The 288,358-nt window shown below is 43.0% G+C and overlaps 1 protein-coding gene across 1 annotated transcript; it reads left to right on the plus strand.

Moving 5' to 3' along the window:
- The first annotated feature begins 18,899 nt into the window (after positions 1-18,899).
- NSG2 (neuronal vesicle trafficking associated 2) lies at positions 18,900-136,479 on the plus strand. Its single transcript, XM_077472860.1, has 5 exons — positions 18,900-19,128; positions 19,404-19,554; positions 39,462-39,578; positions 108,738-108,848; positions 133,433-136,479. Exons 2-5 carry the CDS (start codon positions 19,426-19,428, stop codon positions 133,622-133,624), a joined length of 549 nt encoding a protein of 182 aa, XP_077328986.1. The 5' UTR covers positions 18,900-19,128; positions 19,404-19,425; the 3' UTR covers positions 133,625-136,479.
- The last annotated feature ends 151,879 nt before the right edge of the window (positions 136,480-288,358 follow it).

Here is a 288,358-nt window from a genome sequence, read left to right on the forward strand (position 1 = left end):
CTGATGTCCCTCGCCTCTACTCCTCTATTGGCGGAGGTGTGTGTGGGATGAGGACCGACATTTACAGGGGTGTGTGGAAGTGATCTTGCTGCTACACAGCTGCCAGATTGCTTCCATATGACAGTCAACAGTCGGCTTGCCAGATTTACACACATATAGATTAGAGTAGTGTAGGAATGGCCAGAGAGGGATTACTTTGACGCAGTTGGTCAGCTTTAGGGATGAGAAAAACACCCCAAAATTTGTGCGAACATGCGAACACCGTTAAAAGCTATGTGACACGAGCGTGAAAAATCAAAAGTGTTAATTTTAAGGGCTTATTTGGAAGTTATTGCCATAAAAAATGTTTGGGGACCTGGGTACTGCACTAGAGGACATGAATCAATGCAAAAAAAGTTTTTAAAACGCCCGTTTTTTTCAGGAGCAGTTTTAGGAATGCTTAAAGTGAAACAATATAAATGAAATATTCCTTTAACCACTTGCTTACTGGGCACTTAAACCCCCCTCCTGCCCAGACCAATTTTCAGCTTTCAGCGCTGATGCACTTTGAATGACAATTGCGCGGGCATACTACACTGTACCCAAATGAAATTTTTATAATTTTTTCCCCCAGAAATAGAGCTTTCTTTTGGTGGTATTTAATTACAGCTGGGAGTTTTATTTTTTGCTAAACAAACAAAAAAAGATGCAAAAAAAAATAAAAATAAAAATCATGTTTAATAGTTTGTTATAGAATTTTGCAAACAGGTCATTTTTCTCCTTGATTGAAGTGCGCTGATGAGGCGGCACTGATAGGCTGCACTGGTGGGCACTGATAGGCATAGTTAAGGCGACACTAATAGGCACAGATAAGGTGGCACCGATAGGCACAGATAAGGCAGTACTGATGGGCACAGATAAGGCGGCACTGATGGGCAAAGATGGGCACCGATAAGATGGCACGGATGAGTGGCACGAATGGGTGGCACTATGGGGCACTGATAGGTACCACGGATAGTTGGGACTGATGGGCACTGATAGGTGGCACTGATAGGTGGCTCTGATAGGTGGCCCTGCTGGGCACTGATGGGCGACACTGATGGGCACTGGTAGATGACACTGATGGGCACGGATATGTGGCACTGGGGTGCAGCACCGTTGTTGAGGCAGATTGTGGGCACTGATGTGTGGCACTGTGGGCACTGATGTGTGGCACTGTGGGCACTGCTGGGTGGCACTATGGGCACTGATGGGTGGCACTGACAGGGGGCACTTATTTATTCATGAGGTGGCACTGGCAGGGGGCAGGTGGGCACTGGTAAGCTGGCCGTGATCAGGACTGATGTCCCGATCACGGCCACTGGTGATCGGCTCTTTTTTTCTCCTCGCGCTGTCAGCGCAAGGAGGAAAAATAGCCGATTACCGGCTCCGTTGTATCACATGATCAGCTGATCTCTAGTGGTTAAATAATCTGCCTAGCGGTCCCATTAGTCTGCCTGTAAAGTAGCACATTTTTCCCATGTTTATAACAGCACCACAGCAAAATTACATTTTTAAAGAATAATAATTTGTAATTTAAAATTGCTCACAACTGTAATGTATTGCCGGATCCGGCAATCTACATAAAAAATCATTAAAAAAATGGGTTCCTCCCCCAGTCCATTACCTGGCCCTTTGTGTCTGGTATGGATATTAAGGGGAACTCCACGGCTAATTATTTATTTTTTTTAAATAGCGTGCCCCCCCCCCCCCAAAATCCATACCAGGCCCTTCAGGTCTGGTATGGATTTTAAGGGGAACCCGCACCAAATTCCATACCAGACCCTTATCTGAGCATGCAACCTGGCAGGCCGCAGGAAAAAGGATGATGAGAAAGTGCACCCCCCTCCTGAACTGTACCAGGCCAGATATCCTCAACATGGGGAGGGTGCTTTGGGGTCCCCAAAGCACCTTCTCCCCATGTGATGGGGACAAGGACCTCATCCCCACAACACTTGCCTGATGGTTGTGGGGGTCTCCGGGCAGGGGACTTATCGAAATTTCTTCTGTTCTTTGTGTAATTCCGGACAGACTCCATGATGATGAGATCAGGGCTCTGTGGGAGCCAATCACTTCCATGACTTCTTATTTTTCTCTTTACTGAAGGTAGTTCTTAACCATATGACATTAAAAGGTTATACCCTTTTCATGACCAGGGCATTTTTTGCTATTCAACTATGTGTTACTTTAAATGTGATGCAACACTGTACACAAATTACATTTATATCATTATCATTTTCACACAAATAGATCTTTCTTTTGTTGGTATTTGCTCACCACTCGGTCACATAAACGATAAAGATTTTGAAAAAAATCCCCCAAAACAATGTCTTCTATAGTATAATACCTATAATATTTTACTTTCTGTTATAAAACATATCCAATAAAATCAAATGTCTTCATAAATTTAGACCAACATGTATTCTGCATGTAAACATGTAAATCCCAAGAAGTATATATTAAATATGTTTGTGTGAAAGTTTTAGCATCTACAAACTACGGGATATACATATTTTTGAAAATGGATCAATCTTGATGTACTGATGGCCTATCTTATTTCTTGAGGATGTTAAACTGCCAGGACAGTACAAATATTACCCCTTTTCGGAAAGTAGGCAACCTGAGGTATATAGTAAGAGGTATGAAGAGTCTTTTTTTTTTTCTAAATCTTTTGGAAAATAAAGAAACTAAATAAAATGTGTTTGTTTTTTCACAATTTGTTTTATATACTGTCGCCACTGCAGTACAGCATCATCATATGGCGGGTGTCACAGTGATCATGAATGATCTGTGACAGTATGTTAGAAAATAATAATAATTTTTATTTCAATTTTGTAACATTTATTTTCTTACATTATTTATTTATTTATTTTACAAACTTTTATCACAGTAGCTCAGTGTCACCATAGTGACACTGTACAACTCTGCTTGGGTCGGGGGGATCAGGGATTTTTGTTTACACTTTGATTTTACAGTGATGCTTACAGTTTCAGCAATGTTTTGAACTGTCATGAATGGGTTACTTTCATAACAGCTGTGATTACTATTGTGTGCTGTGATTAGTCCACATCTACCTTATGGTACAGGGTGCTGTGATTGGCTAGAGTACCATGTGGGCTAATCGCAACATCACAATACTAAGCACAGCTGGTATGAATAAAACTCATTCATAACAGTTGTGTACATTGTGATCATGTGATCCCCTGGCTTCCACAAACTGCTGTGTCCGATGGATCTGGAATCTGCTGTGTCTGGTGGATGCATAAGCTGGTGATGTACATTGCCTGTGCCACCTGCAGTAAATGTACTTTGGGTGAGGGAAAACTGGTTAATATGTTGATTCTGCAGAATATATTTGGGACCAATCACATGTCTCCATGATGGTATGGCATTATGGATAAGTATCTGCTTAAAACTTTTGCATCGTGCTGTATGATAAGATTTATCTTGTTCAGCCCATTAAATTAATTTTAACATAGGTTACTATGTCCAAAGAGCATATCATAATAGGTAAGGCATCAGTGTTTTCCTGCCCAATTTGCCAAGTCATAAGTGTATATTTATAAACCGGTGAATGTGGCATTCACCAAACATTTACTGCAGGTAAGGATGAGCCGAACACTCCCCCAGTTCGGTTCGCACCAGAACCTGCGAACGGACCGAAAATGTACGCAAACTTTAGAACCCCATTAAAGTCTATGGGACTCGTTTGAAGTTAAAAGTGCTAATTTTAAAGGTTAATATGCAAGTTATTGTCATAAAAAGGGTTTGGGGACCCGGCTCCTGTCCCAGGGGACATGTACCAATGCAAAAAAAGTATTAGAAACTGACGTTTTTTTGGGAGCACTGATTTTAATGATGCTTAAAGTGAAAAAAAAGTGAAATATTCCTTTAAATATCATACCTGGGGGTGTCTATAGTATGCCTGTGAAGTGGCACATGTTTCCTGTGTTTAGAACAGTCCCTGCACAAAATGACATTTCTAATGGAAAAAAAGTCATTTAAAACTGCTTGCGGTTTTAATGTAATGTCTGGTTCCGGCAAGACGGATGACAATCATTGAGAAAAATGGCATGGGTAGCCCCCCTGCCCATTACCAGCCTCTTTGGGTCTTGTACAGATATTAAAGGGAACCCCGTACCCAAATTAAAAAAGGAAAGGCGTGGGGCCCTCAGGCCCTATATAATCAGAACAGCAGTATACAGGCGGTGCAAACAAGACAGGGACTGTGTAGGTTTGTTGTGTTAAGTAGAATCTGTTTGTAATTTTGAACTGGTACATTTTTAAAGTGTAGCCCAGTCAAAAAATCAATTTTTAAGCTTTTTGGAAAACATAGGGAAGGGTTATCACCCCTGTATAATTTATTTTGCCGTCCATCTTTTTTCATCTCACTTCCTGTTGTCTCCTTCCGTTTGCAAGTAGGAGACGTTTGTAAGTTGGATGTTTGAAAGTAGGGGCCTGCCCTATATGCTCTGCAGAAATTTGGGCCTAAGGTGTTGGTGTTGCCACAACACTGTAAGCCCTCAAAGTGACTCTTGGTGGGCACTGGAATGCCCTGCTGTGAACTATATAAAGAATTGTAATTACATGCACCTGTTAAACAGGGGCTGAAAAATTGAGCCTTAGCCACTCGTGGCGGCACCCAGAACCAAAAATGTTCTTCCAAGCTATCAGCAGGATCATTGAAGAGTATAGTCAGTGAGCATAACAGGATAGTCACCCAGTATCAGCATAGTCAGTCTTGAAGGGATGTGACATTTAAAAAAAATGTATTCGGTTACATCAGCTTCAGGTGCTTGGTAGCTGGTGGCGATCCAAGACTGATTCATCTTTCATCTTGAAGGTCAGTCAATCAACCAAGTCGGTGGACAGGCGCACCCTGTGATCGGTTACAAAGCCTCCAGCAGTACTGAATGTGCATTCCGAAAGAATGCTGGATGCAGGACAGGCCAGTAGCTCAATTGGATACCATGCAAGCTCTGGCCAGTGATCCATCCTCAAGACCCAGTAATCCAGAGGATTTTTGGTGGGAAAGGAGTCCAAGTCTGACCTTGCCCCTAGGTATTCCTGCACCATGTAAATCAGACGCTGGCGATGGTTGCTGGAACCGATCATACCTTGGGGCTGCGGACTAAAAAATTGTCTGAAAGCATCAGTCAGATGGCCACCTTCTCCACCGCTCCTTCTGTGACTAACCGAAGCCTCTTTCCTTTGGGCTTTCTTTGTTGTAGAAGTTCCAGCTGGGGAGACTTTTGTCGCTCGTAAGGCTCTTTCGTAAGTCTTCAGGTCCTGCTTATGGACTATGGTGCCATTTGAGGTATACGTACAGTCAGGCGGTATTGGGAACACGGGCACAGGAACCTCAAGCGGGGATACCGGCACAGGAACTGGGGACACAGGAACTTCAACTGGGGACACAGGCACCGGAACGACAAGCTGGATACCAGGCAGAGATTCAGGGGTAGCAGGAAGAATCCTAGTAGTACCCACTTGCTGAAACTTTGGCCGAGTTGGACAGAGAGAGATAAGGTGCCCTCTTACGCCACAATAGAAACAGAGTCCGCAGCCTCTCCTCCGCTCTCTCTCTCCCTTAAACAGCTTGTACCGGATGGACCCAATCTCCATAGGTTCCACATCATCCAGGGTTAGGGATGAGCTTCGTGTTCGAGTTGAACATACGTTCGACTCAAACATCGGCTGTTTGCCCGTTCGGCGAATTCCGAACATTATGGGCGTCATCGCAGTGCATTGCTGGCTCATGATTGGCCAAGCATGCACTGTGACCCCGCATGCTTGGCCAATCACAGCGCTAGCAGCGAGGAGAGCCATGATTGGCCACAGGCAGGATGCCTGTGGCCAATCATAGCTCAGGCTGTGTAGTACACGCCCCACACTATATAAGACCGCCAGCGCGGCGGCCTTGTGTAGTGTGTTGGCGTCTGAAGCAGTTAGTGGGTGTTCTGTGTACCTTCAACACAGTATACACCGATCGTTATTGGCCGATTTTCGATCTTGCTCTTCTGTAGTGGTTGTTGTCTGTGTGCCCTGACCGCAGTATACACCGCTATATTCACCTCACCTATATAGCTAGTGATCTATCTTTTATAATAGAGCTTGCAGTCAGTAGTGTTAGGAGCTTGTGTGTGCTGTCTGTGTGCTCTGTACCCAGTACACACCGCTATACCCACCTACATAGCTCTTCTCTATTTGAGCCATCTGCCATCTGCAGGAGTTATTGGAAGTTGTGTGTGCCTCCAGCACAGCACAGTATACATCTGTATATACCCCTTTATCTCTGGTGTTATATAATAAAGGCATCTGCAGGAGTTAGTGGGTGTTTTGTGCCTCCAGCACAATATACACCTGTATCTACCCTTTATTGCTGTTCTCTAATAGAGCCATCTGCAGGGCTTAGTGGGTGTTGTGTGCCTCCAGTACAGTATACCCCTTTATCTCTGGTGTTCTATAATAAAGGCATCTGCAGGAGTTAGTGGGGGTTGTGTGCCTCCAGAACAATATACACCTGTATCTACCCTTTATTGCTGTTCTCTAATAGAGCCATCTGCAGGGCTTAGTGGGTGTTGTGTGCCTCCAGCACAATATACACTACCCAACTATACACTACCCAACTGCTGTTTTACCCAACTCCCTTCAGGCCATTACCATGTCTGGAAGGCCAGCAAGGAGAGGCAGACAGGCGCGAGCCGATAAAAGAGGGCAAGCAGGCTCTGTGTCTAGAGACAACAGTGCTGGTCGTGGATGCGGTGCATTGTCATCAGCACGTGACCATGGGACACGCTTGTCCTTCTTTTCGGCAGCTGGACATGTTGAACCGCAACATGCCAATGACTTGGTAGAGTGGATGACCAAACCCTCTTCATCCTCCTCATCCTCTCTCACCCAGTCTCAGGGTACTAGCAAAGCAGCTGCCATCGTTTTCCCTCGTCTCAATGTCATCATCAGTGACTCCTTCCCTAGACCCACCACATCCTCCTGAGGAGTCTCCTGAACTCTTTGAGCACAGTGTTGGGTACATGCTCCAGGAGGATGCCCAGTGTTTTGTGGGCTCTGATGATGACACTCAGCTAGAGGAAGGCAGTAGCGTGAATGCAGAGAGAGGGGATGCTCAAAAAGGACAGCAATCTGGCAGTCATGTTCCACAAGCTGCAGCATATTGCCAGGTTTGCTACAGCGATGAAGAGGGAGGGGATGATGAGGGCACTGACTCCACGTGGGTGCCTGGTAGGAGAGAGGAGGAGGAGGAGGAGGCACATGTCCAACGAGGCAGGATGCCCTCCGGGGCCAGCTTAGGGACAGCACACCGACTGAATCACACCACAGAGCGCCGCCTGTGCAGGGCGCTGCCTCTGCGCGTTATTCTAAAAGTTCTTTGGTGTGGGCCTTTTTTGAGACGAGTGCATCAGATCGTACCGCTGCTATTTGCAACACATGTCTCAAGCGTATCTCGCGTGGCCAAAACATCAGCCGCTTGGGCACCACATGCTTGACCAGACATATGTTGACCTGCCATGCAGCTCGTTGGCAAGCGTACCTCAAAGACCCACACCAAAGAACAAAGCGGACCTCTCCTTGCTCCTCCTCAACTGGCATCTCCAACCCCACTAGACCTTCAGTCCTCTCTGAAACCTGCTCTGAGAGGAATGAAGTTGTAGAATTAGGCGTGTCACAGCCAAGTGCTTCCGGGCACTCTGCTAGCAGTACACCCACGTCCGATTATAGCAGGCAAATGTTCCTGCCCCAGCTGCTGGACCGGCGAAAGAAGTTCACTCCCAGCCATCTACATGCCCAGCAGTTGAATGCTAGCTTGGCTAAATTGCTAGCACTTCAACTGCTGCCTTTTCAGTTGGTAGACTCGGCCCCCTTTCGTGAGTTTGTACAATGTGCGGTTCCTCAGTGGCAGGTCCCCAAACGCCACTTTTTCTCACGGAAGGCGATTCCGGCTCTCTACCGGCATGTGGAAGGCAATGTCCTTGCCTCGCTGGACAGGGCGGTCAGCGGTAAGGTGCATATTACCGCTGACTCATGGTCCAGCAGGCATGGACAGGGACGTTACCTGTCTTTCACGGCCCATTGGGTCACTCTTCTGGCAGCTGGGAAGGATGCAGGACAAGGTGCAGTAGTGTTGGAGGTTGTTCTGCCACCACGCCTCCAAAATGCTACTATTGGTTGTGACACACCTCTCTCCTCCACCCCCTCCTCTTCTTCTTCCTCCATGGCCTCTTCCAGTGCTCTGTCCTCAGAACCAGCGGTGCTCCGTAGGCGTTCCAGGGGCTACGCAAGTACACAGGCAAAACGATGCCATGCCGTGCTTGCGCTGGCTTGTTTGGGGGACAGGAGCCACACTGGGGCGGATGTTTTGTCAGCTCTGCAGGGGCAGGCCGAGAGGTGATTGACGCTACGCCAGCTTAAGCCAGGAATGGTGGTTTGCGACAATGGCACCAACCTCCTCTCCGCCCTCCGACAGGGACAACTGACCCATGTGCCCTGTGTAGCTCACGTCCTTAACCCGGTGGTGCAGCGGTTCTTGGGCAGGTACCCGGTGTTACAGGATGTCCTGAAGCAGGCCAGGAAAATCTGTGTGCATTTCCGCCGATCATTTAATGCCTGTGCTCGACTGGCTGAGCTCTGAAAGGAGTTGAACCTGCCCAAGAACCGCCTTATATGTGACATGCCCACCAGGTGGAACTTAACGTTGGCCATGCTGCAGCGGCTGCACACGCAGCAGAGGGCCATCAATGAGTACCTGTGCGACTACGGCACCAGGACAGGGTCAGGGGAGCTCGGTTTTTTCTCACCACACCAGTGGGGCATGATCAGGGATGCATGCACTGTCCTGTCACTGTTTGAGGAGGCCACAAGGATGGTGAGCAGTGACAGTGCATGCATCAGTGACACTGTACCTCTTGTCCACCTCTTGGAGCATACGCTGCGTGGAATAATGGACAGGGCACTTGAGGCAGAACAGAGGCAGGAAGAGGAGGACTTCCTTGCCTCTCAAGGCCCCCTTTATCCAGACAGTGTTCCTGCTGTGCCACTCATCACACAGGAAGAGGATGAGGAGGAGGAAGAGGAGGAGGAGGATGATTGTGTCAGCATGGAGGTGGAGGCTGGTACTCAGCATCCGCAGCAGCAGCAGTCTTGTAGGGAGGATTTACAGTCCCAAGAAACACGTGGACTTGTACGTGGCTGGGAGGAGGTAGCTGCAGATCATGTTGTCCTTAGTGACCCAGAGGACTCCGGACCGAATGCCTCAGCTAACCTACGCTGCATGGCCTCCCTGATCCTGCAAAGCCTGCGGAAGGATCCTCGTATTCTTCGGATCAAGGAGAGGGACCATTACTGGCTGGCCACTCTCCTTGATCCACGGTACAAGTGTAAGCTTGCCGACCTTATCTTGCCATCACAGAGGGAGCAGAGGATGAGACATCTCTGGGAGGCCTTGCAGAAAGGTCTGTGCAACGCGTTCCCAGAGACTGGGAGGTTACAAACTCCTGGTCCTGGACAACGTGTTGCTGAGGAATCGGTCAGAAGGAGCGGTGGAGAAGGTCGCCGTCTGACTGATGCTTTCAGACAATTTTTTAGTCCGCAGCCCCAAGGTATGATCGGTTCCAGCAACCATCGCCAGCATCTGATTTACATGGTGCAGGAATAGCTAGGAGCAAGGTCAGACTTGGACACCTTTCCCACCGAAAATCCTCTGGCTTACTGGGTCTTGAGGATGGATCACTGGCCAGAGCTTGCACAGTATGCAATTGAGCTACTGGCCTGTCCTGCATCCAGCGTTCTTTCGGAACGCACCTTCAGTGCTGCTGGTGGCTTTGTTACCGATCACAGGGTTCGCCTGTCCACCGAATCAGTTGATCGACTGACCTTCATCAAGATGAATCAGTCTTGGATCACCCACAGCTACCAAGCACCTGAAGCTGATGTAACCGAATATTTTTTTTTTAAATATCACATCCCTTCAAGACTGCCTATGCTGATGCTGAGTGACTGTCCTGTTATGTTGATTGTCTATCCTCTTCCTCCTCCGCTGATATGTTGGAAGAACATTTCTGGTTCTGGGTGATGCCATCAGCCCAATTTTTCTGCCCCTGTTTAACAGGGGCGTTTAATTACAATTTTTGATGCAATGCTTTGCAGCAGGGCTAATTCCTGCAATAAAAATAGAGTATATGGGAGAGGTTGCAGTGTCGTGGCACCAGCACCAGTGCCTAAGGCCCAATTTTTCTGCCACTGTTTAACAGTGGCGTTTAATTACAATTTTTGATGCAATGCTTTGCAGCAGGGCTAATTCCTGCAATAAAACAAGAGCATATGGGAGAGGTTGCAGTGTCGTGGCACCAGCACCAGTGCCTAAGGCCCAATTTTTCTGCCCCTGTTTAACAGGGACATGTAATTACAATTCTTGATATAATATTTCACAGGAGGGCCCGTTCCTGTGCCCACCCAGAGTAACTGTGAGGACTTATAGTGTTGTGGCACCAGCACCACAACCACCAAAGGTCAATTTTTCTACCACTGTTCAACAAAGGCATGTAATTACAATTCTTGATATAATCGTTCACAGCAGGGCGCTCCAGCGCCCACCAAGAGTCACTTTGAGGGCTTACAATGTTGTGGCAAAACCAACACCTTGTTCCACCATTTCTGCAGAGCATATAGGGCAGGCCCCTACTTTCAAACATCCAACATACAAACATCTCCTACTTGCAAACGGAAGGAGACAACAGCAAGTGAGATAAAAAAAGATGTACGGCAAAACCAATTATACAGGGGTGATAACCCTTCCCTATGTTTTCCAAAAAGCTTAAAAATAGTTTTTTTGACTGGAGCTACACTTTAAAAATGTACCAGTTGAAAATTACAAACAGATTCAAACAGATTCAACTTAACACAACCAACCTACACAGTCCCTGTCTTGTTTGCACCGCCTGTATACTGCTGTTCTGAGTATATAGGGCCTGGGGGCCACACGCATTTGCTTTTTTTAATATGGGTACTGGGTTCCCCTTAATATGCGTACAAGACCCAAAGGGGCTGGTAATGGGCAGGGAGGGCTACCCATGCAATTTTTTTCAATGATTTTCAACCATATTGCAGGAACCAGATATAACATTAAAACCGCAAGCAGTTTTAAATGATGTTATTTCCGTTTAATGTCATTTTGTGCAGGGACTGTTCTAAACACGGGAAATACGTGGCACTTCACAGGCATACTACAGACACCCCCCATGCACCATATTTAAAGGAATATTTCACTTTTTTTTTTACTTTAATCGTCATTAAAATCAGTGCTCCCGCCATAACGACCATTTTTAAAAACATTTTAGGCATTGACCCATGTCCCCTGGGGCAGGAGCCAGGTCCCCAAACCCTTTTTAGGACAGTATCTTGCATATTAGCCATTAAAATTAGCACTTTTAATTTTGAACGTTCGAGCCCCATAGACTTCAATGGGGTTCTAAAGTTCGTACGAATTTGGGGTCCGTTCGAAAGTTCTGGTGCGAACCGAACCGGGGGGTGTTCAGCTCATCCCTATCCAGGGTAGGAGCTGGTAAAACCTCAGGACTGTCCAGGCTTTGAGGGGTTAGGGGTTCATAACTTGGCACAGACTGGGATGGCTTAGAGTTGTATCTGTACAGGGTATTCCTGTCCCTGGGTACCAGTAGGCCACGTGAACTAGAAGCAGACTTGGGAACACTGGTTTCCTTAGAAAGTATGAGTCCAGAGCAAACATGAAAGCTTCCCAGCTGTCCAACACTGGGCTCCTCTCCTGTAATAGCTGAAAAGCCCATATCTTGATTAGCCCAGTGAGCAGGTTGATGGATGCATGAATCTTTATAAAGTCAGAGGCATAGGTCCTAGGCTTAAGAGCAAGAAACAGCTCGCAATCCATCCTAAAGTTCAAAAATGATGCAAGATTCCCATCAAACTTCTCAGGCATCACAACAAATAGTTCCGGACATACAGGTTCCAGGGTGGGGCGTACTGTGCCTCTAAACAAGCAGACTTCTTGCTGCAACTCAGCAACGGACTGGCCCAGGCTGGAGACTTGCAGAACAAGGGAGGTGAGCATCCTGTACATCTCCGCAGACTCCATGTTGTTCAGTTCATTATGTGAGGGCTTACCTAGGTTGGAGTCCATGGCACAGAGATGTAGGCTTACCCTTGCAAATAGACACAGCCCACAGTGACAAAGAGATAAGCTACCTGGACTGTGATTCTGTGCTCGGGGGCTTGACAGGAATAGCCAAAGGATAGTCAAGGTAAAGCTGCAATCAGGGATACCAGAAGTCAGGATAACGATAAACAAAGCCAGGGTCTGAAGCCAGGGTCAGTCTTGGAACACTGGAACTCTGCAACAGAAGTCAAGAGCACAAGAACACTTGCCAAACATGACATGACAAATGAACTGCCAAAGTCCTCAGAGTGAGATTCACTATAACAAAAGGCACCACAAAGCTTTCTCCACCAGTGCCTCACACCTCACTGTGGTTACTCTCTACTACAAGACCATCATATTTATGTATCTGCATCCTCAATCCAGTTACTTCCCAGATCAAGACAGGGTGGTTTCTGTTTTCTACACGGCGGTATCTCCTATGTTAAATCCCATCCTCTACTGTGTGAGAAGCAAATATATTAAAGGGACCATAGAAAACAAAATGCAAGTAACAGTGTATCTCTTGACAGTAAAAGAAATCCATAATTTCTTTGGTTTCAAAAATATTTTAGATCTTCAGCTGTGGTATTTTTGCAGAAAGGAAGTGGAATATGATTGTTATGGAGCACTATATGATGGTTCTACTCCATCATAAGGTGGAACTTAACTGTATCTGAGCACCAAAAACCAAAAGCACAATTTTATTAATTTTTATTCTTTTTTTATTCAAAGCAAACTCAATCATACATCCATATTTCCATGCTGTATTTGCTGAAGAATCACTTTGAAAAACACCCTAGCATTTCTATCTACAACCATCTTGAGTAAGGGCAGACGATTCATGTAGCATTTACTTCCTGGAATCCATCTGCCCTTGGATCAAGTAAGCTGAGAAAACCTCTCCTCCCCTCCTCCAAATGAAAGAACAAAGATGCCCATGAAGACTCCTGGAATGTATGGCATTATTTTGGCCTTGGCAATAAAGCAGGAGGCAACTGATGAAATATACCTGCTTGCCGATTGCCCCATAGCAGATTTACTGCTACAGGGCAGCCGTTCTATGCAGACATGTATACATACTTGATTCTGAAATTCCAGGTAGGAGATGGGTACATGTGCTGACAGCGCGTGTGCTTCTGCTGCGATTTGCTACAGCAGATGCCGTTCCACTGGTGCCGGCCAGTGGATGTCCATTGGCACCCCCTGATTAGCTAGTAGAGAGGCTGGACGAGCTCTGCATATGCAAACAATGCAGTGCTCTGTCCTGTCAGGGGGGATGTGCTGGATATGTTTACCTGCAAAACAGACTGCAGGACCCCTGACCTTCAGTCTGGACAGGGCTGATTGGCCCTGTGCTGATCACATGCACTCTCCCAAGGAAAAAACTTTCTAGCAATACACACCAAATTGAGCATGTTCAGAGTGCCCCCCCTATGTACAGATGGATTGGGGACAGTGGGCGAAGGGGAGGAACAGGGGCAGGGCCGGCGCAACCACTAGGCGAAGTAGGCAGCCGCCTAGGGCGCACTACCACCTAGGGCGCAACCACGGCCTCTGTCCAGTGTTCTCTCGCCCCCAGTGGTGTGCCGCTGGCGCCACCAATCCCCCATGTTTCCCGCTGAGCGCTCACACGTGTTTATCTCACAGCGCCGCTCCGGGACTCCTTTGCTCCAGCCTGTCCCTCTGGAGCGGCGCTGTGTGTCTGTGTGAGTGCAGCGGAGGGGCGGGGCTCGGCGGAGGTGAGAGCATTGAGACGTCGGTCAGCTGACCTCCTGCCCGGCTGGGACATCGTGGAGGAGGGTGGACGGCGCTGGCCTGGTCCCGGCGGGGATATGATGGAGGCGGAGCGGGTGCATGGCGCTGGCGTGGCCCCGGCGGAGCGGGTGGACGGCGCTGGCGTGGCCCCGGCGGAGCGGGTGGACGGCGCTGGCGTGGCCCCGGCGGAGCGGGTGGACGGCGCTGGCGTGGACTCCTGAAAAATTCTGCGGAGGAGTCGGAGAGGCCCGGATGATGGTCCCTGAAGGCAGCATCAAAGAGCAGAGGTAAGGAGGAGCCGAGGAGGATGGATCATCCCCGATCTACATTGAGCTGTATGGAGGGGGTTTGTGTGTGAGTAATGCAGGAAGTAGGAGTCAGGTAGGTCAGTGTGATGTGTGTCAGTGTGATGTGTGTCAGTGCGATGTGTGTCAGTGCGATGTGTGTCAGTGCGATGTGTGTCAGTGCGATGTGTGTCAGTGCGATGTGTGTCAGTGCGATGTGTGTCATGCCAGTGTATGTGTCAGTGTGATGTGTCAGTGTCAGGGTATGTGTATGTGTCAGTGTGATGGTCAGTGTATTCGTCAGTGTATGTGTCAGTGTATGTGTCAGTGTATGTGTCAGTGTGATGCGTCAGTGTATGCGTCAGTGTATGCGTCAGTGTGATGGTCAGTGTATGCGTCAGTGTGATGGTCAGTGTATGCGTCAGTGTGATGGTCAGTGTGATGGTCAGTGTATGCGTCAGTGTGATGGTCAGTGTATGCGTCAGTGTGATGGTCAGTGTATGCGTCAGTGTGATGGTCAGTGTATGTGTCAGTGTATGTGTCAGTGTGATGGTCAGTGTATGTGTCAGTGTGATGGTCAGTGTATGTGTCAGTGTGATGGTTAGTGTATGCGTCAGTGTATGCGTCAGTGTATGCGTCAGTGTGATGGTCAGTGTATTCGTCAGTGTATGTGTCAGTGTGATGGTCAGTGTGATGGTCAGTGTATGCGTCAGTGTATGTGTCAGTGTGATGGTCAGTGTATGCGTCAGTGTGATGGTCAGTGTATGCGTCAGTGTGATGGTCAGTGTATGCGTCAGTGTGATGGTCAGTGTATGCGTCAGTGTGATGGTCAGTGTATGTGTCAGTGTATGTGTCAGTGTGATGGTCAGTGTATGTGTCAGTGTGATGGTCAGTGTATGTGTCAGTGTGATGGTTAGTGTATGCGTCAGTGTATGCGTCAGTGTGATGGTCAGTGTGATGGTCAGTGTATTCGTCAGTGTATGTGTCAGTGTGATGGTCAGTGTGATGGTCAGTGTATGCGTCAGTGTATGTGTCAGTGTATGTGTCAGTGTGATGGTCAGTGTATGCGTCAGTGTGATGGTCAGTGTATGCGTCAGTGTGATGGTCAGTGTATGTGTCAGTGTATGTGTCAGTGTATGTGTATGTGTCAGTGTGATGGTCAGTGTATGTGTCAGTGTGATGGTCAGTGTATGTGTCAGTGTATGCATCAGTGTGATGGTCAGTGTATGTGTCAGTGTATGTGTCAGTGTATGCGTCAGTGTATGCGTCAGTGTATGTGTCAGTGTGATGGTCAGTGTATGCGTCAGTGTATGCGTCAGTGTATGCGTCAGTGTATGCGTCAGTGTGATGGTCAGTGTATGCGTCAGTGTGATGGTCAGTGTGATGGTCAGTGTATGCGTCAGTGTGATGGTCAGTGTATGCGTCAGTGTGATGGTCAGTGTGATGGTCAGTGTATGCGTCAGTGTGATGGTCAGTGTATGCGTCAGTGTGATGGTCAGTGTATGCGTCAGTGTGATGGTCAGTGTATGTGTCAGTGTATGTGTCAGTGTGATGATCAGTGTATGTGTCAGAGTGATGGTCAGTGTATGTGTCAGTGTGATGGTTAGTGTATGCGTCAGTGTGATGGTCAGTGTGATGGTCAGTGTATTCGTCAGTGTATGTGTCAGTGTGATGGTCAGTGTGATGGTCAGTGTATGCGTCAGTGTATGTGTCAGTGTGATGGTCAGTGTATGCGTCAGTGTGATGGTCAGTGTATGCGTCAGTGTGATGGTCAGTGTATGCGTCAGTGTGATGGTCAGTGTATGCGTCAGTGTGATGGTCAGTGTATGTGTCAGTGTATGTGTCAGTGTGATGATCAGTGTATGTGTCAGAGTGATGGTCAGTGTATGTGTCAGTGTGATGGTTAGTGTATGCGTCAGTGTGATGGTCAGTGTGATGGTCAGTGTATTCGTCAGTGTATGTGTCAGTGTGATGGTCAGTGTGATGGTCAGTGTATGCGTCAGTGTATGTGTCAGTGTGATGGTCAGTGTATGCGTCAGTGTGATGGTCAGTGTATGCGTCAGTGTGATGGTCAGTGTATGCGTCAGTGTGATGGTCAGTGTATGCGTCAGTGTGATGGTCAGTGTATGTGTCAGTGTATGTGTCAGTGTGATGGTCAGTGTATGTGTCAGTGTGATGGTCAGTGTATGTGTCAGTGTGATGGTTAGTGAATGCGTTAGTGTATGCGTCAGTGTGATGGTCAGTGTGATGGTCAGTGTATTCGTCAGTGTATGTGTCAGTGTGATGGTCAGTGTGATGGTCAGTGTATGCGTCAGTGTGATGGTCAGTGTATGTGTCAGTGTATGTGTCAGTGTATGTGTATGTGTCAGTGTGATGGTCAGTGTATGTGTCAGTGTGATGGTCAGTGTATGTGTCAGTGTATGCATCAGTGTGATGGTCAGTGTGATGGTCAGTGTATGTGTCAGTGTATGTGTCAGTGTATGCGTCAGTGTATGCGTCAGTGTATGCGTCAGTGTGATGGTCAGTGTATGCGTCAGTGTATGCGTCAGTATGATGGTCAGTGTATGTGTCAGTGCCAGTGTATGTGTCATGTCAGGGTATGTGTCATGTCAGTGTATGTGTCATGTCAGGGTATGTGTCAGTGTATGTCATGCCAGTGTACGTGTATGTGCCAGTGTCAGTGTGATGTGTCAGTGTGATGTGTCAGTGTGATGTGTCAGTGTGATGTGTCAGTGTATGTCATGCCAGTGTACGTGTATGTGCCAGTGTCAGTGTGATGTGTCAGTGTGATGTGTCAGTGTGATGTGTCAGTGTATGTGTTTTCAGGGTATGTGTCAGTGTGATGGTCAGTGTATGTGTCAGTGTGATGGTTAGTGAATGCGTTAGTGTATGCGTCAGTGTGATGGTCAGTGTGATGGTCAGTGTATTCGTCAGTGTATGTGTCAGTGTGATGGTCAGTGTGATGGTCAGTGTATGCGTCAGTGTGATGGTCAGTGTATGTGTCAGTGTATGTGTCAGTGTATGTGTATGTGTCAGTGTGATGGTCAGTGTATGTGTCAGTGTGATGGTCAGTGTATGTGTCAGTGTATGCATCAGTGTGATGGTCAGTGTGATGGTCAGTGTATGTGTCAGTGTATGTGTCAGTGTATGCGTCAGTGTATGCGTCAGTGTATGCGTCAGTGTGATGGTCAGTGTATGCGTCAGTGTATGCGTCAGTATGATGGTCAGTGTATGTGTCAGTGCCAGTGTATGTGTCATGTCAGGGTATGTGTCATGTCAGTGTATGTGTCATGTCAGGGTATGTGTCAGTGTATGTCATGCCAGTGTACGTGTATGTGCCAGTGTCAGTGTGATGTGTCAGTGTGATGTGTCAGTGTGATGTGTCAGTGTATGTCATGCCAGTGTACGTGTATGTGCCAGTGTCAGTGTGATGTGTCAGTGTGATGTGTCAGTGTGATGTGTCAGTGTATGTGTTTTCAGGGTATGTGTCAGTGTAGGTGTCAGTGTAGGTGTCAGTGTAGGTGTCAGTGTAGGTGTCAGTGTAGGTGTCAGCGTGATGGTCAGTGTAGGTGTCAGCGTGATGGTCAGTGTAGGTGTCAGCGTGATGGTCAGTGTAGGTGTCAGCGTGATGGTCAGTGTAATTGGCAGTGTAGGTGTCAGGTGGGTTAGTGTAGGTGCCAGGTAGGTCGGGGTAATTATCAGGTAGGTCAGTGTAGGGGTCAGCATGATGTGAGTGGTGCAGGAAGTAGGAGTCAGGTGGATTAGTTTGTGTCAAGGGGTCAGTGTAGGGGTCAGATAGGTCATGTGTAGCAAGGGCAGGGTAAGGTGGAGTCATGTGCGCAGCCGGGGGGGGAGGGGGCGGCAAAATTAGGTTTCGCCTAGGGTGTCAACGATCCTTGCACCAGCCCTGAACAGGGGAGACAGGTTCAAACAGCCTTTTACACAATGTAGAGGATTAACCCCTTAGGTTTCACAGTGAGTATAACAAGCATGCTTTACTGCATATACAGAATGCTTTTACTGTTGTGGGTTTAGTAACACTTTAACTGGCTCCTGACCAAACTGACCCTAGTATGTGGGATGTTAGATTGTAAGCTCCTTGAGGACAGAACTGACGTAAAGGTATATTGTCAGCACAATAATTACAAGACTGACATTCTAATTTACAACAAAATTGATACCCCACCCATAGCAAGATAGCTCCCCAAATCAAACAAACTGCTTCCCTAAAAGCTGCATCTCAATCTAGATACCTACAGCAGGTTATTTTTCATGAGCAGCTGGTGGGTGGGAGTAACAGGGAGAGCGCGGATTGCGGAATAACAATTTATAATTACATATTCGTGTCTACAGCCATTTCCTCGTGACATCCATCAAACCTCTGCATTGTCTGGTCTCTAAGGAAACATGATGAATACTTTTCTCATTCCTGTAAAGAATAGGCTTGTAACATTTCATAGCTACAGCAAGAGTAGCTGTAGCATGCTTTAATGCTCCTAATGGTTGGACTTTCGCCTTTTTTAGTCATCACTATAAAGCCTTTACAGTGCCAACCTTTAGAAATAAACCCAGCCAGGCTAAATGTCTATATTTAGGTAACATTGTCCGTCTGTTCTCCCTGCTGCTTGGTCAGTAAATGAAATTTCTGTGGACCTCTTGCTTTCTCGTATTTGGACAGCAGAGGGCGAGCTTATACAGGCGAACGGGGAGAGCAGCGCTAGATAGCGAGTGCCGCAGGAAGAGTGTGCTGCAATAGGCGCCCCGCTCGGCTTTACAAGCTGTCACAAGCCGTCGTTGTAGGATCGCTGTCTGCATTCAGCACCACGGAGAGCGCTCGGCTCTGCTCCTATCAGCCTGGACAGAGACAGACAGCTTCTCATCATCGTGAGTATTGGCTTTTATCAGCTTTATCAGACACCTTCCATAGCAGACACTCCCTAGCTGTGCTCAATGATACAATGCCTGCGCATGTAATAAGAAGCCTTCTCTATAGGCATCCAGTCTACAGGCATTGCATAGCACTGTGTATGCTTTACTGTCATACATTAGTATTATAGAAAAGGGATTTTTGCATGCACATGACTATTGTGATGAGCCCCGACCCCCTCCATTTATAAAGGATGCATATGACTGAGCCTGGACATTTTGCTGCTCTCTAGGTGTGGGAAGAGAGGAATCAGGATGGTGAAGCTAGGGAGCAATCTGAGTGACAAGAACACTAAGGAGGCTTCTGCTGAAGATGGCTTTCAGACGGTTCCTTTGATCACACCCTTGGATGTAAATCATCTGCAGTTTTCTGCTCCAGAGAAGGTAATATTATTAGGAATGGATCCATTACTGACTTACAGGGCTCTTCTTTATTTGTATGTGTGTGTGTGTGTGTATGCGTGTGTCAAATCCATCAGCCTGCCTACTTCACCTTTTTCTTTAAATTAAAGACCCCTTTATGTCAGAGCTGGAGGGGGAACATGAGTAACATATGACGCTAACCTATTGCTATTTGGTGGAATATTCCAGTGAAAGGCTATTGCTTCTAGTGTCAGACTCAGGTGTGGCATATATAAGCAGCTAATATTCATACCAGTTAGTAGAGCTATCATCGTTATTACTGATGGCTTTTCACACTTGAGATTTTAGGTAATATTCTTGGCTTTCCTCTCTTGATATTTCAGGTAATACTGTTGGCTTTCCACTCTTGAGAGTTTAGGTAATACGGTTGGCTTTCCACTTAGGTAATACTGTTGGCTTTCCACTCTTGAGATTTTACATAATACTGTTGGCTTTCCACTTTTGAGATTTTAGGTAATACTGTTGGCTTTCCATTTAGGTAATACTGTTGGCTTTCCACTCTTGAGATTTTAGGTAATATGGTTGGCTTTCCACTTTTGAGATTTTAGGTAAAACTGTTGGCTTTCCACTCTTGAGAGTTTAGGTAATATAGTTGGCTTTCCACTCTTGAGATTTTAGGTAATACTGTTGGCTTCCCACTCTTGAGATTTTAGATAAAACTCTTGGCTTTCCACTCTTGAGATTTTAGGTAAAACTGTTGGCTTTCCACTCTTGAGATTTTAGGTAATACTGTTGGCTTTCCACACTTGAGATTTTAGATAAAACTGTTGGCTTTCCACTCTTGCGATTTTAGGTAAAACTGTTGGCTTTCCACTCTTGTGATTTTAGGTAATACTGTTGGCTTTCCACTCTTGTGATTTTAGGTAATACTGTTGGCTTTCCACTCTTGAGATTTGTACATAGTATTGTTGGCTTTCAACTCCTGTGATGTTCAGATATTGTGTGAAATATGGCATTGGTTGTAATGCTTAATGTCAAGGATAAGTTTTGTTTCCATACAATATATCTCTAACCTTGACAATAGTTTTGGATAATTATGATACGAGTGCCTTGTGACAGATATTGACACTGGCAAGCATTGGTAAATGGTCAAAAACAAAATCAGAACTATAAAAAAAAAATGCTCACTTGGTTACTATTGTGTTTTTGGAAATTCTCCTTCCTTGAAGATAATTCAAGTAACCAAGGCCGTGAAAATGTTGTGCTGTTCCAATTGTCTGAGTTTCCAAAATGAGTTTTTCACTGGGAAAAAAATGCAAAGAGACTCTCTTTGTAAAACCCTGTGATGATTAACCCTTCAAATTAGAAGCAGTGCAGCTTGAAGGATAGCTAAATTCAGGAACAAAACATTTGATATATTTAACCACTTCAATACTGGCCACTTTCTCCCCTTCCTGCCCATGGCAATTTTAAGGTTTCAGCGCTGTCGCTGTTTAAATGACAATTGCATGGTCATGCTACACTGTACCCAAGCAAAATTTTTATAATTATACTCCCACAAATAGAGCTTTTTTTCTGGTGGTTTTTATTTTTTGCTAAACAAATAAAAAAAGACCGACAATTTTGAAAAAAAAAGGTTTCCTTTGTTTCTGTAATAAAATTTGGTATATAAATATGTTTTCTCCGTCTCTGATGGGCACTGATGAGGCTGCACTGCTGGGCACTGATGAGGTGGCACTGATGAGCACTGATGAGGTGGCACCAATGAGGTGGCACTGATGGGCACTGATATGCAACACTGATGGGCACTGATAGGCGGCACTGATGGACACTGATAGGTGGCACTGATATGCACCATTCATAGGCACTGATGGGCATTCATAGGTGGCACAGGTGGGCACTCATAAGTGGTACAGGTGGGCACTCAGCGGCACAGATGGGCATTGAAAGGCAGCACTGATGGGCATGGATGGGCACTGATAGGTGGCACTGATGAGTGACATTGACACTGATAGATGTCACTGATTGGCATCACTGATTAGGAGGCACTGGCAGGTATTGCTGTTGGGCATCATTTGTGGGCACACATTGGCATCATGTGTGGGCACACAGGGATGCCATACCTGGTGGTTATCAGTGTTGGCCAGCCCTGGTGGTCCTGGTGGCATCCCTGGTGGTCCATGGTGGGCATCTGCGGGGGGGGGGGGGGGGCTGCGCTCATAAACAATCAGCGCAGACCCCCCCTGTCAGAGGAGCAGCCGATTGGCTCTCCTCTATTCGTGTCTGTCAGACGCGAGTGAGAAAAAGCCAATAAATGTCTCTTACTGTTTACATTGTAATCAGCTGTGATTGGACACAGTTGATCACGTGGTAAAGAGTCTCTATCAGAGACTCTTTACCTAGATCGGAGTTGCAGTGTGTCAGACTGACACGCAGCAACAACGATCGCCACAATGCAGCTTGTTATCCTTACCATGTGACATTTGGTCAGGATAACACAACCACTTTGCCTACGTAATTTCCATATATAGCAGGCGGCAAGTGGTTAAAGCATTCTCCCTGCCTCCACTGCCACCTTTTTCACTTTTTGGGGGGATTGGGTATCTGGTTTTGACAGGTACTCACTCCCTCTTCCAGTCAGCTCAATGTGGTTATCTGAGCGGAAGTTTGGCCCTCCCTCCTTCCCCCCAACCCCTCCCACCCTGCAGCCTTCTGGGTCACATCACAGGTCACAGAAGACTGCAAAACCATTCACAAGGCTCAGAGCAGCTCGCACATGAGCAGTAGGAAACCGGATGTGAAGGCTTTACTGCCGGTTTCCCTTACTTAAGATATCAGCACCTGGATTTAAAGCTGATTGAAGAATTAGCTCAGGTGAAGACATTGGACAGGGGAGTGTCCTTATATTAAAAGTTAGCAGCTACAGTATTTGTAGCTGCTGACTTTTAATTTTTTGGGAGAGACTGGAGCTCCTCTTTAAGCTTAGCAGTCTTAGATGTGATGGTTGCTATTATTTATTATAATATATTTATAATATATCACTTTAATATATAGATGCCATATACTGTATGTATATATTTGGTATCTACAAGCTAGGTACACATATAACATACATGAGAGATTTTTAGCTGTTTTATCTGCTAAAAGTTTTGCCATTTTGGCCACCCAGTTCTGAGATTTAAGCAGCTATACCACAAAGCACATGCCTAGCAGGTCAGGGGACCTTTTTTTTGTTTACTGCAATTAGGTAGCACTTTTTTTTGTAGTCATGGTTAGGGGAAAACTATACTGAGAAAATTATGGATGTTCCATTTGCTGTCCCCCTTTGGAAAATGTTAGTTGCTTTTCCACCACTGACATTCTGAAATTCAGACCTGGAACAAGTATGCAGCAGGTAAAATCAGAAAGGAATATAAGCGCTAGATTATTGTATTTGTTCCAGGTCAGTTGATTATTAAACTGAACAAAAAAAGGGTTTTGGATCAACATAACAGACAGACAATTTGTATTTTTAAAAAGAATAGGTCAGCAGTGGCTTACGAATTTTTTTTTAGACAACTTTAAATCCTGCACAAGGTTTTTGATGCTCTGTGATTTATCAGCTAACATGTAGTCATGACTGGCCAAGCACTCCTTTTTAGATGGGCTACTTTTGCAGTGACTTAAAGTGTTTGTAAAGGTTAAAAATATTACACTATCTCTTTAAAATGAGTTCATACCTGTATTTTATTACTGACTGTAGATGTTCTGATTTACCTGGTTGATCCTGCCTGTGCTGCTCCTACTACAAGTAAATTGACCACGGTAGCATGGCAACTGATCAATGCTACCATGGTCAGTTTACATTTTTCGCCATCCCGCTAAAGATCCAGGCACGCTGTGCAAGAACACAGTGCGCCTGTATCCCCCGCAGTCAGTACAGGGACATCCCCCACACCCATCCCTGCTCTTGGATGGGGAAAGGAGGAAGTGACGTCTGCTACCAGGTCTGAGGGAGTTCCATTGCCATGGAAACACAGACACTGGGTGACAACATCACTTGATTAATCATGTGACTTGCAGGCATGAGGTTGCATAGTTCAGTAAGGGCAATTTTTAAAAGAAAACAAAGATCACAGCATTCAATCCTGATTTGACTTACTGAAATTTGGTGTTAGTACTAGCAAAGGCTTACAATCACTTTAAGGCTATGTGGACTGTATTTGTGTGTGTTTATATTTTTTTGCATTTGTACATACCTGCTGTGGGGCGCTTAAATCTCTGTCAGTTTTTTTTTGGTCCCCTGTATGTAGTAAGCAGGGGCAGACTGTCCATTTGGGCACTCAGGCATTGCCCGAGGGCCTGAGCCAGTAGGGGGCCCCGCCCCATGAGAGACTCCTGGTACCTCTCATAGGCATGCACATTACCTTTATTGCCTCCCTTTCCCATTCACCACCCCTCACCCCCTTTCTCTCTTACCCCCTCTCTCTTTTAGCACCTCTCTCCCTCACCCCTCTCTCACTCCCTCTCTTTTCTATTCACCTTCCACTCACCCCCTCTATCGCTCTCTCACCCCTTTTCTCTCTCACCCCCCCCCCATGCCCTCTCTCTCGCTCGCTCTTTTATCACCTCTCTCCCTCACTCCTCTCTTGCTCACCCCCTCTCTTTCCCATTCACCCCCTCTATCTCTCTCTCACCCCCTTTTTATTTCACCCCCCCTCTCTCACCCCCTCTCTCTCCCATACACCCCTCTCTCTCACTCCCTCCTCCTCCATCTCTATCCTACTTTCTTAGTTCCCCATCTCTCTCTTTGGGCATTTGCTCATTCTTTAAAAGAGAAGTAAAGTTTTTTTTCCCATAAAATCATACTTATTGAGGTGGATGCAGCATTGATCCAATGCTGCCTCTGTCCCCCGCCGGCTCTAAAACTGAGAACTAAGCGATCAAAGACCTCTGATCGCTCAGTTCTCCCCCTCCGCTCTGAGCAGAGGGCCGCTGTCTGCTCTGACCACCCCCCCCCCCCCCCCACTCACTGGAGCTCTAGGCTGTGAAGGGGGCAGGAGCAGCTGGCTCAGGCCCTCAGCAGAGCTTTCCTCAGCCTGGACTGGCTCTGTGATGTCAGCTGACAGCGGGCTTCTGCTAAAAAAAACAGGTTACAGGAGTGCAGAATGAATTGCACTCTTGTGATCCACTGGAGAATATGTCCAAAAGAACTTTGGCTGTACTTCTAACATAAGGGCCCAACAGCTTCTGCAGTTTGCTGATGGGCCCTTCTGTGCAGCTGAGCTGCAATATGTGGAGGATGGCTGCCACAAACACATATAATGTGGCCAGCATAATATGTAGGTGAGGCTTTGTGTGGGTGTGGCTTGGGTGTGAATGGGGACACAGGGGACCCCATGATCTCCTTTTGCCTGGGGGTCCCATGAGTTGTTAGTCTACCCCTGGTAGTAAGGGTCTAATTTTTGTTTGGTCTAGACTCTAGAAGGATATGACAAAGAGGAATACTTGCCTTATCCCTTGCTATCCTGGCAGCCAGTCTCAAAATATGGGTGGGCCTTGAATGTCCTTATTTACCATGCAGAGTTCAGCTTTAAAGCGGTTGTATAGTGTTTTTTTTACTTTTACCTACAGATAAGCCTATAATAAGGCTTACTTGTAGGTAAAAAAAAAATCTCCTAAACTTGTATGGTTTAGGAGATATTGCCCTTGCAATGAGCCACTGACTGCAGCGGCGCATGTGCACAGGGGATTTTCGGCTGAAAGCCCCGCAGATGTCAGGCCCTACCGGAAAGAAATCTCCCCCGCGCATGCGCGGGAGTGATAATATCGTGGTTCTGGCCACTCACAGAGCCGAAGCTGTGATACCTGGAAGACACGCCAAGATATCGGGGCCTAGTTCTAAGGTAAGTATTTCATAATGAGCTAGTATGAGGTGCATACTAGCTCATTATGCTTTATCCCTTGCAGGTCTAAAAAAAAAAAGAAAATGCCAGCGGGTTTACTCCCGCTTTAAGGCCTCATTCACACCATATGTGCACAAATACTGATAAAAAAAAACACTCAGATTTGACACGTAGAATATTTTGGGCCTGTTCACAGCATGTGCAGAGACGTTAAAGTGATTGTAAGGGTAATTTTTAAAAAAAACCATAACATACTTATCTCCACTGTGCAGCTCGCTTTGGACCCAAACCTGCTCTTCTGGTGTCCCTCGGCAGCTCTCGTGGCTCCTCCCCTCATCAGCTAACCCCCTGGGAGAAGCGCTCTCTCGGGAGATTACCTTGCGGGCGCGCTCTCAAGTGCAGCATTCGGCATCCATAGAGGATGAATGCAGGACTCGGCACCACCCCAGCGCCCACATTATCGCATTTGATTGACAGCAGCGGAAGCGAATGGCTGCGCTGCTATCAATCTATCCAATCAAGAGTCGCGAGCCAGTGGAGAGACAGTGCTTCCCCACTGACTGAATGAAGGGGTTCAGGGAAGTAAAACGGGGAGCTGGGGGGCCAGTGACTGCCAGGTGTTTTTTCACCTTGATGCATAGGATACAGTAAGGTGAAAAAACACGAACCTTTACAACCCCTTCAATGTTTTTTTTTTTTAACATAGGTGTCTCTAAAGACACAAAGAAGACAATCATCTTATGCATCGTACTCATCATACCCACAACCGGACATTCCGCCAAACAAAATCAATGGGATTTTTTCTGACGGATGTTGGCTCAAACTTGTCTTGCATGCACACGGACACAAAATGTTGTTGGAAATTCCGAACGTCAAGAACGCAGTGACATACAACACGTACGACAAGCCAAGAATATAGAATTTCAATAGCCAGTGCGGCTCTTCTGCTTGATTCCGAGTATGCGTAGAACTTTGTGCGTCGAAATTGTGTACACAGGATCGGAATTTCCAACAACAGATTTTGTTGTCGTAAAATTTGAGATCCAGATCTCAAATTTTGTGCTTCAGAAATTCCGATGGAAAATGTCCAATGGAGCCTACACACGGTCATAATTTCCGACAAAAAGCTCTCATCGAACATTTTCCGTCGGAAAATCCGACCACGTGTACTCGGCAATAGAGTATATATACAAGCTCTTAGGACAACAATCAACAGCGACATCCTAAATTATAGTCACAAAGGACACTTAAGGAGGAAACCCTCATGCATGGTAATGTAGGACGTTCATGGCTTTGTAGTTGTCTGTGAGGTAACACAATTACATTAACTGTTTTTATAAAAACTACTTTATTACAAATAGATAAAACAAGTCAAAATGACTGCACAAAATATCATTCGAGACTTTCTAAAACAATATAATGTTGCACAGCTTATCACATGTTTATATTCATTATTCAAGATAATCTGTTCCGACACGTTTCATAGAGTATATCTTCTTCCTCAGGGAACTTCTGTAAGTATCTAGAAGATCATTATTTCATCAGAATATTATGACATAATTCTACTTCAAACAACATTACTTATCCTATTACAAAACAGTGATGCTCACCAACTATACATGGACACAAGATTTGCTTTGCACATTGGAGCTTATTAAAAGATGTTCATTTTTTATTTCTATGTATGAATAGCAATATATAAATGCATAAGTAGAAAAAAACAAACAAAAAAAAATATCAAACATTTGCGCTATTTCAAAATGAAGCATGGACAAGGTTTTTGGCTGTTGTGAACACAACAATTACTATTAAAACCCCTCTATTAATGGAAATGTGAAGGCTGTCATTACTGATATGTATATAAATATTACTGGAGACATCCATTGTACAATGTCACTGGATCGAGCCTGCTCAAGTGACTCCATAGCAAGAAGCTTGCTATTGTGAGCACTCGGTAGGGGGAGGGACCAGGACCGCTGATGGGGGACCCAAAAAGAAGAGGAAGGGGGCTGCTATGTGGAGAATCATTACTCAGAGCAGGTAAGTATAACATGTTTGTTATTTTTAAAGGGAAAATATAAGGGGATTTGGTCGCACCATATGGCCATACAGTGCTGCCATATGGTGCGCCCAAATTCCCATATTTTGCTTACAGTGGTGTGAAAAAGTGTTTGCCCCCTTCCTCATTTCCTGTTCCTTTGCATGTTTGTCACACTTAAGTGTTTCAGAACATCAAACCAATTTTAACAATAGTCAAGGACAACACAAGTAAACACAAAATGCAATTTGTAAATGAAGGTGTTTATTATTAAAGGTGAAAAAAAATCCAAACCATCATGGCCCTGTGTGAAAAAGTGATTGCCCCCCTTGTTAAAACATACTATAACTGTGGTTGTCCACACCTGAGTTCAATTTCTCTAGCCACACCCAGGCCTGATTATTGCCACACCTGTTCACAATCAAGGCATCACTTACATAGGAGCTGCTTGACACAGTAAGGTCCACCAGAAGATCCTTAAAAGCTACACATCATGACGAGACCCAAAAAAAATTCAGGAACAATTGAGAAAGAAAGTAATTGAGATCTATCAGTCTGGAAAGGGTTATAAAGCCATTTCCAAAGCTTTGGGAATCCAGCGAACCACAGTGAGAGCCATTATCCACAAATGGCGAAGACATGGAACAGTGGTGAACCTTCCCAGGAGTGGCCGGCCGCCCAAAATTACCCAAAGAGCGCAGCGACGACTCATCCAAGAGGTCACAAAAGACCCCACAACAACGTCCAAGGAACTCCAGGCCTCACTTGCCTCAGTTAAGGTCAGCGTTCATGCCTCCACCATCAGGAAAAGACTAGGCAAAAATGGCCTGCATGGCAGAGTTCCAAGGAGAAAACCACTGCTGAGCAAAAAGAACATCAAAGCTCGTCTCAATTTCTCCACAACACATCTTGATGATCCCCAAGACTTTTGGGACAACATTCTGTGGACCGATGAGACAAAAGTGGAACTCTTTGGAAGGTGTGTGTCCAAGTATATCTGGCGTAGAAGGAACACTGCAATTCATAAAAAGAACATTATACCAACAGTAAAATATGGTGGTGGTAGTGTGATGGTCTGGGGCTGTTTTGCTGCTTCAGGACCTGGAAGACTTGCCGTGATAAAAGGAACTATGAATTCTGCTGTCTACCAAGAGATCCTGAAGGAGAATGTCCGACCATCTGTTCGTGTACTCAAGCTGAAACGAACTTGGGTTCTGCAGCAGGACAATGATCCTAAACACCCAAAGCCCACCACCGAATGGCTGAAGAAAAACAAAATGAAGACTTTGGAGTGGCCTAGCCAAAGTCCTGACCTGAATCCTATTGAGATGTTGTGGTATGACCTTAAAAAGGCCGTTCATGCTTGAAAACCCTCTAATGTAACTGAATTAGGACAATTCTGCAAAGATGAGTGGGCCAAAATTCCTCCAGGACGCTGTAAAAGCCTCATTGCACGTTATCGCAAACGCTTGGTTGCAGTTGTTGCTGCTAAGGGTGGCCCAACCAGTTATTAGGTTTAGGGGGCAATCACTTTTTCACACAGGGCCATGATGGTTTGGATTTTTTTTCACCTTTAATAATAAACACCTTCATTTACAAATTGCATTTTGTGTTTACTTGTGTTGTCCTTGACTATTGTTTAAATTGGTTTGATGTTCCGAAACACTTAAGTGTGACAAACATGCAAAGGAACAGGAAATGAGGAAGGGGGCAAACACTTTTTCACACCACTGTATTTGCTTATTATGTTCAGGTGCTTTAAATAGCCTTGCAGGATTTAAATGCCATTTTTATATGTGTGAGAAATAATCTTTTGTTCTGTTTGTATGGTCATAGCTTATAGCAGCACCATCTTTAATGTGATGCATAGCTAGAGTGTGCCCCCAAGTCTTTGTTTGTCTGTTATATGGGTCATGACCAGACCCCTTTCGATTGAGCACCCCATCATCCCCCACCATTACTTCTAATTAGTGTCCACCTGAGTTATAGGAGGAGTCATTTTAGTTCTTCCAAGAGGAGTGTATTTCTCCCATGGTTGAGAAGTGGGATCTTTCATTCTTATAAATAGTGTAGGACCCACTGAAAATGGGGTACTTTGACGCATTAGTGGGCTAAAGCACTGTATGGCCATATGGTGTGACCAAATCCCCATATTTGCTTATTTGCTTTTTATGTTCAGGTGCTTTAAGTAGCCTTGTAGGATTTAAATGACATTTTTGTATGTGTGCACTATAATCTTTTGTTCAGCAACAATTATAGTCTCACCACTGTGTGATGGCCGTAAAGAATGATGTGGTCCAAGGCACCAAAAGTAATTTACCTCCATCCCAAATTTTAGACACAGAGAAAGGAAAGTCATCAGTGGGACTTTAAATGAGGTCAATCACTATATAAAGTAGAAAAAATGTAAACTGCGCTAGGATAAATAGTGTAAAATTGACGAAACTAACAAAAATAGGCAGCAGCAATAAAAGTGATATGGCACCCAACAGTAATAAAGAATATACAAAGCCGCGCCAACCCTCCCCTACATATATAATATAAATTCAAATTAAAAAATAAAGACTAGTACAATTAAGCAATAGACTTCAAAAAATGTGGAGATGACCAAAAAAGCCAAAAATGGCATAAAATAAAAATAAAAAGTCCAATTTAAGAAAAGTTCACAGGTGAATCCAAATAACGGACATAAGTGTTCTTAAATGACAGCACCACAGTGGTTCAACACTTTCCAAGGCGCGTGAGATACCCGTCACCATATGTTGAATGCGCTTACCAGAAAATATATGGAATGAAGCATATATAAATGATAAATGGATGACGTCCAGGTTAACCTTCCTCAGCTGGGTCAGCACTCCATCTCATAGCGGTGTTTCCAAGATAATAATCTGTTCAGTGGTCTCGATATGAAGCACATTATAGACCCAGTCTGTCCAAACCGTATTGTCACCAGCTGACTTGGCACCGTCCACAGCCAGCTAAGAAGTTGAATCCAACACAACTTCAGTGCAGTACAGAGGATTTTTGCAGTCTTTTGAAGTTTAAGAAGTTCCTTCTGCAAGAGTGAAGGAGTGCTGACCCAGCTGAGGAAGGTTAACCTGGACGTCATCCATTTATCATTTATATATGCTTCATTCCATATATTTTTTGGTCATCTCCACTATATAAAGTAAACATGTAAGATATAGAACAGTGTTGCTTTTATGGGTTTCAACAAAAAAAAAAAAAACATATGGAATCATGTATAACATATTAAATACCACAAAAATGCATTTACATAATCGCATACATGCAGGGTATGCTGAAAACTGCATATAAATATTGACACCATGGTAATAAGCATAACAAAGTAAAAACAACTCCTACACAATGTGGGCCACTGGAAGGGCTGAATGATGTTGCAAAGTCTAGAGTAAAACAAAATAAGAGACATAAAATAATCTGTATGGACATCATGCATTTATGTAAGCCCGACGCGTTTCGTTGGGGTATACCAGGTTTACTTTATATAGTGATTGACCTCATTTAAAGTCCTGCTGACCACTTTCCTTTCTCACTGTGTGATGGCCAGACACTTTCTGTCTCTTTCTGCCCCCCTGCAACCAGCAAGCTGCCTCTAGACTAGGGTTGCCACCTGTCCAGGATTCACCCGGACAGTTCGGGTTTGGAATCATGTGTCCGGGTTTCAGACTGTCTGCAACCCGGACACATTATTTCTCTTTCACACTCCCCAAAGCCAGAACTAACACACCCCCCCCCTCCCAAACACATACAGACGGGAGAGGAGAGAGGGCTCAATCTGCACCTCTTCCCCCCAACCCTACCCCTCTTTGTCTGCCCACACTCCAATCCCTGGCACTGTGCCTCAGAAAAGGGAAATTTGGGCCAGAAATTTGAAGTCCACCAGCCTCAGATCCAACTGGATGAGAGGTGCTGACTGTCAAGAGGTGAGTGAGCTCACCATCCATCCATCTGTGACTTTCCCCCATTCACTCTCTTGCCTCTGAGTAAGTACACTAAGGCAAATCAGGGTTCTCATAGCACCCCTTATATCAGAGTTCCCCTTTACACCAGAGGCCACAGTCTTTCCCCTTACATCAGAGTCCTCTCTGTACATCAGAGTTCTCAGTGTTCCCCCTTAGATCAGGGTTTCCAGAGCATCCCTTATGTCAGAGTCCCCAGACATCTCCCTTACATCAGAGTCTGGAGAGTGCCCCCTTACAGTGAAATGAAACTCTGCAAGTTCAGATGTAAAGGGGGAACTCTGTGGACTCTGATATAAAGGGGAACTCTTGTTATTAACTGCATATGATTAGAAATGTTATTTAGTAGCAAAATATATGTATAGTTTATACTATAAAAAAAAATTGCTGTGCGCCGCTAAAGTGTTCAGGTTTGACTTGAAGAAAAGGTGGCAACCCTACTCTAGACAGAGGGCTGCCACTAGGTATGCTCTAGCTGGAGGGGGGTTGGGTGGCTTGACATGGTTGGTAAAGGGGATTGGCTGTCTGTTATTATCTGTTTAGGGAAGGAAGAGGGAGGTGGTGCAACTTTCTTGTAGCTGTGGAAGGTGGTGTGGGTGTTGTTGACCACACCTCTTAAAGAGGAAGTTAACCCTGAACAAAATAAAAATAAAAATAAACCCTGCAGGGCAAAGGCATAATGAGCTAGTATGCATAGCATACTAGCTCATTATGAATAACTTATCTGAGATCGAAGCCCCCGAAGAGGTCCTCGTTCTTCATCTCCGCCACTGCCATGTATCCCGGAGTGACTTCCGGGTCTCGCATGCGACAAAGTGACGTCACTCCGGTGCATGCGCCGCCATTGTCGGCAGGTTTGCCTTCACTTGCAGGCTGCCCGGTGAGCCCGTGCATGCGAGACGTAGACATAGGGTTGCCACCTTTTCTTCAAGTCAAACCCGAACGCTTTAGGGGTGTACGGCAATTGTTTTTTATAGTATAAACTATACAAATATTTTGCTATTAAATAACATTTCTAATCATATGAAGTTAATAACATGAGTCCCCCTTTACATCAGAGTCCACAGAGTTCCCCTTTTACATCTGAACTTGCAGAGTTCCCTTATACTGTATGGGGGGGGACTCTGCAGACTCTGATGTAAAGGGGGACTCTGGGAACTCTAACATAAGGGATGCTCTGGGAACCCTGATTTAAGGGGAGAACTCTGATGTACGGAGAGGACTCTGATGTAAGGGGAAACACGGTGGCCTCTGGTGTAAAGGGGAACTCTGATGTAAGGGGTGCTCTGAGAACCCTGATTTGCCTGAGTGTACTTACTCAGATGCAGGAGAGAGAAGGGGGGATCCTTCAGTCACCGACAGGGATGGATGGTGAGCTTACTCACCCCTTGGCACCTCTCATCCAGATGTATCTGAGGCTGCTGGACTTCAAATTTCCAGCTCCAACTTTACTTTTCTGAGGCACAGTGCTGGGGATTGGAGTGTGGGCAGACACAGAGGGGTAGGGGTGAGGAAAGAGTTACAGATCGAGCTCTCTCTCCTCTCCTGTCTGTGTGTGTTGGGGGGGGGGGGATTATTAGTGCTGGCTTTGGGCAGTGTGAAAGAGCCAAGACAACTGCAGCCAGCAACCCTGCTGGGAAGCCATAGTCCAGGCTAAATAAAGTGTCCGGGTTTCAGGCAGTCTGAAACCCGGACACATGTTTCCAAACCCGAACTGTCCGGGTGAATCCTGGACAGGTGGCAACCTTACATAGACAGCGGTGCCCTTTTTTTGTAAAATATCTCATTAACCGTGTAGGTTAAGGAGATATTTCTTGCACCTACAGGTAATCCTTAAAGCGGAGCTTCACCCTAAAGTGGAACTTCCGCTCATTGGAACCCTCCCCCACTCCGGCGCCACAATTGGCACCAGGGGGGTGCAGATACCTGTATAGTACAGGTATTTGCACCCACTTCCAGCATAGATATGCGCAGAATCTGTGGATATTTACGCCACTTCCTGCGGGTCCCCAGCTGTCTACTGGGAAACACACGGATCCCAGAGACAGCGGGGACCATCCTTATTGTGCAGCGCGACTCGCGCATGCGTAGTAGGGAACCAGGAAGTGAAGCCGCAAGGCTCCACTTCCTGATTCCCATACCCAAGATGGCGGTGGCAGCACCCGAGAGCCGATTGAGAGATCGGCTTCGGGTGCCGACATCGCAGGTGGCACCCGAAGTGGTAAGTGTCCTTATTTTAAAAGTCAGCAGCTGCAGTATTTGTAGCTGCTGACTTTAAAAAAAACAAAAAACGTGGAACTCCCGCTTTAATCTAGGATTACTTGTAGGTCAAATTGGTCTGTAAGGGTTTACAACCACTTTAAAATAAGTGCACAGTTTGATCATACCCACATTTAACACATTACCTATACGGTCTATGTTTTCTTTGGAGGGCCATTTAACAATATCTATAGATTTATACAATAACCACATGAACCTTCTGATCATTACACAGTTAAAGTGGTTGTAAACCCTTACAAACCACTTTGACCTACAGGTAAGCCTAGATTAAGGCTTACCTGTAGGTCCAAGAAATATCTCCTAAACCTATATGGTTTAGGAGATATTTGCCCGAAAACAAGCACCGCTGTCTACGGCGCATGCACTGAGCGCGGCATTCTCAGCGACGGAGCTGCCGCGCGTGTCGGCTCCCGTGCATGCGCGGGAGTGACGTCATCGCAGCTTCGCCGAATGACAGCGGCGGAGCTGCGAGACCCCACCAAGAAGATGGATGCGGCGGACTACAGGGGACAGCGGCGACTTTGCTGGCTCCTGTGTCAGGTAAGTGACACATAATGGGCTACTATGCGATGCATAGTAGTCCATTATGCTTTGCCTTTGCAGGGAATGAAAGAGGAAGTAAACTCATCAGGGTTTACTTCCTCTTTAAAGGTGGATTGTGGATTTTTGAATGCAGGCTTTCATGCTGTCACCTACTGTAACTGAGCTCCCTTCTCTTATTTACATTTTTCCAGCATGTTGGCAGGCAGTTCAAGAATAGCAACATGGAGCCTGCATTCAGGCTATAGAGCAGGGGTAGCCTCTTTTGCTGGCACTCAAAATACCCATACAGTGATGTGCCAAATGAGCAGGGGGTTCAGTGTTGGACCAGATGAGCAGGGGGGTTCAGTTTTGGGTCAGAAAAGCAGGGGGGTAGAGCAGTGGGGCAGATGTGAAAGGAGGTGTATTGGTGGGGCAGATGAGCAGGGGGTTACAGTGGTGGGGCAGGAGAGCATGGGGGTACAGAAGTTAGACAGATGTATAGGAGGTACATTGGTGGGGCAGATGAGAAAACGGGTTACAGTGGTGCGACAGATGAGCAGATGGGTTCAGTGTTAGGACAGATGAGAAGGTAATTCCATAGTGAGACAGAAGAGCATGGGGCTACGCCGGTTGAGCAGATGTACGGGGAGGTACAGTGGTGGGCCAGATGAGAAAAGGGGTACATTGATGGGGCAGATGAGCAGGGGGGTTACAGTTGTGGGACAGAAATGCAAAGGGGTACAGTGGTGGGGCAGATGTGCAGGAGGCACAGTGATGGGAGGGATGAGAAGGGGGTTCAGCGATGGGACAGAAAAGCAGGAGGGTAGATTAGTGGGGCAGATGGGCAGGGGGAACAGAGGTGAGACAGATGAGAAAGGGGGTTACAGTGGTGGAGCAGATAAGTTCAGTGTTAGGACAGATGAGAAGATGGTTCAGTGGTGGAGAAGATGTGCATGGAGGTACGGTAGTGGAGCAGATGAGAAAAGTGGAACATTGGTGGGGCAGATGAGCAGGGGGTTACAGTGGTGGGAAAGAAGATCAGGGTGGTACAGTGGTGGGGGAGATGTGCAGGGGGTTACAGTGGTGGGACAGATGAGCAGGGGGGTACAGAGGTGGGGCAGATGTGCAGGGAAGTACAGTGGTGGGGCAAATGTGTAGGGGGTTACAGTGGTGAGGCAGATGTACAGGGGGTTACAGGGGTGTGGCAGATGTGCAGGGGGTTACAGTGGTGGGGCAGATGTGCAGGGGGTTACAGTGGTGGGACAGAAGAGCAGGGTGGTACAGTGGTGGGGCAGATGTACAGGGGGTTACAGTGTTGTGGCAGATGTGCAGGGGGTTACAGTGGTGTGGCAGATGTGCAGGGGGTTACAGTGGTGTGGCAGATGTGCAGGGGGTTACAGTGGTGGGGCAGATGAGCAGGGGGTTACAGTGGTGGGACAGAAGAGCAGGGTGGTACAGTGGTGGGGCAGATGTACAGGGGGTTACAGTGTTGTGGCAGATGTGCAGGGGGTTACAGTGGTGTGGCAGATGTGCAGGGGGTTACAGTGGTGTGGCAGATGTGCAGGGGGTTACAGTGGTGGGGCAGATGAGCAGGGGGTTACAGTGGTGGGACAGAAGAGCAGGGTGGTACAGTGGTGGGGCAGATGTACAGGGGGTTACAGTGTTGTGGCAGATGTGCAGGGGGTTACAGTGGTGTGGCAGATGTGCAGGGGGTTACAGTGGTGTGGCAGATGTGCAGGGGGTTACAGTGGTGTGGCAGATGTACAGGGGGTTACAGTGGTGTGGCAGATGTGCAGGGGGTTACAGTGGTGTGGCAGATGTGCAGGGGGTTACAGTGGTGTGGCAGATGTGCAGGGGGTTACAGTGGTGGGGCAGATGTGCAGGGGGTTACAGTGGTGGGACAGAAGAGCAGGGTGGTGCAGTGGTGGGGCAGATGTGCAGGGGGTTACAGTGGTGTGGCAGATGTGCAGGGGGTTACAGTGGTGTGGCAGATGTGCAGGGGGTTACAGTGGTGTGGCAGATGTGCAGGGGGTTACAGTGGTGGGGCAGATGAGCAGGGGGTTACAGTGGTGGGACAGATGTGCAGGGGATTACAGTGGTGGGTCAGATATGAAAGGGGGTACATTGGTGTGGCAGATGAGCAGGGTGGTACAGTGGTGGGGCAGATGCACAGGGGGTTGCAGTGGTGGAGCAGATGAGCAGGGGGCTTATCATGCCATTCTTTCTCAAAACAGCAATAACTCAGTACAATATTTTTGGTCTTTTTTTAACTGGATTTTCAGCTAACACCTAATTGGATGAAATGGAAACAGATTCACCTCATTCACTAAGCTCTTTTATAATTTGTAAGGTGAATAATGATTGTGTTAAATTCATAAATTCTTTTTTTGCCAGCAATTGTCACCAGCACAATGATATTCTGTTAAACACACTTCTTAACATGTTAGTGCTGTTGTCAGTGTATTCTGTACGCCAAGTGGCAACAAAAGGATTACGGCCCATTCACATCATTACTTTGTGGTAACGTGTGCCTTAACTTGCTCATTACCGCAGCGTCTGACAATACAGGCTACACGCATTCAGCAGAGAGCTGCTGTTTATTCTAACGCGCCTTGCCAAAAATGTGTTTTGCAGTGAAGAGCCCCTTGGAATTAACTGGTTTTCTGCAGGAGAAAGTAAGTCAACTATTGGAGGCAATAGCTGGTCTAACCTCCTTTGGCTCTTTCGGTAGCTCTGGATCAGACCTGCACAATGTTCAGGAGAAATTCCTCTTTATAAAACTGCTTCAACTCAGACACATTTGTAGGATGTCTGGTGTGAACTATTCTCTTGAAATCATTCTATGGCACCTCTACTTTCTTGTAGCTGTGGAAGGTGGTGTGGGTGTTGTTGACCACACCTCTTAAAGAGGAAGTTAACCCTGAACAAAATAAAAATAAAAATAAACCCTGCAGGGCAAAGGCATAATGAGCTAGTATGCATAGCATACTAGCTCATTATGAATAACTTATCTGAGATCGAAGCCCCCGAAGAGTACAATGCTCTGTCTCCCACAATAAGCCTGTCACAAGCTCTCTCAAAAGTAACTGTAATCTTCTCCTTCTCACTTTTATCACCATTTAAAATGGACTTCCATGAAAATAGAAGGTTCACCTGAATGAAATGCCCCTTGCTCTCAAAAGTAAAATCACATAAAAAGGAGATTTAAAAATAAAGCTGTTACTAAAACAAAAAAACCTTAGCTACTGCTTCCGATACTTCAAGGAGATATGACTGCCTTTTGCTACATATGAAATAATGAGAATTCACTCCAGCCCATTGCTGGGATATATTTACATGGGATTTCAAGCACCAAGCTATCCCTGGTGGTAGAAGTGGGGCACCTTTACTTATTTATTTATTTTTTAAAACTTGCCGAGCGCAATTCGGATATATACGTTGTGTTTTATCTGGATTATGGCTGAAGATATTAGCCATAACCCTGGTATGTTTTTTTTGCAGTGGGCGGCTGGCCTTCTCACACAGTCTCACCGGTGTTTCTCGGGCTTACCATTTCCACCTGGTTCACCTGAAAAACGATCTGATGGTGTCGCTGGCTGCTCCCATAGGCGATTGAAGAGTAGATTTTTTTTAACAAAAGATCCAAAAAAAAATTTTTTTTTGGGGTTCTTTTGATTTTAAAGGTAAATACGATTTGGGGTATTTTTTTCTCTCCATAGAAAGGACCTGTCTACCTTATTTCTATTATAAGATGTTTATATTTCTTGTAATAAGAATTAGGGCTCCTTCACACAGACATGTCTGTGTACGGAGCCTGTTCTGCTCATCGGAGGATCGCTCCATCGATCCCCGCTGAGCAGGAAGATGACAGGTCCGTCTCTGCACACTGTGCAGGGACGGACCTGCCAGAGCGCCGCTCTCCCCTATGGGGGATCGGATGAGGACGGACCGTAGAGTCTGTGGTCACCCGATCTGATCCTCAGATGGATGGAAAAGTAGGTTTTATTCTCCGTCACACTTTTTCGGATCAGAGCAGGTCAGATGTCAGCGGACATGTCACCGCTGACATCCGACGCTCCATAGAGGTCTATGGGCCGTCCGTTCAGGTCCACCTAAGAAACTGACAGACGGACCTGAACGGACAGTCCATGTGAAAGAGGCCTAAAAGTGGTCAGAAAAGAACATTAAAGGGACAGTGTAAAAATTAGAAATTAAAAGTAAAATAAATTAGAAAAAAAAAACATTTAAATCCCTCCGTGCTCGCGCGAAGATGTAAATTCTGTTCACATCACACATGTGACGTATCGCTGTGAATGTTACAGTGAAAGCAATAATTCTAGTGCTAGACCCCCTCTTTAATTCTTAGCCCTCATACACACGGTCGGACATTCCGACGGAAAATGTCCGATCGGACCGTGTTGTTGGATAATCCGACCGTGTGTGGGCTACATCTGACTTTTTCTGTCGGTATGTCCGACCAACAAAGTTTGAGAGCTGGATATAAAATTTTCCGACAACATGATCCGATCGGACTTTGTCCGATCGTTTGTAGAGAATTCCGATCGGACAAAGTGCCACGCATGCTCAGATCAAATTACAAGACCAAAGCTATTGGCTACTAGCTGCAACGTAGTCCTGTCGCAGTGAACGCACGTCATCACGTTCCGAACGATCGGATTTTCCGACAACTTTGTCCGACCGTGTGTGTATGCAACACCAGTTTCGGACAAAATTCGTTGGACAAAATCCGATGGATTTGGTTGTCGGAATGTCCGACCGTGTGTACAAGGGCTTACAGGTAACCTGTGAAGGCGTTTTAAACATTGTGTATAGAGATTTTTAAGTACCGTTTGTCATAACATGTTAGATATCTATGTACTTGACGTAATATCATCTTTCACATTTTACAAAAATAGGGTATATATTGTGTTTTTTTTTAATTCCCCCAAAAAAATGCATTTGAAAAACCGCTGTGCAAATACCGTGTGACAGAAAAAATGTCAATAGGTGTATAATGTTTGGCGGTTCTAAGTAGTTTTCTAGCAAAAAATACTGATTTAAACTTGTAAACAAAAAGTGTCAGAAAAAGAAAAAAGTGGTTAAACTACCTCGAACCCATGGTAGCAGCAATCTGAACCTCAACTTAATTGCGATTTATGTAACTGCTTTAGAACTCAGTTGTTCTACCATGCTCAGGGTTAACACTTTGGCGTGTTTTAGGTGGTTGTGAAGACAAGGACAGAGTATCAGTCTGAACAAAAGAACAAGAAAATAAGAGTGCCGAAAATTGCTGAGTTCACTGTCAGCTTCACAGATGGGGTGACTGAAAGGTTAAAGGTACTGTATCTTTATTTTCAATTCTTACATTACAGAAATCCTCTTGTTTGGTGTGATTCAATATACTGTACCTTTTACAGATGAATTGGCTTCCACATATTGGGGATGATTACTAACACTGAAGAGTGCAACATCTGGTGCAGCTCTATATGGTAGCCAATCAGCTTCTAAACTCAGCTTGTTCAATTAAAGTATAACTAAAGGCAAAACTTTTTATTTCACTTTGGATAGAGTGGAGAGGGATTAGAACACCTGTCAGTTTTCATTGCTATCTGTACCCCCGTTAAGGAGGTTCTCCCTCTCTATTTGTCCTGTTTACCATTATCATTGAAAATTAAAGTAAATGAAAATCCCCAAATTGTGTGTTGTCTCCAGAAAAGTAATAGAAGGGAAATGTTCCAATGGGTACACTAGTTCTGGTACCTGGGGGTCCCCAAGAAATTCCCTTAATTTGCCTGTTTTCCTCTAACTTCATGGGACAAGTGAAGGGAAATCTGCGCAATGGGACACAGATGGTGAAAATAAATCTGACAAGGGTTACTACCCTCCCTTATTCTATCCAACATGAAACTACTAAGTGATTGTAAAGTCTTTTTTTTTTCCTATAAAAATAACAAGCATGTTATACTTACCTGCTCTGTCGCAGTGGATTTGCACAGGGCAGCCGGATCCTCCACTTCTCGAGTCCCTCTTTGGCTCTCCTGGCCCCTCCCTCCTGTTGAGTGCCCCCACAGCAAGCAGCTTGCTATGGGGGCACCCAAGCTGATGTGTCCATTCAGACACTGAGCCCTGATCTGTCCCCGCCCCCTCCCTCCCCTAGCTAGTTGCTAATGGGAGCCAATGGCACCGCTGCTGTGTCTCAGCTAAACGGGAAGGAGAATCTGGGACAGAGAGGGACCTCAGATAAGCGTTAGAGGGGCTGCTGCACACAGAAGGCCTTTTATCTTAATGCATAGAATGTTTTGACAATAAAACCTGGAAGCTGATTGGTTTCTATGCAGACCTGCAGCAGATTATGCACTCTCTAGTTTTAGTAAATAACCCCCCAATGTCTTGTAAAAAATGTCTTCCGTTTAAATGTTGTACTGCATTTAATAATGGTGCAGTTGAATAATTTAAGGATGTTAATTATAAAAACCATGTCAAATATGTTTTATTATAAAAATACCTTGAGACTCTGACAAAACAGTTCATACCCCCAAATAACTTCTAACACCCACAGATCCGCACACCATTTATTTTTTATTTTTACTGAACTCTGTCACTAATCATTTATACTGTATCTGTCATTATGTTACCATACAAGGTGCAGACCCACAGAATGTCTTTGTCATTCAGTCTCCTACAATGGAAGTGCAGACTCATAGTTTACCTCTGTCTATCATTGGAGTTGAATTTCTAGAGGGAACAGGAATCTTCACTATGTAGCTATGTTCAACTGAATACCAAATGTGCAGAGGAAATAAATTAACAGTGATTTGCTTTTCACATGATTAGAATACTGAAGTGGATCATTTATTGAGTGAAGAGTCACAACTCCTTTAGTAAATCAGCTTATAGTGTCAGCCTACAGGGGAGGTGCCAGCAAAAGCCAAAATTAACAATAAACCCCCTACACACATTATACTATAACATTTATTATTTGTCATAAAGAAAACAAATGAGAACCCCCAGGAACTAAACAAAACAGTCATATGGCTGAACTTCGTTAATATTGCAGCAAATAAAACATACATTATATTTTTTTAGTTTTGGATAATGTAGGGATGTGGTATGACTATTGTCCAATTTTGTTCTCTTTTTTTTTTGTCTTGTGTCCCAAAGGGGAGATTTACCTTCACTTCATGTCTGCCACAAGAAGGGAAAAATCACTAGAAAGTGATGGGGATTCACCTCTAAAGTTTACCACACACTTTCCAACTTTAATTGGATCTAGTACATGGTTCTGCCTAATGCTATTCACACTAATGCATTTTTTGATGCATTTTGAAGAAATGCAGGGAAATTTTTAAACATGTGTTCCTATGGAACATGTTCACATCAATGCATTTTTGTGCCTCTGCGTTTTTGGAAAGGGTCGGCCGCATTTTACCACAATTTTGCAGTGATTTGTGTTTTGGGATTTGTGTTTTTTCTTATTTATTTTTTTTTGCTGTATTTTCACTGTATATAACTGGTTGCATCTTTAACAGTGAGTCATCAGCTGTCAGTGGGCTTCCCAGCTGAATGTAAAAAGAAAGAATTGCCTGCTAAAAAAAAAAAATTTGAACAAAAAACAGTGTGGAGTCCCCCGCCAGGTCCATACCAGGCCCTTGGGTCTAGTATGGATTTGGAGATCCGGAGGCCCCGCTCCTGGCGACGTCAGGGACCCATGATGCCCTTGATAGTGATGTTACAAGAGGGCTGGGCTTCCGGATGACGCCACCTGATGGCCACGTCCCCATCATTATCTAAGACATGTTTGACATTGGTCGGCGGCAGAGGAAGAAGAACACTGTACAAAGAAGACAGGAGAAAGAAGAAGAAGTGGGAGAAGGAGAAGCCCGAAGGAGGAAGATGTGGGATAAGATGGAGAAAGAGCAGGGGAAGAAGCGGGGAATAATTTTTAATAAAAAACTTGTCAAAAACTGTCTACTATATTTTTTTACACTACGCTACTTTTTTGTGGTGAATGGGTAGGGGTAACCCATACTCATTCACATAAGGGGGAGGCCAGGATCTGGGGGATTCGAATAAGCCCCCTGCAGACCCTAACAACCACCGGGCAAGGGTTGTCAGGAAGAGGGCCTTGTCCCCATCAACATGGGGGCAAGGTACTTTGGGGTGGGGGGGGTGCCTGACCTGCTGGACTGCAAGCTCAGATGAGGGTCTGTTATGTATTTTGGGGGCTATTTTTTAAATCCCCTCCGAATCCATACTAGACCCAAGGGCCTGGTAAGATTTTTTTTTTATGGCAATTCTTTTTTTTTTACATTCAGCTGTCAGCGGGGAAGCCCGCTGATAGCTGATGACTCATCGGTTGTTAAGGATGCGGTGGCCAGCTTCTCGGCCTTCCTCCTTAGCAACCAGTTATATACAGTGAATGTACAGCAAAAAAAAAAAACACAAATCGCAGCAAAATCACTGTAAAAATGCGGTACTTGCATTTTGCATGGGGGGTTCATTGAAGTCTATTACATGCAAAACGCTGCATTTTGCGGGAAAAATGTCTCTGACCCTTTTCAAAAGGGCAGAGGCACAAGAATGCATTGATGTGAACGAGTTCCATAGGAAAAAATTCCCTGCATTTATGCAAAATGCATCAAAATGTATTAGTATGAATTAAGCCTAATCGTATAAAGTTGATTGGATATTTGAAATAGGCCACATATTACATGGTTGTGGTAAATCTAAAGTAGGTGCACTGTAGGTAAATGCTGATTGCAAAGTGTACAGGGAATTATACAGTAGTTATCCAAATGAAGAAAAAGGAAGATGCACATCATGTGCTTTTTTGACAAAGTGTTGAATACAAAGGCCTTTGGAGCTTTATCTTGGATCCTATGCTAATTTGAAATAAAGGAATAACATTATTAGTAGAGATAGGGTTCTGTTTATCAATGTTTTAACAAAAGATAAAAGATTCCACCCAGGATTTACACAATTTTATTTACATCACTTTCTGTATCAGTTACTAGGGCTGGGACAATGAGTGGGCAGGAGGAGTGGCTGCCCTGGGCACAATGGTTTACTGTAGGGGTGGGGGCACCTTCCTTCTGTTGCAAGGCTGACAAAAGTAGTGACAGCGGCAGTGTTCGTGATAAGCAAGTGACTGCTGAGTGTAGGATCCCTATGAACAGGGGAGGGGGGCGCAGTTTGACATCTTTGCACTGTATGACCTTGTCCCAGTGCTGTCAATAAAAAAGGTACATAGAGAATTACAGAGGGGTCCTGCCCCACCACCCCAAAGCACCTTGTCCCCATGTTGTTGAGGACAAGGGCCTCTTCCCTACAACCCTGGGCTGTGGTTGTGGGCATCTGTCTGTGGGCAAGGGGCTTATTGGAATATGGAAGCCCGCTTTAACAATGGAGCGCCCAGATCCCCCCCCCCCATGTGAATGTTTGAAGGGGGCTTCCAGATTTAGATATGCCCCCTGCCTGCAGACTCCCACAACCATAGCCCAGGGTTGTCAGGAAAAGGCCCTTGTTCCCATTAACATGGGGATAAGGAGCTTTGGCAGACCAGACCGTTCCTTTGGCATGATCAGACAAGGGTTTGGTATATATTTGGGGGAGGGGGGGGAAACCCATGCCATATTTTAAACATTTTTGTATTGCCGGCAATAGCTTGCAGCCAGGGAAAATCAATGCAAATTTATTTTTTTTCTTTATATTTGCCAGTATTGCTGCAGCAGGTTTTTTACACAGTACAGATGCACCACTTTAGAGACAGGCTAAGGGGGCCCCCAGGCACTATATGTAAAGGAATTTTTCATTTTTATTATTTCACTTGAAGCATCAATAAAATCACTGCTGCTGTAAAAATGATCTTTTTAAAAAAAAAGTCTTGCATTCATGTCCCCCAGGGTAGTACCTAGGCCTTCATATGCTTTTAATGGCCAATAACTTGCATATATTCCAAAATTGGGATTTTTGTTTTTCTACGTTCGGGTCCCTTAGACTTTATTAAATTTTATGGCTCGGGTCCGAACTTTTTACACGTTCGGGAATTCTGGTGCAAACTGAACTAGTGGGTGTTTGGCATATCACTATTCTTTGAGGTCACTAAATCTCTTTAATTAAAATTGTATGGTAAGTGAAGGAACTGATATAGTGGCTGATGACTTTTGATCAGGTGATGGCTTACCTAAAACATACAGTACATTATAGTAAAATCACACTCTTCGACTATGGTCATACTTGTGTTTCAAACTCCTGTACATTTTTTTTACATGTGGTTTTATATGTGGTGTACTTTTGCCTCTGTAGCCAAGTGATTGGAATTACAACAGGTTACAAAAGGGGTTAGTTTGGACTTATTTCACGTACCGCTTACTTTCAGCGATTCCCATTGAACCACAATGAGCCGCAGTTCATCCTCAATGGGCAAAGAAGGACTTCTGTCTGCATTCAGCCATTGCTGATGTAAGTACACATGCAAAATTACTTGCCACAAATAATTTCCTTTTTCTTATATCACTTAATGCTTGGCTGAGCAGCTCGGGCACAGATGGATGCCCACACAACATGGTCTACAATGTGAAGGATCGTGATTCTATTTTTCTGTTTAAGGGAATGATAATTTTTCTCTGAACGGTCATGTTCACCTTGATATAAAAAAAGTTGCACAGCAAACACAACTGGCAATTGTGTGCTGTTGGTTTCAGTGTCTACAATATTTTCATCAATTACTCAAGTTAATCAAGTTGTGGTTATAAGAGATATACTGTGAGTCACTGAAGCATTTAATAGGGCTATATATAATTATTAGTCTGTTCTTTGTAAGCATATAATATTCTTACTCTTTCTCCTTTGTTCTCATTGTCAAAATACCATTTTCATTATCCTGATAAGCAGTTCTCCTGATGATTTTCTTTTATCTACAATTTTCCGGTTTTAAGGACTAATGCAAATACTTCACTTGTAAATGCTATTTTTTTTCTTTGGGTGTTAAGTACAAATTCATATACAATATGTTTCACTTCTGGAACAACATGAGAAAAGAACGAAATCATGTTACTGAACATGGTTTTATACATTTTAAGTTAACATAGCTTAAAGAATAATTCTAGGTATGGCTATATTTTAAAGAGTTACATTGGTCAAGCTTGGACCAATGTAACTATATACAGTATCTCACAAAAGTGAGTACACCCCTCACATTTTTGTAAATATTTTATTATATATTTTCATGTGACAACACAGAAGAAATATAACGTTGCTACAGTAGTGAGTGTACAGTAGTGTAGTGTAGTTGTACAGCAGTGAGTGTACAGCTTGTATAACAGTGTAAATTTGCTGTCCCCTCAAAATAACTCAACACACAACCATTAATGTCTAAACCGCTGCCAACAAAAGTGAGTACACCCCTAAGTGAAAATGTCCAAATTGATCCCAATTAGCCATTTTACCTCCCCGGTGTCATGTGACTTGTTAATGTTACAAGGTCTCAGGTGCGAATGGGGAGCAGGTGTGTTAAATTTGATGTAATCGCTCTAACTCTCTCACACTGGTCACTGGAAGTTCAACATGGCACCTCGTGGCAAAGAACTCTGAGGATCTGAAAAAAAGAATTGTTGCTCTACATAAGAATTGCCTAGGCTATAAGAAGATTGCCAAGACCCTGAAACTGAGCTGCAGCAAGGTGGCCAAGACCATACAGTGGTTTAAAAGGACAGGTTCCACTCAGAACAGGCCTCGCCATGGTCGACCAAAGAAGTTGAGTGCGCATGTTCAGCGTCATATCCAGAGGTTGTCTTTGGGAAATAGAAGCATGAGTGCTGCCAGCATTGCTGCATAGCTTGAACAGGGGGCCAGCCTGTCAATTAAAGCTGCCACGATGAGTCAACATAATAGATTATGTCGACTACAAAAATACGTCGACGTGCGTGCAGGGCGTCGACGTGCGTGCAGGGGGTCGATGTGTCACACTGCTCCGCGTCTCCCGCTCTCCTCCGCGCTGCCATCCCCCTCTCTTCTCCCCCTCCGTGCTGCCGTCCCCCTCTCTTCTCCCCCTCCGTGTATCTGTCCCCCTCCGTGCTGCCGCCCCCCTCTCTTTTCCCCCTCCGTGCATCTGTCCCCCTCTCTCTTCTCTGTGTCCCCCTCCGTGCATCTGTCCCCCTCTCTCTTCTCTGTGTCCCCCTCCGTGCTGCCGCCCCCCCTGGTATCTCAGGATGGAGAGCGGAGGTAGAAACATTGTAACCGCCTGTGATTACAATGTCTCAGTTAATGAATGGAGAGAAGCCGCTGTCTTCTCTCCATTCATTATCAGTGCAGCAGAGGCTGCAGAGAAAGGGACTGGGGAATCTCTGTCCCAAGTCCCTTTCCCTGTTTCAAATGGGAGATGTTAGAGGTCTGTTAAGACCCCTGATATCTCACCATAGCCCCCCCAACAGGGCTGATAAAAAATTGCAATAAATAACAAAAAAAAATTGTAAAAAATAATAAAAAATAAACAAAACAAAAAAACACACTGACACTGTCCCCACACACCCTCCCCCTTAAAAAAGAAAGCATTGTAAAAAATAAATTATAAAATTATAAACATTCATGAACTTCTGAACAGAAAATTAAAAGCTAAGATAAAAGAAATATATATATATATATATATATATATATATATATATATATATATATATATAAAAATAAGTACATAAAAAAAAGGTAAGATAAAAGAATATAAGTACATACTTATATATAATATATATATGTATGTACTAGTTATATTCTTTTATCTTACCTTTTTTTTTTATGTACTTATCAAAGTAATCCAAAGGATTAATTAGCTAATCAAAAAAAAACCACTAGATTAATAATAAAAAATAAATAAAAAAGAATCGTCTAGTCGATGACTAATCAAAAAAATAATCAATAGATTATTCGACAGACAAACTAATCGTTAGTTGCAGATCTACTGTCAATGCTCAGATCATACGCCTCACACTGCATCAAATTGGTCTGCATGGCTGTCCTCCCAGAAGGAAGCCTCTTCTAAAGATGATGCACAAGAAAGCCCGCAAACAGTTTGCTAACGGCAAACAGACTAAGGTTATGGATTACTGGAACCATGTCCTTTGGTCTGATGAGACCAAGATTAACATATTTGGTTCAGATGGTGTCAAGCATGTGTGGCTGCAACCAGGTGAGGAGTACAAAGACAAGTGTGTCTTGCCTACAGTCAAGCATGGTGGTGGGAGTGTCATGGTCTGGGCCTGCATGAGTGCTGCCGGCTAGGGATGAGCCGAACACCCCCCCCCCCCCCCCCCCCCCCAGTTTGGTTCGGTTCGCACCAGAACCTGCGAACAAACCTAAAATTTGTGTGAACTTTAGAACCCTATTAAAGTCTATGGGACTCGAACGTTTGAAATCAAAAGTGATAATTTTAAAGGCTAATATGCAAGTTATTGTCATAAAAAGTGTTTGGGGACCTGGGTCCTGCCTCAGGGGACATGTATCAATGCAAAAAAAGTTTTAAAAACTGAAGTTTTTTTGGGAGAAGTGATTTTAATAATGCTTAAAGTGAAACAATAAAAGTGTATAGTATGCCTGTAAAAGGGCGCATGTTTCCCGTGCTTAGAACTGTCCCTGCACAAAGTGTCATTTCTGCAGAAAATAAAGTAATTTAAAAGCACTCGCGGCTAAAATGAATTGTCGGCTCCCCGTAATACAGAGAACAGTCATTGGAAGTCTTTGATTAAAAAAAAAAAAGCGTGGGGTTCCCCCCAAATTCAATTACCAGGCCCTTCAGGTCTGGTATGGATTTTAAGGGGAACTCCACGCCAAATTTAAAAAAAAAATGGCACGGAGTTCCCCCCAAAAATCCATACCAGACCCTTTATCCGAGCACGCAACCTGGCAGGCAACAGGAAAAGAGGGGGGGGGGGGGCGAGAGAGCGCCCCCCTCCTGAACCGTACCAGGCCACATGCCCTCAACATTGGGAGGATGCCCGGCCCCCCCTCCCCCGTTTGAAATGGTAATGGGTACATTGTACCCCTACCATTTCACAAAGAAAGTGTCAAAAATTTTTAAAAAAAGACACAGACACCTTTGGGATAAGTCCTTTATTAAAAATAAAAAAATAAAAAAATATTCCAGCGGTGGTAATCCACTCTTGGTATCCTGTGATGGCTGATCATCTCTCCGGGGTCAAGCGATGGGTGATCTCTCCCAATGATGTCCAGCGCAGCGCATCCTGTCTCCACCGGAGACACTGCGGGAATCCCGGCAGCCTGACGGGAGGACGGGGTCACCCGTCACCTGACCCTGCCCCTCTCTGACGCAAGGGGAAACCCAGGCTTCCCCAGTGATGTACGGGTAACCCCGCCACCCTCTGATGTAACGCGGGTTTCTGTTTCTTTTTTTCCCCACAAATAGAGCTTTCTTTTGGTTGGTATTTGATTACCTCTGCTCTTTTTATTTTTTGCGCAATAAACAATAAAAGACTGACAATTTTGAAAAAAACAAAACAATATTTTCTACTTTCTGCTTTAATACATATCCAAAAAAATAAATGTAAAAAAACAAATGTATTCATCAGATTAGGCCAATATGTATTCTGCTACATAGTTTTGGTAAAAAAAATTCAATAAGCGTATATTGATTGGTTTACGCAAAAGTTATAGCGTCTACAAAATAGGGGAAAGATTTAAAGGTTTTTAAATTTTTTTAATTGTTTTTACTAGTAATGGCGGGGATCAGAGATTTTTTGCGGGACTTTGACATTGCGGCAGACAAATCTGACCATAAGTGACACTTTTTGGTGACCAGTGACGCCAATAAAGTGATCAGTGCTATAAAAATGCACTGATAACTGTATAAATGGCACTGTCAGGGAAGGGGTTAACACTAGGGGAGAGCAAAGGGTTAAGTGTTCACTAGGGAAGTGTTTATAACTGTCAGGGGGATGGACTGACTGGGAGTAGATAGAGATCTCTGTTCTTGATCACTAGGAACAGCTGATCTCTCTCTCCTCCCCTGTCAGAACGAGGATCCGTCCTGTTTACATAGGCAGATCCCCGTTCTGCCTCTCATTACTGATCGTGGATGGCCAGCGGACATCGAGTCCACCGGATCCGGGGGCGAGGCGCATGCCTGCTGTATCTAATCGTGCAGCCTGGCCTCCCTGCCACAGTATATGTGCGGTGGGCAGTTCAGAAGTAGTTAAAATAATCACATTTTGTTGCTTTGCAGCCTGAAATGAAGACAAACCCAGTTTTTGTTTTATCCAGCTGTATTTACGCAGTGCAACTTATAACACCCAAGTGAAAGATATAACACCAACATGCCAGAAAAAAAGTAAAAAAGATTCAAAAACAGAATTAATGAATTGGAAAAAAGAATCACCCCCTTGTGTTAGTATTTTTTTGAAACATTTTGCTTTCATTACAGCCTTTAGTCTGTTGAGGTATGTCTGTACTAATTTTGCACATCTAGACTTTACAATATGTGCCCACTCTTCTTTGCAGAAGAGCTCGAGTTCAGTTCAATTAGATGTTGACCATTTGTGGACTGTAGTCTTCAAGTCATTCTAAAGAATTTTCAATGGAGTTTTAGTCTGGACTCTGACTAAGCCATGCAAAAAGACATTTGTTTTTCCTTCAACCACTGTATGCTCATTTTTGCTGTGTGCTTTGGGTCATTGTCATGGTGGAAGGAAAGTCTTCTTCCTATTGGCAACTTTCTGGCAGAGGGTAGTAGATTTTCCTCATCAATTTGATGGTATCCATTCTTCCTTCTATCCTGACAAGTGCTCAAGTCCCTGCTCCAGAGAAACACCTCCATAACAGGATATTACCACCCCCATGCTTTACTGTAGGAATGGTGTTAATAATCCCCTTTACTTCTCACTTGCTGCTACAAAAAAAAAGGTTATCTAGGAAAGCAAGAGGTGGAGTGGATTTGGTCATTAGCACAGACTGTAATTAGACACTCCCAGAAAAGGAGAGAACTGTGACATACATGGAGACATGGAGCTATGTCAGGGAATTGATTTTCCTGAAATAATTGAAATGTTCAGTTTTTCTAGCAAGCTTAGAGGCACATTGCAATTGAGTTAGCAATTGCTTATAGAACAAAAAAAAAAAGCTATTGTTTCCCCGGATTAAGGCAGTGAGGGAATAGCTTGTTTCCTATAAAGGCACATTTCCTCCTTCCTGCTTTATTGTATGTAGCACCCTGATGTTTATGTAGGGTTGCTCTTAAATTTACTTGCCAGGTGTAGTTGCCCTGGCCGATTGTTAGGGATCAATTGATTTTACCCTAAGTCTGGAATTGCTGCACTTTTCTCTTCTGTCACTAGGTGGCCAGGTACTTGGTAGCATTAGATAAGACAAGGGCAATGCAAGGACAGATTTGAGTATATGGGGTGTCTCAGCTAATGTGCAGGGATTTTCTTACATCACTTGGCCTGCTGGGAGAACCTATATATTTGGGTGGAGTCAGGTGGTTGTGATTCTGTGCCACTTGGACGGCTGTCTGGGTGGATGTGTGTTGTACTGTCCCGGGCTGCTAGGCCGAAGTTTGGGCCTATCCCGGGGACATCTGGCTGCTAGGCTGTCTGAGGGCCTATCCAGAAGCAAAAGAGCAGAATAGGGTTGGGATTCTGGCTTGCAAGCCAATCAGAAGTGGCAGTTCTGCCAACCGGAGAACCTGCAGTGGTCGGAGGTAGAGGAGAAGCTGTCGCCACTAAGGGACCAACACCCTTATTACCAGGGACCACAGTGAGTAGCTGAAGCAAGTACCAGAGCATTGTTCTCACCAACCGTGGAAGATGAACGATTGGGAAACCTAAGCAGTTGTCAAGCCAGGGACCCAGCCAGCGGAGGTGACGCTTGCAGAGCAGCTTTGTGTGCCAAGCCAGGGATCAAGCAGGCCAGTGGGCTGATGATTGAGAAATATCTGGGGTGCCAAGGGACCCAACAGGGAAGCAGGGGTGATGCTTGAGGAAGATATTGAGAGTGAAGATTGGAAGAGCTCCAGGGATCCAGTGGCAGTGGATCAGTCAGTCTAGTGAGAGAGGCTAGGAGCTCAGTGGAGCGAAGATTTACAAGGGGTAAACGTAAAGGAAATAAAGTTTTTTACAACTTGTGTTAGGAACTATTCTAAGACTTTTGCCATAGGAGACAGCGCTCCTACACATGCAGATGTGTTGTCTTGCTGGATGCCTTTCCCTGCATGACTGTCTACCTGTAGGAGTCTGCCAATTAACATTGCAACTACTTAAGGGTGTCCTGGCCCTAAACCCTCTCTCCCACAGTTCTGTTGAAGAAAAAAGAAATCTCTTTGCATTCAAGAAGTGTCTGGCAACCATGAATCTATCTTGCATTACACCCACGATGCCTTGTAACCCACTCTATACAGAAGGATGTCAGCTATCCCTGGCTCTGGAGGTTCTCATTAGACTAAAGGAGGCCTGGAATCTTGATACATGTACAAGCAGAAGCAAGCATAGGGCCAGACCATTCTTATTTACAGGAATGTGCTTTTACATACATTAATAGAGAGCTGTATCATCCCATGGTTGGCTTAAGATTGCTGACAAGAAGAGTGTGCAGTGTGATTGCCACTTTGGCCTTCTAATGCTCCTGTTGATTGGATAATTGAGAACATTGACATGAGTGGACTCGACTGACTATATCATAAGGTTGACAAAAAATATACTTACAAATTTTATGACAGGTAAGATAGCCCATCTATATGTATTTCACCTGTGTATTTAGCTGTCTTGCCAGAGTATAGTTAAGTGATATTAAAGTCTCATATTTTTTTTAAATCTAAAAATAACAAACATGTTATACTTACCTGCTCTGTGCAGTGGGTTTGCACAAAGCAGCCCAAATCCCCCTCTTCTCGGGTCCCTCTTTGGCCTTCCTGGCCCCTCTCTCTTGCCCCCACAGCAAGCAGCTTGCTATGGGGGCACCTGAGCTGGAGCTCTGTGTGCCCCTTCTTTCTCATTGATTTTGACAGCAGCGGGAGCCAATGGTGCCCGTTGTGTGTCTCAGCCAATGATGAGGGGATTACCGGACAGCCAAGCGTCTAGTGCAACATCACTGGATCAAGATGGGCTTGGGTAAGTATTAAGTGGGCTGGGGGGCTGCTAAACACAGAAGTTTTTTTTTATCTTAATGCATAGAATGCATTAAGATAAAAAGCTTCTGCCTTTGCAACCACTTAAAGTTAAAGTGCTTTCAGAATTATTAAAGAAGAAATCCAGCCTGGGTGAAAAAAATAAACAAATACTGTAGCTGCTGGCTTTTAATATTAGGGCACTTACCTTTCCAGGGAGCCTGTGATGTTGGCACCCCAGCCAATCTTCAGATCGACTCCCGAGTGCTGCAGCTGCCATTCCTGGCAAGGGAACTCGGCAGTGAAGCCTTTTGGCTTGTTCCCTACTGTGCATGCATGAAGCGCACTGTGCTTTCTAATTAGCCCGGTGGCGGGGGAAGAAGGAGGGAGGTCAAACCTCTGGGAGATAAAAACAGCTCCCCCATCCCCCCCACCGAAAGGTGCCAAATGTGGCACCGGAAGGGGGGGAGGAAGCATATAAGCGGACGTTCCACTTTTGGATGGAACTCTGCTTTAAGGTTGTTTTTAACACAAAACTGGCATTGGTATTCTTGGCATGTTACTAATACCATTTTTTTCCAAAGCCATTAAGTGTTTTTGAGAGTAATTGAGCAGCACTACTATTGCATTTTATATTTCTTGCCATGTTAGTCATGTTTCAGTCATGTTGTGTTAGTCTTCATTTAGCATTATCAGCAGTTGCAGTTAGTTTAGGGTGATTCCTGCAGATAATCCACAGCCACATTTTAAAAGAGTGCGTGAGTGCAAAAAAGTAGAGCAACATAACAAACATTTAATGGAAAGCAAGAGGAAAACATGAAAATGGAAATAGAATTGAAAAGTGTAATAGAGAATTTTATCTATGTAAGAAAATGAAGCACATACATAAAAAAAATGTATAACGGGCATAACATGCCATTAAAGTGATCTTAGCAGGCAACCCCGGACTAAAGGACTAGAATGGCTTAGTTATTTAAATAGCCAAAGTATATGCCAATGTGTTAGGTTTAACAAATATTATATTTATTATATAAACCATAAAATCTTTTTTTTCCTGGGTCATAATGCAAGAATATATAAGAGCCATGTTGACATTAGCATATTTACTTTAGTTACATAGTTAAGCTGGCCATTCAGGGAGATAATTTTAGCTGGTTCCTGATGAACCACCCAAAATTCTCTCTGTAGATGGCCTTGCTGGCACTCTCCTACCTGATATCCTTTTGTTGAAAAATTAAAGGAACTGGGTGAAAATTGTCAGATGAATAGTGCCTGTATTCAATCGCATACAGGCACTGTCCAGGTATTGTAACAGCTGGGTCTTGGCACAGCTGTCGGATTACAATAGCCTCATCGAGGGATTCATCAATCCATATTGTTTAGAAAGAATGGAGTAATTGGGTAGATTTTTCAGAGCCTTCTGAATTATACTGGAACTTTAACTTGTAGAATTTGAGCAATTTGACATTCCGCAGAATTTTGTCAGAAGAATGGTGATATCCATCCCTGTAGCATGGAAGCCAGAACACACTGACCTTCTCCATTGACTCAGTGTGGTTCTAAATCCCTGCATCAGGGTAAAAAACTTTTCAATACTTGTCCCCCCACCCCTCTATTCCTAAACACTTTCCTTTCATGATACAGGGCTATCCCCAGCTGCAGCACTGTTCTCTCTTCCTGTCCTCACAGGAGACTCTGAGAGCAGCACTATAGGCTCCTGTTGCTGTTGTCTTGCAAATCCTCTGAGGAGGGAGCGGGGGTGTGTGTCCAAGACATGCTGTTTGTGTCTATGGATGCACACAGCTTGGCCTGGGAGCATGCTCACATAGGTGTTCCCTCAGCAGCTGGCTTGATGAGGGAGACTGGGAAGAAAAAGCAGTGGAGAGGACCAGCGGAGGACTCCAGAAGTGGAGGTAAGGGGCCAAAAGGAGCATTCTTGCGCAGGGAGGATAGGAGAATTAGGCGAGTATATCTCGGCTCTCTGAACCCCTAGACTGAAACAAGCATATTAACTCATGCAGTGGGTACACAGCCTCACTGCATGGTAAATAAAATAAAAAAATGAAAATTCTAATTCTACAGTTCTACAGCTTTATGTAGTTTCCAGGAACTTTCAACCACTTTTAACCAGCTTTAAATTGCTAAGGGCTGGTTCACACTGGTTTCACCTATGCTCTGAGTCGCATGACATGTCAAAATCAGTGGTTCCCTTTGAGACCCACCTTAACTGGTCTGACTTATGTTGGTCCAACTTTGAAAAAGGTACCTGCACTACTTACAGTAGGTCCAATTTGGGCGCAATCTCAGCCCATTGATTTTAATGTAAGTCGCATTCAAGTTGGATCCAACTTGTGGCATGCAACTTGTGCTCTGAGGATCTTGAGGGGGAACCTCACGCCAAAACAAAAAGAAATGGCATGGGGTCCCCCCCCAGATCCATACCAGGCCCTTTGAGTCTGGCATGGATCTGGAGGGGGAACCCCACACCAAAGTTGAAAAAAAAAAACGTGGGGTCCCCCAAGACCATACCAGCTTTGGTCTGGTATGGATTTTGAGGGGAAACCCCATGGCAAAATAACAAAAAACCTCATCCGAGCACGCAGCCTGACAGGCCAGGAAGGGGTTTGGGGAGTGAGGGAGTGCTGCCTCTTTCCTGGACCATACCAGGCCACATGCCCTCAACATGGGTTGGGTGGTCCCCATGAGGACAAGGGCCTCTTCTCCACAACCCTGGCTGGTGGTTCTGGGGGTCTGCAGGCAGGGGGCTTACGGAATCTGGAAGCTCCCTTTAACAATGGGGCCCCCAGATACCCCCCATGTTAATGAGTAAGGGTACATTGTACCCCTACTCATTCACCCCCAAAAAAGAACTGTAGTGTTACAAAAAACAAAGAGATGAGGTCGGGATCTGGGGGCCCCCTTGTTAAAGGGGGATTCCAGATTCTGATAAGCCCCCTGCCTTCAGACCCCCACAACCACCAGCCAGGGTTGTGGGGAAAAGGCCCTTGTCTACATAAACATGGGGACCAACCCCCATGTTAAGGGCATGTTGCCTGTTATGATTTGGGGGGGACTCGCTCATACACCCCCTTTCCCAGCCTGCCAGGCTATGTGCTCAGATAAGGGTCTGGTATGGCCTTGGGGGGATCCCACACCATTTTCCCCCCCCTCAAACTTTATACCAGATTCAACACTGTTGGCCTATGAAGTTTATCCATTTGGTTAATTCTAAGCAGCTGAAATTGCCTTTAAAATGCTGTGTGCACGGTCAGCATCACAGTACAAGAAAATATGTTAGGAAAGCCCCTTACAGAAAAATTTGGATTATACTAATCAGGCTGGATAGAGGGTGAGATTGTTTTGAGTTTTGCAGCTGCAGCAAGGGTGATTTGAAGATGGAATCAATTTCTTGAGAGGCAGATTTGATAGTGGATTATGCAGTGGAAGCATACAAAAAGACTGCTGACAGAAGATAACATTACTTTTAAACAGGCAATAGAAATTGCAGTAGCAGTGGAAACTGCTGATAAAGCCACCTTATTAACTGCAGAACAACATTAATGCTGAAATGGGTCACAGAACAGCTACAAAAGTGAACAGAGTAGTAAGAACAAGAGACTAAGTGCTGGAACATTTGGGATCCTGGTTTGGGAAGGGGATTTGAAATGATGCATCCTTAAAATAAAATAGGTCATTGCAGGAAATGCGATATTATGTTAGGTAAATATGCTGCAGGAATGCTTCAGACACCCCCCCCTTGTTGACTATGCTTGCTTTGCTAGCAGAGATGATGAGGGGCTAATATGTATGGATGCTTATTGTGTTTAAAGTGGTGACAGATCTTTTAAATGTCTGACACTAAAAGTTGAAGTATTTCAACTAAGATGGAACGAGACACGAAGTCAACCATTTTGCATAATATGAACATTAGTTTAAAGTAGAACTGTAAGATATGTTTTACTTTTTAGATCTCCCACCCACTCATAGAAATTAAATATAATACCAATCTCTACTTACACTCTGCATGCTCCAGCACTGTCTCTTACTTCCTACTTTGTTCTCTCCCTTCCTATTGTGGCCCTCTTCGAGTAGAGCAACACTTGTGTTATTCTCTCAACTTTTTTTTTGCATTTCCACGCGTCATGCATAGGGCAGCCCATTCACTTGAATGGGCTGCCCTATGTGCAACAAATGTGTCAGGGAAGCTCATGTACCAAATCTTGGCACTGGGCCAGGCGTGTTTGGCGTCATGTGTTTTGCCACAAATTTTGCTTGTTTTGTTTGTTAAAAAATAATGGCATTGCAAGCGCATTGCGTGGCTTTGCACGTTTCTGAAAGTGCGAGCAGAAACGCGTTTTCAGAGCAACCAAATGTGAATGTAGCCTTACCCCTGTCCTGAGAGGGTGCATCATCACTCAGGCTGGGCACAAAGTACTCCAGATCACAATATTTTGATAAAGGAAAGAAAGCTTAAAAAAAAACGAATGCAACTATCGCATAAAAATTGGTAAGCTGCAATATAATAAATGTTTTCTTTTGGGTTTAATACCACTTTAAGACAGAGGAGAATTGTACAATAATTACTTATCCTTCAATGGTCCGACATCGCTAGCCAGTACTATCATCTTCTATCACTCTTCAGTTTGCCAGGCTGCAGGCATCTTCATTGGCTATCGAGGATTGATGTCACTCCTGCGCAAGTACAGGAGTGCAGTCATTGTAGCACACAGTCATTGCATGCCTCTTCTGCTATAAAAAGACTGCTTGCTCACAGTTTTTGAAAGCAGGACTTTAGTTCCACTTTCAAGTAACTGTTTTTTTTTTTTTCTTTTATATTAAGCCTAAAGGGGTGTGTGTCTCCAAAAAGACCAGATGTAGACTGATGAGGTCACCTTTCTGCTTGCTCTTTTCTCTTATTATTATGTACTTGTGAGCACATATGTATGCTACACACTTAATTGGTTCCCTGTCTTATCGTTGCCTCTCCCAATATGAGTGCTGTTATATAGGATATTGCGAGAGACTGATATCAAGTCACATTCAGGTACTTACACTGGCTACCTTTCTGGAGTTCAAAGTTCGGCCTCGGGGAGAAATAACTAGCATTTTCATAAGAATAAGGCAACAGCATAAGCTCCCATAGCTATCTCATGACAGGTGTACTCAGATTCAGAAATGTGCATATAGTACAGCTATAAATGCTGCCGATGGAGTACATTTAGAAAAGTCAAGTTTTTGTTAAATGGTTATATTTGTGGAAAAAAAAAGATCCCCGGGGAAAATTTTAGTTATACTTTACAACTATATATTCTTTTTTCAATAAATCTTTGGCAGTTAAAATGTCTTTGTCTTCTTTTGGTGCTGAGTTTTGCTGGTTGCGCACTGGTGTAAATATTTAATGAATTGCCTTTTAGATTTTATTATATGTAGATATGAGTGCAGATAACCTAAATTCCAGTAAGAAATGATGACTGAACAGTGGGACGCAGGATAAAGATCTAAGCTGTTAAAGCAGGAAATCGTATTCCCAGACAGAACAATGACATTCTGAAAAACCTCATTTTCTTCTATAGCATTCAATCAGTTTCAATTTACTTTATTGCCCATTTCCTCATTAAATGTTCTTTTTTAGGTATATTCACTTCGTCAAGAATTTAAATACAGAGTATCAGTTATTTAATCAGAATATAGGATTGTTTGCAACATATGCAGCTAAGATTTTAAGGTTGAACTGCAAGGGAACAGCTATATTCACTACTACAATGGATATATTTGAACTTTCTTACATTCGAAAAGGGTTGTTACAGACTATATTGCAGATCCATATTGATGGACAACAAAAGGGTGGCAACACCTTGATGCCGTCCTCTTTGTGCTCTCCCCAATAAGATCACAGTGTAATGCCGTGTACACACAACCGGACTTTCCGGCAGAAAAGGTCAGACGGAATCATTTCATCGGATATTCCAATCGTGTGTGAGCTTCATCTGACTTTTTCTTTTCAAAAATTCTGACGGACCTAGAAATAGAACATGTTTTAAATCTTTCCGACGGGAATCAATTCCTATCGGGAACACCATTCGTCTGTATGCTATTCCGACGGACAAAAAACAACGCAAGGGCAGCTATTGGCTACTGGCTACTGAACTTCCTTTTTCTAGTCAAGTCGTACGTCATTGAGTTCTAAACGAACGGACTTTGGTGTGATCGTGTGTAGGCAAGTCCGTTTCAGAGGAACTCCGTCAGAAAAAACGTCAGAGTTTATTCTGATGGAAATCCAGTCGCGTGTACGTGGCATTAGACTGACAGCAAATCAGCACATGAAAGTCTTTATTGGTAAGGATGCTATCTTCTTATCTTCTATTGATTATATCTGGGGGTCACAGGAGGCTAGATGTATATAAATATGACATGACAATTACATCATTCAAATAAACTAGTAATTCATCTTTCCCAACTTTTTGAGATGGGAGCGAGGGACACCTATTAGCAAAAGTATGCAGGTATAGGACACACACCCTGTCACGCCCCCTTAAAGGAGAAAAAAAATGTTTGGTTAAACTCACAAGTGCTTTTTTTTTTTTTTTACCACTACTATAAGACCCGGGCTTATTTTCAAGGAAACATGGTATATATACAGACAAATCGCGACAGACTCCCGCATTTGGATCGCCCGGCTCACGGACACCCGCGAGCGCCGGGCGATCTCCTGGCTGAGCCTTTCACTCAGAAAGAAAGAGCAGCCCAAGCGGTGGAATGTTACTCAGCTGACATGCTGCCGCTTCCCTTCCCAGTGTTATCAAATAGACAGAACCCCTGGCTTCCGTCTAGATGTGCACTTCTCTCTTCCTGCACACTGGGTGCTGCTTGTATATGCAGGTGAATTGGAATGTGATTTTAAGAGCATCCCCAGTTTGCTCTACCTGTGGCTGACTTTTCTTCATGTCCTACACCTAAGGTATGCCACTGTTTACTAATGTATATTGCAAATAGAAGTTTTCAGTAGATTATGCCAAACGTCTTTATAATATTTGATGTTATAATGGCAGTCCTAGCGGATTCTTCTGTGGAGAGCTGATTGCTGGGGATATGGCTAGGACATTATACATTTTATTGCAAATTTAACTTGAAGTTTCCATGTTCCAGCACTTACAGTTTTGCACACTCCCTTCTCTCTGACGCAGACAGTACTCATTCAAAAAACATTTAGTGTGCTTTCACACAGAGGCGTTGGGGGCATCGGCGATAAATCACCGCTATTTTTAGCGGTGCTTTAGAGGCGCTATTCGGCCACTATCGGGGTACTTTTAACCCCCACTAGAGGCCGAAAAAGGGCTAAAACCACCCACAAAGCACCGCTGCAGCGATGCTTTACCGGTGGTTTGGCGACGCTGCCCATTGATTTCAATGGGCGGGGGCACTTTAGGAGTGGTGTATACACCGCTCCCACAGCTCTGCAAAAATGCTGTTTGCAGGACTTTTTTTTTACCATCCTGCCAGTGCACAGCTCCAGTGTGAAAGCCCTCAGGCTTTCACACCGGAGAGACAGGAAAGGCTGTTTACAGGTGCTATTTTTAGCGTTATAGCGCCTGTAAAGCTCCTCGGTGTGAAAGCAGCCTTACTAGTAAAAAAGAAAAATAAGAGACACAGAATGCCTATGTATGTCAAAAACAGCAAACTTGAATGGTACTGATCAGGCTGCGGAAATGGGGGGGGCGCTGTCGCGTCACCTCCCTGCTGAAATGAGTCGTATCACCTCCCTGCTGATATTAGTTTGCCATCTCCCTGAAATGGGGGGGGGGGGGCGCTGATGCGTCACCTCCCTGCTGAAATGACTGCCATCACCTCCCTGCTGAAATTTGTTTGCCATCTCCCTGAAATGGGGGGGGGGGGTCGCTGTTGCGTCACTTTCCTGCTGAAATTAGTTTGCCATCTCCGTGAAATTAGTTTTTGCAGGTTGGGATGTCTGTATATAACAAAATTGTGCAGTAGTAAGGCTACAGCCCTTGGACTAGAGCATAGATCATTCTCTGAGTCGGGCATCTTAATATATTTATGTCTACATTTAACATCATCCTTCCAGCATAATTTTATTGCCCATCGTGAATAAATGACTGTAGTGATTTATGCGTTTTCTGATTCTGCTGAAATAATGTACAAAGATGGGAAAATGGTATACTCATTTGTTAAAATCGCCCACATATAAATTATCTGCCGTTTCCAGGATTGAGTTATTTCTTAATTTCTGTAAATTAGCCTAATACTAGTAGTGTAGGATAATGCAATTATTTTCATGCCTTTATTTGCTCAATAGAAAGGATAGATAAAGTCCAAACTATTTTACAGTGTATTATAAATGGTTGATTTTAATAAAATCTTCGATTATGTAGGGACATATATTTTTAATTTCTAACTTAATTCTAATTACTTTCCTTTCTCTAGGGTGCTCATAACTTATGCAGCAGCAGTTTATATGCACTTTCTTCAATTATTTCACTTACTTGTTCAGGAGGGGAAAAGGTTACCATAGCAACCAAGGTTTCACATGGTTGAGGACACTTGCAAATGTCAGTCTTTATAGCCGCATCAGGGTTGATGTACTAAAGGAGTCATTTTCATTTTTGCTGAAATGTACCTGTGCTTGCTTGGCTTGCGAAATTCCAATAAATGGTTTATAAAAATATGAGAATTCAATAATGGTATACAAATAGCTAACAAGCATTTGTGAATTCTAACATATTTAATTTAAATCTGTAGGGATAAAAATATGGGCGCTGCCATTGCTGAGCCCTCAGACTCCTTGGAGTTTATGCTGATCCAGGCTTCTTTAGACCAGGAGGCCAGGATAGGGTTTTTATTTTTCACTTATTCAGGTAAGTCACTCACGAGATACTGAAGCTGGGATAGAGCTGACAGCTCTATAGCCTACACCTTTATTATTATTATTATTATATATTATTGAGCACAGAAGTGCATTCATTTATGCATTTTACATGTGTCTGGACTTCAGCTTTAACCACTTAAGGACAGAGCCTCTTTTAGAGATTTGTTGTTGACAAGTTAAAAACAGTTTTTTTTGCTAGAAAGTTACTTAGAACCCCCAAACATTATACTTTTTTTTTCCTAACACCATAGAGAATAAAATGGCGGTCCTTGCAATACTTTCTGTCACACCGTATTTGAGCAGCGGTCATATAAGCACACTTTTTTGGTGAAAGATAATGTTATGCCGAGTACATTGATACCTAACATGTCACGCTTCAAAATTGCACCCACTCGTGGAATGGCGACAAACTTTTACCCTTATAAATCTCCATAGGCAACGTGTAAAAAATTCTACAGGTTGCATGTTTTGAGTTACAGTTTTGAGATAGGGCTAGGATTATTGCTCTTACTCTACCGATTGCGGCGATATCTCACATGTGTGGTTTGAACACCGTTTTCATATGCGCTAAACCCTTTTAATAAACAATTATGTAAAAAGACAGGTGTGGTTTCTTTAAGGAAAGAAATGTACACTCGCCTAGGTGGATGCCGCATCGGACCGATGCTACGTATTTTCCCTGCTTCTTCTAAGACTGAAAACTGAGTGATCAAAGACTCCTGATTGCTGAGTTCAAAGTCTTCAGAGAGCAGAGAGCCAGTGACTGTCTGTTACTAGCTCTCTACTCTGCCCCTCCAGCGCTCACTGGAGTGTTGGGCTTTGGAGGGGGCGAGAGCAGCTGGCTCAGGCTCTCAGCGGCTCACTGAGAGGCTGAGCCAGCTGCCGGTCCAGGCATCTGAGTGGATCCTGACTGGCTTTAGCTCACTGTCAGCTGAAAACAAGCCACTTGATTGCAGAACAAACTGCACTCCTGTGATCCACTTCTTCTTTAAAATGGAAGAAAGGTATAAACTAAAATTTTAACCTAAATAAATAGAAGCATGCAAAAAAAAACCCCATGAATGTGTACTCTATACAAAGAATATATCTTACTTTAAATCTAGCAAATGTAACCCATCAGTATCACACATTGGAATAAATAAAACAGTGGAACTTGTAATATCAAAAAAGTTACTGGATTTAATATTACTATTGCTGGATGTTTTTGTCATTGTTGTTTTTGCCAGCATCTCAGAAGCAGTGGTGGCTGGTGGTAATTTTTTTTTGGGGAGGTGGCAAACAGTGCACCCACAGCCACCCCCCCCCATCAGTTGGGTAACCCGCATTATCCCCCCCCATTCCTGTCCTTTCGGCTGGGTTACCCCATCTATGGCAGCATCGCTTCACCTAGGTGACAAGGGGCAGGCATCATGAACGGCTTCCCCTTCCCCTGCTCTCCTCTGCAGGCATCACAGCGTCCTCTGTCACCTCCCTCCTCCTCTGCGGCCAAACAGAACGCTTCTTTCAGCCAATCGGGAAACGGGTTCTGATTGGCCGGGAGGAGAATCAGTGTGAAAATAGCGAATATTCAATCTGTGTCCCGAGCCCACCCCTTTTTGAAGCCTATTAGAGCCTCTGGCTCTAATGACGTTCTTCAAAAAATCACCCCCCATTGGAATTCATGCATCCTGCATGGGGGCCCTCTGCATGGCTAGGGGAGGCGGTGCCCATGTGCTGTTAATGGACGGGCTGCCCCTGCCAGGAAGTCATCCTGAATGATGTCTGAATAAAGATGGAGCTGTCCTTCTGAAGCACAGTGAGATTAGGGCAATGTCAGGGAGAAAGAACACTGTGATGTCTGTAAGCGGTAATAAATACATGTAGATGTCACACATAAATTTTTTTAGCATGCACGCACCTAACATGAAAAATGCTTCGGTTCCTCTTGCCGGCTCAGGCGTCACTAGAGGAAGCAAGTAAAGGAACCACAATGTTCAGCAAGGGGAGCAGACATTCAATTGGAAGTTTTGAGTACCTTCAACAGCCAGAGAGTAGCAAATTATTGAAGCAGCTGGTAAGGTAAGTATATATGCTCATCTTTTACAAACTAGCTGTAACCTGTATTGTATTCCTCAAAGAAAAAGAAAATATGAGTGCTTAGTTGGCTGCCATTTTTTTTTCTTCGTAGTGTAGAACAGAGCAGCGTTGCTAACTGAAAAATAAATAAAGCTAAAGCCACATTAAGGGAACATTTGCATTCAGAGCTCACAAAATATTCCAAGAACAACAACAGTTATTTGATAATATGCATGAGAAGAAGGGAGGGCGAGGACTGACTAAACTTCATGCCTGGAAGAATTGCTCTTTTAATTTGCCAATAATCTCCTGGGAGATCTGGCCAGATGCAGACAATTTATTTTAGGGAAAAGGACCTGCTGCTTTGTGCAGCCATTGTGCGGAAAAACAGGGAATATATCTAAGCTACACTTGGAAGATAAATTCTGATAAATATTTTTTTCATTTTTTTTTTTTTATCTTATATTCTTCTCATATTAAACATGTAACCTTTCCCATACAGCTATAGTGTGACTTTAGATTTAAAGGGGAGTTTTATGTGAACGTTGCTCCTTTACAGCTGCGGTACTGATAAAACGGCTAAAATACGACAGGGCATTTGTACAGAAGTTGATCGGTATAATGACTTCTGTTCAACCAGAGTGCCCATACATATTTTGAGATTTAGCGGGTCTCTTCTGAATCGGCCAGATTTCGATCCATATAAGGCCAAGTTGAAGTTAAGATCAAAATGGAAAACTGCCCCATACTATAAACAATAGTATATACAGCAATACTTGGCTTTGTTTACTGACTGCTCTATAATAGGGATGAGCCGAACACCCTCCGGTTAGGTTTGCACCAGAACATGCGAACAGACAAAAAATGTGTGTGAATGCTGTTAAAGTCTATGGGACACGAACGTGAAAAATTAAAAGTGCACATTTTAAAGGCTTATATTCAAGTTATTGCCATGAAAAGTGTGAAAAGTGTATGGGGACCTAGGTACTGCCCCAGGGAACATGTATCAATGCAAAAAAAAGTTTTAAAACGGCCGTTTTTTTTCAGAGGCAGCGATTTTAATAATGCTTAAAAGGAAACAATAAAAAAATGAAATATTCCTTTAAATATCATGCCTGGGAGGTCCCCTTAGTCTGCCTGTAAAGTGGTGCATCTTTCTCGTGTTTTACTGTGCCTCAGCAAAATTAAATTTCTAAAGGAAAAAATATTTAAAATTGCTTGTGGCTGTAATGTATTGCAATATAGATAAAAAAAATCGAGGAAAAAATTGGCGTGAGTCCCCCCCCCCCCCCCAGTCCATGGTATGGATTTTAAGGGGAATTCCACACCAAAATAAAAAAAATGGTGTGAGGCCCCTTATCAGTGCAAGCAGCCTGGCAGGACAGGAAAGGGGGGGGGGGAATGAGCAGTTGTCCCCTCCCTCCTCCTGAACCATACCAGGCCACTTGCCCTCAACATGGGGAGGGTGCTTTGGGGTCCCCCCAAAGCACCTTGTCTCCATGTTGATGGGGAGAAGGGAACCATCTCTGCAACCCTGGCTATTGGTTTTGGGGGTCTGCGAGCAGGGGGCTTATAAAAATCTGGAAGCCCCTTTTAACAAGGGGGCCTCCAGATCCCACCCTCCATGTGACTGGATGAATGGGTAGCGGTACATCGTACCCTTACCCATTTACCAAAAAAGTTTCAAAAAATAAAAACCACAATACACAATCTTTGACAATTCCTTGATTAAAAAAAAAGTGTCCCACGATGTCCATCCATCTTCAATCACGGCACCGACGGACCCGTAAAATGGAAAAAAAAAGAAAAAAGCTCCACCTCCATGGGAGTTGTCCTGCCGACTGCTATCTTTATGTGGTGACAGCTGTTATATGGGCAAGGGAGAAACCACCCGCTGATGTAAACAGATGACCCAAAGGGCCTGGGGGTGGGGGACCCATGCCATTTTTTTCTTAATTCTGTCATATTGTTCCCCTTAACCAATACACTGTATTATATACTGTACACTGATATATATATATATATATATATATATATATATATATACTGTATATATATATATATATATATATATATATATATATGCACATTATACTGCCTGCATGCCACTAACATACCTACCTCTAGCTAACTTCTCTCATTCATACATACTATATACAGCCGCTGTGTAAGCAGCCTTATATAGTGTGGGGCGTGGACTTGAGCCATGAATGGCTAAAGGCACTCTGCCTTTGGCTAATCATGGCTCATACAGCAGAGCTTGCTGTGCTTTGGCCAATCATCAGACATCTCGCAGTGCGTTATGGGGTGTTCTGCGGTGCTCGAATTTGCCACGAATGCCCCATAATGTTTGGGATTTTCCGAATGGGTGAACACCTGATGTTTGAGTCAAACTTGCACTCTACTCGAACATCAGGCTCATCCCTGCTAGATAATATGTATTATAATGCCTGGGAGTGTATGTCTAGCACTAAAAAACCTTTCAACTTTCCAAGAAAAGAAAGGGGGACAACTTTTGTTACAAAATATGTAGGTAAAGTACACATCCCTGCACACCTCTAGTTATACTGACCAAAAAAAAAAATATTGGCTATATAGAAGTGATTTTTTTACCACTACTTTTCCTTTATACTGGTTTTTCAAAGTACCGGCACAATACTTTAGAGTTTGGATGAAAGGTTAAGTGTAGTATAGCACTTTTAGCAGTTAAAGTGATTGTAAACTATCACCTTCTAAAACAACCCATTCAGTTTAAAATAGAAATGAAGGGCAAAGCATTTTTGCAAAGAAATAAAAATACATTATAAATACTTTTTTTTTCCCTTTTTATAAATTATCACATCTCCCTCTGTTTTCAGCTGTATAAGAGCTGGGGGGAGGAGAGGCAGCAGTACACCGAATTTCCCAGTGAATGGCTGTGCAGCTAGGGCGTGTCAGCACAAGTCTGATCATTGGAGGAGAGTATACTGAGTTGCTAACACAGCTAGAGAACTGACCACGGTGCGTTGTCCTACTTACTGTGGTCAGTTTTTAATAGGAAAACAGAGGCAGGAACACAAGGGATTTCACACATAGTGTAGCAATACAAAGAGAACAGGATACTTTCTCATACAAGCACATGGTACAGCAGACACATATCAGGAATATGAAGTGTTGGGGTAAAAACAAATGAATCAAACAAATGAATCCTTCAACAAATTAACCTAACCAACAAAATACGTGATTGAAAAAGGTAAAGGGGAAAAAAAGAGTAAGAGGATAACCAGCAAAAAGGGAAATGGTTACATTCATGCTATATAAAGACATAATACAGAGTACATATCATTCTGGGGATAAAGGGGTTGATGTGCAAGGGGATTTCCCCCAGAGCTTAGTGAATGTGTTGAAGCTATGCTGACTTTCATCATCCAATCACATGCAAGCACATTTGCAAGTTTTTATTTTTTGCATATAAACTTTCTACTGTAAAACATGCCCAATAAAAAAAATGTAAATGTCTTCATCAATGTCATCAATGTCTTCATCAATTTAGGTCAATATATTTTGATACATATTTTTGGTTAAAGAAAAAATCCCAATAAGCGTATATTGATTGGTTTGTGCAAAAGTTATAGAGTCTACAAACTATGGGATATTATTTTTATTTTTTTTACTAGTAATGGTGGCGATCAGTGACTTGTAGCAGGACTGGGATATTGCGGCGGACAAATTGGGCACCTAACTGACACTTTTGACACTTTTTGGGGACCAGTGACACTAATACAGTGATCAGTGCTAAAAATATGCACTGTCACTATACTAATGACATTGCCTGGGAAGGGGTTAACATCAGGGGCGATCAAATGGTTAACCGTGTGCCTAGCCTGTGTTTACTCACTGTGTGGGAGGTGCATTTACTACGGGAAGGCAAAGATGCTTTGCAGAAACACAGGATCAACAATCTGCCTTGTTTACATAGGCAGGTTGTCGTTCTGCCTGTGCCCTGTGTGATCGGAAGGGGCTGGTGTTCCATCGAATAGTGCATCTCCATCAGATAATGCCTCCGACGATCTGCGCATGCTATATTGATCAGCTGGCATGATGTCAACACTGTGCATGTGCAGATCGTCTGAGGCATTATTCGATGATTTGCAATGGGAGAATGTAGTCGTTAGATTCTGCTTGCCTCTCTGCTCATGCGAGAGAATTGACTAATGATGTGACAGGCAGATTTGGGTGTGTTGCAGGGCAGCGCACCACCCTGCAATTGTTCAGGACTCCTGGGGTGGAAGGCACTAAACTGAAAACAATCCATGCTATTTATTAACCCCTTCACACCTAAGGGTAAAACATATCTTAATGCCTAAGCACAATTATGCAACTTTGACATGTGTAAGTAAAACCGTACATATCATCACAACTACTTTGTGTGTCCAGGTGGATTATACCTTTTGGTGATAAATAGTTATGGATATCTGGATATTTTTTTTTTTATTATCAAAGGAAAATTGGCCCAAAATATATATTTTTTAAATGTACCTGTATATTTCTCATTACTACCATACAGTGGTGTGAAAAAGTGTTTGCCCCCTTCCTCATTTCCTGTTCCTTTGCATGTTTGTCACACTTAAGTGTTTCGGAACATCAAACCAATTTAAACAATAGTCAAGGACAACACAAGTAAACACAAAATGCAATTTGTAAATGAAGGTGTTTATTATTAAAGGTGAAAAATAATCCAAACCATCATGGCCCTGTGTGAAAAAGTGATTGCCCCCCTTGTTAAAACATACTATAACTGTGGTTGTCCACACCTGAGTTCAATTTCTCTAGCCACACCCAGGCCTGATTATTGCCACACCTGTTCACAATCAAGGCATCACTTAAATAGGAGCTGCTTGACACAGTAAGGTCCACCAGAAGATCCTTAAAAGCTACACATCATGCCGAGACCCAAAGAAATTCAGCAACAATTGAGAAAGAAAGTAATTGAGATCTATCAGTCTGGAAAGGGTTATAAAGCCATTTCCAAAGCTTTGGGAATCCAGCGAACCACAGTGAGAGCCATTATCCACAAATGGCGAAGACATGGAACAGTGGTGAACCTTCCCAGGAGTGGCCGGCCGCCCAAAATTACCCCAAGAGCGCAGCGACGACTCATCCAAGAGGCCACAAAAGACCCCACAACAACGTCCAAGGAACTGCAGGCCTCACTTGCCTCAGTTAAGGTCAGCGTTCATGCCTCCACCATCAGGAAAAGACTGGGCAAAAATGGCCTGCATGGCAGAGTTCCAAGGAGAAAACCACTGCTAAGCAAAAAGAACATCAAAGCTCGTCTCAATTTCTCCACAACACATTTTGATGATCCCCAAGATTTTTGGGACAACATTCTGTGGACCGATGAGACAAAAGTGGAACTCTTTGGAAGGTGTGTGTCCAAGTATATCTGGCGTAGAAGGAACACTGCATTTCAGAAAAAGAACATTATACCAACAGTAAAATATGGTGGTGGTAGTGTGATGGTCTGGGGCTGTTTTGCTGCTTCAGGACCTGGAAGACTTGCTGTGATAAAAGGAACTATAAATTCTGCTGTCTACCAAGAGATCCTGAAGGAGAATGTCCGACCATCTGTTCGTGTACTCAAGCTGAAACGAACTTGGGTTCTGCAGCAGGACAATGATCCTAAACACACCAGCAAGTCCACCACCGAATGGCTGAAGAAAAACAAAATGAAGACTTTGGAGTGGCCTAGCCAAAGTCCTGACCTGAATCCTATTGAGATGTTGTGGTATGACCTTAAAAAGGCCGTTCATGCTCGAAAACCCTCTAATGTAACTGAATTAGGACAATTCTGCAAAGATGAGTGGCCCAAAATTCCTCCAGGATGCTGTAAAAGCCTTATTGCACGTTATCGCAAACGCTTGGTTGCAGTTGTTGCTGCTAAGGGTGGCCCAACCAGTTATTAGGTTTAGGGGGGCAATCACTTTTTCACACAGGGCCATGATGGTTTGGATTTTTTTTCACCTTTAATAATAAACACCTTTATTTACAAATCGCATTTTGTGTTTACTTGTGTTGTCCTTGACTATTGTTTAAATTGGTTTGATGTTCCGAAAAACTTAAGTGTGACAAACATGCAAAGGAACAGGAAATGAGGAAGGGGGCAAACACTTTTTCACACCACTGTATGTACCACCAAAGACCAGCCCAAAATAAATTCTCCTGCTCCCGATGATTGCAGCGATACAAGATATGTGTATGTTAGTTGTATGTACCCGTAGTATGGCCCAGAAACAATAGTGTGCATTTTGCTTTTTTTGTTTATCCTACCTAAAACACACTGACACAAACTGACACTGATACTAATAAAAAATGAAAAAGAAAAATCCTGCCCAAAAATATACTGACGCTGACCTTTCACCCTAACTTAACCCAAACACTAACTCTGGCACTGACCTAAATCAAACCGTGATTTAGGTATTTTTTCTTAATTTTTTTAATATTTCTTTATTTATTTTCCACAAATACTTTTTTTCTCTCTGCAAAGATACAGTGTATCTTTCCTCTCCATTTGCAACAAAATAAAACAAAATGGCAGGCTTCACAGTGATCACTGGGGTAGCAGAGGCTACCGCAAGTGATCAGATGACCCGGTATCGGGAATTTGGGGTCCTGATCATTAGTATGGGCTTGTGGCTCACCTCTGTCTTGGTGCTGGGAACTCAGTATGCAGCAGTCTCCCAGCACTCTCCCAGCATAAAGGGAGATACACACAAATGCGGCCCCACAGCAAAAAGCCCAGTGCAGTGGGGCAGCATATTTGTGCTATGTCAGCGTCAAGGAGTTAAATTAATTAATGGTGGGGAGGAGTTCAGTTTAAAAGAGAAGTATGAAAAAAAAAACATTTATACTCACCTAGGTGGATGCAGCATTGAACTAATGATGCATCTGTCCTTGTCCAGCTCTGCAGTGAGAACTGAGCAATCAAACACTGCTGATCACTCAGTTCTTCCCCTCCTCTCTGAGCAGAGTGCATTGACTGTCAGTCAGCGGCTTGCTGCGCTGCCCATTCGGCATTCTCTGGTGCACTGGGCTGTGGATAGGGGCGAGAGAGGCTGGTTTAGGCTCTTGGCAGATCACTGAGATGCTGAGCAAGGTGCTAGTTCGGGCATTTGGGTGGATCCTGACCATATGGTTTGATTTTTTTCAAAGCCAGGAGCGGCTGGGTGATGTCAGCCCACAGCAGACTTTTGCCTGCTGTCGGCTAAAAATGGGTCTCAGGAGTGCAGAACAAACTGCACTCCTGTGACCTACAGGAAAAGTATAGTCAAATAGTTATGGTCATACTTCTCCTTTAAGTTTACAGAGGGTTTGATATAAAAAAAAACTATGAATATTTGGCTTATGATCTGAGACCAAAATGGTAGACAACTGGTCAATGTCGGCATGTGCAATGACTAAGCCTGGGGCTTCAATAAGAGAGGATTTCCTGAGGGCTAAAGTCCTTGAAGAGGTAAATGGGTTTAAATGCTTGTGTATGAAAAACTGGGAAGAAGGTGCTCTTGTAGCATGGGACCTTGATCCTCAAGGTCCAAAAGGAAAGATTAGGATGCAGATAAAGTAATGGGCATTGTAAAAGTACCATAACAGTCATCCCCTATCTGGTGAATTCTAGGAGTTGGTTATATGGAGCCAAAGGATGTGAACGGAGGGCCTGGTTAGGAAGTGGTGAATTGCTTAGTGGGTTAATAAAGTGACATATGCTGGAAGCTGTTTATAACACTAGTGTTAGATCCCAGGATCATGCGGTGAAAATTACGTGAGAATCAGAGTGTGAAATTTACATAACTCAATTGTGTGTGCTAAACTGAGAGGGATACACACACATCGGAATTCTGCTGGTTCCTGCTGAACCTGCTGAGTTTTGATACAGGTACACCCTGCTTAAATTTACAGATCTTAATCCCACCCCCCGCTATGTGATTGGATAATAAAAGGCTTCTTTCCCCCCACTTTGAGCTCTGCTGTACAGGGACAGTAGAAGGCTAATGCTAAGTCAAATTCAGGTAATTACTGTATACTGCTTGCATAAAAGTTACAAATAGGTATATTATAATAAATACAAAACTGCATATATCTGTCTGCGGTTCAGCTTTAAACTTATTGTAAAGGTTTGCTTTAAAAGAAAAAAATAACAAACATTTATACTTACCTGCTCTGTGCAAGGGTTTTGCACAGAGCAGCCCCGATCCTCTTCTGGGGTGCCCTGCCGGAGCTCCTTGCTCCCCCCCTTCATCAGATGCCCCCAGGGAAAGCTGATTTCCCTAGGGACACCTGTGCTTGCACACTCCCAAGTCTGCCTGCTGTGTCTGTTGACACAGGAAGTGGGACTCATCACCACCGCTGTGTTTTAAAAAAAAAAGGAACAGTGCAATACGTGGCATTGGTGCTGCAGTTGTCCCATCACATCGCAATGCACATTGTAAATGCAGCTGCTGGTGTGGATTAACCCTTAATTCATATTCATAATATTTACATCAAGTTGATTAGATATATGTTTGAGCATTTTACATGAATGTATTAGTATGTGTACAACCAATTGCTAAAATCTTAAATACACTTTAATATGTAAATGTTGTTTCAAACGTTATTGTGAATGGTTTTAAACCTTTAGCTTTCAATAAAATATTACCAGATGATTCTATAACAGGAAATGCATGTTATAACTGTTTGTTTCTGCACTGTCACCCTGTCACATGCAAGTGGCAAGTGGAAAATGCAAGTGTCTTTTGTTAACACATATTATGCAGGCATAGTCCAATGTTGTCAAGAATCATAAAACCATAGCTCCCAACTGTCCCTGATTTTGAGGGACTGTCCCTGATTCGGAACAATGTCCCTCTGTCCCTCATTCTCCTTCATTTGTCCCTCATTTTGGTCTGATCTATATAGCTGTATCGTTTTCCAGTGCTAAAACTTTCATCCAATCTCTAAATTGCTGCATTTGTAAATACCAAAAGCCAATATAAAGGAATAGTAGTGGTAAAAAGCACTTCTGGGTTTAACCAATCATTCTTTTCTTGTACAATTCTTTTTTAAGGGGGTTGTGGCAGGGTGTGTGTCCTAAGCCTACCTACTTTTGCTGTGTTGTGTTGGCATTCCCCTTTCAAAAAGTTGGGAGGTATGATAAAACCATGCTGCCATTGTTGGAATGTATGTAGGCAGAAAGCAGTTGCAAAGAGGCTGAGATGCAACAAAGGAGGAAAAACAGGGAAACAGTAGTTATCCTTTATTAGATGCAAAGATATATATATATCAAGCACGGCGCTGTCCCCACCTATCCAATTCCTCTAGAATGCTTCTAAACAATATGTATTAAATCCACTCCGGGCGTTGCTGCTCTTACTGGAGTCCACTGGGTGGCAGACAATTCTATAGAGTACAAAAGCAAGAGAGAGCACACACCAGCCCTAGTGCATTAACGTTTTTTAAGCTTAGTAAAAGAATAAAAATCCAAGTATTACACTCACAAACTGCCGAATTGATTATTGCATTGACAACAGAAGCCTCCACGGCTACCTCCTCCCTCGATTTCTTGCTCCCTGCAGCGGCTAACAGCAAAGGTGACCAGGCATTCACTTCGCCTGCTTGCTACAGGTACGCTATCCCTCTCTCCGCGTCTCACATGCACGGACCTGCCGGCTGTGAATGACGTCACTCGCAGCGGGGGGTGGATCTTTTATTAGATGTAGCACTAAGGACTTTCTTTGATGCCCTGCAAGTGCAGCGCCTAAGTGTGAAAGCACTCGGGCTTTCACATTGGGATTGCAGATGAGGCTTCTTTCAGGCGCTTTACAGGCACTTTTTTTAACGCTAAGGTTACTTTCAAACTGGGGCATTGCGCGCGCTGCCGGTAAAGCGGCGCTATATTTAGTGGAGCTTTACCCTCATTTTAGCGGCGCTATGCGGTCGCTAGTGGGGCAGTTTTGCAGGCGGGTTTGCAGCGCTGCCCCATTGTTTTCAATCGGAAGGGGAGCTCTAGGAGCTCCTACAGCGCTCCAAAGATGCGGGTTGCAGGACTTTTTTGACTGCCCTGCAAGCGCACCGCTCCAGTGTGAAAGCCCTCGGCTGTTTCAGGGCGCTTTGCAGGCACTGTGTTTAGCACTTTAGCGCCTGCAAAGTGCCTCAGTGTGAAAGCAGCCTTAAGCACCTGAAAAATGCCCCAGTGTGAAAGGGGTCTCAATGTTGTTCATTAAGGGCCTATTAAGACTATTGTAAGTTGTTAATGCCCAATATACTGTAAAAGGCAATGAGTTGTGGTACCACTAAAGCAAAGCACACGTGGTGAAGTGTGTTGTCATGATACAAGATTTCTGATTTTCGGGACCCTTTGGTGTGTTGGCAGTTCATTATTTTCAGTGGGCTGCCTTAACATAAGGCATGGTAATGGGCAACATAATGAACATTAACACATCACAAAAAGGCAAATAGAGTTTACATCTACTTTGAGCAGATCAGGCTTAGTGCCGCAGTAATGTTTTCAGATACTGATTGACAGGCGACCATGTTGAACCAAACTCCTTTACAACCAGCATGGCAGTAAACAATATGGAGGAACACTAGAATAGATATGACACTTTCAGTATACCCAAAAAAGTCCAAGAGTGGAAAAACACAAGCGTGGTATCTTCATTAACACGCCTCATTAATAGGATAATATTCACTGCTGAATACAAGGGTGCTTTAATGATTATAGCCCATATCTCCTCATTAGCATTTTCAGTGTACTACCATATGTATATGTGGCGTGTGTGTTTAACTCAGCATAATATCTTCTTCACATTCCTGACATTTTGTGCTTATTAAGTATGCAGAGAGAGATCGCGCATATCAATGAGACACAAACCGAGCAGAGCATCTGTGTCCAAGAATTTTCTCCTCAATAAATAAACACTTAAATGACACACTAAGCACCAGAAAAGGCGAACGCTTTTCTGCTTTAAATGATAACATTCGCTCTATATTTAGTATAATTGGCCAGCGATTTATTTGAGGAATAATTTGATCATCTTTCAGTCTATTGCTATGCTACTAAGATAACAACCCCAGCCTCCAATCTGCAGAATAAATGTGTAAATGACTTCCTTTAGGTGATTTGGATGCCTGTGGAAAAAAACGGGCACCGTTTTCAGCTTTCATCCTCATTTTGTTTCAAGTTGGCAGATGAAAGCTAAAGGAAAAAAAAATAAAAATGATGAATTGATTTTGTGCAATTAACTGGTGATGCCTGATTGTTTCCTTGATGATGGATCTGGGTGCAGAAGAGTGTTGTGTGAGATGCGGTGTGATCATCAAGCTGCATGCAGGCCCAACCTGGTAAAGGCTCGGGCAAGAACAAAGGAGAATGAAACAAGGCCAAAAATCCAGCAGCACTCCAGCTGGTACCTGCGAAATGTACTGCATTGATTCAATTACCTGTGTTTCTCACCATCTGAATCAAACAGTCATGTAGAGAGTTCTAAAACTCCTGCCTGCTGCGTACACACTTCTCAGATTCTTACATTTTAGACAGCGCCAGGCAGAATACAAAATGCACAAGGAAATGTGTTAAATGAAAAACTTTTTTTGATGTTCTTTTCAGATAGTGTGATATCTGAATAGTGTTTCCTAAAGAGAACAAGTCATGATGTTGATTTTTCAGGAATCTGAAAATTTACTCTTTAGTTACTTCAATTAGGCAGACTTTGTAATAGGTTTTTATTATCTAGTTTTTAGGGCTGTGGAAATTAAAGATTAATTTCTCGATTAATCGATACATTTTTTTGATCGATCAAAATTCTTTTGATTGGTACTCGCCTCTCCGCCAGCTTCCGGGTCTTCAGGGAGTTCCATCGGAGATCCGGTGATGTCACGGACATCGACGTCCCTGGACTCCTCCCCCCTTCCCCAAGTGCCTCCATCTGCTAACGAAGGGAAGGGGGGAGGAGTCTGGTGACGTCGAAGTTCTGATTGAACGTAATGCGTATGGGGGAAGAGCTATGCATGATGTCACCCGCTGCTGCCCTATGGGACTGACAAGATTGTCGGCTTTACATGCTGTGTTTTTATCATCTTTATGTAGTGAGTAGTTTGTGTTTGAACACAAAAATGTAATCTTATACTTAAAGTGGTGTTGCTACCATAAAATAAAAAATAGTTTAAAATTCTTAAAAATAAATAAATAATTGGAAAAAAAATAATTTTTTACTCACCTCTAAATGCCTGTTGCTGGACCGGAGGTGGAGGGATTGTCATGCTACTGTGGGAAAAAAAATTACTTACGTCAGTGCTACAGTTTGAATTTAAAACGTATTTGTGTGAACTGTGAAGTTAAGCCATAGATTGTGGAAACTAACTAGTGTCGGATGATTGTATATAATGTATACCACATTTACCACTGACTAATGCAGAGTTACAATGCAAGGAGATCAGCTAAAATTAGTTGGATCTGTATGTGAGTTATAATTAATCAAAATTAGACGATTAATCGATTACAATTTCTAAAGAGTCTTTAAAGAGTATGTTAACCCAATATTTCATATTTCTGATATGTGTCTGCTGCACCATGTACTTGTGTTAAAAAGAATGTGAACCTAGGAATGAAGGCTTTATCTCACTCATAGCTCTACATAGACTTAGGGCTTTGGGACCCAGAACAGAGATTAATAAATTAGTTTTCTCCACATCAGACATAAACCCTGGGGCCCTTCACTATGTGTAGGTGTGAAACCTAGGTGACACATAGTCCACAATCCTGTCCACCAGTGCCTACACACACCGCCATCCCATCATACACTCCCACACACACACATAGTATATACATTTATACTTAAAGTGGTAGTAAACCATAAAAATCTAAAAATAAAAACTCCAAAAAAATTTTATAATAATAATGTGCTAGTATGTATCACATACTAGAACATTATTAAAGACCTTAGAACTAAGTCCCCCGGCATTGCACTGTCACCACTGACAGGGCTTCTATGTTCACCCGGTCTTCCTTCCGTGTTCTGGATGTCACTCCAGCATGGGAATACCAGGTAAGATGTGGACCTCGCTCAAAGCTCTACATAGCCTCAGTGCTGTGGGACACACATCAGACATAAATCCTGGAGCCTTTCACCATGTGTAGGTGAGAAACCTAGGTGACACATACACATTGTCCACAATCATGTCTACCACACACCCACCCCAACATACATACACATAACCCCAAAAACGTTTACTGCACAATATGAGGTCTGTCAGCTTGGACCATAGGGTGAGTACCTGGAATGAAAGCTGTCTACAGGGGTCAAGTCCAAAGGGTGTTGATAAATAGTGAGTACTTGGAATGGTCTGGTGTGGAAAGTGGGGTCCCCCAAGGATCTGTTCTGGGACCAATTCTGTTTAATTTATTCATAAATGATATAGAGGATGGGATAAATGGCTCAATCTCAGTATTTGCGGATGATACCGAGTTAAGCAGGGGAATAACTTCTGCGCAGGATTTGGATACCTCAATAAAATAATGGGGTGGGCAACTACATGGCAGATGAGGTTTAATGTTGAAAAATTTAAAGTAATGCATTTGGATGCAAAAAATACAAACACAAGTTACTCACTCACAAAAGGACCTGGGGGTCTTAGTAGATGCAATGCAATGCCAAGCTACTGCAGGCAAACCCAACAGAATAGTGGCATGCATTAAAAAGGGGATTCACTCAGGAGATAAAACGATAATTCTCTCACTCTACAAGACTCTGGTCCAGCCCCATCTTGAGTTTGCCGTCCAGTTCTATGCACCAGTCCTCAGGAAGGATGTGCTGGAACTGAAGAGAGTCCAGAGAAGAGCAACAAAGCTAATAAAGGGACTAGAGGATCTCAGCTATGGGGAAAGACTATAGGCATTGAACTTATTCTCTCTGGAGAGCCTGAGAGGGGATATAATATCAATGTACAAATACCATACTGGTGACCCTAGCACAGGGAAAAAAAACTTTTCAGTGAAAGGGAATTTAAAAAGACACACATTCGCTGATATTGGAAGAGAAGCGATTTAACCTTAAACTGAGTAGAGGATTCTTTACTGTCAGAGCGGTAAGGATGCATAAATTCTCTTTCACAAGCAGTGGCATCAGCAGGGAGTGTCAATAGTTTCAACTATTAGATAGGCACCTTAACTATCACAACATACAGGGATATACAACATACTATTGACATAAACACAAGCCCACACACCACTGGTTGAATTGGATGGACTGGTGTCTTTTTTCAACCTCACCAACTTTGTAACTATGTAAACTGCAGAAAAAAACAACTTAAAAAAATGGTCTCCTGCAAGATAATAGCATAATGTGATAGAATGCATCGCATACTAGCACATTACGAAAGGCTTACCCTAGAACAAAACCCTCCAGCACTGTACTGTCACCACTGACAGGGCTTCCATCTTCTCCCAGCCTTCCTTCCAGGTTCACAGGCTTCGGCTGAATGGCCAAGCTGCAATGATGTCACTTCCGTGTGGAAATCATGAAATACAGTACATTGAGAGTGCTGTGCGTGTACTCCCTGGTGACGTCACCGGCTTCTAGTATTGTAAATATCTCCTAAACAGTGCACTGATGTATTATAGCAGTGATTCTCAACCAGGGTTCCGTGGAACCCTAGGGTTCCTCCAGAGGTTGCTAGGGGTTCCTTCACAATTGGGCAATTTCTGCCTCTCAGATAAGTTCCCACTGACACCATTGATCTTTTTAGCTATCTGTAAGGAGGTCATTCTTGCCAATGACCACAAGTGTAAGGACCATTCTTCCCCCTGACCATCACACTAATGTATCATGAGTTGTAGATTTCTAATATTTAGCAGGGGTTCCTCAAGACTGGAGAACTATTTCAAGGGTTCCTCTCTGTTGAAAAGGTTGAGAAAGACTGTATTATAGGCTTAGGTAAATGTAAACAAGGGGGATTTGCTACCATTTTAACTCCTGTATTGTGTATTGTCATGTGTGGTTGTGTGTATATGTGTAGGCATGCAGGTGCTTACACTATGCTGTGCGTAATGTACAGTATGCTGTTATTTCCTACTCCATATGTCTGTGTGTTTTAACAGATGATGTAGAGCTGCTCTGAAGAGAATAGCTGTAAACAAGTTATGTTCTTATTTACAGACTGTTACATTATACAGTATGTAGACTTCATGCCATAAATAAGATTAACTACTTGGGTGCCGGATGCTGTTTAAAGCAGCACAAGGACAGTGGGTATTTAGCCCAGCACCATCCTAAGGACCTGTTCTCACAAATTGCGGTGCAGGAAATGTGAGCATGTTTCCCGCACTGCACAGTTGTTAGATACTCCTGGGTGCCATTGATCGTTATTAGCACCCCAAACGCATCTAGGAAATGTGTGTGCATTGCAGTCATCAAACCGCATGATGCAGTTTGGTGCAGCATGATTTTAAAAGTTGCACCTGCCATACTATGTGCATGTTCCCATGCATTTAGCAGCCCATTGAAATGACTAGAAAATGCACTGTGTGGGACCATGCAAAAAACGTGCATTCTGGTGCGACGCAGGCCTAAAACAGCACATGATCTCAGCGGATCCTCTGAGCCTTGGTCAGCACTGGTGCTTGAGCTGCCACTTGTCATTGACAGCCTGGACCTAGCGCTATGCCTAGGAGCTGAAATGATCCTTCTACAGATCCCATATTCTGTATTGTGTTTACATCAGAATGTGTCACACATTGGCATTTACTTTCAGTGCATAAGCCCAGGCAGAGCTCTGTGCAGCCCCTCTTTTTAGGAGTAGATAGTGATCTATTACTGGCTGATTTCAAGTAAAACATCACTATTGGAAGTGATATGTTGCTGCAAAACTGCATGGGGGGGGGGGGGGGGGGGTCTGGTTCTGGTCTTCACTCACCCGATTAAGACCCCCTAACACAACTGTGTATCAAATCCCATATTTTCAGTCCACATATTAATTTTAGCACACACTAACCATTTTTGGTAACATATAAATGATTACATTAACCCACACATGGAAGTGATTAGGAGGCTTTACAGCTGTCCAAAGCAATTCCACAAAAAAGCGAGTAAGATGAGACTCTCGCATTTTTTTATTGTTTACCTACATATTTCTGTTAAAGTCATTGGAACAGGCTTTTGCAAGACTATGGGTACAAACAAAAACTAACATACGCATATGTAGTATCGCTGCGATGGTCAGGAGCAGGAGAATTTATTTTGGGTTGTTCTCTGGTGGTAGATTACAAACAAAAACTAACATACGCATATGTAGTATCGCTGCGATCGTCAGGAGCAGGAGAATTTATTTTGGGTTGTTCTTTGGTGGTAGATTGCAAACAAAAACTAACATACGCATATGTGTTATCGCTGCGATCGTCAGGAGCAGGAGAATTTATTTTGGGTTGTTCTTTTGTGGTAGATTATGGTAATAGCAAGAAATATACAGTTACATTTTTTTTTTTTTTTTTTTTTTACTATTTTGAACCAGTTTTTCTTAGATAAAAAAATAGGCTATCCTTTGCTATTTACCACCAATTTGTCCTGAAAAAAACAAGAGATTAAAATGCTTTTCTATTGCAAATTGAATAGATTGTTAACAAGGTACAGGTTCATATAATATCACTTTAATTTTCAGCGAGGGCAATGAACCCAAAGCCCACATATCCTAATAATGGGGTATGCCTACCAGGTAAGATGTGGATTTAGGAATGAAGGCTTTATCTCACTCAAAGCTATACATAGCCTTAGGGCTTTGGGACCCAGAATAGAGCTTACCGTAATAAGTTTGTTTTCTCCACATCAGACCTAAACCCTGAGACCGTTCATTATGTGTAGGTGAGAAACTTACATGTAGATGACACATACACATTGTCCACAATCCTGTCCACCAGTGCCTACACACACCTCCACCCCAACACGCACCCCCACACACACGCATAATATATACATTAATAATTAAAGCGGTAGTAAACCACAAAAAAAAAAAATGCAAAATAAATGTTCCTCTGCAAGATAATAGCATAATGTGCTAGTATGCATCACATACTAGCACATTATGAAAGACCTTAGAACAAAGCCCTCCAGCTTTGCAATGTCACTGCTAACAGGGCTTCCATGTTCACCTGGTTTTTCTTCCGGGTTCTGGATGTCACTCCAGCTTGGGAATCAAGGCCGCGGCAAGGCTCTCTCAGCGGATGGCATGCGATCCATTAAAAACATTGTGTGCGTGCGCTGTCTTGTTGGCAGTACCCTGCACCATCGCACTGTTTTTAAATTGTGGCAGTGGTTGTGAGGAGAGGATCCCCCACCCGCTGTTACAGGGAGGAGGGGGATCGGGGGGTAGGGGGTGCATGCTAGACATATTACATGTTACACCCTAAATACTGATGTAACATGAAACATGTTCAGAAAGGTTAAATTAGCCTTTAATATTTACTGATTGAATCAACATGCTAAAAGATCTATGATGTGGATAGGCACACAGCCTACAATGTGACATCTTGTTTATACTGGAGACCCATTTTCACCACTAAATGTGCATACAAGAGCTTCCCTCATGTTTTTATTGGCAAGTGCCCCAATCAAAAAAAAGGGAGTAATAATAGCTCAATAAAATGGCTCGTTTGGATCTTGTTGGCAGATGTATTATTCTCAATTGCAAGATTAACAACGTAACCTATTCTCTAATGAAACCTTTATGCACCCAATTCCCATCAGCTGCGTTTTTTATGTAAACTTTTTGTAAAGTGCCTACTGTCAAAAAAGATTCCCTTATTTGTGGAGACTTCAGTCTTACTGTGGATCATCACATAGATTCAACCACTCCAACTTAGGAGGCCAGTGACTACACGTCAATCCCTTTTTCACTTAGAGGATGTTTACAAGGACTGGAGATGTGAACATAAAATTATGTATGCTAACAATTACAATTGTTTGCAATTGATAAATGGCTCCTGCAAAAAGTCTCTTCCTCCACTATTTTTGGTATAATGTGGTCTGACCACACAGCTATTTGTATTTTTGTAGTGGAGGCTTCAGCCCCTATCTACTTGTGGCGCAATAATCCTCAGGTCATGAAAATTCCCCAATATACCACCTTACTTACAAAGCATCTTCAGGATTTTTCTATCAATGCTTATTTTAATGATCCTTTTGTACTTTGAAAGCGTATATGCGGGGTATCATATTGCAACTTTGTGCGATCGTTAAGAAGCAAAGGAACCATCATATCCATACTATTCTTTCTGAAATCCCATCTCTGCTATTCCATCAGTCTTTCTTAAACTTTAGGTATGAGTTACAGGTTTTATTAGCCAAATATTTGCTAAATACCCCAGTAACACGAAACTTGGCAATTTTGTAAGTAGTAAAAAAGCTGGAATATGTTTGGCATGCAGATTTAGATCCCAGTAGACTAAGACGAAAATGTCACTTACTACATCCAATTGGTAAACATAAGATCATTAACCCTAAAGAAATAGCAGACTCTTGCTGCTTACTATAGCTTTTTATACAACTTAAAGGATGACTCTCAGATTCCTCAACCCTCTGAAATTAATATTGCTGCATTCTCCCTAAACTGGCTAAAGTTCCATTGGATTGCTTAAATGTGCCGTTTACAGCATCTGAAACCATTAAGTTCATTGAGTCATTTCCAAATGGTAAACTCCCTAGCCCAGGTGGGTTCGCTAGTGAATCATTGTTTAAAAATGATCTTGTTCCTGTATCTTTACCCCAAAGCTACATCTTCTGCCTCTTTTCCCTTTTACTTTCTGAAACGTTAATTTATTGGGACCATTCTGAGAAAGAGCCAACAGCCCCACAAAATGTTAAGCGTATATTGCTTTTAAAACACAGATGTTAAAGACTAAGTTCACTTCTTACAAAAAATAATAAATGCATTATTTTTGCAGGTTACAAAATGTACATTTATTATTCTGGTAAACAGAAGCCTGCAACGTATTGTACCCGCAATCAGCAGATTGCGGGTATACTTTCATGCTCCTGCACAATCTCCCTCCTGCTTTCAGCCCGTACCTTTGTATAGGCTGCCAGCTTGTATGCTGGAGGGAATGGACAACAAGCATGCTGATCAGCAATGCTTCTGGCCCATTCAAACTACAAGTCCATCTGCCACAGTGGAAGATGGGACTTGTAGTTTTTTTCATTTACAGATTCCTGAAAATGAATGACAGGGCTGTTTGGGCAGAGCCCCACACAACTGTTCCGTTTTCAAAATCTGAGAGCTGTTACAGGGAAGGGGGGGGGGGGGGTGGTTGGGTTGCAGGGGGAGGTTGCTGAACATATTACACCCTAAATATGGGTGTAGGGCCTCATGTAGACTGCTGCTGGTAAACGGACGTTTAGGAACAGTTGGGCATTTTTTTCAACTGCTCCTGAACTCTCCTCTATGTTATCTTATCAGTACATGTACACAGATTAGTTTATAGTCATTTCTAGGCAGTTGCGTTTGAGGCTTTTTTTAGAACCCATGCATTCAGAAGCTGTGTTTAGAGGCATTTCAAACATCAAACGCAGCTAAACTTGGCTAAAAGCGTAGCCGCATTTTGGTTAAAGGCGTTTTTCATTTTTGCCTATTTTGAAAACAAAAACATGCGTTACTATCAAGTTAAATCTTTCAGGAGAGGTTGTAAAAGCACCCCGCGTACATGAAGCATAACATGTAACATGTTCATAAAGGTGAACTTAGCATTTAAGATATATGCAAAAATCATAGCTCAGCGCTTGTTTAATATTCTTCCTACCATGATTAGACCTGATCAAATGGGAGTCACCATGGGCAGGCAGGCCTCTGATGCTAGATAGAGAATTCTTAATGTCATTCATTTTGCAGTGGTCAGCCGAGTGCCTTCCCTGCTTCTATAAGTCTCAGGCACTATACAAATTTTGTTTTACTGGTCCTATTTTTATTGCCACCCTGGCCTTATATTCTTGTCCATCTGCTTAAGTATATGCCTCTAACATGTTATCTCAACCTTTCTCTATAACTAATGATACCCAACAGGGCTATCCACACTCTCGGTCTATTTTCAAATTATTAATAAAGCCTTTAGCCAAAGCTATTTGCTCTCACAGCAGGAATACAGGTTTGATGTTTCAACGAAAGTCACATAAAATCGGTCTTTTTGTTGACGATGGCATTTCGTTGCTTACAAATCAAACTCATCCTCTAGATACAGTGCATCAAATCTTACCTGACTTAAGTGCATTGGCTTTTTATAAAGTAAGCGTTTCTAAATCTCTTGTGTTAAGTCTTGGGGTTGATCCAGCTACAAAACTATATCTACAAAAGTCCTTCCTTTATATTTGGAATGAGGTTGAAACCTCTTAATTAGGTGTTACCTTAATGCCCAACACAACATTGATGGTGAACCATAATTTCAGATTACTCATAGACAAACTCACAAAAGAAATTTCACACCTAGCTAAATTGGTGCTCTCTTGGTCAACTTGCCTGGCCTCGTTAAGATGCTGTTTTTGCCCCAATCTTCTATTTATTTATTTATTTATTTATAACATTGATTGTTCTTTTTCATCTTAACCACTTTAGGACTCTAAACTCTTTGCTTAAAAGATTTATATGGTGAAATGGGAAGGCTAGATGTCCCCATTCACAGTTAATTAAACATAGAAATGCAGGATGGATGGGTTATGTAGATATGAAAGACTACTACAGTGCAGTGCATTTAGATAATCTCAAGCACTGGTTACATCCAGCTTCAGATGTTCAATGGATTGAAATTGAAAGAACATTAATATCTATACATGACCTGCACAAATGTTTAATAGCTGACGCTTGGCAACCTCTCTCCCTATAGAATCTTTCACCCCTATCCAAGCATCCATATTAGAATGGAGAACTCTTTATTTAAAAAGTCTTCACAACTGTCTTCTGTTCTCATACCTGTCACTGTACTTCAAACTCTTATTCCCCATATGTCTATTAACTCTTGGCATCAAAAATCCCTCCTCTAAAATTTCATTCAGCGTCAGGAAGAAAATTCTAGGTACATCCAGATATGGAGAAAAATGAGACCTACTCCATGATGGAAATGTAGAAATATCTGTGCTCAAAAAATCGAAATAGTATATACTGTATATCTCTCACAGTAGGTGCTAGAGGAGGGTGTGTGCGTCACCACATAGTAAAACTAAAGATTCTGAATTACCTCTGTACACACTGCTATGCATTCTTACATACTTCCAGCAAAATTTTACCTAAACACGTGGATTCTTGGTTCTACTTAATGTGACGTTGCTGGATCAATCAGTGATCTCATAGAAGGGGGGGGGGGGCAATAGCCTGGTGTAAACAATCACTGCAACTCCTATTTCATGCAAGACATTCTTTAACTTCCAGCTGCTGAATGAAGCAGTGATGACTGAAAAGGAAAGTAGATAAAAGTTGCTGGGGAGTATAACTTGTTGCTTTGCCCTGAGTGGTTTCAATTGTTGTCTAACCTTGAAGTTGGTTCCTTGGAAAACAATATCATATGGATTGCCACCCATTTTGCTGAGTAAAAATGCTAAGACTTTATTTCATATTCATGTACACTTGAGCCCACTATGAAATGTCCTTGGTTTATTGGAAGACATGCTAGCAATCTGTTTATATTATGCTTTCTTGTTCACTTATTCAGGCACTTATTAAGCCCATTTGGATAAGGGGGTTTGGTTTCCTGTGTACACAGCAGAACATAGGGTGATGCAAGTCTATATGACATGTTGACTTTATTTGCTTGGGATTAATGTTGATGCACAGAGCCAGCATTCTGTCTACTCTGCAGCAAATGGAGGTAAATGTAAATGAGGCTTAGACACTCTCTGAATGCTTGTGTATGTGAGCCATTAGTGATCGTCAATACTAAACAATTTTACTGCATGCCTTCCACTGTAGTGTACAGCACATATTAGAAATGCAGCTTTTATCATAATGCTGTGTGTTCAGACCATTTGCAGGAGAATTGTGTTGCCCATAATTCGGAAGTGGCCTGGAAGTGTGTCTAGCTCATGGTCAATGTATCAGCCACATCATCCCTTGATGCTGCACTAATAATTTTAAGCTCAGTATTAGAAATCATTGATTTGTAGGCACATGGCTATAAATACCTTCCAAGTCATGCCACATTAAGGGGATTGGCCAGCTAAAGTGCTAATCTTTAGTGTTGGATAGAGTATGGAAGGAGTAAAACTCATCATAATGTTTTTTACGAGATAAAAAGTAAAGTAACGTCTTCAAATGTAACACAGACAAATATATATTTTCTTTTGTAGAGTAGGGAAAGGATAGAGACCTTTTTAGTTCTGTCTGTTTCCCCATTGCAGTTTTTTTCTTACTACTTTAGTCACTGGGAAAGTCAGTAAGGGGAAATCTAAGGAAGCTCCAGAGAGCAGTAGAACCTGATATAGGCTCCAATCCTTCTTGAAAGTAAAAAAAAAAAGTTTTAAATGGGCATTCACTTTTGTCTATTAACATGGAATGTGAATCAATCATGTGTGTTAAATAAGAGGTTATATTATAAAAAGTTGTTGTAAAGGCAGGGCACACTTAGATTATTATTCATAGTGACGCAATTCATTTCAGGGAAACACTAAATTTTCATCTGCTATAAGTGCTAAGATTAATGACAAGTTTCTCCTCACCTTCTTGTGACATTTTGTACTCTGCTACTTCACTATCATTAGTCAGAGTGCAGGCAAGATTAAGGGCAGATAAACAGTTCTATTACATTTGTGTGATTGAGCTGAAAAGATGTTTAACCAAATTGTATTCTCACAAAAAAATTTGGTTAAATTCATTTGATATGTCTCACAATTGCTGCATATTAGAAACAAATTATAGACCTATTATCCACAGTGATCTCCACTTCTGTTCCTTTTACATCTGAAATCTGTTTATTGGGCCTCTTAGATGAAGAACAGGGACCAAGATACACTAGAATACTACTGAGGGAAACTCTGTTCTTCGCTCATAACCTTATTGCTCTTAAGTGGATAAGCCCTCCCCTTCCTCACTCCATCAGTGGTTGCGTGCAATTAACAAGGTTATTTATATCTTATGAAAAAGTAATTTACGAAAACAGAGGTTGCGCCCACAAATATAACAAGATCGGGAATGTATGGTGTGCGTAATGCTAACAACATCTAGAGATGATTCTGTATACCCATAAGTTCTGTTACTCTTGACCATAGTGGATTAGTATTAGTATTTTCCATATTTGAAAGACCTCTGACCGACTCAGGGAAACTCTTGTTTTATAAATAGTTTATTTTTTACTAAAGTTTATTGCAATTCTTAGGTCTTTTTGATTTTTTTGTTTTTTCAATCAAATCTTTTTTTATAATTTTTTCATTGTATAGCAAAAGACAAACTCACAACCAAACAATACATTTCCCATAATTTCCCCTACCCTAAAACTATATCAACACATAAAAAAAAAAAAAAAAAAAAAAAAACACTGCATTTGCGCAAATGCGCTCACCAGTTTACATTTCAAACTTTAACCAAAACCCTCCTTCACAATATTACGCCTTAGTAATGCTTCTGTATATGTATGTATGTGTATATATATATATAAAATTAAATATTATTAATTATAATTAGAAATTAACCACCAATGCTAGATTTTCAGAATTTTTTTAGGGCTCCTTCTATGTTTATAAGTTAATTCCTCTCTTCTTAAATTAAGATTACTCATTTTAATCCATTGATCTACTGTTGGTGGGTAATTTGAAATCAATTTTTGTAGTATAGGTTTACGAGCCATATACATAGTTCTCAACCGCATTACATGCATTTGAGCAGGGAGAGTATCCTCTGGTACAATCCCTAACAATGCTATTTTTGGGTCAATATGAATCTGTTCTCTGTCAACTTATCAAATGGATACAAAGTCTCATTATCAAAAAGCTGACAAAGAAACTGAATGTCAGCTCTCTTCCATATGTCAAAATCTTCAAGCTTTGCCAGCTCAGGTAATTGCAGGTTATTCCATATGGGTGTATACTGAGTTTTTGCCTCATATTGAGTGTCTTGTTGAATAGTAAGCCAGAGTCTATGTATTAAATTAAATGTGGGATAGCTATGTTTACTATAGAAATGATAGGCTACTATTAACTGCACTGGTGGTTCTATAGGCAGTTGAGAAAATATAATTTGCTGTATGGGATCCTCATAATCGATAGCATTCCATCCATATAGTTGCTGCAATTGGGATGCCAGATAATAAAATCTGGCATTCAGAAAAGCCAAGCCTCCTTCATCTTTAGGCAACTACAAAATTTCCAGTCTAATCCGAGGATTTTTATGTTTCAAAATAAGATCTCTAAACAAAGCATCTATTTGTTTAAAAAAATTCTGAGGGAGCCATATAGGGCATTTATGCAACAAATATAATAATTGTGGCATCCATATCATTTTTATTAGATTTGCTCTACCTATTATCGTTATAATTTACTCCAAATTTTCCTCACTTGCTTAAACCGTTTATATAGTGGAGTTAAATTCCACTCCACATATGTGTTCACCCGTGTTGTAACTTGTATGCCCAAGTATTTAAATTTAGAAGCTACAACTATTTGAGAAGCAGACATTGGCAGGTTGGTCACCAGGGGGTCCACAGGTAAAAGAACCAATTTGTCCCAGTTGATTTTAAAGCCTGAGAAAGACCCATATATATTAACCACTTAAGGACCAAGCCTCTTTTTTAGATGTGGTGTTTACAAGTTAAAAACATTTTTTTTTGCAAGAAAATTACTTAGAACCCCAAAACGTTATACATGTTTTTTCTAACACCCTAGAGAATAAAATGGCGGTCGTTGCAATACTTTCTGTCCCACTGTATTTGCGCAGCGATCTTACAAGCGCACTTTTTTGGGGAAAAAATACACTTTTTTAAATTAAAAAAACAAGACAACATTAAAGTTAGCCCGCTCGTGGAATGGCGACAAACTTTTACTCTTAAAAATCTCTATAGGTGACGTTTAAAAAATTCTACAGGTTGGATGTTTTGAGTTACAGAGGAGGTCTAGGGCTAGAATTATTGTTCTCGCTCTACTGATGACGGCGATACCTCACATATGTGGTTTCAACACTCACGTATGCATTTGCTTCTGCACGCGAGCTCGTGGGATGGGATGCGTTTAAAAAAAATGTTTTTTTCTTATTTATTTTACCTTTTTATTTTTTATTTTTACACAGTTTTTTTTTCACTTTTATTCCTATTACAAGGGATGAAAACATCCCTTGTAATAGAAAAAAAAGGCATGACAGGACCTCCTAAATATGAGATCTGGGGTCAAAAATGGCCTTTTAAGAGCTATGGGTGGAAGTGACATTTTGCCATCGCTTCCGCCCTGCAATGTCATGGAGATGGGTGGGGCCATCTTCCCCTCACTCGTCTCAATGTCCAGCATGTGAAAGGAGATTCGGTGCCCTCCGCCGCTTACCAGAGCTGTCGGCTGCGGCAGAGGGCACCGAGTCCACTGCAGAGAAAAAGCAAAAAGTAAAGGTGATAGTGGGCACCCTTGTCTTGTTCCTCTTTGCAGTGAGAAAGGTACTGATATCCATGTCCATTTACCTGCACCTGTGCTTCCGGGTCAGCTTAAAGGAGTTGTATCCATCTTATAAAGCCACATTTTTCTGAACAATGCCATAAATAGTTCCATTCTACGCTATCAAAAACTTTTGCTGCATCAAGTGACAATATAGCTCTATTACCCAGGTTTTCAGACGGCACCTGCAAATTAAGACATAGGTGCCTTAAATTCACTGCAGTGGATCTGTTTGGAATAAAACTAGACTTATCTACATGCACTATCTTGGATACTACTTTAGTTAATCTAATAGCTAACACTTTTGCCAATAACTTCACATCCGATGTTGGTAGTGATATTGGATGATATGATTTAGGATTATTAGGAGTTTTATCTGGTTTTAACAAAACTATAATAATTGCTTCATTCATAGAAGATGGAAGATGGCCACTTTCTAATGCTGTAATAAATACCTCTAATAATTCTCCATATACAGTACAGTACCTTATAGACTTCCCACGGTAACTTATCTGCACCTGGGGTTTTATTACTAGGTAAGCTGGCAGAGGCAAACTGGAGCTGCTCTAAAGTCAAAGGTTGATCCAACATCTCTCTATCAGCCACCAATAGTTATTTTAACATAATAGAATTAAGAAATAATTGCAGTTCAGTTTCCTTGTAGGACACTTTACTGCCATACAGATTTTTATAGAATTTAAGGAATACTGTTGAGATCTCCAAAGTGGTTTGTACATTTTGGGTTGGTAAAATTTGTAATTCTACTACTTGTGTCATTGGTTTCTGAGCTTTTACTATTTCTGCTAAAAGATGCCCTGTTTTCCCCATCCTCAAAATAAAGTTGCTGAAGGAAAATACATTTCTGTTCTGCTTTTTTTACGAGAAACTTAAGCATATTTCTGTGGTTCTTGTATCCACATCTGTTGTGGCCTATATGTGGTTCGCTATATATTGAAGTTCGGCCTTTAAAACATCTTCAATCACCAAACGTTCCCACACCCTAGATTTTTTTTTTAATCCTTGAGATTTGAGAGTTAAATAAACCTTTCATACAAGGTTTTAATGAATCCCAATATATCTCTGAAGATTCGGAAGGCTTATTAACAGTACTATAAGTCAAAATATCTAACTTTGTTTTCTGTTTTGATGGAAAAAAGTCAAACCAATAAGGATTAATTTTCCAAAAAGTGAGAGATCCAATTGGATTTAAAGCTAACTTAAGAACCAGCGGAGAGTGATCAGACAGTCCTCTAGCTGCATAGGTCACTTCAGATATCATAGGTAACATCATAGAGGTGACGATTGCTAAGCCTATTATATATTATGTCTTACCAGTGCCAGAAAAACAAGAAAACAATCTTTCATTAGGATGTAATATTCTCCAGACATCCATGAGGCCAATCTCCCAAATTTAGCCAGCAAAAGTACATACTGGAGTTACCAGAGCAGCATCCAATCCAAATCCATCCAGGGAACAATCAAGATAATTATTAAAATCTCCTACTATTAACCAAGGAACATCAGTTTTATCAGAGGTAAAATTGAATAGTTCTTTAACCACTTAAGGACCGCCGCATGTAACTATACGTTGGCACAATGGCACGGACAGGCACAAGCACGTACCCGTACGTGCCTGCCTTCCAGCGGGTGGGGGGTCCGATCGGACCCCCTCCCGCTGGCTGCGGCGGTCCGTTATGCTTCAGGAGCGATCCGGGATGAGGGGACGGCCATTGGTTTCTGGCCATCCCCTCGTGATCGCTTCTGGCGAATGAGAAGCTTCCCCTGCCCGTGTAGTGTAAACACAGGCAGGAGGAAGTGATATCACTCTCCTCGTGGCAGTCTTTTAGGAAAGAAGACATCATAGTAAGTGCACTAACATTCCACTGACACATAGGTACACATAGGCACACTTTCACCCTCAGTCACCCCCTGATTACCCCCCCAATCACCCCCCCCCCCCGTCACAGTGTTCATTTATTTACTGATCACTGCATTTAGTGGCAGTTGTGACTGTAAAAAGTGTCAGGACAGTTAGTGTTAGGTCCAGGGTAGCCCCCTACCCCCCTAGTAAATGTTGAACCCCTTAATTGCCCCCCAGGTAACCCTTTCACCCCCTTTTGCCAGTGTCACTAAGCGATCGTTTTTCTGATCGCTGCATTAGTGTCACTGGTGCCGCTAGGTAGCTAGTTATTTTTTAGGTTCACCAGCAGGTTTTTATAGCGTTAGGTACCCCCATATACAACCTAATAAAAGTTTTTACCCCCTGATTGCCCCCAGAGTTAACCCTTTCACCAGTGATCACCGTATAAGTGTTACGGGTGACGCTGGTTAGCCAGTTAGTTATTTAGGTCCCCTGTCAGGTTTTTATATAGTGTCAGGTACCCCCATATACTACTTAATAAAGGTTTTAACCCCCTGATTGCCCCTAGTTAACCCTTTCACCAGCGATCACCGTATAATTGTTACGGGTGACGCTGGTTAGTTAGTTTGCTTTTTATAGCATCAGTGCACCCGCCATTTATTACCCAATAAAGGTTTAACCCCCTGATCACCCGGCGGGTGATATCAATTAGGTTTTGGGGTCAGATAGGGTCTGCGTTGCCCCAGGCAGCGCTAGGTTAGTGCCAGTACCGCTAATACCCACGCGCAAAGCATACACCTCCCGTAGTGGTATAGTATCTGAACAGATCAATATCTGATCTGATCAGATCTATATTAGCGTCCCAAGCAGTTTAGGGTTCCAAAAAACGCATTGTATCAGTCCAGATACCTGCTAGCACCTGCGCTTTGCCCCTCCGCCCAGCCCACCCAAGTGCAGTATCGATCGATCACTGTCACTTACAAAACACTAAACACATAACTGCAGCGTTCACAGAGTCAGGCCTGATCCCTGCGATCGCTAACAGTTTTTTTTGGTAGCGTTTTATACAGTCGCTGACAGCCTAGGTGCTTTTTTACCTGTGAATCTCACTAGTGTACCACTAAATTTAGAGCCCAAAATGGCAAAGCGAAGGTACACTAGTGAAGAGGCCTTCATGTTTCTGAGCATTACAGATAGTGAAGAGGAAGTCACTCATCTGTCAGATTCAGGCTCAGTGAAATAAAAAATGAATGCCCTTAGAAATCCTGAAGGCGGTGCTTGGTTTTCGGGGTCCTGTACGTGGCTAGGCTCACAAAAAGTCCCCCATATGTGGTATCCCCGTACTCAGGAGAAGCAGCAGAATGTATTTTTGGGGTATAATTTCACATATGCCCATAGCATGTGTGAGCAATATATCATTTAGTGACAACTTTGTGCAAAAAAAAAAAAGTTTGTAATATTCCCACAACTTGTGGCAAAATATAAAATATTCCATGGACTCAACATGCCTCTCAGAAAATAGCTTGGGGTGTCTACTTTCCAAAATGGGGTCATTTGGGGGGGGGGGGGGGGGTTGTGCTATTTTGGCATTTTATGGCCTTCGAAACTGTGATAGGTAGTGAGGAGTGAAATCAAAAATTTGCACCCTTAGAAATCCTGAAGGCGGTGATTGGTTTTCGGGTCCCATACGCGGCTAGGCTCCCAAAAAGTCCCACACATGATGTGGTATCCCCATACTCAGGAGAAGCAGCAGAATATATTTTGGGGTGCAATTTCACATATAACTATGGCATGTGTGAGCAATATATCATTTAGTGACAACTTTTTGTAAACATTTTTTTTTTGTCATTATTAAATCACTTGGGACAAAAAAAAAATATTCAATGGGCTCAACATGCCTCTCAGCAATTTCCTTGGGGTGTCTACTTTCCAAAATGGGGTAATTTGGGGGGGGGGGGGGTTTGTATTGCCCTGCCATTTTAGCACCTCAAGAAATGAGATAGGCAGTCATAAATTAAAAGCTGCGTAAATTCCAGAAAATGTATTCTAGTTTGTAGACGTTATAACTTTTGCGCAAACCAATAAATATATGCTTATTGATATTTTTTTTACTAAAGACATGTGGCTGAATACATTTTGGCCTAATGTATGACTAAAATTGAGTCTTTTTCCATTTATATCGTAAAAAATACCATCAAAAGAAAGCTCTATTTGTGGGAAGAAAAGGATACAAATTTCATTTGGGTACAACATTGCATGACCATGTAATTACCAGTTAAAGCGGTGCAGTGCGAAATTGTAAAAAGACCTCTGGTCCTTAGGCTGACAGTTGGTCCGGGGCTTAAGTGGTTAAGTACCCCTGAAGAGTATTGGGGGTGGGTGTATATACATTAGCTAGCACATATGATTTTCCATACATTATGCAGTATAAAAAAATATAACGAGCTTTAGTATCTATTTGTATCTGCCTGCTGGAGAAATCAACATAATTTTCTATCAATATAGGTACTCTAGAATATGTAGTATAAGTAGAATAGTATTGCCTACTATATTGTGCATGTTTCAAGTAATTCAGTTTATGTGTATTTAAATGGGTCTCCTGCAGGCAGATAATAGAGGAAGAAAACTGTTTCAATGTAGTATACATTGCTTGTCTCTTTACTGGGTTGCCAAGCCCTCTAATATTCCAAGATACCAAAATGCATTATATTTAACAAATTATTGCAATATCAAGCTTTAGGACCATAACTGGAAGTTACATAATCCTTTCTAGTAAATGAAAGAAAGTCCCTTCCTTGTTAGGACGCTTCTATATTCATTTTAACTATCTGGTGGGCTCTTATAAAAAAATTATATAGAAAATAACCGACCAACAGCACAAAAAGAAATAGAAAAAAAAAAGTGCTCCAAAACATGTGTCAACTCCGCATAAACCCTTCGAAAACTATCACCCCCCTCAATGACCATCTCCTTGCCAATAGAACCATCACAATATACACAACATGTCACGGTACTACTTACAGTGAGCCCACAGGCAAGCAGGTGACACAGGATCCCCCAGGGCGTGGAGTCTAAGGGCCAGCCGGTATTCACCAGGGACCCCCTCATGAGGGTTTGGGCTTAGCTGTATGCTGACCCCAGGTCACGACCCCCGGGTTAACCCTGCTCGCTGGGGAAGTACCAGAAGACACTGTTAGACAAGGATGGATGGATGGATGAAGCAAAGGAGAGCCGGATAGTGAGCCAAGGTCAACGTAATCAGAACAAGCCGGGTGGGTACACAAGAGATCAGTTCACGAGAGCTCAGGTAAAACAGGTTACACGAAGGGAGCTCAGAAACAAATGTTGCTCAAGCAACCAGTAGCTGGTTTGAAGGGGATTTAAATAGAGAAACACATGAGGGGCTGGACAGGAAATAGCAGGAAGGAAACATATATTAGGCAACAGGTGAGGGGCAGCGACAGCCATAGTTGCAGAGTGCACAGAGCTGAACACCAGCTAGTGGAACAATGGGTGCCAGCTGACCTACAGCAGTAAAGGTGAGACACAGATCAGCTCCTCAGCTGATCTGTGACACATTTTTTTTCCAATAATTGAAAACAGATATTGAAAATTATTTAAAAAAATAAATATCATATATCTTAGTGTATACCTACAAAACAAAACCAACCATACATTTCCCACAGGAACAAAACTCAGAGTCCCTTCAGTAAAAAAAAAAAAAAAACATAATTTCTACTGGACTCTCTCCCCTCGACTCCGCAAAAAAAAGAAAACCAATATATTGCCTCTTAATTTAGCAGGGTATAGCATTAAATATGATAAATGCAGGGTCTGCAATATTTTTTTAAAATTTGTCATGTTTTTGTACATCAGGAGAAAAATCGGGAAGAACATAATTTTAGTTTCATTAAAATAGACTTCCTTCAATATTCAAACTCTTCTGAGAATAAAATCTATCACGTTGATTGAATAGTCATATTAGCAATGGCTGTAGAGGGGATCCTGTTGGTAAAGGCCTACTAGGTACTCAGTGTGTGCTTTCAACTGAAAAGGACATAGAAATATGTTCTTTCCCAATCATCTCCCATAGCCATGTTTCCACAAATTCTGTAGGGTTACCCCCCTCAGAATGCTCTGTGAGACCCACCAGCTTAATATTATTACGCTCAAAGCAATTTTCAAGATCTTCCAGTTTGCGGGCATTGATATCTGATTTTTCATCACTTCTTTGATGTCTTTAACCACTGGCTGTGAGATATCCTCTAATTCTTTGACACAATTTTACAAAGCAGATGTTCTTACTCTTATTTTATGGACATCCTGATGAAGAAAAGTACATTCTTCTTTAAGGCCCTGCACTTGCCCTGTTCGATTGCATATAGAGTGCTGACATTGTTGCACTGCTTTTAGCACATCTAATAATGTTGGCTCTAATGGCATTGTTAATGATGTTGTTAATATATGCCGGCCGTTTAGCTGATTATCAGTGTACTGTCTCGCACTTTTATCCTTTTCTTTCACATCAGATATCGATTGCTCCGTATATCCATGTAAAGTGTTTGTATCTACTCTTGTACAAGAATTCTCCATCTCCTCGCTGGCATCCTGCTGAGGAGCTTTTTTTTAACCATCTTTAAACAAACGTGCAAATTTTGCCAATTTGGCAGCAGCAGCTTCTTTAGCCTTCTCTTTTGCTGATTTACCGCTTTGTATTTTCTGAAAAAAGTCCACCGGCATCAGTATTTAAAACCCCCTGTCCCTGCTTGCAAATATGTACAGCTTTATTTCCAGCTCTCCTCTCCATTTTTTCTATTTTTAATTTTTATTCTTATTCCTTCTTATTTATTTATTGGTTAATTATTTTTCTTCCTTCCCCCTTTTTTTCTTTCTTCTCTTTTCCTTCCCTTTTTTTATAATGATTTTACTGCAATTATAGATTATTATTATTCTTCTGCTTTTCAGTACTTCTTTCCCAAACCTTTTTAAATTAAAATAGTTACCATTCCCTTTAATCATAATTCCACAAGGTTATACAGGTTTTCCTGAGCTCTGCCGATCCCGGCCGGCCAGAGCTGATCACAGCATCCGACCCCGTCCATCTCAAGGGGAACGTCAGCATCTCTCCCAGAGCCTCACTGATGATTCCCCAGGCCTGCCAGAGTGACTCTCTTGCACCTCCCACTCCAGTTGGAGCCCAGGCCAACGGCAGTAGTCGGACGCTACCGATCACCACCTCGGGCAGAACACTGAAGGTAGGAAGGCAGGAAGGAAACGAGTACCGAGGAGGGAAGCACAGGCAGACATCAGGCACAACTAGGCACAAGACGAACCACCACCTCCAGATACGAATCCCCCATCTCAGGGATACCACTGGTGCAGCGGGATGCACTACAGGGCGCAGCGGGATTAACAGGATACAACAAACAGCAGCTCCTCACCATTCAGCCACTCTGTCCAGGATAATTAGAGAAAACAAAGGGAAGCAAATTTAATACAGACTGAATGCCAATGGAGCTGACAGATAGCTTTATGTCTCTCAAATTGCAGGCTGCTTTACTTGAAAGGAGACGGTTTAGGAGTAGATCTTATGAGAAGAGTTAAGGAAGTTCAAAGAAAGCTACCACTCAAATGCTTTAGACATCAGGCATAGATCTCTTGGAGATCAGTCAGTCAGAATTGGCTGCAGGAAGGGAGAGTTGAAGCATGCCTTAGCCCTTGTACACACGGTCGGAGAATCTGTCGGAATGAGTCTTATCGGACCGTGTCGTCAGATAATCCGACTGTGTGTGGTATGCATCGGACTGACTCCGTCCGAATCTCCGTCCGACTCAATTTTCCAACATGTTGGAAAGATTTCCCGACCAACTGGGCCGGACGGACCTAATCCGATCATGTGTAGAGCATTTTCATCGGACCAAGTGCCACGCATGCTCACATTCAAATTCCTACATCAAAGCTATTGGCTACTAGCCTGAATATAGTGCCATCGTAACGAAATTACGTCATCACGTTCTGAAAGATCGGATTTTTCGCCAACTTTGTCCGACCATGTGTATGCAACAGTTTCGGACAAGATCCGATGGACTAAATCCGACGGGCAAAATCCGACGGATTTGTTTGGCAAAATCTCCGACCGTGTGTACGTGGGCTCACACATGTCCACTCACATCAAGCTCTGAATCCTCACTAAAGATCTAGGTCTATTTGATTGCAAAGAATATTTATATGAATATTGTCTGCTTCATTGTAATGCAGATGCTCTGTCTTTGTACCTTTATTTTTGCAACAAAGTTTGTAAAAATGTATTTAATATCACTTCTGATGGCTTGGTCTCCAATAGAGCAGATTGACTCACTTTCATTGTAAAAATATTTCTTTCTTTCAGGCTTGAACAAGAATTACTCTGCTATAACTGATGCCATCTTATTTTCTGGCCTTTGTACCTGGTGATTGAATAACTATTTTAGCAGTATAAAGCAGAAATCATTTTTGTAAAATATCACTATATTAGTCGGGGGGGGGGGGGGGGGGTCTATTGCTCACTTATTGTGGGAATGAGTGCTGCAAGCATGTATTTTAGCAATGGTGTGAGGTTTCTATGCGACTACATACTACATGCAGTATTTAGCCAAAATTCTCCCTAGAAGAAAAACTTTTTATTTTAGTTAATCTAGGTCAGTTTTGCTGCTACTTGTCAAAGTAATCCCAGACAACAGAAAAAGATGATTGGGCTTTAAAAGTAAATCTGGGACCAGACCATAGACATTTTAAGTATTTTTGTATTCTTAACAAGCACACATTCTATTTAATCCATCTGATTAATATTCCCCTTTTCTTTATGTTATAGAAGAGTTTTAGAAGGAACATTTAGTGAAATTTACTCATTAGTGCTACTCATAGACATGAGCTGATCATCTCCTAATCAACTCAATAACGGATACGTTTTGCAGATAAACACACCCAGGTTGATTATTCTCTGTGGAAGAATTGATTCAGCAGAAGCAATAGCAGTCAATTATTACTGTTCTAATAAAACAAGATTATATGAACATGCCTGATTTGATTGTCCATATTGGGCATTGGCTTTTTTGATTGGACCCATCACTAATCATACATTGTGAAGAGTTACTTGGAGATTTTAAACTTTTACAGTTAATTTTTACCATGCTTCTGAAGAAAATTAGGAAAGGGTACAAATGCATATCAATGCACTGGGGTTTCTGTTAAAATTCATTGAAAAGTCTGAATAAATCATCTGTATACTGCTATATACCCTTAAACATTTCTGGCAAACTTTGTATAAAAACAGAAATTTTTGGTTCACTTACATTGCAATACATGTGTAAGCCTGCCATCTGCATTAAAGTAATCCTTATCTGGCTAATCTCTATGTTACTCTGCAAGATGTAAAATACGTACTTGCTTTTAGCATACTTCAGTGGAGATACTTTAAGTATTGGGCGGATAGACTTATTTGAAGGAAAGTTACAGATTCAGGCCTGGTCACTGACTTGCACTATGCAATAGAAATAAAATATGTGTGTGCACAAACACAAATAGCTTACATATAAATATGAGACACCAGGTGCTAATGGTATGACCACATGTTAACACAAAAAAATCTGGATTCTGCCCACTGCTATATACTCTTAAATATTTCTAGTAAACTTTGCATAAAAACAGGGATTTGGTCACCAAATTTTTTTTTTACATTTTTATTTCATTTTAATCAGAGACTAAAGGCATAGCTGCAGGGATAAAACCTATGGCCTTAGGCTGCCTGCCATTGCACAACACAAGGTGAAAGACAGGCAGCAGTAAATAGAGGGGGGGGGGGAAATCCTATGACTAGGGGGAAGGGCAGGCAGCTATAAATGGTGATCTGCATTTTTTGGGAGAGAACCCTGTGTGCATTTTGTGTCATCATTTGGCCTTTTTCCCCTGCCTTGTGTCCCTCTATTTAGGCCAGTTCTTGTTGTCTTGACCATGTGGTGCCAGGAGTCAAATAGCCCAAGGCCTGAGGTGCAAGCACTCCTCACCAGCCCACCCTGCAAAGAGTTATTGAATTTGTTGCATAAGGGCTCCTGGGTTGCAGCGCTTGGGCACACTCAGACTGGCATGTTTTCTTGGTTCTTAACAAAATGAAATTGCTGACAAAAAAACTGCCTTGTGTATAAACATTTTGGGCAATTCAAGCAGCGTATGTACTGTCTTGTGTATTTGATATACTACACTGTCGTTTTTTTTTGCAGGAAAACACTCTTGCCTTGTTTGTGTGGGTCAGTTAGGACAATTCGACCAGAATATGTTAGATTACCAATTTAGTGCTGGTCTTTTTTTTTTCTAAAGTGTCTTTCAGACTGTGCACTTTTATTTTTAGGGTAATAAAACAGCTGTCTTGTGTCTAAGCCTTTTTTCTCTTGAGTTTGCTCACAAAACTGTCCTGCTGCTCGTACAGTTTTCCTTAAGGCTGCATTCACACCTGAGCATTTTCAGCTCGTAAAACGCCTGGAAAAATGCCTGAAAAGCGCCCAACAAGCAAAATTCCATTTATTTAAATGGCCCCTGTTCACATCTGAGTGTTTTTTAGCCTGAAGCAGAATGCCTGAAGCTCAGAAAAGTACATGATCTTCTTTTTGGGCAGATTACAGGCGTTTTTCTGCTTTTTACATTGGTGACATTTTGACATATGCGAAATTGTGGCAAAATCACAGTTAAACATGCAACTTTCTACCTAAAAACGAGACGTTCAGGTGTGAATGCAGCCTAAACATCTCTGAAATTATACACTTGGATTTCTAGTGTATCAAAACACCTGCCTTGTTTGTGTTTCCACGTTTTAGCCTATTCTACCAGTTCACGTGTATGTACTTTTTTGGTGCTGGCTAGCTTTACCAAACCATTCCTAAGGGCTATAGCTTTGAAAAATGAGGTATACATACAGGGATATGGTAGGGGTTTGCAGTGTATGCAGTGCATCCAGCGTGAGGGTGTCCAGTGTTTTGAACACACAATGTTTTGACAATTTTTTTCAAAGGATTCTTTGAGGTGCTGCAAAAATATTTGTTGGAAAATAGAAGCTGTAATCCTCGGAAGCTAATTCGCTCACAATTTACTATAGTAAAGTCAGGGGATGAAGCTCTATGATATGTACTTAAACAGTTAGACAGCCAAGTCATGTGGGGTAAAGTCACACCAATGACTACCCTTCAAAGTGTCTTTGTGCAATCCTGAAAGTACTATTTTTTAGACCTCCAAAGGTACAAGGCTCAAAGTGGAACTAAAATCAATTTTATATCCCTTTTTTATAATGCTGTCCTACAAAGAAATTATCTAAGATGTATACTTAATGAACTGAGAGAGGCAGTAGCCTTTCTCAAACTTCTGAGCTACAGATTGACTTTGGAGGTAAAGATAGACGGAGACTTAATGCTGCGAAGTGCTAGAAAAGCCTTTTTAGTCAATTTTTTTTAGAATACAGCAAACACGCTGGAGAAAAAAAGTGGCATTTAAATTTGCTTTTGGCTCCACTTTAACAAAATTCTCATAGGTTTCCTTCACCACTTCTGTCTCAAAGTATGTACCCCCATTATGCCCTTTTCATTACAAAAAAAATGCGGAAAGAAGAGCTTGTTTTACTTGTCAACCAGCTCTCCTTTCCTCTTCACCTATTATGAAAGCAGTATTTCCACTGTGGTTTGGAATTGCTTGCTAATTGTTTCAATTAAACTGATACACAGTAGCGGGTGACCTTTATATAAGGCTTACTGCTTTGTGGCAGTTTAATTGAAATTATATGTAGGAACATACGAGTAGTCTGACTGTGCATTGGGTTTTCTTGAATCCTGATTAGATTCGGAGCTGGAGTGTATTTCCCTTCCTGTGTAAATCGATTGCTAATGCCTTATATACTTGCATATGCATTTCTTAATCATACATTACAGGACACAGGTTGAAGTAATTCTTCTCCGAGGGAAGCATGCCATTTTCTTTTTTATCAATATTTAATTTTTTTCTAGCAAGTCTCTGCAACTGCTGTTGAGAAAGGAAGGGGCCCATTGTGCAACTTTCCAGATTGACTATCATCAACATTGCTGCAGAGACCAAGACCCTTCTGGAAAAAAGCAGGGGGTCCAGCCTATAATGTGTCCATGGGACTCTACATTAGGTGAGCACGTCCTAGACACAGGTAATGGTAATGTACTGAGTTAGCCGTTAAGTGTCCAACAGGTTCAAAACTGTGATCTATCTATCTGGTGGAACCTTATTACTGAAAACTCCATAGGGAGTGTGCCAACTGGAGGAGAAGACTGTCAGACTTGAAAATGTCCCTTAGATATTGCCCCCTGTCCTGTCATTTCTGCGTTGTACTGCAGGATTGTTTCTGAACTTCGGTTGCTATAAGTCAGGGTTTTGCCCTTTGTACAGGAGCCTTAGTGGTGCTTTTACACTTCATAGGTTCCCCTGAAGGGTTAGCACTAAAAGCGCTGGCTGCAACCCATCCCCCTTTTGGGCTTAGCCATTCCTTAGTATTGTCTAGGGAGGAGTTTCCAGCTATTGTGTCTAAGTACAAGGTAAAACGTGTAGCCATGATGGCTGGTACCAAAAGCATCCTTTCACTCCCTCTCTTTCAGAATCCATCTCTGATTTCTCTGAGGCTGCATGTGTTTTTGCACAATCAGGTGAGGATGAGAAGTATTGTACCTTATGCTTAATTGAGGACTTAGTACACTGGAATTCACATTCTGCAGATATTACACCAAAACTTAGAGATAGCAATTTGGTCCTCATTGTTTGCACATGCCCAGATTTGAAGCTGTTGCTCTGGCTACACCTAAAGTTAGTAGCCTGGGGGTTGTCTAAAGAGCTCTCAACCTGTTAAGACCTTTCCTGGGCATTCCCTATTGCATAAGGTCCTGTTAGGTGAGTGCTCTATCCCTAAGCTCTACATTTTGATCAGAAATACCTTATGGAGGATAAGGTTTTACAGAAGTGGTGTTTTGGCTACTTTCACACTGAGGCACTTTATAGGCGCTACAGAGCTAAAAATAGTGCCTGTATAGTGCCTGTAAAGTGCCTCTCCTGTGTCTCCAGTGTGAGAGCACGAGGACTTTTACACTTGAGCGGTGCGCTTGCAGGATGGTCAAAAAAGTCCTGCAAGCCGCATCTTTGCAGCACTATAGGAGCTGTGTATTCACTGCTCCTAAATCTCCCCTTCCCATTGAAAACCATGGGGCAGCGCCGCAGACCCGCTAGAAAAGTGTCGCTGCAGCTGCGCTTTGGGGGCGGTTTTAACCCTTTTTCAGCCGCTAGCAGGGGTTAAAACCACCCCGCTAGTGGCCGATTAGCGCCGCAGGTCCTGCTACAACCTGCCATTGCAACAGTATCCATCTGTTACATTTTAGCTGTCTGTTCTAAGGTTATTTCCTGAATCCCAAATCTATTGTAATGATTCCTTCTGCCCCCCAGCAACTGAAGCTCATGCCTGTGGCACTGCTCAATTGACAGAAAAGTGAATATTATATCCCAAATATGCAAAATGAGCCTTATTTTTTTCAGATGTAGAGGACCATTTGGGTCAAATGTTGATTTGCAGAACAGCAGTGCAAGAAACTCTCTTGCATCTGCCCTTTGTTGAGGAACACTCCTTTGGCGAATTCTTGAACAACATAATTTACAAAGTAACTAGCGGAAAGGCTACGTTTTTGCTCCTGAAAAATAATGTAAAATCACCATCTGGAAAACCCTGTATTCTAGAGGCTCAAAAGGGTTCCTTTTGTTTCCCTCAGGTCCCCAGGTCCAAGGCAAAGCATGAAATGCAGTTCCCGCATGAGTCCTGGACCCCCAAGTCCTCAAGCAAATCCCTCTCACATTGAGTGGATGCCCCCACTTGTAAGAAAGGGGGGGTTATAGGAGGGGGGTAGAGGACAAGGCTGTGAAGGGGTGGGGGGTGTAAAGGGGGGTAGAGGACATGGCTGTGGGTGGAAGGGGGGGGGGGGTGAAGAGGGATAGAGGACATGAGTGTGGGAGGATGTGAGGGGGTAGAGGACATGGCTGTGGTGGGGAGGGGATGTGAAGAGGGTAGAGGACATGGCTCTGGGGGGAAGTGGGGTTGTGAGGAGGTAGATGACATGGCCGTGGAGGGAAGGGATGTGTGAAGGGGGGTAGAGGACATGGCTGTGGTGGGGAGGGGGGGTGGGAAGGGGGATAGAAGACATGGCTGTGTGGGGGAAAAGGGAAAGGGACATGGCTGTGGTGGAAGGGGGTGGAAGGGGGGTCAAAGACATTGCTGTGGGGGGAAGGGAGTGTTAACAGGAGGTAGAGGACATGGCTGTGTGGGGAAGGGGGATGTGAGGGGGGTGTGAAGGGGGTAGAGGACATGGCTGTTGGGGGGGGTTGTGAAGCCAGTGATGAGAAAGTGGGGTGTAGGGCCGAGTCCCATTGTCTTTGTCACTTAGACGCAGACAGCGAGACTCGGAAGTGAGCCCGCACAAGTGTCCCCATATAAATCAGGTTCCTTTGAGGTCATTAGCCAGGAAGGAGGAGCCAGGGGCATTAACGGGGGACCCGGGAAAAGGAGGTTTAGGGCTGCTCTGTTTAATTCCATTGCACAGAGCAGGTAAATATAAGCCTGTTTGTTTTTCTAATTTTAATTTACAATCACTTTATGTGCATTTTTAAAACCAATTAATACATGAATTTGACTTGATATCAGTATTTTCCAATCACTTGTACAGCACAGCTCAGGATGGGAGAATCGATTCTTAAAAAAGCTCATGTGCTAACAATAAAATGTTGATCAGAGAAGAGAGCAATAGACAAGCTCATCAGTTTGCTAGAAAAAAGTCAGCTTTCTAGACTTGCTATGATATCTGGCAAGTTTTTTTTTTTTTTTTTTATAGCCCCGGGATGGTGAATAGTATCTGTGATCTGTGTTCCAGTGCTTTGTCTTGTGATTTAGTGATGTAGAAAAAAATAGCTAGCTTGATGCAAAGAGACCTAAGCTCAAACATTTAATAGTCAGTGGCATTGATTTACCAAAGGAAAATAGACTGTGCACTTGCTCCAGAGCTTAATAAATGAGGGGAGCTCTGCTGACTTCCATCATTAAATGATGTGCAAGCAAAAATGCTGTTTCTTTTTTAATTTTCCTTGCCTGTCATTGGGTATTCTTTGTAAAGTGAGAAAGTTCATACGTGATATTCTCCATATGCTTCTCTCCATTGGCCACTGTCCAAGGGTGCACTGCTCATGCTAGGTACATATAATATAGAAAAAAAAAAAAAAAAAATATATATATATATATATATATATATATATATATATATATATATATATACACACACACAGGCATACCCCACTTTTAAGTACACAATGGGGTTTATTTACCAAAGATGGAAAGTTCAAAATCAGGCTCACTTCTGCATAGAAACCAACGCGCTTCTAACCACAGCTTGTTTAATTAAGCTTTGGAAATAAAACCTGGAAGCTCATTGGTTTATTTGCAGAAGTGAGCCTGCTTTTTCACTTTCCAGCTTTAGTAAATAAACCCCATTGTTTACTTAAAAGTGGGGTATGCCTGTATATGAGTTGTTTCTGGCTAAAATAAGAGATAAAATAGTTCTAATTATTGTTCTAGACAAAGAATTTAGATGAAACTGCAGAAAGATATATTGGCTAAAAGGTAGTGATGAGCACCACTTGCTTTTCACCTCTTCTTTTGATCTTTCACATGTGATTGAGCAACTAGGTCAGGAACAAATTGGTTGAACAAATGACTTATGTGTTCATTGTTACAAGAGTTGTTTGCTATTTAAAATGCACAGACAATTAGGTCCAAAAAAGCAACATTTTGTCTTTTCATTTTAGTTATTTCTGATTTTGTTGTTCTTGGGGGCATACATTTTGTTCACTGTAGTATCTTAGCATAATGCTTGAATTGATCACAGTTGTGTCCCTGCTAAAGCCAGTTTGAAATTTCTTATTAAAGAAGATAATATATGTATTAATAATCTAATAGATTGTTCTAAGCTAGCCATTTCCCTAACAATATCCCACTGCTTATTTGTTAATTTGTATTACAGTATGTTCTATGTACAGTAGCTACTAAAAAAGCTTAAAATGTATTTGCAGTTAAGAGGGAAAAAGGTAAGGGGGAGTTGAGTTGAGCTTTTAAATAAGAAAAAATCCAAAATTGTAATTTATTTGCAGAACTGGGATACATGGGACATCTTCCAATGGGAATACTTGTTCCAATGACAACTAAGAAGAAACATTTCTTCCTTTCAAGAGATCTCCTCTTACTTTCTGTTGTGTTCCAAGACAGAGGATACAAAAGAAAAAGTGACACAAAAAAAAAAAAAAGATGGGGGTTAAAACATACATTTCTCTAGCCAAAACTGCTATTGTCTGTCTGAATTCTCCTCCTATGGACTACAGAATACCCCTTTTCTCCATTTCTGTAATATAAGGTGGGATGTATTTAGCAGCCCAGCATAGGAGAACTGGCAGGGCTGATAACGCTGCTTGGGATTTCGGTTTTGCAGAGGCAGTGTTGTTGGTTCACTACAGGAAATTAGGAGAATACTGAATTTCTAGAAGATCAACAGTTTTTTGTTTGTACTTTCACAAGAGGAGAGACCCAGCAGATATGTAAATATTGCAGAAATGTACTCAATATGTATTTTTTTCCAGACATACACTTGTTTGAACAAAATGCAGAGGAAATGTACTATGAAATAAACATGGGCCGAATGACCCCTGGTTCGGTTCGCAGCAAACTTTCAACCATCACAAAAGTTTGGAACCAAAGAACTAAACCCATTGAAATGTATGGGCCCCAAATCGGAAAAATCTAAAATGCCCATTTTGAAGGCTTATATGCAAGTAATTGGGCATACAAAGGGTATCAGGGTCCGGGTGCTTCCCTGGGGGATATGTATCAGTGAACACAAAGGGGGTTATTTACTAAAGGAATATCCACTTTGCACTGCAAGTGCATTTGAAACTGCACTGAAAGTGCACTTGGAAGTAAAGTCGCTGTAGATCCGAGGGGGACATGCAAGGAAAATAAAAAACATAATTTTAGCTTGCACATGATTGGAAGATAAAATCAGCAGAGCTTCCACTCATTTCAGATCTACCCCTTAGCTTTAGAGCGATTGCACTTTCAAGTGCACTTGCAGTGCAAAGTGTATTTGCATTTCGTAAATAACCCCCAAAGTTCGAACATCATTTTTTAAATGAGCAGTGATTGACTGATGCTTAGTGAAACCATAAAAAAATGAGAAATAACAATAAAAATGAAAAAAAACCTTTAAATATAGTGCCTGAGGGGTCCCCTTAGTCTGCATGTAAATTGGCACGTGTATAAAATCTGCTGCAGCAATAATGCCATTTATAAAGTAAAAAAACATTTCCATGCAATCTTTCTTTATCTTGTAAACAACAGTTTGGGGAGCCAGTTTGTATGATGAGGTCACAATTTAGTGCACTCGGGACAAGGAAATAGATTTTTTGGATAAATTCTGGTGTCTCTTCTGCAGACTTTGGATAGAATTAACAGGTGAAAAAAATGGGCTTTGGGTGTTGGTGGTGCCTTCACACTGTAACACTATAGAGGTACTCTTGATGAATCAAGTATTGGCTGTGCATCATCAAGGATTAGTTGGCTGACATTGTGTTGAAATAACTCAGCTGACTCCTCCATGCCCGATGCTTGGGCTATAGCAGGAGTAGCTGTGGACAAGGAGGCGGCAGAATAAGCCACTCTGGCAGCTGCAGTGGACTGCACACTTGTCTCTTCCTGGATGATGGAGAATGAGGAGGATGAGGATGGTTTAGTAAGCCAGTCCACCACCTCCTCTACATGCTGTGGCTCGATTGCACGGGCAACATCACTAAACAGGAGAAATGATGCCCTGTCTGAGAACAGACCACATCTACTTTTACCTGTGGTCCCAAACACTGCTAGCCCCCTCAAAGTGTCATGGGAATGTCTGCCTTACCTTGTTGGCCTCCCAGACATGATGCGGGGGGTGGGGGGCTTATTAACAAAATGTAAAAATGTGAGGGCAATGTTTACATGGATGCACTTTAATCAATAGAAAGTGGTGTTTGGTGCACATTAACTTGAGTACTCACTACACAGACACACTCCACTGACGCACTATAACATACTGCAGTAAAACTGCACTGATGCACTGCAATATTCTGCGGTAAACATGCAGTAAAGCACTGAAATATACTGCTGTGAAATATACTGCTTAAACGTGCAATAATGGGCTGAAATATACTGTCTTAAACTTGCTCTAACGCACTGCATTATACTGCGGTAAACCTGTAATAACGCACTGAAATATACTGCTTTAAACGTGCAGTAACGCACTGAAATATACTGCGTTAAACATACAGTAACGAACTACAATATACTGCAGTAAATGTGCACCAATGCACCTAAATGTACTGCGTTAAACATTCACTAAAACACTGCAATATACTGCAGTAAACATGCAATAACACACTGAAATATACTACATTAAATGTGCACCAACACACTGAAATATTCTGTGTTAAACCTGCAACATTGCACTGAAATATACTGCAGGAAACCAGCCCTGACAAACTAGAATGATTCTAAAGTAAAAAATAAACAGTTGCACTACTCTCATTCTGTACTATCACTAGATTCACACTAAACTGACACTCTACACTCACAATAGACTCACCTTAGTACACTATAGCACACTAACTCGCTAGTAGCACTGAACAGAGCCCTGTTTTATTTCTCTCCATGCCAATATCACACTGCAAATGGCCTTGATGGGAAGAATATTTTTATAGTGTGTGGTAGGACTAAAAACAGTGAGCCAAGATTGGATAGAGTCATCATCACAGTGCCCAATCATAGCTCTGAGTGGGCTAATCCAATCGTTTTTTGAAAAAAAAAATCAGACGGGCCCTAGAAATAGAACATGTTTCAAATCTATCCGACGGACTAAAATCGGGAAAAACGTTTGTCTGTGTGCTGGTCCGACGGACCAAATACGACGCAAGGGAAGCTATTGACTACTGGCTATTGAACTTCCTTGTTTAGTCCCGTTTACATCATCACGTTCAAAACAAACAGACTTTTGACGTGCTTAGTCCGTTCGCTTGTGGGCAAGTCCGTTCATTCGGAAAGTCCATCGAAACTCCGCCGAAAGTCCGTCGGGAAGACCGTCGGACCTAGTCTGCCAGAAAGTCTGGTCATGTGTATGCAGCATAAGTGAAACAATGTGTAGTATATAATGCTAGATTTGAACATTCCCCAATGGCAGAGGCAGCATGTCATGAAAAACAAAAAGTTGGACAAGTAGGCGGGTCTTTCAGTAAAGTGAGTTCAGAAAGGGTAGGAGGGGTTAAATGTGGGTTTTCCAATAATGGTTTATTAGGGAAGAATGTGACATATTTTTTGTGCTGGTGGGTGAATTCTCTGGTTTTATATGATCTCTTAATCAACAGATTCAAAGAACTTTTTCTGCTTTTGAGCAGAGGTTCTGAAAGTACAAACCTCTTTAAAAGCTTTCTATCCTTTGAAAACCTTGAGATGCTCTGTGTAATTTAATTCATGGTGCATTATCTAAAGCCCATGCAAAGAAAGACATGATGTCAGGTTCCAAGAAGATCACAAAGAACACTCAGGCCCTAATGATGCTTACTTGTCTTCATTCTTTGGCTATGCAAGAGGGAAGCTGTCAATTTCCTCCTATTGATTGTAATCTTTTCAGTACCACAATGTCCCTGTTTTCCATCCCAGGGGCAAAACAGCCACTTGAAAACAACATCTTTTCCATTGAAGTATTTTCCAAATAAATACATCAGTATGACACAATAATTGTATCCAGGCTGTGACAGCATAGACTTTTATTTATTTTTTTCACAGGTGAGTTTTGCACATGGCTTAAAGAACATACCATTTTACTTATCATTTTTTTTCTTTTTTCTCTAGGTCACAATCCTGATAAGCCTGGCACTTGCATTTCTTGCCTGCATAGTGTTCCTTGTGGTGTACAAAGCATTCACATACGATCACAGCTGCCCAGATGGATTTGTCTACAAGGTATGCACCAACTACTAATTTTATTAAACATGTGTTTCTAGATATGAAATGTGAGCATATGTGTAGCACAGAACCAGGACTGGTTGTTTGGTCCCAGGTACCATTCCCTGATAGGTACACAGCATGGTAGTTCACAGTCACTCGAGTCATAAAACAAGCTGTACATGTCTTTTTGCAATTAATTTTGCTGAAAGAACTGGAATAGGGTGAGGGTAAGCCTTGAGATACTCCAAAAAACTTGTTGCAAACTTTAACTGAGGACAATAAAGCAGATCTGTTCCTTCAGGGTAAAAAAAACACCCTCTTTAATGTGAAGGATAAACTGATTCCAAACAGTGACTCCTCAGCAGGAGTAAAGTCCTGTATGTACTGTGAAAACTCCCCAATCCAGAGGTCCCTCAGCCCAAGCAGGACCTGGACCCCAAAAAGGATTTGTGCATGTTGCAGCTGATCTCCCAGGGATGTCTCAGCCCTCAGGCTGGGTCTTACTCCCACAGGAACAAGAGGGAGCTGTTCTAGGCCACAGCCTATTTACACCTCTCTCAGCCCCTTGCTGGTCACTCACTTCCTGACCAGGGTTTGGCTGAAGAGGCATGAAGATGCAGGTCTAAGCTCCTATGCCCACTATATTCCCACTATATCCCATAGCTCAGAGGAATGCAGGGGAAAGTAGCTGAGCTTGCATCATCAGGACCTAGAACAGACATTACTAAAACAATACCTGGTTGGGACCAGTATGGGCAGACGCTATGTTTGCTTAATAAATAAATGTTCCGACAGCTTGCTTTTCTATGTGTAGGCAGTCTGGTTTCTCTCCCTAAGTACACAATTGACAGCAGAACCGGTTAGGTGGCTTGATAAACTGCCTTTGGATTTAGGGAGGAACGACATAAAAAGTATGATAAAGGTACAGTGTACTGCAGTGTATTTGTGAATCTGCAGCAAGGAGGACTTGATAAAGGCCTTGCTCCGAAGTAATGCTGCACAGCAACAGACTTTGCAGAAAGAAAGAAATATTGGCGAATCAGCAGCAGCAAGCCCAAGCAACCAGCCAGCAAGCTGTGGCTGCCCTGGCTCAGGCAACTGGGGCTCAAGTGGCTGCCTTAGGTTAGGCAGCCAAGAAAGACCGACAGGTCTCAGCTGAACTACTGCAGCGGATTCCAGCCCACACTGCAAATATCTCCACAGGGTCCCCTGGTGACACCCTGCCAGGTACCAAAAGTCACCTTTTTCAAAAGGTGGCATCCCAGGATGATGTAGAGGCCTTCATATGTACTTTTGAAAGAACTTCTGAGGGTCAGGCCTGGCCTAAAGACCGCTGGACTGCGTTGGTGGTCCCAGTTAGCAGGAGACTCCCAAAAGGCATACTTTGATTTGTCTGCTGAGGATGCCAGAGATTATGACAAACTAAAAGCTTAGATCTTGTGGTGTCTTATGAGTCACCACGGCAGTGAGAACACAGAGAGTACATAGCTGGAGTTTCAAGGCAGATGGATCCCCCTGCTCCCCTTTTACTACTTCACATGTGGCTTCATCCTCCAGATGATCCATAATCTTTTTTTTACCACCCTCTGAACTCGCCCTTGTAGCCAGTTTTCAATCCATGTACTCACCCTATGGTCCATGCCAATGGACCTTTGTACAGTAAATATTTATGAGGAACTGTGTCAAATGCTTTGGCAAAATCCAGATGCACCCCGTCTACGGGTCTTCCTTCTTCTAGATGGCGGTTCACCTCCTCATAGAAGGTTAATAGATTGGTTTGGCAAGAACAATTCTTCATGAATCCATGCTGATTACTGCTAATGATACCATTTTCATTAGTAAAATCCTGTATATAGTCCCTTATCATCCCCTCCAAGAGCTTCCATACTATTGTATGTAAGGCTAACTGGTTTGTAATTCCCATGGAAGTGTTTTGTCCCTTTTTTGAATATTGGTGCTACATTGCTTTTTTCCAATCAGCTGGTACCATTCCAGTGAGTAGACTGTCAGAAAAAATTTAGGAACAATTGTCTGGCAATTACTTGACTGAGTTCCTTAAGTATCCTCAAGTGCAAGCCATCTGGTCCCAGTGATTTATTAATGTTAAGTTTCCCAAGTCTATTTCTAATTCTGTCCTCTGTTAGCCATGAGGGTGCTTACTGTGGTGTGTCATGAGAATAAACACTGCAGTTTTGGTTACTGAAGCCCCCCGCTTCCCTTGTGAAGATTGAGGAGAAGAATAAATTCAATACCTTCGCCATCTCCCCATCCTTTGTAACCAGATGCCCTTCCTCATTCTTTATGGGGCCAATATGGTCTGTCCTCCTTTTTTTATTGTTTATATACTTAAAGAATTTGTTGGGAATTTTTTTTCTCTCCTCCGCTATGTGTCTTTAGTGTTCTATCTTAGCCGCCCTAATTGCACCCTTACATTTCTTGTTGCATTCTTTGTAAACTATGAATGTTGATGATGGTGCCTCAGCCTTGTATTTTTTGAAGGCCTTCTCCATTGCTTTTGTATGCATTTTTACATTGGAGTTAAGCCATCCAGGACTTTTGTTTGCTTTTAAATTTATTTCCCAATGGGATGCACTGGCAAATGCCCTTATTTAATATGCTCTTAAAGCAAATCAATCTCTCCTCTGCGTTCTTTGTTCCTAAGCTTTTATCTCAATTTATATCTTCCAGCAAGGTTCGTAGTTTAGGGAAGTTGGCTCTTTTGAATTTCAGAGTTTTCCCCTTATCTTTCCTATTTGTGTGACTTATATTGAAGCCAATTGACCTGTGATCACTGTTTCCTAAATCACCCCGTATTTTCACATCCGTGATCAGGTCTGTATTGTTGGTAATCAGTAGATCTAATAACACTTTGTTTCTAGTTGGTGCTTCTACCATCTGACCCATGAAATTGTCCTGGAAGACATTTAGGAATTGGCGAGCCTTAGACGAATGCGTGGTGCCTTCCGCCCAGTCTATGTGTGGATAATTAAAATCCCCTATTATGATAAAACTTTCCATCCTTGCTGCTAATCCAAATTGTGATAGGAGGTCTGTCTCCCTCTCCTCCCTCAGGTTAGGGTGTTGGATGCCCATTTATAATGAATATGCTGCCTTAACACTTGTGACATGTGTAAACACACCACAAATAATCAAAAAACTGTGAATTCAGCCTAACACCGTTTTCATGTGCTCGGTGGTGTTTTTCAAGGCAGCTAATTAATTTTGAAGAGGCTGTCAATGCACCTCAATGCACAAAAAATAAGTCTTGCATTATTTTAATAGTGAACTCTAAGGCACATAGCATTAGCATCTGTTCATTGTGGTGAGCTGTAACACAGGTGCACTAAAGTGCCTTGGGTGGAAATTAAGAAAGAACTGCAAAACACATATTCAATGTGTTACTGTGTGTTGTGATAACTTGTGTTATACATTTACTATGCCACACAGCTTTATTCTGTGCACTGTGCTGTACATTTCTTATGCCACACAGCTTTGTTCTGTACACCGTGCTTCCTGTACATTCCCTATTTTACAGTGCCTCATTCTGTACATTCCTTACTCCAGACTGTCTCATTCTGCATACTACACTACATTCCCTATGTCATGCAGACTTATTCTGTACACTGTGCTGTACATTCACCATGCTACACAGCCTTTTTCTGTGCACTGTACTGTGCATTCCCTATATTGCAAATTCTTTTTCTGTACACTACCCTGTGAATTCCCTATGCTACACATGTTTATTCTGTACACTGTGCTGTACATTCCCTATTCCATGTTGCAACATTTTGTACACTTTCCTGTACATTCCTTATGGCACACACCCTTATTTTGTATACTGTGACGCGCATACCCTAATCCACATCACTATCATTCTGCAAACTCTGCTCCAAGTTCCTTACACTACCTCATTCTGTATGGTGCTCTGTCCATTTACTATTTTACACCAGCCAATTTTTAATGCTGAGTTAAAGGGTAAGGGAACATTGCACAGGTAAGGGAAAATTGTATATAATTCCCTTACCTGTACAAAAGTTACTTATTTGAATTTGATTCAATTATAGAGGCTGCTCGTTGTAAGGGTGACACCTTTTAATAGGTGAAAATTATAATAAACCGCACACCCTACTAATATGTGAAAACATATCAACATAAAATACAATTTGGTGCAATATCATTAACAACCACTAGATGTCAATAGTGGATTAACATGAATTAATTACCATAAATACACATACAATTGAGTGCAATCTCATAAAATTATATACTCGAAAGTGCATAACAAATATACATGTAACTGGCCCTGGATTCCTCCAGTGGATATCAAGGTTAAAGGTGCAGTGTCCGAAAAATCATATAAAAGGGAGTGTCCAAAGACTTCCATCAAGTGATTTTGTATTGATCCAGCACTAAGATGGCTATGGATGTTCCTCCACCAACACCTGTCACACAGCCTACTTGCCGGATCCATATGACTCCCATTACAGGAGTCACATACAGCAGATTATGTCCCAATGGTCGTTTGTAACCATTCAGCAAAGGAATCTCCAAAACCAAGCTGGATCAAATCACCAGATCTCCAGTCATCGGTAAGGCATTGGAAGAAAGAAAGAAACAGCTTCCCATAGTGAAATCCGTATGGATTAGTTAAAAATTATATAGCGCTACAATAGCACTTAAACAAGTACAGTTTAAAACAATGAAAGTGGAAGCAGGAATGCGAATTGCGCTCCACCTGTGTTCCATTAGGGTGGAAGTGATGTATCATGCTTGACCACACCCAAAGCGTTTCGTCAGTACGTCTGCCGTTATCAGGGGTCACATGACCGAATACGTCGCCTCCATACATATACAGCCAGCCATCAAAGGATATCCAGTCCAGTTCAATCCTTAAATTTGATGATTAAGAAACTAAAAGTGTAAGCCTTATATTATTTGACTTAATATAAATATCTGCCTTTATTATTCTAACCCAATACAAGGTATTCTTGGTAATTTAAAATTTATATTTAAATGTTATGGATCTTGAAAGAATCTATACGACATAATCGGGGTTATTTACGAAAGGAAACTCCACTTTGCACTGCAAGTGCACCTGAAAGTGCACTGAGAGAGCACTTGGAAGTAAAGTCGCTGTAGATCCAAGCGGGACAAGCAAGGAAAATAAAAAAACAGCATTTTAGCTTGCACATGATTGGATGATAAAATGAGCAGAGCTTCCACTCATTTCAGATCTACCACTTAGATTTAGGGCGACTGCACTTCCAAGTGCACTTTCAGTGCACTTTCAAGTGCACTTGCAGTGCAAAGTGGATTTGCCTTTCGTAAATAACCCCCAATGCCTCTAGTGGAGGCATGAAAAATACACGCTCCCAATAATAATGTTACACCATCTTGTGGTAGTTTAGGGTATCACCCAAATGTCTTATAGGATTAAATTCAGTTGGAACAGCTCAGTTACATTACATCCTAATAATTAGACAAAAAACTATTTAAATCTATGTCAACATTAATACCTGTGAGATTAAGCATATTTCTTTCAAAAATCCACTCTCTTTAATTTTTTGGTATGCTTTGAATCATGTTCCCCCTCTCCAGTGAGGTCCCACCCTATCAATTCCAAAGAAAGTAGCTTTCAGAGTGATCACCTGGTCCTAGTGATTAGGAACAGCGATCTTTCTGTACTCCCAGTCAGTCCCTCCCCCCCCCCCAGGGAACACATTTAACCCCTTGATTGCCCCCTAGTGTTTACCCCTTCTCTGCCAGTGACATTTACACAGTAATCAGTGCATTTTTATAGCACTGATCACTGTATAAATGTTAGTGGTCCCAAAAACGTGTCAAAAGTGTCCCATGTGTCCGTCGTAATGTTGGAGTCCCGCTAAAAATCACTGATCACCGCCATTACTAGTAAAAAAAAAAAAATAATAATAAAAACGCAATAAATCTATCCCCTATTTTGTAGACACTATAACTTTTGCGCAAACCAATTAATATATGCTTACTGCGATTTTTTTTACCACAAATATGTAGAAGAATACATATTGGCCTAAACTGATGAATACATTTTTTTAAAACTTTTTTGGGGCATATTTATTATAGCAAAAAGTAAAAATATTGTTTTATTTTTTTCAAAATTGTCGATTTTTTGTTGTTTATAGCTCAAAAAAATAAAAACCAGGAGCAGTTACATGTATATTTGTTATGAACTTATGCACTTTAGGGTGTTATTTTATGAGATTGCACTAATTTTCACGTATATTTATGGTAATTAATTCATGTTAATCCACTAGAGACATCTAGTGGGTGTTAATGATCTTGCACCAAATTGTATTTTATGTTGATATATGTTTTCACATATTAGTAGGGTGTTTATTATAATTTTCACAATTTTTAATGCTGAACTGTACATCACCTCATTCTGTACACTGCCTTATTCTGTGCACCACACTGCAGATTTCATATTACATATTATTTCATATTACTGTACAATGTGATGTTCAGTACCTCTTCAACATCACCATCATTCAGTACATTGTGCTTCAAGTTCCCTATTGTACACTATCTCATTCTGTATACTGTGCATACTGTCAATCAATTGGGGGTGTTTCTGTTCTGAATCTGAATAGTGGGGCTGAGAGAAGAGGAGGAGAAATGTGTGATAAGAACTGCTGCTACTAAAAATGATGGGGTGGCATCACACTGCTGACATGGGATGCAGCCTGTGAATGAGTGGGTACATGGTACTCATGGTGTGATGCTGTCTGTACATGTTGGGGAACACAGATATCATGGTATGCTGGCTGTTATGAGAGAACAAAAATGATTATGGGGATACTGCTGGCTTTCATTATTTTTGCTTGCAATAAATAAAGGAGTTAAGAATAGCTGTCATGGGTGCTAGCCTGGCAAACTAAGCACCGACATAAGGGAACACTTACTCCAGAGCACTGCAGTGTGCCAGCTGTGCTGTAAAATCACATAGTCCAGAGTATTGCATTTTCATCACTACGATGTATGTGCTGTGTTGACATTACATAGTACTCTACATAATTCTGACCTCTGCTCCCTATATGCTATGTTGTACATTACTCAATCCTGACTGCTGCTCTCTATGCGATTTGTTGTATGTGTATTTTCTCAAGAATTTCAGGTTTTGTTTGTTGCTAAGAAGTGTGCAACAATTTAATAAAATGTAGGTAGAATTGGACAAAGTATACTGTAAGCTATCTGTCTACATTCTGTTTGTAGAAAAGCTTTTTAATGGAAGTGTTTAAAGTGTTATTAAACCAAAAAAACACAATTGTAATATTGCAGTTTACCAGATCCTACCAATGTTTTTCCCTTTATTTACACCTGAGGATTCACCCACTAAGTCTGTTATTTTTCAGCAGACCAGGATGCCCAGATAAAGTGCCAGAGGTTTGAGACAAACCTATTATCCCAGGTTATTAACCATTTACCTGGCTTAGAGATGACTCTTACACAATGTGTAGTAGAAAATGTAGAGTCCTACTGTAGAATCCTGTCCTGTTTCACTACACACTTGTGGTTAGTGAAGCATGTGGTTTTCGTTTCAGTTGCTTTAGGAAACCGACCACTGGGGAGGGAGCCAAACCACCACCCCCCTCGCTACCGGAGGACCTGTCACCTACACTAGGTACCATGCTTCATGACTGGCTGCTATACACTTCCTGTCAGTACTTGGTTACCCATGGAACTGCTCTCCAATGTCAACTCTCCTACCGAGTTAACCCTCCATAGTGACCTTGCCCTCGTGTCCCGTGTGTGCTTTATGAGCAGACCGAACTTGAAACAATTAATAGCTTTACTGAAAAGTCAGCAACTCAACAGCACTTTAACAGCACAGCACACATGAAACAGCCCTAATTACCTAAAGTAGGCTGCCAGGTTCATACCTTTCAGAAAAGTCCAAAGTCCATTCAGCAAGAGTCCAATAATAGTAGGTACCTAGTCCAGGCAGAATCCTAGTAGGGTGACCCAGAAAGGGTGCCACAGTAAGACTACTTATTGCAGCAGTTCTTCCTCTGTAAATCCCATGTGGAAGAGGGTGAGTGCTATGAGCCCTGCCCTGGCATTTATGTGGCTTGCAGCAGGGGGCAGGACTCAGAAAGCCCAGGAAACAGTCTAGACACAGTTAACCCCTTCCCATCCTGGGCAGCCTATGCACAGTACAATCAACACATCAGCAGCCATACAATAAATGATACCCACAAGCACCTGCTTACAAGCTGTTATTCACTTATGTAAAAACCCATATTCAAAAAAGGAAAAAAACTGCTGATGTTGCACCCTCCTAAGTAGGTGCTAGAAGAGAATATATTTTTTTTGGTCTTTCTGCTTACCAGGAAGGCTGCCAGGTAAATTTAGATGCTCTCTGTCTACCAGGGAGCAGGGATCCATTTATAGGGTCTGCTTGTGGTACCCAGATGCTGCTGATGTTATCTGGATGTTTCACACTGGTCCAACAGGACGGGGCATATTGGACAGTGGGAGGAAACCTGACAAGTGAGAGCATTGGCATAGTTACAGCCCTGGCCATTGGCAGAGGAAAGTGCCTCAGAACATGCTGGGTGGCTGTATATATGCCAAGGGCACATGTGCTCGGGGTCTTCAGCTGGAGAGCAGGGTCTTGGAGGGAGGGGGCACTTGCCCCTCCTCTGTACAGGCTGTCATGTGGCCTCAGGTGGTCGACCTGAGGGCCTGCATCCAAGTAAAGCTGCAACCCAGATGTCCTGCAAAGCTGATTGGAAGGGAGATACAGCAGGAAGGATCTGTTTCTGCCTACTGTGAGTACCGATCTGTGTCATGGGGCTTGTCCTGTGAGGGCTATCACTTAAGCTATTGGAGTCAGTGTATAGATGTCAGCCAAAGGGGATGCTAGTGTAGCGCCCACTTTAGGTGGGTGCTATTAGTTTAAAAGGTAGGCTAAATTGCCAGTGCCTTACTATATTTGTATATTCCTGGAGGTTTGTTTGGGTTGGGGGGGTGTGACCACCTGCTCATCACCCTGGAAAACACTCCCTTGCTCTCCAGAAGAATCTTCTGGAGTGGAGGCAGGTCAGGCTCTGATGGACAGGCAGTGTATGGAGCTCTTGTACAATTGTTAATTTACTTGGTCTGGGGCGGTGCTCATACATATACACTGGGTTCACATGTTCTCTGGGGAGTTGGAGATGGGAAGAGAACTAATCCACACAGGCGTAAAGATGTATGTTAAGGCCTAGGGCAGGAAGGCCTGAAAGTTCAGAGATTCCAGTGATGGATAGCCACACAGATCTTCACCGGAAGGTGATGGAGGTTCAGAGACTCCAGATCTGGAAGGTTTCCACCATGTTCCGAAGCAAAAAGTAGCTGCGAACCGACCAGAGTGAACCAGGGTTGGCCTAGACGTTTCCTGAGCTGGCCTGGGAGGAAAAGGGCAGGAGGAGAAGGCAGGTGAGGCCTGGGACTGCTAGCGTTTCAATACCACATGCTTTTCAGAGGAGCATGCGTGTCAGCTCACTAAAGGAGAGGGACTATTCACTCACATACATCTAAATCCAGAGGCAACTCCTATTCTGTGCATCACTGATGTGATAGTACCTGCCGGAATCTGGAATAAAGTTCAAATTTGTATATTTCAACCTAGAGGCAATGTATATCCATGCATCACTGAGGTGATAGTACCCACTGGAATCTGGAATAAAGTTTTGAACTGTTCTACATGTGTCTGGGCTTTTCTACAGCGGGGGGTGGAAGAAGTGGGGGTTAAACCAGCCGAACTGTATGAACTACTAGCAGCTCCCAAGGGAGTAGTACTCTTCACTAGTTTCACCAAGCCTACTGCCAGAGCAAGCAAAGGACTTATTCCTCCAATACAAGTGTAGTATGGTATAGCAGAAAGTCTGCTACTACATTTAACCTGGTGAGGCGGAGTGAGCGTTGTCCTCATCTGTAAATAGTTCCAGTTGGAGTACCCCCACTATTCCCTTCTCCCATCCAAGTTTCAACAATAAATATGAAAAAAAAAAACACCCTGGATTGATTATTGGATAACAAGCAGATGAGAGTATGGTTGGTCGTGTGAAAACCCCTAGTAACTGGCAACAAGAAAATTAGGGGAGGCCTACGGGGACGGTGCTACACTAACAAAATGTTAGTACGACTTTGGCTTTAAATTGTTCATCTGCTAGTAGATCTAACACCACCCTTTACCTATCCAGAAGTGACTGCATTGCTTTTCCACTCCTAAATGCCCTGTCACGGTTGGACTTTCGGATGGAAAATGTGCAATCAGATCATGTTGTTGGGAAAATCCGATCGTGTGTGGGCTCCATCTGACTTTTTCCGTCAGAACTTCCAACACACAAAGTTTGAGAGCTGGATCTAAAATTTTCCGACAACAAAATCCGATCATTTAAATTCCGATCGCATGTAGACAATTCCGACGGACAAAGTGCCATGCATGCTCAGAATAAATTACGAGTCAAAAGCTATTGGTTACTGACCCCTTTATGGTCCCGTCGTACTTTTATACATCGCCTCATTCTGAACGATCGGATTTTCCGACAACTTTGTACGACCGTGTGTATGCAAGACAAGTTTGAAAAAATCAGACGGATTTTGTTGTCAGAATGTCCGACCGTGTGTACAGGGCATTAGACAGGAAATGTGTTACTGGCCAGATTACCAGGTAAAAAACAAGGAAAAAATACCTAAAAAGAAAACCAGTGTAGCTACCACGTTTGACTGGTAAGCTGCAATATATTTCATTCTGTTTTTGGGTTTAGTTTTAACAAAAAAAAAATCCGTGACCTGAGGTTTATATGCATCTGTGAGACTGCCAATTGTCGCTCAGTAATTAAAGCATATTTTGTTAGTGCAAGGACTGCAGCATATGTACCTAATGTATACATTGAGTAAGCTTAGACTCTATTCCCCCTAAGGCTTACCCAACCATTAAGCACTCTCCACCGTGTGCACCACGGTGTTCCAGGTCTATTAGAATGCTAACAATTCTCCTGAAGATCTTACCGCTGTAATCCCCAAATCATATGTGTCACTTAGGTCACTAAATTCTGCCTGTAACTGGAACATCATTTTTTGGTGGACTGACTGTTCAAGAACTTTGTATTTCTTCCTGCATGTATTAGATTAAATGCAGTAGTTTTGCTAGTTTCTTGCAATAAACTGTATCATTCAATAACAAAATGAAGAAGTAAATAGCACCGGGATAGCAATATAAGACAGCTAATCATTTTAAGACTTGCATAAAAAAATAAAGATGACAATCATAATCATCAAATGCAGGCAGTGAAGAGACGGATATACAGGAAATATGTAGGGTTACTAAGTATTCATGGAGGAATAGCAGTGAAGAGGTTCATTAAGGAATACACACCAAATCAATAATGTATGATAGTAACATAATATAAGTATATGTACTGTGAGTCATAACATACTGCACTGTGCAAGTACCCAATACACAGATATGAGAGTATTGATCACTAGCTGTTCTGATCATTACTTATTTTATATGACTCACCTCATCCTTGCATCCTACTTAAAATATATAATGAAATAGGGGAAATGGAGAGGCTTCCATTGATTTCCTATAAGACATTTATGTTTAACAACATGCTGATTGATATTCACAGAAGCCAAAACTTAAACGGACATCCTGTTGTAATAAAATGAAACATACTCCTTTAATATCATATTGCATTACGGATTTTCTTACCATGTTATATTTTGTCCCTTTGAACAGTGAAAGAAAATCTTGCAAAACAGAATTATGTTAAAGGAAATGTCTATTGATTTTGTATATATATTCTGTATTCATAAAAAAACAACAAAAAAAAACAACATTTTCTTTAATTTAGTGGCAGTTAAAACATGGAATGTGGTGCAAAAAATGCAGATTTTGTGCACCCTGTTCAAAATGCACAGTGTCTTCAGTCTGCAGCAAGTATCAGTGTACAGTTAAAAACAAAAACACCCTAAACATAGACAGCAAATGCCATGCCTTTGTTTGCACCAGATCACATGGTACCAAAGTACCATGCACACCGGTTACAGCATATTTTAAAAGTAGTGCATGCATTACTTTTTTTTTTTTTTTTAGTTCAATTTAGTTTCTTTTCTCAATATAAACAAATACTCATAAAAGACATATCACAAAAATAAGACCATATTACCATGTCCCCCTACCCCCCCTCCAACCACCCCTCCCCTTCTTATGCCCCAGTCTTCTCTCCCTCCTTCCCCTCCACCCCATCTCCCTCTTCCTCACCACTCATCTTTTACCATACACATATTTCAACATATTTACTGGTTTTCTTAAAATTCGTCCACCTTTCCCAAATTCCAGCAAATTTTTCTATCCTATTGTCTTCCCAACTACATAGGTACTCCATAATATATGTATATACTTGACTCTTTTAAACCATTCCCTTATTGAGGGTCTTTCTGGGTCTAGTCATTTTTTGGGATTACTCCTTTTTCTGCATTTAGCAGATATGGTAGCACTGTGCTCTTGCATTGTTTTAGCTTTTTATTGGTACTTTGGAATAGGCAATACCACAGATCGTCTGGCATCTCTATACCTGTAATCTCTCCAATATATTGCATCACTTCTTGCCAATACTCTCGCATTTTAGGGCATTCCCACCATAGATGGGTCATAGTGCCCTTCATGTTACAACCTCTCCAGCACAATGATGATTTCTCTGGTTGATATTTTTGTGCTTTCTCAGGTGTTTTGTACCATCTTGACACATTTATAGTTCATTTCGATTGTATTTATATCTACCACACAAGTGCATGCATTACTTTTGATACGATAATGTGCTATTTCCACCCATTCAAACAAATAGGCTGAAAATGCTCTACACTCAAATTGCCTACATTCCTGTGTGATTACTGGTGTGAACTGACGCATAATCAAGTAAAAAAGTAAATATTTAATAGTTTCATGTCAAGCCAGGGCATGGAGCTCTAGTATCCTTTCACTGGTTTTCCAAGGTATTCTTATCTGCTTTCTTGAAATAGTGTGTTTACAGAGCTCAAAAGTGCAAGCTGAAATATACCAGGAGGAATAGAGGAATGACTTTTACCCTTTCTCTCCTTTACTCTGGCTATGTTGAAGGTATTCTGTTTCTAGTTCTAGTTAGAGAAGACGTATAGAGAGTATCAGTGATTCCTTTATATAGTGCCACACCCTAAACTAGAAACAAGAAAAATATTGAGAAACTGAAAATGTACCAAATTTAACATGATTGGCAATATAGAAGAGATATCCTTCACCCGACGCATTTCAGAGTCTGTTTTATGTCCTTTTTAAGGAGTAGGGAAGATATCAATTCTCTATAATGCAAATGCACGAATTAATAATAGTTCATATAAATACATACTGTTCAAATATATTTGATTACGCATCTACAACTTACAGTCACTTAAGTCCTATATGAGCACATGTATTACACTCTCTCCATGTATTAAAAACAAACAATACTGCTACAAAGAACTGCTACCTCCTTCATCTCCACCAAGCGTCAGGCATGTTATATTGTAAATTTAAGTTAAAAAAAAAAGTTTTACAAGTGTATCGAGGGAGCATCAAAGAGGCTCTCAACGTGGGAAAACCAGATCCACTGAGGCCTGAAGATAGGATCTTGTAATTAAAACATAATGATAAGTAGTGTATGTACTGACAAAGAAAAATATATCCTATCTATATATGAGTATTAAACATATACTCTCACACTCCATATAAACTTATTTTGTCAAGATTAAACAAGTTTGACAAACACATACAGTGGGGCAAAAAAGTATTTAGTCAGCCACCAATTGTGCAAGTTCTCTCACTTTAAAAGATGAGAGAGGCCTGTAATCGTCATCATAGGTATACCTCAACTATGAGAGACAAAATGTGGAAACAAATCCAGACAATCACATTGTCTGATTTTTGAAAGAATTTATTTGTAAATTATGGTGGAAAATAAGTATTTGGTCACCTACAAACAAGCAAGATTTCTGGCTCTCACAGACCTGTATCTTCTTTAAGAGGCTCCTCTGTCTTTCACTCATTACCTGTATTAATGGCACCTGTTTGAACTTTTTATCAGTATAAAAGACACCTGTCCACAACCTCAAACAGTCACACTCCAAACTCCACTATGGTGAAGACCAAAGAGCTGTGGAAGGACACCAGAAACAAAATTGCAGACCTGCAATAGGCAAGCAGCTTGGTGTGAACAAATCAACTGTGGGAGCAATAATTAGAAAATGGACACATGCAAGACCACTGGTAATCTCCCTCAATCTGGGGCTCTACGCAAGATCTCACCCCGTGGTGTCAAAATTATCACAAGAAGGGTAAGCAAAAATCCCAGAACTACACGGGGGGACCTAGAGAATGACCTGCAGAGAGTGGGACCAATGTAACAAAGGCTACAATCAGTAACACACTACGCCGCCAGGGACTCAGATCCTGCAGTGCCAGATGTGTCCCCCTGCTTAAGCCAATACATGTCTGGGCCCATCTGAGGTTTGATAGAGAGCATTTGGATGATCCAGAAGAGGATTGGGAGAATGTCATATGGTCAGATGAAACCAAAGTAGAACTGTTTGGTAGAAAACTGAGTTGAGCTGAGTTGTAACCAAAGAACACCATACCTACTGTGAAGCATGGGGGTGGCAACATCATGCTTTGGGTCTGTTTCTCTGCAAAGGGAACAGGACGACTTATCTGTGTACATGAAAGAATGAATGGTGCCATGTATCGTTAGATTTTGAGTGCAAACCTCCTCCCATCAGCAAGGGCATTAAAGATGAAATGTGGCTGGGTCTTTCAACATGACAATGATCCCAAACACACCACCCGGGCAACAAAGGAGTGGCTTTGTAAGAAGCATTTCAAGGTCCTGGAGTGGCCTAGCCAGTCTCCAGATCTCAACCCCATAGAAAACCTTTGGATGGAGTTGAAAGTCTATGTTGCCCAGCGACAGCCCCAAAACATCACTGCTCTAGAGGAGAATTGCATGCAGGAATGGGCCAAGATACCAGCAACAGTGTGTGAAAACCTTGTGACGACTTACAGAAAACGTATGACCTCTGTCATTGCCAACAAAGGATATATAACAAAGTATTCAGATGAACTTTTGATCTTAACAAAATACTTTTTTTGCACCATGATTTGCAAATAAATTATTTCCAAATCAGACAATGTGATTGTCTGGATTTGTTTCCACATTTTGTCTCTCATAGTTGAGGTATACCTATGATGGCAATTACAGGCCTCTCTCATCTTGGGAGAACGTGCACAATTGGTGGCTGACTAAATACTTTTTTTGCCCCACTGTATATATATATCACTATATTCATGCATATACAGTGCCTTGCGAAAGTATTCGGCCCCCTTGAACTTTTCAACCTTTTGCCACATTTCAGGCTTCAAACATAAAGATATACAATTTAAATTTTTTGTAAAGAATCACCAACAAGTGGGACACAATTGTGAAGTGGAACGAAATCTATTGGATTTTTGAAACTTTTTTAACTAATAAAAAAATGAAAAGTGGGGCGTGCAAAATTATTCGGCCCCCTTGCGTTAATACATTGTAGAGCCACTTTTTACTGCGATTACAGCTGCAAGTCGCTTGGGGTACGTCTCTATCAGTTTTGCACATCGAGAGACTGAAATTCTTGCCCATTCTTCCTTGCAAAACAGCTCGAGCTCAGTGAGGTTGGATGGAGAGCGTTTGTGAACAGCAGTTTTCAGCTCTTTCCACAGATTCTCGATTGGATTCAGGTCTGGACTTTGACTTGGCCATTCTAACACCTGGATATGTTTATTTGTGAACCATTCCTTTGTAGATTTTGCTGTATGTTTGGGATCATTGTCTTGTTGGAAGATAAATCTCTGTCCCAGTTTCAGGTCTTTTGCAGATTCCAACAGGTTTTCATCCAGAATGGTCCTGTATTTGGCTGCATCCATCTTCCCCTCAATTTTAACCATCTTCCCTGTCCCTGCTGAAGAAAAGCAGGCCCAAACCATGATGCTGCCACCACCATGTTTGACAGTGGGGATGGTGTGTTGAGGGTGATGAGCTGTGTTGCTTTTACGCCAAACATATCGTTTTGTATTGTGGGCAAAAAGTTCGATTTTGGTTTCATCTGACCAGAGCACCTTCTTCCACATGTTTGGTGTGTCTCCCAGGTGGCTTGTGGCAAACTTTACACAAGACTTTTTATGGATATCTTTGAGAAATGGCTTTCTTCTTGCCACTCTTCCATAAAGGCCAGATTTGTGCAGTGTACGACTGATTGTTGTCCTATGGACAGACTGTCCCACCTCAGCTGTAGTTCTCTGCAGTTCATCCGGAGTGATCATGGGCCTCTTGGCTGCATCTCTGATCAGTCTTCTCCTTGTCTGAGCTGAAAGTTTAGAGGGACGGCCAGGTCTTGGTAGATTTGCAGTGGTCTGATACTCCTTCCATTTCAAAATGATCGCTTGCACAGTGCTACTTGGGATGTTTAAAGCTTGGGAAATCTTTTTGTATCCAAATCCAGCTTTAAACTTCTCCACAACAGTATTACGGACCTGCCTGGGGTGTTCCTTGGTCTTCATGATGCTCTCTGCGCTTTCAACAGAACCCTGAGACTATCACAGAGCAGGTGCATTTATACAGAGACTTGATTACACACAGGTGGATTCTATTTATCACCATCAGTCATTTAGGACAACATTGGATCATTCAGAGATCCTCGCTGAACTTCTGGAGGGAGTTTGCTGCACTGAATGTAAAGGGCCGAATAATTTTGCACACACCACTTTTCAGTTTTTTATTTGCTAAAAAAGTTTCAATTATCCAATAGATTTCGTTCCACTTCACAACTATGTCCCACTTGTTGGTGATTCTTCACAAAAAATTAAAATTTTATTTCTTTATGTTTGAAGCCAGAAATGTGGTGTCAGGTCACCTAGAGACAGATGCACACCGTAGGGATCAGGAGTGCACCGCAAGGTTGTGGACCCTACGGCTGACTGCTGCGGATGGGAGACAAGTGCCACCGGGGTTAGAGCGTAAGATTCCCTGGGGCGCGGAGTCTAAGAGCCAGCAGGTGTTCACCAGAGCCTCGAGTGGTGAGGATGGACTTGGCTGCAACTGGCTCCAGGTCACGACCCCCAGGGTCCCCCAGCTCACACTCACAGTAGGCAACAGGAGGATAGGGATGGTGAGGGACAAAGCCAAGGTTGGGGCCACAAGCAGATAGAAATAGTCAGGGACACGCCAAAAGGTCAGGATCACAGGCAAGCAGGAATAGACAAAGACACGCCAAAGTCAGTAACGGAACAACAGAAGAGCACACGGCAGGTAACAGGAAGCCAAACACACAAAGGAATACACAATGGTTGATCAGCACGGATGGCCTGCAGTGTACAGGTTAATATAGGGCTCCCTGATAGGGCCTGGGGTGGAGCCATGCTTAGAGGAGAGGTTATAAAAACCACCAGGTGGAAGTGGCTGGCCTCTTAGTCTGAACACATGAGGGGCAAGGCACTGTATATGCATTTTCCATTCTCTAGTGTACCCCTGTAATACCATCTATCAGGTCCAATTAATACCAAACTTCCACAGGAAGGTATGCTTGATTCAACATATTAAAATTGCATACTTAATCCTGGATGAATTTCCAAAATAGAATAAATAAATAAATCCATATATATATATATATATATATATATATATATATATATATATATATATATATATATATATATATATATATATATATATATAATTGTAGTAGCCATGTGCCTCAATCCTAGATTGTTGAAATACCTGCCTATATGGGGGCTTAAAGTTTGGCTATGCACATAGATATAGAGTTAGTAATTCAGTAAAAATGACATAATAATAAGATATGGCTTCTTTAATGTATTAGTTCTTGAATATATGCATAGCCATGAAGGTTACACAGAGCTCAACAGTGTGAGGAGGAATCAAAAGGACCCCTCAGACATGTGGACTGAAGCAAAAAGATCAACAGCTACACAAAATCCAGCCATCATATAGTGTCAAAAAAGAGAGTGGTTTTGAAGGAAGAAAGGAAGTAAAAAGTCCATATAAGTTTCAAAATGTTAACTAAAATCAGCAAACACTTACCCAGATCAAAAATAGTGTTCTCATTAGATCCTGGCCTCATGTAGGTATGCTGCGTTCCTTATCAATAATCAATGAGCCTATCCATATATACAGTATCTGACAAAAATGAGTACAGCCCTCACATTTTTGTAAATATTTTATTATCAATATATATTATAATATTATTATTATCTTTTTTATGTGACAATGACACTTTGCTACAATTTAAAGTAGTGAGTGTACAACTTGTAGAACAGTGTAAATTTGCTGTTCCCTCAAAATAACTCAACACACAGCCATTAATGTCTAAACTGCTGGCAACAAAAGTGAGTACACCCCTAGTGAAAATGTCAAAATTGGGCTCAAAGTTTCAATATTTTGTGTGGCCAGCATTGCCTTAACCCTCTTGGACATGGTGATCACCAAAGCTTCACAGGTTGCCACTGGAGTACTCTTCAACTCCTACATGATGACATCACTGAGCTGGTGGATGTTAGAGACCTTGCACTCCTCCACCTTCCATTTGAGGATGCCCCACAGATGCTCAGTAGAGTTTAAGTCTGGAGACATGCTTGGCCAGTCCATCACCTTTACCCTGAGCTTCTTTAGCAAGGCAGTGGTTGTCTTGGAAGTGTGTTAGGGGTTTTTATTTTGTTGGAATACTGCCCTGCGGCCCAGTCTCCAAAGGGAAGGGATTATGCTCTGCTTCAGTATGTCACAGTACATGTTGGCATTCATGGTTCCCTCAATGAACTGTAGCACCCCAATGCCGGCAGCATTCATGCAGCCCCAGACCATGACACTCCCACCACCATGCTTGACTGTAGGCAAGACACACTTGTCTTTGTACTCCTTCTGAACAAAAAATGTGTAGCGCTAAGGCTTATGACAACCTTATACATCAGAAGATGAACAATACAGTACAATGTGCAAATGAAAGTCCAATGATTAGTAAAAACTAGAAAATGTAAGTCAATGTGAGGAACTGGATCCAGATGTGAATCAACCGTGGTGTCTCAGAAGAGATAATTGCACAAGGGGGTGGTGCATGTGACACGGAGAACATCAATATTGTGGATACTTAATGAGATACTCTTACCCGCAGAGGTGGACACACATACCATCTGGCAGTGGGTTAAATGCGCATAAAGGATGGTCTTTTTGGTGTGGTGCCAAGGTGCCCAATGGTTGTCTTCAAATGCAATGACACGGTCCCGATCCCAGGGATATGTTCAAGACCACAGATGGTCTCTACACATGTCCAAAACTTCAGAATCCACCTCGTCAGTGCTCACCAGTACCGAAAATATCATAAAAAAGGAGGAAAAAAGTGCTCCATATAGTGCAGATCAGACAATAATGTTTTATTGGAAAATTTCTCACAATAAAGGAGACATGAAAAAAGGACACAAAAATATAATAAAAATGGCATAAAATCGTTAAAAAAAGCAGTATGGGACGCTCAGATAGCCAGCCCTACGCGTTTTGACTAAAAAAGTCATCTACAGGGGCATGTTGCTTTTTTCATGTTTCCTTCATTGTGAAAATGTTTCCAATAAAACATTATTGGCATAAAATGAATCCATAGAAAATAGTGAATACATATTCAAAATGTCCATGATTACGTGCAAAAATGCAAAGTTAATTATATATCTCCAAGGTGATTAAATATTTTCCACATGAATATGCTATTCCAATTTTAATATAAAACAAAGATCTAAGTTCATAGTCCAAAAAAAGATTGAGTAGATGAATGCTTTGTGCTGGTGAAGCAAAAAAAAACCCTGCTGCTCTAATTCCTCTTAGAAGGTGCGCACAGCATATGTGGTTTATTCGTGCTCTTATTGTGACTGCACTCACCGGAGATCATTCCCCCTCTGGGGTATGGAGCATTCACAGTTTTTGATACTACTGACACTGCGTCGTTTCCGGTTGATGGCGACAGTGTCAGCAGTAGATGCTTTTATGTTTCATGGTAAATGTGAGCACATTTCCATACGTTTTTATAAATAAACAAGGTCTTTGACAATTTTACATATTGGGATCCTTCTCTCTTTTGTATGGTGCACAAGGGAAATATTACAAGGACATCTAGGAATGGGCAATTTCCAGAGTGCTGCACAGTAGCAAAAACTGTGAATGCTCCATACCCCTGGAGGGGGAATGATCTCCGGTGAGTGCAGTCACAATAAGAGCATGAATAAACCACGTATGGTGTGCGCACCTTCCAAGAGGAATTAGAGCAGCTGGGGTTTTTTTTCTTCACCAGCACATATTTTTATCTTTTAATCTTTTTTTGGGACTATGAACTTTAACCACTTGCCGCCCGCCCTATAGGCAATTGACGGCGGCAAAGTGGTTTCATAATCCTGACCGGACGTCATATGACGTGATCAGGATTATGAGCTGCTGCGCACCCCTGGGGGCGCGCATCGCGGCGATCGTTGTTGCGGGGTGTCAGTCTGACACCCGGCAACTACGATCTCGGTAAAGAGTCTCCGTCGGAGACTCTTTACCACGTGATCAGCCGTGTCCAATCACGGCTGATCACAGTGTAAATGGGAAGAGCCGGTGATCGGCTTTCCCTCACTCGCGTCTGTCAGACGCGAGTAGAGGAGAGCCGATAGGCTGCTCCTCTTACGGGGGGGGTCTGTGCTGATCGATTATCAGCACAGCCCCCCCCGAGGATGCCCACACTGGACCACCAGGGACGCCACCAGACCACCAGGGAAAAGGTTATCCTCCCTAGACCACCAGGGATGCCAGTCAGCACAATGGGTGCCAATCAGTGCCCATAATGGATGCCAATCAGTGCCCACAATGGGCATCACTGATTGGCATGCATTATTGTTTGGCACTGATTGGCATCCATTACTATAGTATAACACCAATGCCGCCTATGAGTGCCCACCTGTGCTGCCTATGAGTGCCCACCTGTGCCGCCTATCAGTGCCCACCTGTGCCGCCTATCAGTGCCCACCTGTGCCGCCCATCCATGCCCATCTGTGCCGCCTATCCATGCCCATCTGTGCCGCCCATCCGTGCCGACCATCCGTGCCGACCATCCGTGCCAGCTATCAGTGCCAGCTATCAGTGCCAATTTGTGCCACCTATCAGTGTCCGTCCGTGTCGCCCATCCGTGTCGCCCATCCGTGTCGCCCATCAGTGCCGCCTATCAGTGCCACTTCATTGGTGCCCATCCGTGTCGCCTCATCAGTGCCCATCAGTGTAGCCCCATCAGTGCCCATCAGTGAAGGAGAAAACTTACTTATTTACAAAGTTTTGAAACTGAAACAAAAAAAAAAAATTTTTTTTTCCAAATTTTCGGTATTTTTTTATTTGTAGCGCAAAAAATAAAAACCGTAGAGGTGATCAAATACCACCAAAAGAAAGCTCTATTTGTGGGGAAAAAATGATAAAAATTTCATTTGGGTACAGTGTAGCATGACCGCGCAATTGTCATTCAAAGTGCGACAGCGCTGAAAGCTCAAAATTGGTCTGGGCAGGAAGGTGTTTAAGTGCCTGGTATTGAAGTGGTTAATCTTTGTTTTATATTTAAATTGGAATAGCATATTCACGTTGAAAATATTTGGAGATATATAATTAAATTTGCATTTTTGCAAGTAATCATGGACATTTTGTATATTTATTCACTATTTTCTATGGATTCATTTTGTGTAGCATCACATTTTATACTATAATCTTGTGCATTTTTTCCCCCAAATTTTTTTTTTACATATATATTATTGTATATATGAGTTTCTAATTTTCACAAGCTATATTAATTAATTGTTCTAGGCACATCACTATATCACTAATTATTTAAGATATTTAAACTAACAGCGCCACACCTACCTTTTTTTTTTTCAAATTTTTCTACCCCACTTAGGTGGGAGTAATCAGTAGGGGCAGCAGTTCTTTATATATGTAATTTAATTTTCACACATGTATCTAAATTATATTTCCTGCTTGTAGCTATTACATTTTCCACTGCGTGGAATCAATTTTCCCTCAATTTTTTTTAACACTCACTTCTGTGGGCCACACGGGTACATTCCATGTTACTAACAATTCAGTCCTTGGGTTGTTAGTAACCCAATAATAATAAGGAGCCAGTACCATTCCAGTCAGTAAGCTGTCCCTAAAGATTAGGAATAACACTTTGGCTTTTGTTTGTGATTTATTCTCATAAAGCGTTTACTTTTTTTTAACACTGACTTCTGTGATCCACAAGGGTACATTCTATGTTGTGTTACTAACAACCCAGTCCCGTTTATTATATCCCCATTTTCCTTTGTAGAAACTGAAAATGCATTTAATACAGTTGCCTTCTCCTTGTCACTTGTAACCAACTATCCCTGATTATCCCTTATGGGGCCAATATGCTTCCCTTCTATAAATGTTCTATTAATGTTAGCAACCTGTAAAACAACAAATCTAAGGTTATTCACACTTAATTCGAATAAATGATCTTTGTCTACTTTGTCTAATAGGCACCCATGGTTATAGGGCATTACTAAAGTTTTGCTATTCTGTGCAATCACAATGGCTACCACACCACGAACAGCATAGAAAATGTATCTCCTTTGTGGCACATTTAGTGATCTATCTTTAGGTAATTTTAACTATGCTTTAGGATTTGAAATTGGCCTTAGAGTAAAAGTGTGACTAGGCTATGGGCATACAAGATGCATATCCTACATGCAGTATGTGAATTTTGACACAAAACGTTATTGACCTCTGTAGCTGCAGACACTGGAGCATTTTGTATTAACTCCACATCAGAAGCCCTGAAGTAATTATCTCTCATCAGCTCAGCTCACCACAACCTGCACCCCCTCCAATAATGTCTGCCTACTGTTTAAATTAGAGGTTATATGGGTGGAAGGCTGCGAGGTCACTGCAAGGGGAAAGGGGCAGAATAAACTGAGCTGCTGAGAGAACAACCTGAATGGGTCCAGTGCTTCTGTTCTGCAGATTTTAAATATAGATTGCTCCTGCAGCTACATGAAGGGCTTTTTTTAAAAGCTGGTTTAATGCTTGTTAAGAATATGTAAATGCCTAAATGTCTATAGCTTTCCCAAGTATATACAGAAATCCATAGGATGAAATTCGAATTTCAGCGACTCTGATCACTTATTGGGTACTTGCACCGGTCTGACTAAGTTCAATAATGAGAGGATGTTCCTAATTACTTACTCTACAGAAAATCCATGAGGGGACTTCTGGCATTAGAATTTTGAAACATGCTTTTTATAATAGCTGGACAAAAGGAGGAGTCTCTCTGACGGGGTTCCAAAAGAAATACAAATCCAGTTGAATGTTATTACAGCAAACAGTGGCAAACTTTTTTTTGAGCTGAAGTTTATTATGCTTATAGCTTGCCCTTCCTAGTTCCTCCCTTCCCTTCATCAGTATTTTACCGAACAATTTAAATAAAAGCTTTCCATTTTAATTACGTATATTATTTTAGAACCAGGGACATTATCACTGGGTCTGTCTGCTTCCCCATGTGGACAGATGATGGCTGGTGGAAGGGGTCAGCAGGGTTTTGTGCATAGCTTCATGAAAACCACGCAACCCCCTGTCTCAGTACTTCTCAAGTTGTGCTCAGCTTTCGCACTTGGAGTGGGATGGCTCCTGGGAGGAGTTATGCAAATATCTAAATACCCTTGATGGGTAGATGTCAACTTGGAAAAATTGATTTTGCTGGGTGGCTTGCTGTTGCATGCAGACTGCCCTGGGTAATACCCACATAGTAAGCAATTGCAGGAGAGGAGCCTGCTGTGCAAGAATGAAAGTAAGCCTGGAGTTAAAGTGGTTGTAATGTCAAATAACTATTACTATTAGCCCCTCTGTTTTAATAAGGGATCCTACATTGTGTACTTGTTTTTATTAAATTGTCCCTGTAAATACCTTATTTCAGATCAGTTCTGGCTGGTCACGTGACCTCCAGCCTTTACTGCCAGCTACTAATAGCGTCAGGAGGCGAGGGGGGAGGGATCAGAGTAGATGGCTCACACACACAGAAGCTGACAGGCAGGCAGGCAGGGGTAGAAAAATAGAGAGGGGGGCAGCTGGATGACGGTGGCACATAACCTGACCACGGTAACCATGGATCAGCAGCCATGTTTATCGTGGTCAGTTTACATAGGGGGACACAGGAACAGGCAGGATCAACAAGGTTTTTTTACAGCATAGAGAGGGGCAGATTAGACAGCACAAGCACTGTGCTGCTTATCCTGCTCTAAGGGAAGAGGATATCTCTCTCTTTTTTTTTTTTTTAAGGTTAACTTATTTAAGCTTTAAGAAAAAAAGGTAGACTGGACCAAAAGTTGCTAATAAACAAATGATTAAACTCAATGTACTTTATTAATGTACGACTACTTTTTTGAAAATTAAATTATTGCTATTACAATAAGTATTACTTTTCCATTTTATTTCCAGCATAAGAGATGCATACCATCCTCCTTGGATGCCTACTACTCTGCACAGGATTCCAACTCACGGGGAAGGTTTTACACTGTAATCAGTCACTACAGCATGGCTAAGCAAACAAGTTCAAGATCCGTCTCCCCGTGGCTTTCTTCAGGATCCGTTAATCATGAAGCCAAATCTAGTAAACCTGAAGGTCACTAGAAGGTCAAGTGGACAAGGAACTTCCCTGCTTCTTGAGTCCGAAAAACAGCTCAGATAAAATGCTAAATCAAAAACAAACTTGCAGGGTTTATTAACTGAGAACAAAACAAAAAAGTTTCTTTTTTCTGTGCATTGTTATTGTTAATTTGTAACCAAGTCACAACCTTGTACAAAGGCATGTTTAATGTTTATTGTAATCTTGCAATGTAAAAATAGTTAAAAAAAATACAAATGGAATTTTTAATTTTTTTAAACATTTGATTTCACTGTTGATAGATAATGCGGACATATGCAGGTGAATGTTTTGCTTTGTGCTCATTTATAATAGTTTTTCATTGTTCTTTGTGAACGGACACAGCTGTATTGTGTGCTAGGGAAAGATTTTACCCTCTAGAGAAAAAATATTTTTCATCAATTCAGGAATAATGTGGAGGGAAAAGGCGGGTCCAAGGTGAATACGAAAAAATTAGAAGAATAGGTTTTTGACGTAGACTAAAAATATTATTCTATGGAATAAAGATGTAGCTGTAGATCTTTGAGGCCTACTAATAGGATAGGTAAAAATTACTTTTATACAAAGGAAAAGTCTTCTGGATTGGTTGTAAATTTTAGGCTTTATGTGTTGATGCAAGTAAAGTGATAATTGAGGTGCTACTGTTCAAAGCCAAATACACTCATATGATTTGCACTCACACATATGTATGCACCATAAGGAAAATATCAATATGACTGTATACTGCCTTTTTTCTGTATGATTGAGGTTATTTCTTAATTCATTGAAACCTTTCCCTTTTAAAGCTTGTTATTATTCAGAAATGCTGGCAAGTGTAACCATTGCCATTTATCGTTCCTTTAATGATACTTGCCCTCATTGCAGATCCCAGAATTTCTGTGCACTGACTTTTTGAATACTATTACTGTTGCCTCAGATGCCATTGGCAGAAAGCACATGGTAGAACATTTTTGTAGGGGGTTGTATGTCGACATTTCCAAATTGGAATCTCACAATGTAGGTAAGAGGAACAAAAACTGAATCAAGTTTAGGAAACATTAATATGGATTTCAAGATGAATTTATTATGGTAACTTTCAGGGAGCAATGTTTTAGTGATACAAGCAGCTTAAGGAACAGTTGATGGATTTCAAATTCAATTGCTAGATGGTTTAAAATAAATACAATTAGGTATGTCTATTTGTCAATTATTTCACCCAAGATTTACACAATTTGTTTGGATTTACTATGAAAATTGTGTTAATCTTGGGTGAAAGTTGGGAGAAAAACACAGCTTTGGTTGATAAATTGACCTGTTTATGTTCCTGGGTCTCACAGGTTTCACTGATTCCACTTTCTGACTTTTCTAATGCATGAAGGTCATGCATGAAGGTCAGCAGGATAACCCAGTGAGAACTTTGTGGAAATGTTTTTTTCCCTTCATTTGCTGGCATAGTCGGCAGGAAAGGTGAATATGTGCACTCTTCATTTACAGGCATGTTTTTTTTTTAAAACAATTAGCATAGCATACATGATCACGTTATCAAGCATTACAAGGCCTCCTTATCATGGGCGATTACATGCATGCACCAGATTTCAGCCGCAAGAATCAGTGGAACATTGCGGCTGGGATGATAGGTGTATGCAAACAGCGGAGGCTGCTCAGCTTGTACAAAGTAATATAACTGACTGATGGGAGCCATTGTTCTTATCCACACAACCAGCTGTTACCTGTGGCTAGGGGTGGATGAACAACCTTGAACTCCAGAGAAATCGATCCAGGCTTGGACATCTGTTCCTAACAGCAGGTGACTGATGGTTGTGCGGATACATGCAAACTGTGGTGACTCCACTCAGCCTGTCATCACTTTGTATACAGGTAATTGCCCATGTGAATGAGGCCTAAGACTTTCACGGCCTGTGTTTATAAATATCACAATGCAGTGTAGGGGAAACACATAACACATTTTAAAACTAACTGAAAATCCTAGCATACCTAAAAGGGAACAAGAAAGGAATATTCTGGTCCTTACTAGGGGCCATTTTTTATTCCATCAAACTCACTACTGTAAAGCTGTTGTAAAGCCAGCTTTATATTAGATTTAAAGTGAATTGTAGGCTTCACCTGATGGCAATGCTTCCCTGTATATCTCCTTAGTTTTATTGGCATTGTTTGTGTAGGATATAAAAATAGAGTTATTTTTGCAGCAATGACGTTTTTAGCTATACTTGCTTGGGCTTCTATTGTGAAATAGTGCGCCACGTTAAAATGATGCACATTACCCAAGAGAAAACATCCTTCTGCTTTGATGGAATTACTACCTTACATTACCTTAAGCCATGATTACATTCTGTAATGGAGCTTTGGTTCCAGGCCACACAAGACTTAATCAAATTGAGCTCAGTTGAGGACTGTAGGGAAATATTTTATTGTTGTTAGGTTAGCACTACAGGAATTGCGTTATTTGAAATGAAACATCTTAATGTATACGTTGTTGTTTGTTAATCTGGTTTCCTAAAGCAGTCTTCTCATTTCCAGTTGATTTCCTTTGTTGTGAGAAGTGTGCATAGCTTTATGAACTGTGCTGTGCTGCCATATGTACCCATAAACCTCAGCTGCAGACGTAATGTGTGCTGTACCAAGACTATAGTGCCAAATTACCTACTGGACTTATTTCCGCTGCTCCTCTTCTTCACCTGTAAATACATTGTCACTATGTATAGAAGCCATTTGCCCATTCATTACTTCATCATTTGGTGGCGTGTTTCTTGTGAGTAGCTAGCGGAGACTGGAGTATTTTGATGTAATTGTTGCACTCTTTTTCTGACAGGAGAAAATAAAGCTGAACGTGTCTGAACCGTGATTAATTGTCACTTTATTTATTATTCTCCATCTTAAAAAATCAAATAGCACCATAAACGAGCAAGTTCATAGTAGTGGGGCGAGACTTAAAGCCCAAACCCTGGGCAAAACCTTTTTTTTCTTTCATTTTGGATAAAGCAGGGAGGGGTCAAAGTTTTTTTCAATTCATTATTGCTCTCTGTGTCTCATTTAGGGAGATCTCCCATCATACACATAAAGACATAAAGTGGTAGGAAGTATTTTTATTGGAGAAACAGACAAAAACAAAACACGTAGTAGAGTGAGAAAGGGTCTGACAATATTTTTTTGCTGTCTGTGTCTTCCTGTTCCGCTGATATTCCTTGCACAGGTGTCACAGGGACAGGAAGGAAAGACAGAAATAAAAACCAACAGGAATTTTAACTATTCCCTGCTAAATAAAGACCATTGTCCGGATCTAGGCTTTAACATTTGTTAAAGGTCCCATCAGATATTAGTTGATGTTGCCTTGTGGGAAATTGGGAACAGGTGATGATCATGAGGATGCACAAAAGTTTCAAAGCAACTTTCTAAAATTGTGTGAGCCATATTAAACATTTACAACATTTGATGTGATTATTGATTTACTTATGTACATTTTTGGTAAATAATGTTTGTCATCCTTTCATTAAGCTTTAGCAGAATTTTTTTTTCCATGTATTGCCAGTCTAGGCATATAGACTTCTGTGTTGGTATTGTGCAAGTATGCATATCTATGCATTTATCAGATATCCCTGGGACCTACATTATCTCAGGACAATATCTAGACCTGTTTATGGTTAATTTCTTCATGTTCTTTGTAATTCTATGTTTCTCACCTGATCCTTCTGCGTGAGTAACCTGTTGAAAAGCATTTGACATAGTTCCCGTCACATGGCTAATATGTAAGGTAAAGTCTAGAGGCTTGGAAAGATCAGTTTGTAAAATGATAGAAAACTGTCTAAAAGACAGAATTCAAAGAGTAGTGGTTAATGATTCATACTCCAAATGGTCTAAGGTTATTAGTGGTGTACCCCAAAGTTCAGTGATGGGACTCTTATGCCACGTACACACGACCAAACTTTCCGGCAGAAAAGGTCAGACGGACTTATTCCGTCAGATATTACGATCGTGTGTGGGCTTCATCTGACTTTTTTTTCAAAATTTCAGATGGACCTAGAAATAGAACATGTCATCTGTCAGACGGAATCAATTTCGATCAGAAAAAACGTTCGTCTGTATGCTGATCCGACTCACCAAATATGTCGCTAGGGCAACTATTGGCTACTGGTTATTGAACTTCTTTTTCTAGTCCCGTCATACGTCATCACGTTCAAAACGAACGGACTTTGGTCCTTTCCTGTGTGGGCAAGTCAGTTCGTTCGTAACTCTGTCATAACTCCGCCAGGAAGACCGTTGGACCTTTTCTGCTGGAAAGCCCGGTCGTGTGCAATACTTTTAATATCTTTATACATGATATAGGGTCTAGGATTAAAAGAACCATTTCAGTCTTTGCAGATGACGCCAAGCTATGCAGTGAAATAATGTCCATACAGGATGTCTCTAACTTACAAGCCAACCTCAGTGCACTGTTTAACCACTTTCAGACCGGACCATTTTGCTGGTAAATGACCAGAGGTCTTTTTACAATTTGGCACTGCGCTGCTTTAACTGGTAATTGCGCGGTCATGCAATGTTGTACCCAAACAAAATTTGCGTCCTTTTCTTCCCACAAATAGAGCTTTCTTTTGATGGTATTTGATTGCCTCTGCGATTTTTATTTTTTGCGATATAAATGGAAAAAGACCGCAAATTTTGAAAAAAAATGATATTTTCTACTTTTTGTTATTAGAAAAATTCAATAAATCAATTTTAGTCATACATTTAGGCCAAAATGTATTCAGCCACATGTCTTTGGTAAAAAAAAAGTCAATAACTGTATATTTATTGGTTTGCGCAAAAGTTGTCACATCTACAAACTAAGGTACGTTTTCTGGAATTTACGCAGCTTTTAGTTTACGACTGCCTATCTCATTTCTTGAGGTGCTAAAATGGCAGGGCAGTACAAAACCCCCCCAAATGACCCCATTTTGGAAAGTAGACCCCCTAAGGAAATTGATAAGTGGCATGTTGAGCCCATTGAATATTTTATTTTTTTGCCTCAAGCGATTGAATAATGACAAAAAAAAATTATTTTTTTTTTTTTACACAAAGTTGTCACTAAATGATATATTGCTCACACATGCTATGGGCATATGTGAAATGACACCCCAAAATAAATTCTGCTGCTTCTCCTGAGTACGGGGATACCACACGTGTGGGATTTTTTGGGAGCCTAGCCGCGTACGGGGCCCCGAAAGCCAAGAACCGCCTTCAGGTTTTCTAAGGGCGTAAATATTTGACTTCACTCCTCACTACCTATTACAGTTTTGAAGGCCATAAAATGCCAAGATGGCACAAAACCCCCACAAATTACCCCATTTTAGAAAGTAGACATCCCAAGATATTTGCTGAGAGGCATTTTGAGTCCATGGAATATTTTATATTTTGCCACAAGTTGCGGGAAAATTACAAACTTTAATTTTTTTTTTTTCACAAAGTTGTCACTAAATGATATATTGCTCACACATGCCATGGGCATATGTGAAATGACACCCCAAAATAAATTCTGCTGCTTCTCCTGAGTACGGGGATACCACATGTGTGGGATTTTTTGGGAGCCTAGCCGCGTACGGGGCCCCGAAAGCCAAGAACCGCCTTCAGGTTTTCTAAGGGCGTAAATATTTGACTTCACTCCTCACTACCTATTACAGTTTTGAAGGCCATAAAATGCCAAGATGGCACAAAACCCCCACAAATGACCCCATTTTAGAAAGTAGACACCCCAAGCTATTTGCTGAGAGGCATGTTGAGTCCATGGAATATTTTATATTTTGCCACAAGTTGCGGGAAAATTACAAACTTTTTTTTTTATTTATTTTTTTCACAAAGTTGTCACTAAATGATATATTGCTCACGCATGCCATGGGCATATGTGAAATGACACCCCAAAATAAATTCTGCTGCTTCTCCTGAGTACGGGGATACCACATATGTGGGACTTTTTGGGAGCCTAGCCACATACGGGGCCCCGAAACCAAGCACCGCCTTCAGGCTTTCTAAGGGCGTTACAGTTTTGAAGGCCATAAAATGCCAAGATGGCACAAACCCCCCCCAAATGACCCCATTTTGGAAAGTAGACACCCCTAAATTTAGGGGTACACTAGTGAGACTAGGTAATAAATGGCGGGTGCCCTGAAACTATAAAAAAATAACTAACCAACCAGCGTCACCTGTAACCGTTATATGGTGATCACTGGTGAAAGGGTTAACTAGGGGGCAATCAGGGGGCTTTATGCGGTAGTATATGGGGGTCCCTGGCGCTATAAAAAGCTGCGGCGAACCTAAATACCTACCTGCCTAACTAGCGTCACCTGTGACACTAATACAGCGATCAGAAAAATGATCGCTTATTAGGCTGGGTTCACACTGGAGCGATGCAGGAACGCCACGAATCCGCGGCGGGTTCCCGCATCGCATGCCTCCCGGCGGCAGTTCACACTGCCCTATGCGAACTGCTGGGAGTGTCAGTGAAATGTTAATGACACCCCCAGATCAGTTCGCATATCGCAGTGCGATCTGCAAACTCGGATCGCATGGTGTGAACACCCATGCGATCCGATTCTGCTGCGGACCAAAAAAAGGGTCCCGTGCGAGTTTGCGGCGGGTGCGGCGGGTGCGACACGAATTCAGCCATACTATCTGTATGGCTGAACTCGAATCGCACAGAGATCGGATGTGATTTGCACTGCAGTGCGGTGCGAATCACATCCGTTCTCAAACCGCTGCAATGTGAACCCAGCCTTAGTGACACTGGCGACGGGGGGTGATCACGGGGTTAAACCTTTATTGGGGGGGTTAGGGGGGTACCTTAGAACTAAAGGGGGCTAACCCTAACTGCCCTAACAGTTATTACAGTCACAAATGACACCCGCCGGGTGATCAGGGGGTTAAACCTTTATTAGGTAATAAATGGCGGGTGCCCTGAAACTATAAAAAAATAACTAACCAACCAGTGTCACCTGTACCAGTTATATGGTGATCACTGGTGAAAGGGTTAACTAGGGGGCAATCAGGGGTAGTAGTATATGGGGGTCCCTGGCGCTATAAAAAGTTGCGGCGAACCTAAATACCTACCTGCCTAACTAGCGTCACCTGTGACACTAATACAGCGATCAGAAAAATGACCGCTTATTAGGCTGGGTTCACACTGGAGCGATGCGGGAACGCCACGAATCCGCGGCGGGTTCCCGCATCGCATGCCTCCCGGCGGCAGTTCACACTGCCCTATGCGAACTGCTGGGAGTGTCAGTGAAATTTTAATGACACCCCCAGATCAGTTCGCATATCGCAGTGCAATCTGCAAACTCGGATCGCATGGTGTGAACACCCATGCGATCCGATTCTGCTGCGGACCAAAAAAAGGGTCCCGTGCGAATTTGCGGCGGGTGCGGCGGGTGTGATGCGAATTCAGCCATACTATCTGTATGGCTGAACTCGAATCGCACAGAGATCGGATGTGATTTGCACTGCAGTGCGGTGCGAATCACATCCGTTCTCATAAACCGCTGCAATGTGAACCCAGCCTTAGTGACACTGGCGACGGGGGGTGATCACGGGGTTAAACCTTTATTGGGGGGGTTAGGGGGGGTACATTAGAACTAAAGGGGGCTAACCCTAACTGCCCTAACAGTTATTACAGTCACAAATGACACCAATGCAAAAAAAAAAAATGCAATTGGTGTCACTGTGACTGGGGGGGCAGGGGTAATTGGGGGGGTAATCGGGGGGTAAAGGGGGGGTGTGAGTGTGCCTGGCATGTTCTACTGTATGTGTGGTGTGTTGGTGCAACTCACCGATGCTCTCTCCTCGGTGCCGGAACGAAAAATACAGACACGGAGGAGAGAATACATCACTTCCTCTCCTGTGTTTACATTACAGGAGAGGAAGTGATGTCACGAAGGATTTCCATTCGTCGGGAGCGATCGCGAGGGGGTGGCCATGAATGAATGGCCGTCCCCTCGTCCGGGATCGCTCCCGAACGAATGCCGACCGCCGCAGGCACCGGGGGGGGGGGCCCGATCGGGCCCCCCACCCGCGGGAAGGCAGGGACTTATATATACGCCCTTATGCCTGCCCGTGCCATTCTGCCGACGTATATCGTCGTGCGGCGGTCGGCAAGTGGTTAATTGGGCAACTATGTGGCAAATGAGGTTCTAATGTTGATAAATGTAAAGATATATACTTGGGGGCTAAGAATATGCATGCATCGTACATACTAGGGGGAGTACAACTGGGGTAATCCATTCTGTGGTTTCCAAAGCGAGCAAAGTGCTTTCTTGTATTAAGAGAGGTATGGACTCCACAGAAAGAGAGATATCATTTTGCCCCTGTACAAATCATTAGTAAGACCTCATCTGGAATATGCAGTTCAGTTTGGGCACCAGTTCACAAAAAGGATATTGGGGAACTGGAGAAAGTGCAGAGAAGGGCAACCAAATTGATAAGAGTCATGGCTCAGCTATGAGGAAGGATTAGATAAACTGAATTTATTCAGGGGGATATGATCAACATGTATAAATACATTCAGTTTAAGGTCAATACAGAGGACAAGGGGGGTATTTTTACATATAGAGGAAAAGAGATTTCTTCTTCATATATGGAAAGGTTTCTTAACAGTAAGAGCTGTGAAATGTGGAATAGATTGTCCAGCTCAGTAGATTGCGTTAAGAAAGGCCTGTATTATTTCCTAAATGTACATAGTATAACATTTATAGGTAAATTTGATCCAGGGAATATCGGATTACCTCTCGGGGGATCAAGAAGGAAGTTTTTCCCCTGCTGTAGCAAATTGGATCATGTTTTGCTGGGGGTTTTCACCTTTCTCTGGATCAACTGAGGGTATAGGATTGTGTATATGGGATTGTATGATATGTTTTTTATTGGTTGAACTAGATGGACTTGTGTCTTTTTTCAACCTGACTAACTACAGTCATGGCCGAAATTGTTGGCACCCCAGAAATTAGTATTTCAGTAACACATGTTTTGTTATACACATGTTTATTCCCTTTGTGTGTATTGGAACAAAACAAAAAAAGGAGGAAAAAAAGCAAATTGGACATAATGTCACACAGAATGCCAAAAATGGACTGGTCAAAATTCTTGGCACCCTTAACTTAATATTTGGTTGCACACCCTTTGGAAAAAATAACTGAAATCGGTCGCTTCCTATAACTATCAATAAGCTTCTTACACCTCTCACCTGGAATTTTGGACCACTCTTCCTTTGCAAACTGCTCCAGGTCTCTCTTATTGGAAGAGCGCCTTTTGCCAACAGAAATTTTAAGATCTCTTCACAGACGTTCAATGGGATTTAGATCTGGACTTATTGCTGGCCACTTTAGAACTCTCCCGCTCTTTGCTTTCTGACACTGGGCTCTACAGTGCGACCCAAAATCCTTTGGTAATCCTCAGATTTCATGATGCCTTGCACACATTCAAGGCACCCAGTGTCAGAGGCAGCAAAACAACCCCAGAACATCATTGAACCTCCACCATATTTCACTGTAGGTACTGTGTTCTTTTCTTTGTAGGCCTCATTCTGTTTTCGGTAAACAGTAGAATGATGTGCTTTACCAAAAAGCTCTATCTTGGTCTCATCTGTCCACAAGACGTTTTCCCAGAAGGATTTTGGCTTACTCAAGTACATTTTGGCAAACCGTAGTCTTGCTTTTTTTATGTCTCTGTGTCAGCAGTGGGGTCCTCCTGCCATAGCGTTTCACTTAATTTAAATGTTGACGGATAGTTCAAGCTGACACTGATGCTCCCTGAGCCTGCAGTACAGCTTGAATTTCTGTGGAACTTGTTTGGGGCTGCTTATCCACCATCTGGACTATCCTGCATTACAACCTTTCATCAATTTTTCTCTTCCGTCCATGCCCAGAGAGATTAGCTACAGTTCCATGGGTTGCAAACTTCTTGATAATGTTGCGCACTATGGGCAAAGGCAAATCTAGATCTCTGGAGATGGACTTGTAACCTTGAGATTGTTGATATATTTTTTCCAAAATGTTGGTTCTCAAGTCCTCAGACAGTTCTCTTCTCCTCTATCTGTTGTTTATGCTTTTTATCTGCTTTCAGGTGCTATTTTTATAGTGTCCACATCTGTTACTTGCCCCAGGTGAGTTTAAAGGAGCATCACATGCTTGAAACAATCTTATTTATCCACAATTTTGAAAGAGTGCCAAGAATTTTGACCAGCCCATTTTTGGAATTTTGTCTGACATTATGTCCAATTTGCTTTTTTCCTCCTTTTTTTGTTTTGTTCCATAACACACAAAGGGCATAAACGTGTATAACAAAACATGTTACTGCAATACTTTTCTGTAAGAAATACTTGATTTTCTGGAAAAAGTTCTGGGGTGCCAACAATTTCGGCCATGACTGTATGTAACAGAACTGTTGCTGTAACTACTTATAAAGTGTTAGCTGGAGTTTAACTTCAGTTTGTGTATCTAAATCTGCTACGACATCTAACACTTCCCTACCCCAGGCTGACATTGCTTCTGTCTAAAAGTGTCTTTGTTGCACCTTCATCCAGATTGTATGCACCTCAATACAGGAGGTGTGTTACTGGCCAGACCAACAGGTGAAAACAGAGGAAAAAAGCCTAAAGAGAAGGAAAACAAAAGCACCCACCACATCTAATGATTTAGGCTGCGATATATTACATTTTTGGCTTTGGGAATACAGCTTTAAGCAGCACTGCATTCAAATGGAAAACAATTGGATTTGGCAAGAATGCCCATCTACACGAACCCTAAAAACTAAGTAGGGATCTGACATTAAAATGTACAAGCTTATACTGTATGAGATTTTCGTGATTGGGTTTATGTGTACATTAATTGCCCAATGGTTTCTTAGGTTACTAATTGACTTTAGCAGTAAAATTACTCAGCCATGTTCCCACCGGGTAGTCTAATTTCTCCAGAATTTTGATAATGTATAATCATTTGAAAGTGATGATGTGAGGAAACTGGTATAGAGATTCTTGCTTCCAGGATGCCTGAGGCGTATGAAAAGGAAATATGTGATTCAATATGTAAGCATCTACAAAAAAAAGGAAATATCAAAATTGGCTGGCTTGGCCCATTTAAAGCTCCCACCTGGGGAAAGTAACTGTAACCATCATCATTGATCCTTCTCCATTTGCTGGTCCTTAGCGCAGCAGATCAAGTCTCTGCAGCGCACACCTGCACCCTAATCAAGAACAATTAATTTGAATGGTAATTCAGCGTTGGCATGATCAAGCTGTCACAGACATTGATAGACCATAGACAACAGTAAACAGCTATTAAAGATACTGGAGTGGTGTAAGTCTGCATAAAGTATGGATGCGTAGATTTCCACAGACAGGGCAGCTCCCTGTACTTATCGATGAACAGAGGGAGGAAACTGTGGTCATTAAACCCATCCATATTCTCTGCAAGACACAACACAAGCATCAACAGACAGGAGCAGAAGCCTGGTGGCCAGGGTACAGGCAGGCAGAGCACAGAATGCCAACAGAGACATTAGGCCAACAGATCAAGCTGAGCCCACATAAACTGAACATAAATTCAGTTCTAAAGGTCACAGGGAAATTCAAGGCATTGACAGAAAGACATTTATCCAGGGCCTGATCAACAGGCTTCTTTGTTTCCTCATGCCTTGGCTAGAGTTCTCTCTGTTCATGTGTCAACTCCTCCTTCCTTTTTTCCTTCTGTCCCTTTCTCCTTTTACTTCCTCTTCCTTCCCTGCACAGCTTTGACCTTTAAGCCCCATATACACTATTAGATTTTCTGAAGATTTTTGTCTTCAGATTTACCAAAACCATATAATATGAGGTCAAACTTTAAAGCCTCATACACACGGGATGACTGTTGGCAGGAGATTGTCTGTTGACAGACTGTTGCCCTAAAATCTTAGGCTACTTTCACACTGAGGTGCTTTGCAGGTGCTATAGTGCTAAAAATAGCCCCTGCAAAGCGCCCTGAAAGAGCCGCTCAATTCACTCCAATGTGAAAGCCCAAGTGCTTTCACACTGGAGCGATGCGCTTGCAGAACGGTCAAACAAGTCCTGTAAGCCGCATCTTTTCAGCGCTATAGGAGCTGTATATTCACTGCTTCTAAAGCACCCCTTCCCATTGAAAACAATGGTGTAGCAGCACACACCCGCCGGTAAAGCGCCACTGCAGTTGCGCTTTGTGGGCAGTTTTAACCCCTTTTTCGACCACTAGTGGGGGTTAAAACCACCCCGCTAGTGGCCAAATAGCGGGGTGGTTTTAGCTAGTGGCCAAATAACGACGATAAAGCGGCGCTAAACATAGCGTCGCTTTACCGCTGGCGCCCGCCAGCCCCAGTGTGAAAGTAGCCTTACCATTAGTATGCTTCTTTTGACAATTGTTGTCCAACTTTTGGCCAACAAATGTTGGATGACAGGCTAGTAAATTTTCGGCAGACAATGGTTTGATGTCAGATTTTCGTGTGGTCACTACACAAATCCGTCACACAAAAGTTGAGTACAAACACATGATTCGAACCAAGAATGAGCCGGAAGCAGTCAGTCTTGTAAACAAGCATTCATAATGGAGAATTAACATTTATGAACCAGGAAATTATGAAATATCGAAATGCAGCGCACATTCTCTTCTTTTTATTGGGATAATAATGAAGCTTCTTTGCTGGTGACGCTATTGGAGTTATGGCAAACTTTTAAAAGGCATTTGAATATTCTTATAATGCTTGTAGGGGTTTTTTTTTGGCAAGTTACCACAACACCATTATCCCGGAGTTTTTAAGATCAAAGATACAAATATGTTGGTGTCCCTTGTTAATTTTACATTGTTTTTTTTTACTGTAACTGCCTACTCCCAAACTGTCATTTGAAGTAAAACACATAGCCAAGTATTATTCTACACAATTTATTTATTGAGCTGAAAAACAAATAACCCAAATTAAATCAGACATGCTATCTGCCATCCAAATACAAAGAACTTAACCAAAAAGTGCATTACATGTATACAAAAATATAGAGAATATAACAAATAAAATCATTATTCCAAAAAAAAACATAATTTGTTGGGGTTCTTGTGGCTGGTATTGCCACTGACCACCATGCTGCTGTGGTGGGTGGGGTGGCTGTGGTGTGTGTGTTGGCTGTGAAGGTGGGGCCACAAAATCAGAAATGTGTGTGCTTTCTGAAATTTGGCCCCTTACCTCCTTGTTGAGGAGCTGCAGAATGATCTCCTCACACCTGCTTTTTTGTTCACCGGGCATCTGCCTTAATTTATTGGCCGAGGGGGGGGGGGCGTGATTTGGACATGGCCGAGTGAGGCAGCTTTCTCTTGGAGCTCCCGGCCTGCACCCTCATACCCAGGTGAAAACAGCCCAAACTACAGGTATGAGCTCATCAAAAAAATACAAATACTTTTGCTGTCTACAGGAGATCTCCCCTGGCGACAGAGTGGCAACACCACGAGGGTCAGCGCACAATACAGCTCAGCTAGGACATGTGGCAGACCCCGGAGATCCCATTGCGGACACCCAGGCAACACCCGGCAGCCTCATGGATGACACTAACGTCCCCCAACAGGCAGCAATGGCTCACCCTCAGCCCCCAGGAGCCACCCTGCTAGACCAGGACATCAGGGAGATGCTGCAGGCCCTCCCTACTCAGTCCGCCATAGAGGCTCTGATCCTGCGTCTGGAAGAGACGCACAGGCGGGACATCCAGGAGGTCAGAGGTGAGGTTGCCTCTCTGACAGAGAGGGTATCTGCCGGCGAGACCTTGCAGACATCCCTGGAAGTGCGGGTGTCGGCACTGGAACAGTCCCGGGACCAGCACCGAGAAGCTGCAGTAGCTCTGCAGCTCCACATCGTGGATCGGAGCCGCTGCAATAACCTGCGACTCTGGGGGGTCCCAGAGACATCCAAGCTGGAAAACTTAGGGGACACGGTCAGAGGAATCTTCCGCAAAGTACTTGAAGACCCGGAGGCGGACATTATCCACATGGCCCCCGACCCACAGAACCGAGCAGGCCCTGGGATAAAATCTGCAGGCTCCACCGCTTCACACAGAAAGAGGACATCCTGCAGCATGCCTTGGAAAGGGGAGACATGGAAGTGAACAGATCACAAGTGTCCAGGCCGAGGGCATTGGCTCTGTATAACTACTCAAAGAGGAGGGACATGGACCCTCTGGACCTGCCTGAAGCACACAACACTTCTCAAGTTCCTGAGGGGCACAGTCCCCCTCCTTGGTTATTGGGGGGGTGACACCTTGTACTATGGGTTTTGGGCTGGTGTTGGGTGGGGGGGAGTGTTGTTCCGCTGTCCCGGACGTCCTGACGGGGAGCAAATCTGGGATACATGTACTGCCCTGACCTGAAGAGGAGAATTCGGGTGTTCTCTGAGGGCACCCATAGCCGAGGAGGGGGGCTGCCCCTTGGAATGCCCGACAGGGAGGAGGGGAGTAACCTGGTCGAATGCTGCAGCAGAAGCTTTCCACTGGCTAGGGGGCTTGCACTTATTTGGCCGATGGGTCAACCCAACTAGTCATACAGTTGGGATGCTGAGCCTTCCCCCCCTTGAACTATGACTTCAATTTGCAACTGCTGGGAAAGTCTCCCCCAGGACTGCCCAGCATCTATGGGACCTGCTGTTGCCCATAACAGCAGGGGCGGAGGTTTTTCAGCCACAAGGCTCGGGGTGGAGGCGGGGCCCACGCGAGGGAGTTACACTGCACTTGAGGTGTCGCCTCTTGCAGGTCACACCAACATATTTGCTGATCTGTCTTAGTCACGACATTGATGTTTAAAGATGTTTCCTGGTTAAATGTGAATTTTGATGCAACGCTTAGCTATGTTTTGTTATATTAACTCATACGTTTTAGACTACCAGTGTTTATTTCATCTAACAACATAACATAGACTCGCAGGCAGACAAAGACGGCCATTATTTATTCCTGAAAGGAATGATAGGCGATCAAAAGGTGACTCTAGCTAACCTCTATGCCCCAAACGACCGCCAAGACATGTTCCTTAGGAAAAGACTAACCCAACTTCTGAGATTTTCAGAGGGGCAGCTTATCACAGGAGGTGACCTGAATATACCCCTAAAACCTACAGAGGATACTTCCTCAGGTACATCTTCTACCTCACGAGATATACGCAAATGCATTGGCCTAGCACTCCACTCTACACAACTGGTTGACGTTTGGCGTCTTTTTCACTCGGGGGAACGCGACTATGCGTTCTACTTGAAACCCCATCAAAGTTACTTGCATATCGATTATTCTTAGTACCCAACAGGCAACTACACGCGATCAAGAACACTGCGATCGGGTCCATTGCGTGGTCAGACCACGCCCCAATCAGTATGCGGTACGCCATATTGGACACACAAGCTAGATAGCCCCCACACTAGCGACTTAAGGAAAGTCTTCTTCAGGACCCGAAGGTTTTATCCGACATAGTTAAAGAGCTTGGCCACTACTTTGACACTAACAGCACCCCAGATAGTAATGCGGGAATAGCATGGGAAGCCCACAAGGCTGTGATTAGAGGGATCCTTATCAAACACGGATCCAGACTGAAACAGGCAAGGACAACTAGACCTATTACTCACAAAACTCTGAGACTTGGAACTAACACACAAGGTAACACCAACCAGGAGCCTGGGAACCGATCACAAATAACTGACTTCCTACAATTTAAGGCCAAAGCGGCACTGCAAATATGTCACAGGAAAACATACGAGGCCAGAAACAAGTGCGGGAAATTACTAGCCCAGACTTTGCAGACAAAGCGAACAACATCTTATATCGCACACATCCTAACCGCCTCTGGACAGAAACAGTCATTACCTCAACCGATTACACAGGAGTTTAGGAGTTACTACAGCTCCCTTTATAACCTTACCTCCCCTCCGCCTACACACGCCGAAATGACTAACTACTTAGAATCACCCCACATGCCGTCACTACCAAGGGAGACCCAAGAGCTCCTGGAGGAACCCATCACACTACCTGAACTTCAATTGGCCCTGCAAGGCCCCGGGACCAGATGGGTTTACCATCGCCTACTATAAAACCCTACTCCCTACCTTGGGCCAACACATGGTGACCCTGTTTAACAATTTGGGCACGGGGACAACACTTCACACCACCACGCTACAAGCACAAATCTCAGTCATCCCTAAGGACGGTAAAGATCCAACCCAATGCGGAAGCTACCATCCTATCTCCCTCCTTAATACTGACCTCAAAATTTTTACCCAAATTTTAGCCTCCAGACTACAACAGCACCTACCCCACCTTATCCACCTAGATCAAGTGGGCTTCATTCCCACCAGGGAAGCCCGTGACAACACCACCAAAGTCCTCAACCTACTTCACATAGCGATTAGTCACAAAACGCTGTACGTATTCCTGGGAACGGACACCGAGAAGGCGTTCGACCGGGTCAACTGGGAGTTTATGTTTGGGACGCTGAGGCACGTGGGCCTGGGGAGCAAGAAGTTACTCTGGGTGTCTGCAGCATATACAACGCTGTCAGCCAGGGTGAGGGAGAACGGAGTTCTTTTGGAGCCATTCCAGATAACTAATGGCACCAGGCAGGGATGCCCCCTGTCACCCTTGCTATTTGCCCTGTCCTTGGAACCCTTCTTGTGCCATATCTTACTTAACACGAACATTACTGGTATTGAAATTGACGTGACCTTATGTTCACACTCTCCAACCCAGTCTACGGGCACCTCTCCAATTTAAAGATTAACTTTGCCAAGTCGGAAGCCATGGGAGTGGGGTTACCACAACACCATCTACAGTGACTTAGGGATGATTTTAACCTAAGATCGACTGACTCAGCCCTGAAATATCTAGGCAAATACATCCCTGCTTCAATGTCACTACTGTACAAACTCAACTTCCCCCCTCTGTTGAAAACAGTACAAAAGTTACTGGACGGATGGAGCGGCGGCCTCCATTCATGGCTCGGCCGTTTCAATATCCTTAAAATGACAATACTGCCCAAGTTCCTCTACCTCCTCCAAGCGCTTCTGATACACATTCCCAGTAGTTACTTTAAACAAGTCCAAACCGCCTTCTCACACTTTCTTTGGCCTGGGAAACATCCGCGTCTGAATAGATTGCTCTCCCTCCCTAAAGCCAGGGGGGACTGGCCATGCCAGATATCAGGGCATACTATCACGTAGCTCACCTCAGTAGGCTAATTTATTGGTGCCGGTATAGGGACGTCAAACTGTGGACGCAATTGGAACAGGACCAATACAAAACACCACTCCACAGAACACCCTGGTGCTACATGACACTCCCACCTAAACTTACACGGCACCCCCTGATAGGTATCACGGCCAGCATATACTCACAAATAATGTCAAAACCAGGCCTTTCGACTTGCAACTCCCCATTAAGACCTGTAATTGGACACCCTCAATTCGAGCCAGGTCTACAAGACAAGAAATTTATTGACCTTCGGGTCGCAGGAGTATTCCAGGCATCCCATTTTAGCACCATGAGAAGGTGGAGAACAAGTGAGGAATTGTCGGACCCAGGGGGGCAGTATAAACTAGACTTTATGAGGGCCCTTCAACTCAGCCATTTTCTTAACAGCCTCCCCCCTCCCAACAACTAACAACAACCCCTCACGACCCTAGAGGGGATCTGCATGGAGACTGGAGCAATTACACACATTCTCTCACTAATGTATGCCATTCTGACTGAACCGCCGGGAGACTATCAACTCCCAAGCCTTCTTAAATGGGAGGGAGACCTTGACTACCACTTTACAGCACAGGAAACACAACGCATCCTTACACTCACCCATAAATACTCCCTATGCACCAGAACTCAGGAAACAAACTACAAGATCCTCATGCGCTGGTACAGAACCCCTGCTCTCTTACATAAACTTTTCCCAACAGCCTCTGACCGCTGCTGTAGGGAGAGGGCACCATCCTGCAGATTTTCTAGTCATGTCCCCGGCTGCGACACTTCTGGGCAGAAGTGCGGCGGAAAACCCAATTATTCACAGACCAGGTGGTGCCAGATAAACCGGCATACTTCCTTCTTCACGTGGTGGGGACTCCAACCCGTGCATACGAAAGGTCAGTAATCCGACACCTAGTAGACGCAGCAAAAGCATGCATCCCACTGAATTGGAAATCCCCACACCCACCAACCCTAGCCCAATGGATCCACAAAGTAGACGAGGTTGGCAGGATGGAGGACCTGATCCTCACCAGTCAACATCGCCAGGAGACTTACTCCAAGACGTGGCATGCATGGAATGCATTTAGATACTCTGAGGAGGGACGGAAACTCAGAGGGACCGAATATACCTAACACACATGCCTCATCCAACCAGTACAAGCCCCCGGAACAAGTAGATAGGAGGTAACTGCCCCCATAGAGACCCATGCCCAAACCCCCTCTCCCCTTTTTTTTTCTTCTCTCTCTCTCTCTCTTCTCTTCTTTCTACTATCCCCCTTTTCCAAATGGTACTACACCACATTCTAGGCACTTTTTTACAGTAAAAGTGAAAACCGGATGGGAGTCCGAAACCACAGGACCAAAGAATCTTTCACTTCTCATTCATAAGAGACTTCAGTCTTCTTCTGACCCAAAAAGAGCCTTTACAATTCCACAGGAAATGCCCACCTATGTAAAGACTCAGGCTCAGATCATTTGTTCAAACCGTGAAGTTAAAGAGAGATTGACTTATGTTGATATTCTACTGCATGTATGATAGCCATGTGTGCGTCTTTGTATTGTGTTCCCTGTGGACCGGTTTCCCTGTAATAAAAAAATAAATAAAAATTGGGGGCGTGGCTAGCCGCAGAGCGAGATGGCCGCTTGAATACTTGGCTCCGCTCCACGGCAGGCTTAAACATCAACCTCAGACCGACGGAGCTGTCCTCTCTCATTCAAAAGAGAGGGGAAGGTTGTGGGACACGCAGCGGCATGCCCGGATGCCGCCATCCGCCACCACAACCGCGCTGCATGACCGAATATTTCGGCCGCATGGATCACAGAGGAAGCCAAGATGGTGCCGACCGGACCGGCCACAACACAGGCTCCGCGCCGCACAAGACAGTGCAGCGCACTCTGCCACATGAGCAATCTTCAGCAGACCGGAATGTCAGAGAAGAGGCTGAGGAGATGGACAGCCTACCCCCTCCATCGCTAAACACAGGGGACATGCCACAGGAGAGAGGTAAGAGGCTGGCTTCCTCCCCCTGTAATTCTCATCACAAAGCTCACATGGCTAAAAAGCACCATGGCACTGACCCTGGCCCTGCTCCTGCTACTCCCTTTGTCCACCCTGGCTACCATACCAGTGACTGATCACCCTGTATCAGAAAGCATGCTAAAATCCATGCTGCTCACCCTGCAGAAAGATCTCCACAGGGAGCTGCAGCTTTCCCTATCCCAGGCACATGACAGGCTGGACTGCCTGGAAGATAGAGCAGACATGACAGAAGAACATCTCTCTGACATGAGTAAAGCTCACAACGAGCTCCTTGATGCGCACGATCACCACACAGATGAAATTCAGAAAATAAAATTGAAGCTCGCAGACCTCGAGGACAGGTCCATGCGAAACAACATAAAATTTAGAGGGGTTCCTGAAACCGTGCAATCTACTGACCTTCCGCAGTACCTACAGCAACTCTTCCTTACCCTGCTTCCTAACCCCACACCCCAAGATATGATCATTGACCGGGCGCACAGAATTGCGAAACCGGACCACCTCACGGCCGAAACACCCCAAGATGTCCTAGCCAGGATCCATTTCTATCAGATCAAGGAACAGCTCCTTCACGCAGCCAGAAATCTCAGACCCCTGCTGGCTCCTTACGGCAAAGTATCTCTTTTTGCGGATTTGTCACCCGCCACCATGGAGCTCCGCAGAGCATTTTCACCGGTCACGTCCCTATTCCAGGAGCACAAAATCACATACCGCTGGGGATACCCCACCAAACTCCTAGTCACCTACCAGCAAAAAATCGTTCCGATTCTATCCCCCAAAGACGGCTACAAGAAGCTGACTAACTGGGGCCTGCTCCCCATCCGCACAAATTCGCACAATTCGGAGAAACACCCTGCAACATCACCACCTCCTCCTCGACGACCCTCAAACAGAACCAACAAAGCCTGATGTCTCCTACGAAAGACTTTGTCCCCAACGTGCATAAGTCTGCCCGGGCAACCTTTCCATTTCCACCCCCCCACTGAGTTAACGTGTGCCAAGCACACTCCAATAAGCTCTTTACTTTACCTCAGGTACTCTAAGGCCGCGTACACACGGGCGGATTGTCTGGCCAACTAAGTTCGTCAGACAATCCGACAGACAGTCCGTCCTACTTTTGAATGAACGGACTTGACCACACACGATGAACAGACAGTCCGCTGAAAGCTTGCGCGATGACGTGTACGGCACGTACGACGGGACTAGAAATTCGACGTCCAATACACTGCAATGCAACCTTCGGCCGTGTAAATCCTTTCTGAGCATGCGCCATACTTAGTCCGTCGAACTAGCCTACTCACGAGCGGACTGTCCGCTGAAACCAAGTTTGGACGGACAATATTACGGAAATTCCGAAAGACTTAGTCCGCCAGACTGTCCGCTGAAAAAGTCCGCTGAAGCCCACACACGAGCGGATTGTCCGCTGAAACACGTTTCAGCGGACTAAGTTGGACGGACAATCCTCTCGTGTGTACGCGGCCTAAGAATTTATTTTGACTGTTCCTTTTTGTGTCTTTTTTCTATTTCATTTTTATTATTATTTTTTATTATTTTTATTATTTTCGCTCTATCCTATCGATAACCCACTGGTGCCCAGCATTCTCTGAATGAACTGCCAGTCCCTGAGGTTTGTTTAATCTTTAGTACATTTACGTACTAGACGATACCGCGGTCTCCGCCTTGATCTATCAAGACGGAGACCACAACTTGTAAACTGTGTGTGTTAAAGTGTAAAGTTGACCATATCTACGAATTATGATACCTTGCTCTATACAGATTGTGGTCTCGCTCGGCATCTGTGCATTATCTGATGTACCTCAACACTATGCCAATCAAAATAGTATCCCTTAATGCCAAGGGGCTTAACTCCCCTTTCAAAAGAAACATCCTCTGGAAAGAAGCTTGCATGCAACAAGCTGATATACTGTGTGTACAAGAAACACATTTCGCAAAGTCTAACCCTCCCAAATGTACCCATAAAAACTACTCCCACTATTTCTTCTCCAATCAGGGCAAAAAAAAGTGTGGAGTAATGATAGCCGTCAATTCTAATATGACTTTTATCCCACACCAAATTGACACGGATGAGGAGGGTAGATTTATAATAATGTCAGCCACGATTGACAACCACTACATAACGTTGGTGAATGTCTATGCACCCAATACATCTGAGGCCGCGTACACACGGGCGGACTGTTCGCCCAACCTTGTCCGCTGAACAGTGTTTGGGCGGACAGTCCGCTCGTGTGTGGGCTTTCAGCGGACAGTTTCAGCGGACAGTTGGACGGACAAAGTCTTTCGGAAATTCCGAAAAACTGTCCGCTGAAACTGTGTTTGAGCGAACAGTCCGCCCGTGTGTGGGCCTGTCCGCTGTACTTTCGAAATGAGCGGACTGTTCCCGCTCGGAAAGCCCGCCCATTTCGAGCGCGTGTACAGGTAGGCGGGGCCCGCGAAGGAGACGTCGCGGGCTCCGCCGCCTGGAATGGGCTTAAAGGGGAACCCCAACGCCGGAAAAAATCGGCGTGGGGGTTCCCCCCAAGTCCACACCAGACCCTTGTCCGAGCACGCTACCCGGCCGGCCAGGAAAGGGGGGCGAGCGAGCGCGCCCCTCCTGAGCCGTACCAGGCCGCGTGCCCTCAACATGGGGGGTGCCTTGGGGAAGGGGGGGCCGCGCGGCCCCCCCACCCCAAAGCACCTTGTCCCCATGTTGATGAGGACAAGGGCCTCTTCCCGACAACCCTGGCCGTTGGTTGTCGGGGTCTGCGGGCGGGGGGCTTATCGGAATCCGGGAGCCCCCTTTAAGAAGGGGGCCCCCGGATACCGGCCCCCCACCCTATGTGAATGAGTATGGGGTACAATGTACCCCTACCCATTCACCTGTGAAATAAAGTAAATAAAAACACAACACAGGGGAAAAAAATATTTTATTGCACAGCCGGGGGTCTTCCGTCTTCGGGGGTCTTCTCGCCGGACTCCTCCGCTATGTGTGTGTAGCTCTTTTGCCAGCGGAGGAGTCCGGCTTTCTTCCTCCCCGCCGCCGGCCTCTTCTCCCGACTTCGGGGGTCTTGTCCCCCTCTTCGGTTCTTCTGCCGGGCCACCGCGCCTGGTCCGGTGGCCCGGTCTTCTGTCGCCGTCTTCCGTTCTTCGGTCGCCGCCTTCGGTTCTTCTGCCGGGCCACCGCGCCTTCTTGTAGCTCTTTTACAGGCGGTGGCCCGGTCTTCTGTCGCCGCTGTCGCCGCTGGTGGCCCGGTCTTCCGTTCGTGTTCTTCTTCTTGTTCTTCTCCAGGAGATGTTGACACGTCGCTCCCTCCGGCCGGAATGCCAGAGCCGCCCTGCGCTGTCACTTTTATAGTGACAATGGGGCGGTGTCACATGGTATATGTCACATGGGTTGGTCACATGGGTTGATGTCACATGGGGACTATGACATCGTAAGGGGCGGGGTCACCATGTGACCAACCCATGTGACATATACCATGTGACCCCGCCCCATTGTCACTATAAAAGTGACAGCGCAGCGCGGCTCTGGCATTCCGGCCGGAGGGAGCGACGTGTCAACATCTCCTGGAGAAGAACAAGAAGAAGAACACGAACGGAAGACCGGGCCACCAGCGGCGACAGCGGCGACAGAAGACCGGGCCACCGCCTGTAAAAGAGCTACAAGAAGGCGCGGTGGCCCGGCAGAAGAACCGAAGGCGGCGACCGAAGAACGGAAGACGGCGACAGAAGACCGGGCCACCGGACCAGGCGCGGTGGCCCGGCAGAAGAACCGAAGAGGGGGACAAGACCCCCGAAGTCGGGAGAAGAGGCCGGCGGCGGGGAGGAAGAAAGCCGGACTCCTCCGCTGGCAAAAGAGCTACACACACATAGCGGAGGAGTCCGGCGAGAAGACCCCCGAAGACGGAAGACCCCCGGCTGTGCAATAAAATATTTTTTTCCCCTGTGTTGTGTTTTTATTTACTTTATTTCACAGGTGAATGGGTAGGGGTACATTGTACCCCATACTCATTCACATAGGGTGGGGGGCCGGTATCCGGGGGCCCCCTTCTTAAAGGGGGCTCCCGGATTCCGATAAGCCCCCCGCCCGCAGACCCCGACAACCAACGGCCAGGGTTGTCGGGAAGAGGCCCTTGTCCTCATCAACATGGGGACAAGGTGCTTTGGGGTGGGGGGGCCGCGCGGCCCCCCTTCCCCAAGGCACCCCCCCCATGTTGAGGGCACGCGGCCTGGTACGGCTCAGGAGGGGGGGCGCGCTCGCTCGCCCCCCTTTCCTGGCCGGCCGGGTAGCGTGCTCGGACAAGGGTCTGGTGTGGACTTGGGGGGAACCCCCACGCCGATTTTTTTCAGCGTTGGGGTTCCCCTTTAAGCCCATTCCAGGCGGCGGAGCCCGCGACGTCTCCTTCGCGGGCCCCGCCTACCTGTACACGCGCTTGAAATGGGCGGATTTGCCTCCTCCTTACGTGGGCGAGTCCGTTCATTTCAAAAGTTGAGCGAACTGTTTGCCCAACCTTGTTCGTCAAACAGTCCGCTCGTGTGTGGGCAAGTCCGCTCATGCAAATTTTGAGCGGACTGTTTGACAAACTGTTTGCCGAACAAGGTTGGGCGAACAGTCCGCGCGTGTGTACGCGGCCTCAGAGGAAATTTTATAAACAACTCAAGGCCAAATTGCAACTAGTCAATCATGATTCCCTAATTATCTGTGGGGACTTCAACGACATTCCCGATCCCATGCTAGATTCTACCAATCCTGGCAGGAAGGAAACTTCCGTCCTCTCCACGTTTATGGACAATGAAAATCTCTATGATCCATGGAGATGTGCACATGATGTTGAGCGCGACTACACTTTTTATTCCTACCCTGGTAACTCTTACTCTCGGATTGACCTTTTCCTCACGAACAAAAAAGCTCTACTATCCACCTCAGAATCCCACATTGGCACAATCACATGGTCAGACCATGCACCAATTTCCCTGGTCCTGTTCCCCCAACAGTGTCCCACCAGCCACTCTGTTTGGCGCATGAATTCATCCCTGCTCACCAATCAGAGATATGAAAACGCAATAAAATCCGAGATTGAAAGTTTCTTTGAACACAACTGTGCATCGGTGGCCAATCAGGCTACAGTTTGGTTGGCCCACAAAGCTTCTCTGCGAGGGCTTCTTATGAAATTGGAGGCCCAAGAATGCAGGAGACGAAATGTAGAAATAGATAAAATTTTACAACAAATCAAATCCCTGGAATTAGTCCACAATACCAACCCTACTAAACTAGTGTTAGACTCCCTTTGTGAACGTAGACGAGAACTTACTGAATTACTGAACCACAAATTTGACTACTACATCAAAAGACTAAAATTTTAATCATACGCCTTCAGTGATAAATCTGGAGCCTTCCTGGCCAAACAAATTAAACAGCAGCACCGCAGGTCGAAAATCCCATATCTCCTAAACTCCAAGGGAGCACGCATGACCAGTTCTCTGGACATAGCCAATACGTTTGCATCTTTTTACTCGGACCTTTATAACCTCCAAAAGACAATGTCAGCTCTTCCGATAAATACCGAAGCTATTGATTCCTTTCTTTCCTCGGTTCAACTACTGACACTGACGCCGACGCAACTGCAAGACCTATCCGCCCCATTCTCACAAACCGAAATTCAGGCCGCTATCAAATCACTCCCTCTACACAAAGCACAAGGCCCCGACGGATTCGTCAATGAATACTATAAGCATTTTACTGACATCCTCTCCCCTCATCTGTGCAATGCATTCAACCATTACGTTTCCTCTGGCATAATGCCAAAGGAATGCCTGGATTCCCTCATAGTAACCCTCCCCAAACCAGGTAAACCTTCGGATACCCCAGGGAATTTTAGACCCATTTCACTCTTAAACACAGACACCAAGCTATATGCTAAGCTATTGGCTCTCCGACTCTCCACGGTGATGACCCAACTGATCCATATAGATCAAGTGGGCTTCATCCCTGGCAGACAAACTTCAGACGGTACCAGACGATTTATTGATATTATCCAATAGGCAGAACACACCAAAACACCTTCTCTGCTACTCTCTCTGGATGCAGAGAAGGCGTTTGATAGAGTTCACTGGAAATATCTAGAAGCTGTCCTGTGAAAGTTTGGCATATCTGGCACGCTCCTACATGCCATCCTCTGTCTCTACACGAACCCCAGTGCACAAGTCTGGATGTCGGGAGTCATATCAGGCCCTTTCTATATCACTAACGGCACACGCCAAGGATGTCCTCTTTCACCCCTAATTTTTGCCATGGTCATGGAACCCCTAGCCCAACGAATCCATTCTGATCCCAAAATTAAAGGCATCACAATAGGCCCATCGGAACATAAAATAGGCCTATACGCGGATGATGTGATAACACAGAAGACAAGAGGATGGGGAATCACACACTCGCCGAAGAGAAATAGACCTCCAAATACAACCGGGAAGTCAGACATGGGGAGTTGGGGAGGTGTGTATCACCAATTTAAATGTTTTAATTTAATTTTTTGAATTTAATTATCTGTAATATAATGGCTGTGAGATAGATTTCTCTACCCTATGAAGTTCTTATTTTTAAAGTATCTGCTATTTTATGTAACCATCTCTTTATGTGACCTCACCTTTCCTGGTTCCCGCACTCGCCCGGGAGATTGGCAATTTTTTGGCCCTGTGACACCCCCAAAATTCTGGTGGGCTATGTGGGTGAGTTTTCTTTTTTACTCCAAAATCAACCATTTCGTATGGGCTTAATCCTTAATATTGAGGGATGTAGTGAGGGGTATATTAGCCTCTATGTTTATTGATTTAAGATATATGACCGTATACCTTGAAGGTTGGTCATTAGTTGTGCATTTTGATTCTAATATTTTACACTTGATTTATATGCTTTTTTGTAGATCATTTTCTGACCTAATATACTCCTGAAGAAGTTGGTAACCCCGAAAGAAGTAGAGTGTGCAACTGGAAGAACAAATCTCTGCATATAACAGCGCTGGATCATTATATATATATATATATATATATATATATATATATATATATATATATATATATATATATATATAACAAAAAAAGCGCAACAAAGGAGAGAATGGGATTATCACGGTGCAAAAATACATATGGACAAAAAAGAAAAAACAAAATTGTAATATCAAATTTTAATAAATATCACACAGTAGTAAAAGTACAAAAAATAAACAACAAAATAAAAAACAAAAAAAGAGAAAAATTTGTACAATTGAATACTAGAACATAAAATATATATATTCTATCCAGTTTTCAGACAGCCAAAAGTATACAGCGTGTTGGGCCAGGACGGCATTGGCCTTAAAATGCTGTCTGGTCAGTCCTTCCCTACATGTTTTGCCATACAAATGGCTTCCTCAGGGGCAATAGAATATAGTCTCAAAAGAAGTGACAACAGTTCTACAAAGAAAAAGAGTCAAAGAAAAAACACATGTACTAATTAAAATACAAGAACAAAAGCTGCACGATACATGTAGGTATACAACATAGATCTGGACAAACCAAAACCATCCGATCACACCCACCCATCCACAATACCCATGTGTGGCCGAATACCTACCCCTCAGTAGCCTCGCATGAAGGACCGCCGGGATGCAATCATGCAAGCGACGACCGCCTTATAACCACCTTAGTGTAGCTGCAAGGGGGTAAAGAGGGCTATCATAAAGACTAGAAAATCAAAAAGAAAAAAAGGGAAAAATTATAAACATGTAACTTCATAATGTCCAAGTCGAGATAGCCCTAAACTTAGGGCATCAAGACCTGGAACAAAGATGCATTATATAAATGCATGCAAGCCATCAAGGCCTTCATTAGTTACCTACCACTTTAAAGAAACATTTAAAAACAAAGGAGGCGCTGAAGAAATTATATAGCTAAGTTCTTCCAATTTGTGTCAGACAAGTGGATACTCCATGATTAGTAGCATCCAATTTAATTTACCTACTATTGAAGGCTTTTTATTATGTGTGTATTTGTGCATAGTGATGGACAAACTTCCGACGGGACGTTTCGCGAACGCGGCCGATAGTTCGTGAACCGGAACGTTCGCGGCGGGCCCCATTGACTTCAATGGGAGGCGAACTTTGCAAACCTACAGGTCAAATTTGCAGCCACAAAATAATTAATAGCTGTGCAAACATAGTCCCACCACATGGCCAATGACATAACAAATGTATGAGGTGAATCTGGGATCGACAACTACAAGCATTCTTTTTTTATATGGGAAATTGTTGTGACAATTCAGGACTGTGGAGCGCATGAAGGCAATGGAGGAGAGGGAAGGTCAGGGTAGGCAAAGAAGAGGGTGCAGGAGATGATCACCAGCAGCGTGACATACAGCAATGACACCTGCACCATGATAGAGTCACCTGACACCAGCACCGTGATAGAGAGCACTGACATCAGCAGCGTGACATGCAGCAATGACAGCTGCACCGTGATAGAGTGATCTGACAACAGCACCGTGATAGAGAGCACTGACATCAGCAGCGTGACATACAGCAATGACACCTGCACCGTGATAGAGTGATCTGACACCAGCACCGTGATAGAGAGCACTGACATCAGCAGCGTGACATAAAGCACTAACACCAGCACCGTGATATACAGCACTGACAGCAGCACCATGATAGAGAGTACTGACATCAGCACCGTGATATAAAGCACTGACACCTGCACCGTAAGCAGCCCCAGGAGGAAGTCAGCATAGCACAGGGATGGTGAGAGCCCCTCATAATGAGCATAGGACAGGGATGTGGGAGCCCCTCATAATGAGCATAGCACAGGGATGGTGGGAGCCCCTCATAATATGCACAGCAGAGGTACAGCCCCAGGAGCAAGTCAGCACAGCACAGGGATGGTGGGAGCCCCTCATAATAAGCAGCCCCAAGAGGAAGTCAGCACAGCACAGGTATGGTGGGAGCCCCTCATAATATGTACAGCAGAGGTACAGCCCCAGGAGGACGTTTCTGCTGGAGCAGCCTATCAAGCATATAGAAGGTTGAGTTCCATCACGTCGGGCAATAGCAAATAAGACGTCTGACTGGCAGAGTGTGTCGCCGCTGAATGTCAGCAAGGCGAGCCATGGCCGTGTAAGATCTTCTGAAATGGGCCGAGATTTTCCTTGCCTGCCACAAGATGTCCTGGACCCCAGGGTATTTGACAACGAATCGCTGCACGACCAAGTTTAAGACGTGTGCCATGCATGGCACGTGCGTGATTTTGCCCTGTTTCAATGCGCTAAGCAGATTGGCACCGTTGTCACACACCACTTTACCAACTGTCAAATTGAGCGGTGTTAGCCACTGATCTGCCTGTGAACGCAAAGCTGAAAGGAGTGCCGGGCCAGTGTGGCTCTTGGCTTCCAGGCACAACAGACGCAGCACGGCATGGCAACGTCTCACCTGGCATGTCGAATAGGTTCTGGGGAGCTTGGGTGGCGCAGTGGAAGAGACGCTAGCAGCATAAAAGGAGGAGTCAGCCGAGGAGGAGAGGGAGGAGGATGGAGTAGGAGGAGGAGGAGGAGAAGAAGAGCCAGGCCTGCATGCAATCCGTGGCGGTAAAACCAAATCTACACGGGTGCCACGGGTTACATGCTTGACGGCCGTGAGAAGGTTCACCCAGTGGGCAGTAAAAGTGATATACCTTCCCTGCCCGTGTTTACTAGACCACGTGTCTGTGGTCAGATGTATCTTGGCACCGACACTGTGTGCCAGAGATACATTCACTTGCCGCTGAACATGGCCATATAGCTCTGGGATGCCCTTCTGTGAGAAATACTTCCTTCCTGGGACCTTCCATTGTGGTGTTCCAATGGCCACAAATTTTCGAAAGGCCTCTGAGTCCACCAGTTTATATGGCAGTAGTTGGCGGGCTATCAGTTCTGACAAGCCAGCTGTCAACCGTTGGGCAAGAGGGTTATCCGGCGTCATCATTTTTTTACGCTGGAAAATTAGGCCCACGGAAGCCTGCCTTTTTGCAGAAAAACGTGAGCTTGGCGTGATGGAAGGTGGAGTGGAGGACAATTGTGAGGAGAGAGGAGAAGGAGAAGTAGAAGACGAGGCTGGACGGTGAGAGCCTGGAGTGTGGCTTTGTGTGTTCTGTTGCTCCCACTGGGCTCGGTGATGGCTGCTCATGTGCCTTCTTAAGGCGGTCGTCCCTAGGTGAGTGTTGGGCTTACCGCAACTAATGCGTTGACTGCAAAGATTGCAGATGGCAACGCTATTGTCAGCAGCGGACACGTTAAAAAAAGCCCACACTGCGGAGCCATGTGCCGGTGTCCTGGGAGCGCCAGATGTGACCGTACATGGTCGATGACTCGCTCTTGATACATTTGCAGTCTGCTTTGTCCCTCCTGTGCAATGTAAGTTATTCCTGCTTCTCCTCCCTATCTGCTGGTCCATATCTCCCTCTGAACTCCCCTCCTCTTCCTCTCTTGTGGGCACCCACGTGACATCACTAGACACGTCATCATCGACGTCACCTTCCCCACCGCTATAAGTAGAGATCTCGGAGTAGGCAGCAACACTGGGGACCAACCTCCTCCTTGGGCTGATCTGGGTACTGTCGTCAGACTGCTGAGTAGCGGTTGTTGCTACCTCCTCTTCCTGATCCAATACCAAGAGTGGCTGCGCATCAGAAATGTCTTGATATGAATCGGAAAATAATTTCTGTGACTCAAGCGGAAGGTATGTGGTGGTGGTGTTGTTGGTGGTAGTGTCTTTGGGGGTGCACATAGCAGATAGTGAAGAAGAGGGTGCAGATCGAGAGGATGAGGAGGGTGCAGAAGAGTAAGGCTGAGTGAGCCACTCAACCAAGTCTGGTGCGTCCTTTAAAGTAATTGAACGCACCTTCTGCAACTTCCCACTTTGGCTCAAGCCTATTGCTCCTGCCCTACCCCACCCACTGCGGTAGGGCCTGCCTCTTCCTCTGCCTGTCATTTTTTAAATGACCCTGTGACAAAACTCTCAGTCCCTATACTGATGAAGGACTGCTGCAGTATAGGGCAGCGGTCAGCAGTAGTGCACCTCAACCCTATGTATTGTGGACCTATACCAGTCCTTACAAAATAGCAGACTGTACCTCACTCAACCCTATGTACTGTAGCACCCTACACCAGGTTACCAGTCCTTATAAGGACCTTTGTGGAACAAGTAGGTTGTGTGTGACTGATTAGCAGACTGTACGTCAGTCCCTATACTGATGAAGGACTGCTGCAGTATAGGGCAGCAGTCAGCAGTAGTGCACCTCAACCCTATGTATTGTGGACCTATACCAGTCCTTACGGAATAGCAGACTGTACCTCACTCAACCCTATGTACTGTAGCACCCTACACCAGGTTACCAGTCCTTATAAGGACCTTTGTGGAACAAGTAGGTTGTGTGTGACTGATTAGCAGACTGTATGTCAGTCCCTATACTGATGAAGGACTGCTGCAGTATAGGGCAGCGGTCAGCAGTAGTGCACCTCAACCCTATGTATTGTGGACCTATACCAGTCCTTACGGAATAGCAGACTGTACCTCACTCAACCCTATGTACTGTAGCACCCTACACCAGGTTACCAGTCCTTATAAGGACCTTTGTGGAACAAGTAGGTTGTGTGTGACTGATTAGCAGACTGTACGTCAGTCCCTATACTGATGAAGGACTGCTGCAGTATAGGGCAGCAGTCAGCAGTAGTGCACCTCAACCCTATGTATTGTGGACCTATACCAGTCCTTACGGAGTAGCAGACTGTACCTCACTCAACCCTATGTACTGTATAACCCTACACCAGGTTACCAGTCCTTATAAGGACCTTTGTGGAACAAGTAGGTTGTGACTGATTAGCAGACTGCAGCAGAAGGGCAGCAGTCAAGTATAATATTCTTTCTATATTTGGAAGAACCAATATTATACGTGTACAAGCCTATTACCATACCACTGATACCAGTCCTGAAAAGAACCTTTGTGGACCTAATATAGTAACAGCTACTGATTAAACTGACCCTCACTGCCTCACACACAGCTTCCTGCCTGTCCCTATATAAACTGGCAAAACAGAGGCTGCTGGAACAATAACTGGAATAGCACTTTTGTGGACCTGATAGTAACAGCTAATGACTAAACTGACTGTCCCTGCAGTACACACCGTCCTGTCCCTTTCTCTACACTGACAAAAGACACTCAGGCTGCTGCAACAATCACTAGCACAGCACTGCCTCAAACCTATATCCTGAACTACACCTAACACCTATACCAGTCCTGAAAAGAACTTTTGTGTACCAAATAGCTAGCGATTTGGGTCACTGCAATCTCTCCCTGCTTTTCACAGCAACCTCTCCCTATAGTGACAGAAGAAAGAATGTAAAATGGCCGCTGGATCGGGTCTATTTAGAAGTTAGGGGGAATGTCCAAGTGTCCATGTGCTGTAATGTCTCAATTGGCTGTCCTGTACCCCATGATGGATGTGTCGTCATAGGTCAAAGTTCTTTTACACAGTAAACACGGAAGTCCACCGGGCGAACGGCGGCATTAGTCCGCCGATCGGGCGGACCGCGAACAGCCGAAATTTGCCGCGAAACAACCGCCGGGGGAACCGTTCGGCCATCACTATTTGTGCATAATAAATTTATATATTTTTGTAAATTGACTGTTGTTAGTTTATACCATACCACAAGAGTCCATGTTGCCTCCCCAACTGTCCAGATTTCTAATTAGGAATAGGACAAAGGTATATTCATTTTTTCATAACAAGTAGCATTTCCATATATGTTCCCAATATAGGCCTCAATCTAAGCAGTATAGGCCACTACCCACCTATGCCCCAATTTCCAATTGTTCCTTCATTTTCTGCTCCTTTCGTGCATTGGCGAGTGTTTGTCCTCCACTCCAAGATCGTTCCTACGACGCTCCATCGACCGTGCTTTCTGGTTTCATACACACTGCTCATGCGTCAAACTCCACTCTCAGTACATCATGAGACTGGGGCGTGACCATCTCTCTTCTACATGCGACACACGCGGCGGAACATCTGTGAAGGACAACATGGTGGATACGGAGGATTACAGCCAGCCCCGCAGTTGGGGAGCTCATAGGAGGCACAAAGCAACCCCCATGAGCAAGGGTGAGATGGCGGAGATGGTGAGCATCCTTGAGAAGCACAATTACGACTACACGCTGTGCAATTACAAAAGGCCCAACAGCCAAAAGGACATTAATTTGGAGAAGGTCATTGCCATTTTGCAGTACAAATTTTCAGTGGAATGATCAAAGGACCAAATCCAAAACTATGGTCTGATCTCAAACACTGAACAAGACCAGATGGAGTACATAGATCATAAAAAAAGTATGCAATATTTTGATCTAAACTATATGTATATGTGTAACCTTGCCAATGTAGATATGTGTAGAGGTGTAGAGGAGAGGTCCCAGGGCTCCCAGTCACACATAGTCATGCCTGCTAGGATGGTGTCAGGAAGATCCTTCTCACAGGCATCCGAGCGGCGTAAGTCGCAGAAGATCTTCTGTGTGGTTTGAAGAGCGTTACCGCGGTCGGCGGGTGCGCACGCGGCCGTTTGACGCAATTGGCGCCAATAGCGCTATTTAAAGTGGATCCTTGCTTCGCTGCCTTGCTGCTCGATCAACAGCGTTCCCGTGTATCCTGGTATCCTATATCTGAACCTGAATCTGAATCCGTATCCTGATCCGTATTGAACCCAGCTTGTTCCCGACTCCGCTGTTTGCTGCCTGCCCCCGACTTTGACTTTGTACCCGACTACTCTTCTGGATTCCGTTTCTGTACCTGATCTGCTCGCCTATGCCTGACCTGGACTGTTATACCATCCGTTATCTGTCAGTTGCCTGTCTTACCGCTGCTGTACTACAGGACACCTCCCAGTCCACCACCGTATCCGGCTCCCTCTGTGCCCTGTGGCCTCCTACCTCTTGCTGCGGACTACTGGACTCTTCCCACTTCCCGCTGTATCCAGTTTGCACCAGCATTCGCTGCCAGACTACAGAACTCCTCCCGCTGTTCGCTGTACCCTGCGACCACTTGCATCCCGTTGCCGGACTATAGTAATCCTTCTGCTGTCTGCTGAACCTTACCATTGCCTACATTCCGCTGCTGGACTACAGGACACCTCCACCATCAATGGTCTGCTGCTTCTTACATCAACCATCCAGTCAGGCACTTGTGCCCCTTTGTGCTCCCGAGGCCCTGTCATCACTACCAGGGTCTCCCGAGTCAGAGGTCTACGAGAAGCCGCTCCCTGCATTCCGGGCTCTGCCTTAAGGTACGTGACAGATGGTCATCATATATCCCATATCACATAGGAGATAAGAGGGGTGGAGGGCAACTGCAGGGCTTTTTCAATGTTGGCACTTGTCAAGTGTTTGCCCTCTGAAAAATGCCATCACCTTCCCTTTTTTATGTATTTTTCACAGAAAAAAAACACATTGCAGCATAGTGGAGTCCACTAGTCAGGAGAAAAACATTGACATCAAACCAAGTGCAAGGTCGGTAGCAAAATGAATGCTAGAAACAGATGTGACTTGGGGTGGCTTAATGAATGGTGTATTGTTTCTTTTTAGAGGAAAGTGAGTGTGGTCAGCTCACCCAGGGTGTTTTTTTGGAGCCATGGGATCTGACTCCGGGACCCAGCACAGACATTGCCATTGTGGACATCAAATCCCCTGACGCAAGTCAGAGTGAGAGCCAAAGTGAACCAGAAGAGGAAGAAAGTATTCGGGAGCACCTTTTTTTCGCAAGTAAGTATTCTTGGAATCTTGCTTCAAATGTGTATACATGTTGAGTGTTTAGATGTCCAAACCAAACACACACTCCACATATTAGCAGAGTATGTAGGGCCTTAACATTAGCATGGAGAAGGAAGAGGTGGAACGAGTTGGCATTGTTGCTAGGTACCCGAGCTTGGGAGACCCATGCACTGGGGCCAAGACTACAGAGTAGTTGCAGTGTGTACATTCCTAGAAGTGTAAGTGTCTGAAGGGCAAGCAGGTTGCAAGCAACAATAGAGTGGGTAGGTATTTCCTGAATTTGACTTGTAACTTGACCATAACTCACTATGTAGGGTCTCAGCCACTTGACCATCGTTCCCTTAATACTTTTTACTTTTTTTGCTATGTCATGATCTTCCACGATGTATTATTGACAGAATGAGTACAGATATGTTGCATTGTTTGAAGGACCTGCAGCAAATCAAGGAGGCTGCCACTGCTTTACAACAAAGAATAAGATATTTTGTGGACATGCTTGCCAAATTTTAATTTCCTCTTGCCTGGTCTGAAGTTTATTGTTCCACTTGTTGGCTCCTGTTTGCCCTTTTAAAAATTACCTTATTACATTATTATGTGTTTATGACTTTTAAATGTGAAAGTTTAGGGACAGAACTCAGTATTTCTACTCCTCTAGTTGCACCACCGGGTCCTGTTTTTTAGATTTTTCTCAGTCTAAAAACAACTGTGCAAATTACTAACAGTGAAAATTACAACATCACCTGTGCCAAATTCAAGAAATCTCGAAAACATGACCTGGGTTTGCATCTTGAGGAGGAGATTTGGGAAACACTGCACTAACTAATGTGAAATGTAATGTTTATGTGTTTTTTAGAATCTAAAACCCCAAATTTGAAGCCAAATTGGGCCTTAACGTTCTTATTTTCCCCCTGACCCCATGCCTAAAATGTGTGTACTGTAGTTCCATATATCTATTAAAAAAAAAAACGCACAGTGTGTCAACATGTTCTATCTCCAATCACAGGGTATCATTGGATGCATTTTGGGGGTGCAACCCCTTCCTCATAACTAAAGTAGCTCAGAGGAAGGGATTGAACTACCGAAACATGTCAATTGATACCCGTGATGGGAGATCACACATGTTGACACACTATGTGTTTTGGGGGTTTAGAAAAATAGATGTTTGTAATTACACACATTTTAGGCATGGGATCATAAGGGACATTTAATTGTTAGTCCTCTACGTGTACGTGGCTTCAAATTTTGGCTTTTAGAGGGGTGTGATCACCCCATCTTAGGAAGGCAACATCCACACAGTCTTGGGATACTAATGTCTCATTTGGCCTTCACTTTACCAAACTCAAACTTTTCAAGTTACTGTGTTTGGGATGTGTATCTAATGTTTTAGAACATGCCTGTTTAGCCACAAAAAAAGGAGAAATACTGAAAAACATACATGTTATACACAAAGATGTTGGTTTGTTTAAGCACCTTAAAAAGCACATGTGAATGTGCTTTGAGTAAAATGTTTTTTACTAAACAATGTGTGGCTTATTATTTCATTGCTCAATACCAGTGTATTTCATAAGTTGTAGTTACAGTGACAATGTGCTCTTAAATGTGGACAACTTTAACTTTAACTGCAATTTTTAGGCTTCCAAAAATTAAAGGAGTTGTAAAGGCATAATGTTTTTGAACTTCATGCTTTAGATCAATTAAGAAAAAAAACATTGTGTGTGTGTAGCAGACCAAAAGCACACCATAATGGTTAGTTTAAGAAGATATTGTCACCTCATGTAGCAATTAAGGTACATTTGCACTATTGGAGCAAGTGGCCAAAATGAAGCCCATTTGGGAACATATTAGACATATAAGAAACACAGACAACAGTAGTTTAAATCAAATAGGAGTTTATGATCTCCTAAAAATATTTAAAATGATCAGCTACAATTTTTTGCCAAGCCACTGCCCCTCTACCCACAAAAAAGTCAAGGTATTTCTGACGTAAATCTCAGGCAATTTGTGAGGGTAATCCAGAACAGGCATTTTCAATAGCCGTTAGCACGCCCAAAGATGGACGAGCTGCAGCCTCTTCAGCTGGGCCTGCCACTGCAGGGTCCACGTCACTTGGCAGTAAGGCTAGATAGCTGGTAGCATTCCTCCTTAACAAATTATGTAGAATACAGCAACACAGGACCACATGGTTTATCTTTGTAGAGTGCCAGGTTTATTGGAGTCAAAAACAGCCTGAAACGACTCGGTAGGATGCCAAAGGCATTTTTGACCACCTTCTGGCACGAGAGAGCCTGTAATTGAAGATTCTCTGCTCTGGGTTGAGGTTCCTCATAGGAAACGGCTTCATCAGATGTTCTCCCAATGCAAAGGCCTCATCTGCAACAAAAACAAAATTCAGGCCCTCAACATTCTCCTCAGCAGGTGGCAAGTTTAAGCCGCTTGTAGAACTCTGCCTGCATAATCAATACTCCATCAGAGTTTCAGCCATTCTTCCCAACATCTAAATACAAGAACACGAACACGTAGTTGCCAGACATTACAGCTAGCATCACTATGCTGGAAAAGCCCTTATAGTTAAAATAATATGAGCCAGAGTTGGCTGGTGGTACAGTCCGGACATGCTTGCCATCAATAGCACCACCACAGTTAGAAAAAATCCCACTGATGATGGAACTGGGCTGCAACGTCATGCCATTGCTTTGGGTTGGAAGGAAAGAAAAAAATATATTACTACTTCTGCACATAACATTGCAATCAAATTTGACACAAACATGCTTAGCCAACATAAGGATTCACTTAAATGAGTATTTAAAGACAAAAGTGGAAGGTCAACTTATCTAATCCCCCCCCTCTGGTGCCCCCCCCCCCCCCTCTGGGGGGGGTAATGAGTAGATGTTTGGGACAGGTAACCCTTTCCACTTCCATGAGAGCTGTTTGCATAAATAACCAGTGATACCTTGGCCAGCCCCTCCTTACTTACACTATTGGTAGCCCAGTGGACAGGAAAGAAGTGTCATAATCTAAAAAGCTGGATACACACTGTCAAAATTGAAGCAACTTTTGACATAATGATTTAACCAATCAATATACTAGGAGACAAAAACTTATGAAGTTTCAATTTGAAGGTAATCAGGCAGGCCCTTGCACTACATGGCTTGGGGAATTTATACAGAAATTTGAACACAACAGAGTTTAGTGTATTTGGATCTGTTGACTTCGCATTTTTTGGGGGGTGTTCCAAATGAGTTTGGGCCCCAAAAAATGGCCTCTTGCACTCTGCCTGAATTTGAGGACAACAATAATATTTGTACACATTTTAGGGGTTGTTTAGGGTAGGCCCCAAAATGTAGCTGACAAAAAACATATACATATATAGCCTCACGTAGATGTTTTTAGTTCAAAAATAACAAAGTACCACCATCCAAACTGATATATAGAGAAAAAGGATGAGAATGAAAAAATAAGACAGTTGCTGAAGATGGCCAAAGGTCTATTCCCAGACTCAAAAATTGTGATAGACTGTCTCGGTATTAATAACAAACAATGTGAATGATATAAAACATGATTTAAAAAATGTTTGCTAATACATTAGCAAACATAAATACATAGCATGTGATCTTAAATTTAAACTTACCCTAATATAAGACAAACAAAGAGGGGGAGGGGAAGAGTTGGGACTTTAAATGAGGCATTGAATATAACAATTCAACTACCTCCATCCCTGGTTCAATATAAAAAAAAGAATATTTTATGTTGGGACTTTAAATGAAGCATAGCTGCACAGTAGGTATGCAAGGACATGTCTGAAATTGATTGGTTTAGTTATAAGATTCAGAAAGTTTAAAGTAATAACATCATAAGCAATAGGTATCAATAGGTTATATTTACATATTAAGAATATATACAAGTGCATATTGCAACATGATTTACAGTAGTAATCAACATCTTGATGAAATCCATAATTGTAAAAAGAGCAAAAATAGTCTTCCATTAGTTGAAGCATATGACATTGTAGATAAAATAAGGGGGGGGGGAATTTCAGACAAATGCTTGCAGATGGTAGCATAAAAGCGCTCTACGCGTTTCGTGGAGTTCATCCACTCATCAGGAGCAATTCCGGGGATTAAAATTGTCTACAAAGAGATAAGTAAACACATGAGGATCAAACAGGAAAAGCACAAAAGGGCAGAGGAACAGAGGGGGGGAGAGACTCAGCTCCCCCAAACACTCTTACCTACAATGGGAATGTAACTTAATGAGACAGAACCATTAGCAAATAAGGACGCTATGAGGACAAGTCTTCTCCGGAGCTGAGGCAGAAATCTCCAAGACCACAAGGCACCACAGTTAATCGAGGGTGACGAGCTCTAGAGCGCTGTAATCCCAGAGTGACCATGTAGGGAAATTCCGAAGGACCTCTGTAGAGGAGTGAATTAATTAGGTATGTGGATGTGTCTATGCATAAATACCTTAATCGAAATTAACAGTGCAGGGAGTGATAGAATCGCTGAATAAAGTGAGTAAAGTGAGGGGAGGCATATCGCCCAACCCGATAGATTGAGTATACTGGGAGTGAACAATAGATTAGTGTGTACAGTGAAAACAAATAAACAAGGACGAAAATTAAAATATACCAAACAGCCCATAGCTGCCAATAACTAAAGCAAATAAGTGTCAAACAGGGTGCAAAGAAGTTGTGAAGGAAACAACTCAAACTGCGTGTATCAACTGGTGGTGCGATGCGGCCCCAAAGACCACCTACGTCACGCTGCAAAACATAAGGAAGAGGCGATGTCGGCGTTCCAACAGCTAGCAGCGTTCGGCGGCCGACAGTCGCACTTACCCCATATTTATAGCAGATGGACACTCGCCAAGCCAGCCGCCCGGCGCCAAATGACGTCAGGCGCACGGCGTGCGGGGCGTGGCGTTGATGCGATGAGGGACCCGCCCACGACCCTACGACCGTAGGGGTGGAGGGAAGAGGAAGGGGCCCTGGGCACATCACAATACCGGAAATAGAACTGAACATTAGCAACCAAAACATAGCAAAAAATATAGAATATATGCGATATATAAAAATGAAAACCCTGGGTGCTGACCCGATCCAAGTACAATCAGGAATACTGAGGATAGTAATTAAATGCTACCGCAGGATTATGCTTCCATCCCTAGTGTCATTAGACAAACAAAGAGGGGGAGGGGAAGAGTTGGGACTTTAAATGAGGCATTGAATATAACAATTCAACTACCTCCATCCCTGGTTCAATATAAAAAAAGAATATTTTATGTTGGGACTTTAAATGAAGCATAGCTGCACAGTAGGTATGCAAGGACATGTCTGAAATTGATTGGTTTAGTTATAAGATTCAGAAAGTTTAAAGTAATAACATCATAAACAATAAGTATCAATAGGTTATATTTACATATTAAGAATATATACAAGCGCATATTGCAACATGATTTACAGTAGTAATCAACATCTTGATGAAATCCATAATTGTAAAAAGAGCAAAAATAGTCTTCCATTAGTTGAAGCATATGACATTGTAGATAAAATAAGGGGGGGGGGGGAATTTCAGACAAATGCTTGCAGATGGTAGCATAAAAGCGCTCTACGCGTTTCGTGGAGTTCATCCACTCATCAGGAGCAATTCCGGGGATTAAAATTGTCTACAAAGAGATAAGTAAACGCATGAGGATCAAACAGGAAAAGCACAAAAGGGCAGAGGAACAGAGGGGGGGAGAGACTCTGCTCCCCCAAACACTCTTACCTACAATGAGAATGTAACTTAATGAGACAGAACCATTAGCAAATAAGGACGCTATGAGGACAAGTCTTCTCCGGAGCTGAGGCAGAAATCTCCAAGACCACAAGGCACCACAGTTAATCGAGGGTGACGAGCTCTAGAGCACTGTAATCCCAGAGTGACCATGTAGGGAAATTCCGAAGGACCTCTGTAGAGGAGTGAATTAATTAGGTATGTGGATGTGTCTATGCATAAATACGTTAATTGAAATTAACAGTGCAGGAAGTGATAGAATCGCTGAATAAAGTGAGTAAAGTGAGGGGGGGCATATCGCCCAACCCGATAGATTGAGTATACTGGGAGTGAACAATAGATTAGTGTGTACAGTGAAAACAAATAAACAAGGACGAAAATTAAAATATACCAATGTTTTCACTGTACACACTAATCTATTGTTCACTCCCAGTATACTCAATCTATCGGGTTGGGCGATATGCCTCCCCTCACTTTACTCACTTTATTCAGCGATTCTATCACTCCCTGCACTGTTAATTTCGATTAACGTATTTATGCATAGACACATCCACATACCTAATTAATTCACTCCTCTACAGAGGTCCTTCGGAATTTCCCTACATGGTCACTCTGGGATTACAGTGCTCTAGAGCTCGTCACCCTCGATTAACTGTGGTGCCTTGTGGTCTTCGAGATTTCTGCCTCAGCTCCGGAGAAGACTTGTCCTCATAGCGTCCTTATTTGCTAATGGTTCTGTCTCATTAAGTTACATTCCCATTGTAGGTAAGAGTGTTTGGGGGAGCTGAGTCTCTCCCCCCCTCTGTTCCTCTGCCCTTTTGTGCTTTTCCTGTTTGATCCTCATGCGTTTACTTATCTCTTTGTAGACAATTTTAATCCCCGGAATTGCTCCTGATGAGTGGATGAACTCCACGAAACGCGTAGAGCACTTTTATGCTACCATCTGCAAGCATTTGTCTGAAATTTCCCCGCCCCCCCTTATTTTATCTACAATGTCATATGCTTCAACTAATGGAAGACTATTTTTGCTCTTTTTACAATTATGGATTTCATCAAGATGTTGATTACTACTGTAAATCATGTTGCAATATGCGCTTGTATATATTCTTAATATGTAAATATAACCTATTGATACTTATTGTTTATGATGTTATTACTTTAAACTTTCTGAATCTTATAACTAAACCAATCAATTTCAGACATGTCCTTGCATACCTACTGTGCAGCTATGCTTCATTTAAAGTCCCAACATAAAATATTCTTTTTTTATATTACCCTAATATAATCCTTCTGCAGGACTTGAATGATGGCTGAGCAGGTCTCTGAAATAAGGACTCCCAGAGCCTAGGGAGAGATCCCAGTAGTAAACTTGAGGTTCTGGAGACTTCTCCCCGCCAAGTACCGCAAGGTGGCTATGAGCCTTTGCTCTGGAGTGAAAGCCTCATACATGTGTCCTGCTTCTTAATATAGGGGGTCACCAATGCCAAGAGTTGATGAAAGCAGGGGTCCATCATCCAGAGAAAATTCCGAAAATCATCCAGATTATTCTCCCTGCTCCCACAGCAATGGCATATGACATAATTGGTCATGATTAAGCAACCATTTTTAGACCAAGGAATCCTCCTCTTCCTGTTCCTGGACTGGACTTGGGTCAAAGCAATAACTCCTAGCCCAATAATCACAGGTTCTCTCTTCTGGTTATACAACATGGCTGGTTGATGAATGGCCATTCAGAAACTAACTGAAAGCACGAGTTAACACTCACCAAACTCACCAAACTTCTTCTAACACAAAATTAGCAGAAGCAACAAAAGAGTGGCACTTGAGAAATTAACTTCCTCTTTATAGTCTCATAGTACATCTAGTACTTCATGTTCGTGTTGTCGACAAATTGAGTACCATTAGTATGCAAGACAAAATCCTTGCACACACCCTTTTGACATGCATCCTTTTGGCCAACAATCGTACCGCGTGTACAAGGCTTAAGAGTTTCAATTTGCAAGCAATCAGGTAGTAGACAAAAATCTTCAGAAAATCTAATAGTGTGTATGGGGTCTTAGAGTTGCAGAGCAGGAATTCTCTTAAAGCCACTTTTAACTATGCTATTTTGAGGTACAATTACATTTTTATTTTTTTTACTCTAATGGCTGGCCATACGTGATACAATTTTCTTGTACAATTTTTCTTTAGATTTACCAAAACCATGTAATAAGAGGTAAAAACCTAAACACTTAAATTTTTTTAATCAGGTAAGCCCTTGCACTACATAGTTGAAGGTAAATCTAAAGGAAATTAAAAAAGAAAATTGTATGGCCAACCTAAAGCCCCATACACACTATTAGATTTTCTGCAGATTTGTGTCTTCAGATTTACCAAATGTAATATGAGGTCAAACCGTAAGAGTTTCAATTTGTATGCAATCAAGCAGGCCCTTGCACTACATGGTTTTGGTAAATCTGAAGACAAAAATCTTCAGAAAATCTAAAAGTGCGTATGGGGTCTTAAGGCCCATACACACAATACAAATTTTGGAAGAGAATTGTCATTTGACGGCCTGTCATACAAAATTATTACCGTTAGTATGCTCCTTTTAACATCCAATTTTTATTTTTTGAACGACAAAAGCTGGATGACTAGTACATTTTTCTTTTTCAATGAACGTTTGTATTAGTCGTTTCAGTGAGGTTAACATTACATGCTATACAACAGGCTGCTTATACGTAATAGAGTCAAGGGTGAATAAAGCGTTTACATTAGTGGTTCGTGATTTAGTCCAGTTTCGCCAACAAACCTAGCTAGCAACACACACCTTGATAAACAGTATCATATATATATATATATATATATATATATATATATATATGTAGAAAAGAATGAGATAAAAGAGAGCAATAAGTTTTTGCTTCGGTTCCTGTGTTGGCTCGCCATTAGTCCTCCCACAGATGCCATCTCTCCCAGACTACGTTGTGTTCCTCCAGTCTATTCTTATTTCTAGCCGTCATCTTCTCCATGAGTTCTTTAACCCTGGAGTATAGGACCTCTTGGGATGGGGGTGACTTGCTCTTCCAATTGAGGGCTATTAGGCACCGGGCTGTTGTAAGAATACGTCTAAGCAGTTTCTTGTATGGTTTAGCTATCTTTGGTTGGGAGAGACCGAGCAGGAGTAATTTAGGTGTCATCGGTATTGGTACCTCAAAGAGGTGGGTTAGCAACTGTCGAGTCAGGCTCCAAAACGGGGCTATGAGAGGACATGTCCAGTACATGTGAAAGAGAGAGCCTCTGTCTTGTTGGCAGTGCCAGCATCGGTCAGAGATGGGGGGGTACATTTTATGGAGTACAGCTGGGGTCTGGTACCAAAAAAAGAGGAGTTTATATGAGTTTTATTTGTAGAGAGTATATAGGGAAGTTTTGGCCACTTGTCTCCAAGCCACCTGCCATGCTTCCAATGGGAGCTCTTCTCCCAACTCCCTCTCCCATCGTAACATGTATGCATGTTTCCCCCATGCCAGGATTAAGTATGTATTTAGGATCCGGTATATGTCTGAGATCAGCCCCCTACGGTTTCGTGCCTCTAGTATGATCTGTTCGAATGGGGTGGGTGGGGAGAATTGTAGGCACGGGGCTATAGTTTGAGCAAAATGTCTGATCTGTAGATAACTATAGAATGTCTGTCGTGGCAGGTCATGTTTGGCTTTATCTCCGAGAATGTCAGCAGCCTGCGAGTTCTTGGGTCCACTATATGTCCAAAGTGGAATAAATTCCATGAGGCCCAGGGCCAGGACATCTGGTGGGTTAGACTGGCTGGTATTTTGGGGTTACAAAGAAATTAGTTCATCAGGGAGCATTCAGATTTGAGCTCACATTCGCGGGAGAGTTTACGCCACAGCTGACGGAGCTAGGACATCAATCCCAAAAGTTGCCCGGGGTCCAACTCTACATTCGTGTTCCAGAGGAGTCTGTTAGGGTGTACTGGTGCTAACCAGATTTTTTCTGTGTCAGACCATTTACTATAAGTCCTCTGGGGGAACCATGAGACTATCTCACATAACTGATCCGCTTGATAACGAAGTTAGGGAATGCCAGGCCCCCATCCGTACGTGATGCGGTCATGACAGAGCAAGGTATCCTGTGTCTTTTAAAGTTCCAGACATATCTCAGCATGTCCATCTGAAGTTTATGTAAATGAGTATATGGGATTGAGATGGGCAGCATCTGGAACAGGTAGAGGAGCCATTTTGATGGACGTAATCCGCCCTAAGAGGGAGATATGATGGGTCTTCCATTTTTGGATAAGTTCCCTAATCATCCGATATAGAGGGGTGAAATTGACTTGGTATGGGGTATTGAAAGATGGAGTGATAAAGACTCCCAAGTATTCCCATTTGTAAGGGAAGGTTGACTGTAGGTGATTAACCTCGCATTTTATAATGTTAATTGGAAGGGCCACTGACTTAGAAGTGTTTGTTTTATAGCCCGAAAGCGCCCCATAGCAGTCTAGTTCAGCATGGAGATTGGGTAGGGAAAACCTAGGCCGGGTCAGAGTGAGGATGTCATCTTAAAATATTGAGATATTTTAAATTCCCTGCCCCTGACTGAGATCCCCTGGATGTCCAAATTACCCCTAATGGCCACCGCCAGGGGCTCCACGCATAATGCAAATAGCAGGGGAGAAAGTGGACAACCCTGGTGGGTGCCATTGGCAATTGGTAAGGTTGGTGATAAGGCGAAAGGGGGTTTTAACTCGTGAGGAGGAGCTAGTGTAGAGGTTATGTACTGCCTGCAGGAAGGGTCCCAAAAAGCCCATGTGGCGCAATGTGGCAATTATGAAGGGCCAGCTTAGGCGATCGAATGCCTTTTCCTTGTCCAAACTCAAGTTTAGGGATTCTGAGTTATCTCTATTGGCTACGTCAATGCGGTCTATAACTTTTCTAGTGTTGTCTGCCGCTTGTTGCAAGGGGACAAAGACCACCTGATCTTTGTGTATCAAGGCCGGGAGAATTGCGTTCAGTCGGGTTGAGAGAATTTTCGTGAAAGTTTTTAAATCTGACTTGAGTAGGGCTATGGGCCTATAACTAGCAGAGGAGGCTGGATCTTTGTCTGGTTTTGGGATCAGGGATAAAGCGGAGCCTTGCATCTCGCTCGGGATAGGAGTCTATTGGAGGAAGGCATTGAACAATTTGGTCATATAAGGACTCATGAGGGGCAGAAAGGCCTTACAGTACTCATATGGGAGCCCGATTTGTGGGCCGGGAGGGCTTTTATGGTCGCTGCCAGTTCTTCTGCCATAATAGGGCTATTTAGTTCCTGAAGGTCTGTATCTTGAAGTTGAGGTAGTCCGGCTTGTTCGAGATACTGAGTCATATGGTCAGCTAAATCAGGCGATGGGGGTTTATGAGGTATTTCCAGTTTGTTATATAGGTCTGGATAGAAGTCAGCGAACGTATTTGCTATATCTTGAGGGTGGGTCAGCAGATCACCTCTTCTGTTCTAAATTTGATTTGGCGTGGAGGTGTGGGTTTGGTCTGCTAGTTTCCTGGCCAGGAGTGACTGCGCTTTGTTGCCCTTGTCATATTATAGCTGTTTTAGTCAGATCAGTGCTTTCTCCACCTGGCCCATCGCATCATTCGTACCTAGACGATTCGTATTAGGAGTGGAATGGAGGGTGACTTTTGGAGCTGAGGTTCAAGGGCCCTCAGTTGTCGTTCAGCTAGTAGTCTGGCAGTCCTGGCATCCCTCTTCATAGCTGAAGAGAGAGCAAGGCAGCGGCCTCGGATAACTGCTTTATGGGCAGTCCATAGCGTGGAGGAGGAGTTTTCTGTGGTGTCATTTTCGACAAAGTAATGTTGCAAGGTAGACTCTAGTTCCGTTTTGGCAGGGACGTGCTGCTTTTGGCAGAGAAGTTGTTCCACCCCCATTTACATGGCCTGCGGAGGGGAGTGCCTAAGTCTAAAGATAGGGTGATAGAGGCATGGTCTGACCAAGAGATAGGAAGTATTTGTGCGGATTTAGTTATGCACAGTGTGTTGTTGTTTGGTCAATGCGTGAGTGAGTGTGGTGAGGAGCCAAGTAGAAGGTGTATTGGCGATCATTCGGGTGAAGAGCTCGCCAGGCATCAAAGAGAGCGTGTCTTCTCGTGACCTGGTGGAACAACTTAGAGACCCTGAGGGCTCGGGTCAGTGACACCTGGGGGTTCGCCACAAGGCGATCACCTGATGTAGAGTGGGTTAGGATAAAGTCCCCCTCTATCACTAGAAATTAATGGGATATCCGAAACAGGTGGGTAAAGACCTTGGCCAGAAAACGATGTTGGCTTGTGTTCGGGCATAAAGGGCACATATTGTTATGGCCTACATCTGCCATAGGCCTTGGAGAATGATAAAGTGGCCTTGTGGGTCCAGATATGTCTTAGTACAGGTGAAGGGAGTCCCCTTTTTAAAAAGTATGGCTACCCCCGCTCTTTTACATGGGTTAAAGGCCTGATAGATTTGGGGGAACTGTCTGGAAGCGAATGTGAAGGAGTCCCCCCTGTTAAAATGCGTTTCCTGCAACATAATGATGTCTGCCCTTGACTATCTGAACTCTCGGAGTGCCAAATGCCTTTTTTTGGTAGAATTTAGGCCGTGGACATTCAGTGACATTATCTTAGCCATTGTCAAATGTAAGGTGGTTTTCAGGGATACTTAGCTGAGTCAGTTGGTGGTGTATCTGGGTCCGGGAGTGTGGCATCCACAGCAGGAGGTGTGGCCATGAGAACCAAAGATGGAGGCCATTCTGTAGGGCGAAGGGAGAAAGAGATTTAGAAAGAAGAAGAAAAATTAGAATACAAACATAAATGGTTATAACAAGCATCTTCAGTTAGGTCCAGGAACTCCTAGGGATCATAGGGCCTATATAGTTCCTAATGGACTCCCCAACTAGGAAGTCTGGAAAGACAGGGGCAGGGAGACACTGGTATATCAAAGTCCAAAGAGGAATTATCAAATGGTAAACCACGGGGGGTTAGTAACTTAGGAGTTGGTCTGTCCAGGGTCTCAGCCGAGACCAGCCCGTGGTATAAAACAATAATAAAGTGTAGGCAATTGGGAGGGAGGTTTCTGCTCAATGGAGAGTGTAATCACTCATGGGCATAGGTTTAAGCGTGATGTGGCCCGTCCAGGCAAACAAGAAAAGAGATGCAAAGTCCCAGGCAGGCATTGTCCGAGGGGGTCAGACCATTTTGTGTTTGGGTGATCTGCAGGTAGAATCCGGTCCCCTAGGACATTTAGTGGGAGGAACCTTCTGCCAGACCACCGGCGGTGGGAATGTTGCTACCAGGTCCCATTCAAGTAGTTGATGGACAGGGATTCCCAGGGTATCACAAAAGGCATCCAAGTCTTCCGGGTAGTGTAGATTTCCCCTGGTGTCTGGCGGTTAAGCTGAAGGGGTAACCCCATCTGTAGACCATTTTCTTTTCCTGTAAAGTTCGTAGGAACGGTTGCAGCAGTCTACGTTTTTGCAGTGTGATCCAGAATAGGTCTGGATAGATCTGCACTGGGGGGTTGTCAAAGGCCAGATTATGGATGGAGCGGGCTTTGCTCATAATGTACTCTTTCAGTGGGTAGGAATGTACGCGGCAGATGACGTCTTGTGGTTTTGAAGCGGGACCCTTGGGACGGAGGGCACAGTGGGCTCTGTCCATCTCTATATGTTTATCCGGGTCTTCTCCCAGCATGTCATTAAATAGTGCCTGTAGTGAAGACTGCAGGTCTTCAGTTCCTTCCGTTTCGGGTAGGCCTCACATGAGGATATTGTTTCTGCGGCCCTCTGTTATTCAGGTCCTCCATGTGGTGTTGCATTTCTCGTAGCATGAGGCGATGATCTGAGCCCTATCTGGGTTCGGTGTACTGCTAGTTTGGTCTCCTGTATTTCTTCCTCCGCATTTCCACCCTATCAGCTAGGTGTTTGAGGCCTGCATGGAGGGCTTGAATCTCAGTGCGGCAAGTGGGTTTCCTGTGCTGCAGGACCCTCCCCCCAGCCTTATACTTACCTGAGCCCTATCTTGATCCAGCGAAGTGCACAAGAGCAGCGGCCCTCCTGGCTCTGTCCCTCCTCATTGAGCAGATATAAATCTGATTGTATTGTCACAGACTTGTCCAGTTTGTAGAAAACAATGGTGTCACTGTGCTCAGTATTGCCCCCTCTTTGCTTGTTTTGCAGCTCACCAGACCTCATTATTGTCACAAACTCCTTTAGTAAATCAGCCTAATGCCGCGTACACACGTATCAGACTATCCGGCGTACTTAGTCTGGCGGATAAATCACCGGACTTTCCGAGCGAGCTACCTGCCCACACACGGCACTTTTGCGGCGGACTAGGTCCGACGGACTATCCGCCGTATCGCCAGACTATCCGCCATACTTTTGAAATGAATAGACTCGCCCACACACACGGAGGAAAGTCCGCTCATTTTGAGCGCAGCTCCAGGTAGCCGGGACCAGCGAAGCAGGTGTCGCTGGCCCCATCACCTGGTATGGATTTAAAGGGGAATCCCTACGCCGAAAAAATGGCGTGGGGGTCCCCCCCAGAGTCCATATCAGACCCTTATCCAAGAACACTACCCGGATGGCCAGGAAAGGGGGTGGGGACGAGCGAGCCCCCCCCCCTGAGCCATACCAGGCCTCGTGCCCTCAACATGCCAAAGCACCTTGTCCCCATGTTGATGAGGACAAGGACCTCTTCCCAACAACCCTGGCCGTTGGTTGTCCGGGTCTGCGGGCGGGGGGCTTATCGGAATCCGTGATCCCCCTTAAATAAGGGGGCCCCCGGATCCTGGACCCCACCCTATGTGAATGAGTATGGGGTACAATGTACCCCTACCCATTCACCTGTGAAAAAAATGTAAAAAAACACAACACACAAGAGTTAAAATAGTTTATTGCACAGCTTCGGGGGTCTTCTTCCGTCTTCCGTGGTCTTCTTGACAGATTCCTCCGCTATCTTCTGCTCTTTTACTAGCTCTTTTACTAGCGGAGGAGCCCGGATTTCTTCTTCGTCGCCCGCCCTCTTCTTCCGACTTCGGGGGTCTTATCCCCCTCTTCGGTTCTTCTTGCCAGGCCACCGCATCTTCTTCTAGCTCTTTTACAAGCGGTGGCCCGGTCTTCTGTCGCCTCGGCGTGCGGCCGTGTCCCTGTCATTGTGACCAGAGACAGCAATGAGGCAACAGTTCAAGAAGAGAAGAAGAGAAGAGAAGAACCGAACAGAAGGCCAGAAGACAGCGGTGACAGAAGACTGGGCCACCGCTTGTAAAAGAGCTAGAAGAAGGCGCAGTGGCCCGGCAAGAAGAACCGAAGAGGGGGACAAGACCCCCAAAGAGGGGGACAAGACCCCTGAAGTCAGAAGAAGAGGGCGGCCGCGAAGAAGAAAGCCGGGCTCCTCCGCTAGTAAGAGCTAGTAAAAGAGCAGAAGATAGCAGAGGAGTCCGGCGAGAAGACCCCCGAAGACGGAAGAAGACCCCTGGAGCTGTACAATAAACTATTTTAACCCTTGTGTGTTTTTTTACATTTTTTTCACAGGTGAATGGGCAGGGGTACATTGTACCCCATACTCATTCACATAGGGTGGGGGGCCGGGATCCGGGGGCCCCCTTATTAAAGGGGGCTCACGGATTCTGATAAGCGCTCTGCCCGCAGACGTCGACAACACACGGCCAGGGTTGTCGGGAAGAGGCCCTTGTTCTCATCAACATGGGGACAAGGTGCTTTGGGGTGGGGGGGCCGCGCGGCCCCCCCTTCCCCAAGGCACCCCCCATGTTGAGGCCACGCAGCCTGGTACGGCTCGGGGGGGGCACTCGCTCGTCCCCACCCCCTTTCCTGGCCGTGCTCGGATAAGGGTCTGATATGGACTCTGGGGGGACTCCCACCCGGGGGGGACTCCCACCCGGGGGGGACTCCCACCCCGTTTTTTTCGGCGTAGGGATTCCCCTTTAAGTCCATACCAGGTGACAGGGCCAGCGATGCCTCCTTCGCTGGCCCCGGCTACCTGGAGCCGCGCTCAAAATGAGTGGACTTTCCTCCAGGCGGGAAAAGTCAGTTCATTTCAAAAGTATGGCAGACTAGCACACACACGGCCGTATTGTCCGCCGAAATGCGAGTCCGGCGAGTTGGGTAAAAAAAGTCAGCCGGAGCCCACACACGGGCGGATTGTCCGGCGGACTTGAGTCCGCCGGACTTTTCCACCGGATTGTTTGATCGTGTGTGCGGGGCTTTATTGTTACCCCAGAGAATCACTCACATATTATACAGTTATTGGTCTTTGATCTGTAAATAACAATTTATGACAGTGACAGAAATAGTAAACAGATTGAATCCTGGCCTGGGATGATTACTGCACAGAATAAATCACTAAACCCACTGCTCATTCCCTGGGAGAGAGTTGGGACCCAATGAGTGAAAAGAGAGAAATATCTCTGCCACATTTTTGTATATAGTGTGCTGCCAACAATTTTAATCTTTAAACACATCCTGCCACCCTCTCCACTACTTCAGAATCTGGGAGACTCAAATAGATGAACAATGCAATAATGGAGACAGGAAAATTAACTAAATTATGCATGACTCACAAATAATCAAGTAACATGGCGTAACTGCTTTAGGTTTTTTTCCCGCTTGAAAAAAAAGAAAAACAAACTCTGAAACAGGACAAAATCATTTTCTGAACCATACATAAAGCTTTTTGTGATTATGGCCCTAAATATTTAAACATCTTTTAGGTAAACCACCTTGTACTGTATATGTAATTTTCTTTAACAACATAACATTAGCCACTTCAGGCATGGAAAGATTTGCCCCCTTCCTGACCAGGCCATTTTTTTTGCAATATGGCACTGCGCCACTTTAACTCACAAATGCACAGTCGTGCAATGTTGTACCAAAACAAAATTAATGTTTTTTCCACTAAAATAGAGCTTTCTTTTGGTGGTAATTCATCACCGCTGCGGTTTTTATTTTTTGCACTATAAACAAAAAAAAGAGCGACAATTTTGTTTTGTACTTTTCGCTATAATAAATATCCAAAAGCAAATTTAAAAAAACAAATTTCTTCATCAGTTTAGGCCGATATGTATTCTTCTGGTAAAAATCATCGCAATTGTATATTGATTGGTTTGTGCAAAAGTTATAGCATCTACAAAATAGGGGATAGAATTATGGGTTTTGTATTATTATTTTTTTTTTTTACTAGAAATGGCGGTGATCTGCGATTTTTTTCGGGACTGCAACATTGCAAAGGTCACATCGGACACTTTTGACACTTTTTTGGGACAAGTGACATTTATACAGTGATCAGAGCTAAAAATAGCCACTGATTACTGTATAAATATCACTGCCAGGGAAGGGAACTTGTAGTCCTTTTCATGCCGGGACTTGTAGTCCTTTTCTTTTGGGGATGTGACACCCCAAAAGTGAAGTACTACAGGTCCCAGCATGAACCCCTCAGCGCTCAGGCTGTGTCACACACCTCTGCCCCCAACTAGTGAATGACTACAGGTCCCACTGCCCCAGCTCTAACCCCTCAGCGCTGAGGATATATCCCCCAGTCCTCAAAAAAGTGAAGGACTACAGGTCCCAGCATGAACCCCTCAGCGCTCAGGCTGTGTCACACACCTCTGCCCCCAACTAGTGAAGGACTACAGGTCCCACTGCCCCAGCTCTAACCCCTCAGCGCTGAGGATATATCCCCCGGTCCTCAAAAAAGTGAAGGACTACAGGTCACAGCATAAACTCCTCATAGCTGAGGGTGTCCCCCCCCAACTAGTCAAGGACTACAGGGCACAGCATGAACCCGTGGGACCTAAGGGGACACATCCTTAGATCTCAGGGGTTAATGCTGGGACTTGTAGTCCATCACTAGTTGGGGGTCACATCTTTAGATTTCAGGGATTCATGCTGGGACTTATAGTCCTTCACTAGTTAGGGGGAGGCCACATTCTTAGATAGATCTCAGGCATTAATGCTTGGATTTTTAGTCCTTCACTAGTTGCGGGGGGGGGGGGGCAGGTTCTCAGCTCTCAGGGATTCATACAGGGAGTTGTTTGCACTTTAGTTCCTGGAGGCCATGGTGGTACAAGTCCCCCACAGGCCCTGGGGGCCACATTGTCCTCCCCCCCACCCTTGTGATCATGGAAAACCTTAGACTGTTTTCTTGATCCATCATGTTCTATGGGCTGCTTGATTGGACTTTGGACTAAGGCTGCCAGCCCTCCCCTGGGTGCAATGTCTCACCCGAGGCTAAGGCAGGAACAGCCCTGTTGGACCATGGCAATACCCCAGAGAGGGGTCAGGATTTCCAAAAGGTGATGCATGTGAGGTGAATAATTGAGGGACACATCTGACCTGCACCAATCTGAAAAAAATGCATGGCAATATATAAATATAACTAAGTAAATATATAGATAAAAATGAGAAAAGGTGAGGATGTTGTGCAAGATGTGCACAAAAATCTGAAAAAACATGAATAAGTGAAAAAAAAAGGGGGGGATGGAGGCATGAGTGAGCCGCCCTTCACTGCCCGTCATTAAAAAAGTACAAAGCACAGAAGCAAAAACGTGATAATGAAACCCAAACTAGGAAAACAGTGAAAGGCATTGTATAAACCCTTGGAATTATGGTGCAAAGAAATGTTGGGGTAAACGTGACTCTTGTGTGAAAAAGCAGAGGAAATGCCACTGGCTCATCAGAGCTTATATGCCGAGATCGAGGGTGAATCCCCCACCAACGTCATGACATAGACGCCAATAGGAGGAAAGGGAAGGGAAGGGAGTAGAGCCAACATCCGGCATGTACACCGCAGGCTAGTCTAGACCCGTGCATCCCTTCACAAGGTGATGTCAAGTGCAGGCGTGCGTGCATGACGCTGATGCAAGGGAGAACACTACCTGCCCACATCCCAAGTCCATGGACGGAGAGGGAAGACGCTGCCATGCATCGCAGCCCCAGAAGTGAACAAAAAACCAATGGCCCCTGCCCACTAGCTGAACTCACAACTGATGGAACAAATACTAAAACTGATGAATCTCTCAGCACGATATGGAGAAGAAATCCGATAGTGTAAAAAATATTTGGTCATGGGACTTTGATAAGGAAAGTCATTGAAAAAATAATATAGTGAAAATAGGTAAAAAAATATAAATATAATTTATTCTAAAATCAGAATCAAACCATATCATTATTGAGTACATGCTGCAATAGAGTAATAAATTCATAACAGGTCAAAGGAAAACTGACATATATCACATAGGAAATAAGTAAATTCATAGTATACAGTACATAATAATTGTATGCATAAAAGAGAACATAATGAATAATAATATGTAGTAAATACATCGGACAGTCCAGACCTGTAATTTAGACACATGATTGGTAAAAAAGCATACATGATAAACAAATACATGATGCTGTGAGCATGAGCGATTTCAAATATATACAATAATAAAAGGTCAGACGGTCTTGGTATAACGGAACTCTGCGCATTCTCTGGAGTAATATCCACTCCTCGGAAGTAAGATGTAAAATGCCTGAAACAATTTAAAAAAATCTGAAAAATATGTAAAAATTCCCTAATTAGGATCAGATGTGTAGGGTGGTACTTACATATTAGCTGTAGCGGGGGCTTCGTTATTTCTTTGCACAAGTATGTCCAAGGGTTTATACAATGCCTTTCACTGTTTTCATAGTATGGATTTCATTATCACATTTTTTGCTTCTGTGCTTTGTACTTTTTTAATGATTGGCAGTGGAGGGTGACTCACTCATTCCTCTCTCTTTTTTTTCACATGCTGATGTTTTTTCAGATTTTTGGGCACATCTTTCACAACAGCCTCACTTTTTCTTGATTTATCTATATATTTAGTTAGTTATATTTATACACTGCCATGCATTTTTTCAGATTGGTGCAGGTCAGATATGTCCCTCAATTATTTACCTCACATATATCATCTTTTGGAAATCCTGACCCCTCTCTGGGCTATTGCTGTGGTCCAACAGGGCTGCTCCTGCCTCAGCCCCGGGTGAGACATTGCACCTGATGCCTTCCCCTTTTCCTACATCAAGCTGGGCTCCGCTTTATCTAATATGTAAGTACCATCCTACATATCTGATCCTAATTAGAGAATTTGTCTTATAATTTTTACATATTTTTCATATTTTTTTTATTTTTTTCAGACATTTTACATCTTACTCCTGATGAGTGGATATTACTACACAAAACGCGTAGAGTTCCCTTATACCAAGACCATCTGACCTTTTATTATTGTATCTTTACGAAATCGCTCATACCCACAGCATCATGTATTTGTTTATCATGTATGCTTTTTTACCAATCATGGGAAAAATGTGTAGGTAAGTGTGGCCCTATACCTCAATTCATGCAAAAAAGGGAAAATACTAAATTAAACTAAGAGAGCTAATCTCCAAAATGTCCTATGTTTTGTCCACTTGTATTAAAACAAAGAGAAACCTTAGAAGGAAAAATAGTTCTGTAATGTTGGAACTCCTAATATATTTGTTTGGGAATTGTTCCAAAATCTTTTAAGGCCAACTATATTAGAATCTGTGCAGTGCCTTAAACACCAAAAATTGATTTGTGCTTACTAAATGATAAAATCTAAAAAATAAAAAGATAAAAAAATGTAAAAATACGGAAAAGTGTGAATGAAATAAATCAATAAATAAATAAATAATCAAAGTGAAAAAAATAATTTAAAAAGCACTTACGTGTTAGACCCTCTATATGGTGTTGGGTCCACTAATCCAATAAAGTGTTAGTAGAAAAACCATATGTATATCTCTACTTGCATATGTGTATCCATTATTTTCCATTTATTACTCTTTTGCAGCATGTACTCAATTATTAAAATGTTTTGATTTCGATTTCAGAATAAATTATATTTATTTATTTATTTTATTTATTTAAATCTTTGGGCATCTGGTAACCCTGTGCCGGCGCACAACTATCGGTAGCTAAAGCAGAGTCCAGCACCCACAATCTCAGGAATAAACCAAGGGTCACTACTCACATGTCCCTAGGACAGCTGCTTCCTCCGAGCTTCCTCTGGACCCAAAACAACGAGTGAGATGGTGCCTCTCAGGACCGGATCCCTTGTGGTGTGATTCTGCAGTAGGTTCTGAGCAAAGTCCATTTTGGCCTCTGTTCCTGTATCATAATGCACGCAGGAATACACAACTGGCGCAGCCTGTTTCCATGACAGTGCCCCCCCCCGAGGGGGGGGCTCCGGATGCCCAGGCTGGCCATCAGCTCCGGATGTTTCTGATGGAAGGTCCTGATCAGTCTTGGGGCATGAAGGTTTTTGGAAGGTTCCCAGGAGTTATCTTCTGGGGGATACCACTTCCACTTTACCAGGTACTGTAATTGCCTACCCACTTTCCTGCAACCAAGTAAGGCTTCCACCTCAAATTCATCTTCTCCATCAATCCTGATGGGCGGAGGCTCCTCTCTTCCAGGGAAAGGACTAGGTACCAGCAGTTTCAAGAGAAAGGCATGAAATACAGGATGTATCTTGTATTATCCGGGAAGGGTTAGCTTGAAAGCTACAGGATTTACCATTATTTTGATTCTGAATGGGCCTATTAATTTGGGGCACCACTTGCGTGAAGGGCAAGGAAGCCTGAGATTAGTAGCGGATAGCCAGACCTTCTCTCCAATCTTGAAGGCAGGGTTCTCTTTTCTTTCTTTATCATGGTACCTCTTGTAATCATTCTGGGTCTTTTGTATGGTCTCCTGGAACTTCTGGATGTTGGATTGAATAGTGATTATACGATCTTGGACGGCAGGGCCTGTAGACTCAGGAATGGAGTTGGGGAGGAAGGAAGGGTGAAACCCAAAGTTTTCCCAAAAGGGTGTCTGGTTAGTGGCTGTGTGTACTGAGTTGTTATAAGGGAACTCCACAGACGGCAAAAGGGAAGACCAATCATCTTGGGATCTTGAACAAAAACAAAGAAGGTAATGTTCTAGGGTTTGATTTGTTTGTTTCCGTCTGTCCATTACTCTGGGGATGGTATGCGGATGAGAGACAGATCCTGATTTCTAGTGCCTTACAGAGTTCCTTCCAGAATTTAGAGGTAAACTGTGAACCTCTATCCGAGGTGATACTGTTGGGAACTCCGTGGAGCCTGATAATCTCCTTAATAAAGATGTTGGCAGTTTCCAGGGCAGAAGGGATACCAACCATGGGCAGGAAGTGAGCCATTTTTGAAAGGCGATCAACCAACACAAGGATCGTAGTGAAGCCTTCAGAGGGTGGTAAATCAACGATGAAGGCCTCAATAATCCCCAAGGTTTGGTTTTAAAGCCTTTGTTGTGCTGGCATGGTACACAAGAGGAGATATAGGTTTCGCAATCCCGTCTCCAACCCGGCCACCAGAAGGAACGAGAAATCAGTTCTGATATTTTTTGTGTTCCAAAGTGGCCGGCCAACTTGTGTTTGTGGAAAGTCTTTAGGACCAGAGTCCTTGCTTCAAGAGGGATAAAGACCTTGTTCTGGACCCAAAACAGATTGTCACGTTTCTCCAAAGTGGACATTACTGGGTTGTTACAACGGGCAGAAGCTTCTCTGATGGCTGTAGTTAAGTCAGTTTGCGTGAGCAAGAGGAAGTTTTGAGGTGATAGGATGGTGCTGGGTTCCATTACCTGGGAAGACTCAGGGAACAATCGAGAAAGCGCATCCGCCTTACTATTCTTGGACCCGGGCCGGTACGAAATGTGGAAGTGGAACCTCGAAAATAATAATGCCCAATGGGCTCGGCAAGGTCTTAAAAGTTTGGCAGTCCTGAGATAGTCTCGGTTTTTGTGGTCAGTAAAAATTGTGATGGGATGGGTTGTTCCCTCTTATGCCTCGTACACACGATCGGAATTCTGGCCAGAAAAAGACTAATGAGAGCTTTTAATCAGAATTTAGCTGTCCGAATTCCCGCCAGCCAAAAATTTATAGCATGTTCTCAATTTTCCCAACGGAAAAACTTTTCGGTAATTCCGATCGTGTCTATGCAATTTCGACACGCCCAAAAATCATGCATGCTCAGACTCCAGTACGAGACCGAACCGCTCGGTCTGGTAAAACTAGCGGTCGTAATGAAGATAGCAGATTCTTCACACTGCAAATTTTTTAATTGTTCAATGGGCATTCTCGTCTTAATATAATGCTAGAAGAATGAAGTTGTTTTGCTGCTCATATTCACACAGAGTTATCACAAACTTATTTTTTTATTATTTCTAGGTATCTCCTGAATAATCTTTATTTTAAGCCAGAGCTACATAATATATATGTTTTTTTTGTAAAGTCCTTTTTTTTTCATTAATATAAATTTTTGTATTATTGTATGATTTTCTAGTGCTCTCCTTTTTATTTTTTTATGTCACGCTTACACAACACCAATATTATGTTGTATTTGTAAACCTGTTTGTTGTTGGTGTCCCTTGTTAATTTTGACATTGTATTTTTGAAATGTACCTGCCTGCTCACCCAAAAAATGTTATATTTGCTATTTGAAGAAAAACACATAGGCAAGTATTTTCTGAAAAAAGGCTGGATGAAAGGCTGGAGGGAGGGGGTGCCGGAAGAGATGAAAGTGACTGGGTACATACACCTGATCTGCTGCTGCTCCTGACCTCAGGGATTGCTAGACCTTCTGATATTCCTTCCTATAGGTGCTTCTCAAGCTACCAATTTTCACTCCAGAGACCTCATGTCTGCATTGGGGGCCCGGGTCTTTACAAATTCAAGTAGCTTCTCCAACGTTGCCTTCCTAGCTGCTTTATTGTGATATAATGGGTTTTTCACCTCCCATAAATTGCACATATCACGGTATTTATCCAGGAATTTGCCCAGGAATTCTTGGTCTTTAAATGGATACATTTTCTCTGCAAGACTAAACAAAAAACAAAAACACTCATCTCAGGATAATCTTAAAAGCCAATATAGGCATCAATCTAGATTCAGTATAGTCCTCTCATGTCACCAATTTAAAATCTTACCTTTGTTATAACGTTCGTCGCTTCCGTTCCTCCTTCATCTGCACACAAGAACGTAGTTACGACACACACGTGTTTAAGCCTTATATACACTGCGCATGCCTGAAACTCTGCCCGTGTCGCCCGCCCCTGATGTTCTTTCTAGAATATTCCCCATCTCTTTCGTCGCAGTGGGAGAGGAACATGGCGGAGACACAACAGGTGCATAATAGCAGTAACGAGGAGGAGGAAAGCCCGGAGGAGATATAAGGCCACAAATATGTCCTTTGCTGAGATGTTGGAGATGGTGGACATCTTGAGGAGGAACGACTATGACGGGAATTATGGTCCATACCCAAACCCAAGTCTGAGAAAGGCCAAGATCATGACTAAAGTTGTGAAGAGTCTGTACAGGAATTTTGGGGTACGACGATCCAAGGATCAATTGAGGAAATGCTGGTTGGACCTCAAATTAAGGGAGCAGGATCAGTATAGAAAGATGAAGAAAGTTCTTCGAAAAAGTAAGTATTTGTTGTGTGTTCCTATTATTATTAAAATTGCATGCTGCACCATGTGTTTTTCTTTATGGTGTTGTACATTTAAAAATGGCTACTTTCATGTTCATACGCACAGTAAGCGGTCGTAGTAAACATCGTTTGTTTCCTAAATAAATACAATGTTTTCCCGGATACCTGATTAAATACATTTGTTCATGTTATTTTTGAATTTAATAAAAGAGGTTTAGGACATTGTTGTCTAGATGTGTTTGAACCTAGAGGAATAGCAAACTAGATTCAGTCAACAGCTGTTTACACATCTGGACTAACACTAGTGTGGGACACAAAAACAAACTTTTTAGGGTGTCAAACACAGGTACTCCATTGGATACTTGGGGGCCCAAAAAAGGTAAGTATCCCAGCTTTAGTAAGTGCATAAATCATGTCTTCAGCTTGTAATTCTGCCCAAACAGACAAATGTACCCCACTTCCAAGCAATGTTTATCATTCATTTTGTTGCCTCAAATATCTGTGTGCTAAGTATACCTTTTGTTTCATTCTCATAGGGGAGCAAAGAATCGGGAAATATGAGGTCACCAGGGATCCCTCACCTCCTGAACAAGGGGAACAGAGGTCACAACTAGAGGAAGGAGAGGTGGTCGAGATTGAGACCACAACAGGTGAGTGTCTGACACCCCAGGTAATAAGAGATGTATGCTTGCATATTTATAATACATGGTGTTTTATTTTTTATTTTTAAGTGATGTACAGGTTGTGGAAGAACAATCATATCATTTTACCAGTGACAGTGCCCAAAGGCTAACCCAGGACATCATGTGGTGCAATCAGGATTTACACATTATCAAACAGAAAACTATGGATATTGAAGTAAAACTTAAGAACATGATTGATGTCACGGTACTACTTACAGCGAACCCTCAGGCGAGCAGGTGACACGGGATCCCCCAGGGCGTGGAATCTAAGAGTCAGCTGGTGTTCCGCCAGTGACCCTCTCACAAAGGTTTGGACTTAGCTGCGTGCTGACCCCAGGTCACGACCCCCAGGTTCACCCTGCTCGCTAGGGAAGTACCCGAAGACACTGTAGACAAGGATGGATGGATGAAGCAAGGAAAGCCAGGTAGTGAGCCATGGTCAGGGCTGGCTGCTGACAACGTAATCAGAACAAGCCGGGTCGGTACACAGAAGATCAGATCACGAGAAGACAGGTAAACAGGTTACACAGGGAAGCTAAGAACAAACGTTGCTCAAGCAACCAGTAGCAGGTTTGAAAGGGGTTTAAATAGAGAAGCACATGAGGGCTGGACAGGAAGTAGCAGGAAGGAATCATATATTAGGCAACAGGTGAAGGGCGTCGACACCCATAGCTGGAGAGTGAACAGAGCTGAACACCAGACAGTGGACAACAGATGCCAGCCGACCCACTGCAGTAAAGGTGAGACACAGATCAGCTCCGCAGCTGATCTGTGACAATTGATGTCCTTGGAAGAATTACATTTTCCAAAAAATTGGCACTATTTTGTGTTTTTTTCCAAAATTTTTAATTTTAAAAAAGCCTAATTTTGAAGATGCACACAGTATGTCAACATGTGCTATCTGCCATCAGGGGATATCAATGTACGCATTTTGTGCCTGCAACCCCTTCCTCAAAACTCAAGTAGGTGAGAGGAAGGGGTTGCACCCCCAAAACACATCCACTTGTCCCCCATGATGGGAGATAGCACATGTTGACACTAGGCATGGGATCAGAATGTAAATCCCCAGTTTGACTCCCAATTTGAGTGCATCTTCAAAATTAGGCTTTTACAGGGGTGACTTCACCCCATCTATTGAAGACAAGATCCACACATTTTCAACACTATAATGTGTGATCTTGCCTTTTAAGTTTTTTAATGTTGAACTTTGTAAGTTCCAGAGTTGTGTATGCTCTGTTTTGAAACATGGCTGTTTATGTAACCTTAAAACAAAAAAATATATAGATAACTCAAAATTTTATATTTTTTTACAAAAAAATGTTTTCCAACGCACATGTGAATGTGTACGGAGTAAAAGGATTTTTACTCATCAATGTGTGGCTTCTTCTTTCAATGTTCAATACCATTTTTTGTGTTTAAATTGATGTTTACACTGTCAATGGGTGTTAGAAAATAATGTAGTAACCACTTGGCACTACAAGTGCACTAGGAGACAGAAAAAGGAAACACAAGCAGGAATTCAAAATCCAGATTTTTGCAGATTAAATGTAAAATTTATTTAACACATGCTGGCAAAGCAATGGCCCCCCTCCCCGAAAAATATTGCACATAATTTTGTCGCACTTCACGGGTGCTTTGGGGGGGCAAGAAAGGACGGGCTGCTTCCAGAGACGTCATTGTTTGTTGAAGTCCGGCATCAGGCCCAACTGTGACCACATAATTTGGGTTGTTTCTTTTCATAAAGATATGCAGGATGCAACAAGATAAGATGATGGTATTAAGTTTGTATTCGGCCATATTAATGGGCATTTGAAACAGGCGGAACCGGCTGGCCAGAATCCCAAACACATTCTCCATAACTCTTCTGGCTCTGGCTCTAATTAAAAACCCTCTTCTCAGGGGTGAGGGTCCTCTGGGGGAATGGCCTCATGACATGGTTTCCAGACCGAAAGCCTCATCTGCTATGAAGACAAATGGCAGTCCTTCGACATTCTCCTCTGGGGGTGGCAATCCCAAGCCACCACTCTTGAGATATTGGTAAAACTCGGTCACTACTCCTCCATCCGACATCCGGCCATTCCTCCCCACATCCACATATAGAAACTCATATGTCGCCGACATCACCGCCATCAACACGATACTATGAAACCCCTGATAGTTAAAATAGTATGACCCTGAATGGGGTGGTGGGATGATGTGGACATGCTTCCCATCAATTGTCCCTCCACAGTTAGGAAAATCCCACCGCTGGGCAAACTGGGAGGCCACAGTCTGCCATTCATGTGGTGTTGAAGGAAAATGTGTAGTCAAACAAAAAAATCTAATTAGTAATTTTGCACAGAAACATTACAAGCAGATTATACACAAACATTGTTGGCCAACATCAGTATAACATTTCTTGTAAAGAGTATTTAAAGGCTAAAATATAAGGTCCACTTATCAGATTCATCACCCCCTCTGATGGCCCCTTGAAAATATTTTGGGGGGGTATATTTTGGACAGGTAACCACCCTCTCCACTATGTAATGGAGTGATAACAAAGTAATGTGTGTTACTTTGGCCAGCCCCTCCTTAACAACTTGACCACTGGGCACTTAAACACCCTTAATAACCAGACCAATTTTCAGCTTTCGGTGCTCTCACATATTGAATAATATGCAAAGAAAAATTTAAACAGTAGCGTTTAAGAGTATTCAGGCAAGCCCTTGCACTACATGCTTGGAGAAATTCATCCATAAATCTGATCACAAAAGAGGTAGGTATAGTGTGTATTGGGTTTGGCAAAGTCAGCATATAGAGGATTGCTATCAGCTGACTTAGCGGTTGTGGGGAGGGGGGTTTCAAATGATTTTAAGCCCCCCAAAAAAGCCTCTGGCACTCTGCATGAGTTTAAGGACAACAATAACATTTGTAAACATTTTAGGGGGTCTTTAGGGTAAAGCATTACAATGGAGCTGACAAATTAATTGTTAATTGACTAGACTAGGAGTATATGGGCCTCGGATAGCATGCTGGAGGGGTTAGTGAAGGCAAATATACATGAAGGACAAAAAAGGAGTATACAAAAATCCAACATGCATGAGGACAAAGAGGGGCTTATTACAATTATGCTAATTATAGAATGATGAAAGAAATACAATACATTAGCAAACATTAAATACATAGAATGTGATGTTAAAGGAGAAATCCTACCCTCATATATTCCTTCTGCAGGACCTGTATGATGGCAGAACAGGTCTCTGGGATAATGATCCCCAGAGCCTGGGGGGAGATGCCTGTAGAGAACTTGAGGTCCTGAAGGCTTCTCCCTGTCGCCAAGTACCACAACGTGGCAACTAGCCTCTGCTCCGGAGTGATGGCTTGCCGCATGCAAGTACCCTGCCTGCTAATATAAGGGGACAACAAAGCCAGCAGACGGTGAAAAATGGGGTCCGTCATCCCTAGATAATTCCTGAAATCATCAGGATTATTCTCATGGATCTCATGGAGCAAAGGTATATGAGAGAACAGGTCACGCTGGAGCTACCAATTCTTGGTCCATGAACTCCTCCCCACCCTGTTCATGGACCGGGCTTGTATCAAAGTAAGAACCCCAACACCAAGCCCCCACACAGCACGAACTCTACAACGAGTACGTACACGCAACATGCCTTCAAAATTGTCGGCTGGTCAGAATGGACAACAGAAAGCATTGATAGATAGCAAAGGCCTGAAAGAACGAGATGCAAATCAGCAACGAGCAGACAATAAGCACTGAAAATCAAAGCATACTATACCAGGATATAGGTTGCAATGACAAACAAATGAAAACTGACTACATGCACTGATAGGCAGATACGCACCGACAAGCACAAACTGTAGAACAGGAACGATCTGAAGCACAAGTCTGAAAATCGTCTCTAACCAAACTTCTACTAAACACGTGATAAACATGAGATCAGCAGAAGGAGCCCAAAGGATGCGGTACGTGGTGCTGAACTTCCCATTTCTAGTCCTGTCGTACGTGGTGGACGTCACCGCGTTCTAAACTATCGGAATTTGGTGTGACCGTGTGTAGGCAAGACAGCTTGAGCGGAATTCCCTCGGAATTCTGTCGGGAAAACCATCAGAGCTTTTTCCGGCGAGAATTCCAATCGTGTGTACGCAGCATAAGAGATACCTCCACTCCTCCAGAGCGAACGTAATGGCCAGTAGCTCTCGGTCACCCACGTCATAGTTTCTCTCTGGAGGGCTTCATTTCCAAGACGTAAAGGCTGGATGTAGAAGGGCTTTAGGTCCTCGTCGTTGCAAGAGGATGGCTCCTGCAGTTTCAGAGGCATCAACTTCCAATACAAAGGGTAGCAGTGGATCGGGATGCTGCAGAATGGGTGCTGAAGTAAATAAAGTCTTTAGTTTAGTAAAGACTTCCTGGGCTTCTTGGGACCATTGGAATCAGCTGTGTTGGCAGGTTAGCTGAGTGATAGGGGCGACTATGGATAAGAACACAACAATAAATCTCCGGTAAAAATTAACGAATCCTATGAACCGTTGTACAGCTTTTTTGTCCCCTGGAGCAGGCCATTCCAGAATTGCTTTGACCTTTTGAGGGTCCATAGAAATTCCTTCAGTAGAGATGACTAACCTAGAAATTGAACCGTGGTTGCTTCAAATTCACACTTTTCTGCCTTGAGGTATAATCACTGTTGTCTGAGGATGGTGAAAACCTTTCTTACATGGACCCGATGAAGTTAAAGGGAGGCAGAAAAAATAAGGATGTCATCCAAGTAAACTACTACAAAATCCTCAAGATAGTCTCTATAGATATCATTACTAAGTGCTGGAATGTGGCCGGGGCATGCACAGGCCAAATGGCATCACTAAATACTCGTAGTGACCAAATCAGGATCTGAATGCTGTTTTCCATTCATCACCAGCACGGATTCGCATGAGGTTATAGGCGCCCTGTAAGTCTAACTTAGAAAATATTTTTGCAGTCCGGAAGCGCTGAAATAACTCGGGGATGAGTGGAAGCGTGTAACGGTTCTAGATTTTTATCTTGTTGAGTTCTCTATAATCAATGCAAGGTCTGAGAGAGACATTCTTTTTCCCTACAAAGAAAATATCAGCCCTGGCTGGAGCTGAAGATGGACGAATAAAGCCTTTTCTAGATTCTCGTCAATATAGGCTTTGAGGGCCTTTAGTTCAGTCTCGGATAATGGGAATATTCGCCCGAAATGGATTTCGGAGCCAGGTAGCAGTTCAATGGGGCAGTCGTATGATCGGCGAGGTGGTAAACGATCAGCCTTCTTTTTATTGAACACATCTTTGAAATTTAGGTAGACTGGAGGGATGTGCTGAAGTTTATCCGATGCCGATGTTCTGCCATATAGTGTCCTGGAAACGGATAGTGTCCGCCCGTACTGCGCATGCGCAGCATGGAGCAGAGGAAGCTTCGGAAAATCTCTGAAGATGAACGGCGCCTGCGCCGGGAGTCGAGGTGGTAGCCCCACCATCCAAGTGGACATAGGGCTGGCTATATTAGAGGGGCCCTCGTGGGCTCGCTTCGCTCGCCACGCTTCGCTCGCCACGCTTTGCTCGCCACGCTTCGGGCTCGGCCTCGCTGCGCTTGGCTCTTTTATATTCCAACGCTATGTCCACTTGGATGTTGGGGCTAGAACCTGGACTCACGGTGCAGCCGTTCATCCTCTGCTATTTTTGGAATCTGTGTGTGCTGTGTACTGCGCATGCGCAGTACACAGCGGACACTATCCTATGGGGGACCCTATATGATAGGACACCGGAACAACTGCCATGTAGGAAGCTGGATCTGGAACCAGGCAATGCTGGGTACAGTAGGAGGACGTAAAGGAAACTTCTTTCTTGTCCCAATTAATGTGGGGGTCGTGGGCCTGCAGCCAAGGGAGTCCTAAGATAATAGGAAACATGGGAGAGACTGGAGTCTGTGATGGTAAGAATAGGTTGGGTTTCTGGTGTCACTGGGCCAGAGTGTGGAACAGACCCATCAGCTAGGTGAACAAGAAGGTGTTGTCTTTTATTCAGGCATGGAATATGCAGTCGTTGAGCAACAGAGATGTCCAAATAACAGCTGAATGCCCCTGAATCAATCACAGCCGGTAGTTGGAGCTTCTCTTCCACCAACTGTAGGGAAACAGAAAGAGTCACATAAGACTGAGCAAGACCTGTAGCTTGATAGTTCATAACACACTGTGGGGGCAACTTACAGGGTCTCACTGGGCAGTTGCGAAGATAATGTCCAAGCCCACCGCAGTATAGGCACAGGTTAGCCTGGGGTCCCCGTTGTCGCTCCTCAGGGGTAAGACGGGGACGAACTAGACCCAACTGCATTGATTCCCCTTCTGGGGCCCGAGGGAACCGGGATTGGCGGATAGGGAGCGGTGGCCTTAGGGAGCATCCAGCTGGGCCGAGGGACCTGGAGGCATTCGGAACGTCGCTCACACATTCGTCTGTCTAGCTTCAGGGTTAGTTGAATTAAGTCCTCCAGGGAAGCGGGGGTCTCTACTCTAGCCAGCTCATCCTTCAAGTTCTCAGAGAGACCTAGCCAGTATTGGTAACGAAGGGCCGCCTTGTTACAGCCTGTGCCAGCTGACCATTTGCAGAACTCAACTGTATAGTCCTCCACCGGTCTCCTCCCTTGTGACAGAGCATGCAGGGTGGCTTCAGCTGTAGCAGTGCGCTGAGGATCATCGTATAATTGACCCATGTCCTCAAAGAAGGAGTCCACTGAATTCAAAGGGGGGCTCCTTTGCTCCATGTGGCTGTGGGCCCAAGCTTGGGGTTCCTTGGACAATAGAGAGATGATAAATTCGACATTGACAATCTCAGAGGAAAAAGTCCTGGGTTGCAGAGCTAAGTAGAGGGAGCAAGCATTTTCGAAAGCTCAGAATTTTTTCCGGTCGCCTGAAAATTGCTCAGGTGTGGGTACTCTAAGTTCAGGCACTGCCATCCTCATGGTGGGTGGTGACTGGATCTGAGGTGCAGATGCACCGCTGGTGGAAGCTTGTGTTGGATTTGCGGGTGCAGGAGTTGCAGCCAATTGCTGGAGTCAGCCGTCAATCTGCATGAAACCCTCCTGCAGTTTCTGCAGGAGGGTTACAAGCCAAGGAGAAACAAGCCAAGGGTCGGGTCCAGGAGAGAATCAGCGTAGTCTAAAGGCAATCCAGGTCACAATGGGTAAGGCAGATCACAGGAACAAGCGCAGGAATCACAGGTGAGCTGAAGATGAACCAGCAATTTGTCTGAGTGCTGGTGCTTCTTTTATAGGTCAGCAAAGGGTCGCGCCATGCGTGCGCTTGTGCGCACGCGCGTGCGCCACTCAGTGGGGCTGCGAATGCACGTGCGTCGTAGCGGAGTTCTATTACGCACAAATGTGCGCCAGAGCGTCGTTCCTGTGTGCATACGCGCGGGAGTGCACAACTGGCGCAGCCTGTTTCCATGACATCCTGGAACTTTCTGGGCCCCCTAGAGCAGCTGTTTAATCCATGGACTGCCTGGCAATAGCGGTCCCTGCACCTTGGAAACTCTCCTGGAGAGATAGAACATTCCGACAACCAAATCCGTCGGATTTTGTCCGAAACTGTTGTATACACGCGGTCGGAGGAAGTTGTCGGAAAATCCGATCGTGCAGAATGTGATGACGTTATTTAATTATGACGCGACTACGTTCAGGCTAGTAGCCAATAGCTTTGATGTAGGAATTTGATCTGAGCATGCGTGGCACTTTGTCCGATCGGAATTCTCTACACATGATCGGAGTATGTCCGATCGGAGCATTTTGTCGGAAAATATTTCCGGCAAGTTGGAAAATTTGGTCCGACGGATATTCCGATGGAAACAGTCCGATGCAGACCACACACAGTCGGAATATCCGACAAAACGATCCGATCGGACACATTCTGTCGGAATCTCCGATCGTGTGTACAAGGGCTAAAAGTTTTTTCCAGATGCAAAGGGAAGTGATCAAACTCCCTACCTGTAAGACCCTGCTTATGCCAGAACAAACAATTACTGCTCCCTTCATAGTTTCATAGTTTCATAGTTTGTTAGGTTGAATAAAGACACCAGTCCATCCAGTTCAACCTGAGTGAGTGTCCACAATGGTCCCTTTCCCTGTACATTGCTACACCCACATCAGTCCCTATCCTCAAGGAGTCCACACAATCCAAGGACCCCATTCATATACTAGGGCCAATTTTGGACAGAAGCCAATTAACCTACCTGCATGTCTTTGGGTTGTGGGAGGAAACCGGAGTACCCGGAGGAAACCCACGCAGGCACAGGGAGAACATGCAAACTCCAGGCAGGTAGTGTCATGGTTGGGATTTGAACCAGTGACCTTCTTACTGCTAGGTGAGAGTGCTAACCACTACACCACTGTGCCGCCCAATCCCTTGATTATAGAAGGAGCCAAAGCTAATTTTGCTTAGCAACCTTCACCAGGAGGGTGCTGCACTAGCCATACGCAAAGTGACTTTTGGTTTAATTAATTGTTAGAAAACAAACATCTTTAAGACTGAAAACATGCAACAAGTGAGTTATAAGTGTTAAGGACATAATCTTTGGGATTGTACCAAAAAAATGTTTAGGGCAGTGGAGCCCCACTTTAAGAATAAGTAGGACGTGATGCTAAACATACTAAAAAATTGAATTTGGATTTACATTTACTTCAACTCCTTTCACATATATTTAGTGAAGAATACATTTGTTAAGAGAATGTGGTCAAACATGAGCAAGTATGCTGTCAAAGGTAGTCATATATTTTAGATACAAATAAATGTTATGTGTGACAGCTCTAAAGCCAGGGTTTCTTATTATGTACAAACCACCACGACAGTGCTGCGCTTTTAGCTATAACTTTTCAATATATTTTGCAGCTAATGCAGTTTTCCCTAGGCAATTGTCCTAATCACTAACATCGAGATGAACATATAAGAACATAATAACTTACATCCTGTGTACACAGTATGTGTAATTGAACATTCCACTGACCCAGAGGGACAAAACAACATAAGAGCAGAGCATAAGAATAAAGCTGTACAATTAGATGGCCACAGTGTGCTTCGGGTATATAACTACTAAATGGTTTAAAATAAAGCAATTCAAATTTAGCTTTTCATTTTTCACTGTAATGTCTTTAGAAAATGGAACACACAATTTTAGATTTTGGATTTACTTTTAAAAATAGCAAAACATATATAAATAGTTCTGTGCCTCTTGAAATTAAGTGCTAAGAATGAATGTATAAAATATAAAATAATCAGATAAAACACGTAAGACTCCATTTAGTACATCAATAAAAATACAAAACCAGATGCTAAATTGTTTTATATTTAGTTTTGTGTAAAATATCCCTTGCTGTTTTTCTGCTGTCTATGAGCTCAACAGGTTTTTCCCAACTTCAGCCCTTGTACACACGGTCGGAGAATCTGTCGGAATGAGTCTTATCGGACCGTGTCGTCAGATAATCCGACTGTGTGTGGTATGCATCGGACTGATTCCGTCCGAATCTCCATCTGACCCAATTTTCCAACATGTTGGAAAGATTTCCCAACCAACTGGGCCGGACGAACCTAATCCGATCATGTGTACAGCATTTTCATCGGACCAAGTGTCACGCATGCTCACATTCAAATTCCGACACGGAAGCGCTCGTTCACGTAAAACTACTGCTCGTAAGCGATATAGCACATTCGTCACGCTGAAATGTTAAAAAATCAGTCATCAAGCGCATTCTCTTGTTCTTTACAATGCTGCAATAACCAACTTCTTTTGATGCTCATAGTCACACACACTTCTCCCGAACAAATTTCATTACTCTTTTTTAACCATTTCAGCAATACAATTTTAGTTTAAGTCACATCTACACAATGTTTGTTTTCTTTTTTTCTTTTTTGGATGTTTTTTTTGGGGGGGGAGGGGGATTACCTAAAAATCTCCTTTAAAGACACTGCTCATTTCTCCTTTTTTGAACTTTTTATTTTTGGGTGTAAACTTACAACAACAACATTATTGTATTTTTTAGATTTTATTTGTTAATCTACAGGAGGTTGTTTAGTGTTGGTACCCCTTGTTATTTATTTCACTTTGTATTTTGGAAATGTACCTGCCTGCTCACAAATAAACTCTACTTTTTGAAGGAAAACACATTACACAAGTATTTCATCAAACAAAAATAAAATTTATTTTTTTTGCTTGAAAATAAAACTAGGAACGCAGCACTGGAGAAACTTATTAACTTTGGTGCAGCCTTTGGCCCCCAGGGCAGACATGAATAAATGATATAAAAAAAAAATTGGTGGCCTGAGGAGTAGATATCTCAGGGAGAGAAGTCCTAGAGAGCAGGAAATTCAGATGCCATTTCTGTCCCCAGGATGCTGATCTTCAAGAGGCTGCATCTTCTGGCACACCAGACTCATCCCAGGCCATCACTCTCTGGTCTTCCTTTGGGACTTCCCACCAGGCATCCTTCCAGGCTGTGGCTGGGCTCCTCTAGCTGGGGAAGGAGGAGGGCGTTGTTGGACCTCCTGGCTGCCACTTGCCACAGCCTCCCCCCGACTGAGGTCTTCCTGTGTATGAAAAGGGGACATAGTTTTAGTTTTTTGATCATCAATCACAACATTTTGTGCTCCTGGCTTTTGCTATTTGACTGTTACCAAATAGAACAGACTATCATTCTGACACCAGCATTTTTCTTTCCCGTCCCAATCATTTTTGGTCACTACTGTCTATTGAGATGTAAACCACTTGGAGAAATCTCAACTTACTGATCAATAAGAACATCTAGTTAACATCATTAAATGTAACACAAGAAATATGTTCAACAATGCAATACCTGTCTCAAGCTTGGCCCCACCACATGGTGCTGCCTGGAAGGCCCAGGTTGGTCATCAGAAGCCTCAGCTGGGGGTGAAGGATGCCTTGGAGGAAGCATGGAGAGTGGTGGCCTGAGTGGTGGCCTGGGTACCCCCTGGTCTAACAGAAAATGCAGCCTGTCAAAGTGCACCATCCTGGGGTAGTTAACAGCATCTGGATCTCCTGCTCTCAAGGACTCCAGGTGCTTCTTTCTCTCCCTGAAATATGTAAGCTTCATGGTCACAATTTTGCGATTCAGATATGTCATGTCTGCCGTGGGGACCCTGATCTGCACCAAAGCAAGCCGTTTCTCCAGTGCTGCGTTCCTCTTGGATCTGTCATGATAAAATTTGTTGTGGAACTGCCACAGGCAGGGCATCTCCATGTATAGCTCGAGGAAGAGCCCCATAAAGTTGGGATTGGTGAATGTGTCCATTTTTTCTGCAAGACACAACACAAGACAAACCCTCAAATACTAATAATGCAATTTAAATCCCTCCTAATCTTGTCCCAACAGCGGCCTAGATACAAGCAGTCTAGTCTAGTGAAGCACAAAGTTAAAAATGTTACCTTCGTTTCCACGTTCGCCGCGTCCGTGACTCACACTCTCCTCCCAGATCGTACGGACGATACACATGTGTGACGTTTTATATACAGTGCGCATGTGTGAAACTCCACCCACCCCTGATGTTCTTTCCAGACTATTCCCCGCCCTTTCGCTTCCCATGCAGTGGGGAGAGCACATGGCGGAGAGAACGCAGGTGCGCAATAATAGTTCCACTAATGAGAAGGAGGGTGAGGAAAGCCCGGAGCCTGAAACGTCCCGATCCAGGAAGACAAGATTTAAGGCCTCAAATATGTCTTTTGGAGAGATGTTGGAGATGGTCGACATATTGAACAGGACCGACTATGAAAGGAAGTATGGACCTTACCCAAACCCAAATATTAGAAAGGCCAAGATCATGAATAAAGTTGTGAAGAGTCTTCTGAAGAATTTTGGGGTACACCGATCCAAGGATCAACTGAGAAAACACTGGTCAGACCTGAAACTGAGGGAGCACGAGCAGTACCTAAGGATCAAGCGTGTTCTTAAAAAAAGTACCGTATATACTCGAGTATAAGCCGAGATTTTCAGCCTCTTTTTTGAGGCTGAAAGTGCCCCCCTCGGCTTATACTCGAGTCATCGCTGTCTGCCCGCTCGATCAGCGTGTCGAGCAGACAGACAGCGGCCATTCTGATTCAAAAGCCGCGCCTCCGGCTCCGCCTTCGCCTGTGATAGGCGGAACACTGAATTTCCCAGCAGCCTGTGTTCCGCCTATCACGGACGTCGTATCATCCTCGTACTACGGACGAGGATGATACGACGTCTGTGATAGGCGGAACACAGGCTGCTGGGAAATTCAGTGTTCCGCCTATCACAGGCGAAGGAGGAGGCGCGGCTTTTGAATTTTACAATGGCCGCCGACGAAGAGGGCACGGGACGGAGGCAAGGCAAGGCACGGCACGGCAAGGCACGGGACGGGACGGGACGGGACGAAGGCAAGGCACGACACGGGACGGAGGCTCGGGACAAAGGCTCGGGACACAGGTAGGCTGGACACACACACACACACACACACACACACACACACACACACACACACACACACACACACACACACACACGGATGGATGGATGGATACACACACACACAGGGATGGATGGATGGATGGATACACACACACACAGGGATGGATGGATGGATGGAGACACACACACACAGGGATGGATGGATGGATGGATGGAGACACACACACACACACAGGGATGGATGGATGGATGGATGGAGACACACACACAGGGATGGATGGATGGATGGATGGAGACACACACACACAGGGATGGATGGATGGATGGACACACACAGGGATGGATGGACGGACACACAGGGATGGACGGACACACAGGGACGGACGGACACACAGGGATGGACGGACACACACACAGGGATGGACAGGCATGTCTCACCCTCGGCTTATACACGAGTCAATAAGTTTGCCAGTTTTTTTGGGGGTAAATTGGGGGCCTCGGCTTATATTCGGGTCGGCCTATACTCGAGTATATACGGTAAGTAGTTGTGTGTTCATATGATTATTCTTGCTTGCATACATGCTCCATGTGCTTTGATTTCATGTGGTGCATTTTAAAATGGCCACTTTCAAGGTCATGGTTTCGTTCGTTCGTAGAAAACATCGTTCTGCAGGGAAGTATTCCAGCTTAACAAAGTGGCCCCAATAATGTTCTCACCTTGGAACTCGGCCCAAAAACACATTGTACAACACTTCCAAGCAATGTTTCATATTCCTATTTATGCCCTCTGTGTGCTAAATAATCTTTGTTTACATTCTCATAGGGGAGAGAAGACTCGGCAAGTATGAGGACACCAGGGACCATGAGGACACCAGGGACCACACCCCTCCCAAAGAAGGGCAACTTCCAAAAGAAGAAACAGAGGAGCAGGAGCAGAAGCAGGAGGAGGAGGAAGAAGGAGAGATTGTGGAGGTTGGCCAAATTGTCACCACAACAGGTGAGTGTCGGAGAACACAGCTTCCGGTAAGCTCATCAATGTATATCACCATATTTGGATTACATGGTGTGTTTGTTTTTTTTTTTCTAGGTGATGTGGAGGAAGATTCCCGTTTTACCAGTGAAAGTGGCCAGATCTTGATCGGGGAGATAATGGGGTGCAATAGGGATTTGGAAATTGTACAACAAAACATCAATGATGTTAAAAATAAAATGAAGAACATCATTGATGTTTTGGGGAGAGTGTGAAAACGAAAAAACTAGATAGGGTTTTATTTTTGCTTTTTATCCAAAAAATGTTGTATTTTGCATAATTCCAAATTTGGAAGATGCACAGAGTGTGTAAACATGCGCTATCTCCCATCATGGGGGATCAATGTTCATGTTTTGTGGAAAGTGTCTGAGATGAAGGGGTTGCAGCCCCAAAGCATGTACATTGATCCCCCATGATGGGAGATAGCACATGTTGACACACTGTGTGCATCTTCCAAATTTGGATTTTTCAGGGGTCACGCCCCATGTGATGAAGGCAATATCAGCCCAGTTTGTACATACTCATGTCTGATATTGTCTTCACTTTTCCAAGTTGAACTTTGTAAGTTCCTGTGTTCTGTATTTTACGCTTTGATACATGCCTGTTTACACAAAGAAACAACTAAAAAATAAATATTATTAAACTGGGTTTTGGATCCCCAAAATATCTTGGTTTGTTGTAAAAACCTTTACTAAACGCACATGTGAATGTGCTTGTATTAAAAAGTTGAATTCTCAACAATGTGTGGCTTCCTTTTTCATTGGGCTGAAAATGTATTTGTAGTGAAATTTGAGTTTGTGCTGAGAAGGAGTGCAATTTACTAAAGGCAACTCCACTTTGCACTCCAAGTGCAGTTTCAGGTGTACTTTTGCAGTGCACTTGTAGTGCATAGTGAGTGTGCCTTTAGTAAAAAGCACCCAGAGTGAGGTGTAAATTTGGACAATCATGCCATTTTCCTGCCAGGGTGCTGAAAATTAGCATGATTTACATCAGTAATGCACTACACATTCGTTAACAAAAAGAAGGTGTGTGTGTAGCAGACCCACAACATAATAACATTATCTGAAGAAGAGACTGTCCCCTCATCTCGCTCTGAACTTGGGTTTGCACTGTTGGTGAAAAAGGCACAACTTGACGAAAACTGGCAAAGTGGGAGGCCACAGTCTGCCATTCCTATGGCGTTGAAGGACACTGTGTAGTGACACAAGAAAAAAAACTAGTAACTTGACAAATCAACATTGCACGCAGATTAGACACCCACATTTTTGGGCAAAATTAGTATAACATTTTTAGAAATGAGTATTTAAAGCCTAAAGTATAAGGTCCCCTTATGAGAGTCATAGCCCCCCCCCCCCATCCCCCCATCTGATGGGCCCTTGCTAAAAAATGAGGGGGGATGTTTAGGACAGGTAACCCTCTCCACTTGATTGAGAGCTAAATGCCTAAATAATGTGTGATACTTTGTGAAGCCCCTCCTTAGTTACACTATTGGCAGCCCACCGGACAGGTAAGAAGTGTCATAATAACAAAATGGAAGCACATGTTGACATTCTGCTATTACATAGCAAGAAAATTAATGTCTTAAAAAAATCAAAATAGCATTTGAAAGTATTGAGGCCCTTACACTACATGCTTTGGTGAATTGTTCCATAAATGTTATCATGAAAAATTTATTTAGAGTGTGTATTGGGTTGGGTCAAGTCATGAGATAGAAGATTGCTATCAGCTGAGGTAACAGTTGGGGAGAGGGGGGTTACTAATGAGTTTGGCACAACTCCAAAAAAAACAATAAAAAGGTCAAATTGAAGCACACACATCACATTCGTAGAGATTTTAGGGGGTGTTTAGGGGAAAGCAATACTATGGAGCTGACAAAAGACATTGTCAAGTGACTAGACTATAGTTTTAGGGGCCAAGAAGAGCATGGTGGGGAAGTTAGTGAGGCAAATCTGCATGAGGACAAAGGGGCAGAGTATATGAATTAGAGCATATTGCAATGATGGTAATTAGGGAATGAGGAAAGAAATGCAAGACATTAGCAATCATGAAATACATAGAATGTGATGTTTAAGGTTAAAACTTAGCATAATATAGTCCTTCAGCAGGAGCTGAATGATGGCAGAACAGGTCTCTGGAATAATGATCCCCAGAGCCTGGGGGGAGATGCCTGTAGAGAACTTGAGGTCCTGAAGGCTTCTCCCTGTCGCCAAGTAGCACAACGTGTCGATGAGCCTCTGCTCCGGAGTGATGGCTCGCTGCATGCAGGTATCCTGCCTGGTGATATAAGGTGACAGCAAAGCCAGCAGACAGTGAAAAACGGGGTCTGTCATCCTGAGAATAATCCAGAAATGATCAGGATTATTCTCGCGGATCTCACGGAACAAAGGCATGTGGGAGAACTGGTGACGCTGGCGCAACCAATTCTTGGTCGTCCAAACATGTTTCATCTACGTACTCATCATACAGTTTGTGCTGTGCAGGGGTTCTTACTTTGACTTTGACACAAGCCCTTTGGCTTATGTCAAAGTCAAAGTAAGAACCCCTGCACAGCACAAACTGTACGATGAGTACGTAGACGAAACATGTTTTGAAATCGGTTGGCTGGTCAGAACGGACACCAGAAAGCAACGCTAAACAGCAAGGCCTGAAAGGACGACCTGAATAGCAGAAGCAAGCAGACAATAAAAAATGCCTTTCAAAGTGTACTATACCAAGATAGAGTCCACAATGAGAAGCAAATATTTAATTTTTTTTGATTATCAGATACGCAAAGACAAGCAGAAACTGAAGAGCAGTAGCGATCTGAATCACTAATCTGAAAAGCGTGAATCGTCTTTCACCAAACTTCTACTAAAACACGAGATCAGCAGAAGGAGCCCAAAGGGTGCTGGACGTGGAGCTGAACTTCCTTTTTCTAGTCCCGCCATACACGGCTTACGTCACCGCGTTCTTGGCCACCTGCGAAATCAGACAACTTGGCCCGACCGTGTGTATGCAACAGTTTCGGACACAATCCGTCGGACTAAATCCGACGGTCAATATCCGACGGATTTGGTTGGGGAAATCTTCGACCGAGTGTACGTGGGCTCATCCTGGTTTCACCACGAGCAATGCTACCTGCTTCCCTTCCCAAAAACATATCTGCATTTATGGAGTACAAACATAGTCACCAATGGGCCCCTGTGTGGCCCAATTAAATACTCATGGATGGATAGATTTAATGATAGATAGTTAGATATAGATAGATAAAGTACTGATACCCTGAACTCTCCCACTCTCCCCTCACTTCCAGATCAAATAGCGTCAACAGAAAATGGGATAAGTCCAAAAAGGCCACTGTACAGCTGCACCCCTGAGTACAGTTTACATATACCTAATTTACTAGGAGGATGAACACAGTAACAGAAACCTGATAAAAACATAAACCCCACATTTTGCAAGCCAAAGTTTAAGACAAAAAATCCTGGAGAGGTTTCCTCTGAAGTTCTGATGCTTTTTATTGGTGTAACTTTTTTCATGGGCAAACTCCAGTGTGAAAGCCTGAGCACTTCCACACTGAAGCGGTGCGCTTGCAGGATGGTAAAGAAAGTCCTGCAAGCAGCATCTTTGCAGCGCTGTAGGAGTGGTGTATACACTGCTACTAAAGCTCCCCTGCGCAATGAAATCAATGGGCAGCGCCGATGAACCGCCGGCAAAGTGCCTCTTTGCGGGTGGTTTTAACCCTTTTTTTGGCTGCTATCGGGGTTAAAAAAACCTTGCTAGTGGCCGAATAGTGCCGCTAAAACGACGGTAATGCGCCGCTAAAAATAGCAATGCTTTACCGCTGACGCCTCTAATGCCTCAGTGTGAAAGCAGCCTAATCTTTTCCAAAAGCATTGCAGTAATATGACTGCCAGGAAAGTAACAATTTTAAGAGGATGAGACAACAATGAAATCCTGCCTAATTTTTCTCAGTACTGGATATCAATCCTATGTTTCATTAAAAATACTAAATAATATTTATTCGAATCCTTCATGTTAACTGAATTCACAAGTTTTACTTGTGCAATACATCACCTTTACAATGTAGTATATTATACAAAGAAAGATATGCAACTGACAGAATAGAAAATGTTGTTGTCCACAATACAGCCCAAGGCCTTAGCACCAAGGCTACATTGCTGCCCTCTTATTGATTTCTGTATTTATTTACCTGTCACAGGAAACAAGGTCAGATCCATAATCAAAAGTGAGAAGCAGGGAGACACATAGATCTGTATATGGGAAGATCTTTGAAGACCCTCTATTTTTCTGTTATTGATTTCCTATAATGTTCAGAGCTCATCTTGCAAGTAATACAAAAGTTAGTTCACAGAAGACATCACAGTAAATGGTCTTTGTTGCCAGTGTGGGTTATGTACTTTTCAACATGTAAAATTAATATAGCCATCATGTGCTTCACTATAGGTCATATTTGCTTTTTATGAACACAGAGGTAAAAAATAAAAAAACATAATTTTCACTCACAAATCTATTTACAAATTGTAGTTTATACTTGTATTTTTGAGCAGACATAATCAGTGATATGCAATATCAAAAAGATGCAGTGCTAATTAAAAACTCATAAATATATAAATAGGAATATATATACAAAAGAAAAGAAATACCAAAATGAAAAATAGAAAAAAGTGACCAAAAAAGAAAAACTAAAGCAAAGTGCCATCAAAGAACAAAGTCCATAGATCCTTAGAAGACGGTGTCTATTAGAATCAATTTGTAGAAAGATAATCGTGACAATCGTGACAAAGTCTTCAAAGCAAACTAAGTGCATCCAAATCACCACCCACATTTTGTGTATTGCCTGCTTACCAGAAAGCCATGACCGCCGCAGGAGTCTTGCCCAGCCTAGGGAAATAAGGTCTCCCTCAACCATTGTGGACAGTCTGGAGCTCCCCTTGTTTAATTGGAGTACTCAGAGACATAAAACAAAAAGGCTTCCATAGTGCAGTACGTTGATAAATAAAATTGATTAAAAGATAAGATTACACTTACAGGAATGTAGTCATCTCTCAGCGGAACAAATAGTGGGGTAGATATGCCACAGTTGCTGTATCGCCATTAGTCTCATTCTACTTCCTCTATCATGCGCTCATCAACCGTCTCAAAAGAACTAATGTGATGACATCACTGTCAAGGCACCACCCTACATGGTTCGTCAGCAATAGGACATCGTCTGGGGATTGGCCAGGGTGAAAGTTTCATCACGCAAGATAATTATATACCCATCATTGCCATTTTGACTAATAGCAAATGGGATAGATGGAAGAAACAGCTCCGTCATATTAACTACGGGCATCTTTTTGATATTAAAGTTTTTTAGTATGAATGGCTGCGCTTATAAGTAGTTGCTGTCACCCTAAAAATATCTACAGCCTCCTCAGGTGCTGTTGATATGATATTGCACTTTATTTGGAAGTTTCCGAACTGGACTTGTTGATGTTAGCTGATCAGATATATATTCTTTTCTGAAAATAATTTCTTTCTTATTGTTCTAGCGCAACATTTGTCTTAGGGCTTTACACTTTTTTCTATATAATCAGTGACATGAAAGGAAAAAAGACAGTAATTAACAGATGTAAGTTTTTGGTAAATACAGATCATGCACAACACACATGGTTGAAATTAATTTTATTTTTATATGCTGCTACATAGGTTTTACTTGTTTATCTGCTGTCTTCTCTACCCTAGACCCCTTCAAAAGGGCAGAAAAGTGTTCAAACCATTTTTCATCTGTCAGAAGCACAGAGGAGGGGGCGGAGAGCAGTGTTGCCAACCTACCAGATTGAAATTTACTGACGCAACACCCAAAATTTACTGGCACAGCCAAGTTTTTACTGGCATTTCCAAAAGTTATAAAATAACAGTATTTAGGCTACAAACAAATACAATATGCAATATGATTTAAGGTAGATAATAAGGAAAAAAACATATCTCTTATTTTATTTTTGATATAGTAAGTAAGTATCTCAGGGACAGGCTTCAGGAGGGCAAGAAATTAGAATTGGCAACACACACATAAAATTGTGTCTCACAGTGACACTGATGACAGCAGTGTGCAGCAGCACAGTTGATGATGAGACCTCACTGACACAACATGTTCCCTCCTGAGTCACAGAGATAGTCTCTCTCCAAGCCAAGTGGTCCCTCCAGTCCACTCCAGTGTAAACAGCACTGATGGTCCCGGTCCCAGCCTGCCTTGCTTCCCTTACTGCAGACCCGCACACGAGGCTCTGGCCGCTCTGCTTGGCTCCATTACACCATGACATCACATGACATGCTCAGGCACCGCCTCTGCCAGAGCCACCCGATCACACTGTAGCAGGCACTCGGATGGTCTCAGCCGGCTCCCAACCAAGCTGAGAGTCACAGCCATATGTTTTACTGGCAACCTTTTACTTTTACTGGCATTTACTGGCAGGAGAATATTACCTGTTTTTTACTGGCTGCCAGTAAAAATACTGACTGTTGGCAACACTGGCAGAGAGGCTGCAGTTACAGTATGTGAAAGCTGAATGGAGGAAAGGCACACACCCCCTTCACACAGCAGAAGAACTGTCTTGTGGATAGACAAGCTCCATTCTGAGCTCTCTCTCCTGACACAAATTTATCTCATGTGCCAAGAAGACTTGTCAGAGTGACTCATGCTGATAACAGAGTAACAAAGCACCAGAGAGAAACAACACTTAGAGCTTTGGAGAGAGTTAAGTAAATGCTACAGATATATGTGCTTTGCTCAGATTCCATGACTGAGGATTACAACCATTTTATATTAATCCCAAGGAGACCTAGGCAACTGCTTAGGGCCTGGCAGGTTACAGGGAGCCTGACTGCTGCCCATACACATTCATTTCATGGAGGCAAAAATTATTAGTACTATTGTGTTAACTTTATCATAAAAGGATGATGGCTCCTGGTTTCTGTGCGTCACATGCAATTCATGTCAGGAGGAGAAGTTTGTGCTGCAATTCATGTCGTGTTGCCTCCTCCCATCTCTAACTACTAAAGTGTTTGTTCTTAGGGTGCCTGCCCACCTCCTCTCAATCCAGTGGCATTTTCCCCTTGAAGTCTCCCTGCAGAATGTAAAGTGATACCAAAAAGCACAACCGCACACAGGACACAGATAGTTCCTCTGTGGAAGAAATATGCTCTCCCTAGCATCAGCTAATGAAAAGAACTGATTATAGTCTGATTTTGATGTGTTAGTGGGCAATCTATCTGTCTTATCCTTTGTTAAGTTAGTTATTAAATAGGATGTGTATTGGCAATCTCTGGTATATGCAAAAAATGTATGTCAATATCTGTTGTGATGAGGGTGTCAGTCTCTGGTATTGGCAGGAGGTACAGTATATTGTCAGTCTCTGGTATTGGTAGTATGCGTATTGTCAGTCTCTGGTATTATCAGTATGCATATTATCCCTCTCCAGTATCGGAAGTAGGGATGAGCTTCGTGTTCGAGTCGAACGTACGTTCGACTCGAACATTGGCTGTTCGTGCGTTCGGCGAATTCCGAACGTTTTGGCCGTTCGCGTCAAAATTCGAGTGACGCGCGCGCGGACCACAATGCACTGCGTTGGCGCAGTGCATTGCTGCCCGATGATTGGCCAAGCATGCACTGTGACCCCGCATGCTTGGCCAATCGCAGCGCCGGCAGCGAGGAGAGCCATGATTGGCCACAGGCATCCTGCCTGTGGCCAATCATAGCTCAGGCTGTGTAGTGCACGCCCCACACTATATAAGGCCGCCTTTAAAGCGGCCTCCTGTAGTGTGTTACTTTGCATCTGAAGCAGTGGGTGTTCTGTGTACCTTCAACACAGTACACACCAATCGTTTTTGGCTGATTTCCTATCTTGCTGCTGTGTAGTGGTTGTTGTCTGTGCCCTGACTGCAGTATACACCACTATATTCACCTCACCTATATAGCTAGTGATCTAGCTTTAACCACTTAACAACTGCCCATTGCCGATTAACGGCTTCAGGGCAGTTGTTTAACTCAGAGAGGCCGTTAATTAACGGCCTCCCAGAATTCTGCTCTCGCGTGCCCCGAGGTGTGCGCACTCTGCAGTGCCAAGCATGCACTGCAGTGCCCACATCGCTGCTCACCGAATTTAACCCCTCAATTCCCTGCCAATACTCTGCAATACCAGTGCATACTCTGCAGTACCCTGCCATTACTCTGCAGTACCCCGCCATTACTCTGCAGTACCCCGCCATTACTCTGCAGTGCAGTACCCCGCCATTACTCTGCAGTGCAGTACCCTGCCATTACTCTGCAGTGCAGTACCCTGCCATTACTCTGCAGTACCCCGCCATTACTCTGCAGTACCCCGCCATTACTCTGCAGTGCAGTACCCCGCCATTACTCTGCAGTGCAGTACCCTGCCATTACTCTGCAGTGCAGTACCCCGCCATTACTCTGCAGTGCAGTACCCTGCCATTACTCTGCAGTACCCCGCCATTACTCTGCAGTACCCCACCATTACTCTGCAGTGCAGTACCCCGCCATTACTCTGCAGTGCAATACCCTGCCATTACTCTGCAGTACCCCCCATTACTCTGCAGTAACCCCCATTACTCTGCAGTACCCCCCAATACTCTGCAGTATCCGCCATTACTCTGCAGTACCCCCAATACTCTGCAGTACCCTGCTATTACTCTGTAGTACCCCGCCAATACCCCGCCAATACTCTGTAATACCCTGCCATATATTGCCATACCCAGCCATACTCAGAGATACCCAGCCATACTCGGTGATACCCTGAAATACCCAGCCATAGACGCCCCCCACCCCTCACCGCCCTCCGGTGCTTCTACCAACTCGCCAGTACGATCAAAGCCAGAATCTTTTTTTTATTTTTTATTTCAGGCTTCCCAGCCTAGAGGTGAGATGTGGGGTCATATTGACCCCCCAGATTTCACTGTAAAGAGGACCTGTCACCCCATATTCCTATTACAAGGGATGTTTACATTTCTTGTAATAGGAATAAAAGTGATCAAAAATATATTTTTGGGAAAAAAAATGTCAAACTAAAATAAATAAAGTAAAATGAACAATAAAAAAATAAAATAAAAATGAAAGCGCCCATGTCCCCATGTGCTCGCATGTGCCGTATCGCCGAGAATGTTAGAGCGAGAGCAATAATTCTAGTCCTAGACCTCCTCTGCAACTCAAAACATGTAACCAGTAAAAAAATATTTAAAGCGTCGCCTATGGGGATTTTTTAAGTAGCGACGTTTGGCGCCATTCCACGGGCATGTGCAATTTTGAAGAGTGACATGTTTGATATCTATTTACTCAGCATAACTTCATCTTTCACTTTATGCAAACATTGGGCTAACAAGTGGTTAATAATAGAGCTTGCAGTCAGTAGTGTTAGGAGATAGTGCGTGCTGTCTGCGTGCTCTGTACCCAGTACATACCGCTATAATATAGGGCAGGCCCCTACTTTCAAACATCCAACTTACAAACATCTCCTACTTGCAAACGCAAGGAGACAGCAGCAAGTGAGATGAAAAAAGATGGACGACAAAACAAATTATACAGGGGTGATAACCCTTCCCTATGTTTTCCAAAAAGCTTAAAGATAGTTTTTTTGACTGGAGCTACACTTTAAAAATGTACCGGTTGAAAATGACAAACAGATTCAACTTAACACAACAAACCTACACAGTCCCTGTCTTGTTTGCACCGCTTGTATACTGCTGTTCTGAGTATATAGGGCCTGGGGGCCACACGCATTTCCTTTTTTTAATATGGGTACGGGGTTCCCCTTAATATGCGTACAAGACCCAAATAGGCTGGTAATGGGCAGGGAGGGCTACCCATGCCATGTTTCTCAATGATTTTCAACCATATTGCAGGAACCAGATATAACATTAAAACCGCAAGCAGTTTTAAATGGTGTTATTTCCGTTTAATGTCATTTTGTGCAGGGACTGTTCTAAACACGGGAAACACGTGGCACTTCACAGGCATACTACAGACACCCCGCAGGCACCATATTTAAAGGAATATTTCACTTTTTTTTTTCACTTTAATCGTCATTAAAATCAGTGCTCCCGCCAAAACGGTAGTTTTTAAAACTTTTTTTTGCAGTGACCCATGTCCCCTGAGGCAGGAGGCAGGTCGCCAAACCCTTTTTAGGACACTATCTTGCATATTAGCCGTTAAAATTAGCACTTTCCAATTCGAACGTTCGAGTCCCATAGACTTCAATGGGGTTCTAACGTTCGTACCGAACGCGGGGGGTCGTTCGCAAGTTCTGGTGCGAACCGAACCGGGGGGTGTTCGGCTCATCCCTAATCGGAAGGCTGAATATTATCAGTTTCTTTTTTTTTTTGGAAGGATGCATATTTTCAGTTTCTGTTATCAGCAGGATAAATATTTTCAGTATCTGGTATTGCCAGGATGTTTTTTGTCAGTATCTGGTATTGCCAGAATGCTTTTTGTCATTGCCTGGTATCGGAATGTGTATTGTCTCTATAAGTTAGCAGAAGAATGCGTATAACCAGTATCTTGTATGGGCTGATGCATATTGTAAGTCTCAGCCATCAACAGGGTACGTATTGTCAGTATTTGGTATTAACAGGATGCGTTTTGTTAGTATTTGATACTAGGATGTGTGTATTTCAGTATCTGTTATCAACAGGTGTGAAAATATTTTCATCTGGTGTGAAAATATTGAAGTCTGGGGACCACCAAAATGAAGTGGTGTATGGTGTATGCTCTGCCATACTATATCTAATTGAAGTCTTCTGTGTCTCATTGTAAAAAGACAGCGCAGTCCATAAATCAACAAAAAACACAATCTGTGGTATCTTCAGTGATGAAATACAGACAAAGTATGCAGGTGACTTTGTGGGAAAATGGAACCTCCACCAATGATATATGACAATAGTGCTCTCCGCAGGTATAAAGTATTTAATGGTAATAAAACAGAATAAAACTTACAAATATTTCACTTCAACCAAGTGCCTGGTAAAACAGCATGTGTGTATAACAGAGTCTACGATGGCCGACGTCACGAGACTTCCATCCGTCCGTACGCGTTACGTCCCAGTGGACGGGACTTCGTCAGCGGATCTGTGTCTCATTCACCTGACAGGCTTTCCTGATTCCAGCCCAGACAGATTAAAGTAAATACACAAACAAGGGCCTTGTATTAAGATTTAAATGAGTAAAACATTAATCAGAGGATCTATAAGCTTCAAAGGTTTCCATTAGCAGGACTTTAAAGACTTTTAACAGTATAATAAACAAACCTTTCAGCAGGACCAAAACTCAACTTAGCCAGAACCCACACAGCGGTCAATGGCCACATTTAAACAACACATTGATTGTTTTTAATCTATTGACAGGATATCTGGCCAATGAAGCACTGAGGAGTATTTTGATTAGAAAATAATAATGGCATTATATTTGCAATTAAGGAAGACTGGGAAAACAGACACTTTTTATAGCCCTGTAAACACAATCTACTTTTGAGTCTAAAACTATCTGACATCATTGCACAGGTAATAAACCAACTTTGCAGACATCCCCCAAGCCAACAGCATATTACCAGAGACTTTAAGGCGTGTTGTAAATATTTTAGCAAGAAGTGAACAGCCAGCCACATTTTTGGATGTTTATTTCTCAATACAAAATCTATTTAAAATTCATACATCTTGGCATGGTAAAGCTACATGTTTTATACACAAATAGATCCAGATGTATCAGAAAAAACGTATTACCTAGATATCATGCACCCCTGCCTTGTGAGGTGCAGAAGTCTAATCTGGCACACTACTTTATATTTAGGAAGACATATATCAAATGTATATCATATGTGGTCTTTTTCAAAATGTAATTTTATGCTGGATGATAAAATATTAGCTATTCGATTGTAGCATTTGATCATAAGGAATTAATAGTATTTTTTAGAAAGCTGTATGTGAAAAATGGTCTGTTGACTTCCATGAAACACTTCCACACCTTTGACCCCTCTTCAGCCCATTTGATTGATTATGTTATTTAGGCAAAAGTCATCTTCAGGGGCCACAAAGGATGCTGTAACTGCAGCTTGATAGCTTTTAATTTTCCATCAAAACAATGCACACCTGCCTACAGTCATTCTAAAGGGCCAATGACTCTGATACACTAGATCAGACTTAAATAGGAAGTAAACCCTGGTGGGTTTTACTTCCTCTGTTGTTCCCTGCAAAGTAAAAGCATAATGGGCTAGTATTCATCGCATACTAGCCCATTATGTGGCACTTATCTAAATTTGAAGCCCGCGTTGTCCCCACGGACTTCCGGCTCTGTGACTGGCCGGAGACACATGACCTCACTCCCATGCATGGGAGCCGTCAGTCACTGCACATACGAGTGAAGAAACGGAACAGAGATCCATTTCTTCACAGTGTATGCGCCAATTACATCATCATTGGCACACTACAGGGTAAATATCTCCTAAACAGCGCATGTTTAGAAGATATTTCCACTACCTATAGGTAAGCCTTACTCTAGGCTTACCTATAGGTAAAAGTGACACAGGAGGGTTTACAACCACTTTAAACTTCATTCATTGTACTCTGGAACCACAGACCAGGTATCCCCTTGTTAGGTACTTCTTGGTTTTACTCCTATTTATTTTGCTGTTAATACTGATGGCTTTTTTGTGTATTATCTTTTTCTGTAATATTTTGCCGCATTGTTTTTTTTTTCCATTTTATATTTAAGAAAAAATATTTTAAAAACCTTAAGGTTTTATCTCCAATGCACCAAACCAGAGCATAAAGAGTTCCTGTCTCCTTAAAGAGTGCTATTATATTTCAACATCTGTCATATTCATATCTGACATAACATCGTATAATACAGACATTTTTTAAAAGTCAGAATTGTTACAGCAGATGAATGTTGTACAGTGCGTGATATAAAGCCTGCTCCATATCATGCTAAAGCATCATATAGGAATTACAGTGACAAAAGTATAATCTGGGCATTTCAAAATACCACATTAGTTCAGTCTGAACCACTTTTACTGCTGTGTTCTATGTATTATCTAACCCAGCATGTTAGAACACAGGACGATTTCCTTATATGCTGCTGTAGTATTTATTATTGTAAACTGGGATCAATTGGTTACTCTGTCCTTGCTAGCTAGTCAAAGTCTTAGCCCTTGTACACACGGTCGGGGAATCTGTCGGAATGTGTCCTATCGGACCGTGACGTCGGATAATCCGACTGTGTGTGGTATGCATCGGACTGATTCCGTCCGAATATCCGTCGGACCCAATTTTCCAACATGTTGGAAATATTTCCCGACCAACTGGTTCGATCGGACATACTCCAATCATGTGTAGCGAATTTTGATCGGACCAAGTGCCACGCATGCTCAGATCAAATTCCTACATCAAAGCTATTGGTTACTAGCCTGAATGTAGTCCCATCGTAACAAAATTACGTCATCACATTCTGAAAGATTGGATTTTTCGACAACTTAGTCTGACCGTGTGTATGCGACAGTTTCGGACTAAATCCGACGGACAAAATCTGACGGATTTGGTTGGCAGAATCTCCGACCGTGTGTACAGGGGCTTATGACTCATACACACGGTCGGACATTCCAACCACAAAATCCGTCTGATTTTTTCCGACGGATTTTGGCTGAAACTTGTGTTGCATACACACGGTCGCACAAAGTTGTCAGAAAATCCGATCGTTCTGAACGAGGTGACGTCAAACACATACGTCGGGACTATAAACGGGCCAGTAGCCAATAGCATTTGTCTCTTAGTTTATTCTGAGCATGCATTGCACTTTGGCCGTCTGAATTGTCTACACACGATTGGAATTTATGCGATCGGATTTTGTTGTCGGAAAATTTTAGATCCTGCTCTCAAACTTTGTGCATCAGAAAATCCGACAGAAAAAGTCAGATGGAGCCCACACATGGTTGGATTTTCCGAAAACATGATCCGATCGCACATTTTCCATCTGAAAATTTGACCATGTGTACAGGGCATAAGACAAAAGAACCTGGACAACTTGCATAACATGGGTGTTGATGCTGCTATGCAGTGCCTATTCTCTAAACATATCACTGTGAATGTTTAACAAAAAAACTAACATTTGTCTCCTATTTTCACAGCACGTTAATGCAGTAGAGCGCTAACATCCAGATTTCATATTGGAAGAATTTTCTTTGTGGTTTCATCCATGCTACCATCCCATGAACATCTTTGATTTTATTTTTCTGTTAATGGCTGTGTTATGAAAGGAGATGTTATCAAGTGCAAGACATATCTGCAGATCCATAGCTTTCAACTGTCTGAGGATTGTATGGCATGTCCCTTGTGCAGTTTAGAAAATTCCCTCAACTGTGGGTCATGCCATAAGGAGGGCATTATCAGAATGTACTTGCACACAATATTGTGTTTTCTGTGCATAAACTTTTGTAACGATTCATAAGATGTTAAAATGGCAGCTTTAATGGCCATGGCAGTGGCAGTGTTATTGGTTTCTGTAAAAAGCCACCAATAAAAAAAGTTGGGAAGCCAAATAGTAGACCTGAAGTTTAGATGGGACCATACCCCTCTCTGACAAGGGTAATTGCAGGGTATCCCTGGAAATTCTAGGTGATTTGTGGTCCCATATAAAAGTTTCTAGGGTATATACTCCTCTCCCCTTGACGCTGCTTTACCATCAGTATTACAGTAATTCCTGAATGTCAAAATGACGACAAAGACTAGCTGTGTATCTGCCTTTAGCTATTATATTTATATCTTTTATTTCTAACTTTTACAATTATAATTTAAACTTGTATTTTATTTTCATTTATATTGTTTGTTATTTTTTTCAGTTACAGTATGCATTAAAGCAGACCTTCAGTATTTTTTTCAACTTTCTATCTATTAAATCTTCTGACCTTGTTGTTTTAACTTTAGATAGTAAAACATTTTTTTGCTGCCAGTAAATACCTTATACAGCCCACTTCCTGCTTCTTGTCTGGTAAAAAGCCTAGGCTTATGACATTATACACAGCTCTCGTGAGAGTTTACCAGGAAGGAGGGATGGTAAATCATAAGAGGGCCAATGAAAGCTGCAGAGCTGGAGGTAAGCTTCAGAATGGCAAATATGTTTTTATTACAAATTATGTGAGCAGACTGCAGTTCCTCTTTAAAAGATTTTTTTTTTTCAGTTTACAAATTAAATAGTAAATATATGTAAAATTTGAAATTAAGTATGCAGAATTTATAATGCATGCTAAGGAATTGAGAACTGTGTTTTCCTGCCAAAGATGAAGGTATAAGCACTCTATAATTCTAGCAGTAACATGTTGTTTAACATATGTTTAACCACTTGCTGACCACGCTATAGCTGAACGATGGCCTTCTACTTCTGTGAGGGCGTCAATAAATGTCCTTCCAGAACCCTGTCCTCTGTTCGCCTCCTGGAGTGCAAATGGGGAACGCTCTGTAACTGCTGGGTCTTTCGTACACAGATGATCGGCTGACCTTTAATCACACATTTTGTCTGTAGGAGGAAAGGAGAGCAATTACTTGACAAGCCTGCCAGCACATGGTTTACACTGATATTCAGGGCACTGATCATCAGTGCTCTAATTATCAGTGCGGTCCAATCAGTGCCAATCAGTGCTCATCGGTGCAGCATATCAGTGCCCATCAGTTCAGCTGCTGGTGCCCATCAGTGCCACCTATCAGTGCCCATCAGTACCACCTATCAGAGCTTATCAATGCTGCCTAGCAGTGCCTCCTCATCAGTGCCCATCAGCCCTCCCATCAGTGCCCATCAGTGCCACCTATCAGTGCTGCCTATCAATGCCCATCAGTGCTGCCTATCAGTGCAGCCTCATCAATGTCTCCTCATCAGTGCTGCCTCATCAGTGGCGACTCATCAGTACCCATCAGTGCAGCCTACCAGTGTCCAATAGTGAAGCTTCATCAGCGCACATCTGTGAAGAAGAAAAATTAATTATTTATAATATATATATAAAAGGAACTACGGAAAACTTTTTTAGCCCCAAATGTTTGGTCTATTTGATTTGTTTAGTAACAATAAACAACCTAGTGGTGATTAAATACCACCAAAAGAAAGCTCTATCTGTCTCCAAAAAATGATAAAAAATTTAGTTTGGATCCAGTGTTGCATGACCCCATGTACATGTATTGCAGACACTTTGAACACACACACACACACATATATATATATATATATATATATATATATATATATATATCATTCATGTTGGTTGTTATTTTTTCAGTGTTGCCTTTTCCATTTACAAATAACTTTGTTATGCTTTGTACAAGAAATGCAATTTTAGTATAAATTATTTTACTATTGTATCCCATTTCTGTATGCAATATTTATACATTTATTAAACAACAATGTTGGAAACCTGTTATTCATTGGTCGTATGTGCTGTGCCTCATTTAAATTCCCATGACAAATAAATTGGTTGTATCAAGATATTAATGATTTTTTGTTACATTATATTGGGTGGAAGACACCCTGGTTTATGGTGGCCTCATGCATCATGTGGATATATAATTAGGTATATTGATTAGATTTTATTTTATTACTATACAGATTACAGTATGTAAACTATCTTAATATGACATTTCTGTTTTGGGATTGATGGCCGGGGTTTGCCTCATTCCGGGAACTGCGATGCATTGAGGAGGCTTATGCCTTTTTTTTGGCTGCCCATGCCTACTCATATGAGATAGGTAGGGTTTGCACCGTGCACACCATGTCTGCGTTTGGTGTGTGATGTCCGCGCGCTGCGGTGTCATCACACCGGTGCATCCTCAGTGCATCCATGTTGCCATTGTGGCATTGGACGCCAACCTGTTGTTGAACGCTTCCCCTCTTTGACTGCACAAACATGGTGTTGGGAGGGACTGGCGATCAGCCCCTGGGGATGAACACTGGAAGCAGAGTGGAAGTAGATAGGGGTGTTTTTTTTTTCTTTTTTCAGCTTTTTCTTTTTTGCAGCCTTTTGCACTTGGCATTTCCACCAATTACTGTAGCCAGTGCTGCATTTTATTTTTGTTGTTTTTTTGCCCATTCTGGCTTTATTATTTATTTAATAGTATAATGAAAGCTCCCCTTCTATGATTGTACAAACATAGTGTTGGGAGGGACTGGTGAGTGGCCCCTGGGGATAAATAGTGGAAGCGGATGGGAGTGCTTTTTTCCATGAGGATACTGAGAAGCAATATTTGGGCTCATAGTTCTTGATTCATGGTGGGTTATGTTTTGGCTGCCTACATCTTGTCTTTGCAATTGGTTTTGGGTGCTTGGTGGTCTACTTCCTTTCACGTATATATTCCTTTATCCTTTTTTTTAATTTCTTACCATCATGTGCAGTTTTTTGTACCTTTCACAAACTCATCATGTGTTTTCTCTAATTACTGATAGATTGCAGCCAGTGCTGCACTTTATTTTTATTTATCGCCTATTCTTCAATATTTATTTAATAGTATAATGAAAGTTATTGGTGAGTTATGATTTGGCTGCCAACTTTTTGTCTTTATATTCAGATCTGGGCACTTGGTGGTAAATGTATTTTTACTTGCACATTCCCTTATCTGTGGACTCAACTTTGTGACTTAGGTGTCGTTCCCTTCCTTATATCACTATTGCTGTCTGCACCTTTCACAAACTCACAATATTTGCCCTATTCACTGTTATATTACGGCCAGCATTGCACATTATTTTTGTTGACTATTACCCAGTTTGATTTGATTATTCATTAATCACTACATGTATACTTAAACTTCTTGTTATAGCAACTACTTTGGGTGCCATCATGGATTGGATGCCCAACCACGTTGAATCTGCTTCCTGTTTGTCCCCTTGAGTTCTTGCTGAGTCATACACAGTTCCCAGGTGAGACTCCCCTGGCAATCACCATTTGAAAATATTGTCCTATCTATTCTTAGCTGATTTGTAAGTATTAGAGTCCCTCTGGCAGCTTTTGTGGTTAGACTTACCCCATATATTATGAGATACCATTAGATATGGTACATGCTTAATGTTCTATCTTACAGATACTATACATTCATCTACTACTGAAAAGTGTACAAAGAGTCACGAATCGTGTAGGGTATATGGATGCAATTTTTGTTTTAATTATGTATTGCCAGTTGGATTGAATATGGTCAACACTATATTCAATAATGTATCAAATGCATTAATATGGATTTATTATAAATCAGCTTGTTACCATTTTATCCTCTTTATGTAAACCCAGTAACTAAAATCTCATATAAACTTTAAAATGTTAAAGTAATTTCAAAAGTCGTCTTCAAAGATTTAAAATATTTCACTTTTATTAAAATAATACACGGAGATCCTGCCATGAAGATCCTTCTTAAGACACTTTCTGGTATAGGATGTCAACTTTTTGTCCCTCTCTCGCAATTGTGCTCCTGGGCACAATTGCGCCTTGCTTAATTGTTTTAACCACTTCCCACCCGGCCACTGCATATAAACGGCCAGGTGGGAGCTCTCTACTCCTGACAGGACGTTCGGGCGCGCTCCCGCGCAGCTGCGCGATCCCGGTGCGCGCGTGTCCCCCGCACACGCCGCATCTCGGATCGGCAGGAGAGCAATGTCATTTGCCCTCCTGATCCGCACGATGGCTGTGTCTAATCACAGCCATCGTAAGGTAAACAAAGGGGGATGGGCGGCAGATAACCGGTGATCGCGCCGCCACGTGCCCGCGCAGCGGCGCGATCCCGATCTGCCTGAGACCCCCGGAGACCGGAGAGAAAAATACAACAGGAGGGCCATGTGATTGGCCCTCCTGATCACATGACGACTGTGTCCAATCACAGTCGTCATGTAATGTAAATAGAGAGCAGTTGTAACTGCTCTCATCTCTTCCTCTCCTCACACAGAACCTGTCAGTGAGGAGAGGAAGAGAAATCTTTGCTTCAGCCGGGAAGATCAGTGAGTTTTCTAGCTGTTTGTCTGCTGTTTACCCACTGATCTCCCAGCTAGTGTCCCCCAAAACACAGTGTCCCCCAAAACACAGTGTCCCCAAAAACACAGTGTCCCCAAAAACACACAGTGTCCCCAAAAACACAGTGTCCCCAAAAACACCTGGCACATCGGCCCGCCATCTGACACATCAGCCACCCGCCATCACCAGGCGCACCTGCCCGCCATCACCAGGCGCATCTGACCCGCCATCACCAGGCGCATCTGACCCGCCATCACCAGGCGCATCTGACCCGCCATCACCAGGCGCATCTGCCCCGCCATCACCAGGCGCATCTGCCCGCCATCACCAGGCGCATCTGCCCGCCATCACCAGGCGCATCTGCCCGCCATCACCAGGCGCATCTGACCCGCCATCACCAGGCGCATCTGACCCGCCATCACCAGGCGCATCTGCCCCGCCATCACCAGGCGCATCTGACGCCCGCCATCACCAGGCGCATCTGACGCCCGCCATCACCAGGCGCATCTGACGCCCGCCATCACCAGGCGCATCTGACGCCCGCCATCATCAGGCCCATCTGACGCCCGCCATCATCAGGCCCATCTGACGCCCGCCATCATCAGGCCCATCTGACGCCCGCCATCATCAGGCCCATCTGACGCCCGCCATCATCAGGCCCATCTGACGCCCGCCATCATCAGGCCCATCTGACGCCCGCCATCATCAGGCCCATCTGACGCCCGCCATCATCAGGCCCATCTGACGCCCGCCGTCAGGCCCATCTGACGCCCGCCATCAGGCACATCTGACGCCCACCATCTGACATCTTCCGCCCGCCATCTGACATCTGCCCGTCAACATGACTAAAAGGTCATACAGCGCAGAGGAGGCTTTCCAGATGCTCCAGAGTATGTCGGACGAGAGTAGCGGGGAACTCTCTCCGTCAGACTCGGATAGCGATTATGAGCCAGTGGAAAGCAGTGGCTCCGAGATGGAAACCGAGGAAGATAGAATCCTAACAAGGAGAAACAGGAGAAATGAGCAGGCGCAGACATCAAACAGCAGCGCACCACTCCAGGATGATATGCAGGCATCCACCAGCAGCGCAGCACTCCGGGATAGGCAGGCATCCACCAGCAGTTCTGCAACCTTCCTTGAAGATAGGCCAGATACTAGCAACGGAGCATCCCATCAACGAGGCAGTGCCCATACTAGCCTTCCAGATGTTCTGCTGTATCCAACATGGCTGCCCGATACGTCAGTAGAACCTGTTATTCCCCTTTTTACATCCCAGCCAGGCCCTCAGATACAGACGGAAAATGTAACCCCACTTTATTATTTTCATTTATTTTTTACCAATGATCTCCTAACTGACATTGTGGAGCAATGTAATCTATATGCCAGCCAACATATAGCCAACAATCCCAGTTCCTCCTATGCCCGTCCTTTTTTTTGGAAACCCCTCACCGTGGAAGAATTTAAAATTTTCCTTGGCCTAACCCTCAACATGGGGCTAACAAAAAAAAATGAAGTCCATTCCTACTGGTCTACCCAACCTATCCACCACATGCCGGTCTATTCATCAATTATGTCCAGAAACCGTTATGAGATGATCATGAGATTTTTACATTTCAATAACAATGCCCAATGCCTCCCTCGAAATCATCCCAGTTATGATAAATTATTCAAAATTCGGCCCCTAATCAATTTTTTTTCCGCCAGTTTCAAACAGATGTTTACCCCTGATAAAAATATTTGTGTGGATGAATCCCTATTACACTTCACTGGGCGACTTGGAATACAACAATACATGCCCAGTAAAAGAGCCAGACGTGGGGTAAAATTTTATAAGGCGTGTGACAGGGCCACGGGTTACACATATGACTTCATAATTTATGAGGGAAAAGACAGACAGCTAAACCCCCCTGGATGCCCTACCTACATGGGAACAAGTGGCAAAATTGTCTGGCAGCTGATCCAACCATTGCTTGGGAAAGGTTACCACCTATATGTAGACAATTTCTACACAAGTCTCCCACTTTTCCGCCATCTATACCTAAAGCAGACTGTGGCCTGTGGGACAGCACGGACCAACCGCAAAGGTTTCCCACAGGTGTTGGTCACCAAGAAATTAAAACAGGGTGAAATGGCCAGTATGCGGACTGACGAGGTACTAGCGGTGAAGTGGAGAGATAAAAAAAGAGATGTCTACATCCTTTCCACAATACACAATGACACCTTGGTGGAACTGCAAAGAAGAAAAGGCCCCATCCAGAAGCCAAAATGTATCCACGAGTATAACTTATACATGGGGGGGGGTGGATATGAATGACCAGATGATGCAGCCCTACTTGGCCACCAGGAGATCACTGTTTTGGTACAAGAAAGTCGCCGTTTATTTGATGCAATTGGCCATGTTCAATTCTTATATTATTTTTTCTAAGAGCACCCAAAGTTCCCTGACCTATCTAAGATTCCAAGAAGATGTCATCACAGCCCTTGTCTATCCCCATGGCCAACCCACTCAACTAATTCGCTCTGATGCAGTAGCCAGACTCCATGAAAGGCACTTTCCCGACATCCTCCCTCCTACCCAAACAGGTCGCAAACCCCAAAAAAGATGCCGTGTGTGTACAAGTAGAGGAATTCGCCGTGACACCTGATACTACTGTCCAGACTGTCCCTCCCAGCCAGGCCTCTGCATTGGAACTTGCTATCGAAGCTATCATACTTCACTAAACTATTAGTAAAGTGAAGATGATTTCTTTCCAGTATCCACTTTCTGCCATTTCTGTGTATGACCCGGACTGTTAAATGACTATGCCTCTGCCAAACATATTTCTGCCTTCAACGTGAATTGACCTCGGCCTGTTAAATGACCATGCTTTTTGCCTGCCTCCTGAACTGATCATTTGCCCTGCCACTGTACAGCACAGGGGTCTCACATGTGAGGGGCTCCAGAAAAAGTTTTCCGAGTGGAGAAAACCTTTTTCTCCAGGTTTTTCGTTTTCTCGGATTAGGGTCTGGAGACTCGGAGGCTTCGTAGAGATTTGGGTGGGAAGAAGCCTCTACCCCTGTCCTCGGGTCTTACCTGACCAAGGCCCAATGTACAAAGTGCCGCCTGCTGCCATCTGAACTGGCCCTGCCTTTGCCTGCCACCTAAACTGGCCATGCCTGTGCCTGCCCCCTGAACTGGACATGCCTATGCCTGAACTGCCTGCTAAATCTTGGACTGTACTGAACCATGTTCATAATTTACCATATCTGTCTGCTGCCTGGACAATTCCTGGACATTTCCTTTGGCTGTCTAGAAAATGCTTTGACTGCTCTGGAACGGTGTCCCTGTCTGCTAAAACCACAGGTGAGCCTTTTTTTTACCCTTTGCTCAGCAGAATGTATTTTGGTGTGTAATTCTTGGTGTGTACATGCTATATGTTAGAAGCCTGAAGGTGGTACTTGTATGTTGGGCTTCTGTATGCGGCCAGGCTGTGGAAAAGTCTGACACATGGGGTATCGCCATACTCAGGACGAGTAGCAGAATGTATTTTGGGGTGTCATTTTGGCTATGTACATGTTATGTGTTAGAAAGATCTTCTAAATTGACAACTTTGTGAAAAAAAAATAGGTTTTTATTTTCTTTCCACATTTTCCAAAAACTTGTGGAAAGAAATTATATGTTCAAAAGACTCATTATGCCTCACAGAATATACATTGGGTTGTTTTCTTTCCAAAATGGGGTCACTTTGTGGGTAATTCCATTGTCCTGGTGCTCCAGGGCCTTCAAAAATGTAATAGGTACTCAGGAAATGAAATGTGTAATTTATGCCTTTAGAACGCCTGATGGTGCTATATGGATGTTGGGCCTCTGTATGTTGCTAGGCTGTGGAAAAGTCTGACACATGGGGTATCGCCATACTCAGGACGAGTAGCAGAATGTATTTTGGGGTGTCATTTTGGCTATGTACATGTTATGTGTTAGAAAGATCTTCTAAATTGACAACTTTGTGAAAAAAAAATAGGTTTTTATTTTCTTTCCACATTTTCCAAAAAATTGTGGAAAGAAATTACATGTTCAAAAGACTCATTATGCCTCATAGAATATACATTAGGTTGTTTTCTTTCCAAAATGGGGTCACTTTGTGGGTAATTCCATTGTCCTGGTGCTCCAGGGCCTTCAAAAATGTAATAGGTACTCAGGAAATGAAATGTGTAATTTATGCCTTTAGAACGCCTGATGGTGCTATATGGATGTTGGGCCTCTGTATGTTGCTAGGCTGTGGAAAAGTCTGACACATGGGGTATCGCCATACTCAGGACGAGTAGCAGAATGAATTTTGGGGTGTCATTTTGGCTATGTACATGTTATGTGTTAGAAAGATCTTCTAAATTGACAACTTTGTGAAAAAAAAATAGGTTTTCATTTTCTTTCCACGTTTTCCAAAAACTTGTGGAAAGAAATTATATGTTCAAAAGACTCATTATGCCTCACAGAATATACATTGGGTTGTTTTCTTTCCAAAATGGGGTCACTTTGTGGGTAATTCCATTGTCCTGGTGCTCCAGGGCCTTCAAAAATGTAATAGGTACTCAGGAAATGAAATGTGTTTCATGTGTTGAAATGTGTTAATTTATGCCTTTAGAACGCCTGATGGTGCTACATGGATGTTGGGCCTCTGTATGTGGCCAGGCTGTGGAAAAGTCTGACACATGGGGTATCTCCATACTCAGGACGAATAGCAGAATGTATTTTGGGGTGTAATTGCAATTATGCCTGCACCATGTGTGAGAAATAACTTGTAAATATGATAATTTCGTGAAAAAATAAATATATATATATATTTCTTAATTTTCCAAAGCATTGTGGGGAAAAAATTGCAACTTCAAAAAATTCACTACACCTCTTACCAATTACCGCAGACTGTCTTCTTTCCAAAAAGGGGTCATTTGGGGGGTTATTGTACTGTCCTGACATTTTAGGGCCTCAAGAACTGAGATAGGCCATCAGTGCATTAGGATTGATACATTTTCAATTATGCATAGCATGGCTTGTAGGCTCTATAACTTTCACACAAACCAATGATCATACACTTATCAGGATTTTTTTTACCAAAGACATGTAGTAGAATACATTTTGGCCTAAATTTTCGCCAAAATTAGATTTTTTTGGTTTCTTTTAAAAGAGAAAGTAGAAAATTTTGTTTTTTTTTCAAAAAATTCGCTCTTTTTTCGCTTATATTACAAAAAATAATAAATGAAGTGGTGAATAAATACCACCAAAAGAAAGCTCTATTTGTGTGAACAAAATGATAAAAAATTCATTTGGTTACAGTGTAGCATGACTGAGTAATTGTCATTCAAAGTAAGAGAGCACTGAAAGCTGAAAATTGGTCTGGGAAGGAAGGGGGTTTAAGTGTCCTGTATTGAGGTGGTTAAACACATAAATCTTCTTTTAACCCGACCATTCTCGACCAAGAAATAGACCCCAACGGTAGATATGTATTTTTGAAGTTGCAGATTCAAAAGACGGTTTTAACCATTGTTAATGTTTATTTCCCAAACCAGAACCAGCACCGATTCCTCTCCTCCGTGGCATCCCGCCTGCGTGCCTTTGGCACTCATAACTTGATCCTGGGTGGTGATCTAAACGTACCATTAGTACCGAGACTGGACTCATCCACTGGTAAGTCAAACGTACCTCCTTCCTCACTGACTAGTATGCGTTCCATTTTGAAAGACCTCTCCTTAGTGGACCCCTGGCGGATACTTTACCCCTCTGCGCGTGACTATACCTACTACTCCCCTGCACACAACTCCTACAGCCGACTCGACTACATACTGATCTCCCAAGCTTTGCTGGACTGTGATCCTACATATGAGATCGGACTGAGAATTTGGTCTGATCACGCCCCGGTGCATTTGTCGCTGGGGAGCCCCCCACACAACTGCGCCCACAAATCCTGGCGACTTAACGATAACCTCCTGCGTGACTCTGTCTGCAGCGCAGCGATCACTGCGGCAATCACAGAGTTTAACCTGGTCCATGCTGACGACGACACCCCTAGCCTGACCAAATGGGAGACGCTTAAATGTGTCCTCCGAGGCATTCTAATTCAAAATGGCTCCAGATTGAAAAAAGCCCGTACTGCTGAAATTTCCAGGCTATTTGCATTGATTTCTACCCTTGAGGATTCCCACAAGCGCTTTCCCGATCCTGGGATACTAGCAGAACTGTCTAACGCACGTAGGGATCTCCAACGGATTTTTACTGAACGCTCTGTGATTGCCTGCGCTAAGGGCAGACATATTCACTACGCTCACGCGAACAAATGTGGGAGACATCTTGCTCGCGCAATTCACCCCCAACAACGTAGACAGCATATTTCCCACCTCGTGTCCTCTACTCAGGTTAAACGCACTAAAAACTCGGAGATTGTTTCTGATTTCCGAGATTTTTACTCTTCCTTGTATAACCTTCCGGTAGCTCAGGCACCCTCCCCCTCCTCGCATTTAGAACTCTTACAATAAATACAGGACACCTCTTTACCGCAACTACCCCCAGAAGCTGTGTCAGATCTGGAAAGCCCGTTGACCACCTCAGACGTTTTGACTGCCATTAAGGAGCTTAAGCAAGGCAAGAGTTCGGGTCCCGATGGCTACACACCTTTATTTTTCAAACAGTATGCCCACCAATTGGCCCCATTGATGGCGCGGGCATTTGAGGAGGTTGGCGATGAACATCCGTGCTCTGCCGAACTCTTGCAAGCTCAAATAGTGGTGATCCCTAAACCTGGGAGAGATCCTACACTCTGCAGTAATTACCGCCCCATCTCCTTATTAAATGTTGATCTGAAACTGTATGCCAAAATTCTTGCCACGCGCCTAGCTCCCCTCCTTCCCTCCCTGATCCATGGGGACCAAGTGGGGTTTGTCCCTGGCCGTGAGGCCAGAGACAACACCACGAAAACGCTACATTTGATCTCCTATGCCAGGACACACAATATCCCCACCTGCCTCTTGGCCTGCGATGCCGAGAAGGCATTCGACAGGGTGAGCTGGCAGTTCCTTCGAGCATCCCTGCAACAAATAGGCCTAGGCCCCAATTTACTTTCCAAGATTATGGCTCTCTATTCTCGCCCAACTGCTCGGGTCTCAGCTAACGGGGACTCGTCCACACCATTCCGAATTAGCAATGGTACTAGGCAAGGCTGCCCCCTGTCGCCCTTGCTGTTCGCAATCACAGTGGAGCACCTGGCACAAGCTATACGCAACAATGCCTCTATTTACGGTATTCCTACCCCCTCGGCTCCCCGCAAGCTGTCACTATATGCTGATGACTTACTTTTGTATGTCACGAACCCTCACACTAGCTTACCACATATTCTCGCGGAATTGGACCGCTTCGGTAGTTATAGTAATTTTAAACTTAACATAGCAAAAACTGGAGCCCTGAACATTTCTCTACCGGTGCGGGACCTGGCGACCCTGAAAAGGGACTATCCGTTCCGGTGGCAATCACGCTCTATTAAATATCTAGGGACTGCAATCCCGAGAGATCTGCAAGACATTTATTCCTTGAACTATAGCCCCTTGCTGACCAGCATTAAACGTTCCCTTGACTCCTGGTATAATTTGAAGCTCACTTGGTGGGGGAGGATGAACGTCATTAAAATGGACATACTGCCCAAGGTTCTGTATCTGTTCCAAACCCTCCCCATACTCCTCCCTCGGGCGTTCTTCCTCTCACTCCGATCTGAGATAATCAAATTTGTATGGCTACGCCACCCACCGCGACTGAAACATAAGGTCCTCTGTGCCCCTAAGCTCCGCGGGGGGACTGGCCTGCCGGACTTTCAACTGTATCACACAGCATCCCTATTATCCAGACTGCTGGAGTGGTTCCCTAGACCCCTAACTAAACTCTCGGTGACTATCGAACAGGATATGACCCCTAGGGACCTTAGGGCTCTTCTATGGGGACATCATGCTATGTTCCGCTCGCTTAGAGGGGTCTCCCCTCTGACGATCGCAGTTCTGACCAAATGGTATACCTTCTCCAGTACAATAGGCCTGTCCACGGATCCTGGCCCTCTCTCCTCCCTTTTTGACAACCCACTTCTTCCCACTCTCCTTTCGGCTACCCACGTTGGGGCATACCGCAGGGAGGATTGGCCCACTGCTACTCAATTTGTCCACCCTTCCACGGGTCGATTAAGAGACTTAGCAACCTCGTCACTTTTGCCGGGCTTGGATTGGCTCTCTGAGCGATCCGTCAACCAATTTTGTATCTCGCTCTTCCTATCCGGTAATATTCATAGACCGCTCACCCTATTTGAGGAACTTTGCACTCTTCCCCACACACCGAAGCACACGCTATCTCTTCTTTACAAAGAAATCCAATCTCTTACTTACACCTCACTTCCTACTTATACAGACAAGTGGTCCGCTGACGTTGAGACCGAAATTACCCCATCGCAGTGGCATACCTCCTTTATTCTTACCCACCAATCCTCTAGGTCAGGGTTCACTCAGGAAAAGAATTACAAATTACTGTCACGATGGTACAGAGTTCCAGTCTCGGTACGCAGGATGTTCCCCGGTTCAACGGATGTGTGCTGGCGGTGCCATGGTGCGACAGGTACATACCTTCATGTTTGGTGGGATTGCTCTATGGTTCGCCCTTTCTGGGATAAGGTCTTTGAAACTTATAATGCTATGTATCAAGATACCATGTCCCCCTCGCCCTTGGTTGCTTTATTGTCTATTATACCGGGCTCCATTAAAAAGCACAAAGCTTGCCTACTTAGATTCCTCCTCTCTGCTGCCCGCCATAACATCACCCTTTATTGGAAGACAGACCGGGTCCCGTCGGTGGTTAGATGGGTTGAAATTCTTAACGATATGATGGTCATGGAGGAGCTGCAGGCGAAGGTGGACGACAGATATGACAAGTTCACTGCTTTATGGTCTATCTGGCGCCATCACTCTGCCTCATTGGGCTTCCTCAGTGGTCTCCGATAGGACAATGTCCCGCCTTGTGTTTCCAATGTTTACCTGAGACACCTCTCTGGGGGTTGCACAGCCTGCAAGCCTGTGTTCTTATTTCCCTCAGTGCGCCCTCTTGCTGCTGGTCCCCGTTTGTCTTCCCTCTCTCCCCATGTGACGACCTGAGTTGTGCATTAGGCCATCGCCCCGGGTCCGCCCTGGAGGCTGTAGTATTAACCAATGTGATTTCTGTTTTGGGGTTCCTGTCTCCCTCTCTACCTCTCCTTTGCCATCCCTTGTCCCTTCCCCCTCCTTCTCCCACCCCCCACCCCTCTCCCCCTCCTACTGACTCCTTTCCTTATTTCCGTTTCAACTGGTATTAATCAGTTTTGTTAATCTTGCAGTTTTTTTTTTTATATGCTTTTACATCTGTACCCCACTGTTTGTGTATTTTCGAAACGTACTGCCATTTTGTACACCTCATTTGCACTGATTTTGTGTTAATAAAAAATATGTTCAACCTTAAACACATAAATCTTCACTAGGATGCTAGAAAAATCAATTATACTGCTGAGCAAGAAGGGGACAGCAACAAAAAATAGTGACAAAAATTCATGTAATTGTGGCTTTCAATGACATTTGCCATTGACGCTTGTACTATTACAAACTATCATTAAATCTCTTTGGAGTCTTGCATTGCATTGTTGCTATTTCTAATTTAAGAGCTCAGTTTATTCCCTGACTGTTTGAACATACTGGGTGTCTTTTCCCACTTACTGTGCATTACTCATGATTTCTTGGCCTGTCGATGATCTGGGCAGTTGGGGCATGCAGAGTAGTTGAAATATTTTGTTAAAATCTATCAAGCAGTAATACAAGCTAGATTTTTTTTTTCTTTTTTTTTTCTATGCCTTTATAACAAAAGTAATTGTTGGCTAAGATTCAGCATTAGCAGATGTTATTGTCTGAGAATTCAGTCAAATTATATTAATATTTCACATTAAGCCTGTGGTGGTAAAGGTGCCTTTGTTCTACCCTTCAAGGTTCATACAATGCCCTAAATAACTAAAGAATTAGGAAAAAGCATGTTAGAAACACACATCATTGCACGAGTGGTGTTTGAGAGGGTAAGTTATTTTCATGTGTTCTCCTTTCTTTTTTTCTTTTTTTTTTAAGTCTAAAAATACCTGTAATTGATACTGTAAAATCAAAGCCAAGTTGATTTTTTGTCTTTTTAAATCAGAAGCAGGTTAGTCTATCTTGCTGAAGAGGCAGCTCTACAGCTACCATTTTTTACTTAAATTGTTCTCTCTCAGAGACAGCAGTGGGAGCCATCTGCTGCTGCCAATTAAATGCTGTGAGAAGGTGGCAGGGTGGGGCTGAACTGCGCTGTGTGTGTTATGAGATGCGCACAGCCTGGTCCAGGAGTGGGCCCGCAGTTGCACCACCATATGAAGCAGATTTCTATAGAGGCACACCAAGAAAAGGAGGAGCTGAGAGTGCCTGTGGAGGACCCCAGAACAAGAGGTAAGCATAACATGTTTGTTATTTAACCACTTCCAGCCCACCATATAGCAGAATGACAGTCGGAAAGGGGTTTCATTATCCTGACTGGGTGTCACATGACATCCAGCAGGATAAGCCACGTCCCCCTCTGGGATGATCATTGGTGTGGTGTGTCAGTCTGCCACACCGCATCTCTGATCTAGGTAAAGAGCCTCTGACATAGGCTCTTTACCATGTGATCAGCTGTGTCCAATCACTCATCAACTCAGTAAATAGGAAGAGCCGTTTATCGCCATTTCCTCCACTCGCACTGACAGACACGAGTAGAGGAGAGCCGATCAGCTGCTCTACTGACAGTGGGGGGTCTGCGCTGATTGATTCTCAATGCAGCCCCCCCAGGATGCCCACCCATGCCCACCAGGTATGCCTACCAATGACCAGCAGGGATGCCAATCAGTGCCCTTTAGATGTACCAACCAGGGCCAATTATAGATGCCAATCAGTGCCCATCAGTAATGCCTGCTAGTGCTTCCTCATCAGTGCTGCCTATCAGTGCCATCTATTAGTGCCCATCAGTGCCATCTATCAGTGTCCATCAGTGCCACCTATCAGTGCCCGCCAGTGCCCATCAGTGCTGCCTATCAGTGCCCATCAGTGTCACCTATAAGTGCCACCTATACAGTATCTCATAAAAGTGAGTACACCCCAGAACACATTTTTTTAAAATATTTTATTATATCTTTTCATGTGACAACACTAAAGAAATTACACTTTGCTATAATGTAAAGTAGTGAGTGTACAGCTTGTATAACAGGGTACATTTGCTGTCCCCTCAAAATAACTCAACACACAGCCATTAATGTCTAAACCGCTGGTAACAAAAGTGAGTACACCCCAAACTAAAAATGTCAAAATTGGGCCCAATTAGCCATTTTCCCTCCCCGGTGTCATGTAACTCATCAGTGTTACAAGGTCTCAGGTGTGAATGGCGAGCAGGTGTGTTAAGTTTGGTGTTATCACTCTCACTGACACCAACAATAAGGCACTATTCCTCCCACAGATACCAATGATCAGTGCCAATGATCAGTGCTCAGGCCATTTGCTGGACACTGCATCAAATTGGTCTGCATGGCTATGGCCCAGAGGAAGCCTCTTCTAAAGATGATGCAAAAGAAATTCTGCAAACAATTTAAAGATGAGCAGACTAAGGACATTGATTACTGGAACCATGTCCTGTGGTCTGATGAGACCAAGATTAACTTATTTGGTTCAGATGGTGTCAAGCGTGTGTGGCGGCAATCAGGTGAGGAGTACAAAGACAAGTGTGTCTTGCATACAGTCAAGCATGGTGGTGGGAGTGTCATGGGGGTGCATGAGTGCTGCCGATACTAGAATGTCACCTCATACACTAAGCTAAGAAAAAATTCCCTCTTCAAAGTAAATAGCCTATTTTCCTTTAGTAAATCAACCTCCATGCCTCTATAAGGAATCTGGAGGAGGTCAGCAAAAACACAGGAACTAAAATAGTGATTAGCAAATGTTCAAAGACCAGGCAAATTGGTAAACTACAGAATTAGCGCATTAGAGTCCATGATGATCCTGCGCAAAATAATTGTGTATAAGACAATGTAGCAATCATAAAGTGATAAGTGCTCATAAATAGAACTGAATGAAAACACTAATAAAAGTCCAAAATATTGAAGAAAGTATGCACCATTTCAAAAATCCATTCAAGTAAGTCTCTTAGTAGCATAAACCACACAAAGGGCACTGAAACTAGTTCCCATAAGCAGAAAAGAACAATGAATGGAATCACAATCTGAGCTGTCAGAACTCTCACCTCCACTCCTTAGTTATAACAGCATTAAGTTTAGGTAAATCTTCTGCTCGTCCTATTGTCCACCACCAGGGGGTCTTCCACTGTTGTACTTTACAGCTCTGTAATGAGGGGTCATCCATCCCTGTAGCAGATGTACTATACACCAGGTTGCTACCTCCGCAATAATATGTCACTCAATAAGAGAATAGAGGGAGGGGGAAAATAGGCTCCAATAGTATAGCATTTAAAATCAGAAACATCCAATTTATTAATAAAAACAGTAGGACTCTCACATTGAATAAAAACTGTAACAGCTCAAAAGAAAAATGACTGCCTTGCGTCTTCCGCCAGTCTTACGCCACTTTCAGTATTACGCTCGGTTCATGGCCACTCCTTACGCATTATGTCAATCACGTGACTTCATCAGGGGATCGTGATTGGCTGTTCTAGTACTCCTTAAATATAATACGAAGTACCAGCGCGGCCATCTTCATTATGGTTCATTAAGTAAGTACAATGGAAACTGGAAGTATCAATTCGGCCATCTTAGTTGTGGTAATCTATGCCTAATTCCGCAATAGTTTATTTTCAGTAAGCAGATGGGCATAAGGTTAATAATAATATTTACATATGATGGCCTCATTGCAAACAAATGAAATCATAATAGATTATAAAACAAAAGGCTATATCTAGAAGTTTAAAAACCAGGGGTATTTTATACATTGCCAGGATTAATGTGTGCCCCTCATATTTTAGTTCATAGTTTCTTCTGATCCTTACCAGTTGTCCCTTTGGTATATTATATAGCCAAGGTTTAAAATGACAGCTATTTATTGATAAGTAGCTGTTGGTGTCCACGCTCTTGAAATTAGTTTTCGTGATTATGTTATGGTTTTCTAGAGACACATTTAAATCAAGAAAGTCCACCGATTTCTCATCTATTTTCCACTCCAGGTAGATGTTCTTTTTATTATTATTTAGATTACTCAGATATTTCTCGAATGAATCTTTACTGCCGTTCCAAACAATAATAAGATCATCAATATATGTTTTATATATGTTAGTTCAGCAGGCATGTCTTTATATACGGCCTCCTCCTCCCAGTGTGCCATGAATGCATTTGCAACACTGGGGGCAAATTTGGCTCCCTTTGCTATACCAATGGCTTGCCTATAGTATGTCTGATTGTGCCAAAAATAATTGTGTTTCAGGCAGAAGTCCAAACATCTGATCAGGACCTTCCTCTGCTTACACCCCAATATAGTATGTGTTCTTAGGAGAGATTTGATTGCCGCACATGCTTCATGGTGTATAGAGAGGTGTATAGAGATGACACATCCGCCATTGCTAAAATGGTTCTCCCTTGCAATACTGGTACCATAGTCAATAATTGTAGTATATGTTTTGTATATTTAAGGTATGCCTTCATTTTCTGTATTGCTGGTTGAATAAAAAAGTCTAAATATTTTCCAGTTCTTGACGTGAGTGAATCTATACCATTCACAATAGGTCTACCTGGTGGTTGTTCTCGATTTATGTGGATCTTTGGAGTAGTATATATTATTGGTATTCTACATGACTCTGGAATTAAATACTTGGCCTCTTTTTTACTTAAAGTGGACGTAAACCCTTGTTTTCAGTCAAGGAAACTGCCATCTTGACCTCTAATGATTCTTCAACTGCCATAATGCTGCACATGTGATCAGTTATGAAACCAGCCATTGGATGGTTTGAAAGTTTGGTTGAGAGCACAACCAATGTGAAAGTTAGCATTTCCGGCATGCCGGGAATGTAAGTGTTTTTTTGAAACTGGGTTTACTCCTGCTTTAAGATTTCTTTTTTTGTACCCAAATGTACCAATTGTTCCAATTCTTTCTTATATTTATGAGTTGGATTGCCTAAATGTGTTTCCAAAACACAGTGTTTTGAAACACTTTGATTTAGTACACAATAGGGACCCTTCTCACTTCCAATTCTGGGGCATTGGAAGATATAATCCATCATGGAGAGGCAGTCATAAGGTCAGAACTATAAGCCAAAAAGAATCCAGGTGGATATATAATATGAGAACCTTTATGCCTGAAGGCCTAAATGTTGAATTTGATTTAAACTGCTTTTTGAGCAATTTAAAAAAAAAACCTGTTTAACATTTTTATGGTGTTTTAGGACTCATATAATTGCTGTGCTTATATATGGTTACCTGTGTAATGTAGTATGATATTATAGGTATAATACTTCATTTCCAATATGTGATTCCTATTTTTAGCTTGCGATTCTGTGTTAGATGCATTTTTATTTTTATTTATTTTTATTGATTTTTTGATATATATTTTTTATATAACATTTATTATCAGCATCCTCGTCTATACTTTTATTCTAGATTGTTGCCGTTATTGTATATTTAAGTAAAACTATTTACATTTAATCAATTATCTATGAACTAAAATAGGTGGGGCACACATTAATCCTGGCAATGTATAAAATACCCCCGGTTTTTAAACTTCTAGATATAGCCTTTTGTTTTATAATCTATTATGATTTCATTTGTTTGCAATGAGGCCATCATATGTAAATATTATTATTAACCTTATGCCCATCTGCTTACTGAAAATAAACTATTACGAAATTAGGCATAAATTACCACAACTAAGATGGCCTAATTGATACTTCCGGTTTCCATTGTACTTACTTAATGAACCATAACGAAGATGGCCGCGCTGGTACTTCCGGTCGTATTATATCCACTTGCCGACCGCTGCACGCCGATGTACGTCGGCAGAATGGCACGGGCAGGCATAAGGGCTTACATGTACGTCCCTTGCCTTCCGCGGGTCGGGGGCCCGATCGGGCCCCCGCCCGGTGCCTGCGGCGGTCGGTATTCATTCGGGAGCGATCCCGGACGAGGGGACGGCCATTCATTCATGGCCACCCCCTCGCGATCGCTCCCGGCGAATGAAAATGTCCGGTGACATCACTTCCTCTCCTGTAATGTAAACACAGGAGAGGAAGTGATGTATTCTCTCCTCCGTGTCGGTAGTTTTCGTTCCGGCACCGAGGAGAGAACATCGGTGAGTTGCACAAGCACTACACTACACAGTAGAACATGCCAGGCACACTCACACCCCCCCTTTACCCCCCGATCACCCCCCAATTACCCCTGCCCCCCCAGTCACAGTGACACCAATTGCTTTTTTTTTTTTTTTTTTTGCATTGGTGTCATTTGTGACTGTAATAACTGTTAGGGCAGTTAGGGTTAGCCCCCTTTAGTTCTAATGTGCCCCCCTAACCCCCCCAATAAAGGTTTAACCCCGTGATCACCCCCCGTCGCCAGTGCCACTAAGGCAGGGTTCACATTGCAGCGGTTTATGAGAACGAATGTGATTCGCACCGCACTGCAGTGCACATCACATCCGATCTCTGTGCGATTCGAGTTCAGCCATTCGCCGCACCCGCCACACCCGCCGCACCCGCCGCAAATTCTCACGGGACCCTTTTTTTGGCCCGCAGCAGAATCGGATCGCATGGGTGTTCACACCATGCGATCCGAGTTTGCAGATCGCACTGCGATATGCGAACTGATCTGGGGGTGTCAGTAACATTTCACTGACACTCCCAGCAGTTCGCATAGGGCAGTGTGAACTGCCGCCGGGAGGCATGCGATGCGGGAACCCGCCGCGGATTCGTGGCGTTTCCGCATCGCTCCAGTGTGAACCCAGCCTAATAAGCGATCATTTTTCTGATCGCCGTATTAGTGTCACAGGTGACGCTAGTTAGGCAGGTAGGTATTTAGGTTCGCCGCAGCTTTTTATAGCGCCAGGGACCCCCATATACTACCGCATAAAGCCCCCTGATTGCCCCCTAGTTAACCCTTTCACCAGTGATCACCATATAACTGTTACAGGTGACGCTGGTTGGTTAGTTATTTTTTTATAGTTTCAGGGCACCCGCCATTTATTACCTAATAAAGGTTTAACCCCCTGATCACCCGGCGGGTGTCATTTGTGACTGTAATAACTGTTAGGGCAGTTAGGGTTAGCCCCCTTTAGTTCTAAGGTACCCCCTAACCCCCCCAATAAAGGTTTAACCCCGTGATCACCCCCGTCGCCAGTGTCACTAAGGCTGGGTTCACATTGCAGCGGTTTATGAGAACGGATGTGATTCGCACCGCACTGCAGTGCAAATCACATCCGATCTCTGTGCGATTCGAGTTCAGCCATACAGATAGTATGGCTGAATTCGTGTCGCACCCGCCGCACCCGCCGCAAACTCGCACGGGACCCTTTTTTTGGTCCGCAGCAGAATCGGATCGCATGGGTGTTCACACCATGCGATCCGAGTTTGCAGATCGCACTGCGATATGCAAACTGATCTGGGGGTGTCATTAACATTTCACTGACACTCCCAGCAGTTCGCATAGGGCAGTGTGAACTGCCGCCGGGAGGCATGCGATGCGGGAACCCGCCGCGGATTCGTGGCGTTCCCGCATCGCTCCAGTGTGAACCCAGCCTAATAAGCGATCGTTTTTCTGATCGCTGTATTAGTGTCACAGGTGACGCTAGTTAGGCAGGTAGGTATTTAGGTTCGCCGCAGCTTTTTATAGCGCCAGGGACCCCCATATACTACCGCATAAAGCCCCCTGATTGCCCCCTAGTTAACCCTTTCACCAGTGATCACCATAAAACTGTTACAGGTGACGCTGATTGGTTAGTTATTTTTTTTATAGCTTCAGGGCACCCGCCATTTATTACCTAGTCTCACTAGTGTACCCCTAAATTTAGGGGTGTCTACTTTCCAAAATGGGGTCATTTGGGGGGGGGTTTGTGCCATCTTGGCATTTTATGGCCTTCAAAACTGTAACGCCCTTAGAAAGCCTGAAGGCGGTGCTTGGTTTTCGGGGCCCCGTACGCGGCTAGGCTCCCAAAAAGTCCCACATATGTGGTATCCCCGTACTCAGGAGAAGCAGCAGAATTTATTTTGGGGTGTCATTTCACATATGCCCATGGCATGCGTGAGAAATATATCATTTAGTGACAACTTTGTGAAAAAAAAAAAAAAAAAAATTTGTAATTTTCCCGCAACTTGTGGCAAAATATAAAATATTCCATGGACTCAACATGCCTCTCAGCAAATAGCTTGGGGTGTCTACTTTCTAAAATGGGGTCATTTGTGGGGGTTTTGTGCCATCTTGGCATTTTATGGCCTTCAAAACTGTAATAGGTAGTGAGGAGTGAAGTCAAATATTTACGCCCTTAGAAAACCTGAAGGCGGTTCTTGGCTTTCGGGGCCCCGTACGTGGCTAGGCTCCCAAAAAGTCCCACATATGTGGTATCCCCGTACTCAGGAGAAGCAGCAGAATTTATTTTGGGGTGTCATTTCACATATGCCCATAGCATGTGTGAGCAATATATCATTTAGTGACAACTTTGTGAAAAAAAAATAAAAAAAAATTAAAGTTTGTAATATTCCCGCAACTTGTGGCAAAATATAAAATATTCCATGGACTCAAAATGCCTCTCAGCAAATAGCTTGGGGTGTCTACTTTCTAAAATGGGGTCATTTGTGGGGGTTTTGTGCCATCTTGGCATTTTATGGCCTTCAAAACTGTAATAGGTAGTGAGGCGTGAAATCAAAAATTTACGCCCTTAGAAAGCCTGAAGGCGGTGCTTGGTTTTCGGGGCCCCGTACGCGGCTAGGCTCCCAAAAAGTCCCACATATGTGGTATCCCCATACTCAGGAGAAGCAGCAGAATTTATTTTGGGGTGTCATTTTACATATGCTCATAGCATGTGTGAGCAATATATCATTTAGTGACAACTTTGTGTAAAAAAAAAAAAAATTTTTTTTGTCATTATTCAATCGCTTGAGGCAAAAAAATAAAATATTCAATGGGCTCAACATGCCACTTATCAATTTCCTCAGGGTGTCTACTTTCCAAAATGGGGTCATTTGGGGGGGTTTTGTACTGCCCTGCCATTTTAGCACCTCAAGAAATGAGATAGGCAGTCGTAAACTAAAAGCTGCGTAAATTCCAGAAAACGTACCTTAGTTTGTAGATGTGACAACTTTTGCGCAAACCAATAAATATACAATTATTGACTTTTTTTTTACCAAAGACATGTGGCTGAATACATTTTGGCCTAAATGTATGACTAAAATTGAGTTTATTGGATTTTTCTAATAACAAAAAGTAGAAAATATCATTTTTTTTCAAAATTTGCGGTCTTTTTACGTTTATATCGCAAAAAATAAAAATCGCAGAGGCAATCAAATACCATCAAAAGAAAGCTCTATTTGTGGGAAGAAAAGGACGCAAATTTTGTTTGGGTACAACATTGCATGACCGCGCAATTACCAGTTAAAGCAGCGCAGTGCCAAATTGTAAAAAGACCTCTGGTCATTTACCAGCAAAATGGTCCGGTCTGAAGGTGGATATTTAAGGAGTACTAGAACAGCCAATCACGATCCCCTGATGAAGTCACGTGATTGACGTAATGCGTAAGGAGTGGCCATGAACCGAGCGTAATACTGGAAGTGACGTAAGACTGGCGGAAGACGCAAGGCAGTCATTTTTCTTTTGAGCTGTTACCATTTTTATTCAATGTGAGAGTCCTATTGTTTTTATTAATTAATCGAATGTTTCTGATTTTAAATACTACACTATTGGAGCCTCTTTTCCCCCTCCCTCTGTTCTCTTATTGAGTGGCATATTATTGCAGAGGTAGCAACCTGGTGTATAGTACATCTGTTACAGGGATGGATGGCCCCCTAGTGGTCTAATACATGCACCCACATTACCGAGCTGTAAAGTACAACAGTGGAAGACCCCCTGGTGGTGGACAATAGGACGAGCAGAAGATTTACCTAAACTTGATGCGGTTATAACTAAGGAGTGGAGTTGAGAATTCTGAGAGCTCAGATTGTGATTCCATTCATTGTTCTTTTCTGCTTATGGGATCTAGTTTCAGTGCCCTTTGTGTGGTTTATGCTACTAAGTGACTTACTTATATGGATTTATTAAATGGTGCATACCTTTCTCAATATTTTGGACTTTTCTTAGTGTTTTCATTCTGTTCTATTTATCAGCACGTATCACTTTATGACTGCTACATTGTCTTATACACAATTTTTTTTAGCAGGATCATCATGGACTCTATTTTTGATCTAGTATGTGAATGCTGATAGATCCTGCTGCATTTTTTAGCACTTTAATTGCAATTTGCACGTGTATACGTATTTATTTATTATTGTTGATAGTGCACGTTCTTTTTATTTGTACATTAGCACCTTATATCAGCACTTTGATGTACTTCATTTATATCTTTATTTATTTTTTCATCACATATTTGATATCCGGTATTTAATATCTATCATAGACGTAGGATTGTTATATTTATATAGTAGCGCGAAGGCTGTTTTTAGAATTAGCGAATTGGTACACTGCAGATTTATTTTTATTAACTTTTTTGTTATGTACTGTGCAATTTATTAGGTTTGATATCAACAAACCGGACTGTTACTGAACTTTCAACATTTATTGTGACTATACTGTATAGCTACACTTTCAGGGTTCTCTTGATTCTTGAAATATCTTTTTATTTCTGCATTTGTATAAAGTGTATACCAGGTTGTCATACTGCTGTTAGCTGAGGGCCTAGTGCTCATTCTACCATACCTCCAAACATTCTAAAGTGAGAAAAAATTATTCCTTTAGCAGAAAGTATGTAAGCAAATGACACAGCTCTGCCATGGCCCTGTTACGCATGAAGAATCACAATAAGCAAAAATGATTGGCTAAACCTACAAGTGATTTTCCTTTTTTACCAGATTTTCAAAATAAAGACATGCAGTCATTTATAGGTTGGATAGAAGTTTTCATGGGGGTCTATACATTAAATAGAAAGGGCAATTGAAGGTAAATGCAGAATAAAGGGATTTGATTCCAAAATAGGGATAGTTTCTCTAAATGAGGTGTCCACTTGTAAGCAATGCTTCTACACCTCAAAAACCTAGTGGTAACTCACTGCTCACTGGGCATCTACTGGTAGATCATGATTAAGAGGTTGTGACTTCACCTTAAGAAGGTTTCCTGCACTGAAAGGCCACTAGTCACTAGGCCATCATGCTATTTCACTATAATAAAATTAGCTAGAGATCCTTTTCTTGTTTTGCCTGAATTTTATTTTATTATGGTAGTACATTACAAGGTCATAGGACTTAAGTTTGTTTCCATGTAAAGAAGTCCCGTTAAGCAGAGCCAGAATTGTTTTTAGTTTTTAATTAATTCTACAGCAAGCTATTTCTGAAAGCATAAGAAACAGCATGGAACAAAATATAATACAACAAGCAAATTGATGAAGAGCAAACAAGTACAGAGGGCTGGAGATTTCAATGATTCCCTTGAGTAACCAACACTAAATTTACTGCCAAATACAAATAAAATATATGCAATTATTCCTCCTTCCTTATCCATTGCTTTCCACTGTTAATACAGAGGTAAGAGCAGACTAAATTAGCAGCATGATTGGAATGCAAAATCATGCAGGCACTGAGTGAATTACAATAAAAAATATAGATTTTGTGTCCCCAGCGAGTAATCCTTAAGGAAAGCTTGAAATTTATTGTGGACTACAGCTGTAACTTTTGGCACAGACATATTAATAAGTTTATATTTAAAAGCATAATACATATATTTTGTGATAATTGGTAAAATAATGGCAAAATAAAGAGAAATAAGCCTTTTGCTGCAATAGAAAAAACAATATGCATATGTCTTTTAAAGTGCTAGCACTAAGGAGCAATCGTATTCTGTTTGTTTTACTTACAATATTATTTTAGAATGTAGTGTTTGTGTGGTAGAATTTGTTTACTTTGAAGTAAAATTCCACCCAAAACTGGAGATTATAAGTAGTAGAACATATCTAGTAAAACCAATAATCCAGTAAGACTTCAACACACTGTTGTGTAAAACTGCATAGTCATCAGTATTTTGATGTTCTGTGCACCTCTAATATATAGTCTCTGGTTTTACAGGCCAGAGCTGCCTAACTCAACCCCTGAAAGCCCCTATAGTAAATAATTTTTATGCCTGATTAACTTTCCTTACAAAATATTGTGTGTGTGTATTGTGTACAGATGTAATTTAAAAGCCAATATCTAGGTATACATAACATCCCACCCCACCACCACTCCTACCACCTCCCTTCCATTTATTCCCCTCCCCTATTAAAAAAAAAATGATTTTGACATGCTCCTTAGCCTTTATTCTTTGGATGACAACTGGGGATTCAGGATTGAAGTCCAGGTTCTTTGATGGCTGATCTTGTTGCTGCCCATGGAAGAAAGAACCCGCCGCTCCAGGTGTGTGCAATGACCCAATTGGAACCAAGTAGGCGTACTAGCCCCAGCCCACCTCCGTGGAACACTTGGAAAAAGAGGAAATGGCTGCACATCCAAAGGTCAAAATAGTGTGGCTTTATTGAATATCAACAGGATACACCAGGGACACCAGATATTTAGTCACGTAGACGCGTTTCACACATCCAACCTGTGCTTAATCATTACAATAACTATACTAAAAGTTGAAGCTTATATAAGACTGCCCTGACATCAACAGGTGTTCATTAGGCGAACAGAACAAGCAACAGCTACACAACATGATCAGCAATTGCATATCAGAAAAAAACACTCTATCCTCCAAATAGTGAATTATGTATAAAAAATGCATATAAGCACATATATCAAAAGTGATTACACATATATAAAGAAAAGTGCAACATCAATACATATACATATGAATAAATACATGAATGCATTAATGAGTGGAATAAAAACATTATTTAATTATTATTAAAGTTAATGAGTAATGCTGCCTGTGTTCTAAACATTATCAACCAACTTTACTCTATTGAAGCCTAGGAATGCCCTGCCACTGGTCAGCCAATGGGAAAGGTCTGTATCATCCAGGCAGAAGCAAAAAGAGTCAGGACGCTACATATCTTGTGACTATTGATTTGGGTGAGTAAACAATCATTTTTGATTAGTTAGAGGGAGTTATCATGTGCCTGGACTCTTCTTTAAAGGACATTGCATAACTAAAAAAGAAAGCTAAAGGTCAATTTCAAATATCATATGTTTTGATGGTAGCAACGAGTGGACTGTAACAATTCAGAGAGGCAATATTAACATTAGACAAACAACAAAAAATTAACAGAGCTCTAAGAAACATGATTAAGATGCAGTTTTATTAAATCATATAGGTTTATACCTGACTGTTGTCACAGAAAGTTCAGAGAACGTTCCTGTTTTAGACACTTTGATAAATTAGGTAATTATTTTTAATTAAAAAAAATTATTTTTAATTAAAAAAAAACAAAAAAAACTGTTAAACCTCTCCTATCAGAGCAGAAATAATAAAATGTGTGCTATTCTCTTTAGTCTTTCTGTTAGGAACAATCACAATACAGGTTTTGTAACACCTACAGAGGGATAATTGCTCTTTCAATATGTATATTTCAGATTCTATATGGTATTGAAAAATACATATATATATATATATATATATATACAGTGGTGTGAAAAAGTGTTTGCCCCCTTCCTCATTTCCTGTTCCTTTGCATGTTTGTCACACTTAAGTGTTTCGGAACATCAAACCAATTTAAACAATAGTCAAGGACAACACAAGTCAACACAAAATGCAATTTGTAAATGAAGGTGTTTATTATTAAAGGTGAAAAAAAATCCAAACCATCATGGCCCTGTGTGAAAAAGTGATTGCCCCCTTTGTTAAAACATACTATAACTGTGGTTGTCCACACCTGAGTTCAATTTCTCTAGCCACACCCAGGCCTGATTATTGCCACACCTGTTCACAATCAAGGCATCACTTAAATAGGAGCTGCTTGACACAGTAAGGTCCACCAGAAGATCCTTAAAAGCTACACATAATGCCGAGACCCAAAGAAATTCAGGAACAATTGAGAAAGAAAGTAATTGAGATCCAACAGTCTGGAAAGGGTTATAAAGCCATTTCCAAAGCTTTGGGAATCCAGCGAACCACAGTGAGAGCCATTATCCACAAATTGCGAAGACATGGAACAGTGGTGAACCTTCCCAGGAGTGGCCGGCCGCCCAAAATTACCCCAAGAGCACAGCGACGACTCATCCAAGAGGTCACAAAAGACCCCACAACAACGTCCAAGGAACTGCAGGCCTCACTTGCCTCAGTTAAGGTCAGCGTTCATGCCTCCACCATCAGGAAAAGACTGGGCAAAAATGGCCTGCATGGCAGAGTTCCAAGGAGAAAACCACTGCTGAGCAAAAAGAACATCAAAGCTCGTCTCAATTTCTCCACAACACATCTTGATGATCCCCAAGACTTTTGGGACAACATTCTGTGGACCGATGAGACAAAAGTGGAACTCTTTGGAAGGTGTGTGTCCAAGTATATCTGGAGTCGAAGGAACACTGCATTTCATAAAAAGAACATTATACCAACAGTAAAATATGGTGGTGGTAGTGTGATGGTCTGGGGCTGTTTTGCTGCTTCAGGACCTGGAAGACTTGCCGTGATAAAAGGAACTATGAATTCTGCTGTCTACCAAGAGATCCTGAAGGAGAATGTCCGACCATCTGTTCGTGTACTCAAGCTGAAACGAACTTGGGTTCTGCAGCAGGACAATGATCCTAAACACACCAGCAAGTCCACCACCGAATGGCTGAAGAAAAACAAAATGAAGACTTTGGAGTGGCCTAGCCAAAGTCCTGACCTGAATCCTATTGAGATGTTGTGGTATGACCTTAAAAAGGCCGTTCATGCTCGAAAACCCTCTAATGTAACTGAATTAGGACAATTCTGCAAAGATGAGTGGGCCAAAATTCCTCCAGGACGCTGTAAAAGCCTCATTGCACGTTATCGCAAATGCTTGGTTGCAGTTGTTGCTACTAAGGGTGGCCCAACCAGTTATTAGGTTTAGGGGGCAATCACTTTTTCACACAGGGCCATGATGGTTTGGATTTTTTTTCACCTTTAATAATAAATACCTTCATTTACAAATTGCATTTTGTGTTTACTTGTGTTGTCCTTGACTATTGTTTAAATTGGTTTGATGTTCCGAAACACTTAAGTGTGACTAACATGCAAAGGAACAGGAAATGAGGAAGGGGGCAAACACTTTTTCACACCACTGTATATATATATATATATATATATATATATATATATATATATATATATATATATATTATTTATTATTTATTATTTTATTATTTATTTATATATTACTGCAAACATAGAATAACCACCGCTGGACGTGGTAAATGGCCACTACTGGCCGAAGGGATAACCACATAAAAAGGGATTACACACAGAATGGCTAATTGATATAGGAAGCATCAAGAAACAAATAACTGTATATATATATATATATATATATATATATATATATATATATATATATATATATATATATATATATATTCAGTGGCGACAGAAGTCAATGAAACCCTGGCATATCCATCTACCGTCAAATACTTGTGGCTAAAAAAGCCATACTTCCCACAAGGAAACAATGCCAAGCAACTAACCAATGCACGTAAACACAAAATGACTGGTGTGAACAAAAATAGAAGCTTTTGTTTGAGTAAAAACTTAAAATATTTGGCTGTAGTAGAAGGCAGAATGTTTTCCAAAGCCCTACAGAGTTGTAAAAGGATAACTACTGAAGGCAACAGTGAAGCATGCTGAAGGCATCTTGCAGGCCATAGTCAGCGATATCCGTGCAGTTCCAGTCATTGGCATATTCTAGGATTGTCTTTCTTCATTTTCTTCTGGTTTTGTCCACATATAAGCCCTTGTACACACGGTCGGATATTCCGATGGACAATGTCTGATAGAACCGTGTTGTCGGATAATCCGACAGTGTGTGGGCTCCATTGGACTGTTTCCGTCGGAACAACCAACGGACCAAGTTTTACAGCTGGGCTATAAAATTTTCCGACAACATGATCTGATCATGTCAGTTTCGATCGTGTATAGCCTAGTCCGACAGACAAGGTGCCACACATACTCACAATAAAATTCTGAGACGGAAGCGCTCGCTCAAGTAAAACTACCGCTCGTAATCGATATAGCACATTCGTCGCACTGCAATGTTAAAAATTATTTCATGCAGCGCATTCTCTTTTTCTTTACAATGCTACAAGAATGAATTTGTTTTGATGCTCATATTCATACACACTTTTCCCAAATTTATTTCTTTATTCTTTTTACTCGTTTCAGCAATACAATATTTTAATTCGTCACATCTACCCATTTTTTTATTTTTTATTTTTTTATTTTGTGGTTGGTTTTTTTAATCAGCATCTCCTTTTTTGACAGTTTGCTCATCTTTGCATTTTTTTTGGTGTGTTTTGTGTGTCAACTTACTACAACACCATTATTATCTTTTTAATTTATTGTTTTCTTTTTTAATCTACAGGAGGTTGTATGGTGTTGGTGCCCCTGGTTCTTAATTTGACTTTGTATTTTTGAAATGTACCTGCCTACTCACAAATAAACTGTCCTTTTTGAAGTAAAACACATATGCAAGTATTTCTTCAACCAAAAAAAACCTTTATTTAGGTGTCAAACAAATAAACAGGAAGGCAACGCTGGAGAAAATTGTCAATTTGGCGAAGCCTTTGGCCCCCAGGGCAGACATGGACTAATTAGAACATGAAAAATTGGTGGTCTGAGGAGTACATATCTCAGGGAGAGCAGTCTGGTCCAGAAGTCCAAGAGATCAGGAAGAACAGATGCCATCTATATCCCCAGGCTGTGGTTCTACAAGAGGCTGCATCTTCTGTCAGACCAGACTGAACCCAGGCCATCACTCTCTAGTCTTCCTTAGGCACTTCCCACCAGGCTTCCTCCCGGCTGAGGTCTTCCTGTGTATGAAAATGGGACATAGTTTTCATTTTTTGGTCATCAATCCCACAATTTTGTGCTCATGACTGTTGCAAATTGAATGTTACCAAATAGAACAGACTATCATTTTGAGCCCAGCATTTTTCATTCTTGTCCCAATAATTTTTGGTCACTACTGTCTATTGAGATGTAAACCACTTTGTTAAATCACAACTTACTAATCAATAACAACATCTAGTTAACATCTCTATACCTATCTCAAGCTGGGCCCCTCCACATGTTGTTGCCTGGAAGGCCCAGGTTGGACATCGGAAGCCTCAGCTGGGGGTGAAGGAAGCCTTGAAGGAAGACTGGAGAGTGGTGGCCTGGGTTCCCACTGGTCTGCCAGGAAATGCAGCCTCTCATAGTACAACATCCTGGGGATATAAATGGCATCTGGATCTCCTGATCTCAGGGAATCCTGGAACTTCTTGTGCTCCCTGAGATAAGTACTCCTCAGGGCACCAATTTTGGCCATCACATAGGTCATGTCTGCCGTGGGAAGCATGATCTTAACCAAACTAAGCACTTTCTCCAGCGCTGCTTTTCTCTTTCTTCAGTCCTTAGAAAGGGGGTTTTTCATTTGCCACAGGCAGGGCAGCTCCCTGAGCATATCAATAATTATTTCTAGAAAATGAGGTTCCTTGAAGGGATCCATCTTGTCTGCAAGACACAACACAAGACAAAACCTAATAATTTCAGGCTAAACTCTCTATAATCTTGTGCCAATATAGGCCTCAATCTAGAAGCAGTATAGACTAGTGATGTACCAAGTTAAAATTGTACCTTCGTTTGGATGATCGGAATTTCAGTTCCTCCTTCCTCTACTCACAGATCGTACGTACGACACATGCGTGTTGCGTTTTATATACAGTGCGCATGCGTGAAACTCTGCCCGCCCCTGACGTTCTTTCTAGACTATTCCCCGCCCCTTCTCTTTCGGCGCAGTGGGAAGAGCACATGGCAGAGAGAATGCATGTGCGCAATCATCCACTAACGAGGAGGAGGGCGAGGAAAGCCCGGAGCCTGAAACGTCCCAATCCTGGAGGAGATTTGAGGCCTCAAATATGTCTTTTGGAGAGATGTTGGAGATGGTGGACATATTGAAGAGGAACGACTACGATGGAAAGTATGGCCCTTACCCAAACTCAAATATCAGAAAGGCCAAGATCATGACTAAGAGTCTTCAGAAGAATTTTGTGGTATGACGATCCAAGGATCAACTGAGAAAACGCTGGTTAGACCTGAAACTGAGGGAGCATGATCAGTACAGAAGAATCAAGTGAGTTCTTCAAAAAAGTAAGTAGTTGTCGTGTGTTCATATTATTATTATTGCTTGCATACTGCTCCATGTGCTTTGATTTAATGTTGTACAGTTTAAAATGGCCACTTTCAAGTTCATGGGTTCATTCGTTCATAATAAACATAGTTTTTTTAGCCCACTCCCAAAACTATTTTCCCAAATTACACTTCACTACATTTCTTCACACTGCAGGTAAGTATTCCAAAAAACACAATTGTACAACACTTCCAAGCAATGTTTCATATTCCTATTTCTGACCTCTGTGTGCTAAGTATTCCTTTTTTACATTCTCATAGGGGAGAGAAGACTCGGAACGTCTGAGGACACCAGGGACCCCACACCTCCCAAAGAAGGTGAAATTCCAATACCAGAAGCAGAGTAGGAGGAGGAAGGAGAGATTGTTGAAGAGTGTCGGAGACCAAAGCTTACGGTAAGCTAATCAATGTATGTCGGCATATTTATAATACATGGTGTGTTTATTTTATTTTTTTAGGTGATGTGGAAGAAGAATCACATTTTACCAGTGACCAGATCCTGATTGGGGAGATAATGGGGTGCAATCGCGATTTAGAAAATATACAGAAAAACATCAATGATGTTTAACAGAAAATGAAGAACATCATTGATGTTTTGGGGAGAGTCTGAAACACCCCAAACTAGCTAGGGTTTTTTTTTTTTTAACAAACAACTTTTGTATTTTACAAAAAGCCAAATTTGGAAGATGCACACAGTGTGTCAACATGTACTATCTCCCATCATGGGGGATCAATGTACGTGTTTTGTGGAAAGTGGCTGAGATGAAGGGGTTGCACCCCCAAAACATGTACATTGATACCCCATGATGGGAGATAGCACATGTTGACATTAGGCATGGGATCAGGAGGAAAATGGCGACTTTTGTATTCTCAATGTGTGTGCATCTTCCAAATTTGACTTTTCCAGGGGTGACACCCCATGTGATGAAGGCAATATCAGCCCAGTTTGTACATAGTCATGTCTGATATTGCCTTCACTTTTCAAAGTTGAACTTTGTAAGTTCCTGTGTTCTGTATGTTATGCTTTGATACATGCCTGTTTACACAAAAACGCCAAGTTACAAAAATGTTACCGAAAATAATGTTTTCTATACACCAAATATGTTGGTTTGTTGTAAGTCCCTTTTCTAAACGCACATGTGAATGTGCTTTGATTAAAAAGTGAAATTATCAAGAATGTGTGGCTTCCTTTTTCAATGCGCAAAAGCAGTATTTGGAGTAAAGTTGTTGTTTTCTGTAGCAATGGGTGTTATTTACTAAAGGCAAATCCACTTTGCACTCCAAGCGCAGTTTCAGGTGCACTTTTGCAGTGCACTTGTAGTGCATAGTGGATGTGCCTTTAGTAAATAACACCCACAGTGATGTTTACATTTCCCCAATCATGCCATTTTCCTGACCCCACATATTTCTGCCATGGTGCTGAAAATGAGCAATATTTTTCTCAGTAATGCACTACATACATTAGCAACAAAAACAAGGTGTGTCTATAGCAGACCCACAACATAATAAGATTATCTGAAGAAGAGACTGTTACCTCATCTCGCTCAGAACTTGGGTTTGCACTGTTGTAGAAAAAGGCCCAACAAAAAAAAGCAAAAATACCTATGAGACACCTAAAACCAAGCCAAGCAGTAAATGAAAACAAAAATTATTGTAGTTTCAAAGAAAAATCTATAAAAAAATGCCTCTCAGACATTTTCTGGCATATCAATGGTCCCCCTACCCACAAAATACTCCATGTATTGGGTTCTGACCTCACGGGCGCTTTGAATGAATGAATGAATGAAATACTTGTATAGCGCACAATGCGAACTGAATCGCCTCTAGGCTTTGGGGGGGGGGGGGGGGGCAAGCCAGGACGAGCAGCTTCAAGGGACGTGAGATTCTCATTTTCAGGCAAGTCTGCATCTGGGCCACCTGAGACCACATAGTTAGCTGAATGTTTTTTCAAAAAATTGTGCAGAACACAGCAGGCAAGCAAAATGTGATTTAGTTTATATTCTGCCATGTGGATTGGTGTCAAAAATAGGCGGAGCCGGCTGGCCAGTATTCCAAAAGTGTTCTCCACGACTCTTCTGGCTCTGGCCAGCTGAAAATTAAAGATCCTCTGATCCGGGGTGAGGGTCCTCATCGGGAAAGGCTGCATCAGGTGGTTTGCCAGGGCAAACGCCTCATCCGCGACAAAAACGAACGGGAGTTCTTCTACATTCTCCTCTGGGGGTGGCAAGCCCAGACTGCCACTCTGGAGACACCAGTAGAATTCCATCCATGCGAACACTCCACCACCTGACATCTGCCCATTTTGCCCCACGTCCACATAAAGGAAGTCATAGGTCGCTGACACCACCGCCAACATCACAATACTATTAAACCCCTTGTAATTATAACAGTACAACCCCGAGTTGGGGGGTGGGACGACGCGGACATGTTTCCCATCAATTGCACCTCCACAATTGGGAAAGTCCCAATGGCTGGCAAAGTGGGAGGCCACAGTCTGCCATTCCTGTGGTGTTGAAGGAAACTGTGGAGTGCAACAAGACAAAAAATTAGTCATTTTGCACATCAACATTGCAAGCAGATTAGACACAAACATTTTTGGCCAAGATCAGTATAACATTTTGGAAAATGAGTATTTAAAGCCTAAAGTATAAGGATACCTTATCAGAGTCAGAAACACTTCTGCTGCTATACTTATCAGGTTTCCAGTTCTGTCACCTGCATTGAAGAGGTGAAAGAGGTGTGACCTCATTGTGCTGTCCCTGTCGACACCCGAAAAAGGTAAGTATAGACCACTTTTTTTTTTTTTCACATGGGACCAAACAGAACCGGATGGCTGTTATTGGTTTGATTTTTAAAGGTGTTTTTCACTGACTGCTTGATCCAGGTCTGTACATTTAGGATTAAAGCAAGGACAAGGATAGCAAACCAGGAGCTTGCATTTTTAAAAACAAGTCTGCAATGTCAGGTTCCTAGTTTCTATCCTGATAAATTCCCTAAAGTAACCTTAAGGCCCCTTTCACATGGGCACCATCAGTTTAGCCACGTTAAAAACTTATCAGTTCTTATCCTTTGCTTCATCTATCTTCAGTTCCGTTAATCTCTGTTTTCTTACATCTTCCGTTACGTTAATATCCATTTTCATCCGTCTTCCATTCCATTAATATCTGTTTTCATCCGTTAATGCACACATTTACATCCATTTTTTCACATGTTTTTGTATCCGTCTTGATCCGTTTACAGCAGTTTTTGTGCCTTTAAGATAATTACCCAGAAAGAATTGTTCCTCCCATGCTGCATTGCAGTTTTCAGTGAGTGACTTTTCCTTGCTGTGTCCTTCCTTTTCCTTGTGTGTGCTATCTGCATTGTGCAATGGATTCCAACAATTTTTGGGACAGCATGACATTGTGTGTCGTATTTGCCTATATGAGGAGAATGGAGAGCAAGAAAAAGCAGATTGTGGCTAGGAGACGTCGACTTTGGACCCACCCCATGCTAATGAAGTGGCCTTCTGAAGGTTTTGTGGCTTTTCTGTCAGCTCATCTCCGACACTATCCCACTAAGTGTTCCAACTTCACCAGGATGACCGTAGCCACATTCGACTACTGGACCAGCTGCACCCATGGCTGCAGCGGAGACATACAGACATGAGAATATGTGTATCTGCAGATTAACATCTCCTAGTGACCTTGAGGTAAAAAGTCATTAATTTATCAAGTGTCAGGTTGCCTACCCCTGGTCTACTGTGTGTGTGTGTGTGTGTGTGTGTGTGTGTGTATATATACAGTATGTATAGATACTAAATATTGTATGCATTTATGTGCCAGTAGAATGTTGTTTTACTTAAAAAGCTTAAAAGATGTTTCATTTTTTCTAGGTTTCTTGCAACTGGCCAGTCCTATACCTCTTTAGTTTAAACCATTATTTTTTACTGGGCATTTCAACTATTTTGGAGTTAGTGCATGATACTTGCTTGGCCATATGGGAGGAGTTGTGTCCAGCAGTGATGCCATTAGCAGATGGAAACATGTGTCAAAGAATATATTTTGGAATCCAGCAAACTTTCCAAATTGTATCGGAGCTCTTGATGGAAAGCACATCCGTATCCAAAAGCCTCCATGTTCCGGGTCTATATTTCATAACTACAAGAAATATTTTTCATTTGTCCTCATGGCTATCTGTGATAGTAATTATAAATTTATTGCTGTGGACATTGAGGCATATGGCAGCAGTTCTGATTCCAGAGTGTTCTGTGAGTCTGTAATGGGTCGAAGACTGTGACAAGGGCAATTCAACATACCATTCGATCAGCCTCTGCCTGGAACTGGAGGACCAGACCTGCCTTTCATGCTTGTTACAGATGTGGCCTTTGCACTTTCGTAATATCTTCTTAGGCTGTATGCCAGAAGTAATCTGGACGGCAAGAAGAGGATCTTTAATTATTGGCTAAGCCGTGCAAGATGCCTTATTGAATGCACATTTGACGTATAGTCCAGTAAATGGCGTGTTTTCCAAACACCCTTGCAACTCAGTCTTGAGAATGCTGATTTAGTCATTCAGACCTGCTGCATTCTGCAAAATATTGTTCGGGAGAATTAATTAATTTGGTTATTTCATTGTGTTTTAATAACATAAAAAGATACAAAATCACATTATATGTTTAAAACTGTTTTAGTTTTATTATTCTGCATAACCTGTTTAAAATAAATGTTTTAACACTTAACTGTTTTTTTATTTGTCAAAGTATGAACAAAGCATAAAATATGCAAAATTTAACAAAATTCGTAGTTTAACATAAAAATCAGGTTACATATCCTGATAAAAAGAGGTGGGGGATGGAGAATAGGAAGTGAAATTTTGGGAAGAAGAACCAGAGCTTGTTTGACTATTAGCTTGAGAAGCATCAGCAAAATTTGAGCTAGTGTTTACACTCTGATGATATGTTCCCTGTGAGGAATGAGCAGGAGAGGAAGCATAAGAAGGCTTCTGGGTATTGCGCATTGAGCTGTATGCACGCACAGGGGTCTGTGGATAGGGCGGTAGATATGGCTGGGCAGGAAGACATAGGAATATTGATGGTATGACCTCTGAAGGAGTTCATACTGGCTAATAGTGGGCAATAGCATTCCTGACTCGGCAGCTCTAATACATCCCCCCACATAATTAAATATACCCATATGTATCTCCATCTGCCTCTCTGCTGGATCCCCCCATATAATTAAATATACCCATATGTATCTCCATCTGCCTCTCTGCTGGTGCTTTTTGAAGTGTATGATAAATTGTCCTCGGGAAGGACGCATTTGAGTTATTTGGATCACATAATGGATTTTTACTCTCCTGTCTTTTAAAGAAGGTCATCTCGTCCATGAAGGACTTCATGGCTTTTCCATCTCTGGATTTTCAGGCTTTCTGCCACGCTGCGAGTATCACAAAACCTTACTATATGGAGACCTACTTTTTACACTTTCTAGATGGAACATCCAAACGCCACTTATGGTCTAAGGCCGCGTACACACGGGCGGACTGTCTGACGGACTTGGTCCGCTGAAACGTGTTTCAGCGGACAGTCCGCTCGTGTGTGGGCTTCAGCTGACTTTTTCAGCGGACAGTCTGGCTCGTGAGTAGGCTAGTTGGACGGACTAAGTATGGCGCATGCTCAGAAAGGATTTACACGGCCGAAGGTTGCATTGCAGTGTATTGGACGTCGTATTTCTAGTCCCGTCGTACGTGCTATACACGTCATCGCGCAAGCTTTCAGCGGACTGTCTGTTCATCGTGTGTGGTCAAGTCCGTTCATTCAAAAGTAGGACGGACTGTCTGTCGGATTGTCTGACGGACTTAGTTGGACGGACAGTCCGCCCGTGTGTACGCGGCCTAACATCCATGACTTTCATTAGGAAGGACAACATTTCAAAGTAGACAGATTTTTTCTTTGTGGTAGCTCCGAAACACATTCTGCCTCATCATGCAAATCTCTGGGAAAACGATCTCTCAGAGAATGCCACCTTCTGTTAATTTCAAATCCTGTAAACACGCATTGAGAAAGAATTTGAGTAAAGATTTTGACATTTAGATTATGGAAGCATGTGAGTGATGTACTGTTCAGTCTCTCGCTGCAGCAGAGCCAAACGATGTGGCACTATGCTTTGTATGTATTGTTATTTAACGTTTGTAGTAATGCATGTGAATCTTTGCATCAACCATGCCCTCTCTGCTGAACATTTCATAAAAAAAAATGTTTGTTAGAGTGTTTGCAACCTCTTTATAATAGAGGAATAGAATACTGAAATAAAGTTTGCTAAAATGCTAAAAATAACCCTGACGCCGTTCAAAGATTTACAACCAACCCATAATCTAATGTACACATAAAAACACTGACAAGAGAGCAAGCTGCAGTTGGGCAACACTTACCACGTTGATCACGTTGTTTGGGAGTCATAGTGGACCAATTTGGTGTCACAAGTTTAGAGATTTCAACCCATAGTTGCTGTGTTCTTACTCTGTTACTGTGGTCCCGACAGGTTGAGTCCCACAAGCCTGGCCTTTCGTGCACCAGGTGTATAAGCTCCTCATGGGAGACATCTCTTGCCATGTTTCTCCTTGGGCATGTACTGGGGATGTACTGGGGATGTACTTCCTATTGTCCAACTACTGCTTGGGTCATAGGTTGAGTTCACAGATAAACCAAAAAAAAAAAACAATTTCTTCCAAACAGATCTTAACTGATTGGACGTTGACGGACATTGTCCGTTAACATCAGTTAATATCCATTTTGAGAGATCTGGACGTAGGCTTGCACATTAAAAAAAGGATAAAAATGGAAGCATAGGTTAACCTCCCTGGCGGTACGATTATTTTGGATTTTATGTGCTAAAAGCGGTACAATTATTTTTCATGAAAATTTGGTGTTTTATATTGTAGTCCTGTAATTCTTAGCAATGACTCACTTAAATCTGTCCAAACCAGAGTCTAGCAAACATCCTGGGTATGATAAAGTTTGAAAAATGAAATCATAAATTATAATATAATAAATAATTATACATAATTGTACCAAATAATAATATAACAATAATAAAAATTATTCAATAATGTAATCAAATCAAAAACACTGAAATTTGCTCAGTTGCAGAATTGTCACTGTCATTACTTCTCAATATTTGATGACGGATCTCCCCACAAATTGCTATCCCTCAATTCAGCAAGTGATTACAATTTATTATCACTGTTTTCTAGCTGGTCTAAAATCATTTTTGATGTAAAGGGACAGTTTTGGTTGCTATGGACAATCTCCAGTTTCCAGGCATAAAGAACAGTTTTTATTATATAAAACTGCATGCAGGACACTGGGTAGACCACTAGGGACAAAGAGGATGTGAAATTATCACATACAGCAATGTAATCTGTAAGATTACATTATACTGCATGTATACTGTGTGTTCCACTTTCTGAATTTGGTGCCGTTCTCCGTCCCCGTGCGTCGCAGCGCTTGCAGGGAACGGAGATCGGCGATGTAATGAATCGAGCGAGACACGGCTCGCTCGTACAGGATGGGGACATCGCTGGATCCAAGGGAGAAGGTAGGTAAACATCCTCCTGGATCCAGCGATGCGGTCCCGAGTCTGGCTCGGGGTTACCGCTTTTGGTATAAAAATTCCACCCCGAGCCAGACTCGGGAATACCGTCAGGGGGGTTAACGAATGGTAACGGATGGTCATCCGTTTGCCTATAGGAATGCATTGTTGTCCGTCGACGGATGGAAGAAAAATGGATAGATGGTCTGTCCATGTGAAAGAGGCCTAAGCACGGTCACGGTCGGAGAATCTGTCGGAATGAGTCTTATCGGACCGTGTCGTCGGATAATCCGACTGTGTGTGGTATGCATCGGACTGATTCCGTCCGAATCTCCGTCCGACCCAATTTTCCAACATGTTAGAAATATTTCCCGACCAACTGGGCCGGACGGACCTAATCCGATCATGTGTAGAGCATTTTCATCGGACCAAGTGCCACGCATGCTCAGATCAAATTCCTACATCAAAGCTATTGGCTACTAGCCTGAATGTAGTCCCATCATAATGAAATTACGTCATCACGTTCTGAAAGATCGGATTTTTCGCCAACTTGGCCCGACTGTGTGTATGCAACAGTTTCAGACACAATCCGTCTGACTAAATCCGACGGGCAAAATCCAACGGATTTGGTTGGCAAAATCTCCGACCGTGTGTACGTGGGCTTAAAGTAATTGTGTCATATTTGCAATTGAAGTGACAGATCATAATTATTTATATATACATTTTTTTTCCAAATAACAATTTATTTATTTTTCGTGGTCGCAAGACAAAAATAATGGTACAGGCATACAGCAATACGGCTCCCGAAATCTGCGGGGCCCAGTACAAATAGACAGTGCAAGGTAACACAGCATTAGGGGGTGTAGCAATATTAGGCAATCCGACCGAGGGTGCGCAGCCGGCCAGAAGACATTGCAAGTCAGCCATCCGTGCTAGCAACCAAAAGGCCACCCAAGGTTTTCTGTCCGGCTCGAATACCTGATTCATAACATAGCAAGGACCATTAACATTGTGAACAGAGAGAGTAAAAGAGAGAAAAAAAGAGAGAAAGAAGGAAAAAGAAATAGAACGCCAGTGGTCTACATCACCGTACTCGTAGCGGCTCGCCATCAGTTCTCCAGTAGCCGCCATCTCCCCCAGACCAAGTCATGCTCTTCAAACCTATCTCTCACTCTGGCAGTCATTCTCTCCATGAGTTCGACATTATTTATATATTTTTATTGTTTAGTATTATTATGTCTGTAAAGGAAGTTTGTAAGTTCTGTATATAATTGAATTCTATTTTGTATGTATTGCACACTGCCCTCACTGTAAACACAGCACTAATAATGTTTTCATTACATGTTTGCATTCTTTTGCGTCCTGATTAGAATTAATCTGCCTATGTTACGCCCTTTGTTACCATAAAAGTACAATTGCAATATTAATGTGATACCTATGTAATCATGTGTATCAAAACCTTCATAATAAAGCAGAACAGTTATTTGGAAAGATGCAGAGTGTATCTTTTGTGTCTGTTCCCTACTGCAGTAGTTATTAATTTGTAACCACTAATCAATATGAGGATAGGAGTTGCCTATCTATAAAATGGCCAGGTCAGAGACTGTTGGGGGGGAGTGGCCGGATGAGAGTGGTGTGCGGCATGTGAATGAGAGAAGTGAGCGAGCCGCCGCCACGCTGTCTCTCCAATGATGAACGTGCAGGCTGCTGATGGATGCTGAGTAGGCGGTGGGAGAGCGCGGCGGGAGAGGAGCCTGTTGGAAGAGCCTTGAGAGGGCGCCGAGGAGGTGCCGAAGTGCCGAAGTTTCCCGAAGTTTTCCGCCGTGGCTATCCAAGACGGCGGGTGTAGGAACGGAGACGCCGGTGTCAGTGTGGAGAGTGGCGGTTGTGGTGCGCTCCTGAGGCACCCCGTGTGGGAAGCTGAAAGCCGGGAGAAGCCCCCCCGGGTGAGCTTGGGGAAGCACTGTCAGTTATTGCGCCTGGTGTCTCTGGCGCCCAGTATCCTGTTATTTTCCTCCTATCTGGCTGGAACGAAACAGATCTGAATAACGTGGATTGAGTGTATGGGAGAAGGCCGGGTTAAAACAGCAACATACAGGTCAGCTCTTCCTTGCCTTATTATCTGTTTTAAACAGTTTGACGCCGAGGATATTAAGATCATAGCATATACTGAACCGAATTGAACTATATATATTTTATTAAGCTAAGTGCTGCAGATATCTGGGACTTAAACTCTCTTTATATTGTATTAAGCAGCACTTTCTTATTGGTTTGCTTCTTTTTTTTTTTTTTCTCTCTAAGTGACTCACAAAGATCTTGCTGGATGATCTAGTTGAAAATTGGAAAATCTCAGCCGTATATTGCTATTAAATACCAGCACACAGCAGCCTGCGAAAAAAAAAAAAAAAGGAAAACATTTTTTTTTCAGCATTGAATCACTATTAATCTTGATAACCTTAATATTAAGGTCCTTTTTTGGGAGGGGAAACTATCGCATGTGATATTCCGTGTTTCTTTTTTTCCCATTTACCCCTCTCCTCCTTCTGGAATCTGGAGGTTTTTTTTTTTTTTCTCAACATAATCCGATATTGAGTTAATATGTCGAGGCGACGAGGAGAGGAACAGGTGCAACAGGAGGGTATGGGGTCACAACAACTTCGCTCTTCCAAAGAAAAAAGTAACCAGACAGCAGCGGCAGCTGCGGTGAAATTAGAGTGGTATGTCCATACCCCTGGTCAAACACCAACAAAGGGGGGACAGACGGTGCAAACAAAAATACAGCAGGGGGCCCCCGTAGATAGAAAAAGCCAAGGCCAATCATCTACAATGGCCTTGGTAGTATCTGGACATAAGAGTAAAAGCAATAAGAGCCATGGGGATATCCAATACGATTTGGAGACTGCCGTGAGTATTAGTCCACCTGTGGAGGAGGCCCCAACACTGAAGGATGTTTTACAAGTGGTAAATGCATGTAAAGTTTCTTTGGGAGAACTGGCTGCCCAGCTAACAGGAATGAAGGAGGAAATGTCACTAGTTCGACAAGATATTCAAAAAGCAGTTGAAAGAACAACGGTGTTGGAAACAAGAATAAGTCAACTAGAAGATGATGTACTCCCAATACAATCGGAGGTTAAGAGCATGAGAAAGCAACTGGATAGCTATGCTATTAAAATGGATGAAATAGAAAATAGATCCCGCAGGGATAACATCAGGATGATGGGGCTACCTGAGAAAAGTGAAGGTCTTGATGCCATAAAATTCCTGGAAACCTGGTTTATAGAACTCTTTGGAAAAGAAAGCTTTTCATCGTTTTTTGCGATAGAAGGGGCCCATCGGGTTCCTTTTAGAGCCCCGCCCCCCGGAGGACATCCTAGACCCATGCTGCTGAAGTTCTTTAACTACAAAGATAAAGTGACATTGATGCGTAAGGCGAGGGAGATGGGGAACATCTCCTATAAAGGCACAAAGATCTCACTTTACCCATACTATTCTCTGAACTGCAGAGACGTAGGGCGGAATTCCGTGTAATTAAATCCACCCTGCAGCTACATAAAGTAACATATGCACTTTTATATCCAGCAAAACTGCGTGTGATGGCCCCGGGTGGGATTTTTGATTCCACAGCGGGGGCATTACAATGGTTGGAAGCTAATAAGGAGACCCTACAGAGAAGCCAGGGGGAAAGGGAGGGAATTTAGAAAGTGAGGGGGTGAGGTTATAAGTTGGTAGATCAAAATTTGTAGGAATTGGAAGATATGCTGAGGTACGATGGAAGGGAGATAGTGGGGGTGGCACACGTGAGTTTGGGAAAAAGGTGGTGTATGGATGTTATGGTCACGTTAACCTTCCCTAGGGAGCACCTTGCTAGGTGGAGGGAAGGGAGGGAAGGGTGGGTTGGGGGGAGGGAAGGGGGGACAGGGGGGAGGTGGGTGGTAGGAGGGGGGTGGAAGGGAAAATTGTACAAAAAATTTCACGTGAAGGTAAAAATTTAATACTGCACGATAAATGAACAGGAGAATAAGATAAATAATAGTAAGCACTCTGATAAGGCAATATATATAATGGTTAAAATTAATTCACAAGTAAATAAAGTACGGAAAAATCAACGGGAGGTGAAATATGTATGGGAGCACTTTTGAATATGGGGATACCTGTAGGGTCTGTATACCATAAGTATTATGTATATTTGCTCCATGTATCTGTGCTGTTTTTTCTCTTTTGCATCGCTGGTTCTCTTTTTTCGCTATGACAGATGGCACAGGTTAAAACTCTTAATATTGGGTCCTGGAATGTGAGGGGTCTGGGTAGTACAATTAAAAAGGCCACAGTTTTTGCTATGTTGGAGAGATTTGATGTTGGACTGGCCTGCCTGCAGGAGATTCATTTAACAAATATGTCTAAATTACAATTAAAAAATAGGAAATATCAACAGCAGTACCATTCAGTATATACCTCTTATTCAAGAGGGCTGAGCGTGATAAGAAAAGATGGGGTGAGTTTCTCCTGCAGACAGGTCAGTATTGACGAATTGGGCCGATATGTTTTTTTGTATGGTGTATTGGAGGGTAGATGTTGTATTTTGGCAAATATATACATACCCCCACCATTTAAAATGGAGGTTGTGTATAAACGAATGGAATTTATTGGGGACAAAGAAGATGTCCCGGTTGGGAGACTTCAATGAAGTTCTTGATGAAGAGATCGACAGGCTCCCCCCTAGGGTGCGGCCCAGGAATATGGGTGAAACTAGGTTGTGTTGCTTCTTGAAGGAAATAGGGTTAATGGATCTGTGGCGAGGGAGAAATCTGAAAGTTAAACAATATTCGTGCTTTTCAGGATCCTACGTTACCCTTTCTAGAATAGATCTGGTCCTAGGAAATGTAGAAATGGCACAAAATATAAGGGACATAGTATACGTGCCCAGAGGGATCTCAGACCACTCATTGTTAAGGGTGGTATTAAACACGGAGGAGAAGAGAACTCAAGCGGGTTGGAAGATTAGCCCATTTTGGTTTGAACTAATAAAGGATGTAGAGGAGGTCACGTCAAAACTACAAGAGTTTATAAGTTTCAATACGGGTACCGCCCCAACTAGTGTAACATGGGATGCTTTAAAGGCTTTCCTTAGGGGCATTCTGATCCAGCAGGTAGCAAGAATTAAGCGAAAATCTAGGATGTGGGAGGAGAGTATTAGGAAGGAACTGATAGAGGCTGAAAATAATTATGTAAAAGATCCAACCCCAGAAAAACAAAAAATATGGTTAAATAAACAACAAGGGTATAAGATAGCAATTAAAAAAAACAGAAGAGAGTAAACGAACATTTCAGAAACAGCGCTACTTTGGGGAAGGGGAGGGGGTGGGCAGAATGCTGGCTCAGCTGGTAAAAACAAATTCCCCTCCGTCTGTCATCTCTAGCATTAGAACTCTGAATGGGGCACTATCCCTAAGCCCTTGTACACACGATCGGAGAATCTGTCGGAATGAGTCTTATCGGACCGCGTCATCAGATAATCCGTCTGTGTGTGGTATGCATCGGACTGATTCCGTCCGAATCTCCGTCCGATCCAAATTTCCAACATGTTGGAAAGATTTCCCGACCAACTGGGCCGGACGGACCTAATCCGATCATGTGTAGAGCATTTTCATCGGACCAAGTGCCACGCATGCTCACATTCAAATTCCGACACGGAAGCGCTCGTTCACGTAAAACTACTGCTCGTAAGCGATATAGCACATTCGTCACGCTGCAATGTTAAAAAATCAGTCATCAAGCGCATTCTCTTGATCTTTAACAATGCACAAAGATCTCACTTTACCCATACTATTCTCTGAACTGCAGAGACGTAGGGCGGAATTCCGTGCAATTAAATCCACCCTGCAGCTACATAAAGTAACATATGCACTTTTATATCCAGCAAGACTGCGTGTGATGGCCCCGGGTGGGATTTTTGATTCCACAGCGGGGGCATTACAATGGTTGGAAGCTAATAAGAAGACCCTACAGAGAAGCCAGGGGGAAAGGGAGGGAATTTAGAAAGTGAGGGGGTGAGGTTATAAGTTGGTAGATCAAAATTTGTAGGAATTGGAAGATATGCTGAGGTACGATGGAAGGGAGATAGTGGGGGTGGCACACGTGAGTTTGGGAAAAAGGTGGTGTATGGATGTTATGGTCACGTTAAACTTCCCTAGGGAGCACCTTGCTAGGTGGAGGGAAGGGAGGGAAGGGTGGGTTGGGGGGGGGGGGTAGGGGGGAGGGAAGGGGGGATGGGGGGACAGGGGGGAGGTGGGTGGTAGGAGGGGGGTGGAAGGGAAAATTGTACAAAAAATTTCACGTGAAGGTAAAAATTTAATACTGCACGATAAATGAACAGGAGAATAAGATAAATAATAGTAAGCACTCTGATAAGGCAATATATATAATGGTTAAAATTAATTCACAAGTAAATAAAGTACGGAAAAATCAACGGGAGGTGAAATATGTATGGGAGCACTTTTGAATATGGGGGTACCTGTAGGGTCTGTATACCATAAGTATTATGTATATTTGCTCCACGTATCTGTGCTGTTTTTTCTCTTTTGCATCGCTGGTTCTCTTTTTTCGCTATGACAGATGGCACAGGTTAAAACTCTTAATATTGGGTCCTGGAATGTGAGGGGTCTGGGTAGTACAATTAAAAAGGCCACAGTTTTTGCTATGTTGGAGAGATTTGATGTTGGACTGGCCTGCCTGCAGGAGATTCATTTAACAAATATGTCTAAATTACAATTAAAAAATAGGAAATATCAACAGCAGTACCATTCAGTATATACCTCTTATTCTAGAGGGGTGAGCGTGATAATAAAAGATGGGGTGAGTTTCTCCTGCAGACAGGTCAGTATTGACGAATTGGGCCGATATGTTTATTTGTATGGTGTATTGGAGGGTAGATGTTGTATTTTGGCAAATATATACATACCCCCACCATTTAAAATGGAGGTTGTGTATAAACTAATGGAATTTATTGGGGACAAAGAAAATGTCCCGGTTGGGAGACTTCAATGAAGTTCTTGATGAAGAGATCGACAGGCTCCCCCCTAGGGTGCGGCCCAGGAATATGGGTGAAACTAGGTTGTGTTGCTTCTTGAAAGAAATAGGGTTAATGGATCTGTGGCGAGGGAGAAATCTGAAAGTTAAACAATATTCGTGCTTTTCAGGATCCTACGTTACCCTTTCTAGAATAGATCTGGTCCTAGGAAATGTAGAAATGGCACAAAATATAAGGGACATAGTATACGTGCCCAGAGGGAGCTCAGACCACTCATTGTTAAGGGTGGTATTAAACACGGAGGAGAAGAGAACTCAAGCGGGTTGGAAGATTAGCCCATTTTGGTTTGAACTAATAAAGGATGTAGAGGAGGTCACGTCAAAACTACAAGAGTTCATAAGTTTCAATACGGGTACCGCCCCAACTAGTGTAACATGGGATGCTTTAAAGGCTTTCCTTAGGGGCATTCTGATCCAGCAGGTAGCAAGAATTAAGCGAAAATCTAGGATGTGGGAGGAGAGTATTAGGAAGGAACTGATAGAGGCTGAAAATAATTATGTAAAAGATCCAACCCCAGAAAAACAAAAAATATGGTTAAATAAACAACAAGGGTATAAGATAGCAATTAAAAAAAACAGAAGAGAGTAAACGAACATTTCAGAAACAGCGCTACTTTGGGGAAGGGGAGGGGGTGGGCAGAATGCTGGCTCAGCTGGTAAAAACAAATTCCCCTCCGTCTGTCATCTCTAGCATTAGAACTCTGAATGGGGCACTATCCCTAAGCCCTTGTACACACGATCGGAGAATCTGTCGGAATGAGTCTTATCGGTCCGCGTCATCAGATAATCCGTCTGTGTGGGGTATGCATCGGACTGATTCCGTCCGAATCTCCGTCCGATCCAAATTTCCAACATGTTGGAAAGACTTCCTGACCAACTGGGCCGGACGGACCTAATCTGATCATGTGTAGAGCATTTTCATCGGACCAAGTGCCACGCATGCTCACATTCAAATTCCGACACGGAAGCGCTCGTTCACGTAAAACTACTGCTCGTAAGCGATATAGCACATTCGTCACGCTGCAATGTTAAAAAATCAGTCATCAAGCGCATTCTCTTGATCTTTAACAATGCTGCAAGAACGAACTTCTTTTGATGCTCATAGTCACACACACTTCTCCCGAACGTATTTCATTACTCTTTTTTAACCATTTCAGCAATACAATTTTAGTTTAACCACTTCAGCTCCGGACCAATAAATACCTTAAGGACCAGAGGTCTTTTTGCAATTTCGCACTGCGCTGCTTTAACTGGTAATTGCGCGGTCATGCAATATTGCACCCAAACGAAATTTGCGTCCTTTTCTTCCCACAAATAGAGCTTTCTTTTGATGGTATTTGATTGCCTCTGCGATTTTTTTTTTTTTGCGATATAAATGGAAAAAGAGCGAAAATTTTGAAAAAAAAAGATATTTTCTTCTTTTTGTTATAAGAAAAATCGAATAAACTAAATTTTAGTCATACATTGAGGGCAAAATTTATTCAGCCACATGTCTTTAGTAAAAAAAATGTCAATAAGCGTATATTTTTTGGTTTGCGCAAAAGTTATAGCGTCTACAAACTAGAGTACATTTTCTGGAATTTACACAGCTTTTAATTTATGCCTGCCGATCTCATTTCTTGAGGTGCTAAAATGGCAGGGCAGTACAAATCCCCCCCAAATGACCCCATTTTGGAAAGTAGACACCCCAAGGAAATTGCTGATGGGTATGTTGAGCCCATTGAATATTTATTTTTTTTGTCCTAAGGGATTGAATAATGACAAAAAAAAAAAAAATTTTTTTTTACAAAAAGTTGTCACTAAATGATATATTGCTCACACATGCCATGGTTATATGTGGAATTGCACCCCAAAATATATTCCGCTACTTCTCCCGAGTATGGGGATACCACATGTGTGGGACTTTTTGGGAGTCTAGTCGCGCACGGCACCCCGAAAACCAATCACCACCTTCAGGATTTCTAAGGGTGCAAATTTTTGATTTAACTCCTCACTACCTATCACAGTTTCGAAGGCCATAAAATGCCAAAATAGCACAAAACCCCCCAAAATGACCCCATTTTGGAAAGTAGACACCCCAAGCTATTTACTGAGAGGCATGTTGAGTCCATGGAATATTTTATATTTTGCCACAAGTTGCGGGAATATTACAAACTTTTTTTTTTTTGCACCAAGTTGTCACTAAATGATATATTGCTCACACATGCTATGGGCATATGTGAAATGACACCCCAAAATACATTCTGCTGCTTCTCCTGAGTACGGGGATACCACATATGTGGGACTTTTTGGGAGTCTAGTCGCGCACGGCACCCCGAAAACCAATCACCACCTTCAGGATTTCTAAGGGTGCAAATTTTTGATTTAACTCCTCACTACCTATCACAGTTTCGAAGTCCATAAAATGCCAAAATAGCACAAAACCCCCCCAAATGACCCCATTTTGGAAAGTAGACACCCCAAGCTATTTACTGAGAGGCATGTTGAGTCCATGGAATATTTTATATTTTGCCAAAAGTTGCGGGAATATTACAAACTTTTTTTTTTTTTGCACAAAGTTGTCACTAAATGATATATTGCTCACACATGCTATGGGCAGAAGTCAAATTACACCCCAAAATAAATTCTGCTGCTTCTCCCGAGTACGGGGATACCACATGTGGGGGACTTTTTGGGAGCCTAGCCACGTACGGGACCCCGAAAACCAAGCACTGCCTTCCGGATTTGAATATAAAATGCTACCAAAAAACCTGTTAGCGATGGCAGGGATCAGGCCTGACTCTGCGATCGCTGCAGTTATGTGTTTAGTGTTTTGTAAGTGACAGTGATCGATCGATACTGCACTTGGGTGGGCTGGGCAGAGGGGCAAAACGCAGGTGCCAGCAGGTATTTGGGCTGATCCCGCTAACAATGCGTTTTTTTGGAACCCTAAACTGCTGGGGACGCTAGTATAGATCTGATCAGATCAGATATTGATCTGTTCAGATTCTATACCACTACGGGAGGTGTATGCTTTGTGTGTGGGTGTTAGCGGTACTGGCACTAACCTAGCGCTGCCTGGGGCGACGCAGACCCTGACCCTAAAACCTAATTGATATCACCCGCCGGGTGATCAGGGGGTTAAACCTTTATTGGGTAATAAATGGTGGGTGCCCTGATGCTATAAAAAACAAACTAACCAGAGTCACCCGTAACACTTATACGGTGATCAGTGGTGAAAGGGTTAACTAGGAGCAATCAGGGGGTTCAAATTTTTATTAGGTAGTATATGGGGGTCCCTGGCGCTATATAAAAACCTGACGGGGAACCTAAATAACTAACTGGCTAACCAGCGTCACCAGTGACACTTATACTGTGATCGCTGGTGAAAGGGGGTGAAAGGGTTAACTAGCAGAAATCAGGGGGTTAAAACCATTATTGGGTAGTATATCGGGGTACCTAGCGCTATAAAAACCTGGCGGTGAACCTAAAAAAATAACTAGCTACCTAGCGACTGTAGCGACACTAATGCAGCGATCAGAAAAACGATCGCTTAGTGACACTGGCAAAAGGGGGTGAAAGGGTTAACTAGCAGAAATCAGGGGGTTAAAACCATTATTGGGTAGTATATCGGGGTACCTAGCGCTATAAAAACCTGGCGGTGAACCTAAAAAAATAACTAGCTACCTAGCGACTGTAGCGACACTGATGCAGCGATCAGAAAAACGATCGCTTAGTGACACTGGCAAAAGGGGGTGAAAGGGTTAACTAGCGGCAATCAAGGGGTTAAAACCATTATTGGGTAGTATATCGGGGTACCTAGCGATATAAAAACCTGGCGGTGAACCTAAAAAAATAACTAGCTACCTAGCGACACATGCAGCGATCAGAAAAATGATCGCTTAGTGACACTGGCAAAAGGGGGTGAAAGGGTTAACTCTAGGGGCAATCAGGGGGTTAAATCTTTATTGGGGGGTGACAGGGGGCTACCCTGGACCTAACACTAACTGTCCTGACAGTTTTTACTGTCACAACTGACACTGAATGCATTGATCAGTAAAGAAATGATCAATGCAATCAGTGACACTGTGACTGGGGGGGAGGGGGGGCGGGGGGGGATCGGGGGGCGATCGGGGGGGGGTTTGTGTGCCTGTGTGTACCTACATGTCAGTGTAGTGTTGGTGCACACTTACTTTTACTTTTCTCCTCGTAGTCCGGTCAAAAAGACCGCCCCGAGGAGAATGACATCACTTCCTCCTTCCTGTGTAAACAATACACAGGGGAGGAAGCTTCTCATTGGCCAGGAGCGATCCAGAGGGGGTGGCTGAAAACCAACGGCCATCCCCTCATCACGGAGCGCTCCTGGACCGAATCGGACCGCCGTAACCAGCGGGAGGGGGTCCGATCGGACCCCCCACCCGCTGGAAGGCAATCACGTAGATGTACGTGATTGTGCCTGCCTGTGCCATTGTGCTGACGTACATTGGCAATACGGCGGTCCTCAAGTGGTTAAGTCACATCTACACAATGTTTGTTATTTATTTTTATTTTTTTGATGTTTTTTTGGGGGGGGGGGGATTCCCTAAAAAAATCCTTTAAAGACACTGGTCATTTCTCCTTTTTTTTACTTTTTATTTTGGTGTGTAAACTTATAACAACAACATTATTGTATTTTTTAGATTGTATTTTTGAATCTGCAGGAGGTTGTTTAGTGTTGGTACCCCTTGTTATTTATTTTACTTTGTATTTTGGAAATGTACCTGCCTGCTCACAAATAAACTCTACTTTTTGAATGAAAACACATTACACAAGTATTTCATCAAACAAAAAAAAAATGTATTTTTTTTGCTTGAAAAGAAAACTAGGAACGCAGCACTGGAGAAACTTCTTAACTTTGGTGCAGCCTTTGGCCCCCAGGGCAGACATGACTAAATGAGATATTAAAAAATTGGTGGCCTGAGGAGTAGATATCTCAGGGAGAGAAGTCCGCTCCTGAAGTCCTCGAGAGCAGGAAATTCAGATGCCCAGGATGGTGATCTTGAACAGGCTGCATCTTCTGGCACACCAGACTCATCCCAGGCCATCACTCTCTGGTCTTCCTTTGGGACTTCCCACCAGGCATCCTTCCAGGCTGTGGCTGGGCTCCTCTAGCTGGGGAAGGAGGAGGGCGTTGTTGGACCTCCTGGCTGCCACTTGCCACAGCCTCCCCCCGACTGAGGTCTTCCTGTGTATGAAAAGGGGACATAGTTTTAGTTTTTTGATCATCAATCACAACATTTTGTGCTCCTGGCTTTTGCTATTTGACTGTTACCAAATAGAACAGACTATCATTCTGACACCAGCATTTTTCTTTCCCGTCCCAATCATTTTTGGTCACTACTGTCTATTGAGATGTAAACCACTTGGAGAAATCTCAACATACTGATCAATAAGAACATCTAATCTAGTTAACATCATTAAATGTAACACAAGAAATATGTTCAACAATGCAATACCTGTCTCAAGCTGGGCCCCACCACATGGTGCTGCCTGGATGGCCCAGGTTGGTCATCAGAAGCCTCAGCTGGGGGTGAAGGATGCCTTGGAGGAAGCATGGAGAGTGGTGGCCTGGGTACCCCCTGGTGTAACAGAAAATGCAGCCTGTCAAAGTGCACCATCCTGGGGTAATAAACAGCATCTGGATCTCCTGCTCTCAAGGACTCCAGGTGCTTCTTCCTCTCCCTGAAATATGTAAGCTTCATGGTCACAATTTTGCGATTCAGATATGCCATGTCTGCCGTGGGGACCCTGATCTGCACCATAGCAAGCAGTTTCTCCAGTGCTGCTTTCCTCTTGGATCTGTCATAATAAAATTTGTTGTGGAACTGCCACAGGCAGGGCATCTCCTTGCATAGCTCGAGGAAGAGCCCCATAAAGTTGGGATTGGTGAATGGGTCCATTTTCTCTGCAAGACACAACACAAGACAAACCCTCAAATACTAATAATGCAATTAAAATCCCTCCTAATCTTGTCCCAACAGCAGCCTAGATACAAGCAGTCTAGTCTAGTGAAGCACAAATTTAAAAATGTTACCTTGGTTTCCACGTTCGCCACGTCCGTGCCTCACACTCTCCTCCCAGATCGTACGGACAATACACATGTGTGGCGTTTTATATACAGTGCGCATGCGTGAAACTCCGCCCGCCCCTGACGTTCTTTCCAGACTATTCCCCGCCCCTTCACTTCCCATGCAGTGGGGAGAGCACATGGCGGAGAGAACGCAGGTGCGCAATAATAGTTCCACAAACGAGGAGGAGGGTGAGGAAAGCCCGGAGCCAGAAACGTCCCGATCCAGGAAGACAAGATTTAAGGCCTCAAATATGTCTTTTGGAGAGATGTTGGAGATGGTCAACATATTGAACAGGACCGACTATGATGGGAAATATGGACCTTACCCAAACCCAAATATCAGAAAGGCCAAGATCATGAATAAAGTTGTGAAGAGTCTTCTGAAGAATTTTGGGGTACGCCGATCCAAGGATCAACTGAGAAAACGCTGGTCAGACCTGAAACTGAGGGAGCACGAGGATCAAGCGTGTTCTTAAAAAAAGTAAGTAGTTGTCGTGTGTTCATATCATTATTCTTGCTTGCATACATGCTCCATGTGCTTGGATTTCATGTTGTGCATTTTTAAATGGCCACTTTCAAGGTCATGGTTTCGTTCGTTCGTAGGAAACATCATTCTGCAGGGAAGTATTCCAGCTTAACAAAGTGGCAGCAATAATGTTCTCACCTTGTAAATCGGTCCAAAAAAACAATTGGACAACACTTCCAAGCAATGTTTCATATTCCTATTTATGCCCTCTGTGTGCTAATTAATCTTTGTTTACATTCTCATAGGGGAGAGAAGACTCGGCAAGTATGAGGACACCAGGGACCATGAGGACACCAGGGACCACACCCCTCCCAAAGAAGGGCAACTTCCAAAAGAAGAAACAGAGGAGCAGGAGCAGGAGCAGGAGGAGGAGGAAGAAGGAGAGATTGTGGAGGTTGGCCAAATTGTCATCACAACAGGTGAGTGTCGGAGAACACAGCTTCCGGTTAGCTCATCAATGTATATCACCATATTTGGATTACATGGTGTGTTTGTTTTTGTTTTTTTCTAGGTGATGTGGAGGAAGATTCCCGTTTTACCAGTGAAAGTGCCCAGATCTTGATCGGGGAGATAATGGTGTGCAATAGGGATTTGGAAATTGTACAACAAAACATCAATGATGTTAAAAATAAAATAAAGAACACCATTGATGTTTTGGGGAGAGTGTGAAAACTAAAAAACTAGGTTTTATTTTTGTTTTATTAAAAAAAAGGTGGATTTGGCACAATACCAAATTTGGAAGATGCACAGAGTGTGTAAACATGCGCTATCTCCCATCATGGGGGATCAATGTACGTGTTTTGTGTAAAGTGTCTGAGATGAAGGGGTTGCAGCCCCAAAGCATGTACATTAATCCCCCATGATGGGAGATAGCACATGTTGACACACTGTGTGCATCTTCCAAATTTGTATTTTTCAGGGGTCACACCCCATGTGATGAAGGCAATATCAGCCCAGTTTGTACATACTCATGTCTGATATTGTCTTCACTTTTCCAAGTTGAACTTTGTAAGTTCCTGTGTTCTGTATTTTACGCTTTGATACATGCCTGTTTACACCAAAAAACAACTCAAAAATAAATATTAGTAAACTGGGTTTTGGATACCCAAAATATCTTGGTTGTGTTGTAAAAACCTTTACTAAACGCACATATGAATGTGCTTGTATTAAAAAGTTTCATTCTCAACAATGTGTGGCTTCCTTTTTCATTGGGATTACAATGTATTTGTAGTCAAATTTGAGTTTTTGCTGAGGAGTGTGATTTACTACAGGCAACTCCACTTTGCACTCCAAGTGCAGTTTCAGGTGTACTTTTGCAGTGCACTTGTAGTGCATAGTGGATGTGCCTTTAGTAAAAAGCACCCACAGTGAGGTGTAAATTTGGACAATCATGCCATTTTCCTGCCAGGGTGCTGAAAATGAGCATGATTTAGATTAGTCATGCACTACACATTAGTTAACAAAAAGAAGGTGTGTGTGTAGCAGACCAACAACATAATAAGATCATCCGAAGAAGAGACTGTCCCCTCATCTCGCTCTGAACTTGGGTTTGCACTGTTGCTGAAAAAGGCACAACTTGACAAAAAATGACAAAGTGGGAGGCCACAGTCTGCCATTCCTGTTGCGTTGAAGGACACTGTGTAGTGACACAAGAAAACAAACTAGTAATTTGACAAATCAACATTGCATGCAGATTAGACACCCACATTTTTGAAGACAATTAGTATAACATTTTTTAAAATGAGTATTTAAAGCCTAAAGTATAAGGTCCCCTTATGAGAGTCCTAACCCCCCCATCCCCCGCATCTGATGGGCCCTTGATAAAAAATGAGGGGGGATGTTTAGGAGAGGTAACCCTCTCCACTTGATTGAGAGCTGAATGCGTAAATAATGTGTGATACTTTGTGAAGCTCCTCCTTAGTTACACTATTGGCAGCCCACCGGACAGGTAAGAAGTGTCATAATAACAAAATGGAAGGACATTTTGACATTATGCTATTACATAGCAATAAACTGAATATGTTGAAAAAATAAAACTAGCATTTGAAAGTATTGAGGCAGGCCCTTACACTACATGCTTTGGTGAATTTGGCCATAAATGTGATCATGAAAAAAGTATTTAGAGTGTGTATTGGGTTGTGTCAAGTCATGAGATAGAAGATTGCTATCAGCTGGGGTAATAGTTGGGGAGAGGGGGGTTACTAATGAGTTTGGCACAACTCCAAAAAACAAGAAAAAGGTCCCTTTGCATGAATTGAAGCACACACATCACATTTGTAGAGATTTTAGGGGGTGTTTAGGGAAAAGCAATACTATGGAGCTGCCAAAAGACATTGTCAAGTGACTAGACTCTAGTTTTAGGGGCCAAGAAGAGCATGGTGGGGAAGTTAGTGAGGCAAATCCGCATGAGGACAAAGGGGCAGAGTATATGAATTAGAGCATATTGCAATGATGGTAATTAGGGAATGAGGAAAGAAATGCAAGACATTAGCAATCATGAAATACATAGAATGTGATGTTTATGGTTAAAAATTAGCATAATATAGTCCTTCAGTAGGAGCTGAATGATGGCAGAACAGGTCTCTGGAATAATGATCCCCAGAGCCTGGGGGGAGATGCCTGTAGAGAACTTGAGGTCCTGAAGGTTCGTCTACGTCCTCATCGTACAGTTTGTGCTGTGCAGGGGTTCTTACTTTGACTTTGACACAAGCCCTTTGGCTTGTGTCAAAGTCAAAGTAAGAACCCCTGCACAGCACAAGCTGTACGATGAGAACGTAGACGAAACATGTTTGGAAAACGGTCGGGTGGTCAGAACGGACACCAGAAAGCAACGCTAAACAGCAAGGCCTGAAAGGACGACCTGAATAGCAGAAGCAAGCAGACACTAAAAAATGCCTTTGAAAGCATACTATACCAAGATAGAGTCCACAATGAGAAGCAAATACTTAATGACTGCACGCACTGATTATCAGATACGCAAAGACAAGCAGAAACTGAAGAGCAGTAGCGATCTGAATCACTAATCTGAAAAGCGTGAATCGTCTTTCACCAAACTTCTACTAAAACACGAGATCAGCAGAAGGAGCACAAAGGGTGCCGGACGTGGTGCTGAACTTCCTTTTTCTAGTTCCGCCGTACACGGCTTATGTCACCGCGTTCTTGGCAACCGCGAAATCAGACAACTTGGCCCGACCGTGTGTATGCAACAGTTTCGGGCACAATCCGTCGGACTCAATCCGACGGGCAAAATCCGACGGATTTGGTTGCCGAAATCTCCGACCGTGTGTACGTGGGCTAAGAGGGGAGGAGATAGTAGAAACCTTTGGAGATTATTATAGAGAATTGTACCGTTCACAAGGAATTGGGGAGGAAGGGGAAATGGATAGTTTTTTGGAGGGATTGGAAATGGTGACTCTCACTCAGGAGGAGAGGGAAGAATTAGATGCCCCTATAACCCTTGGTGAACTACAACAAGCAGTGGTCGGGATGGCTAATCAAAAGGCCCCAGGACCTGACGGGCTTTCGGTAGAGACATAAAAATATTATGGGGAGACGCTGCTTCCAGAGTTGTATAAGACATTAAGAGGTACAGTGGAGAAGGGGAAATTGCCCGTCTCGATGACAGAAGCAACTATTATTGTGATTCCCAAAGCAGAAAAGGATCCATTAGAGGTGGCCTCATATAGGCCAATCTCGTTATTGAACTCGGATGAAAATTTTTTAGCCAATTATTATTATTATTATTAGTATTATCAAATAGGCTGAATCAATTTATCACAAAGTTAGTACATCCAGTTCAAACGAGATTCATTCTGGGAAGATCTACCAGTATGAACATTAGAAGGACTTTTTTAAATATCCAGACACCGTCAGAGAACATGGGGGCAAGAGCCATAAAGTCCTTGGATGTAACTAAGGCTTTTGATAGCCTAGAGTGGAAGTATCTCTGGCGTGTGCTGGAAAAAATAGGTTTTGGCCCCTCCTTTATTGGATGGATCAAAATGATGTACAATGCCCCTAGTGCCAGGGTAAGGGTCAATAACAAGTATTCTGAAAAGATTGAAATGAGCAGAGGGACAAGGCAAGGTTGCCCATTGTCTCCTCTGCTCTTTGCACTTGCTATGGAGCCATTGGCAATAGCTATTAGGGCAAACCCGGGGATAAAAGGATTCCAAAGGAAGGGGGAGAGACAGGAAAAGATTGCTTTATATGCGGATGATGTCCTCCTCTTTTTGGGGGATACTGGTCCGTCTCTGGGGCAGGCAGTCAGACTAGTTGAAGGCTTTAGAAGGTTTACTGGGTTGGCTATAAACTGGGGGAAGTCTGAGCTGCTCCGAGTCGACCCCCTGGATGCTGCGGTTGCGCCGGGGGTGCCACAGGTGAAGGTGGTAGATGTTATGAAATATCTCGGTATATACTTGACAGCAAACCCTGACCAGTACATTAACAAAAACTTAATGCCACTTCTAAATAAATTTAAGCGAAAATGTGACATCTGGAGCAGGCTCCCGTTATCGGTGAGGGGTCGTTGTAGTTTGATTAAGATGATATGGATGCCCTAATTGCTATACGTCCTACATAATGCACCGGTATGGATATGCAAAAAATGGTTTAAAAAGCTTGAAACCCTCTTCCGGGAGCTTAGCTGGAGGAAGGGTACGGCTAGGATCCGGCTCCAGACGTTGCAGCTACCAATAGACAGAGGGGGCCTGGCGGTGCCACACCCCAGGAACTATTATCTGGTGGCGCAGCTGCAGCATCTGGCGGGTTGTGACTCTGGACATGGAAGAAACCTAAAAGGAGGGATCATGACGATAGGATCTCTACATGAATCCACAGCTGAGGTCTTGGAGGCAGATTCATTCCAGTAGAATAACCCTGTAACTAGGATGGTAGGTAAAGTATGGAAAACGGTAAAAATAATAATGGGGTACACAGGGTTGCCAGAATTTATGCCTATATGGGATAACAAAAACCTACCGGAATTACTTTCAATAGGGAAGGTTAAAATATGGGAAAGGCAGGGCATAACTAAATTGATCCAACTATATGATGGTAATGTCTTAAAGACATTCCTTGACCTAAAAGAGGAATATGATATACCACAACAATAATTTTTTAGATATCTACAGTTGAGACACGCATTAGCAGCACAGTTTGGGGTACATATGCCACTGTGGGATAAAACACCACTACTGCAGAAGGTACTTACAATGGATAAGGTCAGTGGGTGTATATCAGTAGTCTATAATCAGCTATGTATGAATCTTAATCAGGAACTTGATCACCCGAACCTAAAGAGGAGGTGGGAAGAGGATATTGGGGAAGTATCAGATGAGCAGTGGAGGAGAATAATGGAACTGGGGCCAATGACATCGGTTTCTCCCTCACAAAAAATCTCAGATCTGATGCTAGTACACAGGGCTTATTATACACCTAAGAGGTTATATTTGTTTGGTAGGAAAGCCGATGACAGTTGCCCTAGATGCCGGAGACAAGGAGACCTTATGCACATGGTGTGGCGATGTCCAAAGCTGTTTCGGTATTGGAGAGGTGTGGTGGAAACTATTAATAAAATCTTTGAGGTAGAATTGAAAATGGACCCGATACTTTGTGTGCTGGGCTATAGGAAGGAGTCGGGAGAACAAAAATGTACTACGGTGGCAGTTATACGCTGTCTATTTCAAGCGCGTAGAATAATTGCTCAAAGATGGCAGGCGGAGAGGGCTCCCTTGGTGAGTGAATGGACCCAACTCATTAGTGAATTAATATGGAAAGAGAAGACAGTATATGTAAAAAGGGGTAATTTTAGAGAGTTTAAAAAAATATGGAGGCCTTGGGCAAATGAGATGGGATACCCTATAGATTAGAAAGGAGTAGGAGAGAGAAAAGCTTAAATCTAAAAAAGGCAAGGTAGACTTTACTCTAAGCTATCAGTAAATACCTTAAAAGCAGGAAAAGAAAAAGTGCAGTAGAATTGCAATGCTAAAGAGGGAAGGTGAGTTTTTGAGAAGGAAGGGGGAGGAGGGAGGGGATAGGGATAAACCAACGATAAGTAAGGTAACACGGAATATAGAGGATAAGAATTTTTGTAATGAGATATAAGATTTGTAATAGTGATTTATTACTGCCTCTTTTTTTTTCTTAAAAAAAAAAAAAAAAAAAAAAATTTGACATGTATTAAATATTATGATGTTTTGTAAATGTGAAGGAAAACGGAATAAAGAATATTAAAAGTGAAAAAAAAAAGAGGGAAAAAAAGAAATAAAGAAAAAAAAAGAATGACCTTACTTAATTATCTGACACGCAGCTTAGGCCTCCAACACCAGCATCTACATAGCAGTGTCCTTGCATGCTTCGGTGATGGTGGAACTGCATGGTACAGTGCTCTTTACCTTATTTTATTTTTGATTGAGAGTCAATTTTGAATGCCTGCACTGTGAGTCTAAGAAGAGATTGTCCACCCTACTGATCAATATTAAATCAATATTAAGTTTAGCATTCATGTATCATCAAATACAGTTTCATATACTTCCTTTTAATGTGTACTATTCTACTTGTGAAATCTAAATTGTGTTTTACATATCATAGTTCTAGGGATCAGTTTGTGTTCTGGACTGATAATATACTCATATGCAAGGTAATCATCATACCATCAACAGCGTGCCTGTGTATGTATTTTTTTATACTGTATATATTGCTAAAGACACACTTATTAAAAATACATGTATCTGTCATAAAAAAAAAAATGGCCAGGTCAGATGGTGAGCCAGCCAGGAGAGGATTTACAGGTAATGCTGAGAATCCAAAATGAGGAGCTTGAGACGATCTGGGAATTTTTGATAATCAGCCGGCTGAGGTAAGGCTTTTGCTTACATTTAAGTTATCAGACTTCCTTGATCGGTAAGGCATTTTTGAGACAAAAGGTACCTATTTTACTCCCCTTAACTGAACTGTATTGATTGGTGGTTATATGTTATGTTGTCACTGTCTACTGTCCATCGGAGTGGTGTGCTGTTGTGCTGTGCTGTTCACAGGTATATGTAGTACATCTGCTAGATAAAATAGTTTAGAGGCAGGAGGGTATAGACACACATAGAGAAAAGTGGCCAGTCATTATGGACATTAAATTAAGTAAGGGAATGAAGGGTAAGAGACCCTCAAAAATTCCCAGCGCAAGAGGAGCGCTATAAACTATATGAACCAAAGGTGTGGTTCCACCTATACTGATCCACTAGATTAATGGTTAAAGTGGACGTAGATCCACAATGGGTTAGTCCACAAGAACTAAGAATCTTGCATCATAAACAGCTAGAGAAACAGCTATCTATGTGAGCAGGATGAATCAAGGGTGACAATTAACACTTGACAGAAAGGGACATTTTGATGTTAAATTGTGGGATGAATTTGGGGTCAGGCACTACAACTAGTAAAGTTAAAACAGAGAAATGAGAGTTAAAACAGAATACTTTATATGTTGTCAGAGAGGGAAGATAGGATGAGCACTATGGCTGCCCGTCTGATCATAGAATCATAGAAGCTAAAGTATGTGAAGTATGGGATTACAATACATGGAATGCAAAGGATATCAGCACAAAATAAGAAAAGCAGAAGTTAAGCAGGGTAATATTAAAGAGTTAAAAGAAAGTGAGAGAATGATATGCATGTGTGCATGGCAAAATGGGAAAAATGTAAGTAATTTTAGAGAGATATTTGTGTATGTGTGTGAATGCTGGAACCTTTAGTTCTATCTCCTGTGTGTGTCATGTATGCAGATGTGACCCCCTTCCTTTGCAATCTCAAGAAAGAATGTAGCTGGGATGAGAAATCAGTGATAAGCTGGAAGTACACCATGCCAATTTCAGTTTTTAGACAAAACATTTAGAACATATGTGCTGGGTTAATTAAAGGGGTTGTAAAGGTAAAATTTTTTTCACCTTAATGCATTCTATGAATAAGGTTTAAAAACATCTGACAGCGCTGCCCCCCCCCCCCCAGCCCCCCTGTTTTACTTACCTGATCCCTCGAAAATCCCACGCTCGTCCCCAACATCCTCTTCGCCGCTCAGCCTAGCCGTTGATTGGCTGGAGTGGATGGATTGAAAGCAGCGCAGCCATTGGCTCTCACTGCTGTTAATCATATCCAATGACGTGGTGCGCCGAGGGGCGGGGACGAGTGATACAGTGAGCGGCTATAGCCACCGGCTGTATCACGGGAGTGCGCCTGCAAGTGCTTCTCACCATGCGAAGGAGCTCGCATGAACGGGAAGCAGAGACAGCCGCCGAGGGCCCCCAGAAGATCAGGTTCGGGGCCACTCTGTGCAAAACGAATGCTGTACAGTGGAGATAAGTATAACATGTTTGCCATTTAAAAAAAAAAATTCTCTTTACAACACCTTTAAACTAATTATAAATGTGATCACAATTATTTATGAATCTGTTTTCCAACATGGTAAAATTAAGGTTACATTTTATTTTATTATTCATATAGATATATTGTAACTGGTTTAGACAGCCTTTGGTTGGAAATGAAATCCAGGTTAATGGGGAAATTTGTCAAAATGGGATTAGTTTAGATCAAGATAACAATTTTGGAATTTTACCTTTATTGAGTGAAAAAAAAAAAAAAGATTACGATGAGGTTGTTAATTGGAATGCAGTTGCCATAATATTTAACAAAGCCAAGATGGATGGGATACATAGGCAGTTTTTCTACAAAAATGAAATAGTGGAGGAGCCCAGAAGAAGAACCTGAGAGCGGGAGAAGACGCCGGAGAGCGCGGAGAAGAACCGGTGAGCGCAAAGGAGTCGGAAGAAGACCCCAGGATGGTGACGATGACGAAGGAGAAAGCCAGGCTCCTCCACGAGCAAAAGAGCGGTAATAGAGCAGAAGATAGCGGAGGAGCCCGCGAGAAGACCTCTGAAGTCGGAAGAAGACCCCGGCGCTGCCTAATAAATTACTTTGAAAAGCTGTGTTGTGTGTTTTTTTTATTAACACTATTTTCCCCAGGTGAATGGGTAGGGGTACCATGTACCCCATACTCATTCACATAGGGTGGAGGGCTGGCATCGTGGGGCCTCCTTATTAAAGGGGGCTCCCGGGTTCCGATATTCCCCATGCTTTCTGCCAGGGTTGTCAGAAAGAGGCCCTTGTCCTCATTAACATGGGGACAAGGTCTTTGGGTGGGGGGCCAGGCTCCTCCTCCACAGGGCTCCCCACTTCCCCAAAGCACCCACCCCCCATGTTGAGGGCATGCGGCCTGGTACGGCTCAGGAGGTGGGACGCTCACCTGTCCCCATCCCCTTTCCTAACCGGCCGGGCTGCGTTCTCGGAAAGGGGTCTTGTATGGATTATGGGGGGACTCCATGCCATTTTTTTGGTGTAGGGGGTTCCCCTTAAAATCCCTACAAGACCTAAGGGCCTGGTATGCCCCTGAAGGCATGCAGGTCTTATTGGATAGGCGACAATGACGCTTATTTCTCACGCTCGCTGCTATAGGAAAATGTGACATTTTCCTATTGCAGCCAGCCGGAGAACCAGCGTGACGGGATCACGCTGGTTGGAGAAGCCTGTCTCCAAGAACCAGCACGATGGGATTGTGCTGAAAACACAATATCGGCGGCACCTACTGTATGGACATCTCTGCATGACTGCAGGGTATTGTTATCATTTATTATGTTATGACACCAGGAAAATAATGTCAAATGGAAACTAAGGACTGTTATGTAGCTAAAACTAACAACAGAGGAAGCAATGAGAAATTTATAATATTGCCAGGAAAAAAAGTTGTCTTTTTGAAACATAAAACTGGAGTTCTTACACAAACAGCATGACAGAAAACATGCCATGAAAATATATTTATGCAAGCTGGACCCTGTAATGAAGGGTTCACCCCAATATATCAGAGCTGTAGCTTTATGCGAAGGTGCTATTAGACAAAGTTACAGACATTATTTTGATCAAATATTACATTTTTAATGGTTCCACATTCTGTGCAGCAAATATACAGCAAACTAACTGTTTGTCTAATGAAAGGTTAAAAATGTTTATGTACAAATCTAACAATGAAAAATGTGTACATTTGAATACAGCTACCTTATTGCCTCTATTGCAGGAGGCAGGAGACAAAGAAAAAACACATATGGTAAATTGATGACGCAGGAATCAGCTGCTGTGAGCCCAGTGCAGGACACACTCCCTGAAGACCCAGATATTACATTTCTTGTAGAGTTATTCCTGGTTTTATACAGAAGGATGCTCTGTATTCAGAGTCATTGGATCCTTTTCCCCAGATCAGCAAGCAGAGATCCATGTTTTAGCAAATATTGTGAGCTATAAAAAGAGTGCATATATTCATAGAAATAGTAAAGAATTAACAATCTTTTGGTTCTGTTTGTAGGACCAGAAGTTTGTAAACCAATAAAGCATGCCAAGTTAATTGATTGGCTGTTTTCAGCCTTCCAGCTTCTTGCTGAGGTAGCCATACTAACATTAAAACTCACACATGGAAGCAGACCAGGCGAATCTAAGGATGCTACATTTACAGCCCCGGACACTTGTTGGGTCTGTACAACTCACAGATTCCACCCTAGTTCTAGCCCAGTATAGCTGGGATTAATAATTCAACTTTAAGGACCCCAGAACAAGAAGAACAAGTGGTCTACAAGGGGCAACTTCTTATGACAGAACTTTGGAAAAGGTGATCATGTATGTCTGACACTCTTTTCCCTCCAGCTTGACACATGGAGCATGTCATCAGTCACAAGCAGTTATGACTGCCTTAGTAAATGAGCATGGGATAGAGCCAGCATTCTCCACAGTTGTTGTTTTTTTTATAACATACCACTTCTTGTTTTACCTGTTACCAAAGGTGTTTCCGAAAGCTGAACATCCCTTCCAGAGATTACAAAAAGATATATCCAGATGCCCAACATGTCAGGATCTTACGAGTATGCATTTTGTCTGTATGGACATGTTTTCTGGATGTCCAGTGGCAAATTCTACTGCACAAGCCACGGTAAAAAGATTTATCAGAAGTAGTTTGCATGTACAGAGTACAGAATCTACAGAGAGTAACAGATGAAATCATTTTTTATAGGAGAGTCCTTACTAGAAGTTTTGAGGTTTTATTTTTACACCCCCTACTGTCTACAATGCGTTGGAAAAAGTAGAGTAGGAAACTAGAAAACTTTTGCCTGAATGTTTTATCAAGCCCCTAAGGGAATGTTGGACTCTCTAGCTATTGAATATGGTTTGGGAGTGTGTTACTCACTTGCTTATATTTTGTCTCAGCAGCTGAAGTCCTCCATTTGGATCTCACAGAGAAGGTTGCTGATCTTTTAAGGGTTTTGACAAACTCATGTATGCATTTTCTTCCCAATTCCAGATCCTAAAAGTATGGAAGGATCTAAAATTAAAGCCAGGTGACTTGTGGATTGTTAAGAGACATTTATATATATGAAAATGTTTGGAGACTCAATACAGCATCTATTTCATGTACGTTGAAGGACAAGTCACCTGGACCCACACCAGACATGGCAAAAATTAAAGGGGGCTCCCGGATTCCGATAAGCCCCCCCGCCCGCAGACCCCGACAACCAACGGCCAGGGTTGTCGGGAAGAGGCCCTTGTCCTCATCAACATGGGGACAAGTTGCTTTGGGGTGGGGGGGCTGCGCGGCCCCCCCTTCCCCAAGGCACCCCCCCATGTTGAGGGCACGCGGCCTGGTACGGCTCAGGAGGGGGGGCGCTCGCTCGCCCCCCTTTCCTGGCCGGCAGGGTAGCGTGCTCGGACAAGGGTCTGTTCTGGACTTGGGGGGGGGACCACCACGCCGATTTTTTTCGGCGTTGGGGTTCCCCTTTAAGTCCATACCAGGCGGCGGGGCCAGCGACGTCTCCCTCGCGGGCCCCGCCTACCTGGGGACGCACTCGAAATGAGCGGACTTTCCTCCGCATGTGTGGGCGAGTCCGTTCATTTCAAAAGTAGGGCGGATAGTACGGCAGACTTAGTACGCCGTATTAGTCCGCTCAAAAAGTGCCGTGTGTGGGCAAGTAGCCCGTTCGGAAATTCCGACGGACAGTCTGGCGTACTTTTCCGCCAGACTAAGTACGTCATACAGTTTGACCGTGTGTACGCGGCATAACACTCCTGAAGAAGCGGGTTATCTGCGGAACATGTCAAGACTGGCTGGCTATGTATCTCTTTCTATCATGTATTAACATCTATTTGTTGCTGGAAAGCATTATTCTGGAAACAATAGTCCAGCCCTGAAGGAGTTTTTGGAGCCTTTTTTGTTAGTCTTTTAGGAATTTTAATGACATTTGTAATAAAGAATGCTTTATTTTTACGTTTTCATGCATTGTAATGTCTTTGATGGTCCCAAGAAAGTCCATTTGCTTCAAAAAAAAGGTTTCTTCACTTTAGATTATTTTAAATCATTTTAAATTGTCTTCTTATAATACCGACCATCATTTTCACAGTGGTTGACAAAGATTCCCTCATTCTATCCGTAACTTCTATTGAAATATCTTAAAAAGTCCTTTTTTTGGATATCCACACTCTGAAAATATTTTATAAAATGTATTCACTTTAATTCACAAAGTCTTTCTGTAATGAGCAATTGCAACTTCCCTGCATAAATTAACCTGTAGGTAATGCCCTTTTAACTAAATTTAATGGCTCAATTATTATAAAAGACTATTCATGGAAGTTGCTTTTCTGTAAATGATGGTATGCATTTTGCCAATCTCATTCTTTCTGATAGATAGAGCTGAAAAAATGATCTCACTCAATACTACTGAATTCCTATTCCTCATCATCACAAAATCCTCACATTTTATTTTGTGGTCATCCATAAAATAAAAACATCATCTATAAACTTACAGTAGTTCTAAGTAGAACCTTAGTGTAGTGATGTACAGTATATTTCTGTATTTCTTCATTAATCTCCCTGGCGGTATGATAATGTCAGATTTTTGATGCTGAAAGAGGTACAATGCTTCGCATGGAAATTATATATTGTAGGCCTGTAATTCTTAGGAATAACTCACTTAAATCTATCCAAACAAGAGTCAAGTAAACACAAAATCATAAATTATGATATAATAAATAAAAATAAATAATTATCAAATATAATAATAAAATGTATTTAATAATGTAACCAACTCAAAAACACTGACATTTTCTCAGTTGCAGAATTGTCACTTTTGTCACTTTCAGTGTCTGATGATGAATTTCCCCACGAATCACTATCGCTCAATTCTGCAAGTGTTCTAATTTACTATCACTGTTTTCCAGCTGGTCTAAAACCACTTTTCACGCAAAGGGACACTTTTTGGTTGCTATGGACATTCTCCAGTTTCCAGGCAGAAAGAACAGTATTTATAATATAAAACCGCATGCAGGGCACTGGACAAAGCACTAGGAGCAAAAGGGAGGTGAAATAATTTGATACAGTAATGTAATCTGTAAGATTACAGTGTACTGTATGTGTTCTGTTTTTTGCACTTTTTGAATTTCCCGCCGGGCTCCATCCCCATGCGTTGCAACGCTCACAGGGAAAGGAGCCCGGCATACAGTAAATCGGGGCAGAAGGCACAGCTGCTGCACACAGCGGGCAGACATCACAGGATCCTAGCAACAAGGTAAGTAACTTTCCCTGGATACTGTGATGCAGACCCGAGTGTGGCTCAGTGTTATGGCTTTTGGTATGGAAAATTCACCCCAAGCCACACTTGGGAATACTGCTAAGAAGGTTAAACACTATTGTGTCTCCCCAACATCCAAGAAAGATTTTGGCATATGTGGGAGCACACGTGTCCAACCAGTTGCCATTAAGTGCTGTGATTAAACAAGAAACAATTATGCTGAAGCACGCATTTTAGAAACTCTAACACAAACTGTGGAAGTCCTTTTAATTCAGCTCCTTTATTTTTTTTTTTAATTGTCTGCAACTGTTTTCCCCAGAGCATGCCTGCAATCACTATGCTTCTACCAGGTTAGCAAATAATATGTCCTTTGACATCTTCCAATCTATTAAAATCCTGTGTATCTTTAATATATGAAGGAAGGGTTTTAGTCCTAATGGGTCTAATATTATGTCTACATATTTTATAGCCCTGTCTGTCAGATTTACCTTTTGGGTTGGGGGATCAGGGTTTTTTTTCTTCTGATGTTTGTGTATTTTTGGCAGAGAATAATAGGTGGCTTTAGCCAGACTGTTGTTTAATATATAATTAAAGCTAGCATCTCAGACACAAAAACCTCTATTTAAGTATATTGGTCAATATCCATAAAGGACATAAATTCATTTTGAATCGAATGCCTTTGAAAACCTGGACATTACCTTGTAAACGTA

This window comes from Lithobates pipiens, unplaced genomic scaffold (assembly GCF_037356315.1).
Source record: "Lithobates pipiens isolate NorthernLeopardFrog02 unplaced genomic scaffold, aLitPip1_a1.2 Scaffold_8, whole genome shotgun sequence".
In the NCBI taxonomy this organism is placed as follows: domain Eukaryota; kingdom Metazoa; phylum Chordata; class Amphibia; order Anura; family Ranidae; genus Lithobates; species Lithobates pipiens.

Excerpts from the sequence above, each read along its gene's own strand:
- NSG2 (XM_077472860.1), top strand. The coding sequence starts at position 19,426 with ATGGTGAAGCTAGGGAGCAATCTGAGTGACAAGAACACTAAGGAGGCT. Across the intron at positions 19,555-39,461 it reads AGTTTTCTGCTCCAGAGAAG|GTGGTTGTGAAGACAAGGAC; the intron begins GTAATATTATTA and ends GGCGTGTTTTAG. Across the intron at positions 39,579-108,737 it reads GGGTGACTGAAAGGTTAAAG|GTCACAATCCTGATAAGCCT; the intron begins GTACTGTATCTT and ends TTTTTTCTCTAG.